Source organism: Bombina bombina, chromosome 2, assembly GCF_027579735.1.
Source record: "Bombina bombina isolate aBomBom1 chromosome 2, aBomBom1.pri, whole genome shotgun sequence".
Classification (NCBI taxonomy): domain Eukaryota; kingdom Metazoa; phylum Chordata; class Amphibia; order Anura; family Bombinatoridae; genus Bombina; species Bombina bombina.
In genome coordinates, this window is record NC_069500.1 from 540,806,155 (window position 1) to 541,094,512 (window position 288,358).

General features: G+C 40.7%; 2 protein-coding genes across 4 annotated transcripts; both read right to left on the minus strand.

The window, feature by feature from the left end:
• Positions 1–45,565: 45,565 nt before the first annotated feature.
• On the minus strand, positions 45,566–151,177 carry SECISBP2 (SECIS binding protein 2). 3 transcript variants are annotated; one of them, XM_053702394.1, is made up of 13 exons: positions 151,028–151,169; positions 135,984–136,144; positions 121,093–121,260; positions 112,593–112,700; positions 104,634–104,772; positions 103,514–103,683; positions 100,305–100,461; positions 93,308–93,370; positions 71,639–71,783; positions 70,464–70,684; positions 69,473–69,627; positions 52,206–52,404; positions 45,566–51,528 (listed from the first exon to the last, which is right to left on the minus strand). In XM_053702394.1, the coding sequence occupies exons 1-13, from the start codon at positions 151,041–151,043 to the stop codon at positions 51,431–51,433; spliced, it is 1,800 nt and encodes a 599-aa protein (XP_053558369.1). In that variant the 5' UTR covers positions 151,044–151,169; the 3' UTR covers positions 45,566–51,430. The 3 variants fall into 3 exon arrangements, with proteins under 3 accessions (XP_053558369.1, XP_053558371.1, XP_053558370.1); XM_053702396.1 differs by lacking the exon at positions 135,984–136,144 and having other exon boundaries at positions 151,028–151,177; XM_053702395.1 differs by lacking the exon at positions 93,308–93,370 and having other exon boundaries at positions 151,028–151,170.
• Positions 151,178–192,439: 41,262 nt separating this feature from the next.
• On the minus strand, positions 192,440–253,284 carry CKS2 (CDC28 protein kinase regulatory subunit 2). Its single transcript, XM_053702397.1, has 3 exons — positions 253,095–253,284; positions 240,984–241,111; positions 192,440–192,744 (listed from the first exon to the last, which is right to left on the minus strand). Exons 1-3 carry the CDS (start codon positions 253,151–253,153, stop codon positions 192,692–192,694), a joined length of 240 nt encoding a protein of 79 aa, XP_053558372.1. The 5' UTR covers positions 253,154–253,284; the 3' UTR covers positions 192,440–192,691.
• Positions 253,285–288,358: the final 35,074 nt, after the last annotated feature.

Sequence of the window (288,358 nt, forward strand, 5' to 3'; positions counted from 1 at the left end):
AGGTAAAACATTATTTGGACCTGATTTGAAAGAGATTATTTCAGACATCACTGGGGGAAAGGGCCACGCCCTCCCACAGGATAGGTCTTTTAAGGCTAATAATAAGCCTAATTTTCGTCCCTTTCGCAGAAACGGACCAGTCTCTAATTCTGTATCCTCTAAGCAAGAGGGTAATACTTCACAACCCAAACCAGCCTGGAAACCAATGCAAGGCTGGAACAAGGGTAAGCAGGCCAAGAAGCCTACCACTGCTACCAAAACAGCATGAAGGGATAGCCCCCGATCCGGGACCGGATCTAGTGGGGGGCAGACTTTCTCTCTTTGCTCAGGCTTGGGCAAGAGATGTTCAGGATCCTTGGGCGCTAGAAATAGTTTCTCAAGGTTATCTCCTGGAATTCAAGGAACTACCCCCAAGGGGAAGGTTCCACAGGTCTCAATTATCTTCAAACCAAATAAAGAGACAGGCATTCTGAGACAAGGAATGGGATTTTATTCCAATCTGTTCATAGTTCCCAAAAAAGAGGGAACATTCAGACCAATTTTGGATCTAAAGATCCTAAACAAATTTCTCAGGGTACCATCGTTCAAAATGGAAACTATTCGAACGATCCTACCTACTATCCAGGAAAATCAATTTATGACTACCGTGGATTTAAAGGATGCGTACCTACATATTCCTATCCACAAGGAACATCATCAGTTCCTAAGGTTCGCTTTTCTGGACAAGCATTACCAGTTTGTGGCACTTCCATTTGGATTAGCCACTGCTCCAAGGATTTTCACAAAGGTACTAGGGTTCCTTCTAGCGGTTCTAAGACCAAGGGGCATTGCAGTAGTACCTTACTTGGACGACATCCTGATTCAAGCGTCGTCCCTGTCAAAAGCAAAGGCTCATACGGACATCGTCCTAGCCTTTCTCAGATCTCACGGATGGAAGGAGAACAAAGAAAAAAGTTCTCTGTCCCCGTCAACAAGAGTTCCCTTCTTGGGAACAATAATAGATTCCTTAGAAATGAGGATTTTTCTGACAGAGGTCAGAAAATCAAAACTTCTAAGCTCTTGTCAAGTACTTCATTCTGTTCCTCGTCCTTCCATAGCGCAGTGCATGGAAGTAATAGGATTGATGGTTGCAACAATGGACATAGTTCCTTTTGCACGAATTCATCTAAGACCATTACAACTGTGCATGCTCAGACAGTGGAATGGGGATTATACAGACTTGTCTCCGACGATTCAAGTAGATCAAAAGACCAGAGATTCACTCCGTTGGTGGCTGACCCTGGACAATCTGTCACAGGGAATGAGCTTCCGCAGACCAGAGTGGGTCATTGTCACGACCGACGCCAGCCTAGTGGGCTGGGGCGCGGTCTGGGAATCCCTGAAAGCTCAGGGTCTATGGTCTCGGGAAGAGTCTCTTCTCCCGATAAACATTCTGGAACTGAGAGCGATATTCAATGCTCTCAGAGCTTGGCCTCAACTAGCAAAGGCCAAATTCATAAGGTTTCAGTCAGACAACATGACGACCGTTGCATATATCAATCATCAGGGGGGAACAAGGACTTCCCTGGCGATGAAAGAAGTGACCAAGATAATTCAATGGGCGGAGGATCACTCCTGCCACTTGTCTGCGATCCACATCCCAGGAGTGGAAAATTGGGAAGCGGATTTTCTGAGTCGTCAGACATTCCATCCGGGGGAGTGGGAACTCCATCCGGAAATCTTTGCCCAAATAACTCAATTATGGGGCATTCCAGACATGGATCTGATGGCGTCTCATCAGAACTTCAAGGTTCCTTGCTACGGGTCCAGATCCAGGGATCCCAAGGCGACCCTAGTAGATGCACTAGTAGCACCTTGGACCTTCAACCTAGCTTATGTATTCCCACCGTTTCCTCTCATCCCCAGGCTGGTAGCCAGGATCAATCAGGAGAGGGCCTCGGTGATCTTGATAGCTCCTGCGTGGCCACGCAGGACTTGGTATGCAGACCTGGTGAATATGTCATCGGCTCCACCATGGAAGCTACCTTTGAGACAGGACCTTCTTGTTCAGGGTCCATTCGAACATCCGAATCTGGTTTCCCTCCAACTGACGGCTTGGAGATTGAACGCTTGATTTTATCAAAGCGTGGGTTTTCAGATTCTGTAATAGATACTCTGATTCAGGCTAGAAAGCCTGTAACTAGAAAAATTTACCATAAAATATGGAAAAAATATATCTGTTGGTGTGAATCTAAAGGATTCCCATGGAACAAGATAAAAATTCCTAAGATTCTATCCTTTCTACAAGAAGGTTTGGAGAAAGGATTATCTGCAAGTTCTCTGAAGGGACAGATCTCTGCTTTATCTGTTTTACTTCACAAAAGACTGGCAGCTGTGCCAGATGTTCAAGCATTTGTTTAGGCTCTGGTTAGGATCAAGCCTGTTTACAGACCTTTGACTCCTCCCTGGAGTCTAAATCTAGTTCTTTCAGTTCTTCAAGGGGTTCCGTTTGAACCCTTACATTCCGTAGATATTAAGTTATTATCTTGGAAAGTTTTGTTTTTGGTTGCAATTTCTTCTGCTAGAAGAGTTTCAGAGTTATCTGCTCTGCAGTGTTCTCCGCCCTATCTGGTGTTCCATGCAGATAAGGTGGTTTTGCGTACTAAGCCTGGTTTTCTTCCGAAAGTTGTTTCCAACAAAAATATTAACCAGGAGATAGTTGTACCTTCTTTGTGTCCGAATCCAGTTTCAAAGAAGGAACGTTTGTTACACAATTTGGACGTAGTCCGTGCTCTAAAATTCTATTTAGAGGCTACTAAAGATTTCAGACAAACATCTTCCTTGTTTGTTGTTTATTCTGGTAAAAGGAGAGGTCAAAAAGCGACTTCTACCTCTCTTTCCTTTTGGCTTAAAAGCATTATCCGATTGGCTTATGAGACTGCCGGACGGCAGCCTCCTGAAAGAATCACAGCTCACTCCACTAGGGCTGTGGCTTCCACATGGGCCTTCAAGAACGAGGCTTCTGTTGACCAGATATGTAAGGCAGCGACTTGGTCTTCACTGCACACTTTTGCTAAATTTTACAAATTTGATACTTTTGCTTCTTCGGAGGCTATTTTTGGGAGAAAGGTTTTGCAAGCCGTGGTGCCTTCCATTTAGGTGACCTGATTTACTCCCTCCCTTCATCCGTGTCCTAAAGCTTTGGTATTGGTTCCCACAAGTAAGGATGACGCCGTGGACCGGACACACCAATGTTGGAGAAAACAGAATTTATGCTTACCTGATAAATTACTTTCTCCAACGGTGTGTCCGGTCCACGGCCCGCCCTGGTTTTTTTAATCAGGTCTGATGAATTATTTTCTCTAACTACAGTCACCACGGTATCATATGGTTTCTCCTATATATATTTCCTCCTGTCCGTCGGTCGAATGACTGGGGTGGGCGGAGCCTAGGAGGGATCATGTGACCAGCTTTGCTGGGACTCTTTGCCATTTCCTGTTGGGGAAGAGAATATCCCACAAGTAAGGATGACGCCGTGGACCGGACACACCGTTGGAGAAAGTAATTTATCAGGTAAGCATAAATTCTGTTTTTTATGAAAATGTATTTCTTACCTGGGGTATAGTCTTTTTTTTCAAATTTGCGGGCAGAATTAGGCTCACGAGGACACAAAATGCCAAAGTTTATTGCGTCATTCTTGGCGCAAAGTTATGTTCGTTGACGCAAGTTTGTAATTTCCGGCTTTTTAGTTGACGCCAAGTCCTTCACAAAGTTGCGTCATTTTTTTGGTGCCAAAAAATATTTTTCCATTTGTTGTGCGTCACAGTTGGCGCCAAATATTTTCATTATTTAAAACCGTATTACTATTTGCCTCTTGCCTTTTTCTATGTCAGAGGGCTATGCTGTTTGCATTTTTTCCCATTCCTGAAACTGCCATATAAGGAAATTTATAATTTTGCTTTATATAGATCCCTCCTAGGCTCCGCCCACCCCAGTCATTCTCTTTGCCGTTGCACAGGCAACATCTCCACGGAGATGGTTAAGAGTTTTTTGGTGTTTAAATGTAGTTTTATTCTTCTATCAAGTGTTTGTTATTTTAAAATAGTGCTGGTATGTACTATTTACTCTGAAACAGAAAAGGATGAAGATTTCTGTTTGTAAGAGGAAGATGATTTTAGCAGACAGTAACTAAAATCGATTGCTGTTTCCACACAGGACTGTTGAGATGAAGTAACTTCAGTTGGGGGAAACAGTTAGCAGTCTTTTCTGCTTAAGGTATGACTAGCCATATTTCTAACAAGACCATGTAATGCTGGAAGGCTGTCATTTCCCCTCATGGGGACCGGTAAGCCATTTTCTTAGTTAAACATAAAAGAATAAAGGGCTTCAAAAAGGGCTTAAAAACTGGTAGACATTTTTCTGGGCTAAAACAATTGCTTTACTAGGCATATTATGCAGATTCTAACTAATTATTGGTATTATAATCTTGGGGAACGTTTAGAAAAACGGCAGGCACTGTGTTGGACACCTTTTTCAGATGGGGGCCTTTCTAGTTATAGACAGAGCCTCATTCTGGGACTGTATAGGGGTTAAATGTAAAAACGGCTCCGGTTCCGTTAATTTAAGGGTTAAAGCTCTGAAATTTGGTGTGCAATACTTTTAATGCTTTAAGACACTGTGGTGAAATTTTGGTGAATTTTGAACAATTCCTTCATACTTTTTCACATATTCAGTAATAAAGTGTTTTCAGTTTGAAATTTAAAGTGACAGTAACGGTTTTATTTTAAAACGTTTTTTGTGCTTTGTTGACAAGTTTAAGCCTGTTTAACATGTCTGTACCATCAGATAAGCTATGTTCTATATGTATGAAAGCCAATGTGTCTCCCCATTTAAATTTATGTGATAATTGTGCCATAGTGTCCAAACAAAGTAAGGACAGTAATGCAACAGATAATGATATTGCCCAAGATGATTCCTCAAATGAGGGGAGTAAACATGATACTACATCATCCCCTACTGTGTCTACACCAGTTATGCCCACACAGGAGGCCCCTAGTACATCTAGTGTGCCAATACTTATTACCATGCAACAATTAACGGCTGTAATGGATAACTCCATAGCAAATCTTTTATCCAAAATGCCTACTTATCAGAGAAAGCGCGATTGCTCTGTTTTAAACACTGAAGAGCAAGAGGACGCTGATGATAACTGTTCTGACATACCCTCACACCAATCTCAAGGGGCCATGAGGGAGGTTTTGTCTGATGGAGAAATTTCAGATTCAGGAAAAATTTCTCATCAAGCTGAACCTGATGTTGTGACATTTAAATTTAAATTAGAACATCTCCGCGCACTGCTTAAGGAGGTGTTATCTACTCTGGATGATTGTGACAATTTGGTCATTCAAGAGAAATTATGTAAGATGGACAAGTTCCTAGAGGTTCCGGTGCCCCCCGACGCTTTTCCTATACCCAAGCTGGTGGCGGACATAGTAAATAAAGAGTGGGAAAGGCCCGGCATACCTTTTGTTCCCCCCCCTATATTTAAGAAATTATTTCCTATAGTCGACCCCAGAAAGGACTTATGGCAGACAGTCCCCAAGGTCGAGGGGGCGGTTTCTACTCTAAACAAACGCACTACTATTCCTATCGAAGATAGTTGTGCTTTCAAAGATCCTATGGATAAGAAATTAGAGGGTTTGCTTAAAAAGATTTTTGTACAGCAAGGTTACCTTCTACAACCAATTTCATGCATTGTTCCTGTCACTACGGCAGCGTGTTTCTGGTTCGAGGAACTAGAAAAATCGCTCAGTAAAGAATCTTCGTATGAGGAGGTTATGGACAGAGTTCAAGCACTTAAATTGGCTAACTCTTTTGTTTTAGATGCCGCTTTGCAATTAGCTAGATTAGCGGCGAAAAATTCAGGGTTTGCTGTTGTGGCGCGCAGAGTGCTTTGGCTAAAGTCTTGGTCAGCGGATGTGTCTTCCAAGACAAAATTGCTTAACATTCCTTTCAAAGGTAAAACATTATTTGGACCTGATTTGAAAGAGATTATTTCAGACATCACTGGGGGAAAGGGCCACGCCCTCCCACAGGATAGGTCTTTTAAGGCTAATAATAAGCCTAATTTTCGTCCCTTTCGCAGAAACGGACCAGTCTCTAATTCTGTATCCTCTAAGCAAGAGGGTAATACTTCACAACCCAAACCAGCCTGGAAACCAATGCAAGGCTGGAACAAGGGTAAGCAGGCCAAGAAGCCTACCACTGCTACCAAAACAGCATGAAGGGATAGCCCCCGATCCGGGACCGGATCTAGTGGGGGGCAGACTTTCTCTCTTTGCTCAGGCTTGGGCAAGAGATGTTCAGGATCCTTGGGCGCTAGAAATAGTTTCTCAAGGTTATCTCCTGGAATTCAAGGAACTACCCCCAAGGGGAAGGTTCCACAGGTCTCAATTATCTTCAAACCAAATAAAGAGACAGGCATTCTGAGACAAGGAATGGGATTTTATTCCAATCTGTTCATAGTTCCCAAAAAAGAGGGAACATTCAGACCAATTTTGGATCTAAAGATCCTAAACAAATTTCTCAGGGTACCATCGTTCAAAATGGAAACTATTCGAACGATCCTACCTACTATCCAGGAAAATCAATTTATGACTACCGTGGATTTAAAGGATGCGTACCTACATATTCCTATCCACAAGGAACATCATCAGTTCCTAAGGTTCGCTTTTCTGGACAAGCATTACCAGTTTGTGGCACTTCCATTTGGATTAGCCACTGCTCCAAGGATTTTCACAAAGGTACTAGGGTTCCTTCTAGCGGTTCTAAGACCAAGGGGCATTGCAGTAGTACCTTACTTGGACGACATCCTGATTCAAGCGTCGTCCCTGTCAAAAGCAAAGGCTCATACGGACATCGTCCTAGCCTTTCTCAGATCTCACGGATGGAAGGAGAACAAAGAAAAAAGTTCTCTGTCCCCGTCAACAAGAGTTCCCTTCTTGGGAACAATAATAGATTCCTTAGAAATGAGGATTTTTCTGACAGAGGTCAGAAAATCAAAACTTCTAAGCTCTTGTCAAGTACTTCATTCTGTTCCTCGTCCTTCCATAGCGCAGTGCATGGAAGTAATAGGATTGATGGTTGCAACAATGGACATAGTTCCTTTTGCACGAATTCATCTAAGACCATTACAACTGTGCATGCTCAGACAGTGGAATGGGGATTATACAGACTTGTCTCCGACGATTCAAGTAGATCAAAAGACCAGAGATTCACTCCGTTGGTGGCTGACCCTGGACAATCTGTCACAGGGAATGAGCTTCCGCAGACCAGAGTGGGTCATTGTCACGACCGACGCCAGCCTAGTGGGCTGGGGCGCGGTCTGGGAATCCCTGAAAGCTCAGGGTCTATGGTCTCGGGAAGAGTCTCTTCTCCCGATAAACATTCTGGAACTGAGAGCGATATTCAATGCTCTCAGAGCTTGGCCTCAACTAGCAAAGGCCAAATTCATAAGGTTTCAGTCAGACAACATGACGACCGTTGCATATATCAATCATCAGGGGGGAACAAGGACTTCCCTGGCGATGAAAGAAGTGACCAAGATAATTCAATGGGCGGAGGATCACTCCTGCCACTTGTCTGCGATCCACATCCCAGGAGTGGAAAATTGGGAAGCGGATTTTCTGAGTCGTCAGACATTCCATCCGGGGGAGTGGGAACTCCATCCGGAAATCTTTGCCCAAATAACTCAATTATGGGGCATTCCAGACATGGATCTGATGGCGTCTCATCAGAACTTCAAGGTTCCTTGCTACGGGTCCAGATCCAGGGATCCCAAGGCGACCCTAGTAGATGCACTAGTAGCACCTTGGACCTTCAACCTAGCTTATGTATTCCCACCGTTTCCTCTCATCCCCAGGCTGGTAGCCAGGATCAATCAGGAGAGGGCCTCGGTGATCTTGATAGCTCCTGCGTGGCCACGCAGGACTTGGTATGCAGACCTGGTGAATATGTCATCGGCTCCACCATGGAAGCTACCTTTGAGACAGGACCTTCTTGTTCAGGGTCCATTCGAACATCCGAATCTGGTTTCCCTCCAACTGACGGCTTGGAGATTGAACGCTTGATTTTATCAAAGCGTGGGTTTTCAGATTCTGTAATAGATACTCTGATTCAGGCTAGAAAGCCTGTAACTAGAAAAATTTACCATAAAATATGGAAAAAATATATCTGTTGGTGTGAATCTAAAGGATTCCCATGGAACAAGATAAAAATTCCTAAGATTCTATCCTTTCTACAAGAAGGTTTGGAGAAAGGATTATCTGCAAGTTCTCTGAAGGGACAGATCTCTGCTTTATCTGTTTTACTTCACAAAAGACTGGCAGCTGTGCCAGATGTTCAAGCATTTGTTTAGGCTCTGGTTAGGATCAAGCCTGTTTACAGACCTTTGACTCCTCCCTGGAGTCTAAATCTAGTTCTTTCAGTTCTTCAAGGGGTTCCGTTTGAACCCTTACATTCCGTAGATATTAAGTTATTATCTTGGAAAGTTTTGTTTTTGGTTGCAATTTCTTCTGCTAGAAGAGTTTCAGAGTTATCTGCTCTGCAGTGTTCTCCGCCCTATCTGGTGTTCCATGCAGATAAGGTGGTTTTGCGTACTAAGCCTGGTTTTCTTCCGAAAGTTGTTTCCAACAAAAATATTAACCAGGAGATAGTTGTACCTTCTTTGTGTCCGAATCCAGTTTCAAAGAAGGAACGTTTGTTACACAATTTGGACGTAGTCCGTGCTCTAAAATTCTATTTAGAGGCTACTAAAGATTTCAGACAAACATCTTCCTTGTTTGTTGTTTATTCTGGTAAAAGGAGAGGTCAAAAAGCGACTTCTACCTCTCTTTCCTTTTGGCTTAAAAGCATTATCCGATTGGCTTATGAGACTGCCGGACGGCAGCCTCCTGAAAGAATCACAGCTCACTCCACTAGGGCTGTGGCTTCCACATGGGCCTTCAAGAACGAGGCTTCTGTTGACCAGATATGTAAGGCAGCGACTTGGTCTTCACTGCACACTTTTGCTAAATTTTACAAATTTGATACTTTTGCTTCTTCGGAGGCTATTTTTGGGAGAAAGGTTTTGCAAGCCGTGGTGCCTTCCATTTAGGTGACCTGATTTACTCCCTCCCTTCATCCGTGTCCTAAAGCTTTGGTATTGGTTCCCACAAGTAAGGATGACGCCGTGGACCGGACACACCAATGTTGGAGAAAACAGAATTTATGCTTACCTGATAAATTACTTTCTCCAACGGTGTGTCCGGTCCACGGCCCGCCCTGGTTTTTTTAATCAGGTCTGATGAATTATTTTCTCTAACTACAGTCACCACGGTATCATATGGTTTCTCCTATATATATTTCCTCCTGTCCGTCGGTCGAATGACTGGGGTGGGCGGAGCCTAGGAGGGATCATGTGACCAGCTTTGCTGGGACTCTTTGCCATTTCCTGTTGGGGAAGAGAATATCCCACAAGTAAGGATGACGCCGTGGACCGGACACACCGTTGGAGAAAGTAATTTATCAGGTAAGCATAAATTCTGTTTTTTATGAAAATGTATTTCTTACCTGGGGTATAGTCTTTTTTTTCAAATTTGCGGGCAGAATTAGGCTCACGAGGACACAAAATGCCAAAGTTTATTGCGTCATTCTTGGCGCAAAGTTATGTTCGTTGACGCAAGTTTGTAATTTCCGGCTTTTTAGTTGACGCCAAGTCCTTCACAAAGTTGCGTCATTTTTTTGGTGCCAAAAAATATTTTTCCATTTGTTGTGCGTCACAGTTGGCGCCAAATATTTTCATTATTTAAAACCGTATTCCTATTTGCCTCTTGCCTTTTTCTATGTCAGAGGGCTATGCTGTTTGCATTTTTTCCCATTCCTGAAACTGCCATATAAGGAAATTTATAATTTTGCTTTATATTTCTTTTTTTCTCTTACATTTGCAAGATCTCTCAATCTGCCTGATAACAGTTCTACCAAAGCTAAGTGTATTTGTTGTAAACTTGTGTAGATTATACCTCCAGCTGTGGTTTCTAATAATAGTTGTCATGATAAACTTTTACATGCAGAAAATGTTTCCATCAGTAGTAGTTCATTACCTGTTGCTGTTCCCTCAACATCTAATGCACAAGGTATACCTGTAAATTTAAAAGAATTTATTTCTGATTTTATTCACCATATTCTCTCCATAGAACTACAGTTATTTAATACTTTTGAAATCCATGGTGAGAGGAGTGTGGGGACAGTTCTTATTAGTTGACATGAAACTACAAAGTGAATCTCCCAAAAATTACTGGCAATTTATAGGAATTAAACTTTTTTTTTATTGCTTGTTTTTTTTCTGTAAAATACCTCTGAAAATTGTTCACACTCTCTCTGCAGGTGCTCAAATTCTATACTTAAAGGGACAATCTACTCAAGAATTGTTTAAAAAGATAGATAATCCCTTTATATCCCATTACCCAGTTTTGCATAACCAACACTGTTATATTAATATAATTTTTACCTCATTGACTACCTTGTATCTATGCCTCTGCAGACTGCCCCCTTATTTCAGTTCTTTTGATAGACGTGTATTTTAGCCAATCAGTGCAGACTTATAGGTAAATCCACAGGAGTGAGTACAATGTTATCTATATGGCACACATGAACTAGCACTGTCTAGCTGACCAAATGCACTGAGATAAGAGGCGGCCTTCAAGGGCTTAGAAATTAGCATACAAACCTAGCTTTAGTTTTCAACAAAGAATACCAGGAGAACAATGCAAATTTGATGATAAAAGTAAAATTGGAAAGTATTTTAAAATTACATGCCACATTCAAGAACCGCTATGATACTGAGCAGTTGTTTTTAGTTCCTTACTGAAAAAGCCCCCTTCAGCATAAACAGCACATTACGCATGTGCAAATCGCAGGGACGCACAGGATCGATTAGTTTCATTAGTGGACGATGTGTACAAGCTCAGGATGATGTCATGGGTGGAGGGCTCAGGCGGCCATCTCAAAACAGCCGAAAATGAACTTGTAAGTAATTTAACTTTCACAACATAATTCTATCAACATTTAGATACTGTTTGCAGTACTAATCGTTGCAAACTAAATACGTTTTAACATTTTTTGGGTTGACTGGCTCTTTAACCCCTTAACGACCAACGACGTATGGGGTACGTCCTGCAAAAAAATGCAGTTAATGACCAAGGACGTACCCCGTACGTCGTTGGTCTTTGAAAGCAGTGGAAGCGATCCTGATCACTTCCAACTGCTTTCATGTTATAGCAGTGATGCCTCGATATTGAGGCATCCTGCTATAACATTTTTTAGCCGTCCGATGCAGAGAGAGCCACCCTGTGGCCCTCTCTGCATCGGCCATCAATGGCTATGTTCGTTGGTGGGTGGGAGCTGATCCAGGGAGGCGGGTGGGTGGCCATCGGTGGGAAGGGGGGCGGGATCGAGTGCGCGCGCGTGAGCATGTGTGCGCGGGAGTGGGAACCCTACACTATGGAACAACAAGTAAGGTGGTACTTGGTGGGAGAGAGGGTGGGAACATTATACATTTTAACGATCTGGGAGGGTGGGAGGTTGGGGGTTGAGGGGGGGCCGCTACACCACAGAAAATAGTAGTTTTAAAATAATAAAATAAAAAATGTGATAAAAAACATTCGATTTCAAACTGGGTACTGGCAGACAGCTGCCAGTACCCAATATGGCGCATAATAAGGCAGAGAGGGGGGTTAGAGAGCTGTTTGGGGGGGGATCAGGGAGGTTGGGGGCTAAGGGGGGATCCTACAGAGCAGAATTATTATTATTTATTTTTTTAAATCCCCCAAAAACTCTTATTTTAGTACTGGCAGACTTACTGCCAGTACTTAAGATGGCGGGGACAATTGTGGGGTGGGGGAGGGAAGAGAGCTGTTTGGGAGGGATCAGGGGTGTGATGTGTCATGTGGGAGGTTGATACCTACACTAAAGCTAAAATTAACCCTACAAGCTCCCTACAAGCTCCCTAATTAACCCCTTCAATGCTGGGCATTATACACGTGTGGTGCGCAACGGCATTTAGCTGCCTTCTAATTACCAAAAAGCAAAGCCAAAGCCATATATGTCTGCTATTTCTGAACAAAGGGGATCCCAGAGAAGCTTTTACAACAATTTATGCCATAATTGCACAAGCTGTTTGTAAATAATTTCAGTGAGAAACCTAAAATTGTGAAAAATGTAACGCTTTTTTTTATTTGTTCGCATTTGGCGGTGAAATGGTGGCATGAAATATACCAAAATGGACCTAGATCAATACTTTGGTTTGTCTACTACATTATACTAAAGCTAAAATTAACCCTACAAGCTCCCTAATTAACCCCTTCAATGCTGGGCATAATACACGTGTGGTGCGCAGTGGCATTTAGCGGCCTTCTAAATACCAAAAAGCAATGCCAAAGCCATATACAGGGAGTGCAGAATTATTAGGCAAGTTGTATTTTTGAGGATTAATTTTATTATTGAACAACAACCATGTTCTCAATGAACCCAAAAAACTCATTAATATCAAAGCTGAATAGTTTTGGAAGTAGTTTTTAGTTTGTTTTTAGTTATAGCTATTTTAGGGAGATATCTGTGTGTGCAGGTGACTATTACTGTGCATAATTATTAGGCAACTTAACAAAAAACAAATATATACCCATTTCAATTATTTATTTTTACCAGTGAAACCAATATAACATCTCAACATTCACAAATATACATTTCTGACATTCAAAAACAAAACAAAAACAAATCAGTGACCAATATAGCCACCTTTCTTTGCAAGGACACTCAAAAGCCTGCCATCCATGGATTCTGTCAGTGTTTTGATCTGTTCACCATCAACATTGCGTGCAGCAGCAACCACAGCCTCCCAGACACTGTTCAGAGAGGTGTACTGTTTTCCCTCCTTGTAAATCTCACATTTGATGATGGACCACAGGTTCTCAATGGGGTTCAGATCAGGTGAACAAGGAGGCCATGTCATTAGATTTTCTTCTTTTATACCCTTTCTTGCCAGCCACGCTGTGGAGTACTTGGACGCGTGTGATGGAGCATTGTCCTGCATGAAAATCATGTTTTTCTTGAAGGATGCAGACTTCTTCCTGTACCACTGCTTGAAGAAGGTGTCTTCCAGAAACTGGCAGTAGGACTGGGAGTTGAGCTTGACTCCATCCTCAACCCGAAAAGGCCCCACAAGCTCATCTTTGATGATACCAGCCCAAACCAGTACTCCACCTCCACCTTGCTGGCGTCTGAGTCGGACTGGAGCTCTCTGCCTTTTACCAATCCAGCCACGGGCCCATCCATCTGGCCCATCAAGACTCACTCTCATTTCATCAGTCCATAAAACCTTAGAAAAATCAGTCTTGAGATATTTCTTGGCCCAGTCTTGACGTTTCAGCTTGTGTGTCTTGTTCAGTGGTGGTTGTCTTTCAGCCTTTCTTACCTTGGCCATGTCTCTGAGTATTGCACACCTTGTGCTTTTGGGCACTCCAGTGATGTTGCAGCTCTGAAATATGGCCAAACTGGTGGCAAGTGGCATCTTGGCAGCTGCACGCTTGACTTTTCTCAGTTCATGGGCAGTTATTTTGCGCCTTGGTTTTTCCACACTCTTCTTGCGACCCTGTTGACTATTTTGAATGAAACGCTTGATTGTTCGATGATCACGCTTCAGAAGCTTTGCAATTTTAAGAGTGCTGCATCCCTCTGCAAGATATCTCACTATTTTTTACTTTTCTGAGCCCGTCAAGTCCTTCTTTTGACCCATTTTGCCAAAGGAAAGGAAGTTGCCTAATAATTATGCACACCTGATATAGGGTGTTGATGTCATTAGACCACACCCCTTCTCATTACAGAGATGCACATCACCTAATATGCTTAATTGGTAGTAGGCTTTCGAGCCTATACAGCTTGGAGTAAGACAACATGCATAAAGAGGATGATGTGGTCAAAATACTCATTTGCCTAATAATTCTGCACTCCCTGTATGTCTGCTATTTCTGAACAAAGGGGATCACAGAGAAGCATTTACAACCATTTATGCCATAATTGCACAAGTTGTTTGTAAATAATTTCAGTGAGAAACCTAATGTTTGTGAAACAAAACAATTTTTTTTATTTGATCGCATTTGGTAGTGAGATGGTTGCATGAAATATACTAAAATGGGCCTAGATCAATACTTTGGGATGTCTTCTAAAAAAAAATATATACATGTCAAGGGATATTCAGGTATTCCTGAAAGATATCAGTGTCCCAATGTAACTAGCGCTAATTTTGAAAAAAAGTGGTTTGGAAATAGCAAAGTGCTACTTGTATTTATTTCCCTATAACTTGCAAAAAAAAAAAAAAAACATGTAAACATTGGGTATTTCTAAACTCAGGACAAAATTTAGAAACTATTTAGCATGGGTGTTTTTTGGTGGTTGTAGATGTGTAACAGATTTTGGGGTTCAAAGTTAGAAAAAGTGCGTTTTTTTCCATTTTTTCCTAATATTTTATAATTTTTTTATAGTAAATTATAAGATATGATGAAAATAATGGTATCTTTAGAAAGTCCATTTAATGGCGAGAAAAACGGTATATAATATGTGTGGGTACAGTAAATGAGTAAGAGGAAAATTACAGCTAAACACAAACACTGCAGAAATGTAAAAATAGCCTTGGTCCCAAACGGACAGAAAATGGAAAAGTGCTGTGGTCCTTAAGGGGTTAAGCCAGCATTCTATCCTTAAGACACATAGCAATCTTAGCATCTACTCCAATGTAATACATTTTGTGAATAAGTTTGTTGTGTGGGTCAGTGTCAAATACTTTGCTACAATCTACATAAACTACATCTACGGCTCCTCCCTGGTCTATTCATTTAGTTACATGGTCAAAGAAATCAGTTAGATTAGTCTGACATGATCTTCCACCAGTGAAACCATGCTGTCTTTTGTATTCTAACTTGTCTGACTGAACAGATACAAGTCTTTCCTGTTATAGAGTTTCCATTAATTTCCCTGCAATTGAGGTCAAAGTGACTGGCCGATAGTTTAGCAGAATCTTTCTTCTACTCTTTTTATGAAGAGGGACTACATTAGCAATTTTCCAGTCTTCTGGAAAAACTCCTATTAAGAGTGACTGATTAAATAAATAAGCTAATAAAGTAGCTATCACAGATCAAAGTTCTCTTAGAACACTTAGTGGAAAATTACTTTTATTTGTGATGAAGTCCTTTGTGATGAGAGTGGGAAGTGATGTCATTGGATGGGGGCGTGGTTGAGTTTCTTTATTGTCTATGTCACAGTTTCTAAGTGAGATGTATTGTACCAGGTGTATACTTCCATGCTCTGCAATAAAAACATAATTTATGTAAGAACTTACCTGATAAATTAATTTCTTTCATATTGGCAAGAGTCCATGAGCTAGTGACCTATGGGATATACAATCCTACTAAGAGGGGCAAAGTTTCCCAAACCTCAAAATGCCTATAAATACACCCCTCACCACACCCACAATTCAGTTTAACGAATAGTCAAGAAGTGGGGTGATAAAGAAAGGAGTAAAAAGCATCAACAAAGGAATTTGGAAATAATTGTGCTTTACACAAAAAAATCATAACCACCATAAAAAGGGTGGGCCTCATGGACTCTTGCCAATATGAAAGAAATGAATTTATTAGGTAAGTTCTTACATAAATTATGTTTTCTTTCATGTAATTGGCAAGAGTCCATGAGCTAGTGACGTATGGGATAGCAATACCCAAGATGTGGATCTCAACGCAAGAGTCACTATAGACTCTTTAACTGAAAGAAATTAATCCACAACCCAAATATAAGTTTATTCACAAAAAATAAAAAGAAAACTTAAATCATAAGCAGAAGAATCAAACTAAAACAGCTGCCTGAAGAACTTTCCTACCAAAAACTGCTTCCGAAGAAGCAAATACATCAAAATGGTAGAATATAGTAAATGTATGCAAAGAAGACCAAGTTGCTGCTTTGCAATCTGATTAACTGAAGCTTCATTCTTAAAAGCCCAAGAAGTGGAAACTGATCTAGTAGAATGAGCTGTAATTCTCTGAGGCGGGACTTTACCAAAGTCCAAATAAGCTTGATGAATCAACATCTTTAACCATGATGCCAAAGAAATGGCAGAAGCCTTCTGACCTTTCCTGGAACCAGAAAAGATAACAAATAGACTAGAAGTCTTCCTGAAATCTTTTGTGGCTTCAACATAATATTTCAGAGCTCTCACCACATCCAAAGAATGTAAAGATCTCTCCAAAGAATTCTTAGGATTAGGACACAAAGTAGGGACAACAATTTCTCTATTAATGTTGTTAGAATTCACAACCTTAGGTAAGAATTTAAATGAAGTCCGCAAAACTGCCTTATCCTGATGAAACATCAGAAATGGAGAATCACAAGCAAGAGCAGATAATTCAGAAACTCTTCTAGCAGAAGAGATGGCCAAAAGGAACAACACTTTCCAAGAAAGTAGTTTAATGTCCAAAGAATGCATAGGCTCAAATGGAGAAGCCTGTAAAGCCTTCAAAACCAAATTAAGACTCGAAGGAGGAGAGATTGATTTAATGACAGGCTTGATACGAACCAAAGCCTGAACAAAACAATGAATATCAGGAAGTTTAGCAATCTTTCTAGGAAAAAAACAGAAAGAGCAGAGATTTGTCCTTTCAATGAACTTGCAGACAAACCTTTATCCAAACCATCCTGAAGAAACTGTAAAATTCTAGGAATTCTAAAAGAATGCCAAGAGAATTTATGAGAACACCATAAAATGTAAGTCTTCCAAACTCGATAATAAATCTTTCTAGAAACAGATTTATGAGCCTGCAACATAGTATTAATCACTGAGTCAGAGAAACCTCTATGGCTAAGCACTAAGCGTTTAATTTCCATACCTTCAAATTTAATGATTTGAGATCCTAATGGAAAAACGAACCTTGAGACAGAAGGTCTGGCCTTAATGGAAGTGGCCAAGGTTGGCAACTGGACATCTGAACAAGATCTGCATACCAAAACCTGTGAGGCCATGCTGGAGCTACCAGCAATACAAACGATTGTTCCATGATGATCTTGGAAATCACTCTTGGAAGAAGAACCAGAGGCGGGAAGATATAAGCAGGTTGGTAACACCATGGGAGTGTCAACGCATCCACTGCTGGACAGGCACCTGGGAAGTTTCTTGTTTAGATGAGATGCCATCAGATCTATTTCTGGAAGCCCCCACATCTGAACAATTTGAGAAAACACATCTGGGTGGAGAGACCATTCTCCCAGATGTAAAGTCTGACGACTGAGGTAATCCGCTTCCCAATTGTCTATACCTGGGATATGAACCGCAGAAATTAGACAGGAGCTGGATTCCGTCCAAACAAGTATCCGAGATACTTCTTCCATAGCTTGAGGACTGTGAGTCCCACCCTGATGATTGACATATGCCACAGTTGTGATATTGTCTGTCTGAAAACAAATGAATGGTTCTCTCTTCAACAGAGGCCAAAACTGAAGAGCCCTGAGAATCGCACAGAGTTCCAAAATATTGATTGGTAATCTCGCCTCTTGAGATTTCCAAACCCCTTGTGCTGTCAGAGATCCCCAAACAGCTCCAAACCTGAAAGACTCGCATCTGTTGTGATCACAGTCCAGGTTGGACAAACGAAAGAGGCCCCTAGAATTATACGATGGTGATCTAACCACCAAGTCAGAGAAAGTCGAACACTGGGATTTAAGGATATTAATTGTGATATCTTTGTATAATCCCTGCACCATTGGTTCAGCATACAAAGCTGGAGAGGTCTCATATGAAAACGATCAAAGGGGATTGCGTCCGATGCTGCAGTCATGAGACCTAAAACTTCCATACACATAGCTACTGAAGGGAATGACTGAGAATGAAGGTTCCGACAGGCTGCAACCAATTTCAAACGTCTCTTGTCTGTTAGAGACAAAGTCATGGACACTGAATCTATCTGGAAACCTAAAAAACATAATTTATGTAAGAACTTACCTGATAAATTCATTTCTTTCATATTAGCAAGAGTCCATGAGCTAGTGACGTATGGGATATACATTCCCACCAGGAGGGGCAAAGTTTCCCAAACCTTAAAATGCCTATAAATACACCCCTCACCACACCCACAATTCAGTTTAACGAATAGCCAAGAAGTGGGGTGATAAGAAAAAAGTGCGAAAGCATATAAAATAAGGAATTGGAATAATTGTGCTTTATACAAAAAAATCATAACCACCACAAAAAAGGGCGGGCCTCATGGACTCTTGCTAATATGAAAGAAATGAATTTATCAGGTAAGTTCTTACATAAATTATGTTTTCTTTCATGTAATTAGCAAGAGTCCATGAGCTAGTGACGTATGGGATAATGACTACCCAAGATGTGGATCTTTCCACGCAAGAGTCACTAGAGAGGGAGGGATAAAATAAAGACAGCCAATTCCTGCTGAAAATAATCCACACCCAAAATAAAGTTTAATGAAAAACATAAACAGAAGATTCAAACTGAAACCGCTGCCTGAAGTACTTTTCTACCAAAAACTGCTTCAGAAGAAGAAAATACATCAAAATGGTAGAATTTAGTAAAAGTATGCAAAGAGGACCAAGTTGCTGCTTTGCAAATCTGATCAACCGAAGCTTCATTCCTAAACGCCCAGGAAGTAGAAACTGACCTAGTAGAATGAGCTGTAATCCTTTGAGGCGGAGTTTTACCCGACTCGACATAGGCATGATGAATTAAAGATTTCAACCAAGATGCCAAAGAAATGGCAGAAGCTTTCTGGCCTTTTCTAGAACCGGAAAAGATAACAAATAGACTAGAAGTCTTTCGGAAAGACTTAGTAGCTTCAACTTAATATTTCAAAGCTCTAACAACATCCAAAGAATGCAACGATTTCTCCTTAGAATTCTTAGGATTAGGACATAATGAAGGAACCACAATTTCTCTACTAATGTTGTTAGAACTCACAACCTTAGGTAAAAATTCAAAAGAAGTTCGCAACACCGCCTTATCCTGATGAAAAATCAGAAAAGGAGACTCACAAGAAAGAGCAGATAATTCAGAGACTCTTCTGGCAGAAGAGATCGCCAAAAGGAACAAAACTTTCCAAGAAAGTAATTTAATGTCCAATTAATGCATAGGTTCAAACGGAGGAGCTTGAAGAGCCCCCAGAACCAAATTCAAACTCCAAGGAGGAGAAATTGACTTAATGACAGGTTTTATACGAACCAAAGCTTGTACAAAACAATGAATATCAGGAAGATTAGCAATCTTTCTGTGAAAAAGAACAGAAAGAGCAGAGATTTGTCCTTTCAAAGAACTTGCGGATAAACCTTTATCTAAACCATCCTGAAGAAACTGTAAAATTCTCGGAATTCTAAAAGAATGCCAAGAAAAATGATGAGAAAGACACCAAGAAATATAAGTCTTCCAGACTCTATAATATATCTCTCTGGATACAGATTTACGAGCCTGTAACATAGTATTAATCACAGAGTCAGAGAAACCTCTTTGACTAAGAATCAAGCGTTCAATCTCCATACCTTTAAATTTAAGGATTTGAGATCCTGATGGAAAAAAGGACCTTGCGACAGAAGGTCTGGTCTTAGCGGAAGAGTCCACGGATGGCAAGAGGCCATCCGGACAAGATCCGCATACCAAAACCTGTGAGGCCATGCCGGAGCTACCAGCAGAACAAACGAGCATTCCTTCAGAATCTTGGAGATTACTCTTGGAAGAAGAACTAGAGGCGGAAAGATATAGGCAGGATGATACTTCCAAGGAAGTGATAATGCATCCACTGCTTCCGCCTGAGGATCCCGGGATCTGGACAGATACCTGGGAAGTTTCTTGTTTAGATGAGACACCATCAGATCTATTTCTTGAAGCTCCCACATTTGAACAATCTGAAGAAATACCTCTGGGTGAAGAGACCATTCGCCCGGATGCAACGTTTGGCGACTGAGATAATCCGCTTCCCAATTGTCTATACCTGGGATATGAACCGCAGAGATTAGACAGGAGCTGGATTCCGCCCAAACCAGAATTCGAGATACTTCTTTCATAGCCAGAGGACTGTGAGTCCCTCCTTGATGATTGATGTATGCCACAGTTGTGACATTGTCTGTCTGAAAACAAATGAACGATTCTCTCTTCAGAAGAGGCCAAGACTGAAGAGCTCTGAAAATTGCACGGAGTTCCAAAATATTGATCGGTAATCTCACCTCCTGAGATTCCCAAACTCCTTGTGCTGTCAGAGATCCCCACACAGCTCCCCAACCTGTGAGACTTGCATCTGTTGAAATTACAGTCCAGGTCGGAAGAACAAAAGAAGCCCCCTGAATTAAACGATGGTGATCTGTCCACCACGTTAGAGAGTGTCGTACAATCGGTTTTAAAGATATTAATTGAGATATCTTTGTGTAATCCCTGCACCATTTATTCAGCATACAGAGCTGAAGAGGTCGCATGTGAAAACGAGCAAAGGGGATCGCGTCCGATGCAGCAGTCATAAGACCTAGAATTTCCATGCATAAGGCTACCGAAGGGAATGATTGTGACTGAAGGTTTCGACAAGCTGAAATCAATTTTAGACGTCTCTTGTCTGTCAAAGACAGAGTCATGGACACTGAATCTATCTGGAAACCCAGAAAGGTTACCCTTGTCTGAGGAATCAATGAACTTTTTAGTGAATTGATCCTCCAACCATGATCTTGAAGAAACAACACAAGTCGACTTGTATGAGATTCTGCTAAATGTAAAGACTGAGCAAGTACCAAGATATCGTCCAAATAAGGAAATACCACAATACCCTGTTCTCTGATTACAGACAGAAGGGCACCGAGAACCTTTGTAAAAATTCTTGGAGCTGTAGCTAGGCCAAACGGCAGAGCCACAAACTGGTAATGCTTGTCCAGAAAAGAGAATCTCAGGAACTGATAATGATCTGGATGAATCGGAATATGCAGATATGCATCCTGTAAATCTATTGTGGACATATAATGCCCTTGCTGAACAAAAGGCAAGATAGTCCTTACAGTTACCATTTTGAACGTTGGTATCCTTACATAACGATTCAATATTTTTAGATCCAGAACTGGTCTGAAGGAATTCTCCTTCTTTGGTACAATGAAGAGATTTGAATAAAACCCCATCCCCTGTTCCAGAACTGGAACTGGCATAATTACTCCTGCCAACTCTAGATCTGAAACACATTTCAGAAATGCTTGAGCTTTCACTGGATTTACTGGGACACGGGAAAGAAAAAATCTCTTTGCAGGAGGTCTTATCTTGAAACCAATTCTGTACCCTTCTGAAACAATGTTCTGAATCCAAAGATTGTGAACAGAATTGATCCAAATTTCTTTGAAAAAACGTAACCTGCCCCCTACCAGCTGAGCTGGAATGAGGGCTGCACCTTCATGTGGACTTAGAAGCTGGCTTTGCTTTTCTAGAAGGCTTGGATTTATTCCAGACTGGGGATGGTTTCCAAACTGAAACTGCTCCTGAGGATGAAGGATCAGGCTTTTGTTCTTTGTTGAAACGAAAGGAACGAAAACGATTATTAGCCCTGTTTTTACCCTTAGATTTTTTATCCTGTGGTAAAAAAGTTCCTTTCCCACCAGTAACAGTTGAGATAATAGAATCCAACTGAGAACCAAATAATTTGTTACCCTGGAAAGAAATGGAAAGTAGAGTTGATTTAGAAGACATATCAGCATTCCAGGTTTTAAGCCATAAAGCTCTTCTAGCTAAAATAGCTAGAGACATAAACCTGACATCAACTCTGATAATATCAAAAATGGCATCACAGATAAAATTATTAGCATGTTGAAGAAGAATAATAATATTATGAGAATCATGATCTGTTACTTGTTGCGCTAAAGTTTCCAACCAAAAAGTTGAAGCTGCAGCAACATCAGCCAATGATATAGCAGGTCTAAGAAGATTACCTGAACACAGATAAGCTTTTCTTAGAAAGGATTCAATTTTCCTATCTAAAGGATCCTAAAACGAAGTACCATCTGACGTAGGAATAGTAGTACGTTTAGCAAGGGTAGAAATAGCCCCATCAACTTTAGGGATTTTGTCCCAAAATTCTAATCTGTCAGACGGCACAGGATATAATTGCTTAAAACGTTTAGAAGGAGTAAATGAATGACCCAAATTATTCCATTCTCTGGAAATTACTTCAGAAATAGCACCAGGAACAGGAAAAACTTCTGGAATAACCACAGGAGATTTAAAGACCTTATCTAAACGTTTAGATTTAGTATCAAGAGGACCAGAATCCTCAATTTCTAAAGCAATTAGTACTTCTTTAAGTAAAGAACGAATAAATTCCATTTTAAATAAATATGAAGATTTATCAGCATCAATCTCTGAGACAGAATCCTCTGAACCAGAAGAGTCATTAGAATCAGAATGATGATGTTCATTTAAAAATTCATCTGTATAAAGAGAAGTTTTAAAAGATTTTTTATGTTTACAAGAAGGAGGAATAACAGACATAGCCTTCTTGATGGATTCAGAAACAAAATCTCTTATGTTATCAGGAACATTCTGAACATTAGATGTTGATGGAACTGCAACAGGTAATGGTACATTACTAAAGGAAATATTATCTGCATTAACAAGTTTGTCATGACAATTAATACAAACAACAGCTGGAGGAATAGCTACCAAAAGTTTACAGCAGATACACTTAGCTTTGGTAGTTCCAGCACCAGACAGCGATTTTCCTGAAGTATCTTCTGACTCAGATGCAACGTGAGACATCTTGCAATATGTAAGAGAAAAAACAACATATAAAGCAAAATTGATCAAATTCCTTAAATGACAGTTTCAGGAATGGGAAAAAATGCCAGTGAACAAGCTTCTAGCAACCAGAAGCAATAAATAATGAGACTTAAATAATGTGGAGACAAAAGCGACGCCCATATTTTTTTAGCGCCAAATAAGACGCCCACATTATTTGGCGCCTAAATGCTTTTGGCGCCAAAAATGACGCCACGTCCGGAACGCCGACTTTGTTTGGCGCAAAAGAACGTAAAAAATGACGCAACTTCCGGCGACACGTATGACGCCGGAAACAGAAAATATTTTTTGCGCCAAAAAAATCCGCGCCAAGAATGACGCAATAAAATGAAGCATTTTCAGCCCCCGCGAGCCTAACAGCCCACAGGGAAAAAAGTCAAATCTTTAAGGTAAGAAAAAAATTTGATTCAAATGCATTATCCCAAATATGAAACTGACTGTCTGAAAATAAGGAATGTTGAACATCCTAAGTCAAGGCAAATAAATGTTTGAATACATATATTTAGAACTTTATTAAAAAAGTGCCTAACCATAGCTTAGAGTGTCACAGAAAATAAGACTTACTTACCCCAGGACACTCATCTACATGTTTGTAGAAAGCCAAACCAGTACTGAAACGAAAATCAGCAGAGGTAATGGTATATTTATAAGAGTATATCGTCGATCTGAAAAGGGAGGTAAGAGATGAATCTCTACGACCGATAACAGAGAACCTATGAAATAGACCCCGTAGAAGGAGATCATTGAATTCAAACAGGCAATACTCTCCTCACATCCCTCTGACATTCACTGCATGCTGAGAGGAAAACCGGGCTCCAACCTGCTGCGGAGCGCATATTAACGTAGAATCTAGCACAAACTTACTTCACCACCTCCATAGGAGGCAAAGTTTGTAAAACTGAATTGTGGGTGTGGTGAGGGGTGTATTTATAGGCATTTTAAGGTTTGGGAAACTTTGCCCCTCCTGGTGGGAATGTATATCCCATACGTCACTAGCTCATGGACTCTTGCTAATTACATGAAAGAAAGGTTACCTTTGTCTGAGGAATCAAATAACTTTTTGGTAAATTGATCCGCCAACCATGTCTTTGAAGAAACAACACTAGTTGATTCGAGTGAGATTCTGCAGAGCGTAAAGACTGAGCGAGTACCAAGATATCGTCCAAATAAGGAAACACTGCAATACCCCGCTCTCTGATTACAGAGAGTAGGGCACCGAGAACCTTTGAAAAGATTCTTGGAGCTGTCGCAAGGCCAAAAGGAAGAGCAACAAATTGGTAATGCTTGTCTAGAAAAGAGAATCTCAGGAACTGATAGTTATCCGGAAGAATCGGAATATGAAGATATGCATCCTGTAAGTCTATTGTGGACATATAATGCCCTTGCCGAACAAAAGGCAGAATAGTCCTTACAGTCACCATCTTGAAAGTTGGTACTCTTACATATCGATTCAAAATCTTTAGATCCAAAACTGGTCTGAATGAATTTTCTTTCTTTGGGACAATGAATAGATGTGAAAAAAAAACCAGACCCTGTTCCTGAAGTGGAACTGGCATGATTACCCCTGATAACTCTAGGTCTGAAACACACTTCAGGAAAGCCTGAGCCTTTACTGGGTTCACTGGAATGCGTGAGAGAAAAAAATCTTCTAACAGGCGATCTTACTCTGAATCCTATTCTGTACCCCTGAGAGACAATACTCCGAATCCAATGATTTTGGACCGAATAGATCCAAACATCTTTGAAAAATTTTAATCTTCTCCTACCAGCTGAGCTGGAATGAGGGCTGCACCTTCATGCAGACTTGGGGGCTGGCTTTGATCTCTTAAATCGCTTGGATTTATTCCAATTTGAAGAAGGTTTCCAATTGGAAACATACTCCTTTGGGGAAGGATTAGATTTCTGTTCCTTAATATGTCGAAAGGAACGAAAACGGTTAGAAGCTTTAGATTTACCCTTAGGTTTTTTATCCTGAGGCAAAAAAACTCCCTTCCCCCCAGTGACAGTTGAAATTATTGAATCCAACTGAGAACCAAATAATTTATTACCTTGGAAAGAAAGAGATAGCAATCTGGACTTAGAGTCTTATCAGCATTCCAAGATTTGAGCCACAAAGCTCTTCTAGCTAAAATAGCTAAAGACATATATCTAACATCAATTTTGATGATATCAAAAATGGCATCACAAATGAAATTATTAGCATGTTGAATCAACTTAACAATGCTAGACAAATCATGATCCGATACTTTTTGTGCTAAAGTCTCCAACCAAAAAGTTGAAGCAGCTGCAATATCAGCCAAAGAAATTGCACGCCTAAGAAGATGACCTGAATAAAAATATGCCTTCCTTAGATAAGATTCAAGTTTCCTATCTAAAGGAACTTTAAAAGAAGTACTATCTTCCGTAGGAATAGTAGTACGTTTAGCAAGAGTAGAGATAGCCCCATCAACTTTGGGGATCTTTTCCCAAAACTCCAATCTAACTGCTGGCAAAGGATACACCTTTTTAAACCTTGAAGAAGGAATAAAAGAAGTACCAGGTCTATTCCATTCTTTAGAAATTATATCAGAAATAGCATCAGGAACTGGAAAAACCTCTGGAATAACCACAGGAGGTTTATAAACAGAATTTAAATGTTTACTAGTTTTAATATTAAGAGGACTATTGGACCATATCCAATGTAATTAACACTTCTTTTAATAAAGAACGAATATACTCCATTTTAAATAAATAAGATGATTTATCAGTGTCAATATCTGAGGCAGGATCTTCTGAATCAGATAGATCCTCATCAGAGAAAGATAAATCAGTATGTTGCCGGTCATTTGAAATTTCATCAACTCTATGAGAAGTTTTAAAAGATCTTTTATGTTTATTAGAAGGTGGAATGGCAGACAAAGCCTTCTGAACACTACATGCAGTCATAGGAGGCAGGGCCTCACCTGTCCTATGTGTGTAATTACACTTCTTTATTAATAATATATAATAAAAAAATATATTTTTATTTTTTTTTAAATATTTTTTGTTTCAAAAGGAACCCGTAAAGCACACCACCAGCCCCACCCCAACCGCCGCCACCATGTAAATAAAACTTAAGTGTCAGCATCCATATTGCGCAAGGAAGGAGAGGCTGTGTGCCATTCAGCTCCCCTCCCTTTGCGCAATATGTATGTATTAGAACAAATGAGCCGCTAGAGACTGCCACCCGGTGGCGCTTTATGCTAAAGTATCTAGCCCATGGCCCATACTGCTCATATTAGAGGCTGCTCTCTAAGCAGCCGCAGAGCCAATCAGCATGGTCCGGTGTCGGAATTACGTGACTGACTGGTAATACGGCCGTGTAGTGCACAAAGTTTACTGGCGGGAAGAGACAGTTATCTGCCTCCTGAACTGAGAGCTGTTTATTTGAGGAGGTCGGAGCAGACGTAATCAGCTGAGCTGCTGCCCCCCCCGAGTGAGTCTTCAGAGTCAGACAGACCGCGCACAGACGAGATTGGGTTTGGACTAGGAGAGAAGTGGTAAGTTTAACTCACAATGACAGACACATAAACTTTAGGAAGCCAGCCCCGGGGAAAGGAGGTAATGTACATGAACAGTAATTATTTATTTATTTTACACAAACGGCCAAACTACCGGAGACCATCATGGAGATGGCATGCAGAAGGTGTGACTGCGACCGGGCAAACTGCAGCACATAAGAACGTTTTTTGGGGGGGTTTATGCCTTTTACTAGCAGCCTTCCCTGCTGATATTTTACATTGGCGGCCACAGCTTACTTAGTCCACTGTAATGCAGTAATTCAATTTTTTTAGGCAATATGTTATGCTGGTAGTTTGGCAGAGCACATATGATTTTGATTATGATATATATAATATATTCTACATCTGCATGATTCCTAATAAAGTTCCAAAATCTCTGCTTGAACAAAGATTATTTAATCAGATTAAGACAGTTTAAAATATCTGTCCATCTTTGATATTTCTCATTTTCACCATGCTCTGATTTTAAATGCATGGTTTAAGCTCTAAAATGCAATAAACACTACATTATATATATATATATATATATATATAACTGTTGGGCATGCTAACTCTGCATTCCTCATTCCTTAGCATACTGTCACATATATATATATATATATATATATATATATATATATGTTGCTTATTGTCCCTTTAGGGATGGGTACACAAGGAAATATCAGTTTTAGAATCCGCACAGCTGAAAGAGGCTTATAACACATTTTAGACCTTAAACCATGCATTTAAAATCAGAGCATGGTGAAAATGAGAAATATCAAAGCTGGCCAGATATCTTAAACTGTCTTAATCAGATTAATTAATCTTTGCTCAAGCAGAGATTTTGGAACTTTTATAATTAGGACTCATGCAGATTGCAGAATATATATCACATGTGCCAAACTGCCAACATGACATATTGCCTGAAAAAATGGAATTTAAATTTCTCCTTTTATCACTCACAATAGATGCAAAAAGTGAATAGTAAATAGTTTTTTTTATATACAAGTGAAAATCCTCATATTTTTATTCCTTACAGCTACCTGTTATTCACAGACTAATCTTTTCTTTGATTGCATCATTCTACCTAGCATTTATTTAGTGTTTAATGTCCCTTTAAAGAAACATTTAACACTTTCATATAATTTAAAAAGACATAAATCTGCAATAAGAACTATATAAGAGTATTTATTTGTTGTACAGTTGTTTGCCTTTTTCTATGAGTTTAATCACTGTAAAGGGATTAAACACATAGTTAAAGTCAGCACCAGAGTGGCACTACTAGTTGTGAGCTGAACACAATACATGAGCCAATCAGGGGTGGCATATGTGCGTTTTACCAACCATGTTCAACTCAGCAGTGCATTGCTCTGGAGCTGAATTTATCTATGCGTTTAAGCCATCTGCCAGGAAAGGAAAAAAGAGTGCAATAAGAAAATGCTCCCTCTAACACATTAAATCATTTTCTAATGCTACTTTTTATCCCTTTTATTTAAAGCCTCATTAAATGTGTTTATTAAAAATTGTAATGTACTACTGCCTACTTTCTGCCAACATGCAGCGTAGTGATCACGTAATCAGTGCAATAGCTCAGGTATATTTGTTCCTGACTACAAAAATGGAAACAAGATAAACATTCTCATAATGCTTTTTAATTAGTATGTTTCTGGACTACAAAACAATGCAAATCTTACTAGCAAAATAACTGACTTGTCTAAATGCTTTAAAAACATTTATTATATATGCAGATCTTATGCATTGAGTACTTAAACTTAAGTGACATAAAACACATTTTTTTTTAATTTAATTAATCAGATAGGTCTTATGATTTTAAACAACTTTCCATTTTACTTCCATTATCGAATTTGTTTTTTTCTCTTGGTATCCTTTGTTTAAATGGATACCTATGTAAACTTAGGAGCTGCTGATTGGTGGCTTCATATATATACCTCACATTACTGGCTCTCCCAATACATTCAGCTAGTTCCCAGTTGCTGCTTCTTCAACAAAATGATACAAAAAAAGTGAAGAAAATTAGGTAATATAAGTAAATTGGAAAGTTATTTAAAATTGTATTCTCTGTTTGAATCATGAAAGAACATTTTTGGGTTTCATGTGCCTTTAATTGCTGATATAAATTTTTTCATATGTGTTGAATGAGTATAAATAGTGGAACAACATTTGCCTTATAAATTTATATAATTAGTTTCTTACCTGTATGCGTGTGTTGTAAAGAATGTTCACATTATTGTGCAACCTGCTAATTTAATCATAAATTTAAAATACCTCTATTGGGTACATACATGTGCTACTCGGGCGTATCATAGCCAATGCCAGCCTCACCAGCCTCTGTCTTCACCGCACGTCACTGGTTCTGAGTATTATATAGCAGCATTGTTGTTAACAATTTTTTAACAATATTATACATTGCTGAGCACTAGATCACAGCAGTGTTTGCAACAATGTATAGCATTGCTACAAATATTCTTGCAAGCAATGCTGCCATATAGTAATATGTGCACACTCTTGAGTCTTCCTAGGTGTGCTCTTCAACCAAGGACACCAAAAGAACAAAGCAAATTTGACAAAAGAAGTAAATTGGAAAGTTGTTTAAAATTACATGCTCCATCTGAATTGTCAAAGTTTTAATTTTGACTTTAATGTCCCATTAAGTGAAAAGTGGACATTAAAACACATTTTTGCAATATACCTTTTTTACATAGCTTTTCTATAACTTAAGTATTGAAATATTCATTATAGATAGGGAGATAACGGCAAAATAATTTATTTCAAACGATATCATAAAGGGTAAAGGAGCTATTTGTAAACTATAAAATACATTACAGCAGATAAAATGGATCATTAGGAACACATTATAAACTGTCCTTTTTAAAGGGACATTAAATACCTTGTAATTGAAGAGTTTTGTTTGGTATTACAATAAATCCTAGCATCATACTTGTAGAGTCTCAAAACTTCTACATCTTATTTACTGTAGTTGTTTTTCAATATAAACTTCTCCCCACTACCACTTGCTTTATTTGGAGGAGCTTCTTGTTGCAAACATACAACTAGGTTGTTAGCATGAGAAAAAGGAAAATTATTTACCTTTAAGCCTGTGGGGATGTTCCATTGTCTCAGCAGAAAACCTTCGATCACCACTGTATAACAGAGTCACAGAGGGACCCGTTACATGGGTGATAACACTAGTATGCAAGCAAAATTTCCTCCACTGTTGGTACTAATATATACTTTGTTTTTTGATGAAATGCACAGTGCCTTAAAAAGGTCAAACCAGTATATTATTTATTGATACATACTTAAAAAGTCAATTCCCTGGAAAGACAAAAAAGGAGGCACAGAGACACGTCACCTGACGCGTTTCACGCCGCATTGGTGCTTTCTCAAAGAGGAGCACAAACTTTTTTTGGAGTAGACAAGTATTTCCACTGTCATTATGTTAGTAAAATAACATTTTTGCAAAATCTTTTGTTATTGACTCTCTTGAAAAATTTAGGGATAGATATGCGACAGGGTAAGGTTTGTGAACTCTGCAGTTATCAGAATACCCTTAACCCCTTTGTGTTGGCACAATAGTATTAGCATCAGAACATAGTTCCAATGTAAACATTGCGTGATTTCAAGGCCAGGATCGGATCATGGAGGACTGCCTATGCTGTTAGGCATGCCCCTAGGCCGTCTCTTGACTGCATCAAAGGGGGAAGCTGCAGGACCCCATAAAAGGTAGGATGTTCAATGCCGTCCTAACGGTGTTAAAGTCCAGCACTGTTAGGATGGCATGGAATGTCCTAACAGCGAGAAGGGGTTAAGTTTCAGCGCTAAATTGCAGGAAAAACATAATTTATGCTTACCTGATAAATTTATTTCTCTTGTGGTGTATCCAGTCCACGGATCATCCATTACTTGTAGGATATTCTCCTTCCCAACAGGAAGTTGCAAGAGGATCACCCACAGCAGAGCTGCTATATAGCTCCTCCCCTAACTGCCATATCCAGTCATTCGACCGAAACAAGCCGAGAAAGGAGAAACCATAGGGTGCAGTGGTGACTAGTTTAAATTAAAATTTTGACCTGCCTTAAAAAGACAGGGCGGGCCGTGGACTGGATACACCACAAGAGAAATACATTTATCAGGTAAGCATAAATTATGTTTTCTCTTGTAAGGTGTATCCAGTCCACCGATCATCCATTACTTGTGGGATACCAATACCAAAGCTTAAGTACACGGATGAAGGGAGGGACAAGGCAGGCTTAGATGGAAGGAACCACTGCCTGTAGAACCTTTCTCCCAAAAATAGCCTCCGAAGAAGCAAAAGTATAAAATTTGTAAAATTTTGAAAAGGTATGAAGCGAAGACCAAGTCGCTGCCTTGCAAATCTGTTCAACAGAAGCCTCATTTTTAAAGGCCCAGGTGGAAGCCACAGCTCTAGTAGAATGAGCTGTAATCCTTTCAGGGGGCTGCTGTCCAGCAGTCTCATAGGCTAAGCGTATTACGCTCCAAAGCCAAAAAGAAAGAGAGGTTGCCGAAGCTTTTTGACCTCTCCTCTGTCTAGAGTAAACAACAAACAGTGTAGATGTTTGGCGAAAATCTTTAGTAGCTTGTAAGTAAAACTTTAAAGCACGGACCACGTCCAGATTATGTAAAAGGCGTTCCTTCTTTGAAGAAGGATTAGGACACAATGATGGAACAACAATCTCTTGATTGATATTCTTGTTAGAAACTACCTTAGGTAAAAACCCAGGTTTGTACGCAGAACTACTTTATCTGAATGGAAAATAAGATAAGGAGAATCACATTGTAAAGCTGATAACTCAGAGACTCTACGAGCCGAGGAAATAGCCATCAAAAACAGAACTTTCCAAGATAAAAGTTTGATATCAATGGAATGAAGGGGTTCAAATGGAACTCCTTGAAGAACCTTAAGAACCAAGTTTAAGCTCCATGGAGGAGCAACAGGTTTAAACACAGGCTTAATTCTAACCAAAGCCTGACAAAATGCCTGGACGTCTGGAACCTCTGCCAGACGCTTGTGCAAAAGGATAGACAGAGCAGAAATCTGTCCCTTTAAAGAACTAGCTGATAATCCTTTATCCAAACCCTCTTGGAGAAAGGACAATATCCTAGGAATCCTAACCTTACTCCATGAGTAATTCTTGGATTCACACCAAAAAAGGTATTTACGCCATATCTTATGGTAGATTTTCCTAGTGACAGGCTTCGTGCCTGTATAAGGGTATCAATGATTGACTCGGAGAAGCCACGCTTTGATAAAATCAAGCGTTCAATCTCCATGCAGTCAGTCTCAGAGAAATTAGATTCGGATGATTGAAAGGACCTTGTAGTAGAAGGTCTTTGAAAGGACCTTGTAGTAGAAGGTCTTGTCTCAGAGGCAGGGTCCATGGTGGAAAGGATGACATGTCCACTAGGTCTGCATACCAGGTCCTGCGTGGCCACGCAGGCGCCATTAAGATCACTGATGCTCTCTCCTGTTTGATTTTGGCAATCAGTTGAGGGAGCAGAGGAAACAGTGGAAACACATAAGCCAGGTTGAAGAACCAAGGCGCTGCTAGAACCAATTGAGCAAACACCTCCGGATGGAGTTCCCACTCCCCCGGATGAAAAGTCTGACGACTTAGAAAATCCGCCTCCCAGTTCTCTACACCTGGGATATGGATTGCTGATAGGTGGCAAGAGTGATTTTCTGCCCAGCGAATTATCTTGGAGACTTCTAACATCGCTAGGGAACTCCTGGTTCCCCCTTGATGGTTGATGTAAGCCACAGTCGTGATGTTGTCCGACTGAATTCTGATGAACCTCAGGGTTGCTAACTGAGGCCAAGCTAGAAGAGCATTGAATATTGCTCTTAACTACAGAATATTTATTGGGAGGAGTTTCTCCTCCTGAGTCCACGATCCCTGAGCCTTCAGGGAATTCCAGACTGCACCCCAACCTAGAAGGCTGGCATCTATTGTTACAATTGTCCAATCTGGCCTGCGAAAGGTCATACCTTTGGACAGATGGACCCGAGATAGCCACCAGAGAAGAGAATCTCTGGTCTCTTGATCCAGATTTAGCAGAGGGGACAAATCTGTGTAATCCCCATTCCACTGACTGAGCATGCATAGTTGCAGCGGTCTGAGATGTAGGCACGCAAATGGCACTATGTCCATCACCGCTACCATCAAGCCGATTACTTCCATACACTGAGCCACCGAAGGGCGCGGAATAGAATGAAGAACACGGCAAGATTTTAGAAGCTTTGATAACCTGGATTCTGTCAGGTAAATCTTCATTTTTACAGAATCTATCAGAGTCCCTAGGAAAGAGACTCTTGTGAGTGGGGATAGAGAACTCTTTTCCTCGTTCACCTTCCACCCATGTGACCTGAGAAATGCCAGAACTATGTCCGTATGTGACTTGGCAATCTGAAAGCTTGACGCCTGTATCAGGATGTCGTCCAGATAAGGGGCCACTGATATACCTCGCGGTCTTAGGACCGCCAGAAGCGATCCCTGTCCAGAAAGGCAAACCTTAGGAACCGATGATGATCTTTGTGAATCGGTATTTGAAGGTAAGCATCCTTCAAATCCACTGTGGTCATGTAGTGACCCTCCTGGATCATAGGTAGGGTGGTCCGAATAGTTTCCATTTTGAACGATGGAACTCTGAGGAATTTGTTTAAGATCTTTAGATCCAAAATGGGTCTGAAGGTTCCCTCTTTTTTGGGAACCACAAACAGATTTGAATAAAAACCCTGTCCCTGTTCCGTCAGTGGAACTGGACAGATCACTCCCATAACAAGGAGGTCTTGCACACAGCGTAAGAATGCCTCTTTCTTTATCTGGTTTACAGATAATCTCGAATGATTAAATCTCCCTTGAGGAGGGGAAGCTTTGAAGTCCAGAAGATATCCCTGAGATATGATCTCCAACACCCAGGGATCCTGAACATCTCTTGCCCATGCCTGGGCGAAGAGAGAAAGTCTGCCCCCTACTAGATCCGTTACCGGATAGGGGGCCGTTCCTTCATGCTGTCTTAGAGGCAGCAGCAGGCTTTCTGGCCTGCTTGCCTTTGCTCCAGGCCTGGTTAGATTTCCAGGCCGGCTTGGATTGCGCAAAAGTTCCCTCTTGTTTTGTAGCAGAGGAAGTTGATGCTGCACCTTCCTTGAAGTTTCAAAATGCACGAAAATTAGACTGTTTGGCCCTTGATTTGGCCCTGTCCTGAGGAAGGGTATGACCCTTACCTCCAGTAATGTCAGCAATAATTTCCTTCAAACCAGGCCCGAATAGGGTCTGCCCCTTGAAGGGAATGTTAAGTAATTTAGACTTTGAAGTCACGTCAGCTGACCAAGATTTAAGCCATAGCGCCCTACGCGCCTGGATGGCGAATCCAGAATTCTTAGCCGTTAGTTTAGTCAAATGAACAATGGCATCAGAAACAAAAGAATTAGCTAGCTTAAGTGTTCTAAGCTTGTCAAGTATTTCAGTCAATGGAGAAGCTGTCTGAAAGGCCTCTTCCAGAGACTCAAACCAGAACGCCGCAGCAGCAGTGACAGGCGCAATGAATGTAAGGGGCTGCAGGATAAAACCTTATTGAATAAACATTTTCTTAAGGTAACCTTCTAATTTTTTATCCATTGGATCTGAAAAAGCACAACTGTCCTCGACAGGGATAGTGGTACGCTTTGCTAAAGTAGAAACTGCTCCCTCCACCTTAGGGACCGTCTGCCATAAGTCCCGTGTGGTGGCGTCTATTGGAAACATTTTTCTAAAAATAGGAGGGGTGGAAAACGGCACACCGGGTCTATCCCACTCCTTATTAATAATTTCTGTAAACCTTTTAGGTATTGGAAAAACATCAGTACACACCGGCACTGCATAGTATTTATCCAGTCTACACAATTTCTCTGGTACTGCAATTGTGTCACAGTCATTCAGAGCAGCTAACACCTCCCCAAGCAATACACGGAGGTTCTCAAGCTTAAATTTAAAAGTAGAAATATCTGAATCAGGTTTCCCCGAATCAGAAATGTCACCCACAGACTGAAGCTCTCCTTCCTCAGCTTCTGCATATTGTGACGCAGTATCAGACATGGGCCTTAAGGCATCTGCGCGCTCTGTACTACGTCTAACCCCAGAGCTATCACGCTTTCCTCTGAATTCAGGCAGTCTGGCTAATACCGCTGACAGGGTATTATCCATGATTGCCGCCATGTCCTGCAAAGTAATCGCTATGGGCGTCTTTGATGTACTTGGCGCCATTTTAGCGTGAGTCCCTTGAGCGGGAGTCAAAGGGTCTGACACGTGGGGAGAGTTAGTCGGCATAACTTCCCCCTCGCCAGAATCCTCTGGTGATAAATTTTTTAAAGATAAAAGCTGATATTTATTGTTTAAAGTGAAATCAATACATTTAGTACATATTCTCATATGGGGTTCCACCATGGCTTTTAAACATAATGAACAAGGAGTTTCCTCTATGTCAGACATGTTTATACAGACTAGCAATGAGACTAGCAAGCTTGGAAAACACTTTACATCAAGTTAAACAAGCAATATAAAAAACGTTACTGTGCCTTTAAGGGAAACAAATTTTGTTAAAATTTGAAATAACAGTGAAAAAAAGGCAGTTGAACTAACGAAATTTTTACAGTGTATGTAACAAAGTTAGCAGAGCATTGCACCCACTTGCAAATGGATGATTAATCCCTTAATACAAAAAACGGATTAACAAATTGAAAAAAAAAACCTTTTTTTTTTTTTCTTTAAACAGTCACAACAACTGCCACAGCTTCACTGTGGCTTTACCTTCCTCAAAATATGACTTTTGAAGCCTTTTGAGCCCTTCAGAGATGTCCTAAAGCATGCAGGGGACTGCTGAGGGAAGCTGAATGTCTCTGTCTGTAATTTTAACTAGGCCCCTCCCACTCATATTACAACAGTGGAAAGCCTCAGGAAACTGTTTCTAGGCAAAAATCAAGCCAGCCATGTGGAAAAAACTAGGCCCCAATAAGTTTTATCACCAAAACATATATAAAAACGATTAAACATGCCAGCAAACGTTTTATATTGCACATTAATCAGAGTATATACCTCTGATAGCAAGCCTGATACTAGTCGCTATTAAATCACTGTATTTAGGCTTAACTTACATTAATCCGGTATCAGCAGCTTTTTTCTAGCAAATTCCATCCCTAGAAAAACTTAAACTGCACATACCTTATTGCAGGATAACCTGCACGCCATTCTCCCTCTGAAGTTACCTCACTCCTCAGACATATGTGAGAACAGCAGTGGAATCTTAGTTACTTCTGCTAAGATCATAGAAAAACGCAGGCAGATTCTTCTTCTAAATGCTGCCTGAGATAAAATAGTACAACTCCGGTACCATTTAAAAACAATAAACTTTTGATTGAAGAAAAAACTAACTATATTACACCACTTTCCTCTTACTACCTCCAGCTATGTTGAGAGCTTGCAAGAGAATGACTGGATATGGCAGTTAGGGGAGGAGCTATATAGCAGCTCTGCTGTGGGTGATCCTCTTGCAACTTCCTGTTGGGAAGGAGAATATCCCACAAGTAATGGATGATCCGTGGACTGGATACACCTTACAAGAGAAATAAAACAGTGAAATTATACTGATAAGCAGCATGTTTAAAGGTGAATCTACACATTTCTTTATTTTACAAACACCCTTTGAAGAAAGCAAAATCTGACACACATACCACAAATACACACACTGATTTTTACACATACTACAAACTAATTAGACACATGAAGTTGACAAGTATGGTAGGTAAGCATAAGGCACGTGTTGCCAATAATTAAAGGGAATACAGCAGTGAGGAGGTGCAGATCATGAATGCAGTTGGGAAGATAGAAAAACAGGAAAGAGCTAGAGCTGGGTAAATTGCATCAATTTTGTTTTATATGATGGCGAGAGACCAAAAATCATCACAAGTGGAATCTAATACCCAAGTAGTGAAATACAGGAGACCACCAGAAAAGGATGGGAATAAGAAGTTAAAGCAGGAATTAAATTAATCAAGCACTGAGGCTGGCAGTAATTTCCTGCCAAAGGCCGCTTTAGCAGCATGAACATCAGAATGGTAAAACTTGTCTTAAAGGGACATAAAACAAGTTGGGATAGAGTTAAAATATAATAATATGTACTTTAATTACTTTACCTGCAAATGTATACTGCAGTGCCTCGCCATTACCCCTTTCTTTTTACTTTCTGAATTATAAAGCTCTAACTCCCCCCCGCCATTCCGTTTATGGTTGTATCTATATCTATTGTTGCTTTTCGTAGAATTCAAAAATGCATAGGGATTATCTGCTGGAGCATGCCTAGAAGCTGTGAACTCAGTTGAAATGCAATGCCTGTGTCTAAACACTGATAAGGGTGGGTGGAGTTGGCTCCAGGCAGCTTAGCTATGTAATTCATTTTGCTTATTTTTGAAAATTATTTTAAAATACTTACCAGCAATTTTTAAACATTTTTTTGTGCAAACTATTTTTTAATTAATTAGCCCTTTTACGATATGCACAGATCTCAATCTGTTTTATGTCCCTTTAAATATGCAAAGACGACCAGGTAGATAATTTAAAAATCTGGTCAAAAGAAGCACTGTTCTTAAAGGCACAAGAAATAGCCACCACTCTAGTTGAACAAGCTGTAATACACTCAGAAGGGGACTAACCTGCTACCAAATAGGCCTTTCTGATTAGGGCCTTTAGATGGGCTGCTAAAATAACAGCTCTAGCCTTGTGACATTTGTAGGATCCATAGAAATGAACAGAAAGTGCAGAATATAGTCTAAAATACCTTGTAGCTTCCACATAAAACCTAAGATCCCAAATCAAATCCAGGTTGTTAATGACATGCTCCTATGAATTCTTAGTATTTTGACACAAAGAAAGCTCCACAATCTCCTGATTTATTGTGTCTATAGAAACCACCTTTGGAAGGAATAGTTAGTCTTAGGATGAATAATAGATTTGATATGGATCAGGGACTGTGCAAAATTCTATATATCATGAATTTTGCCAATCTTCATATAAAACAGCACAGACAAGACAGAAATCAGAACCTTCAGATAACTGGCAGATGAGCCATTTTCTAAATCACTAAAATATCCTGCAGAAACTTCAGAATCCTATGAATTCCCACTAGAATCTCCTAAGGATCCCAGTATCTGGCACAATAATTGAGAAGCTTGTAATTCTAATGAGAGGCCATATCTATCTCCCCATAGCATCCCAATCTGGTTAAAAACTTCATGATATTGTGACCATTCTTCCGGATAGAGGCATTGATAACTTAAAACCTGCTGTTCACAGGGTGGGGGTTTCTAAAACTAGGCAAGCAGAGGCACATGCATAGTACAATATTTATTTCTTAAGTTTAGGGTAAGTTTAGGATAAGAATTTGTATGCATTTCTGTAAAAATCTTAGTCACTTATAGTCCTGCAGGCAAAGATCCTAGGGGTATTTTTTTGTTGTTGTTGGGTGGGGGGGCTGTGCATGCTAGTGTCACAAATGTACAAAAATAAAGAGGAAAGTACCTGTTTTTCTCAAGGTACCATAAAACTGGATAAACTGCCTAACTTAATGTGTAATACCCTCCAGCTAAAAACTGTGCAAATATTTAGTAAATAGTCAGTGAGCTGAGGAAGGTGAAACTTCTACTTACTTGCAGCACCTTCCCCTATCTTTCATCATGGCAACCACACACTGCATTCAGCTTATCCAAGGAAGTGTCAGCACAGTAACAAGGAGCAAAGGGTACTGGGAGATAATTCTGGGTTGCTTCTTGCTTAATAACCTACAGTGCGGTCAACATTTAACTATAAGAATTCCATTCCCCCATAGTGGATATATGCAGATTTGTTTCACATTATGCTGTGATGAAAAATATAAAACAACCATTAAATATAATTAATTACTTTGTAATGATACAACTCTGGAGGCACAGATAAAATAGACTATAACCTACAACTATAGAGCTGCAAGTCTCCATCATGGATGAAAGAAAACAAGACACTCAGGAAGATCCCATACAGGTAGCTGTATAGCCTTTAATTACAATAAAGCAATCTGTACAAACTATACATGTGAAGTATATCTAGTAAAGCAAACAACAAAAAGTGACCATTGTTGATATACTGTATAGTAGAATAATGTCTCTGTAGCCAGTGAGCCAAAACGACGAATTCAAGATTTAACTAAATAACTTATCTAATTTTCCTTCACTGTCTCTACTAACATTAGGTTTGAGCTCATTCGACAAATATATTTTCACATTTTTTATACAAAATAAGATTATGTATATTATGAACAGAACACAGAGTGCATTGCCTGACTTACTTAACAGTGCAGAAAATGATGCTTGTGAAGCACAATAGCTTATTCTATATTTACAAAATGACGTCACTGCTTCACATGCCTGTTGTAGATTGAAATATATAGAATACAAACAGTGATAAACCAATAAAAGGCAAAATATGCTTTCAAAAATAAATAAAATAAAACCTGCAAAGGAGTGTGACAACCACAAATTATATTTAGTTCCGCTCAGCACACTCAGATTCTTTCCTTAAAGAGGTAGTTCCAAACTATAGTGATCAGCTGTATCTCCCCACTGCAGGCCTGAGGTTAATGACATCTGATTTCATGTAAGTAAATCAGCGGCTCAGTTGTTTTCCTTGTGTTCAAAGGCTGATATCCTTTACCGTCTTAACGACCTCAACACACCCTGTACGTAACTGGCCATTAAGTGATTGCTTGTTTCTAATTGCGCGCTATTACACCCTCTCTCCCTCCTGCTGGCTTCCTAAAATAGCGCAGTCTTGCGCAACCCCCATAGAAAGACCAGCGACATTCAGGGTACATCGCTGGTCATTAAGGGGTTAAGGGACATTGTACTCAAAAACATTTCTATAATGCATATGAAAAAGCATTTACAAATGCTGAAAACATTTTTTGGCATGAAAAAGAAATAAGTAGAAAATATTTAAATGTAACTTGAATGTCCTATAGAACTACCAGTTTCACACTCCTTACAATTCCTCACTGACTGATAAAGACAACTGCTTCTGTATTACTGGTAGAGAGGGACACACCTCTGTCAGCATCAATAGAAAACTGATTAATTAGGACAAGAACAGAAGTATGTCTTAAAAAGAAAAAAAGAAAGTTATATAAACATATTGAAATTCCCACTTTTAGAAGAAAAACATAATTTATGCTTACCTGATAAATTTATTTCTCTTGTGGTGTATCCAGTCCACGGATCATCCATTACTTGTGGGATATTCTCCTTCCCAACAGGAAGTTGCAAGAGGATCACCCACAGCAGAGCTGCTATATAGCTCCTCCCCTAACTGCCATATCCAGTCATTCGACCGAAACTAGCCGAGAAAGGAGAAACAATAGGGTGCAGTGGTGACTGTAGTTTAAAATTTAGACCTGCCTTAAAAGGACAGGGCAGCCCGTGGACTGGATACACCACAAGAGAAATAAATTTATCAGGTAAGCATAAATTATGTTTTCTCTTGTTAGGTGTATCCAGTCCACGGATCATCCATTACTTGTGGGATACCAATAACAAAGCTATAGTACACGGATGAAGGGAGGGACAAGGCAGGTACTTAAACGGAAGGGACCACTGCCTGTAGAACCTTTCTCTCAAAAATAGCCTCCGAAGAAGCAAAAGTATCAAATTTGTAAAATTTTGAAAAGGTATGAAGCGAAGACCAAGTCGCCGCTTCGCAAATCTGTTCAACAGAAGCCTCATTTTTAAAGGCCCAGGTGGAAGCCACAGCTCTAGTAGAATGAGCTGTAATCCTTTCAGGGGGCTGCTGTCCAGCAGTCTCATAGGCTAAGCGTATTACGCTCCAAAGCCAAAAAGAAAGAGAGGTTGCCGAAGCCTTTTGACCTCTCCTCTGTCCAGAGTAAACAACAAACAGGGAAGATGTTTGACGAAAATCTTTAGTCGCTTGTAAGTAAAACTTTAAAGCACGGACTACGTCCAAATTATGTAAAAGACGTTCCTTCTTTGAAGAAGGATTAGGACACAATGATGGAACAACAATCTCTTGATTGATATTCTTGTTGGAAACTACCTTAGGTAAAAACCCAGGTTTTGTACGCAGAACTACTTTATCTGTATGGAAAATCAGATAAGGAGAATCACATTGTAAAGCTGATAACTCAGAGACTCTACGAGCCGAGGAAATAGCCATCAAAAACAGAACTTTCCAAGATAAAAGTTTGATATCAATGGAATGAAGGGGTTCAAATGGAACTCCTTGAAGAACCTTAAGAACCAAGTTTAAGCTCCATGGAGGAGCAACAGGTTTAAATACAGGCTTAATTCTAACCAAAGCCTGACAAAATGCCTGGACGTCTGGAACCTCTGCCAGACGCTTGTGCAAAAGGATAGACAGAGCAGAAATCTGTCCTTTAAAGAACTAGCTGATAATCCTTTATCCAAACCCTCTTGGAGAAAGGACAATATCCTAGGAATCCTAACCTTACTCCATGAGTAATTCTTGGATTCACACCAATGAAGATATTTGCGCCATATCTTATGGTAGATTTTCCTGGTTACAGGCTTTCGTGCCTGTATTAAGGTATCAATGACTGACTCGGAGAAGCCACGCCTTGATAAAAATCAAGCGTTCAATCTCCAGGCAGTCAGTCTCAGATAAATTAGATTTGGATGATTGAAAGGACCTTGTAGTAGAAGGTCTTGTCTCAGAGGCAGAGGCCAAGGTGGAAAGGATGACATGTCCACCAGGTCTGCATACCATACCAGGTCCTGCGTGGCCACGCAGGCGCGATCAAGATCACCGATGCTCTCTCCTGTTTGATTTTGGCAATCAGTCGAGGGAGCAGAGGAAACGGTGGAAACACATAAGCCAGGTTGAAGAACCACGGTGCTGCTAGAGCATCTATCAGCGTCGCTTCTGGGTCCCTGGACCTGGATCCGTAACAAAGAAGCTTGGCGTTCTGGCGAGACGCCATGAGACCCAATTCTGGTGTGCCCCAACGATGAACCAATTGAGCAAACACCTCCGGATGGAGTTCCCACTCCCCCGGATGAAAAGTCTGACGACTTAGAAAATCCGCCTCCCAGTTCTCTACACCTGGGATATGGATCGCTGATAGATGGCAAGAGTGAGTCTCTGCCCAGCGAATTATCTTGGAGACTTCTAACATCGCTAGGGAGCTCCTGGTCCCCCCTTGATGGTTGATGTAAGCCACAATCGTGATGTTGTCCGACTGAAATCTGATGAACCTCAGGGTTGCTAACTGAGGCCAAGCTAGAAGAGCATTGAATATTGCTCTTAACTCCAGAATATTTATTGGGAGGAGTTTCTCCTCCTGAGTCCACGATCCCTGAGCCTTCAGGGAATTCCAGACTGCACCCCAACCTAGAAGGCTGACATCTGTTGTTACAATTGTCCAATCTGGCCTGCGAAAGGTCATACCTTTGGACAGATGGACCCGAGATAGCCACCAGAGAAGAGAATCTCTGGTCTCTTGATCCAGATTTAGCAGAGGGGACAAATCTGTGTAATCCCCATTCCACTGACTGAGCATGCATAATTGCAGCGGTCTGAGATGTAGGCGCGCAAATGGCACTATGTCCATCGCCGCTACCATTAAGCCGATCACTTCCATGCACTGAGCCACCGAAGGGCGCGGAATGTAGTGAAGAACACGGCAGGAATTTAGAAGTTTTGATAACCTGGACTCCGTCAGGTAAATTTTCATTTCTACAGAATCTATCAGTTCATAGGAAGGAAACCCTTGTGAGGGGTGATAGAGAACTCTTTCCCTCGTTCACTTTCCACCCATGCGACCTCAGAAATGCCAACACTATGTCCGTATGAGATTTGGCAATTTGGAAGTTTGACGCCTGTATCAGGATGTTGTCTAGATAAGGGGCCACTGCTATGTCCCGTGGTCTTAGGACCGCCAGAAGAGACCCCAGAACCTTTGTAAAAATTCTTGGGGCTGTAGCTAACCCGAAGGGAAGAGCCACAAACTGGTAATGCCTGTCTAGAAAGGCAAACCTTAGGAACCGATGATGATCTTTGTGAATCGGTATTTGAAGGTAAGCATCCTTCAAATCCACTGTGGTCATGTACTGACCCTCCTGGATCATAGGTAGGATTGTCCGAATAGTTTCCATTTTGAACGATGGAACTCTGAGGAATTTGTTTAAGATCTTTAGATCCAAAATTGGTCTGAAGGTTCCCTCTTTTTTGGGAACCACAAACAGATTTGAATAAAATCCCTGTCCTTGTTCCATCTGTGGAACTGGATGGATCACTCCCATTATTAGGAGGTCTTGCACACAGCGTAAGAATGCCTCTTTCTTTATCTTGTTTACAGATAATCTCGAAAGGTGAAATCTCCCTTGTGGGGGGGAAGCTTTGAAGTCCAGAAGATATCCCTGAGATATGATCTCCAACGCCCAGGGATCCTGAACATCTCTTGCCCACGCCTGGGCGAAGAGAGAAAGTCTGCCCCCTACTAGATCCGTTGCCGGATAGGGGGCCGTTCCTTCATGCTGTCTTAGAGGCAGCAGCAGGCTTTCTGGCCTGCTTGCCTTTGCTCCAGGCCTTGTTAGATTTCCAGGCCGACTTGGATTGCGCAAAAGTTCCCTCTTGTTTTGTAGCAGAGGAAGTTGATGCTGCACCTGCCTTGAAGTTTCAAAAGGCACGAAAATTAGACTGTTTGGCCCTTGATTTGGCCCTGTCCTGAGGAAGGGTATGACCCTTACCTCCAGTAATGTCAGCAATAATTTCCTTCAAACCAGGCCCGAATAGGGTCTGCCCCTTGAAGGGAATGTTAAGTAATTTAGACTTTGAAGTCACGTCAGCTGACCAAGATTTAAGCCATAGCGCCCTACGCACCTGGATGGCGAATCCAGAATTCTTAGCCGTTAGTTTAGTCAAATGAACAATGGCATCAGAAACAAAAGAATTAGCTAGCTTAATTGTTCTAAGCTTGTCAAGTATTTCAGTCAATGGAGTAGCTGTCTGAAAGGCCTCTTCCAGAGACTCAAACCAGAACGCCGCAGCAGCAGTGACAGGAGCAATGCATGCAAGGGGCTGCAGGATAAAACCTTGTTGAATAAACATTTTCTTAAGGTAACCTTCTAATTTTTTATCCATTGGATCTGAAAAAGCACAACTGTCCTCGACAGGGATAGTGGTACGCTTTGCTAAAGTAGAAACTGCTCCCTCCACCTTAGGGACCGTCTGCCATAAGTCCCGTGTGGTGGCGTCTATTGGAAACATTTTTCTAAAAATAGGAGGGGGGGAAAACGGCACACAAGGTCTGTCCCACTCCTTAGTAATAATTTCTGTAAACCTTTTAGGTATTGGAAAAACGTCAGTACACACCGGCACCGCGTAGTATTTATCCAGTCTACACAATTTCTCTGGCACTGCAATTGTGTCACAGTCATTCAGAGCAGCTAAAACCTCTCCAAGCAACACCCGGAGGTTCTCAAGCTTAAATTTAAAAGTAGACATATCTGAATCAGGTTTCCCCGAGTCAGAGACATCACCCACAGACTGAAGCTCTTCCTCAGCTTCTGCATATTGTGACGCAGTATCAGACATGGGCCTTAAAACATCTGCGCGCTATGTATTACGTCTAACCCCAGAGCTATTGCGCTTTCCTCTGAATTCAGGCAGTCTGGCTAATACCGCTGACAGGGTATTATCCATGATAGCCGCCATGTCCTGAAAAGTAATCGCTATGGGCGTCTTTGATGTACTTGGCGCCATTTTAGAGTGAGTCCCTTGAACGGGAGTCAAAGGGTCCGACACGTGGGGAGAGTTAGTCGGCATAACTTCCCCCTCGTCAGAATCCTCTGGTGATAATTATTTTAAAGATAACAGCTGATCTTTATTGTTTAAAGTGAAATCAATACATTTAGTACACATTCTCCTATGGGGTTCCACCATGGCTTTTAAACATAATGAACAAGGAGTTTCCTCTATGTCAGACATGTTTATACAGACTAGCAATGAGACTAGCAAGCTTGGAAAACACTTTAAATCAAGTTAACAAGCAATATAAAAAAACGTTACTGTGCCTTTAAGAGAAACAAATTTTGCCAAAATTTGAAATAACAGTGAAAAAAGGCAGTTAAACTAACGAAATTTTTACAGTGTATGTAACAAGTTAGCAGAGCATTGCACCCACTTGCAAATGGATGATTAACCCCTTAATACAAAAAACAGATTAACAAAAAGAAAAATATGTTTTTTAAACAGTCATAACAACTGCCACAGCTCCTACTTTTGAAGCCTTTTGAGCCCTTCAGAGATGTCCTATAGCATGCAGGGGACTGCTGAGGGAAGCTGAATGTGACAGTTTGTAATTTTAACTGCACCAACTGTAACTTTATACTATAACAGTGGAAAGCCTCAGGAAACTGTTTCTAGACAAAAATAAAGCCAGCCATGTGGAAAAAACTAGGCCCCAATAAGTTTTATCACCAAAGCATATATAAAAACGATTAAACATGCCAGCAAACGTTTTATATTGCACATTAATCAGAGTATATACCTCTGATAGCAAGCCTGATACTAGTCGCTATTAAATCACTGTATTTAGGCTTTAACTTACATTAATCCGGTATCAGCAGCATTTTCTAGCAAATTCCATCCCTAGAAAAACTTAACTGCACATACCTTATTGCAGGATACCCTGCACGCCATTCTCCCTCTGAAGTTACCTCACTCCTCAGACATATGTGAGAATAGCAGTGGATCTTAGTTACTTCTGCTAAGATCATAGAAAAACGCAGGCAGATTCTTCTTCTAAATGCTGCCTGAGATAAAATAGTACACTCCGGTACCATTTAAAAACAATAAACTTTTGATTGAAGAAAAAACTAACTATATTTTACCACTTTCCTCTTACTATCCCCAGCTATGTTGAGAGCTTGCAAGAGAATGACTGGATATGGCAGTTAGGGGAGGAGCTATATAGCAGCTCTGCTGTGGGTGATCCTCTTGCAACTTCCTGTTGGGAAGGAGAATATCCCACAAGTAATGGATGATCCGTGGACTGGATACACCTAACAAGAGAAAGAAGAATAAACTTAACTACAATGTCCCTTTAAACTATGGCCTGATTTATTATTTGTGTAATAGCTGCCTTATGGAAATTTTACATTGGCACTTCTATTTTTAGGGAGAAAAAAAATGTACTTATCACAGTTGAATTATTGTAAGAAATCATATTTCTCTTAACATATCTGCATGTGAAAAATAAACATTCTTCCTTGTTTTTTCACATTAGCGAGAGAGAGAGAGTACAGTAAAAAACAAAATGTATGCTTACCTGATAAATGTCTTTCTTTCTGGATATGGAGAGTCCACAACATCATTCCAATTACTAGTGGCAATATCACTCCTGGTCAGCAGCAGGAGGCAAAGAGCACCACAGCAAAGCTGTTAAGTGTTACTCCCCTACCCATAATCCCCAGTTAATCGACCAAAGGGAAATGGAAAAAGGAATAAAACAAAGGTGTAGAGGTGCCTGAGGTTTAGTAAAAAACTGTCAAAATTTAGGGAGGGGTCGTTAGCTCTCCATATCCGGAAAGAAAGACATTTATCAGGTAAGGCTATATTTTGTTTTCTTTCCTAAGATATGGAGAGTCCAGAACGTCATTCCAATAACTAGTGGGAACCAATACCCAAGCTAGAGGACACGGAATGAATAGGGAGGGAGAACAAGACAGGCAGTCCTAAACAGAAGGCACCACCGCTTGAAGAACCTTTCTCCGAAAAGAAACCTCAGCCGAGGCAAAAGTATCAAATTTGGAAAAAGTATGCAGAGAGGACCAAGTTGCAGCCTTGCAAATCTGTTCCACAGAAGCTTCATTTTTGAAAGCCCAAGGAGGAGACAGCCCTCGTGGAATGAGCTTTAATTCTCTCAGGAGGCTGCTGACCAGCAGTCTCATAAGCCAAACGAATTATACTTCTGAACCAGAGTGAAAGAGAAGCAGCAGTAGCCTTCTGACCATTACGCTTTCCTGAGAAACAAACAAACAAGACTGGCGAAAATCGATAGTCGCCTATAGGTAGAATTTAAGAGCATGCACAACATCCAAGTTATGCAACAGACAGTCCTTATGAGAAGGAGGATTAGGACAGAGAGAAGGAACAACAATTTCCTGATTAATATTTCTAGCGGAAACAACTTTAGGGAGAAACACCAATTTAGTCTGAAGAACCGCCTTATCCGCATGAAAGATAAGGTAAGGTGAATCACACTGCAAAGCCGAGAGTTCCAAAACTCTCAGAGCAGAAGAGATAGCAAGAAGAAACAAAACCTTTCAAGATAACAACTTAATATCTATGGAATGCATTGGCTCAAACTGAGCCTGTTGCAAAACTTTAAGAACAAGATTAAGGCTCCAAGGAGGAGCAACAGGTTTAAACACAGGCCTGATTCTGACCAGGGCCTGACAAAATGATTGCACATGTGGCACATCCGCCAAACGCTTATGTAAAAGAATAGATAATGCAGAAATCTGACCTTTCAGAGAACTGACTGACAACTCTTTCTCCAGACCTTCCTTGAGAAAAGACAAAATTCTAGGAATCCTGACCCTACTCCAAGAGTAGCCATTTGATTCACACCAATAAAGGTATTTACGCCATACCTTATGGTAAATTTTACGAGTTACAGGCTTGTGAGCCTGCAGCATGGTCTCAATGACCGACTCAGAAAACCCACGCTTAGCCAGAATTAAGCGTTCAATCTCCAAGCAGTCAGCTTCAGAGAAACGAGATTTGGATGGAGGAATGGACCCCGAGTTAGAAGGTCCTTCCTCAGAGGTAACCTCCAAGGTGGTAGAGATGACATCTTCACTAGGTCTACATACCAGATCCTGTGAGGCCATGCAAGAGCTATTAGAATAACCAATGCTCTCTCCTGTTTTATACGAGAAATGACTCCCAAGGAACCGCCAGAGCATCTATCAAAGCAGCCTGCGGATCTCTTGACCTTGAACCGTACCTTAGAAGCTTGGCATTCTGCCGAGACGCCATCAGATTCAACTCCGGTAGCCCCCACTTGAGGGGTTAACCTGGAGAACACCTCTGGATGGAGAGCCCACTGCCCGGGATAAAATGTCTGTCTGCTCAGGAAAGCCGCTTCCCAGATGTCCACTCCTGGAATGTGGATGGCAGAAAGACAACAATTGTGAGCTTCCACCCACTGAATAATCCGAGCCACCTTCTTCATGGCTAAGGAACTCCGAGTTCCTCCCTGGTGGTTGATGTAAGCCACTGAGGTGATGTTGTCCGACTGGACCCTGATAAACCGGGGTAAGGACAATTGAGGCCAAGCCATCAAAGCATTGTAAGTCACTCTCAACTCCAAGATGTTTATGGGGAGAGCAAATTCCTCCCAAGTGCATAGTCTCTGCGCCTTTAACGAGACCCAGACTGCTCCGGCTGGCGTCCGTGGTCACAATCACCCAGGAAGGTCTTCGGAAACATGTGCCCTGAGACATGGACCCGAGAAAGCCACCACGGGAGGGAGTCTCTTGTCGACTGGTCTAAATCTATCCTCTGAGATAGATCCGAATGGTCTCTGTTCTATTGTCTGAGCATGCATAACTGCAGAGCTCTCAAATGGAATTGAGCAAAGGGAATGTCGTCCATGGAAGCGACCATCAGGCCAATTACCTCCATACATTGAGCCACTGATGGCCGAACAGTACACTGTAGAGAGAGGCAAGAGGAGAGAATTTTGGATATTTTGACCCCCGTCAGAAAATTTTTCATAGATAGAGAATCTATTATGGTCCCTAAAAAAGGAACAAGGGAACTCTTTTCCAGATTTACTTTCCATCCATGGGAACATAGAAAAGACAACAAGACCTCTGTATGAGAGTTTGCTTGTTGAAAATATGGTCCAGGTAGGGCGTCACTGCAATACCCCGAGACCTGATCACTGTCAAAAGAGCCCCAGAACCTTTGAGAAAATTCTGGAGCTGTGACAATGCCAAACGTTAGAGCCACAAACTGAAAGTTCTTGTCTAAAAAAGCGAATCTCAGGAATTTGTGATGATCCATGTGGATGGGAACATGAAGATACGTGTCCTTCAGGTCTATGGTAGTCATGAACTGACCCTCTTAGACCAAAGGAAGAATGGAATGAATGGTTTCCATTTTGAAGGACGGTACCCTGAGATATTTGTTGAGACACTTCAGGTCTAAAATGATTCGTAAAGTTTCCTCTTTTTTGGGAACCACAAACAGATTTGAATAAAATCCAAGACCCTGCTTCCTTACTGGAATTGGAAAAATCACTTCCAGGGAGGAAAGGTCATGAACACAGTTCAAGAATGCCACTCTTTTTACCTGATCTGCAGATAGCCTTGAGAGGTGGAAACTGCCCCTGGGAGGGAAAGATCTGAATTCTATAATTCAACATAGACCTCTCACAATTCAACATAGACCTCTCACCACCAAGAAAGAGCTGCACAAATGATCGATAAACGATCCGACATTTAGAAGCAGCTTAAAATGGCGCTGCTCCGTTCAGGAACTAAGCCGGGTGAAAGGGGTCACGTGACCGGAATTTTTTTTTAAATACACAGAGAAACAAAAGCGTGCTTTAACCAAACTGCTGAGTAAATAACGGTATCAAAGTTTAAAGCCTTATTTTTAATTCCTCAGACTAATTAAAATTTATATAGACAGCCTCAGGGGAAATATCCCAAAACTTGTCTCACACATAGTGCCTGCACACTGTCAATTATAAAATCCTTTCTAAAGGATTAATATGTCCCAATAAACACTGCAGCAAAAACTTCTCAGTGCAAGTCTCCATTGACACCTAGAAGACAAAAGGCACTTACCTGCAGTCTAGCTGTCCGCCAGGAAGACAGCTCACACGGCGTGAAAGGACACATACTCCTTACAGAGACCTGTAGAAAAAAGAAATAACAGAGTAACCAACTCTGGCTTTCTATAACTAGGGCAGCAATATGTTAGGAAACAAAGTAAGGACCACCTCACAACTTCCTAACTGCTTAAAAGCCACCACTACTCTACTGAAGAGATTGACGTGGACTCAGCTAAACCCAAATCCTTGCTTGCAGGGAAATGTACCCAAAAAATGAATTCAATTCTTCAAACACCAAACTTCACCTCCTCCATTGACAGAGGCAAAGAGAATGACTGGGGATTATAGGTAGGGGAGTGACATTTAACAGCTTTGTTGTGGTGCTCTTTGCCTCCTCCTGCTGGCCAGTAGTGAAATTTCCACTAGTAATTGGAATGACGCCGTGGACTCTCCATATCTTCGAAAAGAAATTAGAGGGACCCTGTACTGTAAAGTCTGTTTCCCCTTAATGTGATTAATGCATGGGAAATTGTTTTTTTCATGTTTATTTTTGTATTTGAAATAGCTGCTTTGCTCATTAAAACAATCACCTATTGTTCTCAAGGATATGCCCATTGGGAACACATTAAAGGGCCATAATAGTTGAAAAATGGTATGCTGATTAGATCAGTGGTAGGTTCCGCTCAGGACCTGCAGTGCATTTAGGGTCCCAAGCGGCACTTATACTGTGTGTTTGACCCCTTTGTGGGGGTTAAACACACAGTAGAGCATGTTCATTAGACATAAAAGTACATATTCTAATGGCCCTTTACAGTACACTGCCCCTTTCAACTTTCATGGTTTACATAGATGCAATATAATGCAATATAAAAAAATACAACTTCCCAATTTACTTCTATTATCAAATTTGCTTAGTTCCCTTGGTATCCTTTGTTGAAGAATGAACTGAGGTGGGCTCATAGGAGCTCGGACCATTCACATGGTTTAAAAGACTCAGCCCTCCTTAGCACCAGTGTTCACATCAATGTTAGTAGCAATGCTATACATTGTTGCAAACACTGGTGCCAAATAGGGCTAAAGACACAAGTACACTCCTGAGCTCATATGAGCTTACATAGGTTTACTTTTCAACAAAGATTAGAGAAAACAAAGCACATTTGATCAAATAAGTAAATAGGAAAGATTTTTAAAACTTAAATGGACTTTACTGTCCATTTAAAGGGATATGAAAGCCAAATTTATTTCTCTCATTATTCAGATAGAATGGTTCAGCACCTGGGTAGCGCTTGCGGATTGGTGGCTTGTAAAGCTTACATTCCAGCTTTTTCAAATAAAGATACTAAGAGAACGAAGAAAAAAATCATAATAGGAGTAAATTAGAAAGTTGCTTAAAATTTCATGATCTATCTGAAACATGAAATAAAAAAATTTGGCTTTCATACCCCTTTAAGAACACTTGTGGAATAAAAACTATATAGAATTTGCCAAAATAAGACTTGAGAGTGATATACTAATGTCTATTTGTCTAAAGAAGGCAATACTTTCATTGTGTAATCATGTCTGATGTAGATGAGATGCTATGAAGATCAAACATTAGATCTTCAGAGAAACTGCAGAGACACAATGTGGAAATAAAAGCAAGAAGCTATAGTGGGAAAAGTCATTTTCCAAAACCATGAACAGAATATTGATATTGGTATTAATAGACTATTAGCAACAAACAATAGTATTTATCATACATAGTAAAATGAAAGCTACATGCCAGTGTGCGATGTAACAAATATAGTGGTTTGCTATGAATAATTCTCTTTATTGGAGCAGCACTATGGGGGATAATTAAATGCCCTCTTTTGGATACGGAATTGGAGCTGCACTTTTGACATCTCCTTTTCTAATCTATTACATACAAGAAATATTTCCTCTTGGTGCTCAGGTAGAACTGGTAAAGATTTGTGCATGGGTTTACGCTCATTTGTAAACCTCTAATAATACAGGAATTTAGCAATATAATCTTTCTTTCGGTGCTAATAACCCCACAATTTTGCAATGTGCTGCAGTCCTCTCTGGCAACAAAGTGGGGTTAATTGGGAAAGAAAATGTATTGCAGTTACTATCACAAGTGCAAATTCACCATATCATTTGCAATATTATCTTCAAGACTTAAGGCGTAAGGTTTATATTCCTCTTCTAGCATTCTTTTCCAAATTTTGACTGAAAAAAAAAGGAAACCGGCATAAACTATTAGTTTTACCCACCAGAATCAAGTAACAAACTATTATAAAATATAAATGATACTAGATTATTACTTTATGTATAAAAAAACAATTATCTATGATAAAATCTAGTCATGAAGGAAACTGTACAATTATGGGTTTTTGAATGAAGGGTAAATATAATATTTTAAGAAGAATTATATATTAAGACGCCCACAAGAACTAAAACAAATCCCCAGTCAGAATCATTAACTTGTTACACAGCACAGAAGCTCATATGGGCTAGAAGTGCATTTTTTTTAAAATCATGAATCTATTTTTATATTTTAATTACACTATTACGTCAGAATCTAACTGAAATATTAAAAAAAAAGTTTAAGACTATAAAACTATTAAGAAGAATCAACTATATAATATTTGTTCTTTTAAAGAAGTTCTTTTCATTTGAGCCAATACACCTATAAACTATATGGTATGCATAGTCTAGGCCAGTAGTCATTAACCCTTCATGGGCCTATCAGTGTCAAAAACAATGTGACTTGATTCACTTGCGCTAAGGACTGAGCATGTAACGTGATTATGGTCCTCTCTACTTGGTTTTGTGTATAATGTGTGAGTGACCTATCCTTCCCAAGTATGTAGAACTGGAGAAACACTGATCTTTTCAATACTCACTGTAGTTAGGTTCATCGGTTTCCTCAGCAGCTGACACTGCACTAACTTCAGCAACTCGCGGCTGACTGTTTTCTAATGACAGCTCGACTTTGGTTTCGCTGGATTCATTTTCAGTTTGTTGTTCTTGCAGTGCGGAAATCATGTCTTTGTAGGATTGTCTGGCTTGCATTGTAAGTTCATACAATTTGTGAAAGTGGTCCTAAAAAAAATAATTAATTTTGCAGATAACATGCATGATTGAAATCAGCTTAAATTATTACATAACATTGTCTACGAGTGCAATACAATGTTGAACACTAAAATATCATTAAATTCAAAGTTCAATTTTAAAAAGACAAATTTCCAACTGTAAATTGCTAATTATTTATTGATTAAAGAGACATGAAACACAACATTTATGACACAGGCATACACGTAAAGCCACCAATCAGCAGCTAGCTTCCTGTAGCGTGTTGCTAATAGTAATTCTACTTTCAACAAAGGATACCAAGAGAATGAAGCAAATAAGAGAAGTAAATTAGAATGTTGTTTAAAATTGCATGATCTATCTGAATCATAAACGTTTAAATTTTTATTTTACCGTCCCTTTAAATAGGTATCAAACTTTCAAAATACAGTACTTTAGTTTGTGCAGCTTTATAAAACAACCTTGAGATTGCACCTGCTTATCTTGGTGTAGGTCCCACTGTTACACAAAAGGGTAAGCAAATGGGTGGATATGCACTACTTAACGTTAAAGGGACACTAAACCCACATTTTGAACATGCAATTTTAAACAACTTTCTATTTTAATCCTATTATCAATGTTTCTTCTCTCTTGCTATACTTATTTGAAAAGCAAGAATGTAAGTTTACGTGCCAGACCATTTTTGGTTCATCACCTGGGTAGCGCTTGCTGATTGGTGGCTAACAACCAAAAATGGGCTGGCTCCTTAGCTTAGAATCCTGCTTTTTCAAATAAATATCAAGAGAACTAAGAAAATTTGATAATAGGAGTAAATTAGAAAGTTAAATTGCATGTTCTAAAAAACAAAATTTATGCTTACCTGATACATTTATTTCTCTTGTGGTGTATCCAGTCCACGGATCATCCATTACTTGTGGGATATTCTCCTTCCCAACAGGAAGCTGCAAGAGGATCACCCACAGCAGAGCTGTCTATATAGCTCCTCCTCTAACTGCCACTACCAGTCATTCGACCGAAGACAAGCAAGAGAAACAGAATTTATGCTTACCTGATAAATTACTTTCTCCAACGGTGTGTCCGGTCCACGGCGTCATCCATTACTTGTGGGAAATGTTCTCCCCCACAGGGAAAGGCAAGAAGAGCGCACAGCAAGAGCTGTCCATATAGCTCCCCCTCTGGCTCCGCCCCCCAGTCATTCGACCGACGGTTAGGAGAAAAAGGAGAAACTATAGGGTGCCGTGGTGACTGTAGTGTATAAAGAAAAAATTTTTCAACCTGATTAAAAAAACCAGGGCGGGCCGTGGACCGGACACACCGTTGGAGAAAGTAATTTATCAGGTAAGCATAAATTCTGTTTTCTCCAACATTGGTGTGTCCGGTCCACTGCGTCATCCATTACTTGTGGGAACCAATACCAAAGCTTTAGGACACGGATGAAGGGAGGGAGCAAATCAGGTTACCTAAACAGAAGGCACCACGGCTTGCAAAACCTTTCTCCCAAAAACAGCCTCCGAAGAAGCAAAAATATCAAATTTGTAGAAGTGTGCAGAGAAGACCAAGTCGCTGCCTTACATATCTGGTCAACAGAAGCCTCGTTCTTATAGGCCCATGTGGAAGCCACAGCCCTAGTAGAGTGAGCTGTGATACGGTCAGGAGGCTGCCGTCCGGCAGTCTCATAAGCCAAGCGGATAATGCTTTTCAGCCAGAAAGAGAGAGAGGTAGCAGAAGCTTTTTGACCTCTCCTCTTACCAGAGTAAACGACAAACAAGGATGAGGTTTGTCTAAAATCTTTTGTTGCTTCTAAATAGAACTTTAAAGCACGAACAACATCTAAATTGTGTACTAAACGTTCCTTCTTTGAAACTGGATTCGGACACAAAGAAGGAACAACTATTTCCTGGTTGATGTTCTCGTTGGAAACAACTTTTGGAAGGAAACCAGGCTTAGTACGCAAAACAACCTTATCTGAATGGAACACCAGATAGGGTGGATCACACTGCAAAGCAGATAATTCAGAAACTCTTCTAGCAGAAGAAATAGCAACCAAAAACAGAACTTTCCAAGATAGTAACTTAATATCTATGGAATGTAAAGGTTCAAACGGAACCCCTTGAAGAACTGAAAGAACTAAATTTAGACTCCAAGGAGGAGTCATGGGTCTGTAAACAGGCTTGATTCTAACCAAAGCCTGAACAAAAGCTTGTACATCTGGCAAAGCTGCCAGTCGTTTGTGCAACAAGACGGATAATGCAGAAATCTGTCCTTTTAGAGAACTAGCTGACAATCCTTTATCCAAACCTTCTTGAAGAAAGGAGAGAATCTTTGGAATTTTAATCTTACTCCAGGAGAATCCTTTGGATTCACACCAACAGATATATTTTTTCCATATTTTATGGTAAATCCTTCTAGTCACAGGTTTTCTGGCTTGGACCAGAGTATCAATCACAGAATTTGAAAACCCACGCTTGGATAAAATCAAGCGTTCAATTTCCAAGCAGTCAGCTGCAGAGAAACTAGATTGGGATGTTCGAATGGACCTTGTACTAGAAGGTCCTGTCTCAAAGGTAGCTTCCATGGTGGAGCCGATGACATATTCACCAGGTCTGCATACCAAGTCCTGCGTGGCCACGCAGGAGCTATCAGAATCACAGAGGCCTTCTCCTGTTTGATCCTGGCTATGAGCCTGGGGAGGAGAGGAAACGGTGGAAACACATATGCTAGGTTGAACGACCAAGGCGCCACTAATGCATCTACTAGAGTCGCCTTGGGATCCCTGGATCTGGACCCGTAGCAAGGAATCTTGAAGTTCTGACGGGACGCCATTAGATCCATGTCTGGAATGCCCCATAATTGGGTTAACTGAGCAAAGACCTCCGGATGGAGTTCCCACTCCCCCGGATGGAAAGTCTGACGACTCAAATAGTCCGCCTCCCAGTTGTCTACTCCTGGGATGTGAATAGCAGATAGATGGCAGGAGTGATTCTCTGCCCATTGTATTATCTTGGTTACTTCCTTCATCGCTAGGGAACTCTTTGTTCCCCCCTGATGATTGATGTACGCAACAGTCGTTATGTTGTCCGACTGAAATCTTATGAACCTGGCTTCCGCTAGCTGAGGCCAAGCCAGGAGCGCATTGAATATAGCTCTTAGTTCCAAAATGTTTATCGGGAGAAGCGACTCTTCCCGCGACCATAGGCCCTGAGCTTTCAGAGAGTCCCAGACCGCGCCCCACCCCAAGAGGCTGGCGTCGGTCGTGACGATGACCCACTCCGGTCTGCGGAAACTCATTCCCTGAGACAGGTGATCCTGGGTCAACCACCAGAGAAGTGAGTCCCTGGTTAACTGGTCTACTTGAATTTGGGGAGACAAGTCTGTATAGTCCCCATTCCACTGATTGAGCATGCACAGCTGTAATGGTCTTAGATGAATTCGAGCAAAAAGGAACCACATCCATTGCTGCGACCATTAGTCCTATTACTTCCATGCATTGAGCTATGGAGGGTTGAGGAATAGAGTGAAGAACTCGACAAGCTTTTAGAAGCTTTGTCTTTCTGACGTCTGTGAGAAAGATCTTCATTTCCACAGAATCTATTATTGTTCCCAGAAAAGGAACCCTTGTGGACGGTGACAGTGAACTTTTTTCTATGTTCACTTTCCACCCGTGAGATCTGAGAAAAGCCAACACAATGTCTGTATGAGCCCTCGCTTTGGAAAGAGACGACGCTTGGATTAGGATGTCGTCTCGATAAGGTGCTACAGCGATGCCCCTCGGTCTTAGGACCGCTAGAAGGGACCCTAGCACCTTTGTGAAAATTCTAGGAGCGGTGGCTAAACCGAATGGAAGAGCCACAAACTGGTAATGTTTGTCCAGAAAGGCGAACCTCAGGAACTGATGATGAGATTTGTGGATTGGGATATGCAGATACGCATCCTTCAGATCCACGGTAGTCAAAAATTGACCCTGCTGGATTGTTGGTAAGATTGTCCGAATGGTTTCCATCTTGAAGGATGGAACTCTGAGGAACTTGTTTAATATCTTTAAATCCAGAATTGGCCTGAAAGTTCCCTCTTTTTTGGGAACCACAAACAGGTTTGAGTAAAACCCTAGACCTTGTTCCCCGGAGGGGACTGGGTTTATCACTCCCATCTTTGATAGGTCTCTTACACAATGTAAGAATGCCTGTTTCTTTATCTGGTCTGAAGATAAGCGAGACAGGTGGAACCTTCCCTTTGGAGGAAGTCCCTTGAATTCTAACAGGTATCCCTTGGAAACTATCTCTAGTGCCCAGGGATCCAGAACATCTCTTGCCCAAGCCTGAGCTTAGAGAGATAGTCTGCCCCCTACCAGATCCGGTCCCGGATCGGGGGCTACCCCTTCATGCTGTCTTGGTAGCAGCAGCAGGTTTCTTGGTTTGTTTACCCTTGTTCCAGCCTTGCATGGGCTTTCAAGCGGGTTTGGGCTGGGCCGCGTTACCTTCTTGTCTAGCGGCAGTGGAGTTATTAGCCGGTCCGTTCCTGAAATTGCGAAAGGAACGAAAATTAGACTTGTTCTTAGCCTTAAAAGGCCTATCCTGTGGGAGGGCATGGCCCTTACCCCCAGTGATGTCTGAAATAATTTCCTTCAATTCCGGCCCAAAAAGGGTCTTACCCTTGAAAGGAATATTCAGTAACTTAGTCTTGGACGACACGTCTGCCGACCAGGATTTTAGCCAAAGCGCCCTCCAAGCTACTATAGCAAAACCTGAGTTTTTCGCCGCCAATTTCGTTATTTGAAAGGCGGCATCCAATATAAAGGAATTGGCTAACTTTAATGCGTGAATTCTGTCCATGACTTCTTCATAGGAAGTCTCTTTCTGGAGCGACCTTTCTAGTTCTTCGAACCAAAAGGACGCCGCTGAAGTGACAGTAATAACACACGTAGCTGGTTGAAGGATGAACCCTTGCTGAACAAAAATCTTTTTAAGCAATCCTTCCAATTTTTTATCCATAGGATCTTTGAAAGCGCAGCTGTCCTCTATAGGAATAGTTGTGCGCTTTGCTAGTGTTGAAACAGCTCCCTCAACCTTCTAGGGTCTACTATGGGAAACATTTTCTTAAATATAGGAGGTGGGGCAAAGGGTACACCTGGCTTCTCCCACTCCTTTTCCACTATGTTCGCTACCCTCTTAGGTATTGGAAAAGCGTCGTTGTGCACTGGGACCTCTAAAAATGTGTCCAATTTGCACAACTTCTCTGGTACTACCATGGAATCACAGTCATCCAGAGTAGCTAATACCTCCTTAAGCAAAGCGCGGAGATGTTCTAGCTTAAACTTAAATGCCACTAGATCAGGTTCTGCCTGTTGAGAAAATTTTTCCTGAGTCTGAAATTTCACCCTCAGACAGCCCTTCCCTCACAGCCAATTCCGATTGATGTGAGGGTAAAATAGATAAGGCATCGTCAGCGTCTGATTGTTCATCCTTTTTATCTGTATTTAAAACTGAACAATCACGCTTTCTCTGAAAAACTGGCAGTTTGGATAAAAGATTTGCTATAGAATTATCCACTATTGCTGATAATTGTTGCATAGAAATAAGCTAGGTGTCGCCTGCGCGGGCAAAGCTGGTGTAGACACAGAAGGAGAGGATGTAGAGCTATCCCCACTACCTTCATTAGATAAATCATCTTGGGCAACATTATGAAAAATAACAGAGCTGTCCTGATTTTGTTTGGACGCTATGGCGCAATTATCACAAACACTCGAAGGGGGAACCACATTTGTCTCTATACACACAGAACATAGGTTATCTGATGGAACAGACATGTTAAACAGATTTAGGCAGGCAAACAATGCAATAAAAACGATTTTAAACAAAAACGTTACTGTCTCTTTAAATAATAAAATGACACATTTATTTCTGAATGTTCAAAAAACTATGAAGGCAATATCCGATTTTTCTGAAATTTGGACCCCAGTGTCTTAATGCTTAGAAAGTATTGCACAGCAAATATGGAGACTCTAGCTCTTTGTTGGATTTAACCGTTTTTACACACCACAATCCCAGCTACAGCCTTGCTGCAGCTCTTTACCTTCCTTAGGGGTCACCATTCACAGAAAAAAGCCTTTTGGAGTCACTTTCTGAACCACAGGACCCTCTCACATGAATCTGCATGCACTGCCTTGAAATTCAACTGCACAGCTGAAGTGCCAAAATGAGGCTTCCTCCCTCAGCACACTAGAGTGAAGGGGCCTTCCTGACTAGATTTAGGTGTCTAAAACAAGCCAGATCAATAAAAAACGTTCCCAAGTGTATGTGAGCTTATAAAATATTTCAAATGGTATAATATTGTAATAAAAACCAATCGATTTAGCCCCTAACAGTGTCTACCAGCATAAAAAACAAAAAGGGGAAGCCTGTTATCTTTTTTGCTGAGGTGAAAGAAAAATGGCTTACCGTTTCCCCTGAGGGGAAAAATGACTGTCATCTAGCATTAGCCTGTGTTGTTAGAAGGAGACTAGTCATACCTGAAGCAGATGAGTCTGCAAACTGTTACCCCCAACTGAAGTTCTCTTGTTTCAACAGTCCTGCGTGGTAACAGTAATGGATTTTACTTACTTGTGCTAAAATCATAGCCCTCTTAAACAGAAATCTTCATCACTTTTCTGTTATAGAGTAAATAGTACAAGCCAGCACTATTTTAAAATAACAAACTCTTGAGAGAAGAATAAAAAACTACAACTAACACCACAAACTCCTCGCCATCCCCGTGGTAGATGCTACTTGTTCAGACCGGCAAGGAGAATGACTGGGGGGCGGAGCCAGAGGGGGAGCTATATGGACAGCTCTTGCTGTGTGCTCTCCTTGCCTTTCCCTGTGGGGGAGAACATTTCCCACAAGTAATGGATGATGCCGTGGACCGGACACACCAATGTTGGAGAAAAGGAGAAACCATAGGGTGCAGTGGTGACTGTAATTTAAAAATAAAACACACCTGCCTTAAAATGACAGGGCGGGCCGTGGACTGGATACACCACAAGAGAAATAAATTTATCAGGTAAGCATAAATTTTGTTTTCTCTTTTAAGGTGTATCCAGTCCACGGATCATCCATTACTTGTGGGATACCAATACCAAAGCTATAGGACACGGATGAAGGGAGGGACAAGGCAGGTGCTTTAACGGAAGGCACCACTGCCTGCAAAACCTTTCTCCCAAAAATAGCCTCCGAAGAAGCAAAAGTATCAAATTTATAGAATTTTGAAAAAGTATGAAGCGAAGACCAAGTCGCCGCCTTACAAATCTGTTCAACAGAAGCCTCATTCTTAAAAGCCCATGTGGAAGCTACCACTCTAGTAGAATGAGCTGTAATCCTTTCAGGAGGCTGCTGGCCAGCAGTCTCATAAGCTAAGCGTATTATACTCCTTAGCCAAAAAGAAAGAGAAGTTGCCGAAGCCTTTTGGCCTCTCCTCTGTCCAGATTAGACAACAAACAATGCAGATGTTTGACGAAAATCTTTAGTAGCTTGTAAATAAAACTTTAAAGCACAAACCACGTCAAGATTGTGTAAAAGACGTTCCTTCTTTGAAGAAGGATTAGGACACAGTGACGGTACAACAATCTCCTGATTGATATTTTTATTAGATACCACCTTAGGTAGAAAACCAGGTTTGGTACGTAACACTACCTTATCGGAATGAAAAATGAGATAAGGAGAATCACATTGTAAAGCAGATAACTCCGAAACTCTTCGAGCCGAGGAGATAGCTACTAAAAACAAAACTTTCCAAGATAAGAGCTTAATATCTATGGAATGCAAAGGTTTAAACGGAACCCCTTGAAGAACCTTAAGAACTAAATTTAAACCCCAAGGCGGAGCAACAGGTTTAAACACAGGCTTAATTCTGACTAAAGCCTGACAAAACGCCTGCACGTCTGGAACCTCAGCCAGACGTTTGTGCAAAAGAATAGACAGAGCAGAAATCTGTCCCTTTAAGGAACTTGCTGACAAACCCTTCTCCAATCCATCTTGGAGAAAAGATAATATCCTAGGAATCCTGACCTTACTCCATGAGTAACCCTTGGATTCACACCAATGAAGATATTTACACCATATCTTATGATAGATTTTCCTGGTGACAGGCTTTCGCGCCTGTATTAAGGTATCAATAACCGACTCGGAGAAACCACGCTTTGATAAAATCAAGCAATCAATCTCCAAGCAGTCAGTCGCAGAGAAATTAGATTTGTATGGTTGAAAGGACCCTGAAGTAGAAGGTCCTGCCTCAGAGGCAGAGTCCATGGTGGAAAGGATGACATGTCCACCAGATCTGCATACCAAGTCCTGCGTGGCCACGCAGGTGCTATCAAAATCACTGATGCTCTCTCCTGCTTGACCTTGGCAATCAGACGAGGGAGCAGAGGAAATGGTGGAAACACATAAGCCAGGTTGAAGGACCAAGGCACTGCTAGAGCATCTATCAACGCTGACTTGGGATCCCTGGACCTGGATCCGTAACAAGGAAGCTTGGCGTTCTGGCGAGACGCCATGAGATCCAGTTCTGGTTTGCCCCAACGTTGAATCAACTGTGCAAACACCTCCGGATGGAGCTCCCACTCCCCCAGATGAAAAGTCTGTAGACTTAGAAAATCCGCCTCCCAGTTCTCTACTCCTGGGATATGGATAGCTGATAAGTGGCAACGAATTATCTTTGAAACCTCCAACATCGCTAGGGAACTCCTTGTTCCCCCTTGATGGTTGATGTAAGCTACAGTCGTGATGTTGTCCGACTGAAATCTGATGAACCTCACTGCCGCTAGCTGAGGCCAAGCCTGAAGCGAATTGAATATCGCTCTTAGTTCCAGAATGTTTATCGGAAGGAGAGTCCATGACCCCTGAGCCTTCAGAGAGTTCCAGACTGCCTCCCAGCCCAGAAGGCTAGCATCTGTTGTTACTATTGTCCAATCTGGCCTGCGGAAGGTCATACCTTTGGACAGATGGACTCGAGATAGCCACCAGAGAAGAGAATCCCTGGTCTCTTGATCCAGATTTAGTAGAGTGGACAAATCTGTGTAATCCCCATTCCACTGACTGAGCATGCAGAGTTGCAGCGGTCTGAGATGTAGGCGGGCAAACGGCACTATGTCCATTGCCGCTACTATTAAGCCGATTACTTCCATACACTGAGCCACCGAAGGGCGAGAAGTAGAATAAAGAACACGGCAGGAATTTAGAAGTTTTGTCAACCTGGCCTCTGTCAGGTAAATCCTCATTTCTACAGGAAACTCTTGTGAGAGGGAATAGAGAACTCTTCTTTTCGTTCACTTTCCACCCATGAGACCTCAGGAATGCCAGAACAATGTCCGTATGGGACTTGGCAATTTGGAAATTTGACGCCTGTATCAGAATGTCATCTTAGTAAGGGGCTACTGCTATGCCCAGCGGCCTTAGGACCGCCAGAAGTGACCCCAGAACCTTCGTAAAGATTCTTGGTGCCGTAGCTAACCCAAAGGGAAGAGCCACAAACTGGTAATGCCTGTCTAGGAAGGCGAACCTGAGAAAACGATGATGATCTTTGTATATCGGAATGTGAAGATAAGCATCCTTTAAGTCCACGGTAGTCATGTATTGACCCTCCTGGATCATAGGTAGGATGGTTCGAATAGTCTCCATCTTGAAAGATGGGACCCTGAGAAATTTGTTTAGGATCTTGAGATCTAAGATTGGTCTGAAGGTTCCCTCTTTCTTGGGAACCACAAATAGATTTGAATAGAATCCTTGCCCCTGTTCCTCCTTTGGAACTGGGTGGATCACTCCCATAACTAGGAGGTCTTGAACACAATGTAAGAATGCCTCTCTCTTTATCTGGTCTGCAGATAATTGTGAAAGGTGAAATCTTCCTTTTGGGGAAGAAGCTTTGAAGTCCAGAAGATATCCCTGGGACACAATTTCCAACGCCCAGGGATCCTGGACGTCTCTTGGCCAAGCCTGGGCGAAGAGAGAAAGTCTGCCCCCTACTAGATCCGTTACCGGATCGGGGGCCAATCTTTCATGCTGTCTTAGAGGCAGCAGCAGGCTTCTTGGCCTGTTTACCTTTGTTCCAAGCCTGGTTAGGTCTCCAGACCGGCTTGGACTGGGCAATATTTCCCTCTTGTTTTGTCTTAAAGTTTCGAAAGGCACGAAAATTAGTTTGTTTGGCCCTTAATTTGTTAGACCTATCCTGAGGAAGTGCATGACCTTTTCCTCCAGTAATATCAGAAATGATCTCCTTCAGTCCTGGCCCGAATAGGGTCTGCCCCTTGAAGGGAATATTGAGAAGCTTAGACTTTGAAGTAACGTCAGCTGACCAGGATTTAAGCCATAGCGCCCTACGCGCCTGAATAGAAAACCTGAGTTCTTAGCCGTTAGTTTAGTTAAATGAACAACGGCGTCAGAAACAAATGAATTGGCTAGCTTAAGCGCTTTAAGCTTGTCAAGTATATCATCCAATGGAGTTTCTACCTGTAAGGCCTCTTCCAGAGACTCAAGCCAGAAGGCCGCAGCAGCAGTGACTGGGGCAATGCATGCAAGAGGCTGGAGAATAAAACCTTGTTGAATAAACATTTTCTTAAGGTAACCCTCTAACTTTTTATCCATTGGATCTAGGAAAGCACAACTGTCCTCGACGGGGATAGTTGTACGCTTAGCTAGGGTAGAAACTGCTCCCTCCACCTTAGGGACCGTTTGCCATAAGTCCAGTGTAGCGGCATCTATTGGAAACATTTTCTTAAAAATAGGAGGGGGAGAGAACGGTACACCTGGTCTATCCCATTCCTTAGTAATAATTTCTGAAAACCTTTTAGGTATTGGAAAAACATCAGTGTAAACAGGCACTGCATAGTATTTATCCAATCTACACAATTTCTCTGGCACTATAATGGTGTCACAGTCATCCAGAGTAGCTAAAACCTCACTGAGCAACACACGGAGGTGTTCAAGCTTAAATTTAAATGTTGACATATCAGAATCAGGTTGAAGCATCTTCCCTGAGTCAGAAAAATCACCCACAGAAAGAAGCTCTCCTACCTCAGCTTCTGCATATTGTGAGGGGATATCAGACATAGCTACTAAAGCGTCAGATGGCTCTGTATTTTTTCTAGCCCCAGAGCTGTCTCGCTTTCCTTGTAACCCTGGTAGTTTGGACAATACCGCTGTAAGGGTATGATCCATAACTGCCGCCATGTCTTGTAAAGTAAACGCCATGGGCGCGCTAGATGTACTTGGCGCCTCTTGAGCGGGAGTCCCTTGAGCGGGAGTCAAAGGTTCTGACACATGGGGCGAGTTAGTTGGCATAACTTGCCCCTTGTCAGTTCCCTCTGGTGATAAATCTTTTAAAGACAGAATATGATCTTTATAACTTGTTTCCTCTATGTCAGACATGTTTAAACAGACTAGCAATGAGACCAGCAAGCTTGGAAAACACTTTGATAAATGTAAACAAGCAAAAACTAAAAACGGTACTGTGCCTTTAAGAGAAACAAATTTTGTCAGAAATTGAAAAACAGTGATAAAAAGCAGTAAATCTTACGAAATTTTTACAGTGTGTATAAATAGACTAACAGAGCATTGCACCAACTTGCAAATGGATAATTAACCCCTTAGTTTCAAAACCGGATCAAAAAAACGATATAAACGTTTTTCAACAGTCACAACAAACTGCCACAGCTCTGCTGTGGCCCTACCTGCCCATATAACGATTTTGAAAGGCACAAAAACCCTTTAGAGAGGTCCTAAGTGTTCAGGGGACTCCTTCAGGGAAACTGGATGCCTCAAGCTGCAAAATCTAATGCGCATTTAGGCGCGAAAATAGGCCCCTCCCAACCTGTATTCACAGTGAGAGGGCCTAACAAAACTATCCCTAGGCAAAATCTAGCCAGCCATGTGGAAAAAACTGGGCCCCAATAAAGTTTTATCACCAATATGTATAAAAAAAAACGTTTAAACACTTCCAGCAAACGTTTTATTTTTCAGTAATGTGAGAAAGTAATAAGAATATTATCTTTTACAGCAAGCATGATACTAGTCGTTATTAAATCACTGTAATCAGGCTTACCTTAAATAAATCCGGTATTAACAGCATTTTCTAGCATATTCATTTCTCTAGAAAAATTTAAACTGCACATACCTCATAGCAGGAGACCCTGCACGCCATTCCCCCAGCTGAAGTTACCTCTCTCTTCAGTTATGTGTGAGAACAGCAATGGATCTTAGTTACAAACTGCTAAGATCATCAAAGACCACAGGCAGACTCTTCTTCTACTTTCTGCCTGAGGCTAAAATAGTACAACTCCGGTACCATTTGAAAATAACAAACTTTTGATTGAAGATAAACTAAATAAAAACACCACATCTCTAGCTACTTCCTTTCTTGTCGAGAGCTGCAAGAGAATGACTGGTAGTGGCAGTTAGAGGAGGAGCTATATAGACAGCTCTGCTGTGGGTGATCCTCTTGCAGCTTCCTGTTGGGAAGGAGAATATCCCACAAGTAATGGATGATCCGTGGACTGGATACACCTTACAAGAGACATTTGGGTTTAGTATCCCTTTAAAAAGGTACATTAAACACTAAATAAATGCTTGATAGAATGATATATTCAAAGAAAAGATTAGTCTGAGAATAACATGTAGCTGTATTTTTTAAAGTTTCATTAGCTGTTTAAATATTGACAAAATATGTGTAAAGTATTAGTGTCTATAAAACAATAATATAAAAATAATATATAATAAAACAGTGTTCTGCACCTCCATTTCTAACAGGAACTGAAAAGCTCACAATTTTAAAATGGAATTACAGGAAAAGAAGACAAGATAAATAATAAAAATATATTGCAGAGTTTTTTTATATTTCCGATTTATCATTTTATATTACCATCTCAAAGTATTTAATGTCCCTTTAAGGACTGCGCCTTTTCTAAAGCCAATAATGGTTATTAACCTTATGCATTATCCTGTAAAATTGGCACAGGTATCTTTAAAACTTTGCTGTGCACACTATTTCCTACAGCAACAGTAATAACGATATCATAGGTAAGGCAATTTGTGACTGACATCACGGTCGGAGGACAAAACTCATTGGTATTAATATTAAAGACAGGGTTGTCGGAGAGGAATGCAACAACTGTTTAACAGACGCCAGTGTGACATGTGACTTTCCTACTGCTGATAAACACTGCAGTGATATTTTGCCCACTGCAAATTAAAGTTTTTTTACTGCTGCACAGCTGTCGTACAGATAATGTGGATAATAAACATCTTTTACAACTGCTTAGTGAAAATCTGTGGTTTGTAATACACAGAACTAAGTAAGGAAAAATGTTATGACATCACAAATGCATACAGCAGACCAAAAAATACATAATCAGGAAAAATATCATGAACCCCCCCCCCCCAAAAAAAAAACTTTAAGTAATTGGTACATTTTTTCAGGGCTTTGGTCAGTTGAGAGAGCATAAGCCATAATACAAAGGGCGTGATCAAAAATGTTGTGAATTTTTAAGAGCAACTGCAGAAACCCACGTCACCCGTAAGTTCATCTCGCACATCGGGCGAATCACATAACACGCCGCCACATGATATACTGGCATAAGTAGGCCAAATTTCTGAGTTTCAGACATATGTGCAACTACACATTTCTGGCATCATCAGTAATTTACGCCAATACATTGCACGTGCAAGTTAAAAATAAAGAGTAGTTTTTTTATGTTTAACTCACACTTAAAAATCTAAACAGAAAGAAATTAATAAACAGACACGCAAACCGACTGCAAGGGAAACATGGTGGGTAATCAGAGTGTGTATTGGCTGTCAGGTGTTTTAAGGCTGAAGGTGAGAGGTTGTGCTGATTGTGATTGGTTTGACACACTTGCAGAGGGTGGATATTGGGTTGATTAATGAAGTGGCCAGGAAAGGTTTAACGGTTTGATATGTGCGGCTCAAATGTATGTGAGTACGCAAACGTTAGGTGTTTGTTAAGCAATTTACACTGCTTTTTTTTTACTGTGCACAAGGGTTGCTGCGCCTGCCTATGTGTGGAAAGCAGATGGAGTAAAATATATCCATGCGCTGCCTTTGTGATACCGCCTGCCGACGCTAGTTCTATGGTACTCTATGGGAGTAAAAAATCTAGTCGTAGTTTGTCTGCTGTGCCGGGTTTGTGATTGTACGATTTAAAAAAAATTAAAAAATGGCAACGCTGGTTTTTGCACACGTCGCCAAGTATGTGATCGAGGTCAAACAGTGAATGCAATACATCTTATTCATCAACCATTTATACATCACTTGCAAGAGTAACTTGGGAAGTAATTCAGTATGATCCCACTTAAACATCATGAGTGCGTGTGACAAGTGTGTGTTCAATGAAGGATCTGAATCTTAAAGGGACATACAACTACAATAAGCATGTCCTCATCACATTATTGCTTGCAAAGTAAATTGCCGTTGAGCCAATGACGAGAGGCATATATAGATAGAAACTAATCTGCAGCCATGTCGAGCTCTAGAGTAGAAGTTCCTTGCTGCTTTGGAGCTGACTTTGTTCAAAACTTTGCAGGGGTTGAAAATATAGTTATATGCATACAATATTATTAATATTAGATAATAATAAATCATGTTAGAACGTTTTCTTCATCCCCTTTTTGTACCTTTAACATAAAGAAAGGGTTTTCTTTAAACATACCAATTGGTTGGATTTGTGTTTAACCTTTTTTGCAACAAGTGCACAGATTATTTAGCACAACCTAGTTAAAGTGATTCCATTACTTCTTGTCACAGCCCCACAAAGGGCTTTGGCCTCTACAGAAAGACAAAGGGGAAGCTTTATGTGATTGCTAGGAGACGTGCACTAGCTCCAGTCAGTTTATAGCACATGCTTGGTAGTGGACTTTTGCTGCAAAGATCATGTGACAGTAGAACATAAATTATGAAATGGTAACTCCCTAATCTCCGTACAGACAGTGGCCCTAAGTTATCAAACTCTGGCGGACCTGATCCGACAGTGCGGATCAGGTCCGCCAGACTTCGCTGAATACGGCGAGCAATACGCTCGCTGTATTCAGCATTGCACCAGCAGCTCACAAGAGCTGCTGGTGCACCGCCCCCTGCAGACTCGCGGCCAATGGGCCGCCAGTAGGGGGTGTCAATCAACCCGATCGGGTTGATTTCCGGCGATGTCTGTCCGCCTGCTCAGAGCAGGCGGACAGGTTATGGAGCAGCGGTCTTTGTGACCGCTGCTTCATAACTGCTGTTTCTGGCGAGCCTGCAGGCTCGCCAGAAACACGGGGCATCAAGCTCCATACGGAGCTTGATACATATGCCCCAGTGGCTACACCGAGAATTTCTAAGTACTCATTTTGCAAGAAAACACGTTGTGTGCTGTTTTGCTACAATCTGTTTCTGTTGATGTTAACATTTTTTATTTTTACAAAAGGAGCACAGTTTAAATCCCTTTGAGGATCCTGTAATATAAAAGGACTTTAATTTTTTGTGATTTATTTCACGGTTTGCCTATTTAATAAGATTTATGGTGTCAACTAGAATGAATACAATTTAGCCATTTTAAGAGGATAATCCAGCAAATTATTTCCCCAGCTATTAACTATTAGCTAGATAAGAAACAGATTTACAATATATGCCAGTATATTATGTGCCACATCCTTGAAGAGGTCTTGAGACACACACAGAGTAACTGGTTACATTTGTTACATAGAGTTATGCCTGCAGTCTAAATGTTCACAATCATTGGTTTTAAATATATCTTGTGAATTTGTCGCCATCTGGTGGAAGTAATATGCTTTTTTTTTTTTTTTTTTTTACGTGCATTTATATTAGCCATGTGTGATACTGCATTCACAATTTGAATTATACAAAGAATTGTATTTGAGACGTTTTTTTGTAAATTTTTCATGGGTATATTTTAAGGGTCTTATATTTTAAATAGGTGTTGCCCTCTATATATGGACAATATGCAAAACTATGCTATTAATACGATTGCCAAATTGTTGTGATGAAACTTTTAATGTTTATTGGTTCCAATCCTTAAACATCTATAGCAGGACAAATTATTGTAGTAACTCTGCTTGGTACTGGGACTCAATCGCAGTCATTATCTCACCTGTGATTAAGCAGTATTTAGGATTTGAAAAACCACAACTACATCAATGGCTCCTTTTTATAAACACCAGCATCAAATCTGAACAAGTTCATATTTTATAAACCAGTGAATGAAATGGAAAATATGCAAATACAGCAGGCCTTGAAAAATACCAGAAACCAGGTGTCTATGGCAACTATGAGCTACTCCAATTGCCTGGATCCTGTTGTCTTCCCGTAGAAAGGTTACCTTTCTCCTCTTGTCCCGTGTATGGTTTGCACAGATTTCTGGGTGTTGTAGTCTGCAACTATAGTATGTCAGGCTGCAGCAGAAAATACATATCACCCCCAAGGCAGAACAGAAAGTGAAAAAAAGTTCTGCCTCTGGGCATATCACAGAGTGGTGCAAATGGGCAAAAATAATAAAATTCTAATGCAAAATAGTAACTCAGCAAGTTAGAACAGTCATCACCACTTGTCACCTTGTGCTTATCTCCCCCTCCTGAGACAGAATGCCTTTTACCTACCACTTCCTCTCTAGTTATGGAAAATCTGTAAAAGAGCTGCAGAAAGCAAAATGGCATCAATAAGGGTAATTACTGGGTTACGTTATTGTCAGGCCCAAGGATAAAGGGACAACATACTCGAATAATAGACACACTTACATATGTGTAAACTACAGAGCCTTATTAGTAAAATATAATAAATATAATAAAAAAATATTACAATCAAACTAATGAAAATAAGATGAGTGAATATCCATCCAAGGAACTGCAACTCCTAAAATTTTACCTCCAGCATTCTATAGGTCGTCTACATTCTGTGTCTTGCATTTCATATAAATTAGTAAACCCCTGTTAAAGTCAATCTGTGCATATGTTATTCAGACTGTTGCACAAAAGCACGCTGAAAAGTCAAAGTCACTTGTTAATATCATTTCCTCAGCATATTAGACAAATGTAACAGGTTTTACTCACCTGGGCTCCATCATAGCTGAAAATGCCAACAATACTAACAGGTACAGCTTTGTTCACACATCGGCCCAGAGCTTTGCGATTTAGGGCAAACACAAAGGGAACATTCTGCTCACAGGCACAGCCAATAATGGTTTGCAGAGTGTCATCCAGACCACCTGGGATATAAGACCGCTACATAAAATGATCCACTTCATATTACAACAAAAATTTAATTGAAAAGTACAGTAAATATTTTTTTTCTGCTGTCTTGCAATAAAACTAACATACTGAGTGAGTTTGAAAATTATTTTAATACATTAACATCGTGTTTGCTGCAATTGTTTTTTAATAAACAAATTCAAACCACCACTTGTTTATTTGGAGAAGCCAATTCAGAGTAGACACAGTTAGCCATTGCCATTAGATTATCAAGTTATCCTTTGTTTTGCAGTTCTCATGTTATCATCTCTGTTTAAGTCAATTAGGGAAAGATATCTGGCAGGATTAGGCCCATCAAGCCATGCCAGAATTGTAAAATTCTTAATTTTTTGAAAATGGGGGCGAAATTTAATAAAAAGGTATATTGCAAAGTTTTTTCACTACACGTGCATTTTATATTACGTGGGGGAGTGTTTATGGGCCCTTTAATTTTTATGTATTATCTTTTTAATTCTATTTTTTCTCTCAATAAGAGAACAGATAATGGGATGTGCAGTATATAAAACATTAGTTGTACTAAATATTTAATAAAAGGCTGATAATTATTTAAAAACAGTGCGGTTTCTTACTCAGGGCCTGCTATTTAAAATCTTGCCACTCAGGTGAGATATTCTAAAAAGTCTTGTCGGTACGATGAGGCCCTTAAAGTAATTTAGAAACACAATTTTTATGTTCCTATGTAGTTTTCTTTATGTGAAACAGAGACTCCTACATTACAATACAAGGTCTAAAAAAGAGGTTTTGAATATCAGGCGCTCAGTGTGTAAATACTGCTATATTCTCTGGCAGATACCTTTGGACTGAATTTTTTCACAGTTTGGGGAAATGATAATGCATTTCAGCCTCCTCAGTTTCAAATGTTTTAGCACCTCTCTTAGCCCCATCACCAACCGGCGCTTTGTTTTCGCTTTTATGGGATCTTTCATGTATAACCGATCCTGAAAACGAACTAACTCCTTAAGCAGATCTGTAGCACAGCTATCTACTTCTTTACTTAGCACCTGGCTACAATACCTGGAAAAAACAAACAAGCACAAGCATTATATTGCAATAGATTAACTGTACAATATAATAATATGTATTAAACCAATATAATTAAGCATGAGTTTAAAAAAAAAAAAAGAAAGAAAAAAGTTGCGTGTGCTAATAAAAAGGTTTCACAACACATTTTCTAAAATAAAATGTGTTTTCTTTTAACTACAAAATAGTTTATAAATAGTTAAATGCAGTGGTGCCTAACTATATTTTTTTTAATGATTTAAATGTCTTTTTTAACAAACAAAATTACTTATATGTTGATTATCGATACTTGTAATGTTAAGCAAAAACCTTCCTGTGCATATAGCCGCAGATCACAAGTTCTCTCTGCAGGTATCATCTGTAAATAGGAGTACATGTGGTTTACAGCTGTACAATCTGTAGGTTACTGGAACAGTGATAGCTTTTACTAGATGTATTTTTCTAATACAAATGTAATGCACAGATGTTTAAATTAAAATGGTGCATTCCAAATTCAACAAAATAAATCTGTTAAGGTTCATTCATTTTCTCTTGTAGCATGAGTGAAAGTGAATATAGCAGGTAAGTATTCTTTGGCACAGGTATTTCTATGAATGTTTTTTTTCTAATATCAATATTCATAGTTCTAACGTAGAAACAACATGTATACTAAATTAAAGGAACATTATAGTCCAAAAATAACATTCTAATTCACTAGAGCATGTCATTTTAGGACCACCGACCCTGCAAGTCTGTGTGTTCAACCCTTGCAAAGGGGTTGAACACATAGTTAAAGTCCTGCTAGGGAGCTGCAGAAAACTGCTAGTCATAAGTGGACAAGGCCATTGGATTGGTCTACTAAGCTAAATGGAGGTTGCACAGCTAAGATGACGAATGCCATGCTACCTTCTGTTATCCAAACATCATAAACAAGAACTGCATAAAGTAAGATTTATTAAAAGTACTTACTCTCGAAATCGTCTGCTATGAATTTTCGGGAGATTGGAAGTATGGAGAGGACTGGGACTGTGGACCTCGGTTGCATCTGGGTGATCCTCTGTAAGGTCATCAGCAGTAGTTTCAGGTGTGTCTGTCACACATCTAGACACTTCCTCTGAAACAGAAGGACAGGAATTTGTAATCGACAAGAGGACACATTTTCTTCTGAAATAGTCTACAATTATGAATATTCATAGCTTCCTACAGACATGAGCAGAGTCCAGAGTCATAGTTGAGGATTATTCAGCCACAGGCTATCTTGTTTATCTTCTCTATAATTCTTTGCCAATTCTTAAAGGGACATTAAATTACTAATGTAACAATCGCAAAGTGTTTATTTATAGCGGCACCTAACTGGCCTCGAGATAAGAGAACACATTTTTAAATTCACAACATTTAATCTCCAGCAAGTAAACTTTTTTCACTGTAAGAGCTATCAAATTGTGGAACTCCTTGCTGAAAGGGACACTAAACACAATTTTGTTCTTTCATTATTCAGATAGAGCATGCAATTTTAAGCAACTTTATAATTTACTCCTGTTATCAAATTTTCTTTGTTCTCTTGGTAGCTTTATTTGATAAAGCAGAAATGTAAGTTTACGAGCTGGCCCATCTTTGGTTCAGCACCTGTTTACAGCTTGCCGATTGGTGGCTAAATGAACCTACCAATCAGCAAACGCTATCCAGGGTGCTGAACCAAATACATGCCGGCTCGTAAGCTTACATTCCAGCTTTTTCAAATAAAGAAACCAAGAGAACGAAGAAAAATGAATAATTGTAGTAAATTAAAAAGTTGCTTAAAATTGCATGCTCTATCAGAATAATGAAAGAAAAAAAAATGTTACACTTATTCCTTCAATATTTAAACAGCCAATATAATTTTAATATATATATATATATATATATATATATATATATATATATATATATATATATATATAATTCTTAGGATAACCTTTGCATCAAATACATTTTTATATATAGCATTTATTTAGTGTTTTATGTTCCAATAAAACTATTATAAGCACTGAAAGGAGGAGTTAGACTTAACCAAAAAGGGGTATTTCTGTACATAATTTAACAAGATCCAGTTTTAGTCAAATTAGGAGCTTGATCACAAGTCAGTCAATATGTATCTGAAGCTTTTTCCATGTCAAAATAATCTTACGCCTAGATTTAGAGTTCTGCGGTAGCCGTCAAAAGCAGCGTTAAGGGCTCCTAACGCTGCTTTTGGCCGCCCGCTGGTATTTAGAGTCGTGTAGGTAAAGGTCTAACGCTCACTTTCAAGCCGCGACTTTTCCATACCGCAGATCCCCTTGCGCCAATTGCGTATCCTATCTTTTCAATGCGCCAATTGCGTATCCTATCTTTTCGTATCCCAACGCCGGTATTTACAGTCTTGGCTGAAGTGAGACTTCAGCTGCAAAAAAAAGTCAGTAGTTAAGAGCTTTATGGGCTAACGCCGGTTTATAAAGCTCTTAACTACTGTGCTCTAAAGTACACTAACACCCATAAACTACCTATGTACCCCTAAACCGAGGTCCCCCCACATCGCCACCACTATAAGAAATATTTTTAACCCCTAATCTGCCGACCGCACACCGCCGCCACCTACATTATCCCTATGAACCCCTAATCTGCTGCCCCTAACATCGCCGACACCTACATAATATTTATTAACCCCTAATCTGCCCCCCCCCAACGTCGCCGCTACCTAACTACACTTATTAACCCCTAATCTGCCGACCGGACCTCACCGCTACTCTAATAAATGTATTAACCCCTAAACTGCCGCACTCCCGCCTCACAAACACTATAATAAATTGTATTAACCCCTAATCTGCCCTCCCTAACATCGCCGCCACCTAACTTCAAGTATTAACCCCTAATCTGCCGACCGGACCTTGCCGCTACTCTAATAAATGTATTAACCCCTAAACCGCTGCACTCCCGCCTTACAAACACTATAATAAATTGTATTAACCCATAATCTGCCCTCCCTAACATCGCCGCCACGTAACTTCAAGTATTAACCCCTAATCTGCCGACCGGACCTCGCCGCTACTCTAATAAATGTATTAACCCCTAAAGTTAAGTCTAACCCTAACACCCCCTAAGTTAAATATAATTTTAATCTAACAAAATAAATTAAATCTTATTAACTAAAGTATTCCTATTTAAAACTAAATACTTACCTGTAAAATAAACCCTAATATAGCTACAATATAACAAATAGTTACATTGTAGCTATTTTAGGATTTATATTTATTTTACAGGCAACTTTGTATTTATTTTAACTAGGTACAATAGCTAAGTTATTTACTATTTAATAGCTACCTAGTTAAAATAATTACAAAATTACCTGTAAAATAAATCCTAATCTAAGTTACAATTAAACCTAACACTACACTATCATTAAATAAATTACCTACAATTACATACAATTAAATAAACTAAACTAAATTACAAAATAAAAAAAACACTAAATTACAAAAAATAAAAAAAGATTACAAGAATATTAGGCTAATTACACCTACTCTAAGCCCCCTAATAAAATAAAAAAGCCCCCCAAAATAATAAAGGTCCCTACCCTATTCGAAATTAAAAAGTAACCAGCTCTTTTACCAGCCCTTAAAATGGCTTTTTGCGGGGCATGCCCCAAAGTAATCAGCTCTTTTGCCTTTAAAAAAAATACAACCCCCCCCAACATTAAAACCCACCACCCACTTACCCCTACTCTAACCCAAACCCCCTTAAATAAACCTAACACTACCGCCCTGACGATCACCCTACCTTGAGCCGTGTTCACCCAGCCGGGCACCGATGGACCAAAAGAGGACATCCGGAGCGGCAGAAGTCTTCATCCTATCCGGGCAGAAGAGGACATCCGGACCGGCAGACATCTTCATCCAAGCGGCATCTTCTATCTTCATCCATCCGACGAGGAGCGGCTCCATCTTCAAGACCTCCGGCGCGGAACATCCTTCTTCCCCGACGACTAGACTATGAATGACGGTTCCTTTAAATGACGTCATCCAAGATGGCGTCCCTCGAATTCCGATTGGCTGATAGGATTCTATCAGCCAATCGGAATTAAGGTAGAAAAAATCTATCAGCCAATCGGAATTCGAGGGACGCCATCTTGGATGACGTAATTTAAAGGAATCTTCATTCGGACTTAGGACGTCGTTAGAAGAGGATGGATCCGCGCCGGCTGCTTCAAGATGGACCCGCTCCGTTCCGGATGGAAGAAGATAGAAGATGCCGCCTGGATGAAGACTTTGGACCCTCTGGAGGACATCTTCTTGCCGGATAGGATGAAGACTTCGGACCCTCTTCTGGACGGATCGGTGATACCCGGCTGGGTGAATACAAGGTAGGGAGATCTTCATTTTTTTAAGGGGGGTTTGGGTGGGGGGTTGTAATGTTGGGGGGGTATTGTATGTTTTTTTTTACAGGCAAAAGAGCTGATTTCTTTGGGGCATGCCCAGCAAAAAGCCCTTTTAAGGGCTGGTAAGGTAATAGAGCTGTTAACTTTTTATTTTAGAATAGGGTAGGGCATTTTTTTTATTTTGGGGGGCTTTGTTATTTTTTTAGGGGGCTTAGAGTAGGTGTAATTAGTTTAAAATTGTTGTGATCTATTTTTTGTAATTTAGTGGGGTTTTTTTTGTAATTTAGTTTAGTTGATTTAATTGTATTTTATTATAGATAATTGTATTTCATTTATTAATTTATTGATAGTGTAGTGTTATGTTTAATTGTAACTTAGGTTAGGATTTATTTTACAGGTAATTTTGTAATTATTTTAACTAGGTAGCTATTAAATAGTAAATAACTATTTAATAACTATTGTACCTAGTTAAAATAAATACAAAGTTGCCTGTAAAAACAGAATTTATGTTTACCTGATAAATTACTTTCTCCAACGGTGTGTCCGGTCCACGGCGTCATCCTTACTTGTGGGATATTCTCTTCCCCAACAGGAAATGGCAAAGAGCCCAGCAAAGCTGGTCACATGATCCCTCCTAGGCTCCGCCTTCCCCAGTCATTCGACCGACGTAAAGGAGGAATATTTGCATAGGAGAAATCATATGATACCGTGGTGACTGTAGTTAAAGAAAATAAATTATCAGACCTGATTAAAAAAACCAGGGCGGGCCGTGGACCGGACACACCGTTGGAGAAAGTAATTTATCAGGTAAACATAAATTCTGTTTTCTCCAACATAGGTGTGTCCGGTCCACGGCGTCATCCTTACTTGTGGGAACCAATACCAAAGCTTTAGGACACGGATGAAGGGAGGGAGCAAATCAGGTCACCTAGATGGAAGGCACCACGGCTTGCAAAACCTTTCTCCCAAAAATAGCCTCAGAAGAAGCAAAAGTATCAAATTTGTAAAATTTAGTAAAAGTGTGCAGTGAAGACCAAGTCGCTGCCTTACATATCTGATCAACAGAAGCCTCGTTCTTGAAGGCCCATGTGGAAGCCACGGCCCTAGTGGAATGAGCTGTGATTCTTTCAGGAGGCTGCCGTCCGGCAGTCTCGTAAGCCAATCTGATGATGCTTTTAATCCAAAAAGAGAGAGAGGTAGAAGTTGCTTTTTGACCTCTCCTTTTACCAGAATAAACAACAAACAAGGAAGATGTTTGTCTAAAATCCTTTGTAGCATCTAAATAGAATTTTAGAGCACGAACTACATCCAAATTGTGCAACAAACGTTCCTTCTTTGAAACTGGATTCGGACACAAAGAAGGCACGACTATCTCCTGGTTAATGTTTTTGTTAGAAACAACTTTCAGGAAGAAAACCAGGTTTAGTACGCAAAACCACCTTATCTGCATGGAACACCAGATAAGGAGGAGAACACTGCAGAGCAGATAACTCTGAAACTCTTCTAGCAGAAGAAATTGCAACCAAAAACAAAACTTTCCAAGATAATAACTTAATATCAACGGAATGTAAGGGTTCAAACGGAACCCCCTGAAGAACTGAAAGAACTAAATTGAGACTCCAAGGAGGAGTCAAAGGTTTGTAAACAGGCTTGATTCTAACCAGAGCCTGAACAAAAGCTTGAACATCTGGCACAGCCGCCAGCTTTTTGTGAAGTAAAACAGATAAAGCAGAAATCTGTCCCTTCAAAGAACTTGCAGATAATCCTTTCTCCAAACCCTCTTGTAGAAAGGATAGAATCTTAGGAATTTTTATCTTGTTCCATGGGAATCCTTTAGATTCACACCAACAGATATATTTTTTCCATATTTTATGGTAAATTTTTCTAGTTACAGGCTTTCTGGCCTGAACAAGAGTATCAATGACAGAATCTGAGAACCCTCGCTTTGATAAAATCAAGCGTTCAATCTCCAAGCAGTCAGTTGGAGTGAGACCAGATTCGGATGTTCGAACGGACCTTGAACAAGAAGGTCCCGTCTCAAAGGTAGCTTCCATGGTGGAGCCGATGACATATTCACCAGGTCTGCATACCAAGTCCTGCGTGGCCACGCAGGAGCTATCAAGATCACCGATGCCCTCTCCTGATAGATCCTGGCTACCAGCCTGGGGATGAGAGGAAACGGTGGGAATACATACGCTAGTTTGAAGGTCCAAGGTGCTACTAGTGCATCTACTAGAGTCGCCTTGGGATCCCTGGATCTGGACCCGTAGCAAGGAACCTTGAAGTTCTGACGAGAGGCCATCAGATCCATGTCTGGACTGCCCCACAACTGAGTAATTTGGGCAAAGATTTCCGGATAGAGTTTCCACTCCCCCGGATGAAATGACTGACGACTCAGAAAATCCGCTTCCCAATTTTCCACTCCTGGAATGTGGATTGCAGACAAGTGGCAGGAGTGAGACTCCGCCCAATGAATGATTTTGGTCACTTCTTCCATCGCCAGGGAACTCCTTGTTCCCCCCTGATGGTTGATGTACGCAACAGTCGTCATGTTGTCCGATTGAAACCGTATGAATTTGGCCTTTGCTAGCTGAGGCCAAGCCTTGAGAGCATTGAATATCGCTCTTAGTTCCAGAATATTTATCGGGAGAAGAGATTCTTCCCGAGACCAAAGACCCTGAGCTTTCAGGAGTCCCCAGACCGCGCCCCAGCCCACCAGACTGGCGTCGGTCGTGACAATGACCCACTCTGGTCTGCGGAAGCTCATCCCCTGTGACAGGTTGTCCAGGGACAGCCACCAACGGAGTGAATCTCTGGTCCTCTGATCTACTTGTATCGTCGGAGACAAGTCTGTATAATCCCCATTCCACTGACTGAGCATGCACAGTTGTAATGGTCTCAGATGAATTCGCGCAAAAGGAACTATGTCCATTGCCGCGACCATCAAACCTATTACTTCCATGCACTGCGCTATGGAAGGAAGAGGAACAGAATGAAGTACTTGACAAGAGTTTAGAAGTTTTGATTTTCTGGCCTCTGTCAGAAAAATCCTCATTTCTAAGGAGTCTATTATTGTTCCCAAGAAGGGAACTCTTGTTGACGGAGATAGAGAACTTTTTTCTACGTTCACTTTCCACCCGTGAGATCTGAGAAAGGCCAGGACGATGTCCGTGTGAGCCTTTGCTTGTGGAAGGGACGACGCTTGAATCAGAATGTCGTCCAAGTAAGGTACTACTGCAATGCCCCTTGGTCTTAGCACCGCTAGAAGGGACCCCAGTACCTTTGTGAAAATTCTTGGAGCAGTGGCTAATCCGAACGGAAGTGCCACAAACTGGTAATGCTTGTCCAGAAAGGCGAACCTTAGGAACCGATGATGTTCCTTGTGGATAGGAATATGTAGATACGCATCCTTTAAATCCACCGTGGTCATGAATTGACCTTCCTGGATGGAAGGAAGAATTGTTCGAATGGTTTCCATTTTGAACGATGGAACCTTGAGAAACTTGTTTAGGATCTTGAGATCTAAGATTGGTCTGAATGTTCCCTCTTTTTTGGGAACTATGAACAGATTGGAGTAGAACCCCATCCCTTGTTCTCCTAATGGAACAGGATGAATCACTCCCATTTTTAACAGGTCTTCTACACAATGTAAGAATGCCTGTTTTTTTATGTGGTCTGAAGACAATTGAGACCTGTGGAACCTCCCCCTTGGGGGAAGCCCCTTGAATTCCAGAAGATAACCTTGGGAGACTATTTCTAGCGCCCAAGGATCCAGAACATCTCTTGCCCAAGCCTGAGCGAAGAGAGAGAGTCTGCCCCCCACCAGATCCGGTCCCGGATCGGGGGCCAACATCTCATGCTGTCTTGGTAGCAGTGGCAGGTTTCTTGGCCTGCTTACCTTTGTTCCAGCCTTGCATTGGCCTCCAGGCTGGCTTGGCTTGAGAAGTATTACCCTCTTGCTTAGAGGATGTAGCACTTGGGGCTGGTCCGTTTCTGCGAAAGGGACGAAAATTTGGTTTATTTTTAGCCTTGAAAGACCTATCCTGAGGAAGGGCGTGGCCCTTACCCCCAGTGATATCAGAAATAATCTCTTTCAAGTCAGGGCCAAACAGCGTTTTCCCCTTGAAAGGAATGTTAAGCAATTTATTCTTGGAAGACGCATCCGCTGACCAAGATTTTAGCCAAAGCGCTCTGCGCGCCACAATAGCAAACCCAGAATTTTTCGCCGCTAATCTAGCCAATTGCAAAGTGGCGTCTAAGGTGAAAGAGTTAGCCAATTTGAGAGCATGGATTCTGTCCAAAATCTCCTCATAAGAAGAATCTTTATTGAGCGCCTTTTCTAGTTCATCGAACCAGAAACACGCTGCTGTAGTGACAGGAACAATGCATGAAATTGGTTGTAGAAGGTAACCTTGCTGAACAAACATCTTTTTAAGCAAACCCTCTAATTTTTTATCCATAGGATCTTTGAAAGCACAACTATCTTCTATGGGTATAGTGGTGCGTTTGTTTAGAGTAGAAACCGCCCCCTCGACCTTGGGGACTGTCTGCCATAAGTCCTTTCTGGGGTCGACCATAGGAAACAATTTCTTGAATATAGGGGGAGGGACGAAAGGTATGCCGGGCCTTTCCCATTCTTTGTTTACAATATCCGCCACCCGCTTGGGTATAGGAAAAGCTTCGGGGGGCCCTGGGACCTCTAGGAACTTGTCCATCTTACATAATTTCTCTGGAATGACCAAATTCTCACAATCATCCAGAGTAGATAACACCTCCTTAAGCAGAGCGCGGAGATGTTCCAATTTAAATTTGAATGTAATCACATCAGGTTCAGCTTGTTGAGAAATTTTCCCTGAATCTGAAATTTCTCCCTCAGACAAAACCTCCCTGGCCCCTTCAGACTGGTGTAGGGGCACCTCAGAACCAATATCATCAGCGTCCTCATGCTCTTCCGTATTTTCTAAAACAGAGCAGTCGCGCTTTCGCTGATAAGTGGGCATTTTGGCTAAAATGTTTTTGATAGAATTATCCATTACAGCCGTTAATTGTTGCATAGTAAGGAGTATTGGCGCACTAGATGTACTAGGGGCCTCCTGTGTGGGCAAGACTGGCGTAGACGAAGGAGGGGATGATGCAGTACCATGCTTACTCCCCTCACTTGAGGAATCATCTTGGGCATCATTTTCTCTAAATTTTGTGTCACATAAATCACATCTATTTAAATGAGAAGGAACCTTGGCTTCCCCACATACAGAACACAGTCTATCTGGTAGTTCAGACATGTTAAACAGGCATAAACTTGATAACAAAGTACAAAAAACGTTTTAAAATAAAACCGTTACTGTCACTTTAAATTTTAAACTGAACACACTTTATTACTGCAAATGTGAAAAGGTATGAAGGAATTGTTCAAAATTCACCAAAATTTCACCACAGTGTCTTAAAGCCTTAAAAGTATTGCACACCAAATTTGAAAGCTTTAACTCTTAAAATAACGGAACCGGGGCCGTTTTAATATTTAACCCCTATACAGTCCCTGGTATCTGCTTTGCTGAGACCCAACCAAGCCCAAAGGGGAATACGATACCAAATGACGCCTTCAGAAAGCCTTTTCTATGTATCAGAGCTCCTCACACATGCATCTGCATGTCATGCTTCCCAAAAACAAGTGCGCAATAGAGGCGCGAAAATGAGGCTCTGCCTATGATTAGGGAAAGCCCCTAGAGAATAAGGTGTCCAATACAGTGCCTGCCGGTTATTTTACATAATTCCCAAGAATAAAATAATTCCTCAAAGCTATGAAGTATTAAAAATGCTTATATATCAATCGTTTTAGCCCAGAAAATGTCTACCAGTCTTAAAATCCCTTGTGAAGCCCTTTATTCTTATGTAATAAAAATGGCTTACCGGATCCCATAGGGAAAATGACAGCTTCCAGCATTACATCGTCTTGTTAGAAATGTGTCATACCTCAAGCAGCAAAAGTCTGCTCACTGTTTCCCCCAACTGAAGTTAATTCCTCTCAACAGTCCTGTGTGGAAACAGCCATCGATTTTAGTAACGGTTGCTAAAATCATTTTCCTCTTACAAACAGAAATCTTCATCACTTTTCTGTTTCAGAGTAAATAGTACATACCAGCACTATTTTAAAATAACAAACTCTTGATTGAAGAATAAAAACTACAGTTAAACACCAAAAAACTCTAAGCCATCTCCGTGGAGATGTTGCCTGTGCAACGGCAAAGAGAATGACTGGGGAAGGCGGAGCCTAGGAGGGATCATGTGACCAGCTTTGCTGGGCTCTTTGCCATTTCCTGTTGGGGAAGAGAATATCCCACAAGTAAGGATGACGCCGTGGACCGGACACACCTATGTTGGAGAAATAAATATAAAGCCTAAAATAGCTACAATATAATTATTTGTTATATTGTAGCTATATTAGGGTTTATTTTACAGGTAAGTATTTAGCTTTAAATCGGATTAATTTATTTAATAAATAATTTATTTAGTTAGATTTAAATTATATTTAACTTAGGGGGGTGTTAGGGTTAGACTTAGCTTTAGGGGTTAATACATTTATTAGAGTAGCGGCGAGGTCCGGTCGGCTATTATGTAGGTGTCGGCGATGTTAGGGGCAGCAGATTAGGGGTACATAGGGATAATGTATGTGGTGGCGGTGTGCGATCGGCAGATTAGGGGTTAAAAAAAAATTAGAGTGTCGGCGATGTGGGGGGACCTCGGTTTAGGGGTACATAGGTAGTTTATGGGTGTTAGTGTACTTTAGAGCACAGTAGTTAAGAGTTTTATAAACCGGCGTTAGCCCAGAAAGCTCTTAACTCCTGACTTTTTTCTGCGGCTGGAGTTTTGTCGGTAGAGTTCTAACGCTCACTTCAGCCAAGACTCTAAATACCGGCGTTAGGAAGAACCCATTGAAAAGATAGGATACGCAATTGGCGTAAGGGGATCTGCGGTATGGAAAAGTCGCTGCTGGAAAGTGAGCGTTAGACCCTTTCCTGACTGACTCTAAATACCAGCGGGCGGCCAAAACCAGCGTTAGGACCCCTTAACGCTGGTTTTGACGGCTAACGCAGAACTCTAAATCTAGGCGAGTGTTAATAATCTGAAATCTTATCAAACTAATAAACCTACCAGGGTGTCTGAACAAAGTATTGGCATGAAATTATATAGGACACCACACTCACTGCATTTAACAAATCAAGAAATAAGTTTACTGCATATAAAAAGGTGACATTTTAGGGACTTTGCCCCATCATCTAACCAAACAGAATGTGTCTACAACAAGATTTTAAATTGCCCCAAAATCATAGCCATAACAACTATGTGTGTACATGCACGATCATTCACCAATACAAAGTGAAATAGACAAATTGGGGCAAATACCAATATTAACATCATTAATTGCTATAGAAAGTAAGACACTGTTACCTCATTACATTAAGTTAAATGCGAAAAGACAAAATAAATATGAAAACTGCTTGAGTTAGAATACACTGCATACCTGCTATCGCCATATTAAAACAATGTGTTTGTTACCTAATCTGTAAGTACAGGCCACTAATTGTGCCGACAATAAGAAAGGAGCTTTCAAACACCCATTTATACATGTCATGATGATTCAGCATGTTTGTGTCACTGTGTGTAACAATTAAATGCTGGTGCCGGCAGGAGGTATAGGAAGGAATCTGGGATGGGGGTGGTTGGCCCAGCAGCGGAGGGGGGAAAGGCGGCAGTGGAAGTGGGATGGGCCTAAACTATAAAGAAAAATAAATGGAGAGGGAGGGTAACGGGCGCTCTGCTACAGAAAAATGGTGGGGGTCCTTAACTAATGATCGCTGGCGGGGGCACTACACTACAACATTTTTACTGAAGAGGCACACAGAAGGCCGAAACACTCATCTGGGGTTGTCATTTCCCTTGTTCATAGGAGAATTGCCTGGTATTTCGGAGGTGGACTTACCTTACAAGGTGGGATCAGACTGATATACTTCAGGAACGTTCTTCTCTGTGAAAAGCACAATTGGGCTAAAAGAGGCTGCTCATGTGTGGTAACTCGCCATAGAACAAGCTACTGAGCTTCTGTTCATTCCAGAAAGTTCATACCACGATCAGAAAAAACTCCAAGAGGCAACAAGCATACCTGCATAGGAAGTTTTTGGGAGACAGAAGGAACTACATCCCCTTATACTCCAAGAGGCAGACGAAATCAAAGGGAGGACTAACCAGCTTCCAGAATCAACTCATCACCTAATATACCCTCCAGTGCGGCAAACTTACCTCATCAGATTGGGGTAACTTTTGGTAAGGGTACCTATTATATTTCTACAACACTAGGACCTGTATTACTACATATCACCTAAGAACTTAACCTCTTACCAGAGACTCATTCATTGCAAATTTAACTGCTGATGTATTAGGATTTGTAAGCACTGTTAACCCTATGTTAAATCAGGAATGTTGGAGGGTAAGGGGGATCCTACCGTGCAGAAAATATAAACAATATTTAATAAAAAAATAAAATGCCTTAAATTTGCATATTGGCAGACTGTCTGCCAGTACCTAAGATGGGGAGGGACCAGTGGGGTGTGAGGGAGGGAAGAAAGAAAGCTTTTTGGGAGGGATCAGATAGGGATCAGGAGGTGGGAAGTGTCAGGTGGGAGGGTAATCTCTACACTAAAGCTAAAATTGACCTTACAAGCTACCTAATTAACCGCTTCACTGCCGGGAATAATAGAAGTGGGGTGCACAGCTGCAATTAGCAGCCTTCTAATTACCAAAAAGCAATGACAAAGCCATATATGTCTTCTATTTCTGAACAAAGGGGATCCAAGAGGAGCTTTTACAACCAATTGTGCCATTATTGCACAGGCGATATGTAAATAATTTCAGTGAGAAACCCAAACAGCTAGATTACGAGTTGTGCGTTAAGGTAAAAAAGCAGCGTTAACAGGTCCTAACGCTGCTTTTTAACGACCGCTGCTATTACGAGTCTTACAGGTTTAGGGGCACCGCACACTTCTTTAGTCTTGGGAGGCCAAAAAGTGAGCGGTACACCCTCTACCTCCAAGATCCCTAACGCATTCTAAAGTCAGTACTGTAGTTATGAGTTTTACACTACAACGCCGTAGCATAAAACTCATAACTAAAGTGCTAAAAAGTACACTAACACCCATAAACTACCTATTAACCCCTCCCGCATCGCAAATACTAAAATAAATTTTTTAACCCCTAATCTGCCGCTCCGGACATTGCCGCCACTATAATAAACATATTAACCCCTAAACGGCCGCACTCCCGCTTCGCAAACACTAGTTAAATAATATTAACCCCTAATCTGCTATCCATAGCATTGCCGCCACCTACCTACATTTATTAACCCCTAATCTGCCGTACCCAACGTCGCCGCCACTATATTAAATGTATTAACCCCTAAATCTAAGTCTAACCCTAACACCAATGAAAAAAAGCGGCAGGTACAACTCCTGACCGTAATATGCGTTTAAAATCAAAAAAATACTTTATTTATCCAGCTAAAAAACACATGCAGACATGGCAGGAGGAGGACAATCAGTCTAACATGTTTCACGCCCTCTATAGGCGCTTACTCATAGACTATAGTCTATGTCTCAACCCTAAGCCTTTATAGGCAGGAGCAGAAATTAAATTAACCACTTCATGCCCAAAAGGTTACAATTAGAGTAAAAACAATCTCCATAATAACCCTAACACCCCCTAACTTAAATATAATTTAAATAAATCTAAATAAAATTCCTATCATTAACTACATTATTCCTATTTAAAACTACTTACCTATAAAATAAACCCTAAGCTAGCTACAATATAACTAATAGTTACATTGTAGCTAGCTTAGGGTTTATTTTTAATTTTACAGGCAAGTTTGTATTTATTTTAACTAGGTAGAATAGTTATTAAATAGTTAATAAATATTTAATAACTACCTAGCTAAAATAAAGACAAATTGACCTGTAAAATAAAACCTTACCTAAGTTACACTAACACCTAACCCTACAATTAAATAAATTCCCTAAATTAAATACAATTAAATAAATTAAATTAAATTAGCTAAATTACAGAAAAAACAAAACAAATTCCAGATCTTTAAACTAATTACACCTAATCTAATAGCCCTATCAAAAAAAAACAAAAAAACCTAGCCTAAACTAAAATATCAATAGCCCTTAAAAGGGCCTTTTGCGGGGCATTGCCCCAAAGTAATAAGATCTGTTACCTGTAAAAAAAATACAAACACCCCCCAACAGTAAAACCCTCCACCCACACAACCAACCCCCCAAATAAAAACCTAACTAAAAAAACCTAAGCTACCCATTGCCCTGAAAAGGGCATTTGGATGGGCATTGCCCTTAAAAGGGCAGTTAGCTCTTTTGCGGCCCAAAGCCCTAACCTAAAAATAAAAGCCACTTACTGTTCTGAAGACCGGACATCCATCCTCATGGAAGCGGCAGAAGTCTTCATTCAACCGGGCCGAAGTCCTCAACGAACCCGGGAGAAGTTTTCATACAAGCCAGGCGAAATGGTCCTCTAGACGGGCAGAAGTCTTCATCCATCCGATGCGGAGCAGCTCCATCTTCAAGGCATCCGACGCGGAGCATCCTCTTCATCCGGAGTCTTCTTACTGAATGAAGGTTCCTTTAAATGACGTCATCCAAGATGGCGTCCCTTAGATTCCGATTGGAATTAAGGTAGAAAAAATCCTATTGGATGATGCAATCAGCCAATAGGATTGAAGTTCAATCCTATTGGCTGATCCAATCAGCCAATAGGATTGAGCTCGCATTCTATTGTCTGGATGAAAGGTCTGTCGGCTCAGAAAATCCGCCTCCCAATTGTCCACTCCTGGGATGTGGATCGCAGAAAGGCAACAGTTGTGAGACTCCGCCCACTGGATTATCCGGGCCACCTCTGTCATGGCCAAGGAACTCCGAGTTCCCCCCTGGTGGTTGATGTATGCCACCGATGTTATGTTGTCTGACTGGAACCTGATAAACCGGGCTAAGGCTAACTGAGGCCAGGCCAATAGAGCATTGAAAATTGCTCTCAGTTCTAGAATGTTTATAGGGAGAACTGACTCCTCCCGAGTGCAAAGACCCTGAGTCTTCAATGACCCCCAAATTGTTCCCCAACCTAGAAGGCTGGCATCCGTGGTCACGATCACCCAGGAAAGTCTGCGAAAGCAAGTTCACTTGGAGAGGTGTTCTTGATCAGGGGACAAGGGAGTCTCTTCTGTGGTGGTTGTCTCAAGAACTATTTGCGAAGACAGATCCGCATAGTCCTCGTTCCATTGCCTTAACATACATAAATGCAGAGGTCTGAGATGGAACCGAGCAAACGGAATGATGTCCATGGAGCTACCATCAGACCAATTACCTCCATACATAGAGCCACTGACAGCCGAGGAGAGGACTGAAGGACAAGACAAGAGCCGAAGATCTTTGTTTTTCTAACCTCTGTCAGAAAGTTCTTCATTAGTAGGGAGTCTATTATGGTCCTTAAGAACACTGCTCTTGTGGCTGGAATCAGAGAACTCTTTCCCAAATTCACCTTCCAACCGTGGGAGTGAAGAAAAGACAACAAGATCTCCATATGAGAGCTTGCTTGTTGAAAAGACAGCGCCAGAACCAGAATGTCGTCCAGATATGATGCCACTGCAATGCCTCGAGACCGGATTACTGACAACAGAGCCCTTAGGACCTTTGAGAAAATTCTGGGAGCTGTGGCAAGGCAGAATGGAAGAGCCACAAACTGAAAGTGCTTGTCTAGAAAAACGAATCTCAGAAACTTGTGATGATCCCTGTGGATGGGAACATGAAGGTACGCATCCTTTAGGTCTATGGTTGTCATGAACTGACCCTCTTGAACCAAGGGAAGAATGGAACGTATAGTCTCCATCTTGATGGATGGTACTCTGAGGAACTTGTCTAAAATAGGTCTGAAAGTCCCCTCTTTCTTGGGAACCACAAACAGATTTGAATAAAATCCCAGACTCTGTTTCTGCAGAGGAACTGGAACTATAACTCCCAGGGCAAAAAGATCCTTGATACAATTTAAGAACGCCTCTCTCTTTATCTGGTCTATAGATAATCTTGAGAGAAGAAACCTGCCTCTGGGAGGAAAAGTCTTGAATTCTATCTTGTACCCCTGAGATACAATTTCCACGGTCAACAGGTCTGGGATATCTCGTATCCAAGCCTGAGCAAATTTAGAAATAATTGCCCCCTACTAGATCTGTTCCTGGATCAGGGGCCGACCCTTCATGCTGACTTGGAGTCAGCCGCAGGTTTCTTAGACTGTTTCCCCTTGTTCCAAGACTAACCAGACTTCCAGGAAGACTTGGATAGTTCCTGCTTGAAAGAGGAAGTGGAGGGTTACGAAAATTACTCAGACGCCCCTTCTGCCTATTCTTCCTATCCTGAGGAAGAAAAGATCTCTTTCCTCCTGTGATATCTAAAATAATTTCAGCCAAACAAAAAATAGAAGAAACATCCGCAGACCAGAATTTTAACCAAAGGGCTCTGCAAGCTAAAACTGCAAAACCAGACATTTTTGCTCCCAGTTTAATGACCTGTAAGGAAGCATCCGTAATAAAGGAATTGATTAACTTAAGAGCCTTAATCCTGTTCTGGATCGCCTCAAGAGGAGTATCTGTCTGAATAGAATCAGACAAGGCATCAAATAAGTAAGCTGCTGCGCTGGTAACAGTAGCAATACACACCGCAGGCTGCCATTGAAGACCTTGGTGAACATTTTCTTTAATAATGCCTCCAATTTCTTATCCATTGGATCCTTAAAAGAACAACGATCCTCTATGGGAATAGTGGTCCTCTTAGCCAAAGTGGAAATAGCTCCTTCCACCTTAGGAACCATTTGCCACGACTGCTTAATAGAGTCAGCTATAGGAAACATTTTCTTAAAAATAGGAGATAGAGAAAAAAAAATACCAGGTCTCTCTCAATCCCATGCAATAATCTCAGAAGCACGGTCTGGAATAGGAAATACCTCCACCACAGAGGGAACATAAAAATACTTGTTCAGCTTACTAGACTTCTTAGGGTTAACAATGATAGTAGAATCGGAGTCATCCAAGGTAGCCAAAACCTCCTTAAGTAACAAGCGGAGGTGTTCCAGCTTAAACCTGAAGGACACAACTTCAGCATCAGTAGAAGGAATTATACTGCCTGAATCCAAGATTTCACCCTCAGATGTACCAGAAGAAACATCATCCTCAGACTTCTGATTAGCCACTTCAGGATCAGAAACATTACTTACTGTTTCTTTAAATTTACTTTTGCATTTTCCCTGCAGCATGGGAAAAGCAGACAGCGCCTCAGATACAGCAGAGGATACCTGGGCAGCAATATCTTGCAAAGTAACCCCAGACGGAGCATGAGAGGAAACCCATGGCACTGCATGTGCAGATGAATAGGATTGGGATGCTTGCGGAGACAGCTGTGGAACATCTGAAACAGGAAGCTCCTGAACAGCATCCACCTTAAGTAATAATGGCTAAGGGTCAAAAAGTCTATTTCTATAAGCTAAAGTTCTTTCAATACTTGAAGAACAAAAGGGTACTGGGGTTCCACCTGGGCATCAAAACATAAGCTACAGGTAACATCCTGCACAGTCTCTTGATCCATAATACTAAAAAAGAAGCAAAATAAAAAATCTAACTTTTTTTATCTTTTAACAAAGGATATAATACAGAACAAAAAATAGGTTCTTAAATAAATGCCTTTAAAATTTACCAAATCAAGAAAATATACCCCAGGAAACACACTACACCTCAGCAGAATTACTGAGGTGCCCTACCTGTCCTGCAACAAACAGAGGAAAATAAACAATCTGGATTCCAGAGAAGCAAAAACAGCAAGAAGCCTTCTAAACAGTAGAGCCATCTGAAATATGCGCACCTCACTCTACAGGAAGTGAAGAAAAGCGCCAAAAATACTCTGACATCAAAGAATCAGAAACTCCCTAAAAAGGGGCGGTCCTACAGCTGACAAAAAAAGCCTTTTTTTATTTTTTAAAAACAACTTTCTTGAAAACAGGCTTAAAAACAAACAATAAAACCCCCAATAAAAGTACATAATCCGTTACTAAAAATGGATCACTGAGCCATCAATAAAATAAATAACTCCTCACACTAAAAGTGCCTGCAAAAAAAAAACACAACAGCAATACCAACTGGCATTCTTTTATTTATTGTAGCAATATTTTGCCAAGCACAAGAGGAGCTTTTATTGCCCAAAATAAAGGGATCCAACAACCACATTTTCACAATCTGACGAACAGATTGGGGATACTTGGACAACATTAGGAGATATCTTCAAAAACTAAATTACCATTCAAAGACTGAGCAGCACCCAGTATTGGTTTCAAAAGGGGCAGAGATATTTTAATGAAATCTGACCCAACACATATCTATAAAAACAGGTAGGTGGTTGAATTCCAAAGAATAGGCGGCTCTAGATGCCCAGCTGTAACACTTGCAACATTATGCAAAAGGGCTCAGCCTTTTTATCATCCCACGCTAACAAAAACTATTTAGAACTAAATATTTCTTGACATAGTATGACATTTATTATCCATTTACTTAACTGTACATGTGGGACATTTTATATAATTTTTTATATAAAACCATGGATGGCATTAAGGTGCAATCGGTCAGCCATAAGAGCTAGTAATAATGTGTTAAAGGGACATGAAACCCAACAGTTTTTGTTCAGAGCATACAATTTTAATTTACTTCTTTTTTCAAATTTGCTTCACTCACTTAGTATCCTTTATTAAAGGAGCAGCAATGCATAACTGAGAGTTAGACAAACACATTGGGTGAGCCAATGACAAAAAGGCATATAAGTGCAGCCACCAATCATCACCTAGTGCCAAAAAGTATAATGCTGCTCCTGAGCCTACCTAGTTATGCTTTTCAACAAAAGGATACCAGGAAAATGAAGCAAAATTAGATAACAGAAGTAAATTAGAAAATTGTTTACAATTTATTTTTTCTGTCTAAATCATGAAAGTTACTTTACTGTTCCTTTAAATTAAATGATGGGCACACATGGGTTGAAAGCAAACTTGTGCTTAATGGAAATGGAGATATAAATGAAGTTGTAAGCATGAGGCAAAGCAAAAGACAATAAAAACATAAGTGCCGCAAAACTGCAGAGGATATAAAAAAATAAACCAACATGATATAAGCTGCACCATGATTTATTGCAGCACAAATTGCTGAAGAAGCACCGAGTGTGAAGTTGGGATCCATGTAGACTTCAGAGACTTTTTGTGTACTAGTTTTGAACCATTATAAAATAAAAAAATTACTTTCAGCATATTCTGAATCCTTAGATTTAATTGTATTTACTGCTAAGGCCTTGCAAAGGTTTGCATTGTAAGTAGTTGTGCCATGCAATTACCTCTGACAGCGGTTTAGAGTCCGGTTGTCTTGACAGTTGTTTCCGGCATACAGTGGATTACTAAAGATACTGAAATGCAGAAAGGGTGCTGCTCAAGTATTATGAGAGCACGCTTCCATATGCACCAATGGGAGCCTCATTTTGAACCTAAGCGCAGCAAAGGGGGTAAGTAGTGCAGCGATTGCAGCATTTATATATTTACACAAATTGACACATAAATAAATATATAGACCGCTATGTAAAGGCACTGTTAAGTGCCGTTTTATTTTCTAACACCACACACGAGCACACTTTAAAACCCCAAAACTGCCTAGTGCAGTTTTATTATTATAAAATAAAAATAGCAAGTTTTTTTTTTTTAAATAAAGAACTATAATGCCCTCTATTTTGAGAGCATTTGGGGCACTTTTAGAAAATGAACGAGAAATCATCTAATTAACCAGAGTTCGCGGTAGCAATAACCCGCCACTTGTAATGGCAAATTTGCCCATTTGCTGGCGCGTGATAATTTAGCGCTCCACTTGTAATATGTCTAAATGTATCCACCAATCAGCAAGTGCTACCCATGTGCTGAACCAAAAATTGGCAGGCTCCTAAGCTTACGTTGTTGCTTTCTCAAATAAAGATACCAAGAGAAGAGGAAAAATTGATAATAGGAGCAAATTAAAAAGTTTCTTAAAATTGCATGCTCTATCTGAATCACGAAAGTTTAATTTTGACTAGACTATCCCTTTAACTACAAAGTGACACCAGTTATTATATTTTATCAGCGTTTATACTGTTCATAACGTTAAAGTCTAATTGGCAAGGATATGTAAAGCAACTTAAAATACAAAATAAAATATGAACATATTCACTTTATATGCCAGACAAATCACTCAGTAGTTATCAGCATAAGTCAGATAAAATTGTAGGCTGAAATCCTATACTTAAAGGGATATGAAACCCAAATTTTTTCTTTCATGATTCATATAGAGCAGCAATTTTAAGCAACTTTCTAATTTACTCCTATTATATTTTTTTCTTCATTCTCTTGGTATATTTATTTGAACAAAGGAGGAATGTAAGCTTAGGAGCTGGTCCATTTTTTGTTCAGCGCCTGGGTCATGCATGCTGATTGGTGGCTACATTTAGATTTCATATCCTTTTAAATGGACATTTAACACATTTCATGCACCCCCCTCTGTTTATGGGTGCCATTTTGAAACCTAGGTTTAACTGCAGGTATCTGAAAGAGTTGCTGCAGATGTGCAAACAGGTCAGTACTGGAATACAGTGTATAGAGGGAGGCAGGGTATAAAGCATAGTAATGGAGGTTAAGCAATGTTTAATGTTCCTGTAAGCACATACTGCTTGAAATTGGGGTAGCCCAGATGTTTATAATAAAGTACAAAAAAAGTAAATTTATGCTTACCTGATAAATTAATTTCTTCTATGGTACGACGAGTCCACGGATTCATCCTTTACTTGTGGGATATTATCCTCCTGCTAACAGGAAATGGCAAAGAGCACCACAACAGAGCTATCTATATAGCTCCTCCCTTAGCTCCACCCCCCAGTCATTCGACCGAAGGTACAGGAAGAAAAAAGGAGAAACTACAAGGTGCAGAGATGACTGAAGTTTAAAATCAAAAAATATAATCTGTCTTAAAATGACAGGGCGGGCCGTGGACTCGTCGTACCATAGAAGAAATTAATTTATCAGGTAAGCATAAATTTACTTTTCTTCTACAAGGTACGACGAGTCCACGGATTCACCCTTTACTTGTGGGATACAATACCAAAGCTACAGGACACGGATGAACGGGAGGGACAAGACAGATGGTTAAACAGAAGGCACCACTGCTTGAAGAACTTTTCTCCCAAAAATAGCCTCCGAAGAAGCAAAAGTATAAAATTTGAAAAATTTGGAAAAGGTATGAAGCGAAGACCAAGTCGCAGCCTTACAAATCTGTTCAACAGAAGCATCATTTTTAAAAGCCAATGTGGAAGCCACCGCTCTAGTAGAGTGAGCTGTAATCCTTTCAGGAGGCTGCTGTCCAGCAGTCTCGTATGCCAAACGGATGATGCTTTTCAGCCAAAAAGAAAGAGGTAGCCGTAGCTTTTTGACCTCTACGTTTTCCAGAATAGACAACAAACAAAGAAGACGTTTGACGGAAATCTTTGGTTGCTTGCAAGTAAAACTTCAAAGCACGAACCACGTCCATGTTGTGCAACAGACGCTCCTTCTTAGAGGAAGGATTAGGTCCATCTGCTGCCTGAGAGTAAATAGTACACACCGGTACCATTTAGAACAAAAAAACTCTTGCTTGAAGAAATTAAAAACTATCATTTTATCACCTCTTTCACTTTACCCTTCCTAGTACTTAGAGTAGGCAAAGAGAATGACTGGGGGGTGGAGCTAAGGGAGGAGCTATATAGACAGCTCTGCTGTGGTGCTCTTTGCCCCTTCCTGTTAGCAGGAGGATAATATCCCACAAGTAAAGGATGAATCCGTGGACTCGACGTACCTTATAGAAGAAACAAGTGTACTTTTATTATAATTTTAATATAAACTTTCGGCAAGATAAAACACTACTTCTCACAGAATCACATACTCTCTTTTTAAAAATTCTTAACAGGGAACACATCCCAAATAATTTATTTAAGCCCATGATACTTGAAAATAGGGATTAAAGATACTACAGGTACAAATTGCCAAATCCAGAATTATTCCAATATCCAGATTTTCATTAAAATAAAAAATATATAAAACATTTTTTTATTAAAACTTGCCATTTTTTCCTGCCAGTAAGTCACAATCTTCTCTGTCTGTGTCTTTGACTTGTGTTTTGAGTTCTAAAATAAAAAGATGCAAAGAATAGCCTACATTTATTCAAAGCAAGTATTACATTTCTGATTACAGTACTGTACTACCTTTGTGATAATAATGTAATGTACATATGAGTATTAAAATGATATAAGTACCTTTAGGTTGCATGTATAAGCTGTATTATGTAAATATTGGCATAAGACATTGTGGTTTACACTTGGTCCCATCCCCTCTCCCAGTTGTCCCATTTTACAGATGCAAATATACAACTATTCCAAAATCCAAACCTTTTCCCGCCCCAAGTAGTTTGGATAAAGTTTTTTTTTATCTGTACTAACTTTAAAATTGCATTTCAAGATTTTATGACTTTTATCCAAGATTTATCCCCTTTTAAACCAGGAAAATATTTTTTTTTATATTCCTTTTATCAGACTTAAATGGTCACTCAAGACAAAATTAAACTATAATGATTCAGATAGAGCATGCAATTTAAACAACTTTCTAATTTACTTCCATTAACAAAACGTGCAGAGTCTTTTTATATTTTATAGTCACTGCGCATGTGCATGAATTTACAGAATATACGTATATACATTTGTGATTGGCTGATGGCTGTCACATGATGCAGTGGGAGTGGAAATAGACATAACTGAAATTTGTCAGAAGAAAAACATAATTTATGCTTACCTGATAAATTCCTTTCTCCTGTAGTGTGGTCAGTCCACGGGTCATCATTACTTCTGGGATATTAACTCCTCCCCAACAGGAAGTGCAAGAGGATCACCCAGCAGAGCTGCTATATAGCTCCTCCCCTCTACGTCACACCCAGTCATTCGACCGAGAACCAACGAGAAAGGAGAAGCTAAAGGGTGCAGTGGTGACTGGAGTATAATTTAAAAATGTAGACCTGCCATAAAAAACAGGGCGGGCCGTGGACTGACCACACTACAGGAGAAAGGAATTTATCAGGTAAGCATAAATTATGTTTTCTCCTGTTAAGTGTGGTCAGTCCACGGGTCATCATTACTTCTGGGATACCAATACCAAAGCTAAAGTACACGGATGACGGGAGGGACAGGCAGGATCTTATACAGAAGGAACCACTGCCTGAAGAACCTTTCTCCCAAAAACAGCCTCCGAAGAAGCAAAAGTGTCAAATTTGTAAAATTTGGAAAAAGTATGAAGAGAAGACCAAGTTGCAGCCTTGCAAATCTGTTCAACAGAGGCCTCATTCTTAAAGGCCCAAGTGGAAGCCACAGCTCTAGTAGAATGAGCTGTAATTCTTTCAGGAGGCTGCTGTCCAGCAGTCTCATAAGCTAAATGTATTATGCTACGAAGCCAAAAGGAGAGAGAGGTAGCAGAAGCTTTTTGACCTCTCCTCTGACCAGAATAAACGACAAACAGGGAAGACGTTTGTCGAAAATCTTTAGTTGCCTGTAAATAAAATTTCAGAGCACGGACTACATCCAGATTGTGTAGAAGACGTTCCTTCTTTGAAGAAGGATTAGGACACAAGGATGGAACAACAATCTCTTGATTGATATTCCTGTTAGTGACCACCTTAGGTAAGAACCCAGGTTTAGTACGCAGAACTACCTTGTCTGAATGAAAAATCAGATAAGGAGAATCACAATGTAAAGCAGATAACTCAGAGACTCTCCGAGCCGAGGAAATAGCCATTAAAAACAGAACTTTCCAAGATAACAGCTTGATATCAATGGAATGAAGGGGTTCAAACGGAACACCCTGTAAAACGTTAAGAACTAAATTTAAGCTCCATGGTGGAGCAACAGTTTTAAACACAGGCTTAATCCTGGCCAAAGCCTGGCAAAAAGCCTGAACGTCTGGAACTTCTGACAGACGCTTGTGTAAAAGAATGGACAGAGCTGAGATCTGTCCCTTTAAGGAACTAGCAGATAAACCCTTTTCTAAACCTTCTTGTAGAAAGAATAATATCCTAGGAATCCTAACTTTACTCCATGAGTAACTCTTGGATTCGCACCAATGTAAGTATTTACGCCATATTTTATGGTAAATCTTTCTGGTAACAGGCTTCCTAGCCTGTATTAAGGTATCAATAACTGACTCCGAAAAACCACGCTTTGATAAAATCAAGAGTTCAATTTCCAAGCAGTCAGCTTCAGAGAAATTAGATTTTGATGTTTGAAAGGACCCTGAATTAGAAGGTCCTGTCTCAGAGGCAGAGACCAAGGTGGACAGGATGACATGTCCACTAGATCTGCATACCAGGTCCTGCGTGGCCACGCAGGCGCTATAAGAATCACCGATGCTCTCTCCTGTTTGATTCTGGCAATCAATCGCGGAAGCATCGGGAAGGGTGGAAACACATAAGCCATCCTGAAGGTCCAAGGTGCTGTCAAAGCATCTATCAGGACTGCTCCCGGATCCCTGGATCTGGACCCGTAACAAGGAAGCTTGGCGTTCTGTCGAGATGCCATGAGATCTATCTCTGGTTTGCCCCAACGTCGAAGTATTTGGGCAAAGACCTCCGGATGAAGTTCCCACTCCCCCGGATGAAAAGTCTGACGACTTAGGAAATCCGCCTCCCAGTTCTCCACTCCCGGGATGTGGATTGCTGACAGGTGGCAAGAGTGAAACTCTGCCCAGCGAATTATCTTTGATACTTCCATCATCGCTAGGGAGCTTCTTGTCCCTCCTTGATGGTTGATGTAAGCTACAGTCGTGATGTTGTCCGACTGAAACCTGATGAACCCCCGAGTTGTTAACTGGGGCCAAGCCAGAAGAGCATTGAGAACTGCTCTCAATTCCAGAATGTTTATAGGCAGGAGACTCTCCTCCTGAGTCCATGATCCCTGAGCCTTCAGAGAATTCCCGACAGCGCCCCAACCTAGTAGGCTGGCGTCTGTTGTTACAATTGTCCAATCCGGCCTGCTGAATGGCATTCCCCTGGACAGATGTGGCCGAGAAAGCCACCATAGAAGAGAATTTCTGGTCTCTTGATCCAGATTCAGAGTAGGGGACAAATCTGAGTAATCCCCATTCCACTGACTTAGCATGCACAATTGCAGCGGTCTGAGATGAAGGCGTGCAAAGGGTACTATGTCCATTGCCGCTACCATTAAGCCGATCACCTCCATGCATTGAGCTACTGACGGGTGTTGAATGGAATGAAGGACACGGCATGCATTTTGAAGCTTTGTTAACCTCTCTTCTGTCAGGTAAATCTTCATTTCTACAGAATCTATAAGAGTCCCCAAGAAGGGAACTCTTGTGAGTGGAAAGAGAGAACTCTTCTTTTCGTTCACCTTCCATCCATGCGACCTTAGAAATGCCAGTACTAACTCTGTATGAGACTTGGCAGTTTGAAAGCTTGAAGCTTGTATCAGAATGTCGTCTAGGTACGGAGCTACCGAAATTCCTCGCGGTCTTAGTACCGCCAGAAGAGCACCCAGAACCTTTGTGAAGATTCTTGGAGCCGTAGCCAATCCGAATGGAAGAGCTACAAACTGGTAATGCCTGTCTAGGAAGGCAAACCTTAGATACCGGTAATGATCTTTGTGAATCGGTATGTGAAGGTAAGCATCCTTTAAATCCACTGTGGTCATGTACTGACCCTTTTGGATCATGGGTAGGATTGTCCGAATAGTTTCCATTTTGAACGATGGAACTCCTAGGAATTTGTTTAGGATCTTTAAATCCAAGATTGGTCTGAAGGTTCCCTCTTTCTTGGGAACCACAAACAGATTTGAGTAAAACCCCTGTCCGTGTTCCGACCGCGGAACCGGATGGATCACTCCCATTAGAAAAAGATCTTGTACACAGCGTAGAAACGCCTCTTTCTTTATTTGGTTTGTTGACAATCTTGACAGATGAAATCTCCCTTTTGGGGGAGAGGCTTTGAAGTCCAGAAGATATCCCTGAGATATGATCTCTAACGCCCAGGGATCCTGGACATCTCTTGCCCAAGCCTGGGCGAAGAGAGAAAGTCTGCCCCCCACTAGATCCGTTCCCGGATCGGGGGCCCTCACTTCATGCTGTCTTAGGGGCAGCAGCAGGTTTTCTGGCCTGCTTGCCCTTGTTCCAGGACTGGTTGGGTCTCCAGCCTTGTCTGTAGCGAGCAGCAGCTCCTTCCTGTTTTGGTGCAGAGGAAGTTGATGCTGTTCCTGCCTTGAAATTACGAAAGGAACGAAAATTAGACTGTCTAGCCCTAGGTTTGGCTCTGTCTTGAGGTAGAGCATGGCCCTTACCTCCAGTAATGTCAGCGATAATTTCTTTCAAACCGGGCCCGAATAAGGTCTGCCCTTTGAAAGGTATGTTAAGTAATTTAGATTTAGAAGTAACGTCAGCTGACCAGGATTTTAGCCACAGTGCTCTGCGTGCCTGAATGGCGAATCCGGAATTCTTAGCCGTAAGTTTAGTTAAATGTACTACGGCATCTGAAACAAATGAATTAGCTAGCTTAAGAGTTTTAAGCTTGTTTGAAATCTCCTCTATAGTCATTGAGTCAAGAGTCTCTTCCAGAGACTCGGACCAAAAAGCGGCCGCGGCCGTGACAGACGCAATACATGCAAGGGGTTGCAATATAAAACCTTGTTGCACAAACATTTTCTTAAGGTAACCCTCTAATTTTTTATCCATTGGATCTGAAAAGGCACAGCTATCCTCCACTGGGATAGTGGTACGCTTAGCCAGAGTAGAAACCGCTCCCTCCACCTTAGGGACCGTCTGCCATAAGTCCCGTGTGGTGGCGTCTATTGGGAACATTTTTCTAAATACAGGAGGGGGGGAAAAGGGTACACCGGGCCTATCCCACTCCTTAGTAATTATCTCTGTAAGCCTCTTAGGTATAGGAAATACGTCAGTACTCGCCGGTACCGCATAGTATCTATCCAGCCTACATAATTTCTCTGGGATTGCAACTGTGTTACAATCATTCAGAGCCGCTAATACCTCCCCTAGCAGTACACGGAGGTTTTCCAGCTTAAACTTAAAGTTAGAAATGTCTGAATCCACTCTATTGGGATCAGAACCGTCACCTGCAGATTGAAGCTCTCCGTCCTCATGTTCTGCATACTGTGACGCAGTATCTGACATGGCCCTAATATTATCAGCGCACTCTGTTCTCATCCCAGAGTGATCACGCTTACCTCTAAGTTCTGGTAATTTAGACAAAACGTCAGTTATAACATTAGCCATGTCCTGCAATGTGATTTGTAATGGCCGCCCTGAAGTACTCGGCGTTACAATATCACGCACCACCCGAGCGGGAGATGCAGGTACTGACACGTGAGGCAAGTTAGTCGGCATAACTTTCCCCTCGTTGTTTGGTGAATGATGTTCAATTTGTACAGATTGACTTTTATTTAAAGTAGCATCAATGCAATTAGTACATAAATTTCTATTGGGCTCCACTTTGGCTTTAGCACATATAGCACAGAGATATTCCTCTGAGTCAGACATGTTTAACACACTAGCAATAAACTAGCAAACTTGGAAATACTTTTCAACTCAATTTACAAGAAATATGAAAAAACGTACTGTGCCTTTAAGAAGCACAGAAAAAAATTATGACAGTAGAATAACAATGAACCGGAGAAATTATAAATTCAAATTCTTTCCGGTAAAAACACAATTTAGCAAAGGATTGCTCCCATAGTAATGAATAACAAACCCTTACATAGCAGAAAAAAAGTACATAATAAAAACGTTTTTTATCACAGTCAAAGCACAATCTCACAGGTCTGCTGTGAGTGATTACCTCCCTCAAAATAACTTTAGAAGACCCTTGAGCTCTGTAGAGACGAACCGGATCATGCAGGGAAGAAAACAGACTTGTGACTGAATTTTCTGATGCGTAGCAAAAGCGCCAAAATAGGCCCCTCCCCCTCACACACATCAGTGAGGGAGATCAGTAAACTGTCTTAATTTAAATAAAACTACCGCCAAGTGGAAAAAACAGTGCCCAAAACAATTTTTCACCCAGTACCTCAGATAATTAAACGATTTAACATGCCAGCAAAACGTTTAACATCAATAAATGAAGTGTCATTAGAAAGCCTGTTGCTAGTCGTTCCCACTGCAAGTTAGGCTAAAAAAAATTTATGCATACAGTATTATCCCAGTGAAGTACCATTCCCCAGAATACTGAAATGTAAATATACATACATGACAGCCTGATACCAGTCGCTACTACTGCATTTAAGGCTGAACTTACATTATATCGGTATTGGCAGTATTTTCTCAGTCAATTCCATTCCTCAGAAAATAATATGCTGCTACATACCTCATTGCAGGTGAACCTGCCCGCTGTCCCCTGATCTGAAGTTTACCTCACTCCTCAGATGGCCGAGAACAGCAAAATGATCTTAACTACGCCGGCTAAAATCATACAAAAACTCAGGTAGATTCTTCTTCAAATTCTACCTGAGAAGGAACAACACACTCCGGTGCTGTTTTAAAATAACAAACTTTTGATTGAAGATATAAAAACTAAGTATAATCACCACAGTCCTCTCACACATCCTATCTATTAGTTGGGTGCAAGAGAATGACTGGGTGTGACGTAGAGGGGAGGAGCTATATAGCAGCTCTGCTGGGTGATCCTCTTGCACTTCCTGTTGGGGAGGAGTTAATATCCCAGAAGTAATGATGACCCGTGGACTGACCACACTTAACAGGAGAAATCTACTACTCATTTGAAGTTTAGACAAAGTGCTACTGCATTGTCTTGGTATCATGCATTTGTTGATTATGTAATCTACTGTATTTACTGGTCCTTTAAATATATATAATAGACATTCACTGTCTTATTTTATTTAATAATAATGTTAAATGTACTGTGTGTGCGCGCGCGCGCCTCATAAAAAAGGTGGAGCTCACAATAAGGTATTAGATGTGCCACATAAAACACATCAAAACATTGTTTGTGCAGCCAATATCTATCCTAATTTAAAATGTATTTCAGGTTCCTCCACCTACCAATATTATGAAGAACAAGTAGGGATTCTTCAGATGGGACCTGGTTTTCTGTGGAACACTCAACCTCTTCTGAGAAAATATCTTTACTTGTAGAGACTTCATCCTGTGTCACTGAAGACTGTCTTAGTTTCCTTTCTTCTCGTTCTTTCAAAATAATCTAAATAAAATGATAATAGATCAATATAATAGAATAATGAGCAGCTGAGCAATGAAGTAAGCAAGAACTACATACAAATTCTGTTTGCAAGATTTTTTAATTTATTTTTTTTAAATGTGAAAGTCACATAAATTTGTATACCTTGACCAAAGTACTAATAAGTTATTTATAAGAACAAGAAGAGTTATGGTGGAATGAGGTTGCTGCCCACTTGGTGTATAAGTGCAGTACTGTCCATGCCCTGGTGTCTAGAGAAAAGTTTTTATAAAAAAATGCAACAAATGTTGCACAACAGAGAAAAGAGCCTAACTCTAGTTTAACAAGTTGATACAAAAGGTATAGGATTGGAAACATTCAAATAAAAAAAATAGCTTAAACCCAGGGTGATTAGGTATAAACTGTCTCCACTGATAAATCAAATAGGAAGCAGGTTAGATATTATTATTAATGCTCCTTCTATAGCGGAATCTTGATTACTTTTAATCTGACTTCTAAGGTTAAGGTAAATGGTCATAACAACAGAGGAGACGTGAAATCATTATTAAAGCATCCTGGTAAGCAGCATAAAAAGAGGGACAATGCCCACAGTGAAAGTGCCCCTAACACGCGTTTCACAAACACTTCCTCTGCCAACAGTGAAAGTGCCCCTAACATGCATTCTGAGGAAGTGTTTGTGAAACGCGCGTTAGGGTCACTTTCACTGTGGGCATAGTCCCTCTTTTTATGCTTCTTACCAAGATGCTATAATATTGATTTCAAGTCTCCTCCGTTGTTATGACCATTAACCTTAACCTCAGCAGTCAGAATAAAAGTAATCAAGCTTCTGCTATAGAATGAGCTTTTTATTAGCTATGATTTAATTTAGTGGTTTTGCTACAAACTATTTAACCTATTCATTTTGGGTATTAGTAGCAACAGCAAATCTTCCACTTGGCATTGATAATATCTGATCTGACTTCCCATTTGATTTATCAGTGGAGACAGTTTATACCTATCACCCTGGGTTTAAGCTAATTTTATTACATTTTATTGCATTTATGACTGTTTTTTTATGACTATTTCTAATAAAGTTTTTTTTATTTGAATGTTTCCAGTTCTATACCTTTGTATCAACTGTTAAACTAGAGTTAGGCTCTTTTCTCTGTTGTGCAACATTTGTTGTATTTTTTGTAAAAATTGTTACAATTAGCCTTATACTCTGGTGTTCAGCAAGCTAGCAAATGAATGCCAAATAATATAGCTGCTTGAACAAATATTTCCTACATTTACTTATCCCTAAATCTTCTTTTGGTATTACGTCTAGTGAAAAGTGTCAGCGCCATTATTAAAATCACAAGCATATGATAACCTCTCAAGATGTGATGTCCATTGCAGCTTGAATAGCCAGAAAGAAGCCCTGACACAGCATTTGTCTCATCTATTTAGAACGTCAGGGCATAAACCCACTAAGTTTTAAGAATGCCCACCGGGATGTTTCACTGTCTCACTTTTTTTTCTCCATTGACTTTTATAGGGAATATGTGAATGTGCACGCGATATTCTAACTTCGGTCTTTTGGAGCTAGTTGGGTTACCGGAGCAAAAAACAGTTTACTTTCAACTCATAATACGAGCGCAAAAATATTACTTCTAGCGCAATTAACGCTCGAGGGGGAGCGTTAATTTGTACTCCACTAGCAATCTGGCTCTAAACATTTTACATTACAATCTTAAAGTGTTTCACGTCCCTTTAAACATATAATGCATTTTTATAAGATTGCTTGATTATTCATTCATGTTTGGTAAACCTGCATTCTAAACATAGACATGACAATTAATATATTAATGTAAAAATGTAACAATACAGCAGCTCATAAAGAATATCCTCACAACCGCCCAGCAGTTACCAAAGCAAGCAACTTGCAGCAAGAAATGCTCCATCAGGATATTAGTAGCGACCAGAAACAGGAATACTCAAGTAAATAAGAAAGCTATTTGTTCAGGATTTTGATTTACAAAAAAAAAAATGATTAATTATTCAGCTAAACCACAAGACTTTAGTGACCTAGACAGCTTTTTTGTACTATGTTTTAGGACAGCCAAGAAACTACTAATAAAAGAAAGCTACTTTATATATATATATATATATATGGTAAATTCAGGCCCAGTTGCTATTGTACGCAAGAACTGAGCAGCACAACAAGTTAAAAAAATGAAACTTTCATGAGTAAGAAAGAACTAAATGTTAAAAAAAAAAAAAAAGTACAAACTACTTCTGTAATTAAAACAGTACCAGTGTAGTTAGCGCTGCGGAATCTGTTGGCGCTGTACAAATAACCGATAATAATAATACAAGGTTTGTAACGATGATAAACATATAGAGCTCGAGACACGCGCTTAACCCTGAGCTTACCTTTGTAAACTATCATGGAAAGGAGACATATTTCAGCAAAGGATATCAAGGGAAAGAGGTAAATCAAAAGCCATAAATTGGATTATTTTTTTTTTTTTAAATTGGACACTTAATTCCTATCTGTATCATTAAAATGTAATGTAATTAAGCTTTCATGGTTTAGATAAAGCATGCAATTTAAATAGACTTTTCAATTTGTATCTGTAATCAAATGTACCTCATTTTCTTGGTATCTTTTATTGAAAAGTATAATTAGGTAGGCTCAGGAGCAGCACTGTACTACTGATGATTGGTTGCTACACACATATGCCTAGTCATTAGCTCAATGGTTTAGGTCCCAGTAGTGCATTGCTGCTCTAGAGCTATTGCTCTGTGTAGGGGTTAAACACACAGTTACAGCATTTTCTTGTTGCACATTTACATACCTTTACATTTAAAGTTCAGCAAAAGCAACACAGCTTTCATAATTTACCATACGATTTGCAAATATTTAGAATTTGAATATGAAAGTAGAGGAACAAAAGATAAACATATTTGTATCACACAAGTTAAACACATGTAGAAAGCTTTATGAAAATAAGAAATGTAAAATCATAACACTGAATATAATCTCCCTTTGCCTGAACACAACAGACTGGATATGGACTCATTGAACAACAACCTTTTTGAGTGATGTTGGTTTTTTGGGTTTGGGCACTTCTCGCTGCTTTCCTTTTTTCACTAGAGGAGCGCTAGAATCAAGAGGGTTGTGTGGTGTCAGGCTTGGTTTGCTCTGCTGCCGCTTAGTTATAGCAGCTGGCTCCCGGGAAATAACAGGGACACCTCCTCCAACTAAAGACAGACAAAATACAATATAAAAACAACTAGTGAGGCAAATTAAAAAAAAAATCTGGTACACAGAAGCATGTTCATAACAAATATAATGACTAGAGGTGGAGCCTTTACTGTAGTATATGTACTGATTAAAACACATATATGCACACACACACATACATATAAATACACACACACACACATACATGCATACACATACATACATATAAATGCACACACACACATACATATAAATACACACACATACATACATATAAATACACACACATACATATAAATACACACACACACATTGTATGCTTCAGGACATGATCAACTCAACTGATTCAGCATCCCCTTGCCCCATTTCTGTGATACACTATGGAGCAGGTAATCCCACCTTTTACAGTATAGGCAGACATGCAACAGCAATCAAATTCCATGCCAGTTTAGAAAGTCAATAGTTATGCAATGGCTCCATTTGTGCAACCAGTGGTATGACAAAAGCCTCTACTCAACACAGTAACTGAATGCTATTGGAGAGAAAATATCTAGACAAGTTCTGTGCACCCTGTACAGTAAAGGCTGAAACAGTCAATTTTAATGGTGACTGTTACGTCCCTTTAATTCAGGTACACTTCCACTTTTCTATGCCTGAGTGACCCTCCAGAACACCTGCGTTATCTTTTGTAAGTGTTCTACTAACATTGCTCATTAAAATACTGAACTACAGTATGTCTGTGCTATCACTTAAGGTTTTGTTGAAGCCTTCATTGTCCAAAGTGGTAGAGAGACGTAACTTTATTAATAAAGATGGGCATATATGGACTTATATTCAGGCTACAACTACATCATATCCATATGTATCATATTCTGTAATCAGTGCACTCTACATCTATGGTAAAATGTTTCTAAACATATTTGAACATTATGTTTCTTATTAATATGCAAAAACAGATTTATTTTACCAGAAAATACAAGAGGCTTGGCAGACTGCTTTGCCTTCTCCGAGTGCTGTTTCTGTTCCAGTGCTGCAAGCATGCCGCCCAAATTCAGCTGAACCAGCTCCTTACTCTTCCTGCCACCACCCTTTGTTTTGACAGTCTCCTGCGACAGAAGAAAAAACACAGTCTGTAAATGTCCTCTCTGATGGAGTCACTTATAGGCACGCACCTTCAACAGGTTAAGTCGGAACCAGTGAGGCGCACAATAAAAAGCCACTTTTCATTCAGTTCTGCAAATGTATTTCTTACTAAAGAGCATTTACATAACAAGTAACTTTTTTTTTTAATTTTATTTTCTCTCTCTAAAATATGCATATACTAGTCTGAGGTAATTAAAGGGACATTACAGTCAAAGTTTAAAGGGACAGTCAACACCAGAATTGTTGTTGTTTTAAAAGATAGATAATCCCTTAATTACCAATTCCCCAGTTCTGCATAACCAACACAGTTATAATTATACACGTTTTACCTCTGTAATTACCTTGTATCTAAGCCTCAGCAGACTGCCCCCTTATTTCAGTTCTTATGACAGACTTGCACTTTAGCCAATCAGTGCTGTCTCCATGGTAAATTCCCGTGCATGAGCTTAATGTTATCTACATGAAACACATGAAATAATGCCCTCTAGTGGTGAAAAACTGTCAAAATGCATTCAGATTAGAGGCAGTCTTCAAGGTCTAAGAAATTAGCATATGAACCTCCTAGGTTCAGCTATCAACTAAGAATACCAAGAGAACAAAGCAAAGTTGGTGATAAAAGTAAATTGGAAAGTTGTTTAAAATTGCATGCCCTATTTGGATCATGAAAGTTTTTTTGGGACTTGACTGTCCCTTTAAATGCACATTGATAAATTACATCTTTGAATAGAAACATATATGTGATATACATGTATTGGCAAAAATACTTCTAGTAAAAGTTATCACTGTTTTAGTGTTCACATTATTTTGCTGCACGTGCATGTGAAGCATAACTAGATATTCTCAGTGCACCAACAATTTAAATACTGCAGCTGCTCAAAGTACTAGTGGGGCTTGTATCATGACAGCAACTAACAAACTGAGTCATTACCAGATGGTACAAGCACCTTAGGCTCTCTAAGCAAGTGTTGTGTTTAAAAGGCTGGTGCACGGTGCATACTTAAATACACTTTTGAAACAGTTATAGCTTTCATAAAAAGCATTTTTGTTAATACATGTATATTACAAAAAGGCTTCTATTGTAATCTGAAATGAATCCTTGTGGATTCCAATTTTGGCTGGAATGTCCCTTTAATGCAATTAATAAAGAGTGGAATCTTTAAGAAATATTGTACTGCATATACAACTTTGCCTTCTGTAGAGACCTGATAAAATGCACTCAGAAAATGTAACAAAATCCAAAACAGTGGCCAAAAAACATAGAAATACAGTGGTGGTTACCAAATTATTAATGTTTTGAGATACTGTCAAATATCATAATAGACTACATTGAAATTTATGAAACAATTACTTCTGGTACCTAGCATTCTGGATTATTTTTCAAATTTCAAAGTTATGTCTATTTCCACTCCTACTACATCAAGTGACAGCCATCAGCCAATCACAAATGTATATTTTGTGAATTCTTGCACATGCTTAGTAGGAGCTGGTTACTCAAAAAACAAATTATGCTTACCTGATAATTTCATTTCCATCTGTGGGAGGAGAGTCCACTGCTTCATTCATTACTTGTGGGAATTAAGAACCTGGCAACCAGGAGGAGGCAAAGACACCCCAGCTAAAGGCTTTAATACCCCCCAGTCATTCTGCCAAGGGAACAAGGAACAGTAGGAGAAATATCAGGGTATAAAAAGGTGCCAGAAGAGTAATATTAAATGTAAGTCCGCCCACCGGAGCAAATGGGCGGGAGCAGTGGATTCTCCTCCCACAGATGGACATTAAATTATCAGGTAAGCACTATTTATGTTTTCCATCTTAATGGGAGGAGACTCCACTGCTTCATTCATTACTTGTGGAAATAAATACCCAAGCCCTAGAGGACAATGCATGAAAATAAACGGGAGGGTAAAAGGAGGTTGACCCTATACTGAGGGCACCACAGCCTGCAGAACCTTTCTCCCAAGCAGCTTCCGTCGAAGCAAAGACATCAAATTTGTAAAACTTTGTAAAAGTATGTAAGGAAGACCAAGTAGCCGCCTTACAAGTCTGCTCCACAGAGGCCTCGTTCTTAAAGGCCCAAGAAGAGGCCACAGCTCTAGTTGAGTGAGCCGTAATCCTCTGAGGAGGCTTATGTCCTGCTGTCTCATAGACCAAGCGGATAACGCTCCTCAACCAAAAAGACAGAGTGGAAGAGGTTCTCTGCCCCCTACGCTTCCCTGAATATGCCACAAATAAGGATGAAGTCTGTCTGAAATCTTTCGTGGCCTGAAGATAAAACTTCAATGCTCGAACCACATCCAAGTTATGCAGTAACCTTTCCTTAGACAAAGAAGGGTTAGGACACAAAGAAGGAACTACTATCTCCTGATTGAAGAAATCCCAACCCAGTGTGAAGCACAGCCTTATCAGTGTGAAAAACCAAGTAAGGGGATTCAGACTGCAAGGCCGCTAACTCAGAGACCCTGCGAGCCGATGCAATAGCCAGAAGAAATAGAATCTTCCAGAACAGAATCTTAATGTCAAGAGCATGCATAGGCTCAAACAGAGCCCTCTGCAAAACCTTAAGAACCAAGTTTAAGCTCCAAGGAGGAGCCGAATTTCTAAAGACAGGTCTGATCCTAGACAGAGCCTGAACAAAGGACTGAATATCAGGAAGCTCCGCTAGCTTCTTGTGTAACAGCACCGACAACGCCGAAATCTGTCCCCTTAAAGAACTGGAGGCAAAACCCTTATCCAGCCCATCCTGGAGAAAGGCCAAAATCCTGGATACCCTAACCTTGTGCCAGGGATATCCACGTTCCTCGCACCAGGATAAGTAGGTCCTCCACACCTTATGATAGATGCGACGAGTGATCGGCTTCCTGGCCTGGATGAGAGTATCAATTACTCTCTCAGAAAAACCTCTCTTAGCCAAGACTAGGCGTTCAATCTCCACGCAGTCAGCCTCAGAGAATCGAGATTTTGGTGTAGAAAGGGACCCTGGACCAGCAGATCTCTGTGCCAGGGTAACCTCCATGGAGGAGATGAAGACATCCCCACCAGATCTGCAAACCACGTCCTCCGCGGCCACAACAGAGCAATCAGAATGGTCAAAGCTTGCTCCCGTTTGATACGGCCACCACTCGAGGAAGAAGTGGCAACGGTGGAAATATATAAATTAGGTTGAACTCCCAAGGAATTCCTAAGGTATCTATCAGCTCTGCCTGTGGGTCCCTGGATTGCGACCCGTATATGGGTAGCTTGAAGTTAAGTCTGGACGCCATGAGGTCTATCTCCGGCGTCCCCCATCTGTTGCAGATCTCCGCAAACACCTCGGGATGGAATGACCATTCCCCTGGATTAAACGACTATCTGCTGAGAAAATCCGCTTCCCAGTTGTCCACACCCGGAATGTGGATCGCTGAGAGCAAACAATTGTGATTGTCTGCCCATTCCCGAATCCGAGATACTTCCCTCATGGCTAGGGAGCTTCTCATTCCCCCCGTTGGTTGATGTAAGCAACCTAGGTAATGTTGTCCGACTGGAATCTGATGAATCGGGATGACCCCAGGTAGGGCCAAGCCCTCAGAGCGTTGAATATCGCTCAAAGTTCCAGAATATTTATTGGAAGAGTCGACTCCTCTCGAGTCCACCTGCCCTGTGCCCTTCTGGCACCCCAAACAGCCCCCCATCCTGATAGACTTGCGTCCGTGGTCCTAATCTCCCAGGATGGCCTCAAGAAGGATGTCCCTGGGCCAGCTGACCCATACAGATCCAACAAGAGAGGGATTCCCTCACTCGGTTGTCCAGAGAGATCTGTTGGGATAGATCTGAGTGATTGCCGTTCCATTGTCTCAACATGCATAACTGAAGAGGTCTGAGATGGAACCTGGCGAATGGAATGACATCTGTGCTGGATACACCTGGCCACAGGTGGCCTTGAGGAGGTCTGAAAGGCAAGACAGCTGGACACAATCTTGGAATGTCTCTGATCCATCAAGAATATCTTCATAGATATGGAATCTTTTATCGTACCCAGGAACTCCACCCTGTTGCTGGGAACCAAAGAACTCTTCCCTTAGTTTATCTTCAATCCATCAGATTGAAGGAGAAGAAGAGCCCTCGAGTGGTCCTCCGCGAGACTGCAGGACGGAGCCTGGACCAGAATATCGTACAGATAGGGAGCCACCTACTGGAACGATTACTCAGAGAGATCCCTCACGCACTCTAGAAAGGAGTCTCTCTTCTCTGATCTTGAGGATAGGTTTGACAGGAGGAATCTGCCCCTGGGCGGATGAGTCCTGAACCCTATCCTGTAACCCTGGGATCCTGGAAGTCTGTTATCCAAGCCTCTGCGAACAAAGATAGTCTGCCCCCTATGCGATCCAGTGACGGATCAGGGGCCGCTCCTTCATGTCGACGGTCTCGATTGAGATGGCTTCCAAGATACCTTGGACTGCTCCGTCTTCGCAGCAGGCTGCTGACGTAGAGACTTGTCCGAACGAAAGGGACGAAAAGTAGAGCCCTTAGGCTTATTCTTCTTATCCTGCGGAAGGAAAGCACCCTTGCCTCCCATGACCGTGGATATGATAAGAGTCCAGGACTGGACCAAAAAGAACTTTCCCTGAAAACAGAAGGGATAGTAATCTAGACTTGGAAGTCATGTCAGCAGACCACGACTTTAACCATAGAGCTCTGAGGGCTAGAACAGAGAAACCTGATGTTTTGGCATTCAGGTGAATAACCTGCATGTCTGCATCACAGATAAAAGAGTTAGCTACCCTTAAGGCCTTTATCTTTTCCTGTATCTCCTCAAGGGGAGTCTCCACCTCGACCATAGCTGATAGTGCATCACACCAACAGGTATCGCAGCTGCCGGTTGGAAAACAAACCATGTGAGTTGGAACATCTTTCTCAACATGGTTTTTAACTTCTTGTCCATGGGCTCTTTGAACGACGAATTATCCTCGAGGGGAATAGTCATACGCTTAGTGAGCGTGGAGATAGCTCCATCCACCTTCAGAATGGCCCCCCATAGCTCAAGCTGAGAGTCAGGAATGGGGAACAGCTTTTTAAAAGAAGTAGAGGGAGAAAAGGACAAGCCCAATTTCTCCCACTCATTCTTAATAATTGTAGCCATCTTCACGGGAACTGGGAAGGTCTGAGGCACCACCCGGGCTCTTCCGGAAGTTTCGGAACCTCCAACGTAGCAAGCACTTCTTTCAGTAAAATGTTCAACACCGATTCCGTCCCAGAGAGAGCGCCCCCTGACGAGTCGGAGGAGTCCACCTCTTCAGATAATCGCTCAGAGACATCAAACGGAGAAGATGACCCCTGGGACGGAATGCTATATCTTTTCCTTCACTTGCGCTTCGCAGGGCGTGGTAGTGCATGGAAGGCCGCAGAAACCGCCTTTTGCAACTGGGCAGCAAAATCTGGCTGCCACGAGGCCCTTCCCGCGGGAGGATTAGTTGGGTTTTGGGGAGCTGCATGTGTAATCGGAGATGAATTTTGGGAACACACCTCGCGGGACGGAGAACCCTGAGAGTTGGAGGGCTCAGTAGTACTAAATATCTTATTCTTTTTAGATATTGCAATCTTATCAAAGCATGTGGAACACAATTGAGCAGGCGGATCAACCTCTACCTCCTCACAATAAACATAGGTATTAGATTTAATTAAAGAGGGAGAATCCTCTAACATATCAGAGTCCTCCATAGCTTGCGCCTTTAATACGGACTGAGATAGATTAAATGGCACCTTTATACACCAATGGCCGGGGCACCCACCACCTCCTATGACCTGGACCATAGAGAAACCGTTATGTCTCCCGCAAATGCCAATCAGGAAAGAGGAAGTTGAAGAGGCCACACCTGGTCACATGGAGTGCCATGCAGGACCGCCCCTGCAGTAGAGAAATTGCGCCAAAAAAAGGTCGCGCAGATCTCACCTGGCTGTTCACACATTGCTAGATCATCTCACACATGACGTAGCATTGACACAAAGATATTATGCATAAATTCCCCCGTTTAATAATCCCCTTTCCAGGGATATTAACCCTTGATTCTATACAGATAAAAGGAGACACACTGTGACCCTGTCTTCTTGCGTTATCATATGTGTATAAATGAAAACGATCTTACCAGAATCTATGCCATGGAACAGGAACATGGCCCTTCAAGTGCGACAGGTTAGTAGCATCGCTCCTGACATGGACTTGAGTGAATAAAGGCAGGCTGCGAAACTTGTCAACGTGGATTGCCAAGGAGCTGTTAACATGAGTTGGGATGGTTTCGCAGAAACGACACTCCCTGCATCTCCAGACTCTAACTTTCATCCATGCTCTCACTGAGAGGCTGACAGGATTACTTAAAATTCCAGTCCCATTTCGAAGAGTACTACCCTCCATAAGAGACTACTCCGAATCTTCCGACACTTCTCTGCCAACCTCCTGTGACAAAAGGCAAATAATGACTGGGGGAGGTATGTAAGCCTTTGGCTGGGGTGTCTTTGCCTCCTCCTGGTGGCCAGGTTCTTAATTCCCACAAGTAATGAATGAAGCAGTGGACTCTCCTCCCATTAAGATGGAAAGTGCAAATATAAAAAGACTGTGCACATTTTGTTAATAGAAGTAAATTGGAAAGTTGTTTAAAAATTGCATGCTCTATCTGAATCCTGAAAGTTTAATTTTGACTTGAGTGCCCCTTTATATGTTAAATGCAAATTTTGAAATGTGTTTAACTTCTGAATGGATAAACATCCATTTAGCTATAAATTCTAAAAATAAATAAATAAGTATACTGGTTCAGTAATTTAAGAATTTCATGAACAGTAAAAAAGTAATTCAAGAGTAATATTTAGCTGAACCAATCTTCATAAAAAGGTGTGTTCATTTATAGGAGTGTTCCTTTGCAGGTGGTTTGGGAAATTGTGCTTATTAGTTTTTAAAGGGCCATAATAGTTAGGAACCTCATCAGCAGTACTAGTTACACAAAGTCGTAAAACTAGTGCTGCTGATTGGGGCTTAAACACATAATAGTACAGGCTTGCTGGTAAAAACATGTGCACTCTCCTGAGCCTACCTAGGCATGTTCTCAAATAAAGAGGTTACATTTCAGGTACGGATACAAAGAAAAAGGAGGTCATTTTGATAATAAAAGTAGAATGGAAAGTAGTTTTTGATTATTTTAAATTAAATTACACACTTTATTTGAATAATAAAAGTTTGATTTTGCAAAGACGGTTCATTTGTTAATACATTTTACTTGTGCCAGATGGATCACAATTTCTGTGACAGTTACTATGGGTGCAGGCTGAGTTTATATTTACAGTTTCCTGTGCAACGGCAATGAAATTCTTCAACAATAATGCCGGCTGAGAAGAGGTAGTGTTTCAATGCAGATATAAGGAGAGCATACAAACATATGCTCTGTGTGCACCTGTGACGAAAAACTTTACCATTAGCTATAAGCTTTAATAGAAACAAGGGTCCTGCAAAACACTTCTATTAAAACACTTGACTATAGTGTCCTTCTAAAAAAGTGTTATAAAACCAATGTTTTATTATGTACAAAAACAGAAAGGTTCCTGTTTAGAAACTCCCAAACAGGAGCATCTAGAAATGAAAACAAAAGTTTCAAATTGACAGCAATTTGTAGAGATAATATTTACCAAAACTTCAGTACAAAAGTACCAAAAAATGTTATTCTCTAATGCATTTGTCATTACATTCCAAAAAATATACGTATCTTATACAGAATGGTAACAACACTTTAAAATGTTTTAAATAGGTATTGCCACAACTTACTAGTCCATGCCTTGGTTGACTATAGCTATGACTCTTCAGGGGCCCAAAGCGGAGGTTTCTGTCTGCGCCACCAAAAGATGATGCAAGATCAGGAAACTCTTCATCATCCTTTATAAAATAAATACAAAACAAAGAATAATAATCATTATTTATCGTGGTCATGATCATAAAAATAAGCATCACTATAAGTAACACTATTCAACTACTTATAAACTTCACGATCTGTTACTTAAAGGGACAAGTCAACATCTGAGATTTTTATACAAAATGTTTAGTTATGCATAATTAATTTTAATTTTTTTGCCCCCTTTTCATGCAACGCTCTGAAAATTTAGCAAATTTTAATTCTCAGGATTTGAAATGCATCTTGCTGACTTCTCAAGACAAACCTGCTACATATCTGTCTCTAATTGGGTTTATTAGAAAATAGCTACAAAACAATTCACTTTATACTAAATTTATGATTGTGGCTAGCCTTTTTGTCTGTGGACTTAAAGGGACACTGAACCCTTTTTTTTTTTTTCTTTCATGATTCAGATAGATCATGACATTTTAAGCAACTTTCTAATTTACTCCTATAATCAAATTTGCTTCGTTCTCTTACTATCTTTATTTGAAATGCAAGTTTAGATGCCGGCCCATTTTTGGTGAACAACCTGGGTTGTCCTTGCTGATTGGTGGATAAATTCATCCACAAATAAAAAAGTGCTGTCCAGCTGCCTGAACAAAAAAAAAACAGCGTAGATGCCTTCTTTTTCAAATAAAAATAGCAAGAGAACGAAGAAAATTGATAATAGGAGTAAATTAGAAAGTTGCTTAAAATTGCATGCTCTATCTGAATCATGAAAGAAAATTTTTTTGGGTTCAGTGTCCCTTTAAGCAGAGATTGATTCCTCTAAATAAGACAAATGGTGGGTGGAGTTTGGCTACTGAAAAATAACTGCAGTAAAAAGGATGTTAATCTGTTTTAAAAATGTTAATGCCTGATATGTTATTTTATAGCAACACAACAGAAATGTCTTGTAAAAACAAGCTGTTTACCGTCCCTTTAAACAGAAAATACCTCAGATGGTCATTTATTGGGCCACAAACCTTTATATGTGCGTACAATTACTGTGTTCTGCAATTAACAAAACACACCAGGGTTGCAGGGGATGTGGTTGCTACAGTGCCTCCAGTACCAGGAAGATCACTTCAACCCAGGACCATTTCTGCTACTCTGTCAATTATTTGGTCACCCAAAGGAGTGCTTTTATGTGCCAGCAGGCAAAATTCACCAACTGTACTCTTCCAAGTTCACCAGCCTTGGCCAGATTCAACACTTTCTATAAAATTCTATGTAGGTAAAAAAATGAAATTAACTTCATCACTTGACATGAAATAGTTTATTAATTAGAATAAACCAAACAAATTGCGCCAACTAAGAAAGGTCACATATCACCCCCCCCCACACACACACACACACAGATTGGAGAAACAGCTAATTTTCTAATCCCCATCTAAAATTATGTTAAGTATATGAATTATTTGATTTTATTACATAACTTCAGTTATTTTATTGAACTTTATTATTACTACAAAACCTATTCGTAGAATACTGTATATTTTACAGTCATTATATATAACGAATAAATACAGTGCATAAATCAATTAATTTAATAATTATTATATTAGTTTATATACTCTATACAGCAAATACATACATTTAGTTTTACATTTGATCACAATTAAAATTAATTGAGTGTTAGTCCTTTATTCATTTAGTATTTCTATATACACTTTGGTTTTCATGGATTGCAAAAAGCTGTATCTGCATTCAATAAAACTGGATTTCAAAATAAATTCCTGGCAATATAAAAGTATGTATTATATATTTTTAAATATTTTCCCTGGTTCCTAGAGCTGAAGCAAATGTGTTAAATTATTTTTATTCTCACATGAGAAGGTATTAGATTAATCATATATACATGCTTCAATTGGAGTAGTTAGGGGAAAAAACATGTTTGCAGGGGTATTTGCCACAAGGTTGAGTTTCTGTAATAAAACACAGTGCAAGTCACACCTAAGCTACACATTTAAGGAATGATTTAGTTTTTAAAAATAGCTAAAACAATTCATAGCAATTATTTAATGATACATGAATTTGATGTGTTAAATTATGTATCACTTCCAATTCCATTAGTATAATGCATAGCAGCCATTACAAAAACAAATGCACCCTCCATTTCTGCATATATAAATTAACATACCAGTCTTTGCAGAATCTGGCCACCCTCATTAATTGACAAGGAGCATATGGGAGCCAATTCCTGTTCACTATAATGGCTTGGAAAACATGGCCTCCAATTGGCTGAATCACCCAATCAAAAATATGCCAGGCTGGGTGTTTGGTCAGACTTTGAAAACTAAAAAAATAACAGAATTTATGTTTACCTGATAAATTACTTTCTCCAACGGTGTGTCCGGTCCACGGCGTCATCCTTACTTGTGGGATATTCTCTTCCCCAACAGGAAATGGCAAAGAGCCCAGCAAAGCTGGTCACATGATCCCTCCTAGGCTCCACCTACCCCAGTCATTCAACCGACGTTAAGGAGGAATATTTGCATAGGAGAAACCATATGTTACCGTGGTGACTGTAGTTAAAGAAAATAAATTATCAGACCTGATTAAAAAAACCAGGGCGGGCCGTGGACCGGACACACCGTTGGAGAAAGTAATTTATCAGGTAAACATAAATTCTGTTTTCTCCAACATAGGTGTGTCCGGTCCACGGCGTCATCCTTACTTGTGGGAACCAATACCAAAGCTTTAGGACACGGATGAAGGGAGGGAGCAAATCAGGTCACCTAAATGGAAGGCACCACGGCTTGCAAAACCTTTCTCCCAAAAATAGCCTCAGAAGAAGCAAAAGTATCAAATTTGTAAAATTTAGAAAAAGTGTGCAGTGAAGACCAAGTCGCTGCCTTACATATCTGATCAACAGAAGCCTCGTTCTTGAAGGCCCATGTGGAAGCCACAGCCCTAGTGGAGTGAGCTGTGATTCTTTCAGGAGGCTGCCGTCCGGCAGTCTCATAAGCCAATCGGATAATGCTTTTAATCCAGAAGGAGAGAGAGGTAGAAGTTGCTTTTTGACCTCTCCGTTTACCAGAATAAACAACAAACAAAGACAAAGTTTGTCTGAAATCCTTAGTAGCTGCTAAGTAAAATTTGAGAGCACGAACTACATCCAAGTTGTGCAACAAACGTTCCTTCTTTGAAACTGGATTAGGACACAAAGAAGGCACAACTATCTCCTGGTTAATGTTTTTGTTAGAAACAACTTTTGGAAGAAAACCAGGTTTAGTACGCAAAACCACCTTATCTGCATGGAACACCAGATAAGGAGAAGAACACTGCAGAGCAGATAATTCTGAAACTCTTCTAGCAGAAGAAATTGCAACCAAAAACAAAACTTTCCAAGATAATAACTTAATATCAACGGAATGTAAGGGTTCAAACGGAACCCCCTGAAGAACTGAAAGAACTAGGTTGAGACTCCAAGGAGGAGTCAAAATTTTGTAAACAGGCTTGATTCTAACCAGAGCCTGAACAAAGGCTAGAACATCTGGCACATCTGCCAGCTTTTTGTGAAGTAACACAGACAAGGCAGAAATCTGTCCCATCAAGGAACTTGCAGATAATCCTTTTTCCAATCCTTCTCGAAGGAAGGATAGACTCTTAGGAATCTTAACCTTGTCCCAAGGGAATCCTGCAGATTCACACCAACAGATATACCAAATTATGTGGTAATTTTTCTGGTTACAGGCTTTCAGGCCTGAACAAGAGTATTAATAACAGAATCTGAGAACCCTCGCTTTGATAAGATCAAGCGTTCAATCTCCAAGCAGTCAGCTGGAGTGGGTCGAACGGACCTAGAACAAGAAGGTCTCTCAAAGGTAGCTTCCATGGTGGAGCCGATGACATATTCACCAGATCTGCATACCAAGTCCTGCGTGGCCACGCAGGAGCTATCAAAATCACCGACGCCCTCTCCTGATTGATCCTGGCTACCAGCCTGGGGATGAGAGGAAACGGCGGGAACACATAAGCTAGTTTGAAGGTCCAAGGTGCTACTAGTGCATCCACTAGAGCCGCCTTGGGATCCCTGGATCTGTACCCGTAGTAAGGAACTCTGAAGTTCTGACGAGAGGCCATCAGATCCATGTCTGGAATGCCCCACGGTTGAGTGACTTGGGCAAAGATTTCCGGATGGAGTTCCCACTCCCCCGGATGCAATGTCTGACGACTCAGAAAATCCGCTTCCCAATTTTCCACTCCTGGGATGTGGATAGCAGACAGGTGGCAGGAGTGAGACTCCGCCCATAGAATGATTTTGGTCACTTCTTCCATCGCTAGGGAACTCCTTGTTCCCCCCTGATGGTTGATGTATGAACTTGGCCCTCGCTAGCTGAGGCCAAGCTTTGAGAGCATTGAATATCGCTCTCAGTTCCAGAATATTTATCGGTAGAAGAGATTCTACCCGAGACCAAAGACCCTGAGCTTTCAGGGATCCCCAGACCGCGCCCCAGCCCATCAGACTGGCGTCGGTCGTGACAATGACCCACTCTGGTCTGCGGAAGGTCATCCCTTGTGACAGGTTGTCCAGGGACAGCCACCAACGGAATGAGTCTCTGGTCCTCTGATTTACTTGTATCTTCGGAGACAAGTCTGAATAGTCCCCATTCCACTGACTGAGCATGAACAGTTGTAATGGTCTTAGATGAATGCGCACAAAAGGAACTATGTCCATTGCCGCTACCAACAAACCTATCACTTCCATGCACTGCGCTATGGAAGGAAGAGGAACGGAATGAAGTATCCGACAAGAGTCTAGAAGTTTTGTTTTTCTGGCTTCTGTCAGAAAAATCCTCATTTCTAAGGAGTCTATTATAGTTCCCAAGAAGGGAACCCTCGTTGACGGAGATAGAGAACTCTTTTCCACGTTCACTTTCCATCCGTGAGATCTGAGAAAGGCCAGGACAATGTCCGTGTGAGCCTTTACTTGAGGAAGGGACGACGCTCGAATCAGAATGTCGTCCAAGTAAGGTACTACAGCAATGCCCCTTGGTCTTAGCACCGCCAGAAGGGACCCTAGTACCTATGAGAAAATCCTAGGAGCAGTGGCTAATCCGAAAGAAAATGCCACGAACTGGAAATGCTTGTCCAGGAATGCAAACCTTAGGAACCGATGATGTTCCTTGTGGATAGGAATATGTAGATACGCATCCTTGAAATCCACCTTGGTCATGAATTGACCTTCCTGGATGGAAGGAAGAAGTGTTCGAATGGTTTCCATCTTGAACGATGGAACCTTGAGAAACTTGTTCAAGATCTTGAGATCTAAGATTGGTCTGAACGTTCCCTCTTTTTTGGGAACTATGAACAGATTGGAGTAGAACCCCATCCCTTGTTCTCCTAATGGAACAGGATGAATCACTCCCATTTTTAGCAGGTCTTCTACCCAATGTAAGAATGCCTGTCTTCTTATGTGGTCTGAAGACAACTGAGACCTGTGGAACCTCTCCCCTTGGAGGAAGCCCCTTGAACTCCAGAGAATAACCTTGGGAGACTATTTCTAGCGCCCAAGGATCCAGAACATCTCTTTCCCAAGCCTGAGCGAAGAGAGAGAGTCTGCCCCCCACCAGATCCGGTCCCGGATCGGGGGCCCGCATTTCATGCTGTCTTGGTAGCAGTGGCAGGTTTCCTGGCCTGCTTTCCTTTGCTCCAGCCTTGCATAGGTCTCCAGGCTGGATTGGCTTGAGAAGTATTACCTTCCTGCTTAGAGGACGTAGCCCTTGGGGCTGATCCGTTTCTGCGAAAGGGACGAAACTTAGGTTTATTTTTGGTCTTGAAAAGACCTATCCTGAGGAAGGGCGTGGCCCTTGCCCCCAGTGATATCAGAGATAATCTCTTTCAAGTCAGGGCCAAAGAGTGTTTTCCCCTTGAAAGGAATGTCAAGCAATTTGTTCTTGGAAGACGCATCCGCTGCCCAAGATTTTAACCAAAGCGCTCTGCGCCACAATAGCAAACCCAGAATTTTTTCGCCGCTAACCTAGCCAATTGCAAGGTGGCGTCTAGGGTGAAAGAATTAGCCAATTTAAGAGCACGAATTCTGTCCATAATCTCCTCATAAGAAGAAGAATTACTAATAATCGCCTTTCCTAGCTCATCAAACTAGAAACACGCGGCTGCAGTGACAGGGACAATGCATGCAATTGGTTGTAGAAGGGAACTTGCTGAACAAACATCTTTAGCAGACCTTCTAATTTTTTATCCATAGGATCTTGGAAAGCACAACTATCTTCTATGGGTATAGTGGCGCGCTTGTGTAGAGTAGAAACCGCCCCCTCGACCTTGGGGACTGTCTGCCATCAGTCCTTTCTGGGGTCGACTATAGGAAAACAATTTTATAAATATGGGGGGAGGTACTAAAGGTATACCGGGCCTGTCCCATTCTTTACTAACAATGTACGCCACCCGCTTGGATATAGGAAAAGCTTCGGGGGGCCCCGGGGCCTCTAAGAACTTTTCCATTTTACATAGTGGTTCTGGAATGACCAGATAATCACAATCATCCAAATTGGATAACACCTCCTTAAGCAGAGCGCGGAGATGTTCCAACTTAAATTTAAAAGTAATCACATCAGGTTCAGCTTGTTGAGAAATGTTTCCTGAATCTGAAATTTCTCCCTCAGACAAAACCTCCCTGGCCCCCTCAGACTGGTGTAGGGGCCCTTCAGAAACCATATCATCAGCGTTCTCATGCTCTACAGAATTTTCTAAAACAGAGCAGTCGCGCTTTCGCTGATAAGTGGGCATATTGGCTAAAATGTTTTTGATAGAATTATCCATTACAGCCGTTAAATGTTGCATAGTAAGGAGTATTGGCGCACTAGATGTACTAGGGGCCTCCTGTATGGGCAAGACTGGTGTAGACGAAGGAGGGGATGATGCAGTACCATGCTTACTCCCCTCACTTGAGGAATCATCTTGGGCATCATTTTTACTAAATTTTTTTTTTTTTTTTTATGACATAAAATACATATAGTTAAATGAGAAGGAACCTTGGTTTCCCCACAGTCAGAACACAATCTATCTGGTAGTTCAGACATGTTAAACAGGCATAAACTTGATAACAAAGCACAAAAAACGTTTTAAAATAAAACCGTTACTGTCACTTTAAATTTTAAACTAAACACACTTTATTATTGCAATTGCGAAAAAGTATGAAGGAATTGTTCAAAATTCACCAAAATTTCACCACAGTGTCTTAAAGCCTTAAAAGTATTGCACACCAAATTTGGAAGCTTTAACCCTTAAAATAACGGAACCGGAGCCGTTTTTATATTTAACCCCTTTACAGTCCCTGGAATCTGCTTTGCTGAGACCCAACCAAGCCCAAAGGGGAATACGATACCAAATGATGCCTTCAGAAAGACTTTTCTATGTATCAGAGCTCCACACACATGCAGCTGCATGCCATGCTGTCCTCAAAAACAAGTGCGCCATACCGGCGCGAAAATGAGGCTCTGACTATGATTAGGGAAAGCCCCTAAAGAATAAGGTGTCTAAAACAGTGCCTGCCGATATAATCATATCAAAATACCCAGAATAAATGATTCCTCAAGGCTAAATATGTGTTAATAATGAATCGATTTAGCCCAGAAAAAGTCTACAGTCTTAATAAGCCCTTGTGAAGCCCTTATTTACTATCTTAATAAACATGGCTTACCGGATCCCATAGGGAAAATGACAGCTTCCAGCATTACATCGTCTTGTTAGAATGTGTCATACCTCAAGCAGTAAGAGACTGCACACTGTTCCCCCAACTGAAGTTAATTGCTCTCAACAGTCCTGTGTGGAACAGCCATGGATTTTAGTTACGGTGCTAAAATCATTTTCCTCATACAAACAGAAATCTTCATCTCTTTTCTGTTTCTGAGTAAATAGTACATACCAGCACTATTTTAAAATAACAAACTCTTGATTGAATAATAAAAACTACAGTTAAACACTAAAAAACTCTAAGCCATCTCCGTGGAGATGTTGCCTGTACAACGGCAAAGAGAATGACTGGGGTAGGCGGAGCCTAGGAGGGATCATGTGACCAGCTTTGCTGGGCTCTTTGCCATTTCCTGTTGGGGAAGAGAATATCCCACAAGTAAGGATGACGCCGTGGACCGGACACACCTATGTTGGAGAAATGGGATTTTATTTAAATTAAAAATGTAACATAAAGACGTCCATACTTTTACGTTTTTATTGCCCACTAACAGTACACTAGGAAGTGATGCTAAGATGTATGCATCCCTTGTGACCAATTAATACATTATACACTACTGCTCAGAACCATAATTCCTGTCTGTTTTGAAACAAAGTCTGTGTTAGGGACAGCTGGATAGACAGACAGATGTCATAAAGCTAACATGTATTCTATATAAAAATGTTCATGAAGCAAACCTGAAATTTTGGTGGCTCTTGGACAATTAAATTCTCATTTTGAGGTGCTTCAGCATCTTGAGGATTAATCTTCGGACTGGGATTATTTTTCTTCTTTTTTCTTTTCCGCTTCTTTACAACTACTTCTTCCATCTCTGCCTCAGTGGCTAAATTACGCGTTAACTGCACCTGCGTAAAAATATTACCACTAAATATAATTAAAAAAAAAAATTCAAATAGACTTGTAACACTGAGTCTATGCTTTATAATAACTTATTCTAAACACTGTAGAACTGTATAGTAGTATTCAGAGGCTTATGTAATATACTGCACATAGAAGTAAAACATAGATGACTTTTATACATGCATCTTTTAATTTCCAAGTGTTTTAATCAGGTTCGCTTACAAATATCTAGCTTGTAATGTTTCATAAAAATGTGAAGTGACTTCAAACTACACTTTTTCACAGAGCAGTGGGAAATAGATTTTCTTCTCCTTCCTTTAAAAACAAACAAACTGTGTCCTTGAACTTTTTCTGCACAATAGGCCTAATAAAACACTAATAAATCCACCTGGCTTTACTGGTTTTGACTGAAATACAGATCATACTGTATATAGCACCTTTCTTGATAGTAATGCACGAGGAACAGGGGTGACTGCCTTCCCCTCCAACCAAAAATGTTTGGTTTTGTCTGAAAAATACTATTTTCTACATTTGTAACAAATAGCTAGTTTTTAAAGCCCTCTGTACACCGGACTAAATTCTGTGGCACCACCCCTTATGTCTGGCATCTGTGGTCAATAACCTCGCAGCTCGGCTCCAACATAAAATGTATAAGAAGGCAAATTTCAGATGACTACTTGCAATAAAACAATTTGATCACATGACATACATTAGCGTTAGGATTTAATTTCATTTGAACACAATTTCCAGACTAATTATATCTACAATAGTTTCTCCCATGCTACACAGAAAATCTTTGATTAGCTTTCTGACTGAACAGGAAAGTAATATACGCATGAATCTTATTTATTTTTTAAATCAGAAACACTCTAAACCCACCTCTCTTAAAATAAGCCTTTGAAATTGTTTCCACGCACATCTCAATAAAACTGATTTAAAAGGGACAGTAAAGTTCAGCTTCAGAGCATGCAATTAAAAAAATAATAACATAGTATATAATTGTCTTGTGTCTTTGTATCCTTTGTTGAAAAGCATGCCTAGGTAGGCTCAGGAGCAGTAGTGCACTATTTAGCTAGCTGCTAATTGGTAGCGGCTCTTGTAATTGGTTTACTCAATGTGTTCAGCAAGCTCCAAGTAGTGCATTGTTGCTCTTTCAACAAAGAATACCAAGAGAATAAAGAAAATTGTAAAATAGCAGTAAATAGTTAAGTTGTTTAAAATGATAGGCTCTATCTGAATCATGAAAGAAAATGTGTGGGGTTCACATCCATGAACTAGCTCCCACTTGTGACGTCTGATCTACCGATCTACCACTCTATAAGGTCCCTTGTTATTTAATTGCTCTAGGGCTGATAGCTGAAATTCTAACCTGCTCCCATTTGTGCATAGTTGGCAACATTTAAAAAAAAAAAAAATCCAGTGACATTTTGGAGCATAGCCCTGCCCACTCCAATCGACCACAAAACAAGCATAAAATATTAGTAGTATAATTTAGCCACACTGATTGCTAAATGTGATAAAAAAACAAAATTTATGCTTACCTGATAAATTCCTTTCTCCTGTAGTGTGGTCAGTCCACGGGTCATCATTACTTCTGGGATATTATCTCCTCCCCTACAGGAAGTGCAAGAGGATTCACCCAGCAGAGCTGCTATATAGCTCCTCCCCTCTACGTCACCTCCAGTCATTCGACCAAAGGACCAACGAGAAAGGAGAAGCCCAAGGGTGTAGTGGTGACTGGAGTATAATCCAAAAAAATCTTTAGCCTGCCATAAAAAACAGGGCGGGCCGTGGACTGACCACACTACAGGAGAAAGGAATTTATCAGGTAAGCATAAATTTTGTTTTCTCCTGTTAAGTGTGGTCAGTCCACGGGTCATCATTACTTCTGGGATACCAATACCAAAGCAAAAGTACACGGATGACGGGAGGGACAGGCAGGCTCTTTATACGGAGGGAACCACTGCCTGAAGAACCTTTCTCCCAAAAACAGCCTCCGAAGAAGCAAAAGTGTCAAATTTGTAAAATTTGGAAAAAGTATGAAGAGAAGACCAAGTTGCAGCCTTGCAAATCTGTTCAACAGAAGCCTCATTCTTAAAGGCCCAAGTGGAAGCCACAGCTCTAGTAGAATGAGCTGTAATTCTTTCAGGAGGCTGCTGTCCAGCAGTCTCAAAGGCTAATCGTATTATGCTACGAAGCCAAAACGAGAGAGAGGTAGCCGAAGCTTTTTGACCTCTCCTCTGGCCAGAATAAACGACAAACAGGGAAGACGTTTGCCGAAACTCCTTAGTTGCCTGTAGATAAAATTTCAGGGCACGGACTACATCTAGATTGTGTAGCAAACGTTCCTTCTTCGAGGAAGGATTAGGACACAAGGATGGAACAACAATCTCTTGATTGATATTCCTGTTAGTGACCACCTTAGGTAGGAACCCAGGTTTAGTACGCAGAACTACCTTGTCTGAATGAAAAATCAGATAAGGAAAGTCACAATGTAAGGCAGATAACTCAGAGACTCTTCGAGCTGAGGAAATAGCCATTAAAAACAGAACTTTCCAAGATAACAACTTGATATCAATGGAATGAAGGGGTTCAAACGGAACACCCTGTAAAACATTAAGAACTAAGTTCAAACTCCATGGTGGAGCAACAGTTTTAAACACAGGCTTGATCCTAGCTAAAGCCTGACAAAAAGCTTGAACGTCCGGAACTTCTGACAGACGTTTGTGCAAAAGAATGGACAGAGCTGAAATCTGTCCCTTTAAAGAACTAGCGGATAACCCCTTTTCTAAACCTTCTTGTAGAAAAGACAATATCCTTGGAATCCTAACCTTACTCCATGAGTAACTCTTGGATTCGCACCAATATAAGTATTTACGCCATATTTTATGGTAAATCCTTCTGGTAACAGGCTTCCTAGCCTGTATTAAGGTATCAATAACTGGCTCAGAAAACCCACGTTTTGATAAAATCAAGCGTTCAATTTCCAAGCAGTCAGCTTCAGAGAAGTTAGATTTTGATGTTTGAATGGACCCTGAATCAGAAGGTCCTGTTTCAGAGGTAGAGACCAAGGCGGACAGGATGACATGTCCACTAGATCTGCATACCAAGTCCTGCGTGGCCATGCAGGTGCTATTAGAATCACTGATGCTCTCTCCTGCTTGATTCTGGCAATCAATCGAGGAAGCATCGGGAAGGGTGGAAACACATAAGCCATCCCGAAGGTCCAAGGTGCTGTCAAAGCATCTATCATAACCGCTCCCGGATCCCTGGATCTGGAACCGTAGCGAGGAAGCTTGGCGTTCTGACGAGACGCCATGAGATCTATCTCTGGTTTGCCCCAACGTCGAAGTATCTGGGCAAAGACCTCCGGATGAAGTTCCCACTCCCCCGGATGAAAAGTCTGACGACTTAAGAAATCCGCCTCCCAGTTCTCCACTCCCGGGATGTGGATTGCAGACAGATGGCAAGAGTGAGACTCTGCCCAGCGAATTATCTTCGATACTTCCATCATTGCTAGGGAGCTTCTTGTCCCTCCCTGATGGTTGATGTAAGCTACAGTCGTGATGTTGTCCGACTGAAACCTGATGAACCCCCGAGTTGTTAACTGGGGCCAAGCCAGAAGGGCATTGAGAACTGCTCTCAATTCCAGAATGTTTATTGGAAGGAGACTCTCCTCCTGATTCCATAGTCCCTGAGCCTTCAGAGAATTCCAGACAGCGCCCCAACCTAGTAGGCTGGCATCTGTTGTTACAATTGACCAGTCTGGCCTGCTGAATGGCATCCCCCTGGACAGGTGTGGCCGATAAAGCCACCATAGAAGAGAGTTTCTGGTCTCTTGATTCAGATTCAGAGTGGGGGACAAATCTGAGTAATCCCCATTCCACTGACTTAGCATGCACAATTGCAGTGGTCTGAGATGTAGGCGTGCAAAAGGTACTACGTCCATTGCCGCTACCATTAAGCCGATCACCTCCATGCATTGAGCTACTGACGGGTGTTGAATGGAATGAAGGACCCGGCATGCATTTTGAAGCTTTGTTAACCTGTCTTCTGTCAGGTAAATCTTCATTTCTACAGAATCTATCAGAGTCCCCAAGAAGGGAACTCTTGTGAGTGGAAAGAGAGAACTCTTCTTTTCGTTCACCTTCCATCCATGCGACCTTAGAAATGCCAGTACTAACTCTGTATGAGACTTGGCAGTTTGAAAGCTTGAAGCTTGTATGAGACTTGGCAGTTTGAAAGCTTGAAGCTTGTATCAGAATGTCGTCTAGGTACGGAGCTACCGAAATTCCTCGCGGTCTTAGTACAGCCAGAAGAGTACCCAGAACCTTTGTGAAGATTCTTGGAGCCGTAGCCAGTCCGAATGGAAGAGCTACAAACTGGTAATGCCTGTCTAGAAAGGCAAACCTTAGATACCGGTAATGATCTCTGTGAATCGGTATGTGAAGGTAAGCATCCTTTAAATCCACTGTGGTCATGTACTGACCCTCTTGGATCATGGGCAGAATTGTTCGAATCGTTTCCATCTTGAACGATGGAACTCTTAGGAATTTGTTTAGGATCTTTAAATCCAAGATTGGCCTGAAAGTTCCCTCTTTTTTGGGAACTACAAACAGATTTGAGTAAAACCCTTGTCCTTGTTCCGACCGCGGAACTGGATGGATCACTCCCATTAATAAAAGATCTTGTACGCAGCGTAGGAACGCTGCTTTCTTTATTTGGTTTGTTGATAACCTTGACAGATGAAATCTCCCTCTTGGGGGAGAGGATTTGAAGTCCAGAAGGTATCCCTGAGATATGATCTCTAACGCCCAGGGATCCTGAACATCTCTTGCCCAAGCCTGGGTGAAGAGAGAAAGTCTGCCCCCTACTAGATCCGGTCCCGGATCGGGGGCCCTCGATTCATGCTGTCTTAGGGGCAGCAGCAGGTTTCCTGGCCTGCTTGCCCTTGTTCCAGGAAAGGTTAGGTTTCCAGCCTTGTCTGTAGCGAGCAACAGCTCCTTCCTGTTTTGGTGCAGAGGAGGTTGATGCTGTTCCTGCTTTGAAATTACGAAAGGAACGAAAATTAGACTGTCTAGCCCTAGGTTTGGCTTTGTCCTGAGGCAGGGCATGGCCTTTACCTCCTGTAATGTCAGCGATAATCTCCTTCAACCCGGGCCCGAACAAGGTTTGCCCTTTGAAAGGTATATTAAGCAATTTAGATTTGGAAGTAACATCAGCTGACCAGGATTTTAGCCACAGTGCTCTGCGTGCCTGAATGGCAAATCCGGAATTCTTAGCCGTAAGTTTAGTTAAATGTACTACGGCATCTGAAATAAATGAGTTAGCTAACTTAAGGGTTCTAAGTTTGTCTGTAATCTCATCTAGTGTAGATGATTGAAGTGTCTCTTCCAGAGACTCAAACCAAAATGCTGCTGCAGCCGTGACAGGCGCAATACATGCAAGAGGTTGCAATATAAAACCTTGTTGAACAAACATTTTCTTAAGGTAACCCTCTAATTTTTTATCCATTGGATCTGAAAAGGCACAGCTATCCTCCACCGGGATAGTGGTACGCTTAGCTAAAGTAGAAACTGCTCCCTCCACCTTAGGGACCGTTTGCCATAAGTCCCGTGTGGTGGCGTCTATTGGAAACATTTTTCTAAATATCGGAGGGGGTGAGAACGGTACACCGGGCCTATCCCACTCCTTAGTAACAATTTCAGTAAGTCTCTTAGGTATAGGAAAAACATCAGTACTCGCCGGTACCGCAAAATATTTATCCAACCTACACATTTTCTCTGGTATTGCAACTGTGTTACAATCATTCAGAGCCGCTAACACCTCCCCTAGTAATACACGGAGGTTTTCCAGCTTAAATTTAAAGTTTGAAATATCTGAATCCAATCTATTTGGATCAGAACCGTCACCCACAGAATGAAGTTCTCCGTCCTCATGTTCTGCCGCCTGTGACGCAGTGTCTGACATGGCCCTAATATTATCAGCGCACTCTGTTCTCACCCCAGAGTGATCACGCTTGCCTCTAAGTTCTGGTAATTTAGCCAAAACTTCAGTCATAACAGTAGCCATATCCTGTAATGTGATTTGAAATGGCCGCGCAGATGTACTCGGCGCTACAATATCACGCACCTCCCGAGCGGGAGATGTAGGTACTGACACGTGAGGCGAGTTAGTCGGCATAACTCTCCCCTCGTTGTCTGGTGAAATATGTTCAATTTGTACAGATTGACTCTTATTTAAAGTAGCATCAATACAGTTAGTACATAAATTTCTATTGGGCTCCACTTTGGCATTAGCACATATAGCACATGTATCTTCCTCTGAATCAGACATGTTTAACACACTAGCAATTAACTAGCAACTTGGAAATGCTTTTTAAGTAATTTACAATAATATGAAAACGAACTGTGCTTATAAGAAGCACAGAAAAAATTATGACAGTTGAAAATAACTAAGTTATAGCATCAAATCTTTGTAAGAAATAAACAATTTTAGCAAAGGATTGTTCCCATTAGCAAGGATAACTAACCCTGGCAGCAGAAAAAATACACAAACAAACGTTTTTTATCACAGTAAACTACACTCTTCACAGCTCTGCTGTGATGATTACCTCCCTCAAAAAAGGCTTTGGAGATCCCTGAGTTCTGTAGAGATGAACCGGATCATGCAGGAAGAAAATGAACCTCTGACTGAGATTTTTTGATGCGTAGTAAAAGCGCCAAAAATGGCCCCTCCCCCTCACACATAACAGTGAGAGAGATCAGTGAACTGCTTTAAATTAAACAAAACTATTGCCAAGTGGAAAAAATAGTGCCCAAAACATTTTTTCACCCAGTACCTCAGAGAAATAAACGTTTTTACATGCCAGCAAAAAAACGTTTAACCTCAATAAATTAATTGTTATTTAAAACCTATTGCAAGTCCCTGCAAATTAGGTTAAGTCTATGCATACAGTATAATCCAGTGAAGTACCATCCCCCAGAATACTGAAGTGTAAAATATACATACATGACAGCCTGATACCAGCTACATCTACTGCATTTAAGGCTGAGTTTACATTATAACGGTATGGCAGGATTTTCTCATCAATTCCATGTCAGAAAATAACAAACTGCTACATACCTCTTTGCAGATTAATCTGCCCGCTGTCCCCTGATCTGAAGTTTACCTCTCCTCAGATGGCCGAGAAACAGCAATATGATCTTAACTACTCCGGCTAAAATCATAGAAAAAAACTCAGGTAGATTCTTCTTCAAATTCTACCAGAGAATGAATAACACACTCCGGTGCTATTATAAAATAACAAACTTTTGATTGAAGGTAATAAACTAATTAAATCACCACAGTCCTCTCACACATCCTATCTATTCGTTGGGTGCAAGAGAATGACTGGAGGTGACGTAGAGGGGAGGAGCTATATAGCAGCTCTGCTGGGTGAATCCTCTTGCACTTCCTGTAGGGGAGGAGATAATATCCCAGAAGTAATGATGACCCGTGGACTGACCACACTTAACAGGAGAAAATATATATATACTTTCATGATTTTTAAATTCAATTTTATTATCACATTTACTTTGTTCTTTTGTGTACCTTTGTTGAAAAGATAATGTACATATCAGCAGCACCAATGCACTACTGGGACCTGCTAGCTGTTGATTGGTGGCTACACACATTTGTCTTTTGTCATTGGCTCACCAGATGTGTTCAGGTAGCTCCCAGTAGTGCATTGCTGCTATGGAGATTACTTTAATGTTTAATCTATTTTCATGGTTTAAAACAAAGTTATATGCAAGCTATGCAAGCAATAGTGCAATAATAAATGTGCTAACATATTAGAAAAATGTTCTTTTTCCAATGTTAAAGGGACATAAAACAAGTTGGGATAGAGAAAAAATATAATAATATGTACTTAAATTACTTTACCTGCAAATGTATACTGCAGTGCCTCATCATTAACACTTTATTTTAAGTGTCTGAATTGTACAGCTCTAACTCCCCCCACACAATTCCTTTTATGGCTGCATCTATATCCACCATTGGTATGGTAGAATGTATTATCTGCTGGAGCATGCCTAGAAGCAAAAAAGCCATTGTGAACTCAGTTAAAATCCAAAGCCTGTGTTTCTGATGTTAAACAGTGATAAAGAGGGAGTGGACCGGTCTACTCCAGAAAGCACAGCTATGCAAGTCATTTTGCTTATTTTTGAAAATGATTTTAAAATACTTGCCAGTAGGGTTGTCACCTTTTCCTAAAAAAAAAAAATAGCGGCCATAGGTGAGGGCAGAGCCACAAAAGGGGCAGATTCACTGAATGTTGCATGCCCTTACGAGATTGAGCTTCAGGCTTCTCAGTACAGGTACCTGGAGCTCAGTTCTCATAAAGCACTGTGGATATCCTGAAGCACATGTTTTGTGAATCACTGATATGTGAGAAATAAAAGTACACTCATGTCAAAATAAACTTTCATGATTCAGATAGAGCAGCAATTTTAAACAAATTTCCAATTCACTGCCATTAACACAATGTGCACAGTATTTTTTTTACACTTTTTGACTTACCAGCTCCTACTGAGCATGTGCAAGAATTCACAGAATATACGTATATGCATTTGTGATTGGCTGATGGCTGTATTATGATACAGGAAAAGTGGAAATATACATAACTTTGAAATTTGTCAGAAAAATATCTACCACTCATTTGAAGTTCAGACTAAGTGCTATTGCATTGCCTTTTTATTATGCATGTGTTTATTATGCAAATCTACTGTATTTACTGGTCCTGTTTAACATGAATCTTATTATCCTATTTGGTTTTACTCTCAGTTACATTGCTAGTAACATTTGTAAGTTAACCTCAGCAAGGTATCCTTGGTGGTAAAACTCTGCAAATTGTACTAAAACATGGACAGTTTTAAATGCTAATAAAACATTTTTATGCAGATATTTTGCAACTTGGTTCTTATTGCTGATGTATATTATAAAACATCTCTTTAAATATTATTTTTTCTTTCATTACACAAACTATCACTGGCAATCTAGTATTACTTTTTACAGGGATCTCAGACTAACAACAAAGTAAACTTTAGTGTGCCTTTAATTATTTTTGACTGTGCCTTTAACTTCTCAAATATTCAAACATTTAAGATTTATTTGAAAAGCTCTGCAGAGAAGAGTGTCCATAAAACCACTTAAAATGAGGTAATTGTGTTTTTTTACTGCATTTAAGCATTACATTTGACATATTGGCATGTGTTAGGAATACAATACAGGTGCACTAAGTCACAGCAGAAGAGCAAACAAGCATTTAAATACACAGAACCAGAGTATTCAATAAAGAGCAAACATACTTAGTTGTTCAAAAGCAGGAGGGAAAAGGAGTTTGAAATTGTGAAGCACCAGCGTAAAAAATGTACTGTGCAACAGATGTCTTTGCATTGTCCTGAGGCTGTGGCACACAGTGGTGTTGTTTAATATTTTGATGGATAAGGAAGGATCACGGTCACCACGGTCATTTTAAAACTGTACACCCCTCTTAAAAATTTTTTTTACAGGCAGCAATATCCTACTACTGTTACTACAACAAGCGATAGTTATGATTCTCAATCTCTACTTTAAGTTAACCAGGCTCAGCGACAGCAAGGTATGATGCATCCTCCTTACCAGCAAGTCCTCTTGCATCACTGCACAGCCGGTCAGACAGCGTTAGCCACATCAGATTCAGACGCAGTCAGTCATCAGAGAAAGGGCAAAATGGAATAGTACACAGGCAGCCCGGTGAAATGACGTCAGTCACGTCACTGGCGGCCGGGTGCCCGGCACGGACTGGGCTGTCGGAGTAGGAATTTTAAAAAAAATGGCTTTCATATTGCCAGTATTATACCTATTCCGGCACCAGCTCCTAACTGCCGATTACCAGTTGTGCCGGTAAAATACCGGCTGGGTGGCAACCATACTTGCCAGCAATTTTTAAACAATTTTTTTCTGCAAACTATTTTTACTTAATTAGCCCTTTTAGAATATCCACAGATCTCAACATGTTTTATGGCACTTTAAACCATCAAGTTCCTCATCTCTTACTCTCAAGCACATAACTGGCATAGGAAGAATAAATTTACAGCGAGTACCAAACCAAGCAAGCATTGGTTAAATTATTATCCCTTCAGCATCTGTATAGCAGAACACCACAAAGCACACTGGTTTATATACTGTAGATGTTACACAGCCTGAAATTAGACATATATTACCACAGTATGTTTAACCTGCTAACTGCTGTGTTGAGGCTGCTGGAATGGAAAACAATATATGTAGATATACTGAGGTTTTTTATGTTGTACTTTTGCTAAAACACTTTTGAAAGTATCACAAGCAGGTGGCATTTTATGAGATAGTCATTTTTGATCTTTGCTGCAGCAGTAATTGTGGACGGTGGGTTAATAGAAATGGAAATGCCCCAGTAACTCTGTATTTCCTCTGAATTCCAATCCCAGCACATTAACAGCCTGATATTGAAAGGCTGTGACACACTGCAACCCACTCTCTCTGCTGAATCCTGGCTGATATTGTTGCAGTTGATGGAGGATCAGTGGAATGGGGGATGATTATTTACAAAATCTAGACATTTTTAAACACTTTGGGCCAGTTTACAAGTAGGGATGGGCAAATGTGTTTATATTTGAATGTTAGAACGAATGTTATTGTAGAAATTCGATTTACATAATAGAATGTTGATTCGATTTTCGAATGTTGTTTACAGTTTTCGAATGTCACATTCAAATTCGAATGTTACATTCGAATGTCACATTCGAATTTGAATATTACATTTATAAAACACAATTGTAGACTAGAAACACTATTTCGAATGTCACATTCAAATCAAATATCACGTTCAAATTCGATTACATTTATAAAACACAGTATTAGACTAGAAATACTATTTCAAATTTGAATGTGACATTCAAATTCGAATGTAGCATTCAAATATTACATTTATTAAAGGGACACTGAACCCAAATTTTTCTTTCATGATTTAGATAAAGCATGCAATTTTAAGCAACTTTCTAATTTACTCCTATTATCAAATTTTCTTCATTCTCTTTGTATCTTTATGTGAAATGCAAAAATATAAGTTTAGATGCCGGCCCATTTTTGGTGAACAACCTGGGTTGTTACTGCTGATTGGTGGATAAATTCATCCACCAATGAACAAGTGCTTTCCATGGTTCTGAACCAAACAAATAGCTTAGATGCCTTCTTTTCCAAATAGAATTAGCAAGAGAACGAAGAAAAATTGATAATAGGAGTAAATTAGAAGGTTGCTTAAAATTGCATGCTCTATCTAAATCATGAAAGAAAAAAATTGGGTTCAGTGTCCCTTTAAACACAGTTTTAGTCTAGAAATACTATTTCAAATTTGAATGTCACATTCGAATTCGAATGTCACTTTCAAATTTAAATATTACATTTCGAAATTGAATGAAAACATAGCTAAACATTCTATTATGCGAACAAATATTTTTGAATTTTATTGAAAAATTCGAAAAACGAAAATTCGAAAACAGAATGTTATATAAACATTCGATTCGAACGAATGAACGTATCAAAATTCGTTTTAAATTTTGAATTTTTAGAAACATTTGCCCATCCCTAATTACAAGTGGAGCAGTATGTAACGCTCCTGTTCGAGTGTTAATTGCGTTAGAAGTAAGCTTTCTGCGTGAGTCAGGTTGTATTCGTATTACAAGTTGAAAGTAAACCGTTTTCACTCGCGTGCTAACCCGATCAGCCTAAAAACCTAAAGTTAGAATATTGGCACGTGAAAACCTAATTCCCTATACAAGTAAATGGATCAAGAAAATGTGGGAAAATCCCTAACACCCTATTTGCGTGCAAACCTGATATATTCAAGTGCGCTAACCCGACATGAAAATATGAATATTTCACATTCCAATGTTCTTCACATAGCAAAATATTTTCTATTTATTTATATATAGTTTATTTTGTTAAATATATATATATATTATATATTTATTTATAAAAACATAGAACATATACTGCTATGTGCAGAACATTGGAATGTGAAATATTAACCCCTTAACGACACGCGTCGTACAGGGTACGTCTTGCACAAACTGGTCTTTAAAGACCAGCGACGTACCCTGTACGACGTTGGGGTTGAAAGCGGCTGGAAGCGATCCTGATCGTTTCCAGCCACTTTCCGGTTATTGTAGTGATGCCTCGATATCGAGGCATCACTGCAATAACATTTTTCCCCATCCGATGCAGAGAGAGCCACTCTGTGGCCCTCTCTGCACCGGACATCGATGCCGCGATCGTTGGTGGGTGGGAGCAGACGTGGGAGGCGGGTGGGCGGCGATCGATGGCTTACCGGTGGGCGGGATTGCTGGGGGGGCGCGCACGGACGCGCGCGCGTGCACAGGGGAGGCGGGCGGGCGCGTGCACGGGGAGGGAGCGGGTGGGAACCATTACACTATGGAACAGTGGTTTCTATTTAGAGGGAGAGAGGGGGGGATAAATATGTTAATCAAAGGGATCTGGGAGGGGGTGGGGGTTTAGTCTTGGGGGGGGAAGCTACACTACAGAAAAGTGGGGAAAAAATAAAAAATATACATTTTTTTTGTAAACTGGGTACTGGCAGACAGCTGCCAGTACCCAAGATGGCTCCCAATAATGTAGAGGGGGAGGGTTAGAGAGCTGTTTGGGGGGGGATCAGGGAGGTTTGGGGCTAAGAGGGATCCTACACAGCAGCATATGTAAATATGCTCCAAAAAAAAAAAAAAAAAAAAAAAAGATACCTTTTATTTTAGTACTGGCAGACTTTCTGCCAGTACTTAAGATGGTGGGGACAATTGTGGGGTGGGGGAGGGAAGAGAGCTGTTTGGGAGGGATCAATGGGTCTGATGTGTCAGGTGGGAGGCTGATCTCTACACTAAAGCTAAAATTAACCCTGCAAGCTCCCTACAAGATCCCTAATTAACCCCTTCACTGCTAGCCATAATACACGTGTGATGTGCAGCGGCATTTAGCAGCCTTCTAATTACCAAAAAGCATTGCCAAAGCCATATATGTCTGCTATTTCTGAACAAAGGGGATACCAGAGAAGCATTTACAACCATTTGTGCCATAATTGCACAAGCTGTTTGTAAATAATTTCAGTGAGAAACCTAAAATTGCGAAAAAAATTATGTTTTTTTTAAATTTGATCGCATTTGGCGGTGAAATGGTGGCATTAAATTTACCAAAATGGGCCTAGATCAATACTTTGGGTTGTCTACTACACTACACTAAAGCTAAAATTAACTCTACAAGCTCCCTACATGCTCCCTAATTAACCCCTTCACTGCTGGGCATAAAACACATGTGGCGCGCAGTGGCATTTAGCAGCCTTCTAATTACCAAAAAGCAACGCCAAAGCCATATAAGTCTGCTATTTCTGAACAAAGGGGATCCCAGAGAAGCACTTACAACCATTTATGCCATAATTGCACAAGTTGTTTGTAAATAATTTCTGTGAGAAACCTAAAGTTTGTGAAAAAGTTACCATTTTTTTTTATTTGATCGCATTTGGCGGTGAAATGGTGGCATGAAATATACCAAAATGGGCCTAGATCAATACTTTGGGATGTCTTCTAAAAAAAATATATACATGTCAAGGGATATTTAGGTATTCCCGACAGATATCAGGGTTCCAATGTAACTAGCGCTCATTTTGAAAAAAAGTGGTTTTGAAATAGCAAAGTGCTACTTGTATTTATGGCCCTATAACTTGCAAAAAAAGCAAAGAAGATGTAAACATTGGGTATTTCTAAACTCAGGACAAATTTTAGAAACTATTTAGCATGGTTGTTTTTTGGTGGTTGTAGATGTGTAACAGATTTTGGGGGTCAAAGTTAGAAAAAGTGTGTTTTTTTCCATTTTTTCCTCATATTTTATAATATTTTTAATAGTAAATTATAAGATATGATGAAAATAATGGTATCTTTAGAAAGTCCATTTAGTGGCGAGAAAAACGGTATATAATATGTGTGGGTACAGTAAACGAGTAAGAGGAAAATTACAGCTAAACACAAACACCGCAGAAATGTAAAAATAGCCCTGGTCCTTAAGGGAAAGAAATTGAAAAATGGCCGTGTCCTTAAGGGGTTAACAGAAAATACACAGTATAACACTATTAAATATGAATATTGCATAAATATGTACTTTGTAATGTATTTTTAATGTGTTTTGTGAAACTTTTTTGTTTTGCAAAACAGTTAACTAGAGTTCTGAGGACACGCGTCATTTGCGCTCAAGCGGTCGCGTTTATTTTCAACTTGTAATAAGAGAGTAAAACTCAATGCATGCAAACATCTGCGATAAACCCCTTATCACTTGAGCATAACTGTTAGCGCTCTAATTGTAATCTCGCCCTTTATAAGTAAAGAACATTTTAGCTTTCACCTTAAAGGGGAAAAAAGTTATGTTTCATTGGCAGTATATAAATAAAAGAGGGCCTTTTTGATTCCTGTACAAAAAAAATATATAATTTTTGCTCCAATATTAGTTTTTAAAGTCTGAATTTAGAATTATGAGGAAAAACGCAACGTCCACTAGAAATTACAATATACACTAATGCACGCATACCACGTTCCTCACTGAGCAATGATTCTAACACATAAACAAATGTTTATTTTAAATATATCTAGACATTGTTTATAGTTAAATGTACCTTTTTATGGACCTGTGTAGTCTGCTCCTTTCTGTTGCTTGATAAAGGACTGCATGGTGACAAAGATGAGTTTAAAGAAGGGGCATTTTTCTGAGACTGCTTTAGTTTGCTAGCCCAGGACATTTGTGTGACGACACTATCTGAAGAAGCATTTACCAAATCTGTAAAGCATACAAATAAAAAGGACACATAACAAGTCTGGAAAAAACAGCGCTATCATTCAAAGGCACGGCTAAAAAAATTGGAAAGCATATTATTTGCTTAGATTCCAGCAGGGCCCATTGGCACATATTTTGTGTTGTTATGACTTACAGTGACAGTGTATTTTTGTATTTGTTCCATCTATCAGAAGATATGTCAGAAGATATGTCAGAAGATATGTCAGAAGATATGTCAGAAGATATGTCAGAAGATATGTCAGAAGATATGTCAGAAGATGTTTACAGAATTTTGAAAACTGAATGTTCCTTTGAATATTCTTTTTCCTTGTGAAGGCATGTTTCTCTCCACAAAAGACTTATAGTTATTGTCTTTATCAGCCAGCAACCATTAAAGGGACAGTCTACTTGATTTTTTTATTATTTAAAAAGATAGATAGCAACTTTACTACACATTCCTTTGCCTAACCAACATTGTTTTTATTAATATACTTTATAACCTCAAAGGTTCCATGTTTCTAAGCCCCTGCTTATCTCAGTGATTTATTTGTTTTAGCTTTTAACAATCTTGCACTACAGCCAGACAGTGCTAGTATGATAACAGGTCCACAAGATCCAGTACTAATTGGCTAAAAGGCCTCTTATTATGGAATTGTTGCTTGCATATAACAATCCCTGCCTAAGGATTAAAGGGATACTGAAGCCAATATTTTCTTTCATGTTAAGATAGAGCATGCAAATTTAAGCAACTTTCTAATTTACTCCTATTATCAATTTTTCTTCATTCTCTTTGTATCTCTATTTGAAAAGCAGGAATGTAAGCTTACGAGCCTGCCCATTTTTTTTTAAGTAGACAACCCACAGTATTGATTTAGGGACATTTTGGTATATTTCATGCCACCATTTCACCGCCAAATGCAATCAAATTTAAAAAAAAAAGTTAACTTTTTCACAAACTTTAGGTTTCTCACTGAAATTAATTTATTTACATTATTATTTATTATTATTTTACAGCTTGTGCAATTATGGCACAAAATGTTGGAAATGCTTCTCTGGGATCCCCTTTGTTCAGAAATAGCAGACATAAATGGCTTTGGCATTGCTTTTTGGTAATTAGAAGACTGCTAAATGCAGCTGCGCACCACATTTGTATTATGCCCAGCAGTGAAGGGGTTAATTAGGTAGAGATTACCCTACCACCTGACACATCCCAACCCCTAAACCCTCCCTGATCCCTCTCAAACAGCTCTCTTCCATCCCCCACCCCTCAATAGCCACCCCCATTTTAAGTACTGGCAGAAAGTCTGCCAGTATAAAAATAAAGTTTTTTTTTTTTATATATATATTTTTTGCAGTGTAGGATCTCCCATTCCCCCCCCCCCCCAACAGCTCTCTAACCCTCTACCTATTTGCCGTCATCTTAGGTACTGGCAGCTGTCTGCCAGTACCCAGTTTGCTCTAAATTATTGTCATATTTTTTATACAAAAAACAAACATTTTTCCATAGTGTAGCTGCCCCCCTCATTACTATACCCATCCCCCTCCCAATGCAGAGAGAGTGGCCCTCTCTGCATTGGTTACTGCCTAAAGGGTATTGCACAATGTCTCAATATCGAGGTATCACTTAGCTGGAAACTATTGTGATCGCTTCCAACGCTCAATTTGACCGAAGACGTGCCAGGTACGTCCATGGTCCTTAACTGCTGTTTTTTAGAGGACGTACCTGGCACGTCCTCGGTCGTTAAGGGGTTAAACTAGAAAAATATGAACAGACAAAAGACCAATGGCACTACTAGTTGTAAAGATTTTTTGAGAAAGCTCTTAATAACTTCAGTATTTAAATAAATATCAATTATAAACTTTGTGAATACAAAGTCAATAAGTTAGTGGTGCTGTGTATTAATTAAACTTAGACCAGGCTTATGTAGGGCTAAAGGAAACCCTCCAGAAAGAAATACACTTATAGCACTCAAGAGCTGTTTGTACATGTATATGACACCAAAATTATTGTGAAAAAATAGATATATCAGTTAATCACAACAAGAGGTTGCATGAACAGTAGCAGGAGAGTTGAAAAGGGAGATAATAAAATATAACTTTTATTCACAAAATTATTGTTAAAATTGGGGGATACAAACAATTAAAAACAAACGCAATATATCTAGACTGATGTGTTGTAGGTATATACTTGTGTGTGTGTGTGTGTATATATATATATATATATATATATATATATATATATATATATATATATATATATATATATATATATATATATATATATATATATATATATATATATATTTACCCTCTATTGATAAGGGGTGAAACTGAGATCATAATAAGGATCCAAACAGAAATGGTAATAGGGAAACGTTACTATACTATGGCAATCTCCAAATTGGATTAGTCTGTTAGTTTGGATATTGGAGCACGTATTGAGATAGTGTTAAGAAGATTAATATTAAACTTCTGTTATAATATTTAATTAACTTATATCAGTGTGGTTATTAGTTCATATAAGTGTGGTTATTGTTCCAACCTAAAAGAATATATATCCTTTTGTTCGTGTTTATTAACAAAAAAATCAACAAACTGAATTGAACATTCCCTATTAATATTGTAGCACATATAGCAATAATATTTTGTGCTGAAATAATGGTGGAAATATTTCAGTTATTATTGTTGGATAATTACAACAATGCTATAGTAGTATATTTCTACATATGGTATGTATATATTCTATGATTTTTAGAAAGTATGATTTATTGATAGGTGAGAACCTGACTGATGTAATAATACTGATATAATAGTACAACTGTTTATTTAGATTGTAGAGATATATGTTAGGATTGAAATTGAAGTTGCAATTGTATCATTATAGTGCATTTATATATATATATATATATATATATATATATATATATATATATATATATATATATATATATATATACACTTTATATTGTGTGCTTTGGTATTACGTTTAGTGCTTAATTGCAACAGTTGTACAATCCAATATTAAATAGTAGCAACAATGTTGCAACTGTATATTTGGTCATACACAGTATATTTAAATTGGATCTTCCAAAATGTATATTCAAGATGTGTTTATAACAGCTATTCCTGTTGCAACTATGTATTTGGTCATACACAAATTATTTAAATTGGATCTTCCAGAATATTTATTCAAGATGTGTTTATAACAGCTACTCCTGTATCATATGTTTAAATTAGATCTTCATACTTGTATATAAAAGCTACAATTTCAGCAGCAATTTGAATTATAATAAGATCTAAGTTTTCCACTATGTGGATCAAGAGTATTATAATCTATTTTATGAGCTGGCAATAGTAATACTGTATAATGTATTAATATTGCCAGCTCATAAAATCGATTATAGTACTCTTGATCCACATAGTGGAAAACTTAGATCCGATGCTGCTGAAATTGTAGCTTTTATATACAAGTATGAAGATCTAATTTAAACATATGGTACAGGAGTAGCTGTTATAAACACATCTTGAATACATATTCTGGAAGATCCAATTTAAATAATTTGTGTATGACCAAATACATAGTTGCAACAGGAATAGCTGTTATAAACACATCTTGAATATACATTTTGGAAGATCCAATTTAAGTATACTGTGTATGACCAAATATACAGTTGCAACAATGTTGCTACTATTTAATATTGGATTGTACAACTGTTGCAATTAAAAGGGCCATTATACACTCATTTTTTCTTTGCATAAATGTTTTGCAGATGATCTATTTATATAGCCCATCAAGTTGTTGTTTTTTAATGTATAGTTTTGCTTATTTTTAAATAACATTGCTCTGATTTTCAGACTCCTAACCAAGCCCCAAAGTTTTATGTGAATACCGTCAGCTACCTTCTCCAGCTTGCTCCTGTTTGTGTAAAGGGTCTTTTCATATGCAAAAGAAGGGGAAGGGGGGAGTGTCTGATATTTCCCACTTGCAGTGGGCTTTCCAACTACCTTTTCAACAGAGCTAAACTGTGAGCTTCTAAGTAAGTTTTTAAACAGTTTTATACTGGATTTTTATATCAGTATCTGTGCATCTTATTATTTATAGTAGTGTCTATTACATGCAATTATATGAAAATGAGTGTATACTGTCCCTTTAAGCACTAAACGTAACACCAAAGCACACAATATAAAGCATATATAAATGCACTATAATGATACAATTGCAACTTCAATTGCAATCAGGGCCGCCACTAGAAATTTTGGGGGCCCTGACTCAACCATTGATCAGGGCCCCCCCCCTCCTTTGACATGTGCAATTTTTGATGAAGTGACTAAAACGTATATGCACTTTATTCTTAATTGTCTATTTAAAATTGGAAATGTTGTAAAGGTAGTAACATACACACACACACAGACACACTCATACACTGAAACACACAAACACACTCACACACAAGGATTCACATATAGACACTCTAGCAGACACGCAAAGAAACACACACAGACACCAAAACACTCAGCACTTGATTACATTGACCTGACAAGTAATGCTGTAAACTACAGTTTTGTAAAAAACAAAAAAAGGAGATTTAGAAAACAAAATATGGAGTTCTGATTATCTTTTTGTAAAGGAAGATGACAACTAAATTATGACAACAGCATGCAGTGGCTGAAAGGAAGGGCCCTGAACTGCCTAAATAATAATATAAAGGTTAAATGGTGGATTGGTTACTTCCAGAAAGGTCTTGTTAGTCTCAAAGTCTGTAGAAAGATGTGAGTAATTAGTAGTAAGGTCAAAATGTCCTACAGACAATGGACACACACACACACAAACTCAAACTTGCACATACGCCCAAGGAAACACCAACAGAGACAGCCTCAGAAAACACAGAAAGACATACACACACAGAGAGACAACCACATAAAAAACACAGAAAGACATACATACACACACACTCTCACTGAGACATCCACAGAAAACACACAAAGACATCCACACACCCACACAGACACCCACATAAAACACACACCCTCACAGAGACATCCACAGAAAACACAGACATACACACCTACCCTCACAGAGGCATCCAGAGAAAATACACAAAGACAAACAAACACACACCCTCACAGAGACAACCACAGAAAACACACAAAGACATACACACACAGAGAGACAACCACATACAAAACACAGAAAGACATACATACACACACTCTCACTGAGACATCCACAGAAAACACACAAAGACATCCACACACCCACACAGAGACACCCACATAAAACACACAACCTCACAGAGACAGCCACAGAAAACACAGACATACACACCTACCCTCACAGAGGCATCCAGAGAAAATACACAAAGACAAACATACACACACCCTCACAGAGACACCCACAGAAAAAGCTCAAAGACATATGCACACACCCTCACAGACATCCACAGAAAATGCACAAAGACATACACACCCACCCTCACAGAGAGACCCACAGATAAAAAATACATAGACACTCATAAAGACACAAACCAAAGCACAAAGACATAAACACAGACACCCACAGAAACACTCACAGGAGGAAACATTTATGCACCTTGCATCCCCTAAATCAACAGTGTGTGACATGCATGATAAATAATTTTTTAGAAATTAAGAGATCACTTTTTAAAGAATCATATTTGTAACTGTGCAAACAATTTTGTGAATGCAAAATTGTACATTAATGAGCTGGGTAGATGGCTAGATGAAGAAAAACATAATTTATGTAAGAACTTACCTGATAAATTCATTTCTTTCATATTAGCAAGAGTCCATGAGCTAGTGACGTATGGGATATACATTCCTACCAGGAGGGGCAAAGTTTCCCAAACCTTAAAATGCCTATAAATACACCCCTCACCACACCCATAAATCAGTTTAACGAATAGCCAAGAAGTGGGGTGATAAGAAAAAAGTGCGAAAGCATAAAAAAATAAGGAATTGGAATAATTGTGCTTTATACAAAAAATCATAACCACCACAAAAAAGGGTGGGCCTCATGGACTCTTGCTAATATGAAAGAAATGAATTTATCAGGTAAGTTCTTACATAAATTATGTTTTCTTTCATGTAATTAGCAAGAGTCCATGAGCTAGTGACGTATAGGATAATGACTACCCAAGATGTGGACCTTTCCACGCAAGAGTCACTAGAGAGGGAGGGATAAAATAAAGACAGCCAATTCCTGCTGAAAATAATCCACACCCAAAATAAAGTTTAATGAAAACATAAGCAGAAGATTCAAACTGAAACCACTGCCTGAAGTACTTTTCTACCAAAAACTGCTTCAGAAGAAGAAAACACATCAAAAATGGTAGAATTTAGTAAAAGTATGCAAAGAGGACCAAATTGCTGCTTTGCAAATCTGATCAACCGAAGCTTCATTCCTAAACGCCCAGGAAGTAGAAACTGACCTAGTAGAATGAGCTGTAATCCTTCGAGGCGGAGTTTTACCCGACTCGACATAGGCATGATGAAATAAAGATTTCAACCAAGATGCCAAAGAAATGGCAGAAGCTTTCTGGCCTTTTCTAGAACCGGAAAAGATGACAAATAGACTAGAAGTCTTTCGGAAAGACTTAGTAGTTTCAACATAATAATACAAAGCTCTAACAGCATCCAAAGAATGAAATGATTTCTCCTTAGAATTCATAGGATTAGGACATAATGAAGGAACCACAATTTCTCTACTAATGTTGTTAGAATTCACAACCTTAGGTAAAAAATTCAAAAGAAGTTTGCAGCACCGCCTTATCCTGATGAAAAATCAGAAAAGGAGACTCACAAGAAAGAGCAGATAATTCAGAGACTCTTCTGGCAGAAGAGATGGCCAAAAGAAACAAAACTTTCCAAGAAAGTAATTTAATGACCAAAGAATACATGGGTTCAAAAGGAGGAGCTTGAAGAGCCCCCAGAACCAAATTCAAACTCCAAGGAGGAGAAATTGACTTAATGACAGGTTTTATACGAACCAAAGCTTGTACAAAACAAAGAATATCAGGAAGATTAGCAATCTTTCTGTGAAAAAGAACAGAAAGAGCAGAGATTTGTCCATTCAAGGAACTTGCGGACAAACCTTTATCTAAACCATCCTTAAGAAACTGTAAAATTCTCTGTATTCAAAAAGAATGCCAAGAAAAATGATGAGAAAGACACTAAGAAATATAAGTCTTCCAGACTCTATAATATATCTTTCTAGATACAGATTTACAAGCCTGTCACATAGTATCAATCACAGAGTCAGAGAAACCTCTTTGACCAAGAATCAAGCGTTCAAACTCCATACCTTAAAATTTAAGGATTTGAGATCCTGATGGAAGAAAGGACCTTGCGACAGAAAGTCTGGTCTTAACGGAAGAGTCCACAGCTGGCAAGAGGCCATCCGGACAAGATCCGCATACCAAAACCTGTGAGGCCATGCTGGAGCTACCAGCAGGACAAACGAGCATTCCTTTAGAATCTTGGAGAATACTCTTGGAAGAAGAACTAGAGGCGGAAAGATATAGGCAGGATGATACTTCCAAGGAAGTGATAATGCATCCACTGCCTCTGCCCGAGGATCCCGGGATCTGGACAGATACCAGGGAAGTTTCTTGTTTAGATGAGAAGCCATCAGATCTATTTCTGGAAGTTCCCACATTTGAACAATCTGAAGAAATACCTCTGGGTGAAGAGACCATTCGCCCGGATGCAACGTTTGGCGACTGAGATAATCCGCTTCCCAATTGTCTATACCTGGGATATGAACCGCAGAGATTAGACAGGAGCTGGATTCCGCCCAAACCAAAATTTGAGATACTTCTTTCATAGCCAGAGGACTGTGAGTCCCTCCTTGATGATTGATGTATGCCACAGTTGTGACATTGTCTATCTGAAAACAAATGAACAACTCTCTCTTCAGAAGAGGCCAAGACTGAAGAGCTCTGAAAATTGCACGGAGTTCCAAAATATTGATCGGTAATCTCACCTCCTGAGATTCCCAAACCTCTTGTGCCGTCAGAGACCCCCACACAGCTCCCGAACCTGTAAGACTTGCATCTGTTGAGATTATAGTCCAGGTCGGAAGAACAAAGAAGCCCCCTGAACTAAACGATGGTGATCTGTCCACCACGTCAGAGAGTGTCGTATAATCGGTTTAAAGATATTAATTGAGATATCTTTGTGTAATCCCTGCACCATTGGTTCAGCATACAGAGCTGAAGAGGTCGCATGTGAAAACGAGCAAAGGAGATCGCATCCGATGCGGCAGTCCTAAGACCTAAAATTTCCATGCATAAGGCTACCAAAGGGAATGATTGTGACTGAAGGTTTTGACAAGCTGATATCAATGTTAAACTTCTCTTGTCTGACAAGGACAGAGTCATAGACACTGAATCTATCTGGAAACCTAAAAAGGTTACCCTTGTCTGAGGAATCAATGAACTTTTTGGTAAATTGATCCTCCAACCATGATCTTGAAGAAACAACACAAGTCGATTCGTATGAGATTCTGCGAAAATGTGAAGACTGAGCAAGTACCAAGATATCGTCCAAATAAGGAAATACCAAAACCCTGTTCTCTGATTACAGACAGAAGGGCACCTAGAACCTTTGAAAAAATTCTTGGAGCTGATGCTAGGCCAAACGGTAGAGCCACAAAACTGGTAATGCTTGTCTAAAAAGAGAATCTCAGAAACTAAAAGTGATCTGGATGAATCGGAATATGCAGATATGCATCCTGTAAATCTATTGTAGACATATAATGCCCTTGCTAAACAAAAGGCAGGATAGTCCTACAGTTACCATCTTGAATGTTGGTTTCCTTACATAACGATTCAATATTGATAGATCCGGAACTGGTCTGAAGGAATTGACCTTCTTTGGTACAATGAAGAGATAGAATAAAACCACAGCCCCTGTTCCAGAACTGGAACTGGCATAATTACTCCAGCCAACTCTAGATCTGAAACACATTTCAGAAATGCTGAGCCTTTGCTGGGTTTACTGGGACACGGGAAAGAAAAAAATCTCTTTGCAGGAGGCCTTAACTTGAAGCCAATTCTGTACCTTTCTGAAACAATGTTCTGAAACCAGAGATTGTGAACGGAATTGATCCAAATTTCTTTGAAGAAAACGTAATCTGCCCCATACCAGCTGAGCTGGAATGAGGGCCGCACCTTCATGGGTACTTAGGAGCTGGCTTTAGGTTTCTATAAGGCTTGGATATATTCCAAACTGGAAATGCTTTCCAAACTGATACCGCTCCTGAGGATGAAGGATCAGGCTTTTGTTCCTTGTTGTGAGGAAAGGAACGAAAACGATTATTAGACCTAAATTTACCTTAGATTTTTTTATCCTTTGGTAAAAAAGTTCCCTTCCCTCCAGTAACAGTTGAGATAATAGAATCCAACTGAGAACCAAATAATTTATTACCCTGGAAAGAAAGGGAAAGCAAAGTTGACTTAAAGACATATCAGCATTCCAAGTTTTAAGCCATAAAGCTCTTCTAGCTAAAATAGCTAGAGACATATACCTGACATCAACTCTAATGATATCAAAAGATGGTATCACAAATAAACTTATTAGCATGTTATAGAATAATAATAATGCTATAAAATTATGATCTGTTACTTGTTGCGCTAAAGCTTCTAACTAAAAAGTTGAAGCTGCAGCAACATCCGCTAAAAATATAGCAGGAGTAGAGACAGCCCCATTAACCTTAGGGATTTTGTCCCAAAAAACTCTAATCTGTCAGATGGCACAGGATATAATTGCTTAAAACGTTTTAGAAGGAGTAAATGAATTACCCAAATTATTCCATTCCCTGGAAATTACTTCAGAAATAGCATCAGGGAGAGAAAACACTTCTGGAATAACTACAGGAGATTTAAAAACCTTATTTAAACGTTTAGATTTAGTATCAAGAGGACCAGAATCCTCTATTTCTAATGCAATTAATACTTCTTTAAGTAAAGAACGAATAAATTCCATCTTGAACAAATACAAAGATTTATCAGCATCAACCTCTGAGACAGAAACCTCTGAACCAGAAGAACCATTATCAGTATCAGAATGATGATGTTCATTTAAAAATTCATCTGAAAAAAGAGAAGTTTTAAAAGACTTTTATGTATACTAGAAGGAGAAATAACAGACATAGCCTTCTTAATGGATTAAAAAATAAAATCTCTTATGTTATCAGAAACACTCTGAAAATTAGATGTTGACGGAACAGCAACAGGTAATGTAACAGTACTAAAGGAAATTTTATCTGCATTAATAAGTTTGTCATGACATGCAATACAAACAACAGCTGGAGAAACAGATACCAAAAGTTTATAGCAGATACACTTAGCTTGGTAGCTCCAGCACCGGGCAGCGATTTTCCTGAAGTATCTTCTGACTCAGTTGCAACGTGGAACATCTTGCAATATGTAATAGAAAAAACAACATATAAAGCAAAATTGATAAAATTCCTTAAATGACAGTTTCAGGAATGGGAAAAAAATGCCAGTGAACAAGCTTCTAGCAACCAGAAGCAATAAATAATGAGACTTAAATAATGTGGAGACAAAAATGACGCCCATATTTTTTAGCGCCAAAAAAGACGCCCACATTATTTGGCACCTAAATGCTTTTGGCGCCAAAAATGACACCACATCCGGAACGCCGACACTTTTGACACAAAAAAACGTCAAAAAATGACGCAACTTCCGGCGACACGTATGACGCCGGAAACAGAAAAAAAAATTTGCGCCAAAAAAGTCTGCGCCAAGAATGACGCAATAAAATGAAGCATTTTCAGCCCCCGCGAGCCTAACAGCCCACAGGGAAAAAGTCAAATTTTTTAAGGTAAGAAAAAATGATTGATTCAAATGCATTATCCCAAATATGAAACTGACTGTCTGAAAATAAGGAATGTTGAACATCCTGAGTCAAGGCAAATAAATGTTTGAATACATATATTTAGAACTTTATAAAAAGTGCCTAACCATAGCTTAGAGTGTCACAGAAAATAAGCTTACTTACTTACCCCAGGACACTCATCTACATGTTGTAGAAAGCCAAACCAGTACTGTAACGAAAATCAGCAGAGGTAATGGTATATATATAAGAGTATATCGTCGATCTGAAAAGGGAGGTAAGAGATGAATCTCTACGACCGATAACAGAGAACCTATGAAATAGACCCCGTAGAAGGAGATCATTGCATTCAAATAGGCAATACTCTCCTCACATCCCTCTGACATTCACTGCACGCTGAGAGGAAAACCGGGTTCCAACCTGCTGCGGAGCGCATATCAACGTAGAATCTAGCACAAACTTACTTCACCACCTCCACAGGAGGCAAAGTTTGTAAAACTGATTTGTGGGTGTGGTGAGGGGTGTATTTATAGGCATTTTAAGGTTTGGGAAACTTTGCCCCTCCTGGTAGGAATGTATATCCCATACGTCACTAGCTCATGGACTCTTGCTAATTACATGAAAGAAAATACCTTTAAAAGGTTGACATATGTTTGTTTGTTTTTTCCCCATTTTTCCCAACCAAGAGCACCACTTCAAATATAGTGTACAAATGTTCCCAGCTGTCAGCTATACTTATGGATTTTGAAAATGCTGTACTCTATATGGTCTTGGTGGGACCATAAGCTGTGGTACTCATACCATTAGATCTGGTTAAATGCAGGATTTAGGCTTGTTGGTATGTATTTCAAAATTAAGTCAGCTGTAGTATAAACTGAACAGTTTTAAGTTAACCTGTCTCATTTCAAACACTGAGCAATCTTAGTCTGAGAGTATAAAATTTTATGCAGATGTAAAAATCTTAGATAAAATGCCTCCTTGCATCTGGAAAGTCCTTGCATACAGGGGCAGTAAACTGGAATGTTTATATATATATATATATATATATATATATATATATATATATATATATATATATATATATATATATATATATATATATATATATATATATATATATATATATATATATATATAATGCATATCTGCCAAAAGGGCATCTACCATTTGTGTATTGAGGAGGAAACATTTCTGCATGGTTTTAAATATAGAATTTCTACAGCATTGTCAAATCATAAATACACTGCTGCTAAAAAAAATGTGTTTTTATGGACCCCTAGCCCCACTAAACAACTACTACCACACTGAAGTTACAATCCAAAATTGCACAAAGAAATAAAAAACATTTGCTAAGTAAGTCCTACCTCCTCTGCAAATGAAAGTGATCTGCCCTGTGACTCAGGCACACACTGTACAAAGTGCCAAGTCTGTCTCACACTGCGCATAGTGGTTTAGTGCACACTAAGAAATCCTCACAAATGTTAATACTTTACTCCTTGTAATAACATTTCCCATGCTCAATTAGCACTCTGCTGTAGTACCCACTGGTGGCTGCCCAAATTTAGTTCTTGCCTCATGGGGCCCCCCTGGCTCATTGGGCCCCTGACAGGAGTCACCCCTGTCACCCCCTGATGGCGGCCCTGATTGCAATCCTAACATATATCTCTACAATATAAACAGTTTTACTATTATATCAGTATTATTACATCAGTCAGGTTCTCACCTATCAATAAATCATACTTTCTAAAAATCATAGAATATATACATACCATATGTAGAAATATACTACTATAGCATTGTTGTAATTATCCAACAATAATAACTGAAATATTTCCGCCATTATTTCAGCACAAAATATTATTGCTATATGTGCTACAATATTAATAGGGAATGTTCAATTCAGTTTGTTGATTTTTTGTTAATAAACACGAACAAAAGGATATATATTCTTTTAGGTTGGAACAATAACCACACTTATATGAACTAATAACCACACTGATATAAGTTAATTAAATATTATAACAGAAGTTTAAGATTAATCTTCTTAACACTATCTCAATACGTGCTCCAATATCCAAACTAACAGACTAATCCAATTTGGAGATTGCCATAGTATAGTAACATTTCCCTATTACCATTTCTGTTTGGATCCTTATTATGATCTCAGTTTCACCCCTTATCAATAGAGGGTAAAATATATATATATATATATATATATATATATATATACATACACACAAGTATATACCTACAATACATCAGTCTAGATATATTGCGTGTGTTTTTAATTGTTTGTATCCCCCAATTTTAACAATAATTTTGTGAATAAAATTTATATTTTATTATCTCCCTTTTCAACTCTCCTGCTACTGTTCATGCGACCTCTTGTTGAGATTAACTGATATATTTATTTTTTCACAATAATTTTGGTGTCATATACATGTACAAACAGCTCTTGAGTGCTATAAGTGTATTTCTTTCTGGAGGGTTTCCTTTAACCCTACATAAACCTGGTCTTAGAAAAATATGAAATCTCCGTTCTTGTAATAAAATTCTGATTATCCCAACTTTAGTGTCAGGATAATCATGATTTTATTAAAGACATGTTGGGGAATATTTTCCCTCCCCTTTTTCTTCTTTTCTCCCTCCATATTTTCCTTACTTACCTTTATCTTCTCTTATACTTCTCTTTACATATTTTAATTATTTTTTTTATTTTTTTAGCCGCCAACGGATAGTCTTACACATTACATCCATTCAAGTGCACTCCTCCAGGGGGCATTTTTTCATCATTCCTCTCCACTTCATGATATGTTCCTTTCGGACCTACCGTTTACCTGTTTCAGAAGGCATCTGGTTTACATAAAAAAAATTTGGCCGAGGTTTTTGGCTCTGGTTCTTTTTTTAAATTGTATGTTTTGTCTGTTGTTCCTCTTTTTTTTTTTTACTTGCAATTCAGAAGAAAAAAAAAGCTCACCTGTGTCAGAGACTGTACTTATCCCTGATTGGTTGTGTTCTACCTCCAGTAAGTCAATAGTACCTTATCATTGTTTACTATTCTCCTGGCATTTCTATTTCTCTTTTTCACAGTTTTAATATGCATTATTGTTTTGTATTGATACAGTGAGTAGTAAAAGAACGCTAAAGCAAAATACTCGTCTATGTGTCTTATGTAATCATGATAATCCTGACACCAAAGCTGGGATAATCACTATTGGTGGCTACATATGTTGTCATTGGCTCAACAGATGCGTTCAGATAGGTCTTAGCAATGTATTGCTGCTCTGATGCTTACTTTAACTATGGGTTTAACACTTTTCCATGGGTTAAAAACATAGTTATGTTCTAGAAAGAATGCAAAAATAAAATTAATACATTTAAGCTTTTCTTTTTATTTTCATATTCCTTTAAAAAGTAAGTTTAAAATTATGAAGGTAAAAAAACAGCTCTTATGATGCATGGCATCATGCCTGTATTGTAGTTATAGTGCAGCAGTACCACGGGCATGGGGAATGCTGAGAGATAAGCTAACTTCCAGCAATGGCACATACATCCTGACCTCTCCATGACTGGCACCACCTGCACAAGGAAAGTGAGGTAAGTTAGACACTTTAAATAATGTCTAATTGAGAAGCACTTATGGGGGCATCATTTGAATACGCTATTTACTATAGTGGTAAAAATATAATTATGTAAACAGCTGGTCGTCCATTCATTACGACAGAGTATAGTTATTTTTTTTTTACTGTAAATGGCACAGGGAAGGAGAATTACTAGAGCAAGATGGAGTTACCAGTTTTATTTTACTTTGTAATACAGTCTGGTCACTGGGTTATGGCGTAGTATGATAAGCTCTCGCTAGACTTATATTACCCCTGCCCTAGAATAACAGCTTGTGATCATCAGTGTCTAATGAAGACCACCTACTAAACGGGTTTGAGCACTGCACACATAAACAAAAAAACATTTATATGAAGGGAACTAGCAGTTGCCCAACACTGTACATACCCACAGACTGCATCATGGGACTTGCTATTATTGTTCTTTTACTATTCCCCAACTTGATAGGCACCCCGTGACCTCTGAACCTTTGACATCATCTTCACGGAATGTAAATTCAGCCAATAGCCAGCAACACCGCAAGCGCGTAATCAGTATAGCCCTGTATTTCCTGTATCTTTTAGGTACTAAGGTTCATTCCAAGGCCACACCCATTATTTCCTCTTTGCTGTCTTCCGATGTGTTTGCATAAGGTGGATTAGAAAGTCACTTCATTATTATCCGTTGCTACTCTGTACTGCAGCTGATTAATTAAAGTTGCCCTCCGCAGATAATAAATGCACAACATTTAAGTTGCACATGCATGCAGCTTTTACAGCTAACATTCATATATTTCTTGATATCCGAAATTGTTTATAGTTGTTTTATTCATTATCTGAGTAACAGCTGTGTATTTTAGTTGAGTAACTGAGCAACGACAGTGGTAATCCACCTTAAGAAAGGGAGGCGTTATCACGGTCATGGGAAGAGAGGAAAGCAGGAACTGCTTCATAGTCACAAAATTCAGGGGTGTTCTAAAGCAATAATGATTTGCCAGAGTATGTACTTTTTGCTTTGCTGACTCAAGCTTATTAGGGTAAAGTCCTGCTTGGGTGTTCTGAAGCAACCAAGACCAAATTATCTGTTGACAACCAGGAGTAAGGAAGACTTTTACATGACAGCTTTAAGGTGACTTAAAGGGATACTGATCCCAAATTATTCTTTCATGATTCAGATAGAGCATGTAATTATAAGCAACTTTCTAATTTACCTCTATTATCAATTTTTCTTCGTTCTCTTGCTATCTTTATTTTAAAAAGAAGGCATTTAAGCTAAGGAGTAAGCAATTTTTTGATTCAGCACCATGGACAGCACTTTTTTATTGGTGCTGATCAATCAGCAAAGACAACCCAGGTTGTTTACCAAAATGGGCCGGCATCTAAACTTACATTCTTGCTTTTCAAATAAACATACCAAGAGAATAAAGAAAATTTGATAATAGGAGTTAATTAGAAAGGTGCTTAAAATTGCATGCTCTATCTGAATCACGAAAGAAAACATTTGGGTACAGTGTCCCTTTAAAGGGATATGAAACCCAATTTTTTTCTTTCATGATTCAAGTTATTGTAAACTTTAATGAATGAAAGCCCAGGATAAAAAAATAATTTAAAAACAGGGACACTTTAATTCATTAAAGTTTACAAAGACGCTTATTTTTAAAAATGCCTTTGAATTATGGTAAACAATGCAGATCCTCTGCCCGCATCTCCTGCTTTCTTTAGCACATACATCCCAACTCTCCCGGAAGGTCCGGGAGTCTCCTGCATTTAAATAGTGGCTCCCTGACACCCGCAAATGACATATAATATCCCAGAAACAGGGTCGAGCACTATTATATAGGCAAACAGGGGGGCACAAATTTGCAGCATGACAACAAGAAAATGTAATTCCTGTGTTTAAGAGTTTAATTTTAAAGTATTTATGCTGCAGTGTTTGCCTCACAACAATAGCACTCCCATCCTGTCCCCACCTCCCCTGTGCTGCCCTCTCCTGGGCTTTTTTGTGCTTTTCTCCCCTTGAACACCCCTCCCTCCAAGCAGAATGAGCTCTCCCTGTCAATCAGCAGTGCATTCTGGGGCGTAAATATTATCTTGCAGTGGCTGGTGTTCTGTCAGATTTTCCTACACAGTCAGATTTTCAGAACACCGGCAAGTTAAAATTACTTTTTAGGATGCTGTGCTCTGATCGGCAGAGAACATCAGGGCTAGCACAGAGAAACCCTGCCATCCTGATATCAAATCATTATAGCAGACATCCCAACTCTCCCTGAAGTTCAGGGAGTCTCCCTGATTGTAATAGCGGCTCCCTGATGCCAGCAAATGGAATGCAATCTCCCTGAAACTCCAAGTACCATGATCCAATGTGGCCAAAATTTGGAAAAGTGTTTCTTTAAGGAATGCCTTTAGTTGCTGGGACGTTATAGAACCCTCAAAGCATGCATCAGTGACCAAAAAGCCCCCACTGATTTTAATAAAACGCAAATACTACCTTATTTACTGCACATAATTAAACTTCGTATTCTAAAATATTTAAGCATTCAACAAGCGTACGATCACTGGAAAATAGGTTTGTTGTTTGTGGTTATGCAATAAAGATACTTTTTTTTAATGTGACTTTAGTGGGAAGCTACTTTAATGATAAGTCTCTTTCTTATTTAGGGTTTTAAGGTGTCCAATATATAACTGGAAGGGGGGGGGGTGGCAGCGCAGTAGCGGGTGAAGCCACCTCCCCGAAATTAGTTTTTGCAGTTTGGGATGTCTGTTATAGCCAAGTGGTAAGTTTATTTTACTCTTCTTCAAAACTCGCAATGCTGCAGACTGAGTAGTCAGACAGCTTTGCTATGTAGTTGTCTCTGACACTGCCTGCACGAGTTGGTCCCTAAGTGTTTGTGTGTAGTTAGAGTCCTCTCAATTTGTATATTGACAGTATTTTTTTTCATCCCTCTTTTTTTTTTGTGGGGGGGGTTCCGGGGGTGGGTACCTCCCGGAAATGAGTTTTTGCAGGTTGGGATGTCTGTTAGCATATGGATGACGAATGCGGCTTCCTCCAATTGTTGCCTGCCCCACGAGCTGGACGCCAAAAGGGTGCACACAACGATAGGAGGAAGCCGGATTCGGCAGCGATCTGTTAAAGAAAGCAGGAGATGCGGGAGGAGGATCAGCATTATGTTTACCATAACAAAAAGGTAAGTGCCCCTGTTTTTAAGAATATTTTTTGATTCTGGGCTTTAATTCATTAAAGTTTACAATCACTTTTAGATGCAACATGAACTTTTAAGTAACTTTCTAATTTACTCCTATTATCAAATGTTCTTCGTTCTCTTGGTATCTTTATTTGAAAAAGCAGGAATGTAAGCTCAGGAGCCGGCTCATTTTTGTTTCAACAACTTGGGTAGCGTTTGCTGATTGGTGGCTACATAGTAAAACCAGAGAAACTGATAATTTTACAGTGGTCTTTCCAGAGCTTTGTGTATTTATAGTGTATATATATTTTGCAACTCTAGCTATCATCTTGTATTATATTAACTTGTGACCGTTACTTTCCTTATACCGTAAAGTTTTGATACCCTGACCAATGTGTTATATCCTGGACATTGCAATTAGTACCAGGGTGTTATCTATAAGACAATTTTAAAGTGTGAATATCAAGAGGACCTTTTTTATAATGAGAACTTTCTTGACACAGATGTTTGTGAACACCAAATATGGACTTTACTGTATGATATAAGCAATACTTGTTTTTCTTGTTTGATTGATCTTGAAGATGTTATTGCAAATTTCAGTTCATCTACTCATGTTTTTATCTTGTTTTTGAAATACCTATATAACTTCTTATAGAAGTACCTACATAAATTTGACTCTTGGTCAACAAATCAAAAAATATTTACTATCTGGCCTTTTATAGACCCTGTTATATATACCTCCCATCTGTTCCCTTTTGAGAGGTACAGTCCCTGATTCTGAGATCTGTCCCTCTGAGACAGCCATATTTCCCTCTTTACAGAATTTCACTTAGCCCAACCCACAGAACACCTAGAAACACCCACAAACTGCCCTGACACACCCACAGACCACCCAGAAACACCCACAACCCGCCTGACTAACCACCCATGATCCCTCCCAGCACTGCTCCACCTACAAAATGGTTATTGACTCCTATCAACCTCCTGTGTCCCTCATTCTCAGCCACAAATGTTGGGAGGTATGATATAGTATCACCAGTGCTATTAGTAGTTGCTCAGCATTCCAAAAAGTTCTCTGGTTTCCTCTATTAGGAAAACCTCATTGTTAAAGAAATATGAAACCCAAATTCGCTTTTTCATGGTTCAGATCGAGCATGCAATTTTAAGCAACTTTCTAATTTGCTCATATTATCAATTTTTCTTCGTTCTCTTGGTATCTTTATTTGTAAAGCAGGAACATAAGCTTAGGAGCCGGCCCATTTTTAGCATTGTGCTGTTGTTTAAAAATTAACTTGTTTTCTCTGCATTATTCGAGGCCTTAAAACACTGCAACTTTTTTGTTATTTTGACAAGTTATAATTTTCTTCTAATAAATGCTCTAAATGACAATATTGTTATTTGGAATTTGTGAGAAATGTCAGTAGTTTATAGAATAAAACAAAAATGTTAAGTTTACTCAAACACATACATATAAATAGTAAAACCAAAGAAACTGATAATTTTGCAGTTGTTACAATCCACATAAGGAATGTGGTGGTTGGACCAGTTTTTAAAATATTCACTTCTGAGGCATTAATCACTTAAAGGTCTTACATGTAGGCTTATGGTGTTTTATCTCGACGATGCAACAGGAGGAGGCTAGGGTACCGATACCTGTGGTAGGCTAGTGACTAACTCCTACCCCAGGAGTCATTGAGTACTCCAAACTTCTCTCTGTCATTCTGCAGCAGCTCTTTGAGGGGAAAAATAGGCCTCAAATCAATCTGAGGACCCCCCTCGATAAAGAATCTTAAGAGCACCTAAATTCTTCACCAGCCTCCTGGGAGGCAAAGTTTACCCTGGCTTATAAGTGAGGTGGGAGGGATAGAAGACTCTAGAGTTTTGGGAATCTTTGCCTTTTCCTTGTGGCCAGGAGCTGAATCCCAGAAGTATTGAACTAGTGGACTCTCACCACCTTACAAAACAAATCAGAATCTGTAACCTAGGTTTTCAAACTGCTGCAAATTGCCTAAATCAATTATTTGATTTACAGGTAATATAATTTGCTCTCTAGGGAGTGTGGAACTATCAACATTTTCATACAAAAGCAAGGTAATGTTTAAGTACTTTACCTATAGATTAAAGAGACAGTCTAGTCAAAATTAAACTTTCATGATTCAGATAGGGCATGCCATTTTAAACAACTTTGCAATTTACTTTTATCATCAAATTTGCCTTGTTCTCTTAGCAGCCTATTTAACATGCTTTGAATGCAGCAGTTTCTGCGCAAGCTGCCATGCTCGCCGGAAACATAAGTTAAGTAAAGCAGCGGCCTTAGGACCGCTGCTCCTTAACTTATCCGCCACCTCTGAGCTAGCGGCTTATTGGCTGTGAATCTGCAGGGGGCAGCATTGCACAAGCATTTTACTAGAAATGCTTGTGCAATGTTAAATGCAGACAGCGTATGCTAGCGGATCATGTCCGCCCGCATCATAATAAATCGCCCCCATAGTATTCTTTGTTGAAAGCTAAATCTATGTAGGCTCATATGCTAATTTCTATGGAGTAAAACTCTCCAAGCAGAAGAGATAGCAACAAGAAACAAAACCTTCCAAGATAGCAACTTAATATCTATGGAATGCATTGGCTCAAACGGAGCCTGCTGCAAAACTTTAAGAACAAGATTAAGGCTCCAAGGAGGAGCAACAGGTTTAAACACAGGCTTGATTCTGACCAGGACCTGACAAAAAGATTGAACATCTGGCACATCCGCCAGACGCTTGTGTAACAAAAAACATAATTTATGTAAGAACTTACCTGATAAATTAATTTCTTTCATAATGGCAAGAGTCCATGAGCTAGTGACGTATGATATATAAATTCCTACCAGGAGGGGCAAAGTTTCCCAAACCTCAAAATGCCTATAAATAAACCTCCCACCACACCCACTCCTTAGTTTAACGTATAGCCAAGTAGTGAGGTGTAAAAAGGAGTAAAAAAGCATTCAAAAAAGAGGAACTGGAAAATAACAGGGTGGGCCTCATGGACTCTTGCCATTATGAAAGAAATCAATTTATCAGGTAAGTTCTTACATAAGTTATGAGTCTATGAGCTAGTGACATATGGGATAAAATACCCACGATGTGGAAGTCCACAGAAGAGTCACTAGAGAGGGATAAAATAAAAACAGCTATTTCTGCTGAGAAATTAAATCCAAACAAAAAAACATAATTTATGTAAGAACTTACCTGATAAATTCATTTCTTTCATATTGGCAAGAGTCCATGAGCTAGTGACATATGGGATATACAATCCTACCAGGAGGGGCAAAGTTTCCCAAACCTCAAAATGCCTATAAATACACCCCTCACCACACCCACAATTCAGTTTAACGAATAGCCAAGCAGTGGGGTGATAAAGAAAGGAGTAGAAAGCATCAACAAAGGAAATTTGGAAATAATTGTGCTTTATACAAAAAATCATAACCACCATAAAAAGGGTGGGCCTCATGGACTCTTGCCAATATGAAAGAAATGAATTTATCAGGTAAGTTCTTACATAAATTATGTTTTCTTTCATGTAATTGGCAAGAGTCCATGAGCTAGTGACATATGGGATATCAATACCCAAGATGTGGAGTCTTCCACTTAAGAGTCACTAGAGAGGGAGGGAATAAAATAAAAACAGCCATATTGCGCTGAAAAAATAATCCACAACCCAAAAAATAAGTTATTTTCACTTTTGAAAGAAAAAAACTTAAATCAAAAAGCAGAAGAATCAAACTGAAACAGCTGCCTGAAGAACTTTTCTACCAAAAACTGCTTCCGAAGAAGCAAATACATCAAAATGGTAGAATTTAGTAAATGTATGCAAAGAGGACCAAGTTGCTGCTTTGCAAATCTGATCAACTGAAGCTTCATTCTTAAAAGCCCACGAAGTGGAGACTGATCTAGTAGAATGAGCTTTAATTCTCTGAGGCGGGGTTTGACCCGACTCCAAATAAGCTTGATGAATCAAAAGTTTCAACCAAGAAGCCAAGGAAATAGCAGAAGCTTTCTGACCTTTCCTAGGACCAGAAAATAAAACAAATAAACTGGAAGTCTTCCTGAAATTTTTAGTAGCTTCCACATAATATTTCAAAGCTCTTACCACATCCAAAGAATGTAAGGATCTCTCCAAAGAATTCTTAGGATTAGGACACAAGGAAGGAACAACAATTTCTCAATTAATGTTGTTAGAATTCACAACCTTAGGTAAAAATTGAAAAGAAGTCCGCAAAACTGCCTTATCCTGATGAAAAATCAGAAAAGGAGACTCACAAGAAAGAGCAGATAGCTCAGAAACTCTTCTAGCAGAAGAAATAGCCAAAAGGAAAAACACTTTCCAGGAAAGTAGTTTAATGTCCAAAGAATGCATAGGCTCAAATGGAGGAGCCTGTAAAGCCTTCAGAACCAAATTAAGACTCCAAGGAGGAGAAATTGATTTAATGACAGGCTTAATACGAACTAAAGCCTGTACAAAACAGTGAATATCAGGAAGAGTAGCAATCTTTCTGTGAAATAAAACAGAAAGAGCGGGGATTTGTCCTTTCAAGGAACTTGCAGACAAACCCTTATCCAAACCATCCTGAAGAAACTGTAAAATTCTAGGAATTCTAAAAGAATGCCAGGAGAATTTATGAGAAGAACACCATGAAATGTAAGTCTTCCAAACTCTATAATAAATCTTTCTAGAAACAGATTTACGAGCTTGTAACATAGTATTAATCACTGAGTCAGAGAAACCTCTATGACTTAGAACTAAGCGTTCAATTTCCATACCTTCAAATTTAATGATTTGAGATCCTGATGGAAAAACGGACCTTGAGATAGTAGGTCCGGCCGTAACGGAAGTGGCCTAGGCGGGCAACTGGACATCCGAACCAGATCCGCATACCAAAACCTGTGTGGCCATGCTGGAGCCACCAGCAACACAAAAAACTGTTCCATGATGATTTTGGAGATCACTCTTGGAAGGAGAACTAGAGGCGGAAAGATGTAAGCAGGTTGATAACACCAAGGAAGTGTCAGCGCATCCACTGCTTCCGCCTGAACATCCCTGGACCTGGACAGGTATCTGGGAAGTTTCTTGTTTAGATGAGAGGTCATGAGATCTATCTCTGGAAGCCCCCACATCTGAACAATCTGAGAAAACACATCTGGATGGAGAGACCACTCCCCTGGATGTAAAGTCTGGCGGGTGAGATAATCCACCTCCCAATTGTCTACGCCTGGGATATGCACCGCAGAGATTAGACAGGAGCTGGATTCCGCCCAGGCAAGTATCCGAGATACTTCTTTCATAGCTTGGGGACTGTGAGTCCCACCTTGATGATTGACATAAGCCACAGTTGTGATATTGTCTGTCTGAAAACAAATGAACGGTTCTCTCTTTAGTAGAGGCCAGAACTGAAGAGCCCTGAGAATTGCACGGAGTTCTAAAATATTTATTGGTAATCTCGCCTCTTGAGATTTCCAAACCCCTTGTGCTGTCAGAGATCCCCAAACAGCTCCCCAACCTGAAAGACTCGCATCTGTTGTGATCACAGTCCAGATTGGGCGAACAAAAGAAGCCCCTTGAACCAAACGATGGTGATCTATCCACCATGTCAGAGAGTGTCGTACATTGGGATTCAAGGATATTAATTGTGATATCTTTGTATAATCCCTGCACCATTGATTCAGCATGCAAAGCTGTAGAGGTCTCATGTGAAAACGAGCAAAGGGGATCGCGTCCGATGCTGCAGTCATGAGACCTAAAACTTCCATGCACATAGCCACTGAAGGGAATGACTGAGACTGAAGGTGCCGGCAGGCTGCAACCAATTTTAAACGTCTCTTGTCTGTTAGAGACAGAGTCATGGACACTGAATCTATCTGGAAGCCTAAAAAGGTGACCCTTGTCTGAGGAATCAAGAAACTTTTTGGTTAATTGATCCTCCAACCATGTTTCCGAAGAAACAACACTAGTTGATTCGTGTGAGATTCTGCAGTATGTAAAGACTGAGCTAGTACCAAGACATCGTCCAAATAAGGAAACACCGCAATACCCTGTTCTCTGATTACAGATAGTAGGGCACCCAGAACCTTTGAAAAGATTCTTGGAGCTGTTGCTAGGCCAAATGGAAGAGCAACAAATTGGTAGTGCTTGTCTAGAAAAGAGAATCTCAGAAACTGAAAGTGTTCTGGATGAATCGGAATATGAAGGTATGCATCCTGCAAGTCTATTGTGGACATATAATGTCCTTGCTGAACAAAAGGCAGAATAGTCCTTATAGTCACCATCTTGAAAGTTGGTACTCTTACATAACGATTCAAAATTTTCAGATCCAGAATTGGTCTGAACAAATTTTCTTTCTTTGGTACAATGAATAGGTTTGAATAAAACCCCAAACCTTGTTCCTGAAGAGGAACTGGCATGATTACCCCTGAAGACTCCAGGTCTGAAACACACTTCAGAAAAGCCTGAGCTTTTACTGGATTTACAGGGATGCGTGAGAGAAAAAATCTTCTCACAGGAGGTCTTACTTTGAATCCTATTCGATACCCTTGAGAGACAATGCTCTGAATCCAATGATTTTGGACAGATTTTATCCAACAATCCTTGAAAAACCTTAATCTGCCCCCTACCAGCTGAGCTGGAATGAGGGCCACACCTTCATGCGGATTTAGGGGCAGACTTTGGTTTCCTAAATGGCTTGGATTTATTCCAATTTGAGGAAGGCTTCCAACTGGAAGCAGATTCCTTGGGAGGAGGATTGAGTTTTTGTTCCTTATTCTGACGAAAGGAACGAAAACGGTGAGAAGCTTTAGATTTACCCTTAAGTTTTTTATCCTGAGGCAAAAAACTCCTTTTCCTCCAGTGATAGTTGAAATAATAGAATCTAACTGAGAACCAAATAAATTATTACCTTGGAAAGAAAGAGATAGTAATCTAGATTTAGATGTCATTTCAGCATTCCAAGATTTAAGCCACAAAGCTCTTCTAGCTAATACATGGATCTAACATCAAATTTGATAATATCAAAAATTGCATCACAAATAAAATGATTAGCATGTTGCAGTAAGCGAACAATGCTAGATATGTCAAAATCCAATTCATGTTGCGCTAAATTTTCCAACCAGAAAGTTGATGCAGCCGCAACATCACCCAAAGAAATAGCAGGTCTGAGAAGATGACCTAAATATAAATAGGCCTTCCTTAGATAAGATTCAAGTTTCATATCTAAAGGATCCCTAAAGGAAGTGCTATCTTCCATAGGAATAGTGGTACGTTTAGGAAGAGTAGAAATAGCCCCATCAACTTTGGGGACCTTTTTCCAAAACTCTATAGATTTTGCTGGTAAAAGATACAATCTCTTAAACCTTGAAGAAGGAATAAAGGAAGTACCTGGCTTATTCCATTCCCTAGAAATCATATCAGAAATAGCCTCAGGAATGGGAAAAACACCTGGGGAAACCACAGGAGGTTTAAAAACAGCATTTAAACGTTTATTAGACTGAACGTCAATAGGACTGGTTACCTCAATATCCAAAGTAATTAAGACTTCTTTTAATAAAGAACGCATATACTCTATTTTAAATAAATAAGTAGATTTGTCAGTGTCAATATCTGAGGAAGGATCTTCTGTTTCAGATAGATCCTCATCAGAAGAGGATGAATTATTATGTTGTTGGTCATTTGAAATTTCATCAGCTAAATGAGAAGTTTTAAAAGACCTTTTACGTTTATTAGAAGGTGGAAATGCAGACAAAGCCTTCATAATAGAATCAGAAACAAATTCTTTAAAATTTACAGGTATATCATGCACATTAGAAGTTGAAGGAACTGCAACTGGCAATGTACTATTACTGATAGAAACACTATCTGCATGTAAAAGTTTATCATGACAACTATTACAAATGACATTCGGTGGAATAATTTCTACAATTTTACAACAAATGCACTTAGCTTTTGTAGAACCCATGTCAGGCAGCAATGTTCCAGCAGAAACTTCAGGGGCAGGATCAGATTGGGACATTTTGCTCAATGTAAGAGAAAAAACAACATATAAAGCAAAATTATCTATTTCCTTAAATGACAGATTCAGGAATGGGAAAAAATGCAAAAGCATAGGCCTCTTGATAGAAAAGAAAGCAGGAGGCAAACAACAATGGGGTATTGAAATAATGAAGAAAAATGGGCGCCAAGTATGACGCACAACATAACGTAAACTTTTTTTGCGCAAAAAACGACCAGAAATGACACACTTGCGTCACTAATGACGCCGCCGTGTGAAAGATCTCGACGTCACGTATGATGCCGGAAATGACGAAGTTGCGTCAAAAACGTAATTTCCTGCGCCAAAAAAGTTTGTGCCAAAAATGACGCAATAAAGTCTAACATTTGACGCACCCACGGGCCTAATACCCGCAAATGCAAAAGTAGTCAAATTGAAAAAGACTAAACCCCAGGTAAGAAATACATTTCTTAAAGTGTTTATATTCCCAAATATGAAACTGACAGTCTGCAGAAGGAAATACATGAACCTGACTCATGGCAAATATAAGTACAATACATATATTTAGAACTTTATATAATTTGCATAAAGTGCCAAACCATAGCTGAGAGTGTCTTAAGTAAATGAAAACATACTTACCAAAAGACACCCATCCACATATAGCAGATAGCCAAACCAGTACTAAAACAGTTCTTAGTAGAGGTAATGGTAAATTTGAGAGTATATCGTCGATCTGAAAAGGGAGGTAGGAGATGAATCTCTACGACCGATAACAGAGAACCCATGAAAAAGACCCCCGTTAGAGAAATCATCGTATTCAATAGGTGATACTCCCTTCACGTCCCTCTGACATTCGCTGTACTCAGAGGAATCGGGCTTCAACAATGCTGAGAAGCGCATATCAACATAGAAATCTTAGCACAAACTTACTTCACCACCTCCATAGGAGGCAAAGTTTGTAAAACTGAATTGTGGGTGTGGCGAGGGGTGTATTTATAGGCATTTTGAGGTTTGGGAAACTTTGCCCCTCCTGGTAGGATTGTATATCCCATATGTCACTAGCTCATGGACTCTTGCCAATTACATGAAAGAAATAAACTCTTGATTGAAGGTAAAAACTACACTAAGTCACCACATATCTCTTGATACTTCCTTTCTTGTCGAGAGCTGCAAGAGAATGACTGGGGGTGGCAGTTAGGGGAGGAGCTATATAGACAGCTCTGCTGTGGGTGTCCTCTTGCAGCTTCATGTTGGGAAGGAGAATATCCCACAAGTAATGGATGAACCCGTGGACTGAATACACCTTTACAAGAGAAATAGGCCCCGCCCATCTCACTTGATGTCTCTCAGCCCAAATAAACCACATCAGAGCGGTCCCAAACTAGCCATGTGGGTTCTTAAACCAAAAAAAGAAGCCAAGTGTACCCTCTAATAAAGCCTCAAAAACGTTACTACCAAAAACGTTATCAGCACTCCCAGTTCAAAAAACGTTTGCCCACAAACATTCAAACTCAGTGTCAACCATTTTTTTCTTAGCCCCTATATGCAAGCTTAGTAATACCCCTCTTCTCTTAGTATTACTGCTTACCCTTACCCTCATGGGGATACTGTCAGCCAATTCTGAAATACCACAGTCTCTCCAGAAAAAAATGACTGCATACCTCACTGCTTAAAGCATGAAAAACATAATTTATGTAAGAACTTACCTGATAAATTCATTTCTTTCATATTAGCAAGAGTCCATGAGCTAGTGACGTATGGGATATACATTCCTACCAGGAGGGGCAAAGTTTCCCAAACCTTAAAATGCCTATAAATACACCCCTCACCACACCCACAATTCAGTTTAACGAATAGCCAAGAAGTGGGGTGATAAGAAAGGAGCGAAAGCATCAAAAATAAGGAATTGGAATAATTGTGCTTTATACAAAAAAATCATAACCACCACAAAAAGGGTGGGCCTCATCTTGCTAATATGAAAGAAATGAATTTATCAGGTAAGTTCTTACATAAATTATGTTTTCTTTCATGTAATTAGCAAGAGTCCATCAGCTAGTGATGTATGGGATAGCAGATACCCAAGATGTGGAACTTCCATGCAAGAGTCACTAGAGAGGGAGGGATAAAATAAAGACAGCCAATTCCGCTGAAAAATTAATCCACTACCCAAATCAAAAGTTCCAATTTTTATAATGAAAAAAATGAAATATAAGCAGAAGAATCAAACTGAAACAGCTGCCTGAAGTACTATTCTACCAAAAACTGCTTCTGAAGAAGAGAAAACATCAAAATGGTAGAATTTAGTAAAAGTATGCAAAGAAGACCAAGTCATTGCTTTGGAAATCTGATCAACAGAAGCTTCATTCTTAAAAGTCCAGGAAGTAGAAACTGACCTAGTAGAATGAGCCGTAATCCTCTGAGGCGGGGATTAACCGGACTCCAAATAAGCATGATGAATCAAAAGCTTTAACCAAGATGCCAAAGAAATGGCAGAAGCCTTCTGACCTTTCCTAAAACCAAAAAAGATAACAAATAGTCTAGAAGCCTGTCTGAAATCTGAATAGCTTCAATATAATATTTTAAAACTCTTACCACATCCAAAGAATGTAAGAATCTTACCAAAGAATTCTTAGAATTAGGACACAAGGAAGGGACAATAATTCCTCTACTAATGTTGTTAGAATTCACAACTAAGGTAAAAATTGAAATGAGGACAGCAAAAACCACCTTATCCTGATGAAAAAAACAGAAAAAGGAGATTCACAAGAAAGAACAGATAATTCAAAAACTGTTCTAGCTGAAGAGATGTCTAAAAAGAACAATACTTTCCATGAAAGTAATTAATGTCCAAAGAAAGCATATTCTCAAACAGAAGAGCCTGTAAAGCCTTCAGAACCAAATTAAGACTCCAAGGAGGAGAAATTGGCTTAATGACAGGCTTGATACGAACCAAAGCCTGAACAAAACAATGAATATCAGAAAGATTTAGCAATTCTTCCTGTGAAACAGCACAGGAAAAGCAGAGATTTGTCCTTTCAAGGAACATGCAGACAAAACCTTATGAAGAAACTATAAAATCGTAGGAATTCTAAAAGAATGCCAAGAGAATTCATAAGAAGTGCATCATGAGATGTAAATCTTCCAAACTCGAAAATAAATCTTACTAGACACATATTTACGAGCCTGCAACATAGTATTAATCACTGAGTCAGAGAAACTTCTATGACTAAGTACTAAGCGTTACATTTTCATACCATCAAATTAATAATTTGAATTCCTGATAAAAAAACCGAATGTTAAAATATAAGGTCTGGCCTTAATGGAAGTAACCAAGATTGGCAACTGGACATCCGAACAAGAACCATATACCAAAACCTGTGTGGCCATGCTGGAGCCACCAGCCACACCAAAGATTGCTCTCTGATGATTTTGAAAATCACTCTTAAAAGAAGAACCAGAGATGAAAAAATATAGGCAGATTGATAATTCCAAGGAAGTGTCAATGCATACACTACTTCTGCCTGAGGATCCCCGGGCCTGAATAGGCCCCTGGGAAGTTCCTTGTTTAGATGAGATGCCATCAGATCTATTTCTGGAAGCCCTCACATCTGAAAAATTGAAAAACATATCTGGGTAAAGAGACCATTCTCCCGGATGTAAAGCTTGATTAACAGAGATAATCCGCTTCCCAATTGTCTATACCTGGGAAAAAGACCACAGAAATTAGATAGGAGTTGGATTTAGCCCAAGCAAATATCCGAGATACTTCTGTCACAGCCTAAGGACTGATAGTCCCACCCTGATGATTGACATACGGCACAGTTGTGACATTGTCTGTCTGAAAAAACAATAAACGTCTCTTCTTCAAAAAGAAACCAACTGAAGAACTCTGAGAATGCACAGAGTTCCAAAATATCAAATGGTAATCTCGCCTCCTGAGATTTCCAAAACCCTTGTGCTGACAGAGATCCTCAGACAGCCTCCCAACCTAAAAGACTCGCATCTGTAGAGATCATGGTCCAGGTTGAAAGAACCGAAGAGACCTGTAGAACTAAATGATGGTGATCTTAACCACCGAAACAAAGATAGTTAAACATTAGGATTCAAAGATATAAAAAGTGATATCCTAGAATCCCTGCACCATTATTCAGCATAAAAAACTGGAAAGGTTTCCTATGAAATGAGCAAAGGGAAACAAATCCAATGCTGCAGCCATGAAACCTAATACTTCCATGCATATATAGCAACTTGAAGGAAATAATAGAGACTGAAGGTTCCGACAAACGGAACCCAATAAACTTGTCACTTGTCTGTTAGAGACAAAAACATTGACACAATCTATCTGGAAACCTAAAAAAGGTGACCCTTGTGTGAGGAATCAAGGAGCTTTTGATAAAAAGATCCTCTAACCATGTCTTGAAGAAACAACAAAGTTGAATCGTATGAGATTCCGCAGAACAAAAATACCGTCCAAATAAGGAACACTGAGAACTTTGAAAAGTTTCTTAGAGCTGTCGCTAGACCAGAAGGAAAAGCAACAGATTGGTAATGCTTGTCAAAAAAAGAGAATCTCAGAAAATAAAAATAATCTGAATGAAAACAGAAAATGAAGATATGCATCTATTGAATCTATTGTAAACAAATAATGCCATCACTGACCAAAAAGGCAGAATAGACCATATAAACACCATTCTAAAAGATGGTACACTTATATGACAATTCAAAACGATTTTCTATCTTTGGAACAATGAATAGTCTTGAATAAAACCCCAAACCCAGTTCCTAAAATGAAACTGGAATAAATACCTCAGAAAACTCCAAATCTGAGCAGCGCTTGAGCCCCCATGGGTGACCAGCCACACTTCACCAGTACCCAAAACATATAGGTCTGAAACACATTTCAGGAAAGTGTTAGTCTTACTGGAATAGCTGGAATATGATAGAGAAAAAAAAAGACTTCTCACAGACGGTTTTACTCTGAATCCTATTCTGTACCCAAAGTCTAAGAAGTTTGGACCGAATAGAACCAAACAAATTTCAAAAAAGTCTTAACCTGCCCCTTACCAGCCAAGCTGGAATAAGAACCGCACCTACATGCAAATTTGGGGAGCTGACTTTAAACTTTTAAAAGGCTTAATAAAATGAAGAAAAAAACTTACAATTATAAACATGTTACTTGGGGAAGAATTCAGGATTCCGTTCCTTAGTAAGAACAGAAATCTAATATAAGCTTAAAGTTTTAGTCTTAGAACTCAATCTTGAAGCCCAGAGTAACAGTTAAAGAATTTAATCCAATTATGAACCAAATAATTGATTATCTTGGAAAAAAAGAAAACATAATTTATGCTTACCTGATAAATTCCTTTCTTCTGTAGTGTGATCAGTCCACGGGTCATCATTACTTCTGGGATATTACTCCTCCCCAACAGGAAGTGCAAGAGGATTCACCCAGCAGAGCTGCATATAGCTCCTCCCCCCTACGTCACTCCCAGTCATTCGACCAAGGACCAACGAGAAAGGAAAAGCCAAGGGTGAAGTGGTGACTGGAGTATAAATTAAAAAATATTTACCTGCCTTAAAAACAGGGCGGGCCGTGGACTGATCACACTACAGAAGAAAGGAATTTATCAGGTAAGCATAAATTATGTTTTCTTCTGTTAAGTGTGATCAGTCCACGGGTCATCATTACTTCTGGGATACCAATACCAAAGCAAAAGTACACGGATGACGGGAGGGATAGGCAGGCTCTTTATACAGAAGGAACCACTGCCTGAAGAACCTTTCTCCCAAAAATAGCCTCCGATGAAGCAAAAGTGTCAAATTTGTAAAATTTGGAAAAAGTATGAAGCGAAGACCAAGTTGCAGCCTTGCAAATCTGCTCAACAGAGGCCTCATTCTTGAAGGCCCAAGTGGAAGCCACAGCTCTAGTAGAATGAGCTGTAATTCTTTCAGGAGGCTGCTGTCCAGCAGTCTCATAAGCTAAACAAATTATGCTACGAAGCCAAAAAGAAAGAGAGGTAGCAGAAGCTTTTTGACCTCTCCTCTGCCCAGAGTAAACGACAAACAGAGAAGACGTTTGTCGAAATTCCTTAGTTGCCTGTAAGTAAAATTTTAGAGCACGGACTACATCCAGGTTGTGCAGTAGACGTTCCTTCTTCGAAGAAGGATTTGGGCACAAAGAAGGAACAACAATCTCTTGATTGATATTCCTGTTAGTAACTACCTTAGGTAAGAACCCAGGTTTAGTACGCAGAACTACCTTATCCGAATGAAAAATCAAATAAGGAGAATCACAATGTAAGGCTGATAATTCAGAGACTCTTCGAGCCGAGGAAATAGCCATTAAAAATAGAACTTTCCAAGATAACAACTTTATATCAATGGAATGAAGGGGTTCAAACGGAACGCCCTGTAAAACATTAAGAACAAGGTTTAAACTCCATGGTGGAGCAACAGTTTTAAACACAGGCTTAATCCTGGCCAAAGCCTGACAAAAAGCCTGGACGTCAGGAACTTCTGACAGACGTTTGTGTAACAGAATGGACAGAGCTGAGATCTGTCCCTTTAATGAACTAGCAGATAAACCCTTTTCTAAACCTTCTTGTAGAAAAGACAATATCCTAGGAATCCTAACCTTACTCCAAGAGTAACCTTTGGATTCACACCAATATAGGTATTTACGCCATATCTTATGGTAAATCTTTCTGGTAACAGGCTTCCTAGCCTGTATTAAGGTATCAATAACTGACTCAGAAAACCCACGTCTTGATAAAATCAAGCGTTCAATTTCCAAGCAGTCAGCTTCAGAGAAGTTAGATTTTGATGTTTGAAGGGACCCTGTATCAGAAGGTCCTGTTTCAGAGGTAGAGACCAAGGTGGACAGGATGACATGTCCACCAGATCTGCATACCAAGTCCTGCGTGGCCACGCAGGTGCTATTAGAATCACTGATGCTCTCTCTTGTTTGATTCTGGCAATCAATCGAGGAAGCATCGGGAAGGGTGGAAACACGTAAGCCATCCTGAAGTCCCAAGGTGCTGTCAGGGCATCTATCAGGACTGCTCCTGGATCCCTGGATCTGGACCCGTAACGAGGAAGCTTGGCGTTCTGTCGAGACGCCATGAGATCTATCTCTGGTTTGCCCCAACGTCGAAGTATATGGGCAAAGACCTCCGGATGGAGTTCCCACTCCCCCGGATGAAAAGTCTGACGACTTAAGAAATCCGCTTCCCAGTTCTCCACTCCCGTGATGTGGATTGCTGACAGGTGGCAAGAGTGAGACTCTGCCCAGCGAATTATCTTTGATACTTCCATCATAGCTAGGGAGCTTCTTGTCCCTCCCTGATGGTTGATGTAAGCTACAGTCGTGATGTTGTCCGACTGAAACCTGATGAACCCCCGAGTTGTCAACTGGGGCCAAGCCAGGAGGGCATTGAGAACTGCTCTCAATTCCAGAATGTTTATTGGCAGGAGACTCTCCTCCTGACTCCATTGTCCCTGAGCCTTCAGAGAATTCCAGACGGCACCCCAACCTAGAAGGCTGGCGTCTGTTGTTACAATTGTCCAGTCTGGTCTGCTGAATGGCATCCCCCTGGACAGATGTGGCCGAGAAAGCCACCATAGAAGAGAATTTCTGGTCTCTTGATCCAGATTCAGAGAAGGGGATAAGTCTGAGTAATCCCCATTCCACTGACTTAGCATGCACAGTTGCAATGGTCTGAGGTGTAAGCGTGCAAAGGGTACTATGTCCATTGCCGCTACCATTAAGCCGATTACCTCCATGCATTGAGCCACTGACGGGTGTTGAATGGAATGAAGGGTGCGGCAAGCACTTTGAAGTCTTGTTAGCCTGTCCTCTGTCAGGTAAATCTTCATTTCTACAGAATCTATCAGAGTCCCCAGGAAGGGAACTCTTGTGAGTGGAACGAGTGAACTTTTCTTTTCGTTCACCTTCCATCCATGTGACCTTAGAAATGCCAGTACTAACTCTGTATGAGACTTGGCAGTTTGAAAGCTTGAAGCTTGTATCAGAATGTCGTCTAGGTATGGAGCTACCGAGATTCCCCGCGGTCTTAGTACCGCCAGAAGAGCACCCAGAACCTTTGTGAAGATTCTTGGAGCCGTAGCCAATCCGAATGGAAGAGCCACAAACTGGTAATGCCTGTCTAGGAAGGCAAACCTTAGGTACCGGTAATGATCTTTGTGAATCGGTATGTGAAGGTAAGCATCTTTTAAATCTACAGTGGTCATGTACTGACCCTCTTGGATCATAGGTAAAATTGTCCGAATAGTCTCCATCTTGAACGATGGAACTCTTAGGAATTTGTTTAGGATCTTTAAGTCCAGGATTGGTCTGAAAGTTCCCTCTTTTTTGGGAACCACAAACAGATTTGAGTAAAACCCCTGTCCCTGTTCCGATCGTGGAACTGGATGGATTACTCCCATTAACAAGAGCTCTTGTACGCAGCGTAGAAACGCCTTTTCTTTGTCTGGATTGTTGACAACCTTGACAGATGAAATCTCTCTCTTGGAGGAGAGTATTTGAAGTCCAGAAGGTATCCCTGAGATATTATCTCTAGCGCCCAGGGATCCTGAACATCTCTTGCCCAAGCCTGGGCGAAGAGAGAAAGTCTGCCCCCCACTAGATCCGATCCCGGATCGGGGGCCCTCAATTCATGCTGTTTTAGGGGCAGCAGCAGGTTTCCTGGTCTGCTTGCCCTTGTTCCAGGACTGGTTAGGTTTCCAGCCTTGCCTGTAGCGAGCAACAGCTCCTTCCTGTTTTGGTGCAGAGGAAGTTGATGCTGCTCCTGCTTTGAAATTACGAAAGGAACGAAAATTAGACTGTCTAGCCTTAGCTTTGGCTTTGTCCTGAGGCAGGGCATGGCCTTTACCTCCTGTAATGTCAGCGATAATCTCTTTCAACCCGGGCCCGAATAAGGTCTGCCCTTTGAAAGGTATATTAAGCAATTTAGACTTAGAAGTAACATCAGCTGACCAGGATTTTAGCCACAGCGCCCTGCGTGCCTGAATGGCGAATCCTGAATTCTTCGCCGTAAGTTTAGTAAGATGTACTACGGCCTCCGAAATGAATAAATTAGCTAGTTTAAGGACTCTAAGCCTGTCCGTAATGTCGTCCAGAGTAGCTGAACCAATGTTCTCTTCCAGAGACTCAATCCAGAATGCCGCTGCAGCCGTGATCGGCGCAATGCATGCAAGGGGTTGCAATATAAAACCTTGTTGAACAAACATTTTCTTAAGGTAACCCTCTAACTTTTTATCCATTGGATCTGAAAAAGCACAGCTATCCTCCACCGGGATAGTGGTACGCTTAGCTAAAGTAGAAACTGCTCCCTCCACCTTAGGTACCGTTTGCCATAAGTCCCTTGTGGTGGCGTCTATTGGAAACATTTTTCTAAATATCGGAGGGGGTGAGAACGGCACACCGGGTCTATCCCACTCCTTAGTAACAATTTCAGTAAGTCTCTTAGGTATAGGAAAAACCTCAGTACTCGTCGGTACCGCAAAATATTTATCCAACCTACACATTTTCTCTGGTATTGCAACTGTGTTACAATCATTCAGAGCCGCTAACACTCACCTAGTAATACACGGAGGTTTTCCAGTTTAAATTTAAAATTTGAAATATCTGAATCCAGTCTGTTTGGATCAGAACCGTCACCCACAGAATGAAGTTCTCCGTCCTCATGTTCTGCCACCTGTGACGCAGTGTCTGACATGGCCCTAATATTATCAGCGCACTCTGTTCTCACCCCAGAGTGATCACGCTTACCTCTTAGTTCTGGTAATTTAGCCAAAACCTCAGTCATAACAGTAGCCATATCCTGTAATGTGATTTGTAATGGCCGCCCAGATGTACTCGGCGCTACAATATCACGCACCTCCCTCTGAGCGGGAGATGCAGGTACTGACACGTGAGGCAAGTTAGTCGGCATAACTCTCCCCTCGTTGTTTGGTGAAATTTGTTCAATTTGTACAGATTGACTTTTATTTAAAGTAGCATCAATACAGTTAGTACATAAATTTCTATTGGGCTCCACTTTGGCATTGCAACAAATGACACAGGTATCATCCTCTGAATCAGACATGTTTAACACACTAGCAAATAAACTAGCAACTTGGAAATACAATTCAATTAGAATAATATTAAAACGTACTGTGCCTTTAAGAAGCACAGAAGATCTATGACAGTTGAAAATTAATAAATTGAAACAGTTATAGCCTCAATTCTTGTAAACAACACAACTTTAGCAAAGGTTTAATCCCATTAGCAAAGATAACAAATTCTGAAAGCAGGAAACAAATTACAGAATAAACGTTTTTTATCTCAGTCAAACTATAATTCTCACAGCTCTGCTGAGAGAAATTACCTCCCTCAAAATAAGTTTTGAAGACCCCTGAGCTCTGTAGAGATGAACCGGATCATGCAGGAAATACAATGAGTTGCTGACTGAAATATCTGATGCGTAGCAAAAGCGCCAAAAAACGGCCCCTCCCCCTCACACACAGTAGTGAGAGAGAACAGAAACTGTCAGAAAACAGATTAAGCAACTGCCAAGTGGAAAAATAGTGCCCAAACATTTATTCACTCAGTACCTCAGCAAATGAAAACGATTTTACATTCCAGCAAAAACGTTAAACATAATTTCTAGTTATTAAACAGCTTTATGTATTTCTTACAGTGTAATTCTAGTGAAGTACCATTCCCCAGAATACTGAAGTGTAAAGTATACATACATGACATTATATCGGTATGGCAGGATTTTCTCATCAATTCCATTGTCAGAAAATAAAAGCTGCTACATACCTCTATGCAGATTCATCTGCCCGCTGTCCCCTGATCTGAAGTTTACCTCTCCTCAGATGGCCGAGAAACAGCAATATGATCTTAACTACTCCGGCTAAAATCATAGCAAAAACTCTGGTAGATTCTTCTTCAAACTCTGCCAGAGAGATAATAACACACTCCGGTGCTATTTTAAAATAACAAACTTTTGATTGAAGATATAAAACTAAGTATAATCACCATAGTCCTCTCACACATCCTATCTAGTCGTTGGGTGCAAGAGAATGACTGGGAGTGACGTAGGAGCTATATGCAGCTCTGCTGGGTGAATCCTCTTGCACTTCCTGTTGGGGAGGAGTAATATCCCAGAAGTAATGATGACCCGTGGACTGATCACACTTAACAGAAGAAATATGGATTTTAGAAATCAAATTAGCATTCCAAGATTGAAATCACAAAGTTCTTCTAGCTGAAATAGCTAAAGACATAGATTAAACCTCACATGCGAAAATATTTAATAAAATGACAACACAAATGAAATTATTAGCATGTTAATCAAGTTAAAGGACCAGTCAACACACTGGACTTGCGCAATCAACAAATGCAAGATAGCAAGACAATAGCACTTAGTCTGAACTTCAAATGAGTAGTAGATTTTGTCCTTTTAACAATGCTAAACAAATCATAATCCGATACTTGATTTTAAAGTATCCAACCAGAAAGATGAAGCAATTGCAACATCAGCCAAATAAATTACAGGTCTAAGAAAAGTACCTGATAATAATTTTCCTTAAATAAGATACAACCATCTGAAGGAAAAAAATAAATACTATTTGCTATAAGAATAATAGTATATTTAGAAGGAGTAGAGATAGCCCCATTAACTTGGGGAATCTTTCCTCAAAACTAACTGCCGGCAAAGAATACAATTTAAAAACCTTAAAGAAGGACTAAAAGAAAATTCTCAGCCTATTCCATTCCCTAGTATCAGGAACTGGAAAAAAACCTCTGAAGAAATCACAGAAGATAAATAAGCAGAATTTAAATGTTAGCTAGTCTTTAAAAGCAAGATAACTAGTTACTTCAATATCCAAAATAATCAACACCTTTTCAACAAAGAACAAATGTACTCTATTAAAAAATAAAAAAGTAGATTTGTTAGTGTCAATATCTGATGAAGAAAAATTCTGAATGAGAAAAAACACCATCAGAGAAGGATAATTTATTATGTAGTTGGTCATTTGAAACTTCATCAACTAAAAAAGAAGTTTGAAAAAGACCTAAAAATTTTATTAGAAGGTGGGATGTCAGACAAAGCCTTTAAAATAGAATCAGAAAAATATTCTTATAAATTTCTAAGTATATCTTGTACATAAGATGTAAAAAGAATAGCAATATATAAAGCATAAATACTAATGGATTCTGCATGTAAAAGTTTATACAGAAACAGTGTTTGAAATATCTTGCAATATGTAATAGAAAAAAAACAACATATAAAGCAAAATTATCAAATTCCTTAAATGACAGTTTCAGGAATGGAAAAAAAATGCGAAACAAACAAGCCTCTAGTAACGAGAAGCAACAAAAAAATGAGACTTAAACAAAGTGAAAAAAAGTGGCGCTAAGTATAACGCCCACATTTTTTGGTGCAAAAAAAAGTCTGTAACACACATGCGTCAAAAAAATTAACCAAACATGAACAAACTTCCGGCGGCAACTATGGCGCCGGAAATGACAGAAACTTTGCGCCAAAAATGACGCAATAAATTAAAGCATTTTCTGCCCTCGCGAGCCTAACAGCCCGCAAGGAAAAAAGTCAATTTGAATATTTTTAAGGTAAGAAAAAATATTAATTCATAAGCATTTTCCCAAAAAAATGAAACTGACAGTCTGAAAGAAGGAATACTGAATATCCTGAATCATGGCAAATATAAGTTTAAAACATATATTTAGAACTTTACATATAAAGTGCCCAACCATAGCTTAGAGTGTCATAAATAAAATAAGACAATATCAACGTAGAATCTAGCACAAACTTACTTCACCACCTCCATGGGAGGCAAAGTTTGTAAAACTGAATTGTGGGTGTGGTGAGGGGTGTATTTATAGGCATTTTAAGGTTTGGGAAACTTTGCCCCTCCTGGTAGGAATGTATATCCCATACGTCACTAGCTCATGGACTCTTGCTAATTACATGAAAGAAAACGTTCCTCACACTGAAGTTTCTTAAGCACTCCTCAGCCATTCTGTGGGAACTGGTCTGGATCTTAGTGACAAATGTGAAGATCATCAGACTCCAGGCAAAAGTCTTCATCCATCTGCTGCCTGAGAGAAAATAGTACACACCGGTACCATTTAAAATAAAAAAACTCTTGCTCGAAGAAAATAAAAACTAACATTTTATCACCTCTTTCACTTTACCCTTCCTAGTACTTAGAGTAGGCAAAGAGAATGACTGGGGGGTGGAGCTAAGGGAGGAGCTATATAGACAGCTCTGCTGTGGTGCTCTTTGCCACTTCCTGTTAGCAGGAGGATAATATCCCACAAGTAAAGGATGAATCTGTGGACTCGTCATATCTTATAGAAGAAAAATGCATTTCCCAGATATAAAACTGACAGTCTGCAAAAGGAAATATACTGAAACCTGAATCATGGCAAATATAAGTACAATACATATATTTAGAACTTTATATAAATACATAAAGTGCCAAACCATAGCTGAGAGTGTCTTAAGTAATGAAAACATACTTACCAAAAGACACCCATCCACATACAGGGAGTGCAGAATTATTAGGCAAGTTGTATTTTTGAGGATTAATTTTATTATTGAACAACAACCATGTTCTCAATGAACCCAAAAAACTCATTAATATCAAAGCTGAATAGTTTTGGAAGTAGTTTTTAGTTTGTTTTTAGTTATAGCTATTTTAGGGGGATATCTGTGTGTGCAGGTGACTATTACTGTGCATAATTATTAGGCAACTTAACAAAAAACAAATATATACCCATTTCAATTATTTATTTTTACCAGTGAAACCAATATAACATCTCAACATTCACAAATATACATTTCTGACATTCAAAAACAAAACAAAAACAAATCAGTGACCAATATAGCCACCTTTCTTTGCAAGGACACTCAAAAGCCTGCCATCCATGGATTCTGTCAATGTTTTGATCTGTTTACCATCAACATTGCGTGCAGCAGCAACCACAGCCTCCCAGACACTGTTCAGAGAGGTGTACTGTTTTCCCTCCTTGTAAATCTCACATTTGATGATGGACCACAGGTTCACAATGGGGTTCAGATCAGGTGAACAAGGAGGCCATGTCATTAGATTTTCTTCTTTTATACCCTTTCTTGCCAGCCACGCTGTGGAGTACTTGGACGCGTGTGACGGAGCATTGTCCTGCATGAAAATCATGTTTTTTTTGAAGGATGCAGACTTCTTCCTGTACCACTGCTTGAAGAAGGTGTCTTCCAGAAACTGGCAGTTGAGCTTGACTCCATCCTCAACCCGAAAAGGCCCCACAAGCTCATCTTTGATGATACCAGCCCAAACCAGTACTCCACCTCCACCTTGCTGGCGTCTGAGTCGGACTGGAGCTCTCTACCCTTTACCAATCCAGCCACGGGCCCATCCATCTGGCCCATCAAGACTCACTCTCATTTCATCAGTCCATAAAACCTTAGAAAAATCAGTCTTGAGATATTTCTTGGCCCAGTCTTGACGTTTCAGCTTGTGTGTCTTGTTCAGTGGTGGTCGTCTTTCAGCCTTTCTTACCTTGGCCATGTCTCTGAGTATTGCACACCTTGTGCTTTTGGGCACTCCAGTGATGTTGCAGCTCTGAAATATGGCCAAACTGGTGGCAAGTGGCATCTTGGCAGCTGCACGCTTGACTTTTCTCAGTTCATGGGCAGTTATTTTGCGCCTTGGTTTTTCCACACGCTTCTTGCGACCCTGTTGACTATTTTGAATGAAACGCTTGATTGTTCGATGATCTTGCTTCAGAAGCTTTGCAATTTTAAGAGTGCTGCATCCCTCTGCAAGATATCTCACTATTTTTTACTTTTCTGAGCCTGTCAAGTCCTTCTTTTGACCCATTTTGCCAAAGGAAAGGAAGTTGCCTAATAATTATGCACACCTGATATAGGGTGCTGATGTCATTAGACCACACCCCTTCTCATTACAGAGATGCACATAACCTAATATGCTTAATTGGTAGTAGGCTTTCGAGCCTATACAGCTTGGAGTAAGACAACATGCATAAAGAGGATGATGTGGTCAAAATACTCATTTGCCTAATAATTCTGCACTCCCTGTATAGCAGAGAGCCAGACCAGTACTGAAACGGCTATCAGTAGAGGTAATGGAATATGAGAGTATATCGTCGATTTGAAAAGGGAGGTAGGAGATGAATCTCTACGACCGATAACAGAGAACCTATAAAATAGATCTCCTGTGAGGAAAACCATTGCATTCAATAGGTGATACTCCCTTCACATCCCTCTGACATTCACTGTACTATGAGACGAATCGGGCTTCAAAATCCTGAGAAGCATATATCAACATAGAAATCTTAGCACAAACTTACTTCACTACCTCCATAGGAGGCAAAGTTTGTAAAACTGAATTGTGGGTGTGGTGAGGGGTGTATTTATAGTCATTTTTAGGTTTGTTGTATATCCCATACGTCACTAGCTCATGGACTCTTGCCAATTACATGAAAGAAAGATGATTTTACTTTTACCAAAGAACTTTGTGTGGAGACCTCTGGATATTTCATTGTTTACTCATGCTTACCCGGCCATTTACCTCACCACTGATCTTACCCAGATCCTAGTACGGGATAAACAGAGTGCTCATCCTATACTGTAACAGTATAGGATATACTGAGAGTACAAGCCACATGGCCAAACAGGAGGCGGCTAAGGACCTTCCAAGCAACATGGCAGGCTTTTGACCATTACTTGATAGGGAAGATTTACATTAGACAGCCAGTACTCTCCTATATCCCTCTAGAGAAAATGTGGTATAACATCCATGTAATCTTTAAGTAAATACAGAGTACCTCAATCTTTGCCTGCCTCCTTGACTAGGCAAATAAATACTTTGAGGGAACTGAAAGTATGAGGGATATTAAAGTTATTGCTTGGTCTATCTTTGCCTCTTCCTGGTTGCAAGGTGATCAATTCACAACAGCAATGAATAAATCGTGGACTCACCACCATTAAAAATACACACCACAGCTAACAACTGTTAAGCAAAAACAAAAGTTAAATATTTAAATAGAAATCATTGCAATATGTGTTCATCCAAGTATAAGCAACTGCATAGTGCACCTTTTTTTTTTTAAAAAATAACAGACTGTTTACCATCCCATTAAAGGTTGCTTGTTTGGCAGTGAGGGTTACCATGGTAATGGTTTGGTCAGTTCAACAGTACAAGGGGGAGGGTGTTTGTAATGCTTGCAGGGGGAAAGAGGCTGCACAAGTTTAGTAAGCATTTATCATCATAATTACTACTACTTGGGCTCTGCACCCTTGGGTATTCAATTTCTTAGGTGAACCTGCATCTCACTGGGGGGGGGGGGGGGAGAATAATAATATATTTCAATAGAAAGGGCCTGTACTCCAAACCTCAATAGTGAGATATCATCCACCAGGGTGCTTGTCAGAGGTAAGCACAGTCTTGCATAGAAAGACAGCATTCACTGGATCTTCTGTATAAAACTTAGCTTTTATTGGAGCATATCAAAAGGTAAAAGTCCCATGACGTTTCGGTACCTGACTGGTACCTTTTTCAAAAGAATTCACTCGTGCATCAGGTAGATGAAGTAACCTGGCATCCGGAAGTCTGTTAAAAACATAGAAGCTAAAGCATTATATACCCTGTGTGTGTCCTTAATGCGCCCAATTGTAAAAGCGCTGTTCTGAAGTTTGAAAACGTGTGCATGTGAAGCCACGCCCCTTCCGGGCTGTTGCGTGAGCTATCATTGGTGCAAATTACATCGTCATCAGCAATCTTCATAGAGCACCGAGTAAAACACATGGCTAATTAGCATATGTAATGCAGCGCATGTCAGGCTGGGACTCCGGGTAAATCGTTGATGGCTATAGAGTAAATTAAAAATGTATATCATACAAAAAAAAAAAATCACTGTTAGCAATGGACAAAATATTAGAAATATGTTTGTCAATATATCTTATGTGCAATATGTAAGGCACGGCAAGAGGGATATTAAGAATAGAGACACTTAGATCATAGAGGGTGAGGAAGCAAGCAGAGGTAATTGATTCCAAGGATTATAGTGGTCCACCATTGGAGTTCATTATTGAACTGATGGAACATTGTCTGAAGAAAAATTATTTCAGATTTGAAAGAGATTATTATTTACAGCTGTCAGGTAGGGCCATGGGGTCAAATATGGCCCCCACATATGCCAACCTGTACATGCTTGGTTATGAGCTTTACATTATGAAACCTCAATCACATACATGCATTTCATTCTATACCCGGTACATTGACATTTGATTTTAATATGGACAGGGATAGCAGCACAATTATTAGTGGGTTTCAGAGTTGAATCACACGACTCTCCTATTAGATTTAAGTTTGAGTACAGCAAACAGAGTGTACACTTTCTAGATCTCAATATTTTCAAGGTTGCATTAGATGACGGACAGGAACTCGCTGTTACTGTCTTCAAGTTGTCATCCAAATAATCAAAAACTGGGTATTATCTCCTCACAATTGACAAGTGTGATAAGCAACGATTCGGAACCGCATATCCTCCAACAGCAGTTAGACACCATGTGCACCAAATTACAAGCAAGGGGGTATTCATTGGATGACAGAGGTGGCTAGAGGTAAGTTGGAACACCACTCTAAAGAGACACTGCTTAATAAAAAAAAGCGATCAGAAAAACACACTGACCCCAATTCTAAATTGTCACGACATTCACACTTGAACATACCCAGATCACTAAGGCAGTTCGTAAACGGTGGGATGTAATACAGACAGACAGAGCCTTCTCAAACTGGAGACAAAGGCCCCCACAAATGGTTTACAGACGAGCAAGGAACATCCGCAACATCTTGGTCAAAACTGATCCCAAGGAATCCTATCAGGACATATGGATTAAATCTGTAAAGAAAGGATGTTTCAAATGTGGAAAGTGCATTACTTGTAATGGGATCTACATTCCAGCATCCACATTCTAATCAACGGTACAAGGTACAATACAGGTTGTCATGCAACAGCACATATGTGGTCTACATCTTGACCTGTCCTTGCTCCCTGTTCTACGTGGGAAAAACCATCACTACCTTCCATGAAATGATGGCCAATCACAGACATGCCATCAGGGAGGCGATCAAGAAGGAGACTTCTGACCAGCCAGTGGCACGCCACTTTTTCCAGTTGAAAAACAGTGTCTCCAGTCTAAGGACAATGATCATTGATCTCACACACACCACCCTTGACTAGAGGTGGGGACCGAGGAAGACGTTTACTACAGTTGGAGACAAAATTGATTTATAGTACAAAGAGAAAATGCAGCACTCGTGGGACACCAACTTTAAGTTAAAAGACAAAACTTTATTCCATTAGTATAAAATCACAGGTAGGATCAGGGAATTAACCCCTAATTGATTTATACCCTAGATACGGTTGAACCCAAGGGCCTCAATATTCATTTGGATCATGGCCCCTTAATTGGATAAATAAGGGTATCTAAATTATGCAGATCTCTGACTGGCTGATACTGGCAACCTGTTTACATATCTATACTGGCCTAATGGCTATGTCGGCAGGCCATCACAATAGGATAGGTTGGTGTGGTCAATTCCCTCTGCTTGCTTCCCCGCCCTCTATGATCTAAGTGTCTCTATTAATATCCCTCTCGCCATGCCTTACATATTGCACATAAGATATGTTGACAAACTTATTTCTAATATTTTGTCCATTGCTAACAGTGATTTTTTTTTGTACGATATACATGTTTAATTTACGCTATAGCCATCAACAACGATTTACCCGGAGTCCCAGCCTGACATGCGCTGCATTACATATGCTAATTAGCCATGATTTACTCGATGCTCTATGAAGATTGCTTATGCTGACGAAGATGTAATTTGCACCAATGATAGCTCACCCAACAGACCGGAAAGGGCGTGGCTTCACATTTACAATTGGGCGCATTAAGGACACACTTGGTGTGTTTTTTTAAAGCCTTCTATACCCTAACAGCCGAATCCTCGCACACTTATGGGAAAGTCAGGGTAAAGTGCCAAAAAACGAACCGCCACTCCTTTGCTTTAAATAAAAAGCTCCTTTATTTGAAAACACTAAAAGGCATACATGCCAGCAGAGAATGACAGGTCAAACGCATTTCGTAGGTGTAACTTTTTCAATGACCTCTAACATCACCTATTGACTCTCCCTTAATAAAGGTAATGACCACTCCCCCATTACAAGTGTCATAGGTAAGTCAGGTGAATTGGAGAAAAGGAGTGCAATCAAAATTTACCATATTTGGAATAACAAATGAGCATATGTGAACACAAAACAGAGTTGTAACAAACTTATTATTAGAAAATTAATTGGTGGTCCCATATTCACACTAAACTAAAGTGACATTTCATAAATTGTCTTATAAAAAGCTAAGACCTAACAGAAAAGGTTAAATTACTAATACTTTGAAATACTTTAAGCAGTCTCATACCTAGACTTTTTTTTTAGAAAATGTAAGTACCCCCTTAATCTGAGACAGCATATTTCAAATAAAAGACTATGAAATGACAAGTCATCTTAGCCACATACTCTACTCATACAGTGATCAATCATAAATTAAATGGGACTTGGGCTACAATTATAGCACCTCCTATTTTATATTGCTGTTAGATAACAAAAACTTTTCTTTATTGGAGACACATTAAAATCAAACTGAGCCGTAGCTCTATAGTACCAATCCAGGGTCACTGAACGGCAATTGCAGACATATTGCGTGTGGCTCCTCCACACTTGATCACTGCTGACTTTTGCCGTTACTGTGACCTGCTTTTAAAGCCAAAAAAAACACCTTACAATCAATTAAAAACAATTGTTAACCCCTTCATGCTTTTCAATAGAAATACACCTTGAAATGCAAATATATACATAGAAATAAATGTACTTATCTTGTGTCATTTCATGCTGGTTATATAGGGATAATGCCCATTCTTGCACAAATAAACAGTTATTGGTAAATATATAATTTATTATGATATTCTGCCACATTTTTTGGCTATTCTATGATAGTGCATATATATATGTACTATTAATTTACATGTCAAGCCCTACTTTTTATGCTATATAATGACTAGACTCTCACCTTTATTCTCACAATAGGCTTATTGAAGCATGCCCTCAAGTTGCTTTAGATAAATAAATTTACATCACTTTCCTTGTTTATTCCAAAAGGGGAATTAGTGTTTAACAAAAACAGAATTTATGTTTACCTGATAAATTTCTTTCTCCTACGGTGTGTCCGGTCCACGGCTTCATCCTTACTTGTGGGATATTCTCTTCCCCTACAGGAAATGGCAAAGAGAGCACACAGCAAAAGCTGTCCATATAGCCCCCCATCTGGCTCCGCCCCCCAGTCATTCGACCGACGGTTAGGAGAAAAAGGAGAAACTATAGGGTGCCGTGGTGACTGTAGTGTACAGAAATAATTTTTTTTAAACCTGACTAAAAGCCAGGGCGGGCCGTGGACCGGACACACCGTAGGAGAAAGAAATTTATCAGGTAAACATAAATTCTGTTTTCTCCTACATTGGTGTGTCCGGTCCACGGCTTCATCCTTACTTGTGGGAACCAATACCAAAGCTTTAGGACACGGATGAAGGGAGGGAACAAGTCAGGTTACCTAAACGGAAGGCACCACAGCTTGCAAAACCTTTCTCTCAAAAACAGCCTCCGAAGAAGCATAAGTATCGAATTTGTAAAATTTGGCAAAAGTATGCAGGGAAGACCAAGTCGCTGCCTTACAGATCTGATCAACAGAAGCCTCGTTCTTGAAGGCCCATGTGGAAGCCACAGCTCTAGTAGAGTGAGCTGTAATTCGTTCAGGAGGCTGCCGTCCGGCAGTCTCATAAGCCAATCGGATGATGCTTTTCATCCAAAAGGAAAGAGAGGTAGCAGTAGCTTTCTGCCCTCTCCTCTTACCAGAATAAACGACAAACAAGGATGATGTCTGTCTGAAATCCTTTGTTGCTTCTAAATAGAATTTTAAAGCACGGACCACATCTAGGTTGTGTAACAAACGTTCCTTCTTCGAAGCTGGATTCGGACACAGAGAAGGAACAACTATTTCCTGGTTAATATTCCTGTTGGAAACCACTTTTGGAAGAAAACCAGGCTTGGTACGTAAAACTACCTTATCTGTATGGAATACCAGATAAGGTGAAGTACACTGCAAAGCAGATAAGTCAGAAACTCTTCTAACAGAAGAAATAGCAACCAAAAACAGAACTTTCCAAGATAGTAACTTAATATCTATGGAATGTAAGGGTTCAAACGGAACCCCTTGAAGAACTGAAAGAACTAAGTTTAGACTCCATGGAGGAGTCATAGGTCTGTAGACAGGCTTGATTCTAACGCCTGTACAAACGCCTGTACATCTGGCACTGCTGCCAGACGTTTGTGCAACAAAACAGACAGAGCAGATATCTGTCCTTTTAGAGAACTAGCTGACAAACCTTTATCCAAACCCTCTTGGAGAAAGGAAAGTATCCTAGGAATTTTAATTTTACTCCAAGAGTATCCCTTGGATTCACACCAACAGATATATTTTTGCCATATCTTATGGTAAATTTTCCTAGTCACAGGTTTTCTGGCTTGAACCAGAGTATCTATAACTGAATCTGAAAACCCACGCTTAGATAGAATCAAGCGTTCAATTTCCAAGCAGTCAGTTGCAGAGAGACTAGATTTGGATGTTCGAATGGACCTTGTACTAGAAGATCCTGTCTCAAAGGTAGCTTCCATGGTGGAGCCGATGACATATTCACCAGGTCTGCATACCAAGTCCTGCGTGGCCATGCAGGAGCTATTAGAATCACCAAGGCCTTCTCCTGTTTGATCCTGGCTACAAGCCTGGGAAGGAGAGGGAACGGCGGAAACACATAAGCTAGATTGAACGACCAAGGCGCCACCAATGCATCCACTAGCGTCGCCTTGGGATCCCTGGATCTGGACCCGTAGCGAGGAACCTTGGAGTTCTGACGAGACGCCATCAGATCCATATCTGGAATGCTCCATAGTTGAGTTAACTGGGCAAAGACCTCCGGGTGGAGTTCCCACTCCCCTGGATGGAAAGTCTGACGACTCAAATAATCCGCCTCCCAGTTGTCTACTCCTGGGATGTGAATTGCAGATAGATGGCAGGAGTGATCCTCCGCCCATTTGATAATCTTGGATACCTCTCTCATCGCCAAGGAACTCTTTGTTCCCCCCTGATGATTGATGTACGCTACAGTCGTCATGTTGTCCGACTGAAATCTTATGAATCTGGCCTTCGCTAGATGAGGCCAAGCCAGGAGCGCATTGAATATCGCTCTCAGTTCCAAAATGTTTATCGGGAGAAGAGACTCTTCCCGAGACCATAGACCCTGAGCTTTCAGGGAGTCCCAGACCGCGCCCCAGCCTAAGAGACTGGCGTCGGTCATGACAATGACCCACTCTGGTCTGCGGAAACTCATTCCCTGAGACAGGTGATCCTGAGTCAACCACCAGAGGAGTGAGTCTCTGGTTACCTGGTCTACTTGAATCTGGGGAGACAAGTCTGCATAATCCCCATTCCACTGTTTGAGCATGCACAGTTGCAATGGTCTTAGATGAACTCGAGCAAAAGGAACCACGTCCATTGCCGCAACCATTAATCCTATTACCTCCATGCACTGAGCTATGGAAGGCTGAGGAATAGATTGAAGAACTTGACAAGCGTTTAGAAGCTTTAACTTTCTGACCTCTGTCAGAAAAATCTTCATTTCTACAGAATCTATTATTGTTCCCAGAAAAGGAACCCTTGTGGACGGGGACAGGGAACTCTTTTCTATGTTCACCTTCCACCCGTGAGACCTGAGAAAGGCTAAAACAATGTCTGTATGAGCCCTTGCTTTGGAAAGGGACGACGCTTGGATTAGAATGTCGTCTAGGTAAGGTGCTACAGCAATGCCCCTCGGCCTTAGAACCGCTAGAAGGGACCCTAGTACCTTTGTGAAAATTCTGGGAGCAGTGGCTAAACCGAATGGAAGAGCCACGAACTGGTAATGTTTGTCGAGAAAGGCGAAACTCAGGAACTGATGATGATCTTTGTGGATAGGAATATGCAGGTACGCATCCTTTAAGTCCACGGTAGTCATATATTGACCCTCCTGGATCGTTGGTAAAATCGTCCGAATGGTTTTTATTTTGAATAATGGAACTCTGAGGAATTTGTTTAGAATTTTTAAATCCAGAATTGGCCTGAAAGTTCCCTCTTTTTTGGGAACTACAAACAGGTTTGAGTAAAAACCCAGACCTTGTTCCGCTGTTGGAACTGGGTGTATCACTCCCATCTTTAATAGGTCTCCTACGCAATGTAAGAATGCCTGTCTCTTTATCTGGTCTGAAGATAAGCGAGACATGTGGAACCTTCCCCTTGGAGGAAGTTCCTTGAACTCTAGAAGATACCCCTGAGAGACTATTTCTAGTGCCCAGGGATCCGGAACATCTCTTGCCCAAGCCTGAGCAAAGAGAGAAAGTCTTCCCCCTACTAGATCCGGTCCCGGATCGGGGGCTACCCCTTCATGCTGTCTTGGTAGCAGCAGCAGGCTTCTTGGCCTGTTTACCCTTGTTCCAGCCTTGCAATGGTTTCCATGCTGGTTTGGGCTGGGAAGCGTTACCCTCTTGTCTAGAGGCTGCAGAGTTAGGGGCCGGTCCGTTCCTGAAGTTGCGAAAGGAACGAAAATTAGATTTGTTCTTAGCCTTGAAAGGCCTATCCTGTGGGAGGGCATGGCCCTTTCCCCCAGTGATGTCTGAAATAATCTCCTTCAATTCTGGCCCGAAAAGGGTCTTACCTTTGAAAGGAATATTAAGCAATTTTGTTTTGGACGACACATCCGCCGACCAAGATTTTAGCCAAAAGCGCCCTGCGCGCCACTATTGCAAAACCTGAATTTTTCGCCGCTAATTTAGCCAATTGAAAAGCGGCATCCAAAATAAAGGAATTAGCCAACTTTAGTGCGTGAATTCTGTCCATGACCATCATATGGAGTCTCCTTTTGGAGCAAATTTTCTAGTTCCTCGAACCAAAAAGACGCCGCGTGGTGACAGGAATAATGCACGAGATTGGTTGAAGAAGGAAAACTTGCTGAACAAATATCTTTTTAAGCAATCCTTCCAATTTTTTATCCATAGGATCTTTGAAAGCGCAACTGTCCTCAATAGGAATAGTTGTGCGCTTGGCTAACGTTGAAACTGCCCTCTCTACCTTAGGGACCGTTTGCCATGCGTCCCTTCTGGGGTCGACAATGGGGAACATTTTCTTAAATATAGGTGGAACAAAAGGGACACCTGGCTTCTCCCACTCCTTAGTCACTATGTCCGCCACCCTCTTGGGTATCGGAAAAGCATCAGCGTGCACTGGGACCTCTAAGAATTTGTCCATTTTGCACAACTTCTCTGGAATCACCAAAGAATCACAATCATCAAGAGTAGCTAGCACCTCCTTAAGCAGGGCGCGGAGATGTTCTAGCTTAAATTTAAATGCCATGATATCAGGTTCTGCCTGCTGAGAAATTTTTCCTGAATCAGAAATTTCTCCCTCAGACAGACCCTCCCTCACTGCCAACTCAGATTGATGTGAGGGTATAACAGATAAATTATCGTCAGCGCCAACTTGCTCATCCTCTGTATTTAAAACTGAGCAATCACGCTTTCTGGGAAATGCTGGCAGTTTGGATAAAAGATTTGCTATAGAATTATCCATTACTGCTGTTAATTGCTGCATAGTAACAAGCATTGGCGCGCTAGATGTACTAGGTATCGCCTGCGCGGGCAAAACTGGTGTTGACACAGAAGGAGAGGATGATGAGCTATCCCCACTACCTTCATTTGAAGAATCATCTTGGGCAACCTTATTAAATGTGACAGTACTGTCCTTACTTTGTTTGGACGCCATGGCACAATTTGCACATACATTTAAAGGGGGAACCACCTTGGCTTCCATACACACAGAACATATGCTATCTGAAGGTACAGACATGTTAGACAGATTTAGGCAGGCTATTAATGCAATATAAAAACGATTTTAAACAAAACCGTTACTATCTCTTTAAATAATAAAAAGAGTACACTTTATTTCTGAATGTTCGAAAAACTATGAAGGAAATATCAAAGCAGTGTCTTAATGCTTTGAATGTATTGCACACCAAATTTCAAGTCTCTAAACCCTTAAATGAGCAAACCGGAGCTAATTGTTCAATTTACCAGTTTAAATACACTACAGTCCCTGCCACAGACTTTGCTGCGGCTTTTACCTTCCTTAGGGGTTATTCACCACAGAAATAAGCCTTCCTGAGTCCGTTTCTCAGCCACAGGACCCTCTCACATGAAGCTGCATGCACTGCCTTTAGAAGTAACTGCGCAACTGAGGCGCGAAAATGAGGCCTCCTCCCTCTGCATACCAGAGTGAAGGGGCCTTTATGACTTGATTAGGCGTCTAAACAACTGCCAGGCGTAATTAAACGTTCCCAAAAGTGTTTCAAAGTTCACAAAACACTCCAAATGTCATATAAATATGATATAAACAAATCGATTTAGCCCACAATAGTGTCAACCACTATTTATCCCAATTTATAAGCCTTAATTCTGTTACTGAGTCTAAGAAAATGGCTTACCGATCCCATAAGGGAAAACTGACAGTCTTCTAGCATTACTATGTCTTGTTAGAAAAGAGACTGGTCATACCTGGAGCAGATAAGTCTGCAAACTGTTCCCCCCAACTGAAGTTCTCTGGTTTCAACAGTCCTGCGTGGGAATAGCAATGGATTTTAGTTACTGGTGCTAAAATCATATTCCTCTTTTAACAGAACTCTTCATCACTTTCAGTTGTAGAGTAAATAGTACAAACCGGCACTATTTTAAAATAAACTCTTGATAGAAGAAATAAAACTACAACTGACACCACATACTCTTTACCATCCCCGTGGAGATGCTACTTGTTCAGAGCGGCAAAGAGAATGACTGGGGGGCGGAGCCAGGGGGGCTATATGGACAGCTTTTGCTGTGTGCTCTCTGCCATTTCCTGTAGGGGAAGAGAATATCCCACAAGTAAGGATGAAGCCGTGGACCGGACACACCAATGTAGGAGAAAAGATCCACTGAGCACCTTATAATCCAATTTATATATTCTGTCCCCACCTTTTATGTGGGGGGGACATAATCGATGGACAGGAGTGAAGCATCCCCTGAATGCATGGATTCAAAGTGTCTAGATACTGGTGTAAGGATATCAGGGTCTTCTATGTCCCTTATGTGCCCTGTCTTTTAAGAGGCGTTTCGTTTTGCCTACATATTGGATCTGGCACCCCCTGCAGGTGAGAAGATAGATGACATGATTAAATTTACAGTTTACTTGCAATTAGTTACCGTAGAGGTAAAATTAATTCCCTCTGTTACATGGTTGCAAGGTTTGCAGCGTTGGGCCTTGCATTTGTAAAATCCTAATCTTTACTGGTAAGTCTGAAGGTGCTACTATGTTCCCAGTGTTTTTACTTTTTCTTGCAACAAATTTGCAACCTTGTGTTGCTATTTTTTTCTAGATTAGAATCAGTAGTTGGAATGGGGAGACATTGCTTTATAATATCACAGACTTTTATATTCAAGGCTATACGGGGTACTGAACACAATTTTATTTTCGTCCCTAGACCTTTGTTGGACGGTAGATTTTTTTTTTTATACTTTAAGAGATCATCACGTGGTATTAAATCTACCTCATTCTTAGTGTTTTTAAGTAAACTCTGGGTACCCCCTATTTAAGAGTCTCCTAGCACTGCACATTGTTCCTTATATGTTTGATGTCAGAGCAAATCCTTTTTGTTCTTATATATTGTCCTTTTGGGATAGCTTTTTTTTTTTTTAACATGCCCTGGATGACTGGATTTGAAGTTCAAGATAGTGTTTCCCCCTGTTGGCTTCCTGTATAGGGTCATACTAAGTGTTTATATGTATATCAGCTTGAGTGCTAGATCTAAAAACACTACATTGGTTATACTCATATGTGAATTTTAAATTCATGGTATTGGTATTGATAGTGTTCATAAATAGACCTGTTTCCTCATCTCCATCCCACACCACCGGAAGGTCATCTATATATCTTCCATAATATATATGCTTCTTGAAGGGGTTGTCATCTCCATAGACATGGGCAGCTTCCCACCAACCCATAAAAGGTTGGCATAGGAGGGGCAAATTTTGCCCCCATAGCCGTCCCACGTCTCTGAAGATAGCAACCTCCCCCCAAACATTAAATAAAAATTGTGTCAAAAGAAATTCTACAGCGGTTAGTAAAAAAAGATTTAATATCCTCTGTGTAATGGGAAAAGTTATTGAGGAAATATGCTATAGCTGCTAGCCTCTGGTAGTGTGGGATGGATGTGACATCTATAGTAATGAAGCGGTATGTTCCCTGCCACTTGAATTCTTTTATTTAGTTTAATATCTGTGTGGAATCTCAAATATAACTCATAAGTTCTCCAACTAATGGTTGGAGATGTGTCCACCAATTCTGATAGAGGTTCAAGTAGAGACCCCACCACTGATATGATGGGACAACCAGACGGATTTTTGCTATCCTTGTGTAATTTGGGGACAAAATAAAATATAGGCGTATATGGCGTGGAGGGAAGTAGAGTATAAAATAATGATTCCTTAAAGGCCCCTGCTTGTCGGCCAAATGCAAGGATGTCAGCTAATTGAACTCTAAACTTGTTTGTAGGATTGAAGTTTAGTCTGATATATACTTCCTCATCATTAAGCTGTCTAAGAGCTTCCGAAATATAGTATTCACAATCCATAACTACGTTCCCTCCCTTATCCGATTCCTTTATTACAATATTTGTGTTCCCCAAAGTTTAAGGCTATATGTTGTTCATGTGTTAGATTCTGTTTGTATTTACCTCTAGTCACTTTTACTGACAATATCTTTAATTTATTCTCAACCGTCCGCTGGAATATATCTATACTTTTGCTATTTACAGGGTAAAAGACTTTCATGCTTGGTTTAAAGACAGGGGGAGTCATTTCAACTTCCTCTTCCACTATATTTTCATTCAACATTGTGGTAAGGTCTAGTATCAGACACTGCTCATCAAAGGGAAGCTGATTTTTATTTGTAGGGTGATTGATGTATTTGAGATTCTTTAAAGTTGACCTGTTCAGCACCGTCCTGAGACGCTGAAAAATGATTGTTAGCTTTCTAACAAACTTGTTTACATCATGGACGGTGCTAAACAGGTCAAAATGAACAATGGGGGCAAAGCCCAAACCAAGACCCAATAACTACCTCCATTGCTGTAAGGTCATATTTAGAAAGATTTTAAATTTTTGATGCATACTTCATTTGATTGCATGTGATATTTCGCCCCGCCTCCCCTTTTGTTTATTTCTCCCCCTTGTTTTTTCTTTTGGGTTTTGTCCCTGTGCGCCACTCGTTTGACATAGTCACTAACTTCCAGTGGAGCATCTAGCACTGATATTTCTTCCAATTCTACTAATTCTTTATTCGAACCATTCTCAGAGGTGTCAACATCATACTGTTTCTGCAAACTGCACCTTTTTATTTTTCTTTGACTGATCATCAGTCTTGTTTTTCTAAAACATACCAGGATGACCTTGACTTCTCCCAGGACTCTGCCATCTATACACCTTATCAAATTTGTAATCCCTTTTATCTCGTGCTATTTTTTTGTTTTTTGAAAATCAGAGGTCCTTAGTGAACCTGGCCATATTATCTTCAATTTATTTTTATCATCATAAGTCTTAAATTCTTTGTCTGTTTGGAACACTTGCAAGTCCATTTGCACAGTTTTAAATGTGATCAATAGATTCCTTCCTTTGCCGTTTCTTGTATTCCACCAACAGTTCTATTAATGCAAGAGCATTCATCAAAAATTTGGTTCCATTTTTTAATAAAGTCCATATCAGTTACTAAGAATGAAGAAAATTTCCTTATTCTTAAACCTCTGGGGATCCTTTTTTGTCATTTATAAAATAGGAAAGTCTTTATGTCTAGATCTTATTTTGTCTTTCCTCCTAAGTTCGTCCATCTGGAAGATTAACCCATCTAAGGAATTCTCATTTTCCAGTAATATATTGTCCACAAAAATCTGTGTCACCAAAATAACTAAACGCTTACTATTAATATGTAAGTCGAAATACAAAAAAAACTCAGTGTTAACGTATATACCCCTTAGACCAAATGCTGCTGCATATACGGATTCTGTGTATTCTTCGGCTACGCACACTACATACGCTTAAGATGCTCCACGGTAATTCTTACTGTCATATTACCCCTGTGTCTTGCAGCCACTCAAAGGACGTACATGTACAAAGATAAGCAAAGAAGCGGCGCTCACCAATCCTGGGGGTCCGTGATATAGAGCAGCGCGTCTTCAGTGTCAGCACTCTTCACCCGATCCTGTATCTCCGTTGTAGGAGCCAGCAAGTGCACTTCTGTCCAAGGCGCAAACAGTTCAAACAAACAGCCAATTACTTACGGGCATCACATGTAGACAGGAAGGAGCAAGCAGCCGGGGTTACGTTAAGGTAAAAAAAAAAAAAAAACCTTTTCTTTATTGGAGACACATTAAAATCAAACTGACAGAATATAATAAATTATATATTTACCAATAACTGTTTATTTGTGCAAGAATGGGCATTATCCCTATATAACCAGCATGAAATGACAAATGATAAGTACATTTATTTCTATGTATATATTTGCATTTCAAGGTGTATTCCTATTTAATAGCATGAAGGGGTTAACAATTGTTTAATTGATTGTAAGGTGTTTGGCTTTAAAAGCAGGTCACAGTAACAGCAAAAGTCAGCAGTGATCAAGCGTGGAGGAGCCACACGAAACATGTCTGCAGTTGCCGTTAAGTGACCCCGGATTGCTACGGCTCAGTTTGATTTTAATGTGTCTCCAATAAAGAAAAGTTTATACCTTTTAACATAACCCCGGCTGCTTGCTCCCTCCCATCTACATGTGATGCCCGGAAGTAATTGGTTGTTTGTTTGAACTGTTTGCGCCTTGGACGGAAGCGCACTTGCTGGGCTCCTACAACGGAGGTACAGGCTCGGGTGAAGAGTGCTGACGCTGAAGACACGCTGCTAGATACCACGGACCCCCAGGATTGTTAAGCGCCACTTCTTTGCTCATCTATATAAGGCTTTAGCTTCTAAGTTTACAGACTTCCGGATGTCAGGTTACTTCATCTACCTGATACACGAGTGAATCCATTTGAGAAGAAAAAAAAAAAAAAAAAAAAAAAAAAAGAAACTGAAACGTCATGGGACTTTTTACCTTTTAATTTGCTCCAATAAAAGCTAAGTTTTATACAGAAAATCCAGTGAGTGCTGTCTTTCTATGCAAGTATATATACATTTTTTTTTCTACGATAGTGAGAGAAAAATCCATAGGCTGACTGAAAATGTGAATGCACAGAATATTTAAATCACATATTTAACATTAGTATATTACCTTAAAGAAAAAACCAAAGCCAAATATAAGATCAGACATGCATGCAACATGTAAACTTTATTTAACAAGTGGTACAAGTAAAGGAATGATGCACACTAGGAGCATCAGAAAGACAAATGAAAACCAATCATTTAGCAGCTCCATCTGGCAAGTGCACTAACTTGCTGTTAAGAATACAGCTTGTGCACAGCTGTGTTTGTATAGATCCATATTGTCCAAGTATTCACTGAATACTACCATATATACATATTTCCACAAAAGATTCAAAAGAAGTAGTTTCATTTCTGTTGGTCTTTTGGAAGGGGTCTTCTAAAAAGTAGAATATGTGGTTCTGTAAGAGAGCAGAGAAGTAAATTTGAGACAAATTGATACAATCATACTGAAAACCAGGTTAAAATTTCTAATATTAAAAAGTGTCAACAGAATTTGTTTAGTAAGAGATAATTCCTTTATTACCCATTGCCCAATTTTGCAGAACCATTAGTGTTAACACTTTCTATCATTACCTTGTATCTAAGCCTCAGCAAACTGACCCCTTATTTCAGTTATTTTGACGGCCTTGCATTTAAGCCAATCAGTGCTTACCCCAACTTAACTTCACATGCGTGAGCTCAACATTATCTATGACACATGAACACCCTGTAGTGGTGAAAAACTGTCAAAAGGCATTCACATAAGAGGCGCCCTTCAAGGTCTAAGAAATTAGAATGAGCCTACCTAGGTTTGGCTTTCAAAGAATACCTAGAGAACAAAGCAAAATTGGTGATAAAAGGAAATTGGAAAGTTGATTAAAATTGCATGCCCTATTTGAATCATGAACATTCATTTTGTACTTGACTGTCCCTTTAATCTGTTCCAAACAGCTGCACTCATTCCAAGAATACTGCAATTATTAAAATTATAAAAAATGTAATGCTTACCTGATAATTTAATTTCCATCTGTGGGAGGAGAGTCCACGGCTTCATTCATTACTTGTGGGAGTTAACATGGCCACCAGGACACCACAGCCAAATGCCTAAATACCTCCCCACTCCTCTCATCCCCCAGTCATTCTGCCAAGGGAACAAGGAACATTAGGAGAAATATCAGGGTATAAATGGTGCCAAAAAAACTAAAATAAATTTAGGTCCGTCCACAGAGAAATGGGTGAGAGCGGTGGACTCTCCACCCACAGAAGGAAATGAAATCAGGCAAGCATAATTTATCTCTTAATGCGAGGAGAGTCCATGGCTTCATTCATTAACCTGCAAAACCTCTCCCAAAAGCTGCTTCAAATCAAATTTGTAAAATTTAGCAGAAGTATGTGAGGACCAAGTAGCTGCCTTACAAATCTGCTCCAGAGGCCTCATTCTTAAAGGCCCACGAAGAAGCCACGGCCCTAGTTGAGTGAGCTGAAATCCTCTGAGGAGGCTTATGTCCCGCTGTCTCATAGGCCAAGCGAATGCTCCTCAACCAAAAAGTAGAAGAGGCCCTCTGCCCCTTCCCGGAATATGCCACAAAACGACAAAGTCTGTCTGAATTCCTTTGTGGCCTGAAGATAAAACTTCAACGCTTGAACCACATCCAAATTATGAAGCAACCTTTCCTTTGAAGGAGGTTAGGACACAAGGAATGATCTATCATCTCCCGATTGATGTTACAATTTGACACAACCTTGGAAAGAAATCCCAACAAAGTGCGAAGATCAGCCTCATCTGCGTAAAAAACTAGGTAAGGAGGCTCACATTGCAAGGCAGCAAACTCAGACTCTAAGTGACAAAGCAATAGCCAATAAGAATAGAACCTTCTAGGAAAGAATTTTAATGTCAAGTGAATGCATAGGCTCAAGAGAAAACTCTGCAAAATCTAAGTACCAAGTTTAAGCTCCAAGGAGGAGTGGAATTTCTAAAGACAGGCCTGATCATAGACAGAGCCTGAACAAAGGACTGAATATCAGGAAGCTATGCAAGCTTCCTATGCAACAGTACAGATAAAGCCGAAAACTGGCGGCAGGACAGGATCTTAGATACCCTAACCTTATGCCAGGGATATCCACGTTCCTCACACCAGTAAGCCCCCCACACCTTATGATAGATGCACCGAGTAACCGGCTTCCTAAACAAAAGTATCACTCTCAGAAAAACCTCTTGGCTAGGACTAAGCATTCAATCTCCACGCAGTCAGCCTCAGAAAATAAATATTTTGATGTAGAAAGGGACCCTGAACCAGCAGATCTGTGACAAGGTAACCTCCATGGAGGAGACTGACATACTCACCAGATCCGCAAACTACTTCCTCCGCAGCCATGAAGGAGCAATTAGACTAGCCGAAGCTTGTTCCTGCTTGATGCGGGCCACTACTCGAGGTATAAGTGGCAACGGTAGAAATATAGACTGGGTTGAACTCCCAAGGCACCGCTAAGGCATCTATCAGCTCTGCCTGGGGATCCCTGGACCTTGACCCTTATCGGAGTAGCTTGAAGTTGAGTCTTGACGCCATGAGATCTAATCTCAGATGTCCCCCATCTGATGCAGAACTCTGCAAACACCGCGGGATGGAGAGACCATTCCCCTGGATGAAACTATTGTCTGCTGAGAAAATCCGCCTCCCAGGTGTCCACACCCGGAATATGGATCGCTAAAAGCGAACAGTTGTGAGTCTCCGCCCACTCCAGAATCAGAGATACTTCACTCATGACTAGGGAGCTTCTATTCCCCCCTGATTGTTTATGTAAGCCACCAAGGTAAGGTTGTTCGACTGGAATCTGATAAATCTGGACGAACCCAGAAGGGGCCAAGCCCTCAGAGCATTGAAGATCGCTCAAAGTTTCAGAATATTGATCGGGAGAAGCGACTCAGAGGCCACCTACGCTGTGCATTCCTGGCACCCTAAACAGCTCCCCATCCTGAAAGGCTTGCGTCCGTGGTCACAATTTCCCAGGATGGTCTCAAGAAGGATGTCCCCTGGGACAGTAGGCCCGGACAGGTCTACCGAGAGGGGTTCCCTCGTTGGGTTGCCCAGAGAGATCTGTTGGGATAGATCTGAGTGATTGTCGTTCCATTGTCTCAACATGCACAACTGAAGAGTTTTGAGATGGAACCTGGCGTATGCAATGACAGCTATGCTGAATACCATGAGCCCAATCAGCTCCATACACCAGGCCACAGGTGGCCTTGAGGAGGTCTGAAGGGCAAGACAGCTGGATGTAATCTTGCAACGTCTGAGCCGTCAGGAATCTTTATAGATATGGAATCTATTATGCCCAGGAATTCCACTCTGTTGCTGGGAACTCTTTCTTCCATCCATGGGATCAAAGGAGAATAAGCAGAGCCCTCAAATGGTCCTCTGCGAGACTGTAGGACAGATCCTGGACCAGGATGTCCAGATAGGTGCCACTGCAGTACTCCCAGAACCTTTGTAAAAACCATTGGGGCAGTCGCCAAGCCCAACAGTAGGGCCACAAACTGGAAGTGTTGGTCCAGATATGCAAATCTTAGGAACCTGAAGTGATCCTTGTGGATTGGCATTTGAAGGTAAGCATCCTTCAAATCTATTGTAGTCATGGACTGTCCCTCTTGAGCAATGGGAAGGATTAGACCTGATTGTCTCCATCTTGAACGATGTTTAGGCATTTTAGGTCCAGAATCAGACTAAATGTGCCCTTCTTTAGGACCACAAAATGGTTTGAAAACTACCCCAGACCTCTTTCTGCCAGAGGTACTGGTACGATTACCCCAAGAGAGGAGAGATCCCTCACACATTCTACAAAGGCGTCTCTTCTCATGTCGATAAGAGAAATTTGCCCCTGGGCGGATGAGTCTTGAATCCTATCCTGTAACCCTGGGCGATGACCTCCAAAACTCAAGGGTCCTGAACGTCACATCCAAGGCTCTGCAAAAAGATAGTCTGCCCCTACGCGATCCGAAGATGGATCGGGGGTCGCCCCTTCATGCCGATTGTGTCTCGGCAGGCTTCTTGCTCTGCTTGGCTTTGTTCCAAGATTGAGCTGGCTTCCAAGATCCCTTGGACTGCTCGGATTTTGCAGCAGGCTGCTAGCGTTGGGACTTGTCCGAACAAAAGGGGCAAAAAGTAGACCCCATTTCTTTTTATCCTGCGGTAGGAAAGCACCCTTGCCTCCTGTGACAGTGGATATAATGGAGTAAAGGCCTGGACCAAAAAGAACTTTCCCCTGAAATGGGAGGGATAGTAATCTAGACTTTGAAGTCACGTCAGCAAAACGGGACTTTAACAAGAGTCCTAAAGGCTAGAACAGAAAAACCTGATTTCTTGGCATTAAGGCGAAAAATCTGCATATTTGTATTGCAGATGAAGGAATTAGCTACCCTTAAGGCCTTAATTCGTTCCTGTATCTCCTTAAGGGGATTCTCCACCTCTACCATAGCATCACACCAGTAGGTAGCAGCTGCAGCAACCGCTGCTGCCGGTTTAAAATCAAACCCCATTAGCTGAAACATCTTTCTCAACATGAATTCCTCTTAGGGATGGTACCCCCACAGTCAAGCTGAGAGTCCGGAACGGGGAAGTTTTTTTTTAAAAAAATAACTAGAGGGAGAAAAGGACGAGCCAAGTTTCTCCCATTCATTCTTATTAGCCATCTTAACGGGGACTGGGAAAGTCTAAGGCACCACCTTGTCCTTCTAAACCCTATCTAGCTTAGGGATCGAAGGTTCCTCAACCTCTAACGTAGCAAGCACCTTTCAACAGAAAACGCAAATGCTCCATTTTAAACCTCCTCACAATAAACACAGGAATTAGATTTAGTTATAAGAGGTAGTACCCTCTAACAGAGTCCTCCATAGTTTGCACTTTTATTACAGACTAGAGAAAAATGAAATGGCACCTTTATACCCCAATGGCTGGGGTACTCACCACCTCCTATGACCCGGACCACAGAGAAAACACTTAGTCTCCTGCAACCGTCTGTCAAAAAACAGAATTTATGCTTACCTGATAAATTACTTTCTCTTACGGTGTATCCAGTCCACGGATTCATCCTTACTTGTAGGGTATTCTCAATCCCTACAGGAAGTGGCAAAGAGCACACAGCAGAGCTGCCCATATAGCTCCCCTCAGGCTCCGCCCCCCCCAGTCATTCGACAGACTGTTAGGAGAAAAAGGAAAAACCATAGGGTGCAGTGGTGACTGTAGTTATATGAAATTAAATTTGAACCTGACTTAATTGTCAGGGCGTGCCGTGGACTGGATACACCGTAAGAGAAAGTAATTTATCAGGTAAGCATAAATTCTGTTTTCTCTTACATGGTGTATCCAGTCCACGGATTCATCCTTACTTGTGGGATACCAATACCAAAGCTTTAGGACACGGATGAAGGGAGGGAACAAGTCAGGTAACCTAAACGGAAGGCACCACTGCTTGCAAAACCTGTCTCCCAAAAATAGCCTCCGAAGAAGCAAAAGTATCGAATTTGTAAAATTTGGCAAATGAATGCAGTGAAGACCAAGTCGCTGCCTTACAAATCTGTTCAACAGAAGCCTCATTATTGAAAGCCCATGTGGAAGCCACAGCCCTAGTGGAATGAGCTGTAATTCGTTCAGGAGGCTGCTGTCCAGCAGTCTCATAAGCCAATCGGATGATGCTTTTCAGCCAGAAGGAAAGAGGTAGCAGTCGCTTTCTGACCTCTCCTCTTACCAGAATAGACAACCAACAAAGATGATGTTTGTCTGAAATCTTTAATTGCCTTTAAATAGAATTTTAAGGCACGAACCACATCAAGATTGTGCAACAGTCGTTCCTTCTTAGAAACTGGATTAGGACACAGAGAAGGAACAATTTCCTGGTTAATATTCTTATTAGAAACAACTTTTGGAAGGAAACAAGGTTTGGTACGCAAAACAAACTTTATCTGCATGGAACACCAGATAGGGTGAATTACACTGCAAAGCAGACAATTCAGAAACTCTTCGAGCAGAAGAAATAGTTACCAAAAACAAAAAACTTTCCAAGATAATCACTTAATATCTATGGAATCTAAAGGTTCAAACGGAACCCCTTGAACTGAAAGAACTAAATTTAGACTCCATGGAGGAGCCACAGGTTTGTAAATAGGCTTGATTCTAACTAACGCCTGTGCAAACGCCTGAACGTCTGGTACAGCTGCCAGACGCTTGTGTAACAGGATAGACAGAGTAGATATGTCCCTTTAAAGAACTAGCTGACAAACCTTTCTCCAATCCTTCTTGGAGAAAAGACAATATCATTGGAATCCTAACCTTACTCTATGAGTAACCCTTGGATCCACACCAACAAAGATTTCCGCCATATCTTATGGTAAATTTTCCTGGTGACAGGCTTTCTGGCCTGGATCAGAGTATCTATAACTGATTCAGAGAACCCACGCTTAGCTAGAATTAAGCGTTCAATCTCCAGGCAGTCAGTTGCAGAGAAACTAGATTTGGATGCTTGAATGGACCTCGAATTAGAAGATCCTGCCTCGATGGCAGTTTCCATGGTGGAGCCAATGACATGTCCACTAGGTCTGCATACCAAGTCCTGCGTGGCCACGCAGGTGCTATCAGAATTATTGAAGCCTTCTCCTGTTTGATTCTGGCTACTAGCCGAGGGAGAAGAGGAAACGGTGGAAAGACATAAGCTAGACTGAATGACCAAGGCGCTACTAAAGCATCTATCAATGCCGCCTTGGGATCCCTGGATCTGGATCCGTAAAGGCTAAGTTAGGTGTTCTGACGGGACGCCATCAGATCCAATTCTGGAATGCCCCATAGCTGGGTCAGCTGAGCAAAAACCTCCGGGTGGAGTTCCCACTCCCCCGGATGGAAAGTCTGACGACTCAGAAAATCTGCCTCCCAGTTGTCTACTCCTGGGATGTGAATTGCAGATAGATGGCAGGAGTGATCCTCCGCCCATTTGATGATCGTGGTTATTTCCCTCATCACTAGGGAACTTTGTTCCTCCCTGATGATTTATGTACGCTACAGTCGTGATGTTGTCCGACTGAAATCTGATGAATTTGGCCTCCGCTAGTTGAGGCCACGCCTGGAGCTTATTGAATATCGCTCTCAGTTCCAAAATGTTTATCGGGAGAAGAGATTCTTCCCGAGACCATAGACCCTGAGCTTTCAGGGAGTCCCAGACCGCACCCCAGCCTAACAGACTGGCATCGGTCGTGACAATGATCCACTCGGGTCTGCGGAAACTCATTCCCTGAGACAACCACCAGAGAAGAGAGTCTCTGGTTTTCTGGTCCATTTGTATTTGAGGAAACCAATCTGCATAATCCCCATTCCACTGTTTGAGCATGCACAGTTGCAGTGGTCTTAGATGAATTCGGGCAAAAGGGACCACGTCCATTGCCGCAACCATTAAACCAATTACCTCCATGCACTGAGCCACAGAAGGCCGAGGAATGAAATGATGAACTCGGCAAGTATTCAAAAGTTTTGACTTCCTGACCTCTGTCAGAAAGATTTTCATGTCTACCGAGTCTATTAGTGTTCCCAGGAAGGGAACCCTTGTGAGCAGGGACAGAATTTTTTTTTGTACGTTCACCTTCCACCCGTGAGACCTTAGAAAAGCCAGAACAATGTCCGTATGAGCCGTGGCTCTGTGAAAAGACACCTGTATTAAGATATCGTCTAGGTAAGGGGCTACTGCAATGCCCCGCGGTCTCAGTACCGCTAGAAGGGACACTAGCACCTTTGTGAAAATTCTGGGAGCGGTGGCTAACCCGAAAGGAAGGGCCACGAACTGGTAATGCGTGTCCAGAAAGGCGAACCTTAGGAACTGATGATCTTTGTGGATAGGAATATGTAGGTACGCATCCTTTAGATCCACAGTAGTCATATTGACCTTCCTGGATCATCGGCAAGATTGTCCGAATGGTTTCCATTTAAAAAGATGGAACTGAGGAATTTGTTTAGAATTTTTAGATCCAGGATTGGCCTTAAAGTTCCTTCCTTTTTGGGAACTACAAACAGGTTTGAGTAAAAGCCCAGTCCTTGTTCTGCAATTGGAACTGGGTGTATCACTCCCATCATTAGATCTTCTACACAGCGTAAGAACGCCTGTTTCTTTGTCTGGTCTGAAGACAAACAAGAAATGTGGAACCTTCCCCTTGGGGGAAGAGTCCTTGAATTCAAGAAGATACCCCACCCCTGAGCAACAATTTCTAATGCCCAGGGATCTGGAACATCTCTTGCCCAAGCCTGAGCAAAGAGAGAGAAAGTCTGCCCCCTACTAGATCCGGTCCCGGATCGGGGGCTACCCCTTCATGCTGTCTTGGCAGCAGGCTTCTTGGCCCGTTTACCCTTATTCCAGCCCTGCAAGGGTTTCCAGGTTGCTTTAGGCTGGGAAGCGTTACACTCTTGCTTAGCGGCAGCAGAGGTTGAAGCAGGTCCGCTCCTGAAGTTGCGAAAGGAGTGAAAATTTGCCTTGTTTTTGGCCTTAAAGTGATATCTGCGATAATGTCTTTCAACTCGGGACCAAAAAGGGTCTTTCCCTTGAAAGGAATGTTTAGTAACTTTGTTTTGGACGACACGTCAGCTGACCATGATTTGAGCCAAAGCGCTCTTCGCGCCATAACGGCAAAACCTGATTTTTTTCGCCGCTAACTTAGCTAATTGGAAAGCGGCAGTGATAAAAGAATTAGCCAGCTTTAAAGCATGAATTCTATCCATGACTGTCATATTAAGTCTCCCTCTGTCGCGACTGCTCCAGCGCCTCAAACCAAAAAGCCGCTGCAGTAGTTACAGGAATAATGCAGGCAATTGGCTAGAGAAGGAAACCTTGCTGAACAAACATTTTCTTCAGCAAACCTTCCAATTTGTTATCCATAGGGTCTTTAAAAGCACAACTGTCTATTGGTATAGTTGTACGCTTAGCAAGTGTTGAAACTGCTCCCTCTACCTTAGGGACCGAGGGGGGGACAAAAAAGGTACACCTGTTCTCTCCCACTCCTTAGTCACAATATCCGCCACCCTCTTTGGGATCGGAAACGCATCAGTGTATACAGGGACCTCTAAAAACCTGTCCATTTTAAACAATTTTTCTGGGACCACCATGGGGGTCACAATCATCTAGCGTAGCTAAAACCTCCTTAAGCAGGACGCGGAGGTGTTCCAGCTTAAATTTAAACGCTAAGGAATCTGACTCTGCCCGCTGAGAAACTTTTCCTGTGTCAGAAATTTCTCCCTCGGACAGACCATCCCTCACTGCCACTTCAGAGTGTTGTGAGGGTACGACAGATAAATCATCCAAAGCTTCGGATTGCTCATCCTCTATTGTTAAAACTGAGCTATCACGCTTTTTTGGAAAAACTGGCAGTTTGGATAGAAATGCCGCAAGGGAATTATCCATGACTGCTGCTAATTGTTGTAATGTAATAGGGCACAATGCGCTAGAGGTACTAGGCAATGCTTGCGCGGGTGTAACTGGTGTAGACACATGGGGAGAGGAAGGAGGACTATCCTCATTACCTTCCGTCAAAGAATCATCTTGGGCTACATTTTTAAGTGTCATAGCATGGTCATTAAAATGTTTAGATACCTTAGCACACTTTAAACACAAATGTAATGGGGGTACCGCCATGGCTTTCAAACACATAGAACAAGGTCTATCTGTAGGCTCAGACATGTTAGACAGACTTAGATAGCACTCAAATACAGAAAAATACACTTTTTGAAAAAAACGTTACTGTGTCTTTAAATAATAAAAAGCACACTTTTTTACCAAATCTCAAAAAAACATCCGATCTTTATGAAATTTACACCATATGATCCCAAGGCTTTGAAAAACATAATTTATGCTTACCTGATAAATTCCTTTCTTCTGTTGTGTGATCAGTCCACGGGTCATCATTACTTCTGGGATATAACTCCTCCCCAACAGGAAATGCAAGAGGATTCACCCAGCAGAGCTGCATATAGCTCCTCCCCTCTACGTCAGTCCCAGTCATTCGACCAAGAATCAACGAGAAAGGAGTAACCAAGGGTGAAGTGGTGACTGGAGTATAATTTAAAAAATATTTACCTGCCTTAAAAACAGGGCGGGCCGTGGACTGATCACACAACAGAAGAAAGGAATTTATCAGGTAAGCATAAATTATGTTTTCTTCTGTTATGTGTGATCAGTCCACGGGTCATCATTACTTCTGGGATACCAATACCAAAGCAAAAGTACACTGATGACGGGAGGGATAGGCAGGCTCATTATACAGAAGGAACCACTGCCTGAAGAACCTTTCTCCCAAAAATAGCCTCCGAAGAAGCAAAAGTGTCAAATTTGTAAAATTTGGAAAAAGTATGAAGCGAAGACCAAGTTGCAGCCTTGCAAATCTGTTCAACAGAGGCCTCATTCTTAAAGGCCCAAGTGGAAGCCACAGCTCTAGTGGAGTGAGCTGTAATTCTTTCAGGAGGCTGCTGTCCAGCAGTCTCATAGGCTAAACGTATTATGCTACGAAGCCAAAAAGAGAGAGAGGTAGCAGAAGCTTTTTGACCTCTCCTCTGTCCAGAATAAACGACAAACAGGGAAGAAGTTTGGCGAAAATCTTTAGTTGCCTGCAAGTAGAACTTGAGGGCACGAACTACATCCAGATTGTGTAGAAGACGTTCCTTCTTTGAAGAAGGATTTGGACACAAGGATGGAACAACAATCTCTTGATTGATATTCCTGTTAGTGACTACCTTAGGTAAGAACCCAGGTTTAGTACGCAGAACTACCTTGTCTGAGTGAAAAATCAGATAAGGAGAATCACAATGTAAGGCTGATAACTCAGAGACTCTTCGAGCCGAGGAAATAGCCATTAAAAACAGAACTTTCCAAGATAACAATTTTATATCAATGGAATGAAGGGGTTCAAACGGAACACCCTGTAAAACGTTAAGAACTAAGTTTAAACTCCATGGCGGAGCAACCGCTTTAAACACAGGCTTGATCCTAGCTAAAGCCTGACAAAAGGCCTGGACGTCTGGATTTTCTGACAGACGCCTGTGTAACAAGATGGACAGAGCTGAAATCTGTCCCTTTAATGAACTAGCTGATAGACCCTTTTCTAAACCTTCTTGTAGAAAGGACAATATCCTAGCGATCCTAACCTTACTCCAAGAGTAACCTTTGGATTCGCACCAGTATAGGTATTTACGCCATATTTTATGGTAAATCCTTCTGGTAACAGGCTTCCTAGCCTGTATCAGGGTATCAATAACCGACTCAGAAAAACCACGTTTTGATAAAATCAAGCGTTCAATTTCCAAGCAGTCAGCTTCAGAGAAGTTAGATTTTGATGTTTGAATGGACCCTGTATCAGAAGGTCCTGTCTTAGAGGTAGAGACCAAGGCGGACAGGATGACATGTCCACTAGATCTGCATACCAAGTCCTGCGTGGCCATGCAGGCGCTATTAGAATCACTGATGCTCTCTCCTGCTTGATTTTGGCAATCAATCGAGGAAGCAGCGGGAAGGGTGGGAACACATAAGCCATCCCGAAGTTCCAAGGTGCTGTCAAAGCATCTATCAGAACCGCTCCCGGATCCCTGGATCTGGACCCGTAGAGAGGAAGTTTGGCGTTCTGGCGAGACGCCATGAGATCTATCTCTGGTTTGCCCCAACGTCGAAGTATTTGGGCAAAGACCTCCGGATGAAGTTCCCACTCCCCCGGATGAAAAGTCTGGCGACTCAAGAAATCCGCCTCCCAGTTCTCCACTCCCGGGATGTGGATTGCTGATAGGTGGCAAGAGTGAGACTCTGCCCAGCGAATTATCTTTGATACTTCCATCATTGCTAGGGAGCTTCTTGTCCCTCCCTGATGGTTGATGTAAGCTACAGTCGTGATGTTGTCCGACTGAAACCTGATGAACCCCCGAGTTGTTAATTGGGGCCAAGCCAGAAGGGCATTGAGAACTGCTCTCAATTCCAGGATGTTTATTGGAAGGAGACTCTCCTCCTGATTCCATAGTCCCTGAGCCTTCAGAGAATTCCAGACAGCGCCCCAACCTAGTAGGCTGGCGTCTGTTGTTACAATTGTCCATTCTGGCCTGCTGAATGGCATCCCCCTGGACAGGTGTGGCCGATAAAGCCACCATAGAAGAGAATTTCTGGTCTCTTGATTCAGATTCAGAGTAGGGGACAAATCTGAGTAATCCCCATTCCACTGACTTAGCATGCACAATTGCAGCGGTCTGAGGTGTAGGCGTGCAAAAGGTACTATGTCCATTGCCGCTACCATTAAGCCGATCACCTCCATGCATTGAGCTACTGACGGGTGTTGAATGGGATGAAGGACACGGCATGCATTTTGAAGTTTTGTTAACCTGTCTTCTGTCAGGTAAATCTTCATTTCTACAGAATCTATAAGAGTCCCCAAGAATGGAACTCTTGTGAGAGGAAAAAGAGAACTCTTCTTTTCGTTCACTTTCCATCCATGCGACCTTAGAAATGCCAGAACTGACTCTGTATGAGACTAGGCAGTTTGAAAGCTTGAAGCTTGTATTAGAATGTCGTCTAGGTACGGAGCTACCGAAATCCCTCGCGGTCTTAGTACCGCCAAAAGGGCACCCAGAACCTTTGTGAAGATTCTTGGAGCCGTAGCCAATCCGAATGGAAGAGCTACAAACTGGTAGTGCCTGTCTAAGAAGGCAAACCTTAGATACCGGTGATGATCTTTGTGAATCGGTATGTGAAGGTAAGCATCTTTTAAATCCACTGTGGTCATGTACTGACCCTTTTGGATCATGGGTAAGATTGTCCGAATAGTTTCCATTTTGAACGATGGAACTCTTAGGAATTTGTTTAGAATCTTTCAATCTAAGATTGGCCTGAAAGTTCCCTCTTTTTTGGGAACCACAAACAGGTTTGAGTAGAACCCTTGTCCTTGTTCCGACCGCGGAACCGGATGGATCACTCCCATTAATAACAGATCTTGTACACAGCGTAGAAACGCTTCTTTCTTTATCTGGTTTGTTGACAACCTTGACAGATGAAATCTCCCTCTTGGGGGAGATAATTTGAAGTCTAGAAGGTATCCCTGAGATATGATCTCTAGCGCCCAGGGATCCTGAACATCTCTTGCCCAGGCCTGGGCGAAGAGAGAAAGTCTGCCCCCCACTAGATCCGGTCCCGGATCGGGGGCTCTCGGTTCATGCTGTCTTTGGGGCAGCAGCAGGTTTTCTGGCCTGCTTGCTCTTGTTCCAGGACTGGTTAGGCTTCCAGCCTTGCCTGTAACGAGCAACAGCTCCCTCCTGTTTTGGTGCAGTGGAGGTTGATGCTGCTCCTGTTTTGAAATTCCGAAAGGGACGAAAATTAGACTGTCTAGCCTTAGCTTTGGCTTTGTCTTGAGGTAGGGCGTGGCCCTTACCTCCTGTAATGTCAGCGATAATTTCTTTCAAACCGGGCCCAAATAAAGACTGCCCCTTGAAAGGTATATTAAGTAATTTGGACTTAGAAGTAACATCAGCTGACCAGGATTTTAGCCACAGCGCCCTACGTGCCTGTATGGCGAATCCTGAGTTCTTAGCCGTAAGTTTGGTTAAATGTACTACGGCCTCCGAAATGAATGAATTAGCTAGTTTAAGGACTCTAAGCCTGTCCGTAATGTCGTCTAGCGTAGATGAACTAAGGTTCTCTTCCAGAGACTCAATCCAAAATGCTGCCGCAGCCGTAATCGGCGCGATACATGCAAGGGGTTGCAATATAAAACCTTGTTGAACAAACATTTTCTTAAGGTAACCCTCTAATTTTTTATCCATTGGATCTGAAAAAGCACAGCTATCCTCCACCGGGATAGTGGTACGCTTAGCTAAAGTAGAAACTGCTCCCTCCACCTTAGGGACCGTTTGCCATAAGTCCCGAGTGGTGGTGTCTATTGGAAACATCTTTCTAAATATTGGAGGGGGTGAGAACGGCACACCGGGTCTATCCCACTCCTTAGTAACAATTTCAGTTAGTCTCTTAGGTATAGGAAAAACGTCAGTACTCGCCGGTACCGCAAAGTATTTATCCAACCTACACAGTTTCTCTGGTATTGCAACGGTGTTACAATCATTGAGAGCTGCTAAGACCTCCCCTAGTAATACACGGAGGTTCTCCAATTTAAATTTAAAATTTGAAATATCTGAATCCAATCTGTTTGGATCAGAACCGTCACCTACAGAATGAAGCTCTCCGTCCTCATGCTCTGCAAGCTGTGACGCAGTATCAGACATGGCCCTAGTATTGTCAGCGCACTCTGTTCTCACCCCAGAGTGATCACGCTTGCCTCTTAGTTCTGGTAATTTAGACAAAACTTCAGTCATAACAGTAGCCATATCTTGTAATGTTATCTGTAATGGCCGCCCAGATGTACTAGGCGCCATAATATCACGCACCTCCCGGGCGGGAGATGCAGGTACTGCCGCGTGAGGCGAGTTAGTCGGCATAACTCTCCCCTCGCTGTTTGGTGAAATTTGTTCAAATTGTACAGATTGACTTTTATTTAAAGTAGCATCAATACAGTTAGTACATAAATTTCTATTGGGCTCCACCTTGGCATTGGAACAAATGACACAGATATCTTCCTCTGAGTCAGACATGTTTAACACACTAGCAATAAACTTGCAACTTGGTTATAATCTTTTTTAGCAAAAACGTACTGTGCCTCAAAGAGGTACTAAACGATTAAATGACAGTTGAAATAATGAACTGAAAAATAGTTATAGCATCAAACTTTAAACAACACAACTTTTAGCAAAGGTTTGTTCCCATTAGAAAAATAACAATAATTAAATTTGACATAAAAATTACAGAGCAACGTTTTTATTCACAGTCAATATAAAATTCTCACAGCTCTGCTGAGAGAATCTACCTCCCTCTAAAGAAGTTTGAAGACCCCTGAAATCTGTCAGAGATGAACCGGATCATGCAGGAAATATAAGAGTAACTGACTGGAATTTTTTGATGCGTAGCAAAGAGCGCCAAAAACGGCCCCTCCCCCTCACACACAGCAGTGAAGAGAAACGAAACTGTCATAATTAACACCAAACAACTGCCAAGTGGAAAATAATGCCCAAATATTTATTCACTCAGTACCTCAGAAATGTAAACGATTCTACATTCCAGCAAAAACGTTTAACATGATAAATACTTATTAAAAAGATTAGTGACTTTTAACAGAGTAGTTCCGGTGAAATACCATCCCCAGAATACTGAAGTGTATACATACATGTCATTATAACGGTATGGCAGGATTTTCTCATCAATTCCATTCAGAAAATAAAAACTGCTACATACCTCAATGCAGATTCATCTGCCCGCTGTCCCCTGATCTGAAGCTTTTACCTCCCTCAGATGGCCGAGAACAGCAATATGATCTTAACTACTCCGGTTAAAATCATAGTAAAAAACTCTGGTAGATTCTTCCTCAAACTCTGCCAGAGAAGTAATAACACGCTCCGGTGCTATTGTAAAATAACAAACTTTTGATTGAAGTCATAAAAACTAAGTATAATCACCATAGTCCTCTCACACATCCTATCTAGTCGTTGGGTGCAAGAGAATGACTGGGACTGACGTAGAGGGGAGGAGCTATATGCAGCTCTGCTGGGTGAATCCTCTTGCATTTCCTGTTGGGGAGGAGTTATATCCCAGAAGTAATGATGACCCGTGGACTGATCACACATAACAGAAGAAAGATTGCACATCAAGTTTCAAGCCAATTAACCCCTTATTGCCCAAACCGGAGCAAATTGAAGCTGCCACCGGTTTAACACTACAGCACGATGCCACAGTCTCTGCTGTGGCCCTACCTTCCTTGGGGATTAGTTTTGGAACGAAAATAAGCCTCTCCCTGTAGTCCTCCTGCAATCTCTGGACTCTACATGTGAAGCTGCATTAAGTTGACTTGCAAAACAACTGCGCAACTGAAGCGCGAAAATTAGGCCCCCTCCCTCTTCACTCCGTAGTTGTGGGGCCTCCCTAAGTCAATCTAGGTGTCTAAAATTATGCCAGGCGTATAAAACCCCTAAAAAAAAAAGTGTTCCAAACATGATAAACACTTAAGGGGAAAATCGATTATTTTTTTTAATATAATCTGAAGTTTTCACAAGTGTCCACCAGTGATTTAAGCCCTTTTAACTAAGCCATCCTTCTATACTGAGTCTCAGAATATGGCTTACCTTCCCACATGGTAATGCTAGAAGACTGACAGAAATCCCCAAGTCTTGTTAGGAAAAAAAAAAAAAAAAAAAAAAAAGTGACTGCGCATACCTTAAGCAGTTAAGCCTGCAAACTGTTCCCCCCAACTGAAGTTCTCCGGTACTCAACAGTCCTGTGTGGGAACAGCAATGGATTTTAGTTACAACATACTAAAATCTTTTTCCTCTCAGCAGAAATCTTCATCACTTTCTGCCTCAGAGTAAATAGTACAAAACCGCACTATTTTAAAATAAACTCTTGATTGAAGAAATAAAAAACAGAATTTATGTTTACCTGATAAATTTCTTTCTCCAACGGTGTGTCCGGTCCACGGCGTCATCCTTACTTGTGGGATATTCTCTTCCCCAACAGGAAATGGCAAAGAGCCCAGCAAAGCTGGTCACATGATCCCTCCTAGGCTCCGCCTACCCCAGTCATTCGACCGACGTTAAGGAGGAATATTTGCATAGGAGAAACCATATGGTACCGTGGTGACTGTAGTTAAAGAAAATAAAATATCAGACCTGATTAAAAAAACCAGGGCGGGCCGTGGACCGGACACACCGTTGGAGAAAGAAATTTATCAGGTAAACATAAATTCTGTTTTCTCCAACATAGGTGTGTCCGGTCCACGGCGTCATCCTTACTTGTGGGAACCAATACCAAAGCTTTAGGACACGGATGAAGGGAGGGAGCAAATCAGGTCACCTAAATGGAAGGCACCACGGCTTGCAAAACCTTTCTCCCAAAAATAGCCTCAGAAGAAGCAAAAGTATCAAACTTGTAAAATTTGGTAAAAGTGTGCAGTGAAGACCAAGTCGCTGCCCTACATATCTGATCAACAGAAGCCTCGTTCTTGAAGGCCCATGTGGAAGCCACAGCCCTAGTGGAATGAGCTGTGATTCTTTCGGGAGGCTGCCGTCCGGCAGTCTCGTAAGCCAATCTGATGATGCTTTTAATCCAAAAAGAGAGAGAGGTAGAAGTTGCTTTTTGACCTCTCCTTTTACCTGAATAAACAACAAACAAGGAAGATGTTTGTCTAAAATCCTTTGTAGCATCTAAATAGAATTTTAGAGCGCGAACAACATCCAAATTGTGCAACAAACGTTCCTTCTTTGAAACTGGTTTTGGACACAGAGAAGGTACGATAATCTCCTGGTTAATGTTTTTGTTAGAAACAACTTTTGGAAGAAAACCAGGTTTAGTACGTAAAACCACCTTATCTGCATGGAACACCAGATAAGGAGGAGAACACTGCAGAGCAGATAATTCTGAGACTCTTCTAGCAGAAGAAATCGCAACTAAAAACAAAACTTTCCAAGATAATAACTTAATATCAACGGAATGTAAGGGTTCAAACGGAACCCCCTGAAGAACTGAAAGAACTAAATTGAGACTCCAAGGAGGAGTCAAAGGTTTGTAAACAGGCTTGATTCTAACCAGAGCCTGAACAAAGGCTTGAACATCTGGCACAGCTGCCAGCTTTTTGTGAAGTAATACCGACAAGGCAGAAATCTGTCCCTTCAGGGAACTTGCAGATAATCCTTTTTCCAATCCTTCTTGAAGGAAGGATAGAATCCTAGGAATCTTAACCTTGTCCCAAGGGAATCCTTTAGATTCACACCAACAGATATATTTTTTCCAAATTTTGTGGTAAATCTTTCTAGTCACAGGCTTTCTGGCCTGAACAAGAGTATCGATCACAGAATCTGAGAATCCTCGCTTCGATAAAATCAAGCGTTCAATCTCCAAGCAGTCAGCTGGAGTGAAACCAGATTCGGATGTTCGAACGGACCCTGAACAAGAAGGTCTCGTCTCAAAGGTAGCTTCCAAGGTGGAGCCGATGACATATTCACCAGATCTGCATACCAAGTCCTGCGTGGCCACGCAGGAGCTATCAAGATCACCGACGCCCTCTCCTGCTTGATCCTGGCTATCAGCCTGGGAATGAGAGGAAATGGCGGGAACACATAAGCTAGATTGAAGGTCCAAGGTGCTACTAGTGCATCCACTAGAGCCGCCTTGGGATCCCTGGATCTGGCCCCGTAGCAAGGAACTTTGAAGTTCTGACGAGAGGCCATCAGATCCATGTCTGGAATGCCCCACAGGTGAGTGACTTGGGCAAAGATTTCCGGATGGAGTTCCCACTCCCCCGGATGCAATGTCTGACGACTCAGAAAATCCGCTTCCCAATTTTCCACTCCTGGGATGTGGATAGCAGACAGGTGGCAGGAGTGAGACTCCGCCCAAAGAATAATTTTGGTTACTTCTTCCATCGCTAGGGAACTCCTTGTTCCCCCCTGATGGTTGATGTACGCAACAGTCGTCATGTTGTCTGATTGAAACCGTATGAACCTGGTCCTCGCAAGCTGGGGCCAGGCCTGGAGAGCATTGAATATCGCTCTCAGTTCCAGAATATTTATCGGTAGAAGAGATTCTTCCCGAGACCAAAGACCCTGAGCTTTCAGGGATCCCCAGACCGCGCCCCAGCCTATCAGACTGGCGTCGGTCGTGACAATGACCCACTCTGGTCTGTGGAACATCATCCCTTGAGACAGATTGTCCAGGGACAGCCACCAACGGAGTGAGTCTCTGGTCCTCTGATTTACTTGTATCTTCGGAGACAAGTCTGTATAGTCCCCATTCCACTGACTGAGCATGCACAGTTGTAATGGTCTTAGATGAATGCGCGCAAAAGGAACTATGTCCATCGCCGCCACCATCAACCCGATCACTTCCATGCACTGAGCTATGGAAGGAAGAGGAACGGAATGAAGTATCCGACAAGAGTCCAGAAGCTTTGTTTTTCTGGCTTCTGTTAGAAAGATCCTCATTTGTAAGGAGTCTATAATTGTTCCCAAGAAGGGAACCCTTGTTGACGGGGATAAAGAACTCTTTTCCACGTTCACTTTCCAGCCGTGAGATCTGAGAAAGGCCAGGACAATGTCCGTGTGAGCCTTTGCTTGAGGAAGGGACGACGCTTGAATCAAAATGTCGTCCAGGTAAGGAACTACTGCAATGCCCCTTGGTCTTAGCACCGCTAGAAGGGACCCTAGTACCTTTGTGAAAATCCTTGGAGCAGTGGCTAATCCGAAAGGAAGCGCCACGAACTGGTAATGTTTGTCCAGAAATGCAAACCTTAGGAACCGATGATGTTCCTTGTGGATAGGAATATGTAGATACGCATCCTTTAAATCCACCGTGGTCATGAATTGACCTTCCTGGATGGAAGGAAGGATAGTTCGAATGGTTTCCATCTTGAACGATGGGACCTTGAGAAATTTGTTTAAGATCTTGAGATCTAGGATTGGTCTGAACGTTCCCTCTTTTTTGGGAACTATGAACAGATTGGAGTAGAACCCCATCCCTTGTTCTCTTAATGGAACAGGATGAATCACTCCCATTTTTAACAGGTCTTCTACACAATGTAAGAACGCCTGTCTTTTTATGTGGTCTGAAGACAACTGCGACCTGTGGAACCTCCCCCTTGGGGGAAGTCCCTTGAATTCCAGAAGATAACCCTGGGAGACTATTTCTAGCGCCCAAGGATCCAGAACATCTCTTGCCCAAGCCTGAGCGAAGAGAGAGAGTCTGCCCCCCACCAGATCCGGTCCCGGATCGGGGGCCAATATTTCATGCTGTCTTGGTAGCAGTGGCAGGTTTCTTGGCCTGCTTTCCCTTGTTCCAGCCTTGCATTGGTCTCCAAGCTGGCTTGGCCTGAGCAGTATTACCCTCTTGCTTAGAGGACGTAGCACCTTGGGCTGGTCCGTTTTTACGAAAGGGACGAAAATTAGGTCTATTTTTTGCCTTGAAAGGCCGATCCTGAGGAAGGGCGTGGCCCTTACCCCCAGTGATATCAGAGATAATCTCTTTCAAGTCAGGACCAAACAACGTTTTCCCCTTGAAAGGAATGTTTAGTAGCTTGTTCTTGGAAGACGCATCAGCCGACCAAGATTTCAACCAAAGCGCTCTGCGCGCCACAATAGCAAACCCAGAGTTCTTAGCCGCTAACTTAGCCAATTGCAAAGAGGCGTCTAGAGTGAAAGAATTAGCCAATTTGAGAGCATTGATTCTGTCCATAATCTCCTCATAAGGAGGAGAGTCACTATCGAGCACCTTAAGCAGTTCATCAAACCAGAAATATGCGGCAGTAGTGACAGGGACAATGCATGAAATGGGTTGTAGAAGGTAACCCTGCTGAACAAACATCTTTTTAAGCAAACCTTCTAATTTTTTATCCATAGGATCTTTGAAAGCACAACTATCCTCTATGGGAATAGTGGTGCGTTTGTTTAAAGTAGAAACCGCTCCCTCGACCTTGGGGACTGACTGCCATAAGTCCTTTCTGGGGTCGACCATAGGAAACAATTTTTTAAATATGGGGGGAGGGACGAAAGGAATACCGGGCCTTTCCCATTCTTTATTAACAATGTCCGCCACCCGCTTGGGTATAGGAAAAGCTTCTGGGAGCCCCGGCACCTCTAGGAACTTGTCCATTTTACATAGTTTCTCTGGGATGACTAAATTTTCACAATCATCCAGAGTGGATAATACCTCCTTAAGCAAAATGCGGAGATGTTCCAATTTAAATTTAAATGTAATCACATCAGATTCAGCCTGCTGAGAAATGTTCCCTAAATCAGTAATTTCTCCCTCAGACAAAACCTCCCTGGCCCCCTCAGATTGGGTTAGGGGCCCTTCAGAGATATTAATATCAGCGTCGTCATGCTCTTCAGTAACTAAAACAGAGCAGCCACGCTTACGCTGACAAGGGTTCATTTTGGCTAAAATGTTTTTGACAGAATTATCCATTACAGCCGTTAATTGTTGCATAGTAAGGAGTATTGGCGCGCTAGATGTACTAGGGGCCTCCTGAGTGGGCAAGACTCGTGTAGACGAAGGAGGGAATGATGCAGTACCATGCTTACTCCCCTCACTTGAGGAATCATCTTGGGCATCATTGTCATTATCACATAAATCACATTTATTTAAATGAATAGGAATTCTGGCTTCCCCACATTCAGAACACAGTCTATCTGGTAGTTCAGACATGTTAAACAGGCATAAACTTGATCAGAACGTACAAAAAACGTTTTAAAATAAAACCGTTACTGTCACTTTAAATTTTAAACTGAACACACTTTATTACTGCAATTGCGAAAAAACATGAAGGAATTGTTCAAAATTCACCAAATTTTCACCACAGCGTCTTAAAGCCTTGAAAATATTGCACACCAATTTTGGAAGCTTTAACCCTTAAAATAACGGAACCGGAGCCGTTTTAAGCTTTAAACCCCTTTACAGTCCCTGGTATCTGCTTTGCTGAGACCCAACCAAACCCAAAGGGGAATACGATACCAAATGACGCCTTCAGAAGTCTTTTCTAAGTATCAGAGCTCCTCTCACATGCGACTGCATGCCATGCCTCTCAAAAACAAGTGCGCAACACCGGCGCGAAAATGAGACTCTGCCTATGCTTTGGGAAAGCCCCTAAAGAATAAGGTGTCTAAAACAGTGCCTGCCGATATTATTATATCAAAATACCCAGATAAAATGATTCCTCAAGGCTAAATATGTGTTAATAATCAATCGATTTAGCCCAGAAAAAGTCTACAGTTTAAATAAGCCCTTATGAAGCCCTTATTTACAATCGTAATAAACATGGCTTACCGGATCCCATAGGGAAAATGACAGCTTCCAGCATTACATCGTCTTGTTAGAATGTGTCATACCTCAAGCAGCAAGGGACTGCAAACTGTTCCCCCAACTGAAGTTAATTGCTCTCAACAGTCCTGTGTGGAACAGCCATGGATTTTAGTTACGGTTGCTAAAATCATTTTCCTCATACAAACAGAATTCTTCATCTCTTTTCTGTTTCTGAGTAAATAGTACGTACCAGCACTATTTGAAAATAACAAACTCTTGATTGAATAATGAAAAACTACAGTTAAACACTAAAAAACTCTAAGCCATCTCCGTGGAGATGTTGCCTGTACAACGGCAAAGAGAATGACTGGGGTAGGCGGAGCCTAGGAGGGATCATGTGACCAGCTTTGCTGGGCTCTTTGCCATTTCCTGTTGGGGAAGAGAATATCCCACAAGTAAGGATGACGCCGTGGACCGGACACACCTATGTTGGAGAAACTACAAATCTAACACCACATACTCTTTAACCTCCCGTGGAGATGCTACTTGTTAGAGCGGCAAAGAGAATGACTAGGGGGGCAGAGCCTGAGGGGAGCTATATGGACAGCTCTGCTGTGTGCTCTGTTTGCCACTTCCTGTAGGTATTGAGAATATCCCACAAGTAAGGATGAATCCGTGGACTGGATACACCATGTAAGAGAAAATAGCAAGTTAGAGGCCACACCCGGTCACATGGAGTGCCATGCATGATCGCCCCTGCATTAAAGAGAAAACGCACCAAAAAAAGACTGCGTCGATATCTAAGGGACCTGACTTAACACATTGACAGAGCCTCATCTCACACATCGCCCCCTGTTCAATAACCCCCATTCCGAGGATATTAACCCTTGATTCTATACAGATAAAAGGAAACACACTGTGACCCTGTCTTGTGCTATCAAATGCGTATAAATGAAAACTCTTAGTAGAATCTATGCCGTGGAACAGGAAGACGGCCTCCCAAGTGTGACAGGGTAGTAGCATCGCCCCTGACAGACTTGAGTGAAGAAAGCAGGCAGCAAAACTTGTCAACGCCGATTGCTTATGGAGCGGTTAATCCGAGTCGATGGTTTCGCAGAAAGACTCTCCCTGAATCTCCGGACTAACTTTCACCCATGCTCTCACTGAGAGGCTGACAGGACTACTTAAATTCAGTCCCATACCAAAGAGTACTACCCTTCATAAGAGACTACTCAGAATCTTCCGACACTTCTCTGCCAACCTCCTGTGACAAAAGGCAAAGAATGACTGGGGGATGAGGGGAGGTATTTAAGCTTTTGGCTGGGGTGTCTTTGCCACCTCCTGGTGGCCAGGTTCTTAATTCCCACAAGTAATAAATGAAGCTGTGGACTCTCCTCCCAATAAGATGGGAACTAGAAATAAATCAGTGGCTGATATTTACAACATACTTTAGAGTCAAAGAAAACTGTATAAACACTTAATCTATTGATCCCTGCCAATTAAATAACCCGATAAAAACCATGCTTACTATATTTCACCATAGCTGATTTTAATAGTCTATAAAGGCTTACAAGTCATTGTTCTCTTGTACATCTATGAAGGCATATTAAAAAGCATAATACATATCAGTTATTCAAAAATATTAAAAAAAGTAACATTAAACAAATAGTAAGCTGCATATTGTACCTTTATCTGACAAATAATTTTGCAATACATGGCTTCATTTGGTCAAATGAGCATAGTATTAAAGTTTCTTTTAACTGACTTACCTGTCACACAGAACCCTAAGCTATCCAAGCAAATAAGCAGATAAAGCATGAACTCTGCATATGTGCAGTTAAGGGGACAGTCTACTTTATAATTGTTAGTGTTTAAAACGCTAGATAATCCCTTTAATACCCAATCCAGTGTTCTGGATAACCAACAATAATTATATTAACCCCGTAAGGACCTGGCATTTCAGAAAAAAAAAAATCCCCAAAAGAGCAGAGCATTTTTGCCATCACTACATTTAAACAGAAAAGAAAATTTATGCTTACCTGATAAATTTGTTTCTCTTGGACATGAGTCCACGGATCTTCATTACTTATGGGATATTCTCCTCCTGCCTGCAGGAGGCAGCAAAGAGCACATACAGCAGCACTGTTAAATAGCCCCTCCCTTCCCCTCCAACCCTGTCATTCGACTGAAGTTAGGAAGAGAAAGGAAAAGCCAAAGGTGCAGAGGTGTCTGAAGTTTAGAAAAATAACATCCTGTCTAAACAGAGAGGGCGGGCCGTGGACTCGGCATGTCCAAGAGGAAACAAATTTATCAGGCAAGCATAAATTCTCTTTTCCGCTTAAGGACATGACAAGTCCACAGATCATCTTCATTACTTATGGGATACAATACCCAAGCTTAGAGGACACATGATACGGGAGGGACAAGACAGGATACCTAAACAGAAGTCACCACTGCTTGAAGAACCCGTCTCCCAAAAGTTGCCTCAGCTGAGGCAAAAGTATCAAATTTGTAGAATTTAGAAAAAGTGTGAAGCGGACCAAGTAGCAGCTTTACAAATCTGTTCAATAGAAGCCTCAGTCTTGAATGCCCATGAAGAAGCCACAGCTCTAGTAGAATGAGCCGTAATCCTCTCAGGAGGCTGCTTCCCAGCGGTTTCATAAGCAAAACGAATGATACTCCTCAACCAAAAAGAAAGCTAAGTAGCCGTAGCCTTTTGACCCCTTCGTTTCCCTGAGAAAACAAATAAAGACGACTGACGAAAATCCTTAGTCGCCTGTAAATAGAACTTTAAAGCACGAACATCATCAAGGTTGTTTAAAAGACGTTCCTTTTGAGAAGGATTCAGACACAACGAAGGTACAACAATCTCCTGGTTAATGTTTCGATCCGAAACTACCTTAGGAAGAAAACCCAACTTGGTACGCAAGACAACCTTATCAGCATGAAAAATAAGATAAGGGGAAGCATATCGCAAAGCCGAAAACTCGGACACTCTACGAGCAGAGGAAATAGCAACATGAAATAAAAAAAAAAAACTTTCCAAGACAGAAGCTTAATATCCAATGAATGCATGGGTTCAAACGGAACCCCTTGAAGAACATTGAAAACCAAATTAAGACTCCATGGAGGAGCAATAGGCTTAAATACAGGTCTGATCCTGAGAGACTGAACATCTGCCAGAAGTTTACGTAACAAAACCGAAATCTGACCCTATAAGGAACTAGCCGACAAAGCCTTCTCCAAACCCTCTTGGAGAAAAGCCAGAATTCTTGGAATCCTAATCTTACTCCACGAGTAGCCATTAGATTCGCACCAAAATAGATATTTACACCATATCTTATGGTAAATCTTTCTAGTCACAGGCTTACGGGCCTGAACCAAGGTCTCAATGACTGCATTTGAAAAAAAATAAAACAAAATCAAACGTTCAATCTCCAAGCAGTCCGTTTCAGAGAAACTAGATTTGGGTGAAGGAAGGGACCTTGAATGAGAAGATCCCTCCACAACAGAAGTCTCCAGGGTGGCAGAGACGACATGCCTACCAGGTCCGCATACCAAGTTCTGCGAGGCCAGGCAGGAGCAATGAGGACCACTGGAGCCCTCTCGTGTTTGATTCCAGCAATGACCCAAGGAAGAAGCGCAAATGGAGGAAACAGGTATGCCAGGGCATCTATCAGTTCCGCCTGCGGATCCCTGGACCTCGACCCGTACCTTGGAAGCTTGGCATTCTGTTGAGATGCCATGAGACCCAACTCCAGTTGACCCAATTGAGGATCAGACTTGAGAACACTTCCGGATGGAAAGTTTGTCTGCTTAGAAAATCAGCCTCCCAGTTGTCCACCCCTGGGATGTGGATCGCTGACAGACAAGAGCGGTTCACCGCCTCTCGTTCCTCCCTGATGATGGATGTTAGCGACAGTCGTTATGTTTCCAACTGAAATCTGATGAACCGGGCCGAGGCCAAGCTAGAAGCGCATTGAAAATTGCTCAGTTCCAGAATGTTGATAGGAAGGAGAGACTCTGCACGGGTCCACACGCCGAGTCTTCAGAGAACCCCAGACGGCTCCCCATCCTAAAAGACTGGCGTCTGTCACGATCACCCAGGAAGGTCTGCGAAAGCAGGTTCCCTGAGAAAGATGATCCAGAGACCACCAATGAAGAGAGTCCCGTCTCCATGACTATTTGAAGAGACAAGTCTGCATAATCTCCATTCCACTGTCTGAGCATGTTCAGCTGTAGAGGTCAGAGATGGAACCGAGCAAATGGGACGATGTCCATTGCCGCTACCATCATTCAGATTACCTCCATACAATGGGTCACTGATGGCTTTGGAGCACTCGACAGGTATCTAAAATCTTTGATTTCCTAACTTGTCAGATAAATCCACATTTGAACAGAATCTATTAAAGTTCCCAAGAAGGTAACCCTTGTCTTTGGAACTAAAGAACTCTTTTCTAAATTCACCTTCCACCCGTGGGACCCCAGGAAGGCTATGGCAATGTCGGTATGAGAGACTGCTCGATGGCAAGATGGCGCTTGGATTAGAATATAGTCAAGGTAAGGCACCACTGCAATGCCCCGTGGTCTTAGCACTGCCAAAAGAGACCCCGTGGCGTGGCCAGCCCAAAAGGAAGAGTCACATACTGGAAATGTTGGTCTAGAAATGCAAATCTTAGGAACCTGTGATGTTCCCTGTGGATAGGAACATGGATATGCATCCTTCAAGTCCACCGTCATCATGAATTGACCCTCCTGGATCAATGGCAGAATAGTGAGAATAGTCTCCATCTTGAATGATGGGATTCTGAGAAACTTGTTTAGACTCTTGAGGTCTAGGATTGGCCTTAAAGTTCCCTTCTTTTTGGGAACTACGAACAGATTGGAATAAAAACCTTCTCCTTGTTCCTGAGTAGGAACTGGAACAATTACTCCCATGGAGGAGAGGTCTCTTACACAGCAACATAAGAATGCCTCTATCTGGTTTGCAGATAACCTTGTAAGGAGAAACCTTCCTCGAGGAGGAAAAGTTTTGAACTCCAGTCTGTATCCCCGGGACACAATCTCTATAGCCCAGGGATCCTGAACATCTCTTAACCAAGCCTGAACGAAAGAGGAGAGTCTGCTCCCGACCAGATCTGGTCCTGGATCGGGGCAAACCCTTCATGCCGTCTTGGCTTCGGCATGCTTCTTGGATTGTTTCCCTTTGTTCCATGACTGGTTGGGTCTCCAAGTAGGCTTAGCCTGGGTAAAGTTTCCGTCCTGGCAGAGGAAACTAAGGAATTACCCTTAAAATTTAGAAAGGAACGAAAATTACTTTGACGTCCCTTTTGTTTGTTTCTCTTATCCTGAGGGAGATGACCCTTACCTCCAGAGATAATCGGAAATAATTTCTTTTAGGCCAGGTCCAAACAAGGTCTTTCCCTTGTAAGGTATTTCTAGAAGCTTAGATTTGGAGGACACATCTGCAGACCAGGGCTTTAACCACAAGGCTCTACGGGCAAAGATAGAAAACTCTGAAGTCTTTGCAGCTAATTTAGTAATTTGCAAAGCAGCATCAGTAATAAAGGCATTAGCTAATTTCAGAGCCTTAATCCTATCTTGGATTTCCTCTAAAGGGGGTCTCAGTTCTGAGGGACTCAGAGTGTCAAACCAATAAGCTGCTGCACTAGTAACCGTAGCAATGCATGCAGCTGGCTGCAACAATAACCCCTGATGAATATAAATACTCTTAAGTAATCCTTCCAACTTCTTGTCCATGGGATCCTTAAAAGCACAGCTATCCTCAATAGGAATAGTCATACACTTAGCCAGGGTGGAAACAGCTCCTTCCACCTTAGGGACCGTCCGCCAATTTTCCTTTATAGCGCCTGCTACCAGAAACATTTTCTTGTAGACTGGGGAAGGAGAAAAAGGAATACCTGGTCTGTCCCATTCCTTAGAAATAATTTCCCAAGTCTTCTTAGGTATTAGAAAAACATCTGAATATGAGGGAGTTTCAAAATATCTATCCATTTTACACAACTTTTCAGGAACCACTACTACTGTAGAGTCCCAATCATCTAAAGTTGTTAATACCTCCGAGTAACAGACGGAGGTGTTCCAACTTAAACCTGAAAGAAACCACCTCAGAATCTGAAAAAGTTGCTGAACTTCCAGAATCAGAAAGTTCACCTTCAGATAAAGACTCCGAACCCTCTAACTCATGTTCCTAAGAGGGTAAACTTGAAATTGACACCAAGACATCAGCATCCTTACTGACCTCATGGTCACTCCATTTGCGTCTGCCTTGAAACATAGGAAAGGCAGATAAAGTATCAGAAATAGAAGAAGAAACAACCTTAGCTATGTCCATTAAAGAAAAATTTGGAGCTAAAGTATTTGTACAGGGCACTGCTTGAGCGGGCTTAATATCTTGGGACATTTGGGGAGACTGCTGCGAAACACACTGAATCTCGAGACCCCTGAGAAGCATCCGCCTTAGAAGTCTGCTCATGAAAAATCCTTTCCTTGTAACTCAAAGCTCTCAAAACATGAGGAACAAAAAGGAATAGGTGGTTTAACCTGAGCATTCAAAAGCACATGGAGCAAATACCAGATCAGCTCGTATGTCCATCTCGAAATCACAGAAAAGTTAAAAAAAAAAAAAAAAAAAAAAAAAAAAAAAAAAAACGCTACTGTGACTAACAAAAGCAACACATTAGAAAAATCTCACTGCCAATTAATATTTTGCATAATTGAAACATGGGCACATAACCTACAGCGCTATAAGAAACAATGGTCATGTGCCTTTAAATTTTAAAACGTTATTTTTTGTTTTTGACTGCCCAGTTACATAAAGTACATGTAAAAATATGTTTTCAGACACCTTTAAACCTCAGCAACCTGCTGAAGTGCCTACCTGCCCACCAACAGTTTATCCTCACCCTGCAGCAACAAGGACTCTGATGCCAAATGTGAACCGTAACAAACGCTTATGCAATAATGCTACCACCGTTTGTCTGAATTTCCTATACACCAGACACTCGGTAATAGAGCCCCATGCAACCTCAATTCAGTCCGGACTGTGATCAGGAAAAAGGAAGTGCAGAAAAATAGGCTCCGCCCAATGTGGGTGTTACCTAACTGCTCAAAAAACGTCATGGAAGCCAAAACAAGTAGTTTTAATAAAGATAAGCAGTCTCCAACATAAACAGCCCCAGTGCCTGTACAAGCTGTCAAAATAAATAACCCTCTTAATTTATGGAGAAGGGGTGCATTGTCCCAGATGCAGTTTGCCATTTAACAGTAAAGTGCCAAAATCATCCTGTCAGAATGAATAAAGAAAGGCACTTACCTCAATGCTGCCCGACAGCAGGACAGTCCATCAGGTGTAAGATTATCTCTTCTCCCTCCCATAGCCTTGTGGAAGTAGATCAGCCTGAGTTACCATGCGCTTAGGCTATCTATAATGGGGCAGCAACATCTTAGGAGGCGCAATGAGAATTATGTCCCACCAGTTCCTAATGTTTTAAAGCCACCAATAAGCCCTACTGTAGAGACTGATCCGGTCTAGGCTACACCCCAGAGCAAAGTAGCCCTCTCTGGCACTACTTTAAAAATAACAAACTCTTGATTGGAGAATCTTTTTCCAACACCTCACTTTGCCATCTATTACTAACGCAGGCAAAGAATGACTGGGTTCAAGGGGAAGGGAGGGGCTATATAACAGCTCTGCTGTAGGTGCCGTTTACCGCCTCCTGCAGGCAGGAGAAGAATATCCCATAAGTAATGAAGATGATCCGTGTACGCGTCATGTCCTTAAGAGGAAATAGCCGTTTTATACACACACCATTTTGGTATATTATATGCAAACCTTTTCACTGCCAAATGTGATCAACTTTTTCACAAACTTAAGGTTTTTCACTGAAATTATTTACCAACGGCATGAGCAATCATGCACAAATTATTGTAAGCGCTTCTTTAGATCCCATTTGTTCAGAAAGACATATGGCTGTGCCATTGTTTTAGTAATTAGGCTGCCAATTGCAGCTGTGCACCACGTATTCCCAGCAGTGAAGGGGTTAATCAGGTTGTAAGGTTAATTTTAGCTTAAGTGTAGAGATCACCCTCCCACCCCCTGAACCCTCTCAAACAGCTCTCTTCCTTTAAGATGGAGGTGACCATTGGGGAAGGGGGCAGCCTAGTCCAAAATAAACTCATGATTCAGATAGGGCATGTAATTTTAAACAATTTTCCAATTTACTTTTATCACTTTTTTGCTTTGTTCTCTTGGTATTCTTAGTTAAGCTTAACCTAGGAGGTTCATTTGCTAATTTCTTAGACCTTTAAGGCCACTTCTTTTCAGAATGCATTTTAACAGTTTTTCACCACTAGAGGGTGTTAGTTCATGTGTTTCATATAGATAACACTGTGCTCATGCACGTGAAATTACCTGGGAGCCAGCACTTATTGGCTAAACTGCAAGTCTGTCAAAAGAACTGAAAAAGGGGCAGTTTGCAGAGGCTTAGATACAAGATAATCAGAGGTAAAAAGTATATAAATATAACTGTTGGTTATGCGAACTGGGGAATGGGTAATGTATGTTATTTTCCTTAGTGTAGGATTAAACCCCTTACATTCCCACCTCTCCCCGATCCCTCCCAAAAAGCTCTCTAACCCCCACTTTTCCAATTCCTGCTATCTTAGGTACTGGCAGCTGCCTGCCAGTACCCAGTTTTCTAGAATTTTTTTTTCTAATCTCCCCACCTCTCTAGGATCCCCTCTCCCTGCCGTCAGCATTTTTTTTTCCTGCAGTGTAGCAGTCCCACCTGCTCCCGCCCCCCTCCAGCGATGAGCTGCCCACCCGCCTCCCTCCTAACCCTTCCCACACCACCAAATATCGGCACCACCGCTGCAAAGGACACATTGTCCCTCTCTGCAAGACTATTCCTGCACTGCCCCACTCTTGGGGCATGCAAAAATAGATTAACCCCAACTTGTAGCGAGATCGCGGCAGAGAGGCCCGGGACCGAAGCATCGTACAGGATACGATGCTAGTTCGTAAACGACCAGCGTCGTAAGGGTACAACACTGGTTGTTAAGGATTAAAACACTTTACCTCTGATTACCTTGTATCAGATCCTCAGCAAACTACCCCCCCAAACTTATTTCAGTTTTTAACACTCATTTTAGCCATTCAGTGCAGACTCACTCCTCCACGGTAGTAAGCATGTTGTCTATATGGCACACATGAACTAGCACTGTGTAGCTGTGGAAAAAATGCATTTAGAGGCACCCTTCAAGGTCTTAGAAATTAGCATATGAGCCTACGTAGGCTTAGCTTACAACAAAGAATACCAAGAAAACAAAGCAAGCTTGATCAAAGTAAATTGGAAAGTAGTTTAAAAATGACATGCCCTATCTGAATCATGATAGTTTCATTTTCACTAGCCTACCTGCCATCTCCTTAAAGAGAGTGTACTTAAAAAAAAACCAAAAACATTTTGAACAGAGATAATCCTGTTATTACCCATTCCCCAGTTTTGCACAACCAACACTGTTTTATTAATATACTTTTTACCTCTGATTACCTTGTATCTAAGCCTCTGCAGACTGCCTTATCTCTGTGCCATTTAAAGACTTTCATGTCAGCTAATTAGTGCTGTCTGATTAATAGCTCCACGGGAGTGAGCAAAATGTGATCAGACATTTACAGTGTTGCTGTGAAAAGCTTTAAAAAAACATAATTTATGCTTACCTGATAAATTTATTTCTCTTGTGGTGTATCCAGTCCACGGATCATCCATTACTTGTGGGATATTCTCCTTCCCAACAGGTAGTTGCAAGAGGATCACCCACAGCAGAGCTGCTATATAGCTCCTCCCCTAACTGCCATATCCAGTCATTCGACCGAAACAAGCCGAGAAAGGAGAAACCATAGGGTGCAGTGGTGACTGTAGTTTAAAATTTAGACCTGCCTTAGACAGGGCGGGCCGTGGACTGGATACACCACAAGAGAAATACATTTATCAGGTAAGCATAAATTATGTTCTCTTGTAAGGTGTATCCAGTCCACGGATCATCCATTACTTGTGGGATACCAATACCAAAGCTAAAGTACACGGATGAAGAGAGGGACAAGGCAGGCGTAAATGGAAGGAACCACTGCCTGTAGAACCTGTCTCCCAAAAATAGCCTCCGAAGAAGCAAAAGTATCAAATTTGTAAAATTTTGAAAAGGTATGAAGCAAAGACCAAGTCGCCGCCTTGCAAATCTGTTCAACAGAAGCCTCATTTTTAAAGGTCCAGGTGGAAGCCACAGCTCTAGTAGAATTAGCTGTAATCCTTTCAGGGGGCTGCTGTCCAGCAGTCTCATAGGCTAAGCGTATTACGCTCCGAAGCCAAAAAGAGGTTGCCGAAGCTTTTTGACCTCTCCTCTGTCCAGAACAAACAACAAACAGTGTAGATGTTTGGCGAAAATCTTTAGTAGCTTGTAAGTAAAACTTTAAAGCACGGACCACGTCCAGATTATGTAAAAGGTGTTCCTTATTTGGAGGATTAGGACACAATGATGGAACAACAATCTCTTGATTGATATTCTTGTTAGAAACTACCTTAGGTAAAAACCCAGGTTTTGTACGCAGAACTACTTTATCTGAATGGAAAAATCAGATAAGGAGAATCACATTGTAAGGCAGATAACAGAGACTCTCCGAGCCGAGGAAATAGCCATCAAAAACAGTACTTTCCAAGATAAACGTTTGATATCAATGGAATGAAGGGGTTCAAACAGAACCCCTTGAAGAACCTTAAGAACCAAGGTTAAGCTCCATGGGGGAGCAACAGGTTTAAACACAGGCTTCATTCTAACCAAAGCCTGACAAAAAGCTTGAACGTCGAACTTCTGCCAGACGCTTGTGCAAAAAGGACAGAGCAGAAATCTGTCCCTTTAAAGAACTAGCTGATAATCCTTTTTCTAAACCCTCTTGGAGAAAGGACAATATCCGAGGAATCCTAACCTTACTCCATGAGTAATTCTTGGATTCACACCAATAAAGGTATTTACACCATATCTTATGGTAGATTTTCCTGGTGACAGGCTTTGGTGCCTGTATAAGGGTATCAATGACTGACTTGGAGAAGCCACGCTTTGACTGCATGGAGATTGAACGCTTGATTTTATCAGTCTCAGAGAAATTAGATTTGTATGATTGAAAGCACCATGTAGTAGAAGGTCTTGTCTCAGAGGCAGGGTCCATGGTGGAAAGGATGACATGTCCACTAGGTCTGCATACCAGGTCTGGGCGAAGAGAGAAAGTCTGCCCCCTACTAGATCAGTTACCGGATAGGGGGCCGTTCCTTCATGCTGTCTTAGAGGCAGCAGCAGGCTTTCTGGCCTGCTTGCCTTTGTTCCAGGACTGGTTAGGTTTCCAGCCCGGCTTGAGCAAAAGTTCCCTCTTGTCTTGTAGCAGAGGAAGTTGATGCTGCACCTGCCTTGAAGTTTCGAAAGGCACGAAAATTAGACTGTTTGGCCTTTGATTTGGCCCCGTCTTGAGGAAGGGTATGACCCTTACCTCCAGTAATGTCAGCAATAATTTCCTTCAAACCAGGCCCGAATAGGGTCTGCCCCTTGAAGGGAATGTTAAGTAATTTAGACTTTGAAGTCACGTCAGCTGACCAAGATTTAAGCCATAGCGCCCTACGCGCCTGGATGGCAAATTCAGAATTCTTAGCCGTTAGTTTAGTCAAATGAACAATGGCGTCAGAAACAAAAGAATTAGCTAGCTTAAGTGTGTTTCAGTCAATGGAATAGCTGTCTGAAAGGCCTCTTCCAGAGACTCAAACCAGAACGCCGCAGCAGCAGTGACAGGCGCAATGCATGCAAGGGGCTGCAGGATAAAACCTTGTTGAATAAACATTTTCTTAAGGTAACCTTCTAATCTGAAAAAGCACAACCGTCCTCGACAGGGATAGTGGTACGCTTTGCTAAAGTAGAAACTGCTCCCTCCACCTTAGGGACCGTCTGCCATAAGTCCCGTGTGGTGGCGTCTATTGGAAACATTTTTCTAAAAAGAGGAGGGGGGGGGGGGAGAAAACAGCACACCGGGTCTATCCCACTCCTTATTAATGATTTCTGTAAACCTTTTAGGTATTGGAAAAACATCAGTACACACCGGCACTGCATAGTATTTATCCTGTCTACACAATCTCTGGTACTGCAATTGTGTCATTCAGAGCAGCTAACACCTCCCCAAGCAATACACGGAGGTTCTCAAGCTTAAATTTAAAAGTAGAAATATCTGAATCAGGTTTCCCCGAATAAGAAATGTCACCCACAGACTGAAGCTCTCCTTCCTCAGCTACTGCATATTGTGACGCAGTATCAGACATGGGCCTTAAGGCATCTGCGCGCTCTGTACTACGTCTAACCCCAGAGCTATCGGGCTTTCCTCTGAATTCATGCAGTCTGGCTAATACCGCTGACAGGGTATTATCCATGATTGCCGCCATGTCCTGTAAAGTAATCGCTATGGGTGTCTTTGATGTACTTGGCGCCATTTTAGCGCGAGTCCCTTAAGCGGGAGTCAAAGGGTATGACACGTGGGGAGAGTTAGTCGGCATAACTTCCCCCTCGCCAGAATCCTCTGGTGATAAATTTTTTAAAGATAAAAGCTGATCTTTATTGTTTAAAGTGAAATCAATACATTTAGTACACATTCTCATATGGGGTTCCACCATGGCTTTTAAACATAATGAACAAGGAGTTTCCTCTATGTCAGACATGTTTATACAGACTAGCAATGAGACTAGCAAGCTTGGAAAACACTTTACATCAAGTTAAACAAGCAATATAAAAAACGTTACTGTGCCTTTAAGGGAAACAAATTTTGCTAAAATTTGAAATGACAGTGAAAAAAGGCAGTTAAACTAACGAAATTTTTACAGTGTATGTAACAAGTTAGCAGAGCATTGCACCCACTTGCAAATGGATGATTAACCCCTTAATACAAAAAACGGATTAACAAAAAACGTTTTTTAAACAGTCACAACTGCCACAGCTCCACTGTGGCTTTACCTTCCTCAATATATGACTTTTGAAGCCCTTCAGAGATGTCCTAAAGCATGCAGGGGACTGCTGAGGGAAGCTGAATGTCTGTCTAATTTTAACTGCGCAAATAAGCGCTAAAATAGGCCCCTCCCACTCATATTACAACAGTGGAAAGCCTCAGGAAACTGTTTCTAGGCAAAAATCAAGCCAGCCATGTGGAAAAAACTAGGCCCCAATAAGTTTTATCACCAAAGCATATATAAAAACGATTAAACATGCCAGCAAACGTTTTATATTGCACATTAATCAGAGTATATACCTCTGATAGCAAGCCTGATACTAGTCGCTATTAAATCACAGTATTTAGGCTTAACTTACATTAATCCGGTATCAGCAGCTTTTTTCTAGCAAATTCCATCCCTAGAAAAACTTAAACTGCACATACCTTATTGCAGGATAACCTGCACGCCATTCTCCCTCTGAAGTTACCTCACTCCTCAGACATATGTGAGAACAGCAGTGGATCTTTGTTACTTCTGCTAAGATCATAGAAAAACGCAGGCAGATTATTCTTCTAAATGCTGCCTGAGATAAAATAGTACAACTCCGGTACCATTTAAAAACAATAAACTTTTGATTGAAGAAAACAGAATTTATGTTTACCTGATAAATTACTTTCTCCAACGGTGTGTCCGGTCCACGGCGTCATCCTTACTTGTGGGATATTCTCTTCCCCAACAGGAAATGGCAAAGAGCCCAGCAAAGCTGGCCACATGATCTCTCCCAGGCTCCGCCTTCCCCAGTCATTCGACCGACGTAAAGGAGGAATATTTGCATAGGAGAAATCATATGATACCGTGGTGACTGTAGTTAAAGAAAATAAATTATCAGACCTGATTAAAAAACCAGGGCGGGCCGTGGACCGGACACACCGTTGGAGAAAGTAATTTATCAGGTAAACATAAATTCTGTTTTCTCCAACATAGGTGTGTCCGGTCCACGGCGTCATCCTTACTTGTGGGAACCAATACCAAAGCTTTAGGACACGGATGAAGGGAGGGAGCAAATCAGGTCACCTAAATGGAAGGCACCACGGCTTGCAAAACCTTTCTCCCAAAAATAGCCTCAGAAGAAGCAAAAGTATCAAACTTGTAAAATTTGGTAAAAGTGTGCAGTGAAGACCAAGTCGCTGCCTTACATATCTGATCAACAGAAGCCTCGTTCTTGAAGGCCCATGTGGAAGCCACAGCCCTAGTGGAATGAGCTGTGATTCTTTCAGGAGGCTGCCGTCCGGCAGTCTCATAAGCCAATCTGATGATGCTTTTAATCCAAAAAGAGAGAGCGGTAGAAGTTGCTTTTTGACCTCTCCTTTTACCAGAATAAACAACAAACAAGGAAGATGTTTGTCTAAAATCCTTTGTAGCATCTAAATAGAATTTTAGAGCGCGAACAACATCCAAATTGTGCAACAAACGTTCCTTCTTTGAAACTGGATTCGGACACAAAGAAGGCACGACTATCTCCTGGTTAATGTTTTTGTTAGAAACAACTTTCGGAAGAAAACCAGGTTTAGTACGTAAAACCACCTTATCTGCATGGAACACCAGATAAGGAGGAGAACACTGCAGAGCAGATAATTCTGAAACTCTTCTAGCAGAAGAAATTGCAACTAAAAACAAAACTTTCCAAGATAATAACTTAATATCAACGGAATGTAAGGGTTCAAACGGAACCCCCTGAAGAACTGAAAGAACTAAATTGAGACTCCAAGGAGGAGTCAAAGGTTTGTAAACAGGCTTGATTCTAACCAGAGCCTGAACAAAGGCTTGAACATCTGGCACAGCTGCCAGCTTTTTGTGAAGTAACACAGACAAGGCAGAAATCTGTCCCTTCAAGGAACTTGCAGATAATCCTTTCTCCAATCCTTCTTGAAGAAAGGATAGAATCTTAGGAATTTTTACCTTGTCCCAAGGGAATCCTTTAGATTCACACCAACAGATATATTTTTTCCATATTTTGTGGTAAATTTTTCTAGTTACAGGCTTTCTGGCCTGAACAAGAGTATCAATAACAGAATCTGAGAACCCTCGCTTTGATAAGATCAAGCGTTCAATCTCCAAGCAGTCAGTTGGAGTGAGACCAGATTCGGATGTTCGAACGGACCTTGAACAAGAAGGTCTCGTCTCAAAGGTAGCTTCCATGGTGGAGCCGATGACATATTCACCAGGTCTGCATACCAAGTCCTGCGTGGCCACGCAGGAGCTATCAAGATCACCGATGCCCTCTCCTGATTGATCCTGGCTACCAGCCGGGGGATGAGAGGAAACGGCGGGAATACATAAGCTAGTTTGAAGGTCCAAGGTGCTACTAGTGCATCTACTAGAGTCGCCTTGGGATCCCTGGATCTGGACCCGTAGCAAGGAACCTTGAAGTTCTGACGAGAGGCCATCAGATCCATGTCTGGAATGCCCCACAGTTGAGTAATGTGGGCAAAGATTTCCGGATGGAGTTCCCACTCCCCCGGATGTAATGTCTGACGACTCAGAAAATCCACTTCCCAATTTTCCACTCCTGGGATGTGGATTGCAGACAAGTGGCAGGAGTGAGTCTCCGCCCATTGAATGATTTTGGTCACTTCTTCCATCGCCAGGGAACTCCTTGTTCCCCCCTGATGGTTGATGTACGCAACAGTCGTCATGTTGTCTGATTGAAACGTATGAACTTGGCCTTTGCTAGCTGAGGCCAAGCCTTGAGAGCATTGAGTATCGCTCTCAGTTCCAGAATATTTATCGGTAGAAGAGAGTCTTCCCGAGACCAAAGACCCTGAGCTTTCAGGGGTCCCCAGACCGCGCCCCAGCCCATCAGACTGGCGTCGGTCGTGACAATGACCCACTCTGGTCTGCGGAAGCTCATCCCCTGTGACAGGTTGTCCAGGGACAGCCACCAACGGAGTGAATCTCTGGTCCTCTGATTTACTTGTATCGTCGGAGACAAGTCTGTATAGTCCCCATTCCACTGACTGAGCATGCACAGTTGTAATGGTCTTAGATGAATGCGCGCAAAAGGAACTATGTCCATTGCCGCTACCATCAAACCTATTACTTCCATGCACTGCGCTATGGAAGGAAGAGGAACGGAATGAAGTATTTGACAAGAGTTTAGAAGTTTTGTTTTTCTGGCCTCTGTCAGAAAAATCCTCATTTCTAAGGAGTCTATTATTGTTCCCAAGAAGGGAACCCTCGTTGACGGAGATAGAGAACTCTTTTCTACGTTCACTTTCCATCCGTGAGATCTGAGAAAGGCCAGGACAATGTCCGTGTGAGCCTTTGCTAGAGGAAGGGACGACGCTTGAATCAGAATGTCGTCCAAGTAAGGTACTACTGCAATGCCCCTTGGTCTTAGCACCGCTAGAAGGGACCCTAGTACCTTTGTGAAAATCCTTGGAGCAGTGGCTAATCCGAACGGAAGTGCCACGAACTGGTAATGCTTGTCCAGGAATGCGAACCTTAGGAACCGATGATGTTCCTTGTGGATAGGAATATGTAGATACGCATCCTTTAAATCCACCGTGGTCATGAATTGACCTTCCTGGATGGAAGGAAGAATTGTTCGAATGGTTTCCATTTTGAACGATGGAACCTTGAGAAACTTGTTTAGGATCTTGAGATCTAAGATTGGTCTGAACGTTCCCTCTTTTTTGGGAACTACGAACAGATTGGAGTAGAACCCCATCCCTTGTTCTCCTAATGGAACAGGATGAATCACTCCCATTTTTAACAGGTCTTCTACACAATGTAAGAATGCCTGTTTTTTTATGTGGTCTGAAGACAATTGAGACCTGTGGAACCTCCCCCAAGGGGGAGGTCCCTTGAATTCCAGAAGATAACCTTGGGAGACTATTTCTAGCGCCCAAGGATCCAGAACATCTCTTGCCCAAGCCTGAGCGAAGAGAGAGTCTGCCCCCCACCAGATCCGGTCCCGGATCGGGGGCCAACATCTCATGCTGTCTTGGTAGCAGTGGCAGGTTTCTTGGCCTGCTTTCCCTTGTTCCAGCCTTGCATTGGTCTCCAGGCTGGCTTGGCTTGAGAAGTATTACCCTCTTGCTTAGAGGACGTAGCACTTGGGGCTGGTCCGTTTCTACGAAAGGGACGAAAATTAGGTTTATTTTTGGCCTTGAAAGACCTATCCTGAGGAAGGGCGTGGCCCTTGCCCCCAGTGATATCAGAGATAATCTCTTTCAAGTCAGGGCCAAACAGCGTTTTCCCCTTGAAAGGAATGTTAAGCAATTTGTTCTTGGAAGACGCATCCGCTGACCAAGATTTTAACAAAAGCGCTCTGCGCGCCACAATAGCAAACCCAGAATTTTTCGCCGCTAACCTAGCCAATTGCAAAGTGGCGTCTAGGGTGAAAGAATTAGCCAATTTGAGAGCACGGATTCTGTCCATAATCTCCTCATAAGAAGGAGAATTACTAGTGATCGCCTTTTCTAGCTCATCGAACCAGAAACACGCGGCTGAAGTGACAGGGACAATGCATGAAATTGGTTGTAGAAGGTAACCTTGCTGAACAAACATCTTTTTAAGCAAACCTTCTAATTTTTTATCCATAGGATCTTTGAAAGCACAACTATCTTCTATGGGTATAGTGGTGCGTTTGTTTAGAGTAGAAACCGCCCCCTCGACCTTGGGGACTGTCTGCCATAAGTCCTTTCTGGGGTCGACCATAGGAAACAATTTTTTAAATATGGGGGGAGGGACGAAAGGTATACCGGGCCTTTCATATTCTTTATTTACAATGTCCGCCACCCGCTTGGGTATAGGAAAAGCTTCGGGGGGCCCCGGGACCTCTAGGAACTTGTCCATTTTACATAGTTTCTCTGGGATGACCAAATTCTCACAATCATCCAGAGTGGATAACACCTCCTTAAGCAGAGCGCAGAGATGTTCCAACTTAAATTTAAATGTAATCACATCAGGTTCAGCTTGTTGAGAAATTTTCCCTGAATCTGAAATTTCTCCCTCAGACAAAACCTCCCTGGCCCCCTCAGACTGGTGTAGGGGCCCTTCAGAAACAATATCATCAGCGTCCTCATGCTCTTCAGTATTTTCTAAAACAGAGCAGTCGCGCTTACGCTGATAAGTGGGCATTTTGGCTAAAATGTTTTTGATAGAATTATCCATTACAGCCGTTAATTGTTGCATAGTAAGGAGTATTGGCGCGCTAGATGTACTAGGGGCCTCTTGTGTGGGCAAGACTGGTGTAGACGGAGGGGATGATGCAGTACCATGCTTACTCCCCTCACTTGAGGAATCATCTTGGGCATCATTTTCTCTAAATTTTGTGTCACATAAATCACATCTATTTAAATGAGAAGGGACCTTGGCTTCCCCACATTCAGAACACAGTCTATCTGGTAGTTCAGACATGTTAAACAGGCATAAACTTGATAACAAAGTACAAAAAACGTTTTAAAATAAAACCGTTACTGTCACTTTAAATTTTAAACTGAACACACTTTATTACTGCAATTGCGAAAAAGTATGAAGGAATTGTTCAAAATTCACCAAAATTTCACCACAGTGTCTTAAAGCCTTAAAAGTATTGCACACCAAATTTGGAAGCTTTAACCCTTAAAATAACGGAACCGGAGCCGTTTTTATATTTAACCCCTTTACAGTCCCTGGTATCTGCTTTGCTGAGACCCAACCAAGCCCAAAAGGGAATACGATACCAAATGACGCCTTCAGAAAGTCTTTTCTATGTATCAGAGCTCCTCACACATGCATCTGCATGTCATGCTTCTCAAAAACAAGTGCGCAATACAGGCGCGAAAATGAGACTCTGCCTATGATTAGGGAAAGCCCCTAGAGAATAAGGTGTCCAATACAGTGCCTGCCGGTTATTTTACAAAATTCCCAAGATTAAAATAATTCCTCAAGGCTATGGAGTATAAAATATGTTTATATATAAATCGATTTAGCCCAGAAAATGTCTACAGTCTTAAAAAGCCCTTGTGAAGCCCTTATTTACTGTCTGTAATAAAATGGCTTACCGGATCCCATAGGGAAAATGACAGCTTCCAGCATTACATCGTCTTGTTAGAATGTGTCATACCTCAAGCAGCAAAAGTCTGCTCACTGTTCCCCCAACTGAAGTTAATTCCTCTCAACAGTCCTGTGTGGAACAGCCATCGATTTTAGTAACGGTTGCTAAAATCATTTTCCTCTTACAAACAGAAATCTTCATCTCTTTTCTGTTTCAGAGTAAATAGTACATACCAGCACTATTTTAAAATAACAAACTCTTGATTGAATAATAAAAACTACAGTTAAACACTAAAAAACTCTAAGCCATCTCCGTGGAGATGTTGCCTGTACAACGGCAAAGAGAATGACAGGGGAAGGCGGAGCCTGGGAGGGATCATGTGGCCAGCTTTGCTGGGCTCTTTGCCATTTCCTGTTGGGGAAGAGAATATCCCACAAGTAAGGATGACGCCGTGGACCGGACACACCTATGTTGGAGAAAAAAAAAAAAAAAAACTATATTACACCACTTTCCTCTTACTACCTCCAGCTATGTTGAGAGTTTGCAAGAAAATTACTGGATATGGCAGTTAGGGGAGGAGCTATACAGCAGCTCTGCTGTGGGTGATCCTCTTGCAACTTCCTGTTGGGAAGGAGAATATCTCACAAGTAATGGATGATCCGTGGACTGGATACACCTTACAAGAGAAAAATAAAAAAATGCTGAGATAAGTGGCCGGGGCTTAGAAACAGGCAGAAATTTAGACTGGGAAAAGAGGGAAAGACACACCCCCATTACACTGTCATGAGTACATCTGAGCTTGGGTGGGGTGCTTTAACCAATGGAAGATGGTCAGCCTCCCTTTTATTTAGAAATACCAAGATCCAAATTTTAAATTTAAAAGCAGATGTTTTTGCAGGCAATTTGTTGCAGCATTTAAAAAAAAAACATTTTATGCTTACCTGATAAAATGTCTCTTGTGGTGTATCCAGTCCACGGGTTCATCCATTACTTGTGGGATATTCTCCTTCCCAACAGGAAGTTGCAAGTGGACACCCACAGCAGAGCTGTCTATATAGCTTCTCCCCTAACTGCCACCCCCAGTCATTCGACCAAAGACAAGCAAGAAAAAGGAGAAACTATAGGGTGCAGTGGTGACTAGTTTAACAATAAAAAACACCTGCCTTAAAAAGACAGGGCAGGTCATGGACTGGATACACCACAAGAGAAAGAAATTTATCAGGTAAGCATAAATTTTGTTCTCTTGTAAGATGTATCCAGTCCACGGGTTCATCCATTACTTGTGGGATAGCAATACCAAAGCTTTAGGACACTGATGAAGGGAGGGACAAGGCAGGAACTTAAACGGATGGCACCACTGCCTGCAAGACCTTTCTCCCAAAAATAGCCTCAGAGGAAGCAAAAGTATCAAATTTGTAGAATTTAGAAAAAAGTATGAAGCGAAGACCAAGTTGCTGCCTTACAAATCTGTTCAGAGGCCTCATTTTTAAAAGCCCATGTGGAAGCTACCACTCTAGTGGAATGAGATGTAATTCTCTCAGGAGGCTGCTGGCCAGCAGTCTCATAAGCTAAACGGATTATGCTTCTCAGCCAAAAAGAAGCCGAAGCCTTTTGGCCTCTCCTCTGTCCTGAGTAGACAACAAACAATGCAGATGTTTGACGAAAATCCTTACTAGCTTGTAAATAAAACTTTAAAAACACGAACCACGTCAAGATTGTGTAATAGACGTTCCTTCTTTGAAGAAGGATTAGGACACAGTGACGGAACTACAATCTCCTGATTGATATTCTAATTAGATACCACCTTAGGAAGAAATCCAGGTTTGGTACGCACCACTACATTATCTGTATGGAATATCAGATAAGGGGAATCACTGTAAGGCAGATAACTCTGAAACTCTTTGAGCCGAAGAGATAGCTACCAGAAACAGAACTTTCCAAGATAAAAGCTTTATATCTATGGAATGCAGAGGTTCAAACGGAACCCCTTGAAGAACTTTAAGAATTAAATTTAAACTATGGCGGAGCAACATGTTTAAACACAGGCTTGATTCTAACTAAAGCCTGACAAAACGCCTGAACGTCTGGAACATCTGCCAGACGCTTGTGCAGAAGAATAGACAGAGCAGAAATCTGTCCCTTTAAGGAACTAGCCTACAATCCCTTCTCCAATCCTTCTTGGAGAAAAGATAATATCCTAGGAATCCTGACGTTACTCCATTAGTAACCCTTGTATTCACACCAATGAAGATATTTACATCATATCTTATGATAGATTTTCCTTGTGACAGGCTCTCGAGCCTGAATTAAGGCATCAATGACAGACTCGGAGAAATCACGTTTTGATAAAATCAAGCGTTCAATCTCCAAGCAGTCAGCCGCAGAGAAATTAGATTTGGATGGTTGAATGGACCTTGGAGTAGAAGGTCCTGCCTCAGCGGTAGAGAGTCCATGGGGGGGGGGGGGATGACATGTCCACCAGACCTGCATACCAAGTCCTGCGTGGCTACGCAGGTGCTATCAAAAATTACCGAAGCTCTCTCCTGCTTGATCTTGGCAATCAGACGAGGGAGCAGATTAAACGGTGGAAACACATAAGCCAGGCTGAAGGACCAGGGCGCTGCTAGAGCATCTATCAGTGCTGCCTGGGGATCCCTTGACCTGGACCCGTAACAGGGAAGCTTGGCGTTCTGACGAGACGCCATCAGATCCACTTCTGGTTTGCCCCATAGTTGAATCAGCTGGGCAAATGCCTCCGGATGGATCTCCCACTCCCCCGGATGAAAAGTCTGCCAACTTAGAAAATCCACCTCCCAGTTCTCTACTCCTGGGATATGGATAGCTGATAGATGGCAAGAGTGAACCTCTGCCCATAGAATTATATTTGAAACCTCCAACATTGCCAGGGGGCTTTTTGTCCCCCCTGATGGTTGATATAGGCTACAGTTGTGATATTGTCCGACTGAAATCGGATGAACCTGACCGCAGCTACTTGAAGACAAGCCTGAAGAGCATTGAATATCGCTCTCAGTTCCAGAATGTTTATCGGAAGGAGGGCTTCCTCCCGAGTCTACGAACCCTGAGCCTTCAGGGAGTTACAGAATGCACACCAGGTCAGAAGGCTGGCATCTGTTGTGACTATAGTCCACTCTGGCCTGCGGAAACTCATTCCCCTGGACAGATGGATCCGAGAGAACCACTAGAAAAGAGAATCCCTGGTCTCTTGATCCAGATTTAGCAGAGGGGACAAATCTGTAATCTCCATTCCACTGATTGAGCATGCAAAGTTGTAGTGGTCTGAGATGTAGGCGGGCAAACGGAATTATGTCCATTGCCGCTACCATTAGGCCGATTACTTCCATACACTGAGTCACCGATGGCCGAGAAGTGGAATGAAGAGCACGGCAGGAAGTTAGAAGCTTTGATAACCTGACCACTGTCTGATAGATTCAGTAGAAATTAAAATTTTTCTGTGTTCCTAGGAAGTAAACTCTTGTGAGAGGGGAGAGAAAACTTTTCTTAGTTCACCTTCCACCCGTGAGAACTCAGAAAGGCCAGAACAATGTCCGTATGGGACTTGGCGATTTGAAGAGTCGACGCCTATATCAGAAGGTCGTCTAGGTAAGGAGCCACCGCTATGCCCTGTGGCCTTAGAACCGCCAGTAGGGACCCTAGAACCTTTGTAAAGATTCTTGGTGCCGTGGCTAACCCAAAGGGAAAAACCACAAACTGGTAATGCCTGTCTAAGAAGGGCGAACCTGAGGAACTGATGATGATCTCTGAATCTGAATGTGGAGATAAGCATCCTTTAAGTCCACAGTAGTCATATATTGACCCTCCTGGATCATAGGGAGGATGGTTCGGATAGTCTCCATCTTGAAGGATGGGACCCTGAGAAATTTGTTTAGGATATTGAGATCCAAGATCACTCCCATAACCAGCAGGTCTTGAACACAACGTAAGAATGCCTCTCTTTATCTGGTTTTACAGATAATTATGAGATGAAATCTCCTTTAGAGAAGAAGCTTTGAAGTCCAGAAGATATCCCTGGGAAACACTAATACCCAGGGATCCTGGACGTCTCTTGCCCAAGCCTGGGCGAAGAGTCTGCACCCCACCCTAGATCCGGTCCCGGATCGGGGGCTACTCCTTCATGCTGTCTTAGAGACAGCCGCAGGTTTCTTGGCCTGCTTCCCCTTATTCCAAGCCTGGTTAGGTCTCCAGACTGGTTTGGACTGGGTGAAATTTCCCTCTTGTTTTGCATTAGAGGAAACTGAAGCTGCGCCACTCTTGAAGTTTCGAAAGGAACGAAAATTATTCTGTCTGGTCCTTAACTTATTGGACCCATCCTGAGGAAGGGCGTGACCTTTTCCTCCAGTAATATCAGAAATGATCTCCTTCAGACCAGGCCCGAACAGGGTCTGTCCCTTGGAGGGGATATTAAGAAGCTTAGACTTTGAAGTAACGTCTGCTGACAAGGACTTAAGCCATAGCGCCCTACGCGCCAAAATGACAAAACCTGAATTCTTAGCCGAGGAGGAGTTAGCTAACTTAAGAGCTTTAATCCTGTCTAGAATATCGTCTAATGGGGTTCTCCACCTGTAGAGCCTCCTCAAGAGACTCAAACCAAAAAGTCGCTGCAGCAGTAACTGGGGCAATGCATGCAAGAGGCTGGAGAATAAAAGCTTGATGTATAAAAATTTTCTTAAGGAGACCCTCCAATTTTTTATCTATAGGATCTAGGAAAGCACAACTGTCCTCGACGGGGATAGTTGTACGCTTAGCTAGGGTGGAGACTGCTCCCTCCACCTTAGGAACCATCTGCCACGAGTCCCGTATGGTGGCATCTATGGGAAACCTCTTTTTAAAAGCAGGAGGGGGAGAGAACGGCACACCTGGTCTATCCCATTCCTTAGTACAGGTAGCCCTCAGTTTACGCCGGGGTTAGGTTCCAGAAGGAATGGTTGTAAATCGAAACCGTTGTAAATTGACACCCAGTTTATAATGTAAGTCAATGGGAAGTGAGGGAGTTAGGTTCCAGGCCCCTCTCAAAATTGTCGTAACACCTAATACATTATTTTTAAAGCTTTGAAATGAAGACTTTAAATGCTAAGCATTATAAACCTAATAAAATAATCAAACACAGACTTCACTTGCATTTTTCTGCAAACAGTTATTTCTATGCATTCCAATCTGGACTGATTTATAGACTGGAAATCTTGTTCCTTTGAAATCTGCTCGATAGCTCAGGTCTGGTTAAACTGATTCATTGTGTTGCTTTGCTGCAACACAAGCGGAAACCTCCACCTACTGGCTATTTTAATAAAGGCACTGCTTCTCAATAGCAGTCACATGACTGGAAAAAAAGTGACTGGAAAAAAAGGTAGTTATTCTGAAACTGTGTAAATTGAACCGTTGTAAGACTAAGGCCACCTGTACTAATATCCGAAAACCTCTTAGGGACTGGAAAAACATCGGTGTGAACAGGTACTGCAAAGTATTTGTCCATTTTACACAATTTCTCTGGAACCACAATGGGGTCAGTGTCATCCAGTCGCTAAAACCTCCCTAAGCAATAAGTGGAGGTGTTCAAGCTTAAATTTAAACGTTGTCATATCAGAATCAGACTGAAGTAACGCCTTCCCTGAGTCTGAAATGTCACCCACAGATAGAAGCTCACCTGCCTCGGCTTCTGAGCATTGTGAGGGTATATCGGACAGGCAATAAAGCGTCAGAAAGCTCTATTAATTCTAGCCCCAGAGCTGTCTCTCTTTCCTTGTAGCCCTGGCAGTTTGGAGAATACCTCTGTGAGGGTAGCATTCACTACTGCCGCCATGTCCTGTAAGGTAAAAGAATTAGACGCGCCAGATGTACTTGGCGTCACTTGAGCGGGAGTTTTAGGTTCTGACACATGGGGAGAGCTAAATGGCATAATCTCCCTCTTTTCAGTCAGAGAATCCCCTGGAGATAAATCTTTAAGCACCATAATATGGTCTTTATAGTTTATAGAAATATCAGTACATTTGGTACACATTCTAAGAGGGGGTTACACAATGGCTTCCAAACATATTGAACAAGGAGTTTCCTCTATGTCAGACGTGTTTAACAGACTAGTAATGAGACAAGCAAGCTTGGAAAACACTTTAATAAAGGTGAAACAGCAATTAAACAAAAACGTTACTGTACCTTTAAGAGAAAAAAATCTAGCACTTAAACTGCAAAACAGTGAAAAAATACAGTAAAATCTTCGACATTTTTACAGTGTGAATTAGGGACTAAAGCAGCATTGCACCCACTTGCAAATTGATGATTAACCCCTTAGGCCCCAAACCGGATTGAAAAAAAGTTAAAAATCAATTAAGCACCATGCCACAGCTCTGCTGCGGCTCCTACCTGCCCTTAAATACGATTTTGTGCAGAAATGACTCTTCTAGGGAAGCTGGATGTCTCAGTCTGTATTAAAACTGCGCAGTTAGAGCGTTAAAATAGGCCCCTCCCACCAAGTACTGGATGTCAGAGGGGCCTTAAGAAAATACTCTTAGGAGTATCTGACTATGTGGAAACTAGGCCCCAAATAAAGACTTATCTCCCTCAGAAAAAAAAAACCGTCCTATTTATTTGAAATCATGTAAACTTTTTGTCACTAAGCAATATGAATATTAACATGAGTATTACCATGTTATGTAAGCATGATCCCAGTCGCTGTTAAATCACTGCATCAGGCTTACCTCAAATACACAAGGCTCTGTCAGCATTTTCTAAAACTTATTCCTCTCTCTAGAAATAAAAATACTGAACATACCTCAAAGCAGGTAATCTGCAGGCCGTTCCCCCCCCAACTGAAGTTTTCCCATATTCATCAGTTGTGTGTGAGAACAGCAATGGACCTTAGTTACAAACCGCTAAGATCATCAAATCTCCAGGCATTCTTCTACTAATTTCTGCCTGAGAGAAACAACGCCGGTACTGTTTAAAAATAACAAACTCTTGATTGAAGGTAAAACTACACTAAGTCACCACATATTTCTTGATACTTCCTTTCTTGTCGAGAGCTGCAAGAGAATTACTGGGGGTGGCAGTTAGGGGAGGAGCTATATAGACAGCTCTGCTGTGGGTGTCCTCTTGCATCTTCCTGTTGGGAAGGAGAATATCCCACAAGTAATGGATGAACCCGTGGACTGGATACACCTTACAAGAGAAATTTGTTTATTTGCAAATGGATGTGTTCTAATGCCCACTGTTGTGTAACCATTTGGTCACACTGGCAGCACTCCGAAAGATGTGTATATAAACTTTTTGTAAGGTGTGCTAAACAAAACTTCATTAATAAATAAAAGGGAGACCATCTTCAACTGGGAGAAAGTGGAACAGGTACAAATTTTATGTATTTACAGCAAAATAATGTATATTGCAATAAAGTTTCATTTTCAATATTTAAAAATTTTACGCTGACTTTAACGGTCCTTTAACTACTACCCAGACATCATACTTTTAGGTCAGATCTTGACAAAATCCCAGGAGCCACAACTGCTAGGAAGTCACTTCCCTCTTACCTTAGGACTTAGATTTAATTTTCCCAAAATGCAAACCAATAGACATAACTTTAAAAACGAAAAAAAAAAAAAAAAAACGATGGCACTACCAGCAAATACACCCCTGTGTTACCCGATGTAATAGGTGAACTGTGTCACTAAATTGAATAACTTACCTGGCTCATGAATCATGTAATGGACCCAACCAAGGCTTTGCTGTACACCAAGCCGTCGCCACTCTTCTTCTGACATCAGATGTGTTTTTGGGACTTGCTTTGCCAACTCTTTTGGCAACATAACATGCCTGTTGAAAAAAAAAAATAAAAAAATGTTTTATTGAAGATATCAATAACCCTTGATATATTGAGATATAGATATATACACACTGCAAGTGTGTCGTTAGCGGTGAAGCAGTTGATAAAAACTAGCATTGTCTAAATTAAATCCCATAAAGGAAAACTAAAGCTTAACTATTTCCTGTTGTGAACAAAACGTCATTAGATAGTTCAAAAGGTTAGTTACTGGAAGCTATGGGGCAAACTTTGAGAGCATCACTAATGGTTTAATTTCCTTCAAAACACATAAGTTATTAAAGGGACAGTCAATACCAGAATTGCTTAAAAAGATAGATAATCCCTTTAGTACCCATTCCCCAGTTCTGCATAACAAACACTGTTATATTAATAGATTTTTTACTTCTGTGACTAACTTATCAGCATCTTCTGACCGCCCCATATCACATGGCTTAGTTATTATCTATTGACTTGCATTTTAGCCAATTAGTGCAGTGGCCTACATGAGCTAGCTCTCCCCGGCTGTGAAAAATAATAAATATATATATATATATATATATATATATATATATATATATATATAAATAAAAGGAGGCGGCCTTCAAGGGCTTAAAAATGATCATATGAGCCTTCCTAGGTTTGCTTTCAACTAGAATACCAAGAGAACAAAACAAAATTGTTGATAAAAGTAAATTGGAAAGTTGTTTAAAATGACATGCGCTATTTGAATAATTAAAGTTGTGAACTTTACTGTCCCTTTAAATCTATAATTTCAAAAAGTTCACTTAGCATAAGTGGGTGCATAATCACATTTGTGAAGGGGAAAAAAAAAAAAAGAAAAAAAGAAGAAGACTGACGTGCTCTGAAACATGAAAAACATTTTTGGGCCAGAATACAAGTGGAGCGCTAAAGTTTGCACACGAGTGATAAGGGGTTTACTGCTCGTATTACAAGTTGAAAGTAAAAAGTGATCACTTGAGCACAACGAACGTTAACGCTCATCAGGTTAGCGCATCCTCGGAGCTGTGGTTACATTGTCACAAAAAAAAAAAAAAAAAAAAAAAAAAAAAAAAGCAGCCCAAAACTCCCCTTTAATGCCACCCACACTAAACTAACTATGCAATCTAGCTCAAACACTGCCACCACTTATGATTTATTAAAGGGAAAATCCTAAGGAAAAACCCAGACTTACACATTAACTCTGAATACAATTTAGCTGAGAATAACCCAAATTATACAGTTCTAATATTCCAGTCTCTTTCAGTAACCTGGTTCAATTATTAGACAAAGGCCAACAATTACGGAATTATGCCAAAAATATTATGCACAATGCATTATTAATAAAAAGTTAAATACAATTACACACAGCAAACCGGTTAAAATAAAAAGAAAATAACAGACCTAATACTTTCCTATCTTATAAGTCTGCCCCCAGGGAGATGGGCAAGAGAAAATGGTCACTCACGCTGTGGAAGCCTCCCTTGTAGAATGAACAATCTTAAAGTTAAAAAATAAGAATCTTGTACCTATTTTCCAGAGATCAAGTTGCCTGACCACACCCTCCTGGGCGGGCTAAGAAACCCCGTCTTTATGACTTTCAATGAACTAAGTTTTTGCCTGAAATTTAAAAACTATTATAATTTCTGCTGGGTAAATCTAATTTCAGTTATACTGACCGGCAGTCTCTTTCTTACTTTGTGAGCAACGGTTTGATACCAGATATGACAGGGTTGTCATACTTCCCTTAATTTAAGGTCATAGGTTTTAAACATATATACCCATGTCCCTTTATTGACCTTATCAGTTTCTGCGACTGAGGCACTGTTTTCTATCATGCCTTCTGCTGACAGTCTGAGCCGTAAAGCTCTATCCTGTGTATACTACAAAGTATTTATGAGGCTCCTGGCATTCAAAGAAACAGAGCACAAGACAACACAGTTCATCTTGAAAAGCAAATAACTTTTTAGTTCACGAACTAAACAGAATTAACCCCTTAGTAGCTAAACCCTGAGGTATTTGTGACAACCATCTAATACATTTTTTAAAAAAATATTGCACAAAAAAAGGTTTTAAGGGCTCAAAGATGTGAGGTCTCAGACACACAGGTAGCCCTCACTTTACACCGGAGTTAGGTTCCAGGAGGAATGGTTGTAAATCGAAACCCAATTTAAACCCAGTTTATAATGTAAGTCAATGGGAAGTGAGGGAGCTGGGTTCCAGGCTCCTCTCAAAATTGTCATAAGTAACATCTAATACATTATTTTTAAAGCTTTGAAATGAGGACTTTAAATGCTAAACAGAATTATAAACCTAATATAGATTGTATCAAACCAAGTTTAATTAACAAACATTTGTTAACAGCACCTAATAAAATAATCCAGACTGCATCAAACTAAGTTTAAAGAACAAAATTATTTTTTTTTCTTGCATTTTTCTGCAATCAGTTCTCTGCATTGTTAAATATTGGTTTTGCACCTATTCTATGAATTTCAATCTGCAGTGATTAATAGGCAGTTAGGCACCCTCACCTCCAGCTGCTGGACAGAAATAGAGAAGTGGCTGCTCGATAGCCAATGTCTGCTCTGTGTACACAGATCAATTTCAGACCTGTTAAGTTGCACAACTTAACTGCAAAACAAGCAGACAGCTCCACCTACTGGCTATTGTAATTACTGCACATGACTGGGGGGGGGGGGGGGGGGGGGGGGAGAGGAGGAGGAGGGAGAAAAAAAAAAAAAAACAAAAAAAAAAAAAACAGAAAAGGTTATTCTGATACACCGCAAATGGAACACACGTTATAAAAATATATATTGTACCAAAATACAGATATGTAGAAACATTTATTTATGAATAAACACAACATATTCTGCTATTTGAAGAACATTGTAATGTGAATTAATATTTGACGTCAGGTTAGTCGCACATGAGAATGTTTGCACGTGTGTAGTGCGTTAGGTGCCCCCCCCCATAGAAGTCGAGAGAAGCACGGGGGGCGTCAAACACTACCCGTGCGCACACATGATTGCATATTTTCATATCCGACTACGCTAACCTGACATGAAATACAGACCACGTGAACGTACAATTTTCTAAAAGTTTGGCTTCTTCTGCGAGTGAATTAATATAACCATGTTTTCTGTGCAAATGGGTAATAACTTAAATTATGCTAACCTGAAAGTTCTCTTTTCTTCAGATGGAATGAGTCAACAGCTGCATTCATTACTTTTGGGAATTCAGAACCTGGCCACCAGGAGAAGGCAAAGACACCCCAGCCAAAGGCTTAAATACCTCTCCCACTTCCCCCAAGTCATTCTGCCGAGGATAAGGAACAATAGAAGAAATATCAGGGTTAAAAAGGTGCAAGAAAAATAAAAACAGATGCCACACAGAAAAAAAAATAAGGGCGGGGAGCTGTGGACTCTGAAGAAAAGAAAAATCAGGTAAGCATAATTTAAGTTTTTCTTCATAAATGGAAAGAGTCCACAGCTGCATTCATTACTTTTGGGAAAATACACAAGCTAGAGGGGACACTGAAACCAAGAAAACTCTTAATATCTAAATCTTCAGAAACCGAAACCACATGTAGCACAAATAGGTAAACACCCGAGACAAAACACTGCATGCTACAGTCATCCAAAGAGGACTCTGAAAAATGAAAAACTTGCAGGGCAAGTAAAGAGCAGCTGAAGATAGGTTTCAAACCGCCAGACTGATGAGCATCCACTAAGCAGTGGATACGTCACAGGCTATCCAAGACACGTCAGTCCTTCCCACAGATCCTGAACGTGGAGAAGACAGACTTAAAAAGGAGGCTCATTGTACCTCTAAGACCCACGGACGAAGCAGCAGAGCAACAGATCCTGCTCCAATTACCAGCCCAGGCGACAGGAGCGTCTGAAAGACAGGGGAACAGAAAAAAAAAAAAAAAAAAAAAAACACAAGCCCCCAGGGAATGGAGAGATGGGAGGAACTCACCCGCCCCAACAGAGCTCAGGTGCCAACCCAATCCGCTCTTCCAATATACGGACTCCAAGGAGAACCCCCTAGGACCTGAACAGAGAAAAGTGCAGTAGCTCCCTGAGAAGACCTGGCACAACTCTATAACAGTCCCGACATGGAGACTTCAACTTCCATAGTTGGAACAGGACAAGTCCCAGAACAGCAGACTGCTATCCTCTAGCACCTGTTACAACCTCCTGCACATAGGGCAGGACAACGACCCTCCCGAGAGAGGAAACCCCCACCTCTTAAGGAAGATAACTACCCACTCAAAGGGGAAAGGACAGTGCACATGCCCGCAAGACAGGAAAGTCAGTCTGATCAAACCACGGACCGAATTAAATTCATCCAGACACCACAGTTGATCGAACAGAGGAAAAAAAAAAAAAAAAAATAAACACTCCCTGAACGCACTTCATAAAAGTCTATGTGCAAACTGTTGTATCACAGAACCACCACAAAGTGAAAGGACATGCACTGTGAAGAACATGTAGCCAAAACTGGAATTGAACTCTTAACTATCAGCTTACAAACCCGCAAAGCCTACAACTAAACCATTGCGGGACACTTTCCAAGGACAAAACAGGCCATAAAGAAACATGCCAGCACCCAAAGGTGAACGCAAAGCGTGGCTCAGCTGCTTGCAGGCTCACCGAGCTAGCCATTAAGCTAAAGCTTGCGTTTCCAGGAACAACTGGGTCACCCAGAACCAGTCTGCAAGATCATAAGTACCCAGACATCCATAAAGGATCCAAGACAAGAAGCCTGGGCCCCAGAAATATATATATATATATATATATATAAAATAAAAAAAAACCTCCTAGGGAACACAAACTACCACAGAGGAAGATAACCAGACTAAACCGGAGAACAGGAACAAGACTCACCTGTAATTCCCAGCCCAAGGGAAGATCCCCCTAGCAGGAGTCCATGCTCCAAAAATGAGCTAGGGCGCGAAAGATGTGCAAATACTCTGTAACCCAAGGACAACACACAGGAAGTCCAAGAGAAAAACCTCAAGGACAGTCAACCTAAGGTAGAGAGTAGAACAAAGGCTAGTCTCCATAGTACTCGGGATACATAACCAGGAGGACCACATCCAAGAAAGATAAATGCAGAGCATACCAAACCCCAGTAGAAGAAAAAAAAAAAAAAACCCTCCTAAACAAAGCTTGGAGACAATACAGCCTATCATCCCTGATATGGAGACGACTAACTCCCAGAAGTAGGAAAAAGCCACACAGCCCTCACTTCCTAAATTAGACGGCAAAATCCATCAAGTAGAAACAGACAAAGTCCTGAAGTCTCGACCCGAAAGAAGAGAACCTCAAAAGGGACAATTCCAAAGAGCCCCTGAAGGCAAGACTGCTAAAACTAGTAGCAAGGGGGTTCAAAGTCCACCCACGTGGGGAAGGAGGCACTCCAAGACCCGACAGAAAAACAGAATCAATTGAGGTTTGTCGCAGTCTACCAACATGAAAGGCTTATGGAGAACTGAACCAATCCCCCACAGACCCTAAGGTCCTCTCAGATTGCTTAGCTGAAACTTGTTAAAGAAAAACCAAGAACAAATAATGTGAAGCACTCTGCGCCAGGTGTCTGGGTTAAGATCCTTCTGTCTTAAGGCCTAATCAATCAGGACCAGCCGGAAACCAAGGGCCCTCACTGTCAAGGCTGCATGAAATCCCCCTAGAGGGAGAAACAGCAGACAAACATAGGACTAAAACACGTCCAGAACTAACTTCTTTAGAACAGTGCGAACAAACAATTGCGAGCATCGATTCCAGATAAAATTCCCAAAGGTAATATAAAACCAACATGAGCTTTAAACCAAATAGTAACCAATCCTAACACGGTCAGGAATGCGGAAATAGAGGCCAAAAACATGATCACACCCGGTCACCAGGAGAACCGTAGTGTCCAAAAAAGTGTGCCCGACCATAACACTGTCATTTTCCAAAAGCAGTTATGTTCCACAAGAAAAAAAAAAAAAACCTCACACTACACATAAGCAGGTTTAATCATAATAAACATAAGCCCCCTGTTCAATAACCCCCCTCAGGAGATATTAACCCTTGATTCCAAGATACAAAAGGAGCCTCACAGACCTTTTGCTATAAGTTAGTCCCACTAGGTGGTAGCCCCTCTGGAATACATCTGTAATACAGTACATTTCATGAAGAAAGTAAAAATGAAACGATTGGAATCTATGCCGTGGAACAGGAACATGGCACTTCAAGTGTGACAGATAGTAGCAACGCTTCCGCCATGGACTTGAGAGAAGAAAGCAGGCAGTGAAACTAAACGCCGATTGCTTGTGGAGCCGTTATGAGTCGGGATGGTTTTGCAGAAAGACTACCTCTCACTGAAAGGCTGACAGGACTACTTAAAACTCCAGTCCCAGGCCGAAGGGTATTACCCTCCATAAGAGACTAATTCAAAACTTCTAACACTTTTCTGCCAACCTCCTGGGACGAAAGGCAAAGAATGACGGGGGGGGGGGGGGGGGGGGGGGAGGGGAATGGAGTTAGTGGGAGAGGTATTTAAGCCTTTGACTGGCGTGTCTGCCTCCTCCTGGTGGCCATGTTATGAATTCCCAAAAGTAATGAATGCAGTTGTGGACTCTTTCCCATTTATGAAGAAAAAAAAGGGATTATCTATCCTTTTAACCCCTTAATGACAACTGACGTACCAGGTACGTCATGCATTAACTTACAGTTAATGACAATAGACGTACCTGGTACGTCAGTTGTCTAAGAGAGTGCTGGAAGCGATCGCAATCGCTTCCAGCAGCTCTCAGGGTATTGCAGTGATGCCTCCATATGGAGGCATCCTGCAATACCCTTTCAGAAGACTCCGATGCAGAGAGAGCCACTCTGTGGCCCTCTCTGCACCGGTAGCGATGGTGCCGGTTCGTTGGTGGGTGGGAGCGCAACAGGGAGGCGGGTGGGCGGCCCATCGCTACCCGGCATCCGGCTCCTGTAAGTGCAATGTGCACGCCGGGTGCCGGGAGCGTGCGGGGGCGCGCGTGCCCGATTAGCTACCCACACTGACACCAATGAGCAGGGAAGAGGGAGGAAAAAATAAATATATAAGGATCTGGGAGGGGGAGGGGGTTGGGGTATTGTGGGGGGCTGCTACACTACAGAAAAAATTAAAATGGCAATAAAAGATAATAAAAAAAACACTTTTTTGGGGGGCAAATTGGATACTGGCAGACAGCTGCCAGTACCCAAGATGGCGGCAATTAGGTAGGGGAGAGGGTTAGAGAGCTGGGGGGGGGGGGGGGGATCATGGAGGTTGGGGCTAAGGCAGGAGTCCATCACAGCTAAAACATTTTATTTTTTTTTATTAAAAAAAAGAAAAACTCCTTTTATTTAGTACTGGCAGACTTTCTGCCAGTACTTAAGATGGCGGGGACAATTGTGGGGTGGGGGAGGGAAGAGAACTGTTTGGGAGGGATCAGGGGGTGGGATGTGTCAGGTGGGAGGCTGATCTCTACCCTAAAGCTAAAATTAACCCTGCAAGCTCCCTACAAGCTACCTAATTTAACCCCTTAACTGCTGGGCATAATTTACGTGTGGTGCGCAGCAGCATTTAGCGGCCTTCTACTTACCAAAAAGCAACCCCAAAGCCATATAAGTCTGCTATTTCTGAACAAAGGGGATCCCAAAGAAGCATTTACAACCATTTGTGCCTTAATTGCAGAAGCTGTTTGTAAATAATTTCAGTGGGAAACCTAAAGTTTGTGACAAAATTTGTGAAAAAGTGAACTTTTTTTTTTTATTTGATGACATTTGGCGGTGAAATGGTGGCATGAAATATACCAAAATGGGCCTAGATCAATACTTTGGGTTGTCTTCTAAAAAAAAATATATACATGTCAAGGGATATTCAGGTATTCCTGACAGATATCAGGGTTCCAATGTAACTAGCGCTAATTTTGAAAAAAAGTTGTTTGGAAATAGCAAAGTGCTACTTGTATTTATGGCCCTATAACTTGCAAAAAAAGTAAAGAACATGTAAACATTGGGTATTTCTAAACTCAGGACAAAATTTAGAAACTATTTAGCATAGGTGTTTTTTGGTGATTGTAGATGTGTAACAGATTTTGGGGGTCAAAGTTAGAAAAAGTGTGTTTTTTCAATTTTTTCCTCATATTTTATATTTTTTTTATAGGAAATTATAAGATATGATGAAAATAATGGTATCCTTAGAAAGTCCATTTAATGGCGAGAAAAACGGTATATAATATGTGTGGGTACAGTAAATGAGTAAGAGGGAAATTACAGCTAAACACAAACACTGCAGAAATGTAAAAATAGCCATTGTCATTAAGGGTAAGAAAATTGAAAAATGGTCCGGTCATTAAGGGGTTAAACTATAAAATGTTTTGAGTTGACCCTTTAACACTGGTTTGTGGGGTGGGGGGGGGGAGAGAGAGAGAAACTATTACATCAATCAAATCTGGAATATGATAGATGAAGGCTTCCGTGGTAGCCACCAAAAAAAGGACCATTGTTAAAAGGGACATTATACCCCAAATTCACATGATTCAGGTAACATACAATTTTAAACTATCAAATTTTCTTCATTATCTTGTTATCCTTTGTTCAAAAGCAGAAGTTGAGGAGTCTGCACGTCCGTTTTCCCACATTATTCTACATTAGCAGATGACAGCAATATCTCCTGTCATGTAGAGCCCTAGACATGTGCACACTACCTATATAGATCTCTTCAACAAAAGACAAATGTGATTTTAGTAAATTGGAAGCATTTTTTAATTGTATTCTCTATCTTAATCATAAAAGGAAAAAGAGAAAAAATGTTTCATGACCCCTTGATTCATGGAATAAATTTAACCAAGAGACAGTAAAGAGAAACTGTAGGGGGGGGGGGGGGGGACTTCAAGAATGTCTGGGATAAGCATAAGGCTATCCTACGAAATAGGTAAGATTATACTTTTAGGAACTGTTCAGCAAAATCTGTTTATATGTATTCCTTTAACATGATGGTAAATCAGAGTGTGTATTATAAATATATTTTACCATCACTAAAAATAAACAGGAATTGTCATCATTTTTTAAACAAAACAAGGGGTGTAAACTAACCCTTTCTGTGCTGCCGTCTCATCGCTGAACTCAGTAGCTCTGGTCGCCCGTGGCACATAGCTCTTTTCTCAATAGCCATGCTAGCATGCAGAACACCGACCATGACTAACACAGCCATTGGATTAGAGTTGAAAACTTTGGCTCATGGAGAGAAGAGCAGGTTTTTTTTTTTTTTAAGCCAATGATTTAAAGTCCTATTTATTTTTAGGGATGGCAAATCCTAGAGTTTTATTTTAAATACTCTGATTTACCATCACTAAGCAATCAACTGCATCCTAGAGTGAAAAGAGACCATTTCAAACAACCGAGTCTGCCCTTTTCAAACGAGGGATCAATTGTAGCCAAAACAAGGAAGATGGTACACAGGCGCTCTGTTAGACACCCCTCCATTGCATAATGAAAAGCCCCATTATACAAACGGAAGCAATCTGAAGTCTGTATACATCAGTAAACAACAAGCTTTGGGGCTTGGCTAGGAGTCTAAAAATCAGCACGTTATTAAAAAAAATATTGAGCAAAAACTATACATTTGTTACAAAAACACTACCAGGTGGGCTGTATAAATGGATCTACAAAACATTTATGCAAAGAAAAATAGTTTAAGCACTCCTGCTTCTTACAAGGGCAAGCAACTCCCCTCTTTAAAACGATGGGTCACTTGTCATCATTGTAAGTGGCCCGGGGGATGAAACACAGGCTTTCAATGCCCCCAAAACTTTCTAAAGCTGCATCAGCGTGGTATTCAAGCCCCCTGTGACATCACGTGTTCTGGCTGGAGGGTTCTCAGGATGGAGACATGGTTGTCATCCACAATGGGGAGTAGATGTACAAGATAACATCATGCATTGCACATCAAAAAAGGAAACAAAAAACACAACCATTTCATATGAAAGTACAATTTAAACATGTTAAACGTTCCGCACAAAAAAAAAAAAAGTTACACTACATCTATTTTAAACAAACAGGAAGTGCAATGAGACATGTATCCCTAAAATATTCTGTCATGATTCAGAGTGCATACAATTTTAAACAACTTTCCATTATACCTCTATTATCCAATTTGCTTCAGCCACTTAGTATCTTGACAAGTATACATAGGTAGGCTCAGGAGCTAGCTGCAACTATACCTCTAATTAATCAATAGCTTTAAATGTGTGCAGCAAACTACCAGAAATGCATTGTTGCTCCTTCAATAAAGGAAACCAAAAGAATAAAGCAAACATTGATAGACCTAATTGGAAAGTTTAAAAAGTGGGTTTTATGTCCCTTTAATTTTTGAGTGCTCACTGGCTGATAAGCAGATCTACTGGTTTATTGGTGGACACTGACATCATGCCTCAACATCCAAGGACCATTATAGTGATAAAGCGACAAATGCTAGTGGTTTAGAGCATGTGATTTTATCACTAGCAATACGGAAAAGCTATGTTTAACACTGCAAATGGAGTTAAAGGGACACTGAACCTAATTTTTTTTCTTTCAAGATTCAGAGAGCATGCGATTATAAGCAAGTTTCTAATTTACTCCTATTAATTTTTCTTAGTTCTCTAGTCATTTAAAAAAAAAAAAAAAACACATCTAAGTTTGATTCAGCCATCTGGACAGCACTTTATTGGTGGATGAATGTATCCACCAATTAGCAAGAACCCAGGTTTTTCACCAAAAATGGGCCGGCATCTAAACTTACATTTTTGCATTTCAAATAAAGACACCAAGAGAATGAAGAAAATTTGATATTGGGAGTAAATTAGAAAGTAAATATATCAGTCTAATTACCCTTAAAAATAAAATGCTTTTAAAAATAGCACTTGCATGCAAGAAAAAAAAAATGCAGTGAATCCCTTTTAAAGGAGGTAGGAGAATCAAAATTGTGATACAAGAATAACATGTTTAAATCACGATTTCATGTCTGAAGTTTAGAATTTAGTCCTCTAGGAAGTGAATGATGACATCAGGTTATCCTGTGAATCTACTCCCATTGTAGATGGCTCCTCATCCTAAGGTGTCCCCCTTCTGTTCCAAACCATGTGGATCCACCCCACACTTTAGTAGCATCTAGCCAGAATATGTAGTAGCCGTCCAAATGCAGGTTTCTGTTAACTATGAGCATATGGTAAACTGCCTGCAGCCGATCTTGTCAGCACTCTTGAAACATTTGCAAAAGGGTTACACACATTCAAAGCACTACCTTACAACCGCTGGTCTGTTGCATACACTGTCGGTGAACCAATCAGCAGTCCTGAGCAGTATTTGCCTTTGTTGGTCTTAATAAACTGGCAGGGTTATAGTGCTAAAATTAATGCTTTACCGAATTAGGTCAGTTTTCCACAACTTTTCTTTATTCAAATCACAAAAACCAAGCATTCAGTAAATGCTGTAAAAAACAAAACAAAAAAACACTAACAGTGGTTCATTCAATCTCCCCCCCAGCCCATATCATAGCTTATTCGGACATATAACATGCGTGGGGCTTATGTTTATTTAAGAACTCTCCACAACAGGGTGGGACTGACCAAAAGAGGGCAAGAAACAGAATATGCAGTTTATTTTTGCCACAAAAGCCAAACAAATGTTACTTCTTTCTGGAACGAAGCCACCATAAGTTTGCATACAACTTGTAAACGCAAAAATTACCTCAGTTTTGTTTGTGTGCACAGTCACCTGCTACATAAACTGTAATTTGAATACAAGCGTCACTAATAATAATAGTTGGAAGTACGTAATAGCTGTCCAGAAAAAAATCTGAGACTCATAGTGACATCGTAAGCGTGACAACCAGTTATACTTTCTAATCACGACAGTCAAGTACAAAATTACAAATAATCACGTGTTATCTTCTTAATTGTTCAATTCCATGTGGTGCACAGCTCCGCCGCTACATTACCTGTACTCATACTTCTCGTCTGTGTATTTGTCCGAGTAGTAAATGTTCTTACAGGACATATTGTCGGTACTTGTTGACTCCTAGCGGCGATGCCGCGGTTGGCTTTGATTCCCAGCTCCTCCTCCTGCCGGTTATAGCGACCGCTTAGTCACACACAAAGTGCGCCGCTAACCACCCCCTATCCTTTACGTTTTGAATCGAGCCACGTTTACTGCTGATTGGTACAAAAAGGCGCCGAATTCGACCAACCAGAGACTTCTCATTTTTGCTTGACGTCAGAGCGAGTTTAACCAACCTGAAGCATGTTGCTATGCGGCTGCCTCGTTTTTATATCGCTGTAATAACTGAGCTGTCGCCTTAAGAGAAATTTCTAGATTCAGATTGGGTTTATAAATTGAAACTGCGCAAACACGTTTCCAATGCTAGTGAGTGGTGTTGCTAATGATACTGTACTGTTTGCTGCGCAATTGTAAGAGATTATCTGGGTGCTTCAAGTGCTACGCAACAAACTCGTAAACAGGGGTTTCTGCATACATAATAACTTTTATTTTCGGAAAATCATTACAGTCCAACCATATTAATACAGGAATTGAGCCGTTAACTAGTCTAGTATAGTCTAATCTTATACAATGTTCTATATAATTATACTTAAATTTTAGTTTTAATGGCGAATTTAGAATAAAATGACTTACTAGTTACTAAGCACTTCTAAATTATTAGACTATGCCTCTAAAACACACACAGCTTTGAAATTCTGGGACATTATCCACAATGGGCATAATTGGAAGTTTCCACTTGTGATAATTTAATGTTAGAATTGTTAGCCTGTAATCCCGAGCTCAAAAAAACAAAGCGAAATCCGAGGAGAATAATAAAATCAAATCTTCTTTATTCCATATACAGTACATTAAAACAGGGAAATGGCAAATCCCGAGCTACCTTAATTAACCCTTGCAGCGCAAAGCCATTTTCACACCTCTATGCTATAGGGCTTTTAGTTGCTTGTCCCTGATTGCATTTACTTACTCATATATTTTAACTTTTTTTTCCCCTTTAAATCTACCACACAAATTACATATATATTTTTTTTGACAGACGAAACATTTTTAGAAAACAACTTTAGTTTGTAGAAATATAATATAAGAAAACACCACCATACGAAAAAAATCCTGCTATTAGCATAAATAATTTTACAGCATAACTCAGAAACTAATGCTGCTGGGGTTAATTTTAAATGCTCATTATTTGTAATTAGATTCAAACACACTTAGACTACATTTCGCCATGATAGGACCTTCATATCTATACTTATTCTTTATTTTATACATTAAGCTGAAGCTTAAAAATCCTCGTTGGCAGCCCTAAATGCACATATTTTGTGTCATTTTCTATCGTTTATAGTAAACAGTAAGACAAGTCATTATTTCCTAAATTTTTTAAACCTGGATTTTATTATCCCACATTTAGCATCAGTTCACCTTCCCAGAATTTAGGTTTTCTTTTTATCTGTATGGTCCAATTAGAATTAACAAAAAATAGAAGGGAACATTTAGATTACAAGTCACACAGCAAATCAGTTGCGAAAACACAGCGCTGTGTCACGGCCAACAGAGAAGAAGATCCACAATGAAATACATCAACACACAAACCTAACAAGTCTCAGGAACAAGTAAAGGATGGAGAGGACCAACATGAGCCAAATTCAAGTGCTTCACATAATTTACATGACAAAACAAACTGACAAATATCTACAGCCATTCCAAAATGTCCTGGCAATCAAATCCTGGGTCTTCTTAATGCCCCCTTGACCAGCAAAGAGAAAAAAAGGATAATGACAATACTGTAAAACCTCCAAATGCACCTGAGATGGTACTAAATTATAGTACTATAAACCAATTACAGAATTCAGTTGCACAGAAGAACAATGAGGAGTGCTACCAAAGACTTAAAGCGACAGTCAAGTCTAAAATAAACTTTCATGATTCAAATAGGGCATGTCATTTTAAACAACTTTCCAATTTACTTTTATTACCAAATTAGCTTTGTTCTTTTGGTATTCTTAGTTGAAATCTAAACATAGGTAGGTTCAATGCTAAATTCTAAGACCTTGAAGGCAGCATCTAATCCAAATGCATTTTGACCACTAGAGGGCGTTAGTTCATGTGTGTCATATAGATAACATTGAGCTCACACACGCAAAGTTACCTAGGAGTTGGCACTGATTGGCTAAAATCCAAGTCTGTCAAAATTACTGAAATAAGGGGGTAGTTTGCAGAGGCAAACAAGGTAATTACAGAGGTAAAACATGCATTATTATAACTGTTGGGTATGCAAAATAAAAAACAAAAATTCTGGTGTTGACTGTCCCTTTAAAGAACAGTAAGTAGCAAGCAAATGTCCTTTCTAGAGGATAGTAACAGGCTAAGCCAAATAATCAGATGAGACCTCTAGCTATTATCCTGGGTATATATGTAATAAAATAAATCTAGAGAAAAAAAATCCCAACAAGCCTTCCTGGCAGCGGAGACTTTTAGCGGAGCAAAAATATTCCAGATTACAGTGTAAAAATTGTAATAGGCTGGACAACACCCTACAATAATTGGCTGTATTCTTCGAAGGCACTCTTGATTACCAACATCTCCCAATCTCCCACATCATAATTCTCTTCTCCCACAGTTACCCAAACGTTTCACTTTTTAAAGCAGGATAGTCCTAATAGCTATATTGGAAGCATCCACTTGTAGGAAGAAAGGTTTTGAAAACATCAGGCTGAATTAGAATCAGAGCTGAGGTAAATAATAATATAATAAGCTGATTGTGCTTCTGGTGTCCAAGAAGTGGAGGCTTGATTACATGAATGACACACAAAAATGCCAGAACAAAAATAGACTATAAAAATAGTCAAAACCAAGAAATCTTTTGACTGCCTTCTTAGTGGTTACAGGACATTCCAAAATTGCAGAAACCTTCATAGGATTAATCTAAATATAGCCAGGAGACAAAATGCACCCCCAAAATTCCACTAAAGATAAATTTCTCCAGTATAGCAAACACATTAGCCCAAAATCTCTAAACAGGGGTACATCATAAGCCACATGATAGTCCAGGGATGGGGATAATGTCAATATATCATCAATATAAATCAAAATAAACATATCAAATAAGCCCCAAAGATGTAATTCAGAAAATGTTGAAAAGTGGCTGGAACCTGGTTACACTGCTAATGAGAACCTTAATCGTACGGATCCCGCAGGGAATATATCCCTAGACAAGCAGTGTTTACCTCCACAGAATGAGGGATTTGATGATGCCCCAGTATGTATCCTAAAAATTAGCAGCATAATTGGCACTGTGCGCGGCATATCCAGCTCATCACCCTTTTATGCAGGGAGCGCTCAGAGGCATATACTTGAGACCGTCGACCTACCGGGTCCCGTATTACATATTCTAACCCCACGTGTTCAGCTTATTCAGCTGCCGATGCCTCCTGTGTGGTACTGTCGGGAGGAACAGACATTCGATCCATGGCCTCCAGCATTTGTCGGGAGAGATGCGGCCGACTCCTCCGGGTGGAGATTGAGACATACGTGCCTTCAGCTTACAGGATTTTTGATCTCTGAAATAGTCCACTTACCTAAGTGGTCTTTACCCTGGCACACTCTGGACTTCCGCTCTCACAGGTCAGTTAACAATGGGCTGAGGTGGTTCACACGGCCTACTCCTTTACCCAAGGTTAGATCTAGAGTGGGGTAAGGTGGCATGTTGTTTCGCAGTTGTCAGGTCACCCTAACACTCGCTCTTCCTTTGACGACTCATAGATTAACTTAATCGTTTGCCGCCCAAGTTATATGGATTGAACTGTCTGAGTCTGTTATGATGGCATTACGGTCTGATGTCTCAGATTCCACTTTTCCTGATACTTGGGTCCTGACTTGTTACGCTATAGAAGACAGTTGGTCCTCTAGACGCAATTTGCCCCAATTGTGGTTACAAGATGTTCTACTAGATACTCCGAGGTCAATCTGTAAATTACCGGTTATTTAGCTATAGAGATCTCCAGCATGATAGTTATAAGAGCTATAATCCTTGAGATCTTGGGGCCCTAGCTCCTAACCTTCACAAGGTTTGTTATACATCTGTTCGTAATATAGATAATCTTAGTATGCACTTAATAATATGCCTCATACTGCTATATAAGGTTTTTATTTTGTCCTAGGAATGTCAATACCTGAGACTGAGAGATAGTTGTTCTTGCCATGTTAAATACCGAGGTTAACATATATTAATGCCTGAGGTAATTTGTTAAAGCTAGCCCAGTTTAACTTGTGTAGACTCATGTGTCATTTGATCTCTGTTAGTATTGACACTGATACCATATTGACTTAGTCACTTGAATATCCTTTAAACACATCTTCTGTGTAACATATGTATTAAGCTAGCATCATGAGCAAGGGAGAAATGGTAAACACTTAGGTCCGTGTGTGAGTGGAGAAGCCAAACCTGGCACCGGGACTTAGTTGACAATAAACACCCCCAACCAGTACTGCTATGAGCCAAAAAAGAGAGAGGTGTACCTTAAGCACTGAAGGAAGAAAGTCCTGTATATGAACGGAACGATATCCGATGGCAGCGTGTCTGCCGACTTCTCTTGCTTCCGCCTCTATGCAAAACCCGGTCTGCAGCTCTGTAGACGTCACCGCGTGACGTGGGGGAAGGGGGTGTGTAGAAAGTCAGCATGTTCACCCGGTCCGGCAGCAAATGAGGAGTGAGTAACCTGGACTCATGCGCTGGTGAAAGGACATCAAAAGAAAGAAGGTGGAGTCCCAGGTAGATACAATAAAAACAGTTATTTATTGGATTCTTTAAAAAGTAGATTCTTGTGAGACGCAGCTCACACGGTCACAACATCAGCCAAGGAGACAGTGTAGAAATGAGCGTAGCACCAGTGGCTTACATGTTTCGGCTAAACGCCTAAACGTGGCTATGATTACGGCGTTTAACCGAAACATGTAAGCCACTGGTGCTACGCTCATTTCTACACTGTCTCCTTGGCTGATGTTGTGACCGTGTGAGCTGCGTCTCACAAGAATCTACTTTTTAAAGAATCCAATAAAGAACTGTTTTTATTGTATCTACCTGGGACTCCACCTTCTTTCTTTTGATGTTAAGCTAGCATCAACCAACTACACTATAAGCTCTTCTCAAATGTTTTTCTTCTGCTCTCTTGTTACATTACTCACATAATTTGTGTATTTAAAGTTGGGTACATGGGTCACATGGATACATAATAGTAGATTATTTTATTATTTACCCTACCTAGTGATTTGTATTGCAACTAGCATTTGCTATCTAGCATTAGTCGGACATTATCCTCTCTTGGCAAGTAAAGCACCCTCCCCATAGTGACATTATGATATACTTGCACCTACTAATTCTGATCCTACACAAGGGTTAACTGATTGGCCCCTAGCATTTTAGCGTTAATTACACTAGTCTTACTGATAAGCGCCACTGTATTCTATGGTAGATATGTATATATGTCTCTTTATGCTATAACAAACTGATCACCTCTCATATAAGCTTTATATTCCTATTACCCTGTAATCACTCTCTTAATGTGATAATCTCTCACCCCTCACCCCCCAGTTATAATACTCTAAGTTTGTTGATTAGCTTCCCATATACTCTATGCATGATTATTTAAAGCTATCGTTAGGGAGGGGTAACTATAGCGTAGATTCTGTCTCTTACTGTCAAGCCCTATAAAGTCTAATATACATTCAAGTGAAAGAAACGTTGGCAGAATTTGCTATATAGTGTACTAGATTATACACTTGGAATAGTCATGGAGGTCACATAGAAGTACATCGGTAAAACATATCTTGCGCCCTACTCATGATTGTACATCTTTTATTCCCTACCTTTTTTTATATATTGTCAATAAGATCCTAGCGTGATTGTGTCAGCTACTAGTGTCCCATGTAAATATACTATTGCTATGCCTATGTGACCTCTTCACCGAGGGTAAATTAATATCCATGCAAGACAGGTGGGAGATCACATCTACCCCCCACGGTCTCCTACTTACTGCTATTTGGACATGCATCTCGTTCATAATGAGCCTATTATTATCTTGACACGCTGACTAATACTGAACAATCTCCCTGGCCGAGGTATGGAAGTTATATTAGGGTAACTACTATGTCACTACTACTACCTATGGGTTTTATGTACCCCTTTATTTACACATATTTGACTAATATTATCCAACTCAACAGTACAGAGGCCCGAAAGTATTCAACAGCCTGGCACCCTAACTGGCTCCGCCCTCCCCCTCCCCCCCTTCCTCAACTTATTACGAGCGGCTCTCGCCCTCTGCACTCCCCTTCCCCTAATCCCATGAAACCAACCCCCCCTTGCCTCTATATTTCTTAAATAAATATTTTACTATATGTTTTTCTACTGCAAGGCGGGGTCACTTCTAATCTACATATTATACAAAATATGAAACTGAAGTCTTAATTTAGATAGTCCAAACTCTTTGCTAATGCCTTTGATGAACGGGATTCATATGCCCCTTCTATTTACCTCTACTGCCTAGTCAACCTCCTTGCTTCTTCTTATCTCTAGCCAACTTTAGCTTCCTCACTTCATTAATAATCCTCATCAAATATTACTCTTTAAACTCATAAATGCATATTAGGTTGGCATAATTTGTATTGTTGACTTGGCAATATCTTTGTATTAGCACTGTATTCTTCTTATTTGTCATTGTTTTTGGATGTGTCACTATTGTTACATTTGTTTATTACTTCAATAAAAAAATTTTATAAAAAAAAAAAAAGTGGCTGGAACATTCCAAAAGGCATAACCAGGTACTCAAACTGCCCATATTGTACATGAGAAGTTGTTTCCACTAATCACCTCTGATACATACTAAATTATAGGCTGTCCCTAAATCGATCTTGGTCAAAACTTGGGGTCCGATAATCCTATCTAACATGGGATTAAAGGTAAAGGATACCTGTTCCAGATGCTGTCGAGAGCTCTGTAGTCCACATACATTTACTAAGAGCCATGCAGACAAGGTTCTCAACTATAGAACCTGTCCAAATGGCATTGTGACAGACAACCAGCGGACCCTGCATGTCCACTGTCCGTATATACCATTACACACTCAAGTGAGTGAAATGCCGCCCCCTTTTGTAGCGACAGAAGAGCCTGTCAATCACCCAGAGTGAGCGTGTTTGGGTGATTTAAATCCGCCATCTCAGAGATAGCGGTGAGTATAAGAAGCAGCATTCTAATGACAGCTGCTTTTTTCATTGCGGGTAGCAGGCTTGCATGTGCGAACCTGCCCCACAAGGGTATTGTATTCTTTCAAGTGACCTAATTCATGGCCAGATAACAAAAACATTCTTTCATAAGGAATTGATGCTCCTAGAACCAAATTAATAGGGCAATCATATGGCCGTCTAGATCTACCCCCTTTTTCGCAAAATCATTGTAAAAGTCTATATATTGTTACAGAGACAAAAGTAATGCTAACAGTGTTCCAATTTATTGTGGGATTGTGCAGTTTTAACCAATCCTAAAATCACAGTAAATAATGAGGAGGCCACAATATCAACTTCTAAAATATCTTTATGTCAAGGGCCTAAAATAACAGATTTAGGAATAGCCTCTTCCATCACTTGACCAGATCTCATAGGACTGCCTTTAGCAACATATAACTGAATTGGAATGATATTTGATTGAAGAGGGACTCCAATATTAGTTGCCAAAATAGAGTCAAGAAAACAACCACTTGCTCCAAAATCAATTACTGGTTCAATCTGGTGGACAACTGTAGAGTGATTGGCTCCCATTTATCAATTGCCTGGGGGTTCGCTCTCGCGAAGCTTGTCCGCATGGCATTGTGGAGATCGGGCAGAATGCTCTGCCCACATTTAAAGGGACATTCAACCCAAAATTTTTCTTTCATGAGTCTGACAGAGAATACAATTTTAAAGAACATCCCAATTTACTTCTATTATCTAATTTGCTTCATTCTTTAGATATCTTTTGTTAAAGAAATAGCAATGCACATCGGTGAGGCAAATACGTGCAGCCACCAAACAGAAGCTACTGAGCATTATCTAGATATGCTTTTCAGGAAAGAATATCAAGAGAATGAAGCAAATTAGATTATATAAGTAAATTAGAAAGTTGTTTAAAATGGTATTCTCTATCTGAATCATGAAAGAAAAAAATTGGGTTTAATGTCCCTTTAACATTGCACAAGCAATTGCTTGTGCAGCCATGCCTTCTGCTCTACGGCAACCAATTGTGCTAGAGCAGAGCTTGTGAATCATCCCAATTGGATTAGATTTGAATGCTTTAACTCTGCAAGCCTTAAAGTGGCAGAGAAGCTAAGTAGCAGCTACTTAACTAGCTCCAGTGAGCCTCAAACATCTGCAGCTTCATAAATGAGGCCCACAGTTATAGATAAATATGAGGCAAATGGAAAAGAAAAATACAGCTGCAGGCTCTACTTCACCTTCTTAAGACTCCTTTTTAGGCCTAACAAGATAAATTCCAGCCTTTACACAATAGAAATAAAAGATCATATTTGTCTGTTGAATACATGCTGATAAAAAAATTGGGCCTCTGATGGCTTTAATTTGCATAGGCTCCTTGTCACCGAAAGTTAACCCTACAACAGTCACCAGTTTGTGATGTAGAGGGTTAACAAACCTTTTCCACTTTAATCAGATTGATACCGCCCAGCCACTCCAGACAAGTCCGTGACTTAGTTCAATGGGTGCAAGGGTTAACTGAACACTCTTTAGTCTGTCTAGACCCACAAAAATGCCAAAAGCTCCCCTTTTAATGCCACCTTCACTAAACTATCTCTCCTACCAAACCCCAGGCTTATTGATTAAAACCCCAAAGCACAATTTGACAAAAATCAATCTAAAAACACAATGCTGTTATCAATAGTTTCTTCTGTAACATGGTTCAAATAAAGGCAAAATGTAATAAAATAATTTTTATTATGAACAACAACAGCCAAAGTGCATTTATATAAAAATAAATTAATAAACTCAATTACACAAAGCAAATAGTTAAAAATAAAAAGGAGAAAATAACAGAAACTATAACCTTACCAGCGTAGGTTCTGTCCCAAGGGAAATTGGAAGAAACAGTGGTCACATGCTGTAGCAACTTCTGATGTAAATGAAAATATAATTTTGCTGGATTCAACATTACATTAAACATTAAATTACATCTTTGGGCTGAGGTCAGGTTTCTGGCCAGGCCCCTTCCAGAGAGGGGTCAAAATATGTAGCTATCACTTTTATGGCACCTTAAAATTTTAGCCTAGCTAAAATGATATGACACCTTATTATACTTCTTCTTAGGTACATTAAGTAACAATACACTGTTGATCACTCCCTTTGTGAAACTTCGGAGATTATTTTGATACCAAACATGGCATATTTGGTCACCCAGAAACATAAAATTATTAAAACATATCTTGAGATGTCTTTGAGTGTCTGGAATTCTGTTAGGGATGTTATACTATACCTGCTGACCATCAACTACCTGACAGGTTTATAACAGGGGTTTGAGAGACTGGCAAAAAACTCCAGCAAAGAAAATAAATTGACTCTGATCAATAATATGACTGAAGCTTGATGTTAGATATTCAATAAAATCACTGTTTGAAGATACTAGGTTATTTAGGAGAGATGGCTTGCATTTTGGATGCTAAAGGAACAGAGTATCTGGGAGAGGAGTTCAAATACTTTATTAGAAATCATTTAAACTAATAAAGGGGGGTAGCATTAATATATCCACCTGCCCCCCACAGCATGCCAAAACTGTTAGTCCAAGTAACAATTCTAGAAATTCTAGTAGAAAAATTCTTCGTGCCATGAGCACAAATGCTCGCAGCTTAGGAAATAAATTACCTGAACTCATTTCAATAATGACTAGGGACAACTTGGATTTAGTAGCTATAACAGAAACATGGTACAATGATTTGCATGACTGGGACATAGTCATACCTGGATACAGGTTATTTAAAAAGAACAGAGTAGGAAAGAAAGGTGGAGGAGTTGCTTTGTATGTAAATGAAAATATAAAGGTTACTGAAATTGTAGGAACAAATGATGAGGTGGAAAGTATTTGGGTGACTTTGGAAATTGGAGATAAAAATGTTTTTAGAATAGGGGTTGTATATAGGCCTCCATTGCAGGATGAAAAACTGGACAATCTGTTATTAGATGAAATAACCAAAATGACCATGAAGGGTAAGGTTATAGTACTGGGGGACTTTAATTTGCCAGATATAGACTGGAAGATTCCTTCTGCTAGATCGGCTAGAAGCAGGTATATTCTTGAATCTCTGCTAGGGGAATCACTTGAACAATTAGTCAAGGAACCAACTCGTAAGGAAGCTATATTAGATCTAATACTTACAAACAGTGATACAGTTTCAGATGTGTCTGTAGGTGAGAACTTAGGATCCAGTGATCATCAATCTGTTTGGTTTAGTATTCATGTTCAGGAACTGTACACCCAGACTAAAACAAAAGTTTTAGACTTTAGGACGGCAGATTTTTCATTAATGGGAGAATACCTAAAAAACTATTTAAAGGGGAAAAATCTTATTACAGGGGTTCAAGAACAGTGGGAATTTGTGAAAGGTGCCATTTTAGATGCAACCGCACACTGTATTAGACATGTCTGTAAAAGTAAAAGAAAGCGGAAACCAATTTGGTTTTCCAAAGAAGTAGCACATGCTGTAAAGACAAAAAAGATAGCTTATAAAAATTACAGACACACACAAGCAGATGATGATATGAAAATATGGAGACTCCAACAAAAAAAGACTAAGCAGTTAATTAGGAAGGTTAAAGCTGATGCAGAAGAGAAGATAGCACAGTCAGTAAAACATGGGGACAAAACATTCTTTAGATATGTCAGTGAAAGAAGAAAAAATAAGGTAGGAATAGTAAAATTGAAATCAGTTGATGGTAGAATAATAGAAGGAGATAAGCAGATTGCAGACTGTCTCAATGATTACTTCTGTTCTGTTTTCACTAAAGATTGTGAAGATACAATGTCTACATTAAGGGATGCTATGCAAAATAGAAACAAGCTTAACAGTAATCTTTTTACAGAGGATGAGGTTTTGTTAGCATTATCAAAAATAAATGTTACAAAGGCAGTGGGTCCTGATAATATTCATCCAAGGGTTTTAAAAGAACTTCGTTCAGTGCTAACTGTCCCATTAACTGATCTGTTTAATCAGTCACTATTAACAGGAGCTGTCCCAGATGATTGGAGAATAGCAAATGTAATACCTCTTCATAAAAAGGGCAGTAGAGAAGAATCTGGCAACTACAGGCCAGTTAGTTTAACTTCAGTAGTAGGGAAATTAATGGAAAGCCTCTTAAAGGAAAGAATTATGACTTACATAAAGACAAACAATTTAGAGGACCAAAATCAGCATGGTTTTACTTCAGGGAGATCATGTCAGACTAATCTAATTGACTTCTTTGATTATGTAACAAAAGTATTAGACAAGGGAGGAGCAGTTGATGTAGCATATCTAGATTTCAGCAAAGCATTTGACACCGTCCCACACAATAAACTTATTCACAAACTATATCTCCTTGGTCTAGATTCAAAAATTGTGAACTGGGTGGAATGCTGGCTTAAGGACAGAAAACAAAGTGTCTTAGTAAATGGAGTTCATTCAGCAGAGGGGGCTGTTACTAGTGGTGTTCCTCAGGGGTCAGTTCTGGGGCCTGTTTTGTTTAACATATTTATCTGCGATATCAGCAAAGGGCTACAGGGGAAAGTATGTCTCTTTGCAGATGATACAAAAATTTGCAACAGAGTGGATGTTCCAGGGGGGGTAGACAAAATGAGAAGTGATATACAACAATTGGAGGATTGGACAAACGACTGGGATCTAAAGTTTAACACAGCAAAGTGTAAAATAATGCATTTAGGGAAGAAAAATCCAAATGTTAATTACAGACTCAATGACACTTTACTGACTGTTACAGACGAGGAAGAGGACTTGGGAATTATTATTTCAGATGATTTAAAACTTAGTAAACAATGTAGTAAGGCAGCGAGTAAGGCTAGCAGAATGCTTGGATGTATTGGTAGAGGTATTTGCAGCAGAAATAGTAAGGTTCTTATGCCACTTTATAGATCATTAGTTAGGCCTCATCTTGAGTATTGTGTGCAGTTCTGGAGGCCATATCTTCAGAAGGATATTAACAAACTTGAATCTGTGCAAAGGAGGGCTACCAAAATGGTACATGGTCTAAAAAATAAAACTTACCAGGATAGGCTCAATGATCTAAATATGTATAGCTTAGAGGAGAGAAGGGAAAGAGGTGATATGATAGCAACTTTCAAGTACATTAAAGGGTTTAGTAAAACTGAGGCTGTGGGTATTTTACATAAAATGGAAAATTCAAGAACAAGGGGTCATGAGCTCAAGCTAAAGGGTAGTAGATTCAGGAGTAATTTGAGGAAGCACTTCTTTACAGAAAGAGTGATTGATTTATGGAATAAACTTCCTCAAGAGGTAGTAGCAACAAACACTGTGGGGGACTTTAAAAATGCATGGGACAAGCATAGGGCTATCCTACGAACTAGATAAGTTTATACTGTTAGGTAAGGTGGGGCAGACTTGCTGGGCCTATGGCTCTTATCTGCCGTCAATATCTATGTTTCTATGTTTCTATGTTAGCATACATAATTCATGATATCAAAATATCTGTGATAAATTGAAACTGAAAATTGTACTCTGTCTGATTTTTCTCTTATAACACCTAACCTCAGGGAAAAACAAATATGTATATAAAAAAAACACACACAAAAAAAACAAAAACAATCTATAGATCCTGCCATATTCCAAGTAGGACTAAGTCTGTATTTTTTAATAGAAATATAATAATGTCCTGTTCTTCCTTAGAGAGTGATTAAATAAAAGTTGACCATTTAAAAAAAAAAAAAACCACACTTCTGGTTCTAAGTTGGTATCAATGTCTCTCTGTTCGATAATACATTGCTTTTTGATAAAACTCATTCGGCTCTATTACGAGTTTTTGTAGGTAAGGCTTGCGGTGCTAACGAGCAGTTTATGCTCACCGCTCACCTACAAATACGCTGGTATTACGGGTTTTTAGAAACCCGGCGTTAGCCGCAGAAAAGTGAGCGGAGAGCAAAATTTTGCTCCACATCTCACCTCAATACCAGCGCTGCTTACGGTAGCGGTGAGCTGGTAAAATGTGCTCATGCACAATTTCCCCATAGGAATCAATGGGGCAGATTCTGCTGAAAAAAACCTAACACCTGCAAAAAAGCAGCGTTCAGCTACTAGCGCAGCCCCATGGATTCCTATGGGGAAAAAACATTTATGTCTACATCTAACATGAACCCAGAGTCTAAACACCCCTAATATTACACTTATTAACCCCTAATCTGCCGCCCGACATCGCCGCCACCTACATTATATTAACCCCTAATCTGCTACTCCGGACACCGCCGCCACCTACATTATATGTATTAACCCCTAATCTGCTGCCCCCAACAACGCCGACACCTGCATTATATTTATTAACCCCTATTCTGCCGCCCCCAATGTCGCTGCAACCTAACTACAATTATTAACACTTAATCTGCCGCCCACAACATCGCTGCAACCTAACTACAATTATTAACCCCTAATCTGCCGCCCACAACGTCGCCACCTCTATATTAAAGTTCTTAACCCCTAAACCTAAGTCTAACCCTAACACCCCCTAACTTAAATATAATTTCAATAAATCTAAATAAAATTACTACAATTAAATAAATTATTTATATTTAAAACTAAATACTTACCTATAAAATAAACCCTAAGATAGCTACAATATAACTAATAGTTACATTGTAGCTAGCTTAGGGTTTATTTTTATTTTACAGGCAACTTTGTATTTATTTTAACTAGGTACAATAGTTATTAAACAGTTATTAACTATTTAATAACTACCTAGTTAAAATAAAGACAAATTTACCTATAAAATAAAACCTAACCTAAGTTACAATTACACCTAACACTACACTATAATTAAATTAATTCCCTAAACTAACTACAATTAAATGCAATTATCTAAATTACGGAAAAAAAAACACAAAATTATAGAAAATAATAAAATAATTAAAAAAAAATGTAAACTAATTAACCTAATCTAATCCCCCTAATAAAATAAAAAAGCCCCCCAAAATAATAAAAATCTCTACCCTACTCTAAATTACAAATAGCCCTTAAAAGGGCTTTTTGCGGGGCATTGCCCCAAAGTAATCAGCTCTTTTACCTGTAAGAAAAAATACAATACCCCCCAACATTTACAACCCACCACCCACACACCCAACCCTACTCTAAAACCCACCCAATCCCCCCTTAATAAAACCTAACACTAACCCCCTGAAGATCACCCCACCTTGAGACGTCTTCACCCAACCGGGCAGAAGTGGTCCTCCAGACGGGCAGAAGTCTTCATCGAAGCCGGGCAGAAGAGGTCCTCCAGACGGGCAGAAGTCTTCATCCAGGCGGCATTTTCTATCTTCATCCATCCGGCGCGGAGCGGGTCCATCTTCAAGACATCCAACGCGGAGCATCCTTTTCATCCGACGGCTACTGGAACAATGACGGGTCCTTTAAATGATGTCATCCAAGATGGCGTCCCTTGAATTCCGATTGGCTCATAGAATCAGCCAATCGGAATTAAGGTAGAAAAAATCCTATTGGCTGATGCTCCGCGTCGGATGTCTTGAAAATTGACCCGCGCTGGATGGATGAAGATAGAAGATGCCGCCTGAATGAAGACTTCTGCCCGTCTGGAGGACCTCTTCTGCCCGGCTTCAATGAAGACTTCTGCCCGTCTGGAGGACCACTTCTGCCCGGTTGGGTGAAGACGTCTCAAGGTAGGGTGATCTTCAGGGGGTTAGTGTTAGGTTTTATTAAGGGGGGATTGGGTGGGTTTTAGAGTAGGGTTGGGTGTGTGGGTGGTGGGTTGTAATGTTGGGGGGGTATTGTATTTATTTTACAGGTAAAAGAGCTGATTACTTTGGGGCAATGCCCCGCAAAAAGCCCTTTTAAGGGCTATTTGTAATTTAGTGGAGGGTAGGGCTTTTTATTATTTTGGGGGGCTTTTTTATTTTATTAGGCAGATTAGATTAGGTGTAATCAGTTTTAAAAAATTGTAATTATTTTATTATTATATGTAATTTAGTGGGGTTTTTTCGTACTTTAGATAATTGTATTTAATTGTAGTTAGTTTAGGTAATTAATTTAATTATAGTGTAGTGTTAGGTGTAATTGTAACTTAGGTTAGGTTTTATTTTACAGGTACTTTTGTATTTATTTTAACTAGGTAGTTATTAAATAGTTAATAACTATTTAATAACTATTCTACCTAGATAAAATAAATACAAACTTGCCTGTAAAATAAAAATAAACCCTAAGCTAGCTACAATGTAACTATTAGTTATATTGTAGCTAGCTTAGGGTTTATTTTATAGGTAAGTATTTAGTTTTAAATAGGAATAATGTATTTAATTGTAGTAATTTTATTTAGATTTATTTAAATTATATTTAAGTTAGGGGGTGTTAGGGTTAGACTTAGGTTTAGGAGTTAAGAACTTTAATATAGTGGCGGCGACGTTGTGGGCGGCAGATTAGGGGTTAATAATTTTAGTTAGGTTGCGGCGACGTTGTGGGTGGCAGATTAGGGGTTAATAATTGTAGTTAGGTTGCAGCGACGTTGTGGGCGGCATATTAAGGGTTAATAATTGTAGTTAGGTTGCGGCAATGTTAGGGACGGCAGATTAGGGGTTAATAAAATGTAACTAGTGTTTGAGAGGCGGGAGTGCGTTGGTTTAGAGGTTAATATATTTATTATAGTGACAGCGATGTCCGGTTCGGCAGATTAGGGGTTAAAAAATTTATTTTAGTGTTTGCAATGTGGGGGGGGGGGACTCGGTTTAGGGGTTAATAGGTAGTTTATGGGTGTTAGTGTACTTTTTAGCACTTTAGTTAAGAGTTTTATGTTATGGCGTTAGCCCATAAAACTATTGACTTTTAAATGCGGTAGGAGTCTTGACAGGAGAGGCTGTACCGCTCATTTTTTCCAAGACTCGTAATACCAGCGTTACAAAAATCCCATTGAAAATATGGGATTCGCAATTGACGTAAGTGGATTTGTGGTATGCTCGAGTTGCAGAAAAAAAGTGAGCGGTACACCTGTACCTGCCAGACTCTTAATACCAACAGTAACACTTGTAATCTAGGTGATCATTTCTGTAAATTTAGGTATTGCCTTATCTTTCCACTTGTGGAAGATGAGGCTTCTTATGCACAATATAAAAGACTTAATAAGTTTATTATTGGGCAAGTCTATATTATAGGAGGAGAGGAGGACTATGTTATGCTTGGAAAAAGTAAAAGGGAGATATCTTTAGGACCGTATTGATCCAGTTTTAGGACATTCCCACAGCATATGGATTAAATCAGCTCCTAGTAACTGACATTTAGGGCATTTATTAAAATCTAAATTGTACCACTTATATCCCTAATGTGGAATGTAATAGGTCATCTACAAAAGTTTAGGATGTTATTCTCTCCAGGAAGCCGATAATGTGGTTTCACATACCCTATTTATAGAATGCTTTATGTCGTGAGTGTGGAGATTTACAAGTAGAGGTTGCCACTTATTGAAAATATAAGTTAAATTTTTATCTCATCTAAGTCCCAATAACAATCTATACTAGAAAGAGATAGAGGAAATGCCATGCTGAACTAATTTAATCCAGGAATCTAATTTTGCCCAAGTCCAGTTCCATCCATGTAGGGTAGTGATATTAAGGATAGACACCTAGATTACAAGTTGTTGCGTTATGGCTGCTCGCTAAAATCGTGTACGTTATTTTCATTGCGCACCTTTCATAACGTAGGTATTACGAGTCTGGAAAGAACCTCGTAACGCGTCGAGGTAACACGAGTACCGCGTTTATTTACCAAGCGTAATCACGGGCGCGTAATGAATTCTCTCATAGAGATCAGTGCAAAATGAAGAATACACAGATTTTTCATCTAACACTCGATCTCGCGAGAAATACACACTGCTCTGTCATATTACGTATACAACACCATGGACAAGAAAAACAGTCAGCTCAAATATACAAACAACAATCGCTCACTCAACATAGCACTAACACATTCAATATTCATAATCGGAAACAACAAATACTACACAACATTTACACTAAACGAGGAATAGGATAATACGTTGCGATCTGATACACAAACAAAACATTCACATTGCCGATTACGAAACATTACAAATAAATTTTTTTTACAACACTTAACAAATACGAGACCATCACAAATCACCATTTAGATTTGGAGATAATACATTTGGAGAATGCTATGCAAAATGATCAGTATGACATCATCTCATTATACACATTCCACAAATACATATTTGCATTTACAAACTCAATATGAGCATGCGCAAATTAAAAGAACTAATACACATTGCACACATACAAATTAAAAAATAAAGCACACCTGGACCTTGTTTACTTTTCAAACCGGTACATCATTAATCATTTACATAGGGTATATAAGCACGCTCTAAGCATGACTTCTTTGACTGTATTGCTTTTTCGAGTTAGGTGCAGGTCTAGGCGTTGTAGGGTTTGGTGAGATTAGAGAGAGAGTTAGTGAGAGAGTTAGTGTGAGAGTTAGTTTTTGAGAGAGAGTGAGTTAGTGAGAGAGATAGAGAGTGTTAGTGAGCAAGAGTTTGTTTGCGTGAGTGTGTGAGTGCTGTTTTTTGGTACATTCCTTATATAAACACATTTAAACACAAACACATTTAATACATACACTTATCACTAACACTACATACACTCCATAACCCATTCCCTTTCATCCTACACCCCATACCCCATTCCCTTTCATCCCATACCCATCCCATAGTTAGATTTTGTTTGATTTACACTAAATTATTTTTCTCCAACATAGGTGTGTCCGGTCCACGGCGTCATCCTTACTTGTGGGATATTCTCTTCCCCAACAGGAAATGGCAAAGAGCCCAGCAAAGCTGGTCACATGATCCCTCCTAGGCTCCGCCTTCCCCAGTCATTCTCTTTGCCGTTGCACAGGCAACATCTCCACGGAGATGGCTCAGAGTTTTTTGGTGTTTAAATGTAGTTTTTATTCTTCTATCAAGAGTTTGTTATTTTGAAATAGTGCTGGTATGTACTATTTACTCTGAAACAGAAAAGAGATGAAGATTTCTGTTTGTAAGACGAAAATGATTTTAGCAACCGTTACTAAAATCGATGGCTGTTTCCACACAGGACTGTTGAGAGGAATTAACTTCAGTTGGGGGAAACAGTGAGCAGACTTTGGCTGCTTGAGGTATGACACATTTCTAACAAGACTTGGTAATGCTGGAAGCTGTCATTTTCCCTATGGGATCCGGTAAGCCATTTTCTTAATTTTCAATATAAGAATAAAAGGGCTTCACAAGGGCTTTAAAGACTGGTAGACATTTTTCTGGGCCAAAACGATTACTTTATAAGCATATTTAATGGTTTATAACTTTGGAGAGTTATTTTAATCTTGGGAATTTTATTAAAAAAAACGGCAGGCACTGTATTGGACACCTTTTTCACTGGGGGCCTTTTCTAGTCATAGGCAGAGCCTCATTTTCGCGCCACTAATGCGCAGTTGTTTTTGAGAAGCAAGGCATGCAGATGCATGTGTGAGGAGCTCAGATCCACTGAAAAAGCTTATTGAAGGCGTCATTTGGTATCGTATTCCCCTTTGGGCTTGGTTGGGTCTCAGCAAAGCAGATACCAGGGACTGTATAGGGGTTAAATGTAAAAACGGCTCCGGTTCCGTTATTTTAAGAGTTAAAGCTTTCAAATTTGGTGTGCAATACTTTTAAGGCTTTATGACACTGTCGTGAAATTTTGGTGAATTTTGAACATTTCCTTCATACTTTTGCGTGTATTCAGTAAAAAAGTGTGTTCAGTTTAAAATTTAAAGAGACAGTAACGGTTTTATTTTAAAACGTTTTTTGTGCTTTGTTATCAAGTTTATGCCTATTAACATGTCTGAACTATCAGATAGACGATGTTCTGTATGTTCGGAAGCCAAGGTTCCTCTCCATTTAAATATATGTGATGAATGTGACAAACAAAGTAGGGACAATGATGCCACTGATAATAATGTTGCCCAAAATGATTCCTAAAGTGAGGGGAGTAAGCATGGTACTGCATCATCTCCTTCTATGTCTATACCAGTCTTGCCCACTCAGGAGGTCCCTAGTGAATCTAGTGCGCCAATCCTCCTTACTATGCAACAATTAACGGCTGTAATGGATAATTCTATTAAAAACATTTTAGCCAAAATGCCCACTTATCAGCGAAAGCGCGACTGCTCTGTTTTAGATACTGAAGAGCATGAGGACGCTGATGATAATGGTTCTGACATGCCCTTACACCAGTCTGAAGGGGCTAGGGAGGTTTTGTCTGAGGGAGAAATTTCAGATTCAGGAAAAATTTCTCAACAAGCTGAACCTGACGTTATTACATTTAAATTTAAATTGGAACATCTCCGCGCTCTGCTTAAGGAGGTGTTATCTACTCTGGATGATTGTGATAATTTGGTCATTCCAGAGAAATTATGTAAGATGGACAGGTTCCTAGAGGTCCCGGTGCCCCCCGAAGTTTTTCCTATACCCAAGCGGGTGGCGGACATTGTAAATAAAGAATGGGAAAGGCCCGGCATACCTTTTGTCCCTCCCCCTTTATTTAAGAAATTATTTCCTATGGTCGACCCCAGGAAGGACTTATGGCAGACAGTCCCCAAGGTCGAGGGGGCGGTTTCTACTCTAAACAAACGCACCACTATCCCTATAGAAGATAGTTGTGCTTCCAAAGATCCTATGGATAAAAAATTAGAGGGTTTGCTTAAAAAGATGTTTGTTCAGCAAGGTTACCTTCTACAACCAATTTCATGCATTGTTCCTGTCACTACAGCAGCGTGTTTCTGGTTCGAGGAACTAGAAAAGTCGCTCAATCAAGCATCCTCTTATGAGGAGGTTATGGACAGAGTTCAAGCACTTAAGTTGGCTAACTCTTTTACCTTAGACGCCACTTTGCAATTAGCTAGATTAGCGGCGAAAAATGCAGGTTTTGCTATTGTGGCGCGCAGAGCGCTTTGGCTGAAGTCTTGGTCAGCGGATGTGTCCTCCAAGAACAGATTGCTTAACATCCCTTTCAAGGGGAAAACGCTGTTTGGCCCTGACTTGAAAGAGATTATTTCAGACATCACTGGGGGAAAGGGCCACGCCCTTCCTCAGGATAGGTCTTTTAAGGCTAAAAATAAAACAAATTTTCCTCCCTTTCGCAGAAATGGACCAGCCTCAAATTCTACATCCTCTAAGCAAGAGGGTAATTCTTCTCAAACCAAGCCAGCCTGGAGACCGATGCAAGGCTGGAACAAAGGTAAGCAGGCCAAGAAGCCCGCTACCGCTACCAAGACAGCATGAGATGCTGGCCCCCGATCCGGGACCGGATCTGGTGGGGGGCAGACTCTCTCTCTTCGCTCAGGCTTGGGCAAGAGATGTTCAGGATCCTTGGGCGCTAGAAATAGTTTCTCAAGGTTATCTCCTGGAATTCAAGGAACTACCCCCAAGGGGAAGGTTCCACAGGTCTCAATTGTCTTCAGACCAAATAAAAAGACAGGCATTCTTACATTGTGTAGAAGACCTGTTAAAAATGGGAGTGATTCATCCTGTTCCATTAGGAGAACAAGGGATGGGGTTTTACTCCAATCTGTTCATAGTTCCCAAAAAAGAGGGAACATTCAGGCCAATTTTGGATCTCAAGATCCTAAACAAATTTCTCAAGGTCCCATCGTTCAAGATGGAAACCATTCGGACAATTCTTCCTACCATCCAGGAAGGTCAATTCATGACCACGGTGGATTTAAAGGATGCGTATCTACATATTCCTATCCACAAGGAACATCATCGGTTCCTAAGATTCGCCTTTCTGGACAAGCATTACCAGTTTGTGGCACTTCCATTCGGACTAGCCACTGCTCCAAGAATTTTCACAAAGGTACTAGGGTCCCTTCTAGCGGTGCTAAGGCCAAGGGGCATTGCAGTAGTACCCTACTTGGACGACATACTGATTCAAGCGTCGTCCCTACCACAAGCAAAGGCTCATACGGACATTGTCCTAGCCTTTCTCAGATCTCACGGGTGGAAAGTGAACGTAGAAAAAAGTTCTCTATTCCCGTCAACAAGAGTTCCCTTCTTGGGAACAATAATAGACTCCTTGGAAATGAAGATTTTTCTGACAGAAGCCAGAAAATCAAAACTTCTAAGCTCTTGTCAAGTACTTCATTCTGTTCTTCTTCCTTCCATAGCGCAGTGCATGGAAGTAATAGGTTTGATGGTTGCGGCAATGGACATAGTTCCTTTTGCGCGAATTCATCTAAGACCATTACAACTGTGCATGCTCAGACAGTGGAATGGGGATTATACAGATTTGTCCCCGACGATCCAAGTAGATCAGAGGACCAGAGATTCACTCCGTTGGTGGCTGACCCTGGACAACCTGTCCCAAGGGATGAGCTTCAGAAGACCAGAGTGGGTCATTGTAACGACCGACGCCAGCCTGGTGGGCTGGGGCGCGGTCTGGAAACACCTGAAGGCTCAGGGTCTATGGTCTCGGGAAGAATCTCTTCTCCCGATAAACATTCTGGAACTGAGAGCGATATTCAATGCTCTCAAGGCTTGGCCTCAACTAGCAAAGGCCAAATTCATAAGGTTTCAATCAGACAACATGACGACTGTTGCATATATCAACCATCAGGGGGGAACAAGGAGTTCCCTGGCGATGGAAGAAGTGACCAAAGTAATTCAATGGGCGGAGCTTCACTCCTGCCACTTGTCTGCAATCCACATCCCAGGAGTGGAAAATTGGGAAGCGGATTTTCTGAGTCGTCAGACATTTCATCCGGGGGAGTGGGAACTCCATCCGGAAATCTTTGCCCAAATAACTCAATTATGGGGCATTCCAGACATGGATCTGATGGCGTCTCGTCAGAACTTCAAGGTTCCTTGCTACGGGTCCAGATCCAGGGATCCCAAGGCGACTCTAGTAGATGCACTAGTAGCGCCCTGGACCTTCAACCTAGCTTATGTGTTCCCACCGTTTCCTCTCATTCCCAGGCTGGTAGCCAGGATCAATCAAGAGAGGGCTTCGGTGATCTTGATAGCTCCTGCGTGGCCACGCAGAACTTGGTATGCAGACCTGGTGAATATGTCATCGGCTCCACCATGGAAGCTACCTTTGAGACGGGACCTTCTTGTTCAAGGTCCGTTCGAACATCCGAATCTGGCATCACTCCAACTGACTGCTTGGAGATTGAACGCTTGATTTTATCAAAGCGTGGGTTCTCAGATTCTGTCATTGATACTCTTATTCAGGCTAGAAAGCCTGTAACTAGAAAAATTTACCATAAAGTATGGAAGAAATATATCTGTTGGTGCGAATCGAAAGGATTCCCATGGAACAGGGTCAAAATTCCTAAGATTCTATCCTTTCTACAAGAGGGTTTGGAGAAAGGATTATCTGCAAGTTCTTTGAAGGGACAGATTTCTGCTTTATCTGTTTTACTTCACAAGAAGCTGGCGGCTGTGCCAGATGTTCAGGCTTTTGTTCAGGCTCTGGTTAGAATCAAGCCTGTTTACAAACCTTTGACTCTTCCTTGGAGTCTCAATTTAGTTCTTTCAGTTCTTCAAGGGGTTCCGTTTGAACCCTTACATTCCGTAGATATTAAGTTATTATCTTGGAAAGTTTTGTTTTTGGTTGCAATTTCTTCTGCTAGAAGAGTTTCAGAGTTATCTGCCCTGCAGTGTTCTCCTCCTTATCTGGTGTTCCATGCAGATAAGGTGGTTTTGCGTACTAAACCTGGTTTTCTTCCGAAAGTTGTTTCTAACAAAAATATTAACCAGGAGATAGTTGTGCCTTCTTTGTGTCCGAATCCAGTTTCAAAGAAGGAACGTTTGTTGCACAATTTGGATGTAGTTCGTGCTCTAAAATTCTATTTAGAGGCTACAAAGGATTTCAGACAAACATCTTCCTTGTTTGTTGTTTATTCTGGTAAAAGGAGAGGTCAAAAAGCAACTGCTACCTCTCTCTCTTTTTGGCTTAAAAGCATCATCAGATTGGCTTATGAGACTGCCGGACGGCAGCCTCCTGAAAGAATCACAGCTCATTCCACTAGGGCTGTGGCTTCCACATGGGCCTTCAAGAACGAGGCTTCTGTTGATCAGATATGTAAGGCAGCGACTTGGTCTTCACTGCACACTTTTACCAAATTTTACAAATTTGATACTTTTGCTTCTTCTGAGGCTATTTTTGGGAGAAAGGTTTTGCAAACCGTGGTGCCTTCCATCTAGGTGACCTGATTTGCTCCCTCCCATCATCCGTGTCCTAAAGCTTTGGTATTGGTTCCCACAAGTAAGGATGACGCCGTGGACCGGACACACCTATGTTGGAGAAAACAGAATTTATGTTTACCTTATAATTTACTTTCTCCACGGGTGTGTCCGGTCCACGGCCCGCCCTGGTTTTTTAATCAGGTCTGATGATTTAATTTCTCTAACTACAGTCACCACGGTATCATATGATTTCTCCTATGCAAATATTCCTCCTTTACGTCGGTCGAATGACTGGGGAAGGCGGAGCCTAGGAGGGATCATGTGACCAGCTTTGCTGGGCTCTTTGCCATTTCCTGTTGGGGAAGAGAATATCCCACAAGTAAGGATGACGCCGTGGACCGGACACACCGTTGGAGAAAGTAATTTATCAGGTAAACATAAATTCTGTTTTTACATATCCTCATTTTGGTCTTTTTACCATATACGTTTGTCTGTTTAATACTCCATACCCTCTTTTTTTTTATTCCATTCACACTTTGAGCAATTTTTTTTACTTTTAGTTCATTATTTTGACCCCCTTTCATTTGAGCACATTCACGTTTTGATTGAGTATGGGGCGATGGAGGGATAGGTGGCAGATTAGCCCGGAGCTAGTTGAGCTCCTTAGGCAGGAGTATAGGGATGAGTTTAGGGGGGAGGTTATGCTGGAGAGAGTGAGAGGAAGGGGTGCGTGGACCCAGCCACATTGTGGAAGATGAACAAGTGGCTGGGCCCAGTGGTGTGCAGCATAGACAGGGCGCTTCATAGTCCGGGGAACAGAGGCTCACATCGCAGGGGAAGCCCAGGCAGAGGGAGGAGAGATATACCATGGAGGAAAAGGAGGCCCTTATAGAAGCTTATATGGAGAGGGCTACAAGGCTGCAGGCACAGAGGGCCGCCCCTTCAGATAAGATGAAAATGTGGATGGAGATCACGAATGCCGTTAATGCAGTGGGGGACTACAAGAGGGATTTCAAGTCTATCCAGCACCGTTATTGAGACTGCAGAGCTGAACTTAAGAAGAAGCTCACAAGGGACAGAGAATACCATTCAGGGACCGGTGGCGATCCAGAACAAGCATTTGTGTACTGCCGCTGGGAGGAAATGCTGCGTCCCAACATCTCTGATGTGGCCATAGTCTGTATCGGAGAAGTTGATACAGGGAACCTTGCGCCTCTCATCTGCCGGTAAGCTCATTTACTAATCTTTTTACATTCACCTCATAACCCATTCACATGCAAAAAAATTAGGGAAATGACTAACGCAATAAGGCTTTTTTTCAACATTGTTACGTAAATGCATTCATAATTACCTTGAGAAAGTTGCATTTGAAGAAAAGCCATCACATTAGTATCTATTCTACAGATTAGGTGTGCATTTAAACAGATGTTAGACAAACGCAAAAATACATATTGACCATATAGATCTCAAAAAGACGGGTTTGAAAATACGGAAATCGTATTTATAGCTTTGGCTTACAATTGAATTACAAAGGCGGCCTCATTAACAATTACATCTTTATTCAGAACTGTGCTAATATCTCAATATCTTTTTAAAATATACAGAGTCTGAGGCCGGGGAGGAGGAAGCACAGCACCAACAGGCTCCTCCTTCACCCAGGCATGAGAGTTGTGCAGATGACTCACCACCTCGGGGAGAAATGGAAGACACCCCTGAAAAACACCCCCTGAAGAAGCCCCCGCGGCAGAAGAGATTCCTGCAACAGCCCCCCATGCACCAGCAGCCCCCCGTGCACCAGCAGCCTGCCGTGCAGCAGCATATCCTGAGGAGAACATCCCCCCCAGAGGTGCCAGAGCTGGAGCTCAAGAGAAACTTCCACGAAGAGATGCGTGCCTCCCGGAGGGAACAGGCGGAATACAGGGTGTTCATGACAGGAGTAATGAACCAACTGCTCGATGGACAGACGGAAAACAGGGTGTTTATGACAGGAGTAATGAAACAACTGCTCAAAGGACAAACTAATATCTTGAATACTCTAAATAATGTTGCAGGTCCTCCGGGAGGTGCCAAGCGGACCGGGGGAAAGAGCTTCTCCTACTGGAACATCTGCTCCTGGACCATCTGGTCCTGGGCTTCCACCTTCTCCTCTGCCTCAATCTCCTCCTCAGCCTGGTGATCGCTTAACCACTCATAGTACTCCTCCCCTTTTTCCCCAACCATCTCCTATGAGAACTCGTCGGAGGGGGCAATTGGCCTCCCCAGAGCCTCCGTTTCGTGGGAAGAAGGGAAGGAGGAGGAAGTAATTATGTATATAGATATTTAATTTAATTTAATGTGTAAAGGATAGGTATGTGATGATGCTGTCTTCTTACACTTGTGGAACACACTCTGTATTGAATAGGCTTCTACAGGACCGGCTGTATGGAGACATATTGTTTGCAGAGTGTGTTTTACAAGTATGTGGAGACAACATCATCACATGCTGTCCTTGTTAATTAGATTGATTGGTTTTTGCGTTGTGATGTCCAAACTGTTCTAATACAAAATATTGACCATTACAATTTGATAATAAGCCTGTATGCCATATTTCTCTCGATGTGTGAAATAAAGTGTATATTTTCATTATAGTGTTTGACTCATTTATGAAATCTATTTAATTTGAAAGGTGTATGAAAGCAGAACATTCGCTTACATGATTTTGACAGAGCATAACATTTTAAACAACATTCACGTTTACTCATATTCTTACAAGTTATCTTGTTAGCCTTTGCTGAAAGGTTTATTTAAGACTGCTCAGGAGCAGTCAAGAACATAGCTTAGATCTGCTGATTGATGGATGCATATATCTAACAATTGTCATTGCCTCACCCATGTGTTCACTTAAAAACTAGTAGTGTATTGATGCTCCTTCAAAACAATATACCAAGAGACTGAAGCACATTTGAGAATAGAAGAGAATTGGAAACCTAGTTATAATTGTATGTTTAACATAACTAATGAAAGATACATTTCGGGTTTCATGTCCCTTTAAGAGTTACATTTGAAATATATGCTCTCTGTTCTATATTTGGAGAACAACAATGTTGAATTGATACATGACATGATATTGAGCATTTACATTAAGAAGTAATATCAGGACATAACATATAGAATAAGTAGACTTCTCATATATATTTATCATATGATAAAGGTCAATGCATATTAAATACTTAAAATACAAAAGCACATGTTAAGGAATTATATATGTAGAAAATTAAACACAACACATAAATTGTTTGGTAAAGTTAAAATATTGTTGACAGACTTCCGGTGGGTGGAGCTAGCGGCTGGCAGCAAAGGGAAAGAGCTCCGTAAACTAGCTCTGTATAAAGGCTATTTTTATGCTGCCAGCTGTCTCTTCCCATGCCATTGCCTTGTTGGGTGACTGCCCAGAGAACCCCAACTGGCCAGGAGAAGAGCGTGAAGGGCTGATACATCGCCCTTGCCCCGGGAGGCATTTGAAACTGCGCCACGCTGCGCAAACAACTAAACTCGCAGGCGCCATCTTGGAGGAGCCCTCTTTCACCTCCGTGAGTGCACTGGCTTTGGCGACACACTAGAACTGACCCGGCACAAGGAGAAACTGCAAAGGAGCCGGAGTGGTCGCTACAACGACGCAGGAGACCACGAGGCTGGTAATATCTGTCTTGATAGATAAATACACAGAGAGCCTTTGTCCCTTAGTACGCATGCTATGAGACCTTATGTGATGTACAGATAGTGGCAGGCAGCCTTCATCACCCCAATCAGCCCCACTTAACAGAAAGCACAATATAATGAATTATTCTGTGATAGCCTAAGGTACTTATGTAACTTTTCCTACCTCATACCTTAACGCAGCACTAGCTCACAGAGAGAAGCAGTGACAGAAAGGCATTTTTTGAACTCTTACCTCAAGATCCTCGTACAGCTATTCAATATTCTATGAAGCCTTATATATTATGCTAGCTGGGACAAGTAACTTTATTTGCACCAACCTACATTATCTAAAAAGGGACACAGCGCAGCACAAGCCTACTGACAGTCTGGGGAATTAATCTCCTGCAGAGACTCACACCTTAAAGCTGCGACTACTTGCAGACAGAGGCAGAGATTGCAATATACATTGAGTTTCTACAATTTGAAGAGACTATAAACAAGATACCTATCACACATGATGAGCAGCCCCATGAGTTGTACGGCCTGTGCCCAGCAGCTCTAATCATACCACCCTGCCTTGTCTGAGAAGAAGTAGAGGCATAAAATGATACACCTCAGCCACAAAACACTCTACTAATTACCTAGAAGCACAACGTAATCAAATCTGCATTCACCAGCGGCTGTTTAGCAGGGACATTACTGACATTGTGGTGTTGGGGATAGGTCTGACAGCTTTTGGTTTTATTGCTTTTTACTGGATCTATCATAAGGCACTGTAAATCTAATACAAAATTTAAAACATCCTACAATCCCAACGCAACAGCGCCACCTACAGGTGCCAACTCTTAGGCCTAGATATTTGCCTGAACACAAACATTACTCTTTTTTCTGGTCTTTTGAACCTCATATGAAGGTGGATAAATACTTCAAGCCCCTCTCCAGTTCATCGGTGAGCACAATGTCTTCAAAATCCAAACAAGCAGATAGGAGACAACGTCATACTGCGGAAATACATCTTTAAAATCCGCCTTCACCGAATACTTCACATATAACTAACGGGGACCCAACAAATCTACTACAGGAATTGAAATCCTTCTTCCTGCCAAAGATGGAATCTTTGCAAGCTGGTATGGATACCTTGACAAGCGAAGTGCGACAATTTTCTGCAAGGATGAACCAGGCAGAACAGAGAATATCGGACATGGAAGATCGTCAGAATAGCAATACTACCTCCATCAGGCAATTATTACGCCAGAATCAAGCCCTACAAGACAAGGTAGAGGACCTTGAGAACCGTAGTAGACGCAACAATCTCCGTATAATTGGTGTCCCTGAAAATATCAAAAACAAAGACCTATTGGAATTCACAGCATTGACATTTCCTAAGCTACTGGGCATAGACCCTGACAGACTTCCATTGGATGTGGAAAGAGCTCACCGCATTGGTCCAGATAATGGACTCTCCACCACTACCTCAGCAAAGCCCCGACAGGTCATCTTTAAATGTTTAAATTATCAGGAAAAGCTCACGCTGCTAAGGGCATACAGATCGTTGAATGCAGACGTTCTGTTTGACGGGAAAAAGCTCTTACTATTTCAAGACTTTTCTGCGGAGGTAACAAAGATGCGAAAGGAATTTGCCCCTTACTGTTCTCAACAGAGGAGGGCAGACAAGTTGCACTCCTATATCCAGCAAAGCTTCGACTACAAACTCCCAGAGGTGCCAAGTTTTTCCGCTCTCCCAAAGAACTAAAAGCCTTCTTAGATGCTGAAAAACACCAAGCGGACCCATGAATTGGGAGCACCTAAGGACACTTGAATGTTTCTTCTTTGGACAGAAGGTCCTAGATGCAAGCACCAGGTTTGGGGAACAGGAGACCCCTCCCATGCTGCTACAGAAAGTATTGTCAATACCCTCTGGGTTCTCTTCTTTCAGACTCCTGCTGATACCCTTGCTCCTGGTCCTGTTATTATTGTTGTTGTTTTTTATGTTGATTATGTTGATATCCTCTATATGATGTGTATGCTCGCCTTCAGTTATGCCAGGGCCCACTTATCTGACCTTGGGTGTCTGTTGATGAGCATCCCTTATAACTTGTTGCTACAGAAATGCTCCCTAAATATTCACCTTGAGGCTGGTTCATGCGTTAACCTTTCTCTTCTTTATAATTTGTTGCTACAGATATGCTCCCTAACCACTCATCCTAAAGCTGGTACATGTATTAACCATTTTTTGTCTTTAGTAGGAATCAATGGGTCTGTGCACGACAGGTGGTCTGACAGCAAAGACAAAATATTACCACAACCACTGCTAACTAAAGATACCTGTGAGTCTTTTCTGTTATTACACCACACACAAGGGCACATAAACAAAAACACTTGCGCTCTCCACTTCCTCCCCACAGCCATTTGGCCCAAATACCCCCGAACTTATGTTAGGGTCACTGATCCAACTCTCCACCACCAGACGCCTTTGCTGACATTACCTCCCCCCCAACTCACCTTATGACTACAAACATTAATATAGTGTCTTGGAATGTAGGGGGCATAACTTCTCCGGCCAAAAGGAGCAGAATACTACAGTACCTCAACTCTATACATGCAGACATTGCGTTTCTGCAGGAAACGCACCTCACTGCTGAGGAACATGAAAAATTAAAGATCAGATGGGTGGGGCAGATTATGTATTCACCGTCCGAGGGGAGGAGGTGTGGAGTGGCAATCCTAGTACGGAAAAACTTGCCGGTGACCTTTTCCGACACAAAAATATATATATTTTCACCTCACTACACGTCCATACTCACACTTTCCAACTGTGCAATGTGTATGGCCCAAATCACTCTGACCAAACCTTCTGGACAACCCTACAATCACTTCTTGCCCAATACTCTGACTCGCCAGTAATAGTAGGGGGAGACTTTAATATGGCGCAAGCCCACCCATTGGACAGATGCTTTGACCCAACCCACCTTGGCACTAAGAAGGTTACCCATTTTAAACATAAACAAGAAACGCAAATTATAGCTATGTTCAGAGATGGACTGGGCCTACACGACCTATGGAGATCTCAACATCCGGACCAACGGGATTACACATGTGTCCTAAAGGCGCACCACACTCTCTCCCGAATAGATTATTTTCTTACTTCCCCTCAAATCACTCCCAACATACTGAGCACATCTATCCTTCCAATTACGATCTCAGACCATGCCCCCATAAAACTAACACTTCAACCTTTTGGAACAGAATCCCATAAGCAGTCATGGAAGTTTCCCTCCCAGCTATACACCAATGCAGACTTTAGACAACATTTGAAGGCATACTGGTTAGAATACACTTTTGACAATGAGCAACACAGCACAAATCCGGACCTGTTTTGGCATGCCTCTAAGGCGGTCATTAGGGGTAAAATCACTGCGTACACAGCCCATCATTTTAAATCCCAGAGGAGAGTCACTACACAGCTCCTATCAGACTTAACTAATGCTTACAACGATTACCTAGCTCACCCCACAGAGTTAAACCGCCAAAGATATTACACTGTTAAAAAGGACAGAGACACACACTTGCAGATTCTAGATCATAAATTTAATCTACATAGGCAAGGCAGGTTTTATCATCATGGTAACAAGGCTGGTAAACGTTTAGCAAACTTAGTGAGACTCCACACGCCCAAGTCCATTATAACCGCAATCAAATCGAGAGACCACCTTAAGACAGACACTAAAGACATAATGCAGGTTTTCACAGCCTATTACAAATCCCTATATACCAGACAAAATATAAGTGGAAAAGACAAGAACACATTTTGGCAGAAAGTTACTGTACCCCGGCTGTCGGATACACAAAGAGATAGCCTTAATTCTCCCATACATGCACAGGAGGTACTCCCGATTGAATATTATAAGATCCTCAGCACAGACATAGCCCCAACCTTGGCCACCACATATTCTAACTACCTACTAGGGAAATCCATACCGGATGGGAGATTTACAGACGCTAATATTTGTATAATCCCAAAACCAAATAGAGACCATACACAACCCTCCTCATACCGACCGATATCGCTGCTTAACAGCGATTATAAATTATTCACAAAGATCTTAGCAGACAGGTTGGCAGCTTTATTACCGGAAATCATACACCCTGACCAGACAGGTTTCATCAAGCACCGCACGTCAGTGATAAATATCAGAAAGACATTAGCCATTATATCCCACTATAGCACCCAGCACCACGCAGCCTCACAGAAGCCCAACATTGATGCCTGCCTTCTCGCCATTGACGCCGAGAAGGCATCACCATCAGCCTCCATAATTATTAATGGCCAGTTATCCCCCTCATTCCTCTTGGAGAGAGGGACCAGACAGGGTTGCCCCCTGTCCCCTTTACTCTTTAACTTGGCAATAGAGCAACTAGCATGTTATATCCGTCAGTGTAGCGAAGGCCTAAAAATTCATAAACAAATTGTACACCTCTCTCTCTATGCTGACGACCTTTTATTGTATGTCCCCAACCCACATGTAAATGTACCCAACCTGTTACGCATACTAAATGCATTTGGCAAATTCACAGGCTACAAAGTTAATACGGACAAATCCGAACTGACATGGCTACTTAACTCTCAGAATAAACCACTGCAAGGCACCGACTTAAAAATAACCTCAGGAACTTTCACCTATCTAGGGATTCACTTGCATATTGACACTAATAAATTGTATCATCTGAATATAAGTAACACTATAACCCTCATTAGTAGCCAGGTGAAGGGGTGGGGAAACTTGCCCCTCTCCCTCACAGGCAGGATACACCTTTTAAAAATGATCGTCTTGCCAAAGTTGCTCTATCCTCTCCAGATGCTTCCTATCCTCCTCACAAAACGAGACCTCAATAATTTAGACACATTATTTGGTAAGTTTATCTGGAATAGAGGAAAACCACGAATAAGTAGACTCCAATTGGCAATGCCAATCAGCTCGGGGGGACTTAGCCTCCCTAATCTCAGATGGTATAATTGGGCATCACTGACCAAGATTATAGTGGGATGGCTGACCCATTCAGACCATTTCAGTCACCCCATAGAAAAGGAATTATTAGCACCAATACATCCTGCTTTCTTACCACACACCCGGCTCTCAGCCCTCCCTCAGCACGTAAAACAAAACATACTATTTAGAGACCCGTTGAGAGCCTGGACAAAACTTTGCAAAACATGGGGAATGGACTTTACATTCAGCAAATACTTACCATTGCAGGGCAACCCTGACTTCATACCAGGATACACAACGGCCGTTTTTGGACTCTGGGAACGTCAGGGGCTAAAGATGGTGGCGCAATTGCTTAACCCTACCACACATCAGATACTTCCTTTTTCAGACCTCCAAGCGCAATACACTCTCCCAAATGCACATAGATTCGCTTATTTTCAAAGTCGACACTATGTCCGGAACCTCCTGCCTGAGGGCTTATCACTGTTAGATAAGATTCATACTAAAATTGTAACACTCTGTAATTTGGCCTCCCAAGGGATGCACTCCATCACACCTATCTATAAGCTAATTGTAGCACACAATGAGACGCAAACAATGCAAGACATAGTGACTAAATGGCAGGGACAGAGAATCCCTGAAGTTACGCAAGAGCACGTCACACATAGCATACAAGCTGTTAGAGCAGCCACCCTGTCTTCGAATTTGCGGGAAACACAGGTAACATTTTTACACCACGCATACATCACGCCCAAACTTAGAGCGAAATGGATTACAGATGCGTCAAACATATGTCCTAAATGCATGGCCCCCACCCCTGACCTGATACACCTAGTCTGGGACTGTCCTAAGATGCAGAGATTCTGGGGCAAAGTTAAATTTTGGCTGACAAGAGTGCTGAAGACTAATATAACACTGGCCGCAGCAAACATACTATTCTTTCAGGACATTGACATACCCTCCAAACATAAAAAGTTTTCAACCTAGTCATACTTATGGCTAGAAAATTAATGTTACAATACTGGGCCAAGAATAGGGAACCCCCCTTCAAAAAACTAACCCACGTGCTGTACCAGCAGCTACTGACAGAACAGGTAGATGTGCAAGGGGACCGGGAGGTCAGAATAAATGCATTTTTAAATAAGTGGGAACCATACATACTAAACTTACCGAGAGGAATATGAGAAAGAATTCTGAGTCCGTTCCAACATACAGTGTTTATGCTTAATGAAAATCTCCATGGCCGTTGGTGCCTGACGGGTTCTGGAGTTGACACGATTTCACAGGTGTAACTAATGTTTCACATGACAGACGCAATGAACAGGCTGTAGCTCCTTGACTAGACCTAAGGTGTGTAACCAAGACCATCCGTCGCTGCATACACATATATATATAAGTCATATGGTATTAACACTGCTTACTTTCTACGATGGAAATAGGCCACTCAGTTAATTACTTAACTGCAGAGCGCTAGCACTATGGTTTCAGGAGGGGGGCCTGAATGGGCACAACACCACAGATAACAGAAAGGATCTCTTATATGTGTTGATAAGCAACTTGGTTGTTGTGCAGTCAGTTCCTCCTGAATTGTCTCCCCCCCTCTTCCCCTCCCTCAATGCGCTCAATTATGCTCTAAAAATACTGGGTCTTCAAATCAATCCATACCAATGGTTATCTACTGTTGTCTTTACTCTTGTTTTTTGATTTTATTGTGTTTTGTTTTATTTGTTGTTTTGTTTGTATGTTATAATAATACAGAGGGCTTGGCCGCCCCACATGGTTCATGAAAAGACTTTTTGGCCCCCAAGTGAACTTTATTATGTTGCCAGGACTGTATTTTGATGCCTAAAACATGCCTTATGATGTTTGATGCTGTTCAATGCCATGTGGCGTTGTCCAGGTCCCCCTGTGAAAAAAGTTTTTCAATAAAAAAAGTTTAAAAAAAAATAAATATATATTGTTGACAAACATATTAAACAAGATGGAGTATATTCATCGTTGAACATTCATGGATTAGCACTTGCCTCAAAATATATTCGGGATCAAAAACACATTGCCTTCATTTGTTTCTTCCACGAGACAGCCAGCAATAGATATTTATTTGCTCTTTATCATCTATGTTTCAACAATGTACATGATTGACACAATCCATAATCCAAGAAAATCATGGTTTCAAGCTTGTGTTCTCATTCGCAAACGTGGCAAATCCAATATTGCGGGACAATGTCATCCAATCAAAGGACGGATTTAACACCTTTGCATGTGACGTCTTACGCAACATGCGCATCCGAAATCAAGTAAAAAACGTCATCCAATCAAAGGACGGATTTAACACCTTTGCATGTGACTTTTACACAACATGGCACATCCGACATTGCGTAAAAACGTCATCCAATCAAAGGACGGATTTAACACTTGCATGTCAATAACAAACGTATTTATATTTTAAAAAATAGTATGTGCTATATTGTTATCTATGAAGCGTGTTTGTTTCATGTAATGCACAGCTTCACATAATGTAACGCTAGATAACATAATACTCTGATATATGAAATATAATCCATTGTTGGTAATAAATATATATTTCATTACAACAGGAAGATTAAGAAATATTTAGGAAGCAGCAGAGTTTAACATAGAAATAATGCTACTATATACATTACAAAAATGTGGATTGTTTATACATTATATGTTACCTATGTAGAAATATATTGTTGTATAATTAAATATAATCACAAATAATAGAAAGAGATTAATCATCTAAAATGTGTGCATTACACACAGTGATTTCTTTTGTTATACTACTACAATAAGATGTAAGGAAAATTGGAATATATGTGTTGTCAACATTCAGATAGTAGTCTGTTTTAAATATATTATATGTGTATGTTGATGTCAAAATAAATAATACTAAAATGTACATTATGAATGCATATCCATAAATTAAGAATTGTGGTCAGCATCTTTTAAGGATTATCAACATAAAAGATCTTTTATCAGAAATTACATTAATAAATAAAGAAGAAACATAACAGTTTAATGACATTCTTTTTATTATGATAAATATGAT

What these genes read in the sequence shown, in the direction of transcription:
- CKS2 (XM_053702397.1), bottom strand. Translation starts at nt 253,153, where the DNA reads ATGTCCTGTAAGAACATTTACTACTCGGACAAATACACAGACGAGAAG. An exon ending in GACGAGAAGTATGAGTACAG is followed by an intron (nt 241,112 to 253,094) that starts GTAATGTAGCGG and finishes TTTTTTCAACAG; the next exon opens with GCATGTTATGTTGCCAAAAG. An exon ending in TTACATGATTCATGAGCCAG is followed by an intron (nt 192,745 to 240,983) that starts GTAAGTTATTCA and finishes GCTCTCTTACAG; the next exon opens with AACCACATATTCTACTTTTT.
- SECISBP2 (XM_053702394.1), bottom strand. An exon ending in CTTACTGGCAGGAAAAAATG is followed by an intron (nt 71,784 to 93,307) that starts GCAAGTTTTAAT and finishes CTTCTGTTTCAG; the next exon opens with AGGAAGTGTCTAGATGTGTG. An exon ending in TCAGCTATGATGGAGCCCAG is followed by an intron (nt 52,405 to 69,472) that starts GTGAGTAAAACC and finishes TATTTTTTTTAG; the next exon opens with GACCACTTTCACAAATTGTA.